Genomic DNA, 288,358 nt, shown 5'->3' with positions numbered 1-288,358 from the left:
ATAAATTGCCCTTGACATTTCCCCTGTGTGGGTCAAACTAGGAGGTCAGTGCATCAGCATTTAAAGATGAGCATCCTCTTTAGTGAGTGATTTTGTAGATAAGCATTATATAGTGGATGACTTCCAATGGTCTGTGACCAAAAAGTAACTAATAATTAAAGGACCAATGATATTACCAGAAGAATTAACATTCAAGAGGTCCATTGGATTTTTAAAATAGACAGTGTAAGCAAATGTTTGACTCAAGTACTTGACTATGGATACCATATACATGAATAGTCAATCTGTTTAAAATCATGTCACATGTTTCTGAATCAAGAGTAACAGGAATGCTATCCCTATTTGATGCTCATGATTAAAAATCTTTGGAAGTACATTGCATTAACATAATTGCAATCAGAGTTAAATTATCCTTCCAAATTGTATTTTCAGAAAAATTGTTATATAAGCCAGAATCAATTTTTTTCTTGAATTTAAGTTCTAAATATTGTTTATATTTTATGTGATTTTTGTGTTAATTGCCATTCTATAATAATGGTTTGCAGTGATTTGTATAGGTTTAATTAGATTTAGATGATAAGATCATAATTGGTATTTGGCCATATATTTTTCACAGACTTTTGATATCCAATAATATGAAGTGCTCTTCTGAATATAGGGGTAATGAGTAGTAATAGTATATCCCGTAGCAATAATGAATGTTTGAAACATCTGTTTTATCATTTGTATACTTTTTGCATCTATCTAACATCTTGAAATAATCACATGGCCATATTATGATCTTTAATTAGCTAAAAGTTTTTATGATGAGGCAGATAGGAAGAAGGTACCCCAATGCTAAAATACTGTTGCCACTCATGTTCTATTTTGATGCTGAATATCTGGCATTGCTTGCTATAGTCATTGGCATCTTTTGGATTTTTTTCCAATACAAGTTACATGGCTGTTCAGTCTATTTCCTCATTCGCCTCATTCCATTAACTCTGGTTCCTTATTAGTTAGTCACGTGAATTGGATGTTGAGGTAGAAAACCTTTTGCGGTAGTCTAGTTGTTGACTAACCTTTGGGGTAGATATAAGTCCTGGAACTGGCCCTGCAAATAGATATACATACCCTACTATTTTCCAAATTCCGTTTGTTCCCTTTAAGCTGAACTTCCATCTAATTGTTTTTCTTTACGTATTCCAGTCAGGTGTTCCTTCAAAAACATTTACTGATGTAGTCTTGTTGTTGACTTTTCGCCAGGCCAGTTGCAGGTCCTGCTGTACACAATGGAAGTGATAAGTTTATTTAAATAGTCACTGGCAGGAAAACTCGGGTTCATGTCGTAGTAGTTATACGGGAGATAGCTTCTGCATTCTATATGAAACTATTCCATTGTGTAAGCAATGTATGCTCCTTGGTCTCTCAAAGGCTATGTAGAAGTTGCAAAATTTGTCATTAGTATTAATCGGCTTGTGTAAGATGTGGACTCAATGTTATATTGGATTAGATATTTATTGAATATTTAATAACTGATTAACATTACAAATTACTTTACTTTCTTTCCTGATAAAAAAGAATGGGCATTTAAAATATGTTTGAATGACATTATATTGCTTCTCCCAAAATAATAACATTTTAGGGACATTTTAGGGACTAGATTGAGCGGATGGTGTTACCTCACATGCTATTTTTGACCACAGATACAAAAATTCATAGATTCAAAGTAATTTAATTATATTTGATAACATTTATTATGTTAATTTTTAAATGCAAAAAGGTTAATAAAATATTTTAAATTAAAATTAAAATCAGTACTATCTTGATATGTTTTTAACATTGAATTTTTTTATTTTTTTTAATTGTCTAAATGAATTTAATTTAATTTGACATTATTTCCAATGGGGTTTTATATTAAGTCCCTAACTCCAATATTTTATTTGAAAGTATGTTGCAGTTCCAGTTGTTGTCCATGTGTGATACTGGACTTACTTTAGCTCTGAGCTGGAGTAATTTACTACCATTTCTGGTCCCTTTTTAGCTGTAGCAACTTTAAAAGTACAATTTGTGAATACTCTTTTGTGTAGGTGGGGAGATGTTCCTCTGTAAAGCCCTCACACATCCTCCCTTAACACAGACTATTTATCCCTATTCTTCACCCCCAGCAATAAGTATTCCTCATTTTCCAGCCACTCATCTCTCTTCCTCCCCCATTTACTATTAAATCACATATTTACATGTGTTGAGACTCCACACTCTGTGTAGAGATTTCCAGACAGAAAAAGATAGGAGAGGTGTAAATTCTGCACATACATTTGTGAATAGTTTTTTGTGCCACATTTTGTGGTATGACAAAAATGACTACAAAAGTCAGTTCATGAATCGGCCCCAAAGAGTATATGTTCCTCTTGGTCCACAGCATCCCCAGAAAATTTGCAGACTGATCTAATACTTGGAAGTAAAGAAAACACAGAACTGGAATTAGAGAAGTATTTTAGGTAAGTATGTTTAAAATATGGAAGCATATTTGCAAACACTATTCCAGGAGTCATTGCCTGAGGATTCCAAACGCAGATACGGTGCAACTTTTTATTTCTATGTGAGGATCCTCATCTCTTTCCATATTTTGGTAACGTTTCTTTTGATTCCCCCATGGCTTAATGCACAGACATTAGGTGGCAAAATGACTACATGTTGTCAGTAATAATATATAGTATAATACTAATTTACATTTATTAAGTTATAAATTATGAACCTGTTGCTTTGAACTTATGTGAATCACACGAGAGAGTTAATATAACACCTACAACAGTTCCCAGTAACGAGAAATGCTTAGCAAACCTGCATAGTCTGCATTAGTTTCATGGATAATAATTATGTTTCAACTCTATGAAGACAATGATTTTCAGAAAACCTACGGAGACTTGAAGATAGTGGAAGTTCAAAGGTATATCATACATGATAATCACATCGTAAAAAAATCGGGTTCTACAGTCATAGTGATAAAAACTCTGAAGATTATTCTTGCCTTTGAATCTGAATATCCTCCACTTGATGACAGTGTGCAACTGTGCGCACAGGCAGAGAAACCATACCATGTCTCTGTTTTCTTCCTTATCCCCTTTCGCTTTTCCTTCAGTCATTTTCTAACCGGTGTATTATTTGGAGTAGGATTAGGAAGTGTGCAAGCACACATCTCTCCTGGTGATAGGACTGTAAGGGTAGTACTCTCTGATATCAAGTCAATGAACACCCATGGTTGTGAGTTTCAGTGATTACATCTCAAGGTACCAAGAGGGCTAGGGGTGATTTCCTAAGAAGCAGCCACATTTTTCATTTTCACAATCCAGCTGAATGTGATTGCATGTTGTAGTATTTAGCTGCACTTACAATGTGTTTTATAATAACGTGTATAGAATAATGTGTAAATGTATTTTACTCTAAGAGGAACGGATAACCGCGTTGTGTGCAAACATTTGTGGGTGGGTGAGTTCTCCTTTCATCGTAGTCAGTCTCAAACACACCCACCAACTGTTCTGGTTATACTTCCTCTCCATCAGCACATAGCACGCACGGTCATGATGGCCTTACAAAAAAATTAATTAGTGGTTGACAGAGTGGTGGAAGCATTTAATGTCTATTCAACAACTTGTGGGAATAGTAGAAAAAAGCATCAAACAAGACATTTCAGTTCTAACCATTTTTACGGAAGAGCACCAGACAGAGCAAGTCATTACATGATGTGAGACAGAAACTATCCCTATAAATTAGCAAAGTTGAGCTATGAAGAGCAGCAAACATGGCTCAGCATGCCCACACCTAACTCCCAAACATACCCTAGTGGACAGCCCAGAGACAGAGCATGTAGTCAAAGGAAAGGCCTGATTGCCCAGCTTGTCTGGAGACCAATCCCCCACTCACTTAATTGGGTTACTGAATAATAAAGTGTTAGCTTCTTCAAAGGTATATGCATTTTATGGTAGGGTGCATCAAATATGGAGTCGCAAAGCAGTCACTATGTTTGTGAAGACCTGCATTGTAACCCTAACTTTTTTTCACTGAGACAGATGGACTAATCCCTAAAGCACTAAGGGGGTCATTCTGACCTCGGCGGTAAAAGCCGCTTACCGCCGGTCAGAAGGCCGCCACAATACCGCCGCGGCTGTGGTCAGCCGCCACGGACATTCTGACCCACAACTGCAAAACCTCCGAAAATCCGCCCTCCACTGCAGTCCGCCACATCAGCGGCCAGCGGTAAACTGGAGAAGACCAAACCTCCACCGCCACGCCAACAGAAATACGCCCATCCCATTATGACCGGCAAATCGACGCAGCGGTCATTCAACCGCGGTATTCCATTGGCGGTAGACACCGCTGCGGTCAAAATACACACACCTTTACAAACCCCTACCACATTGGACAATTTGAAAGGCACACACCTGAAACACATACACACACCACTCCCACACATCCAATACCATATAAAACACACACCCACATCACCCACAAACCCCTACCAACAAAAACCAGAGACGAAGGAGAGAGAGACACATCAGAGAATAGATAGCCAGACACACAGAGGCACACCGCAACATCACACACACCACATAGAAGCACAAAGCACCACACACCAACACACACATCATCACATACACCACCCCACACCTCATACACACCACCCCATGGCACCACAAAGGCACCCACACTTTTCGGACCAAGAACTCCGGGTCATGGTGGAGGAGATCATAAGAGTGGAACCCCAGCTCTTCGGCTCACAGGTCCAGCACACCACCATAGCAAGGAAGGCGGAGCTCTGGCAGCGGATCGTGGACAGGGTCAACGCGGTGGGACAGCATCCCAGAAATAGAGAGGACATCCGCAAACGATGGAACGACCTACGGGGGAAGGTGCGCTCGATGGTCTCGCGACACAACATCGCAGTGCAGAAGACTGGCGGGGGACCCCCACCCACTCCACCCGAATTCACAACATGGGAGCAAGAGGTACTCAACATCCTGCATCCGGATGGCCTCGCTGGAGTACACGGAGGAATGGACTCTGGTAAGTACAAGGCCAACCACTTCACCCCCCCCCCAGCATGCTAACCCCCACCCTCACCCCCAACCCCCCAGCACACATCCTCCCTGAGAATGTCTCCCCAGCACAACCCACCCAACACCAACCCCTGCATGCCACCCCCAAACTATGGACACCCATCACCTAAGTATGACCACTGCACATACCCATCACCCCCCCCACAAAACACCCTCACAACACCTCCCCCAAGGGAATGCCAGCACTGGGGGACAAGGGCACCCATAAAACGCAAGCTAATGTACACACAGAAACAATAACCATACCCTCTTACCCCATGCAGGACCCGAACGACAACACACCGGTCAGGAGGGACCAGAAATGTCCATCCCATCCCCAGAACAGGCCACTAGTGATGACAGCAGCTCTGTCGACCTGGAACCTGACGACCAGCCCGGACCATCGGGGACCTCTGGGCAGTCGGTTCCCCTCACCCAGACAAAGGCCACTGCAGACCCAACCCCCTCTGGGAACAACCGCACAGCTCCCACCCAGCGGGCCCATGCCTCTGTCTCTAGGACAGGTCAAACAGCGGTGTGTCTACCACTACAGGGCCCCCAGGGTAACCCACCAACCCAACAACAACAGGGACCTGGGGGCAGTGGGAGTGGGCACACCGTCCAGGGGACAGAGGCCCAGGGAAACAGGGCAACTCGGAGGGCTGCTGTGCGACAGGGGGGGGAGGAGAGGCCCAGGGAACCCACTCTCCAAGAGGCCCTCACCACCATCATGGCTGCCTACCACCACTCACAAGAGACGATGGCGACGGTACTGGCCAGGTTCCAGGAGATCCAGGCACAGCAGGAGCAACGCTACATGGGGTTCAGCGACCAACTCAGCAACATCTCAACCGCTATGGGGAGCATAGTCCAGGCCCTGAACCGCATAGAGGACACGTTTCGGGACCATGTGGCATCACACAGGGCCCCTGTCACTAGCCAGGAACAGGAACAGCCTACCACCTCCGCCGGCGCTAGTGGACAGGAGGCCCCACCACAACGACAGCCCACCAGAACCCCACCTCCTGCTGAACAACAACCACCCGCAAAAGGAGCCTGAGATAAAAAAAAACGACAGAGTAGGATGTCAAGTCCCCCACCAGCATCACATACCCCCTGAAGTCCTCCCACTGTCCCACATTGCCACCCTGTCAAACCTTGAACTGCCCCTGCTCCATCCTGCCACAGGCATATGGACAATGCACCTGTGAGACTGAGAACTGGACTCTGCCATGGACATTACTCCACCCCCACCCATCACTGTTTCACTATCATGTACCAATATCTATGCACTAATAATAAATCACACATTGCACTGAAATCAATCAGGACTCAGCCTGTCTTATTTACAAATGTATGACACATTACATATCAATTACGTATTGTGAACATTGTGAATTACACATACCGAGGTAACTTAGCATTAGTCCATGGGCCAACCAAGCCGAGGTCACGCAGTGGCTCATACAGCACAGAAAAGGGAAGGGAAAATCAAACATCATGTTCATAGGTCTGGGGGGAAACCGACAAAGTTGAGATGCAGGAGGCTTTCAGGAAATGTAAAATGGCATGGGTGATTATTACCTGTGTGCTACTGGAAATACTGTGCTATTACTCTGTCCCTGTTGTCTGTGTCGTCCTCTGAGTCTTCCTCCTCTTCACTCTCCGCAGGCTCCACAGCTACTTCAACACCACCATCTGCACCATCCTCCTGCAGGAAAGGAACCTGACGTCGCAATGCCAGATTGTGAAGCATACAGCAGGCCACGATGATGTGGCACACCTTCTTTGGTGAGTACATCAGGGATCCCCCAGTCATATGCAGGCACCTAAACCTGGCCTTCAGGAGGCCAAAGGTCCTTTCGATGATCCTCCTAGTTCGCCCATGGGCCTCATTGTACCGTTCCTCTGCCCTGGTCCGGGGATTCCTTACTGGGGTCAGTAGCCAAGGCAGGTTGGGGTAACCAGAGTCACCTATTAGCCACACACGTTGTCTCTGTAGCTGCTCCATCACATAGGGGATGCTGCTATTTCGCATCACATACGCGTCATGCACTGACCCTGGGAACTTGGCATTTACATGGGAGATGTACTGGTCAGCCAAACAGACCACCTGGACATTCATCGAATGATAACTTTTTCTGTTTCGGTACACCTGCTCATCGTCTTTTGGGGGTACCAAAGCCACATGGGTCCCATCAATGGCACCAATGATGTTGGGGATATGTCCAAGGGCATAGAAATCACCCTTCACTGTAGGCAAGTCACCCTCCTCTGGGAAAAAGATGTAGCTCCGCATGAGTTTCATCAGGGCAGACAACACTCTACTCAAAATCTTTGAAAACATAGGCTGAGACATTCCAGATGACATGGCCACTGTGGTCTGGAATGACCCACTTGCCAAAAAATGGAGGACTGACAAAACCTGCACCAGAGGGGGAATCCCTGTGGGTTGGCGGATGGGGGACATCAGGGCTGGCTCCAGCTGGGCACACAGTTCATGGATAGTGGCACGGTCAAGTCTGTATCGAAGTATTATATGGCGTTCTTCCATTGTCGACAGGTCCACCAGCGGTCGGTGCACGCGAGGATTCCTCCTTTTCATCCCAAGTCCCAGCGGACGGTGCCTAGGAAGGACAACATGGAGCACAGAGTCAGCCAAACCACAGGTACGTACAGACAGCTTGCACAGTTAAAGAATGGCAATGGGTTGAAAGGCGTGTATGTGTGGCAATGCAAGGCCTAGGCCTGTGTGTCGCAGTCAAAATTAAGCCATGTAGGCCCTTGAAATGGCGGCTGCCTGACCTGTGAAGTGGGACAATGGGATGTGAGGTCAATGCGCTGGCGGGGCACACCGTGGCGGTAGGCGGTCGAAGACCGCGGCGCAAAGCCGCATTGGTTAACATTGAAGCCTATGGGTTTCAGGAGCCAATGACGAAGTGCGCCGGCGGTCGCGGTACGCACCGCCGCGGTACGCACCGCCGCGGTACGCACCGCCGCGGGCGTGACCGCCATTTTCTATCTGCTTAATCACTCGAGACCTGATCATCCACAGGAGAGGACCTATACTGCAAGTGCTGCTGTGACCTCGGTCTGGAAGATACAATGGCTGCTGCGACTGGGGAAAGGGCCCCTGCCTTCACGTCTGAAGAGTTGGAGAAGCTTGTGGATGGGGTCCTCCCCCAGTATGCGCTACTCTACGGTCCTCCAGACCAACAAGTGAGTACACCGGGTGCACATGGAATGGGCTATGCCTGTGTGGATTGGGGTGGATGTAAGTTGGTGGGGTGGGGGGCGAATGAGGAGTGCAACGCCCGACAGATGAGAGCATGTGCCATATGGGAAAGTTGGTGGGGGGGGCAATCACATCTAACATGCAGGTCATTGATGATTTCCTCCTTTCCACCCTGTACATGTCAAATAGGTCAGCGCCCATCAGAAGATCGAGATTTGGCGTGCCATCGCCAAGGAAGTCCGGAACTTGGGGGCCCACAACAGACGGGGCACCCACTGCCGCAAGAGGTGGGAGGACATCCGCCGCGGAACAAGGAAGACCACAGAAACACTGCTGGGGATGGCCTCCCAACCTAGGAGGGGTGCCAGTCGCACCATGACCCCCCTGATGTCCCGGATCCTGGCAGTGGCCTACCCAGAATTGGATGGGCGCTTTAAGACATCACAGCAGACACAAGGGGGTGAGTATCAGCACATTCTCCTATCTTTCTGCGCAGTGGAGGCGTCTGGGTGGGGGAGGAGGGCTGTGGGTGACATTAGGCCAGGGCGCTTTCTGTAGTGTAGTCCTCTCCCTTAGGCATGGCCCTGTGCCCCCGGCCCCCACCTCAGTAGGGTGACAAGTACAGCCATTGAAGGTCCAGCATCTCCCATGTGCGCGTTTGACGTCTCTTGGCCTGTTGTCCTAGTCAGTAGTACTGAGTAGTGTACCCCGAATGCGCGGCTTAGTGCATTAGGCTCCTGTGTCTGTCCTCTCTGCCAACGGTGTTGACATTGCATGCACTCAACCTGGTCTTCTTTTTTCTCCCCCCACCCTTTCTCTTCATCTTCTTGTGCATGTGTGCATTAGCATCATCAGGCGGAGGAGATTTGGCATCGGAGCACGAGGGAGCTGCAGGACACAAGGCCCCGGTCGGCCCAGGAACAGACACCAAGGGCACCAGTGATCCGGAGGGCGAGGGGAGCACCACGACGGGGACCGCTGGTGAGAGCAGCGAAAGCGACACGTCCTCGGATGTGAGCTCCCTAGCGGTGGCGGCAACATCCGTGCCCCCCGCCTCTACAGGTACAGCCGCCACCCAGCGCACCAGCCCCGCCCTCCCAGCAGCCCCTCAGTCTTTGCTCCGTGCCCGTTCGCCCAGGAAGGCGCGCGTCTCCTTCGCCCCAGGCACCTCAGCCCCTGCCCCTGTTGCCCCTGCTGCCCTCAGTGCGGAGCTCATTGACCTGGTAAGGACGCTCATTGTTGGGCAGGCGACCCTTTTGAATGCCATCCAGGGTGTGCAAAGGGAGGTGCAACAGAGCAATGCGTACCTGGAGGGCATTCATTCGGGTCAGGCTGCCCATCAACGAGCGTTCACTGCTCTGGCCTCAGCACTGACGGCAGCCATTGTCCCTGTTTCCAGCCTCCCTCTTCTTACTGCCTCCAGCCTTTCTCTGTCTCCTGTTCCTCAGCCTATCCCATCCACACCATCAGACCAGCCTGCACACACCTCAACACCCAAGAGCAGCTCATCCAAACACAAGCACCACAGATCCCACAAACACTCACCCAAGCAACACCCAGATGCAGACATGCCAACAGCCACTGCCACCCCTGTGTCCCCCTCCTCCTCGTCTCCCTCCTCCCTCCCTGTGACGTCTACACTCACACCTGCATGCACCCCAACATCAGCCAGTGCTTCCATCACCACCTCACCCTCCAGTACAGTCCACACTCGTGCAGTCACCACCCCCACTGCCATTTACACGTCCCGTGTCCTCTCCCACTGTGTCCGTCACCCCCTCTTCCAAGACACACAAACGCAGGCAGCCACCCACCCAACAGCCATCCACCTCACGACAGCCTACAGCACCAGCACCTTCACCCAATGACAGCACACCTGACTCTCCTACAACCACCTCCTCTACCTCCACTTCCATCTCCACTTCTCCTAGCCTTTACCTTGGCCCTAAAAAACTTTTCCTGGCTAACCTTGACCTCTTTCCCCCCGATGAGCTCCCCCATCCATCTTCAAAGAGTCCCAAGAGCACCGCAGCCACCACCAGCCCAGCTTCGGGTGTCACTGTTGTGCATGGGTTCTGGAGCCCACCCTTTGCCAGCAGTGACACATCGATCAGCAGCAAGGACACGTCCAGCCCCCCCCCCCGGCAAGAGGACCCGCAAAAACAAGGGCCGCCGTGCGAGGACCGACAGGGCTGCCCCCAAGGAGCAATGTGCGGCCACTTCACCACCCACACCATCTAGGGGAGGCAAGGGCCCGAGAGCCCCATCAAAGGAGCGGAAGGGCAGCAGGAGCGCGGAGAAGGTGGACCCCACATGCCACATCCCAGCTGGGAAGGAGGACACTAAGGAGGCCAGGAGTCCGTCCCCGAAGGGTCCAGAAACGTCACGGTCCGAGGGCGACTGAGCCGGGAGTCCAGGCCAGGTCTGGCTCCCTTGACCAGCTGGATGAGCACCGCTGAACAGGGCCCGCGGGGCAGAAGAGCACCGCTGAACAGGGCCCGCGGTGCAGAAGAGCACCGCTGAACAGGGCCCGCCGTGGAGAAGAGCACCGCTGAACAGGGCCCGCCGTGGAGAAGAGCACCGCTGAACAGGGCCCGCCGTGAAGATAGGCACCGCTGAACAGGGCCCGCGGTGCAGAAGAGCACCGCTGAACAGGGCCCGCCGTGGAGAAGAGCACCGCTGAACAGGGCCCGCCGTGGAGAAGAGCACCGCTGAACAGGGCCCGCGGTGCAGAAGAGCACCGCTGAACAGGGCCCGCCGTGGAGAAGAGCACCGCTGAACAGGGCCCGCCGTGGAGAAGAGCACCGCTGAACAGGGCCCGCCGTGGAGAAGAGCACCGCTGAACAGGGCCCGCCGTGAAGATAGGCACCGCTGAACAGGGCCCGCGGTGCAGAAGAGCACCACTGAACAGGGCCCCGCCGTCTCAAGCACCGCTCCGCTGGGCACCGCTGTCTCTCCACCTCTCCGCTGGGCCCTTCCTGTCAAGCACCGCTCCGCTGGGCCCTTCCTGTCAAGCACCGCTTCGCTGGGCCCTTCATCTCAAGCACCGCTCCGCTGGGCCCTTCATCTCAAGCACCGCTCCGCTGGGCCCTTCCTGTCATGCACCGCTCCGCTGGGCACCGCCGTCTCAAGCACCGCTCCGCTGGGCACCGCCGTCTCAAGCACCGCTCCGCTGGGCCCTTCATCTCAAGCACCGCTCCGCTGGGCCCCGCCGTCTCAAGCACCGCTCCGCTGGGCCCCGCCGTCTCAAGCACCGCTCCGCTGGGCCCTTCATCTCAAGCACCGCTCCGCTGGGCCCTTCATCTCAAGCACCGCTCCGCTGGGCACCGCCGTCTCAAACACCGCTCCGCTGGGCCCTTCATCTCAAGCACCGCTCCGCTGGGCCCTTCATCTCAAGCACCGCTCCGCTGGGCCCTTCATCTCAAGCACCGCTCCGCTGGGCACCGCCGTCTCAAACACCGCTCCGCTGGGCCCTTCATCTCAAGCACCGCTCCGCTGGGCCCTTCATCTCAAGCACCGCTCCGCTGGGCCCTTCATCTCAAGCACCGCTCCGCTGGGCCCTTCCTGTCATGCACCGCTCCGCTGGGCACCGCCGTCTCAAGCACCGCTCCGCTGGGCCCTTCATCTCAAGCACCGCTCCGCTGGGCCCCGCCGTCTCAAGCACCGCTCCGCTGGGCCCTTCATCTCAAGCACCGCTCCGCTGGGCCCTTCATCTCAAGCACCGCTCCGCTGGGCACCGCCGTCTCAAACACCGCTCCGCTGGGCCCTTCATCTCAAGCACCGCTCCGCTGGGCCCTTCATCTCAAGCACCGCTCCGCTGGGCCCTTCATCTCAAGCACCGCTCCGCTGGGCCCTTCCTGTCATGCACGGCTCCGCTGGGCACCGCCGTCTCAAGCACCGCTCCGCTGGGCCCCGCCGTCTCAAGCACCGCTCTGCTGGGCCCTTCTTCTCAAGCACCGCTCCGCTGGGCCCCGCCGTCTCAAGCACCGCTCCGCTGGGCCCTTCATCTCAAGCACCGCTCCGCTGGGCACCGCCGTCTCAAACACCGCTCTGCTGGGCCCTTCATCTCAAGCACCGCTCCGCTGGGCACCGCTGTCTCTCCACCTCTCCGCTGGGCCCTTCCTGTCAAGCACCGCTCCGCTGGGCCCTTCCTGTCAAGCACCGCTCCGCTGGGCCCTTCTTCTCAAGCACCGCTCCGCTGGGCCCTTCATCTCAAGCACCGCTCCGCTGGGCACCGCCGTCTCAAACACCGCTCCGCTGGGCCCTTCATCTCAAGCACCGCTCCGCTGGGCACCGCTGTCTCTCCACCTCTCTGCTGGGCCCTTCATCTCAAGCACCGCTCCGCTGGGCACCGCCGTCTCAAGCACCGCTCCGCTGGGCCCTTCATCTCAAGCACCGCTCCGCTGGGCCCTTCATCTCAAGCACCGCTCCGCTGGGCCCTTCCTGTCATGCACGGCTCCGCTGGGCACCGCCGTCTCAAGCACCGCTCCGCTGGGCCCCGCCGTCTCAAGCACCGCTCCGCTGGGCCCTTCTTCTCAAGCACCGCTCCGCTGGGCCCCGCCGTCTCAAGCACCGCTCCGCTGGGCCCTTCATCTCAAGCACCGCTCCGCTGGGCACCGCCGTCTCAAACACCGCTCTGCTGGGCCCTTCATCTCAAGCACCGCTCCGCTGGGCACCGCTGTCTCTCCACCTCTCCGCTGGGCCCTTCCTGTCAAGCACCGCTCCGCTGGGCCCTTCCTGTCAAGCACCGCTCCGCTGGGCCCTTCTTCTCAAGCACCGCTCCGCTGGGCCCTTCATCTCAAGCACCGCTCCGCTGGGCACCGCCGTCTCAAACACCGCTCCGCTGGGCCCTTCATCTCAAGCACCGCTCCGCTGGGCACCGCTGTCTCTCCACCTCTCCGCTGGGCCCTTCATCTCAAGCACCGCTCCGCTGGGCACCGCCGTCTCAAGCACCGCTCCGCTGGGCCCTTCATCTCAAGCACCGCTCCGCTGGGCACCGCCGTCTCAATCACTGTTTATGGTTCACTGTGCCCACCATGCCTCCTCCTTGACCAGTGGAGACTGTCATCCACCTGATGGACTGTGGCTTTGCACTCCCCAGGATGGTACAGTGGGCAGCCCACCCACTGTAGAGACATTGAGAGACTGTGGCTTTGCACTCCCCAGGATGGTACAGTGGGCAGCCCACCCACTGTAGAGACATTGAGATACTGTGGCTTTGCACTCCCCAGGATGGTACAGTGGGCAGCCCACCCACTGTAGAGACATTGAGAGACTGTGGCTTTGCACTCCCCAGGATGGTCCAGTGGGCAGCCCACCCACTGTAGAGACATTGAGAGACTGTGGCTTTGCACTCCCCAGGATGGTCCAGTGGGCAGCCCACCCACTGTAGAGACATTGAGAGACTGTGGCTTTGCACTCCCCAGGATGGTCCAGTGGGCAGCCCACCCACTGTAGAGACATTGAGAGACTGTGGCTTTGCACTCCCCAGGATGGTACAGTGGGCATGGTGGCTCCTCGTGGATCTGGCGTCGTGGACTCATGTGGCTGTGGTGCCCCCCCCTTCCCTTCCCCCTGAGGTGCCTGTAGTTTTTACATCTGATGCCCCTGCAGTGTTCTCTCCAAAGGACTCAGGTCTCCTGTGTGGGCTTTGCCCTTGTTTCTCAAAACTTTGGCCCACGGACATGATGAATTCGTAGGATGTGCAGGACTTGTTACTTCAGTTATACACTGATGTGTATGTCATTAGTTTTGTTGTGAATATCTTTCATGGTTGTACGATAATTTTCAGGAGCTTTTTGGTACATAAACATTTATTCCAAATTTGATTATGTCCTAGCATTTTTCAGGGGTGTTTGGGTGGTGTCACTGTGACTTGTTGCTCTGCATTGGTGTGTACATAGTTGGGGGGGGTCGCATATGTGTGTGCCCGTAACCTTTCGTCCTCCCCCCTCCTGTGTGTCGTAGGTGCAGTACTCACCGTTGTCGTCTGCGCCGGACTTCGTACTCGTGGTAGATGAGAAGGTAGACGAGAGCAGGTAGGATGTTTAATTCGGGTTCCATGCTGTCCTCCTTCCTCCTGGAGTGCGTAGTGGTGAGCGTTTTCCCGTCCGTAGTCTGTTTCCGCTGTGTTTTTATCGGCGGTGCTCCCGCCCCGGAAAAGGTGGCGGATTGGTGAGTTGTGATAGTGTGGGCGGTACATTGGCTGCCACCTGGCTGTTGGCGGTGACCGCCGCGCTGTTTGTTTGTACCGCCGTGGCGGTCGGAGTGTTAAAGTGGCTGTCTGTGTTGGCGGTTCCCGCCAGGTTCAGAATCCCATATTTTTTACTGCCAGCCTGTTGGCGGGTTGGCCGCCGCTTTAACACCGACCGCCAGGGTTAGAATCACCCCCTAAATGGCAATTCAGTAGGTTTTGCAGAAGCCATTCCTTATGATTACTAATTAGGCAGAATTCCCTTTATGAATCCTACTGAATGGCTGGGCTGTGAATAAAGTGATATAGGTATGTGAGGGATTGCGGTCCTTGATCTATCCACTGACATTCAAAAAGATGTTGTGATGGCACTCAATATCCCTTAAATGAAAAGGGGCTGCAATCAAAATTTTAAAAAACTACCTTAATGGGAAGGGTCATTGATGGATAGCATGCAGAAGACCACTGGACCACTGTCTGCTTCCACGTTTACCCACAGCCCACATTGTGCATTTGTTTACTTGTTTTTGATGAAAAACCATAGTTTCACTTAATATGTTGTACTGAAATGTGGTTCGGATAAACAACAGTACACAATGTACCATGTTTGAAGGCAGTAATACATGTCAGAAACATAGGCAATAAACTGCCTACCTGCTAACTTGTATGATGGAGATTAAAGGTAACAAAGGTGTAAACAGGTTTCTAATAATTGTGGCTTAACGATGCGTTTATAAAAGAAACGTAATTGTACTAGAACCTTAACCAATTAAAATGTTTTAAGTAATATCAAGGAGAAAGAAAATTGAAAATAGTAAAGAGAAGAGAGGTCTAGGTAAAGAGCGAGGGAGGACTAGAAAATAGTTCCTAGATGGGTGATGTTGAGCCTAGTTCTCTCAATGCAAGGTTATATACAGGTATTACCGAAAGGTAAATACTCTTATTTAGAGGTTGTACATCCTTCCCCCTTTGAAATGATAATGGAGGTTTATTCTTCAGCGGATAGACATCTAGTGCGTCCCACAGTTTCCTGGAAGGAGAGAGGGTATGCCCTTTCTAGAAGAATGTATTGTCTGCACTTCTAATAAAACAAAGCCAAGACCGCCTAGTATGAAAGGAGATATTGGGAGAGCTTTTCCATTCCAAGGGGATCAGTTTAGCTCCCATAGCTAGTATAAGATCGACTTACTGCTTATTTGTAGCAGCGTAAGTGGCTAACAAGGCTGTTGTTGCATCGACGAGTGAAGTGTTAAACACTTTTTGTACCACAATCTGGTACCTTAAGGGGCGAATATGTGTGAAGGAATAAGTGAAAGTAAAGCTCTCTCTCTATAGTCACAGATAGGACGAACAAAACCACCATGATTCTTGTCTGGCCTGGAATGCTGTTTGGTATCTTTGGTAGTCAGGAAGTGTGACTACCACTATCTCTTGTTTAACTTGAGTTTTTCAGGGCTATTCAATCATTAAACATTTTTTAAGGATCAAATGAGCCGGTCGTCAATATTTTTCAGAATTTTTGAGATCTTCATCCAACACACTCATATTGCCTATTGTGGGACATGTTTAATGAAAAATGATCTTGTTTCAAACACATTCATTTCAAATGTGGAAACTACAGTAGGCAAACAGGTTTGATGGAAGAGGGTATAAGCATTGTACATAATTAGTATCCAAGGGTTGTGCTCATGGCAGCCCCCCTACACTGCTGTGCAGAATCATCAAAAATAAAATGGTAATTAAATGATTTTATTACCATTTTATTATTGATGCAATCTGCCAGCAAACAGAGTGCAATGGCAGGGCAGGGCCAGCGCTCAGTTTGAAGTGCGCATGTTGGTTTGGCCAGCTACCTTGCTATGGTCAAACCGACATGTGCAATTCAAACCTCTCCAACCTGTATTGGACAGCTGGGTTGGAGAGGAGGCACAGGCTTACTGTGCCTTTTGGAGCATGGAGCCGGCCCGCTCCAACCAATCACGACACTTTTTTTCGTGCTGCTTAACAGCATGAAAACAGCGTCTTAATTGGATGAGGGAGTTGGCTGAGGGCTTCACTCTCAGGGAACATGCTGCAACAGGGATGTGCTGCAGAATATGAGTAAGGTAAGTTATTTTTAAAATATTTATATTAGTGTGTATGTGTAATTATATTAGTGTGTTGTATGTAGTGTTTTGTGTATGTGTTTTTTCCCCTCTGCTGTAATTTACACCAACCACCACTGCAGCATATCCCGCATATAGGGAATACTACTGATCAGCAAACCTGTATACAATATTTATTGCCCCCATGCAGAAAAAGCGATACCAATTTCGATGTAATCTACCCTTTTATTTCAATCGTATTTCCTTAAATATGTTAAAAAGTTACATTAAATAGTTTATTTCTAAACATTGGATTTGCTCTCCTAACGCAGTACTCTCATATGTCAGCCAGCCAATCGTGTCGTCAGCCTTACATATCCTAAAATTAGGACCCTTTGCCGACCTCCCGGGACATAACTGACAGACACACCTCATGCTACAGAGGACAATATCTACATGTCACCTGTGTAATCTCAGTAGCAATCAAAGGCCTGAACTCCCGCAGCACAGGGCAGGCCTGCTCCAGGCGCCACAGATCAATGCATCTAAGCCTTTCCTTCTACGCAGATGGGCAGGTGTCAGGTATGTACGGTGGAAAAAAATATATATTGTATGAGCTTAAAGCTGTGCAAAGTGAAGTCATGTACAATATTTACCAGAATCAATTGCAGGACATCCAAAGGGCACATCCCAAGCAGGGCCCTGCAACAGCGTTTCCAGTTCATTCTGTGGTATTAATTAGTGCGTCACCTGTCCATTGCTCTCAGTCTTTTATTCCATGGCAGCAGAGGGCCGCCTTAGCAGGCCGTGCATTCTGCTCTTCAGGCCGATAACATTTTTAGTCCTACTTCCTTCGTGCTGATCCCTGCAGGCTCCCTCTGCATGGCATGCCTTTCCCTATGTTTTTCTTGAGCAGCGCTATCGCGAGACAGGAAGGGCCGCAGGATCTGTACACCATAGAAACCAACCCAAGCAGGAAATGTGTTCCGACGTCTCAGTCTGGTTGCGATATTTCTACTGAGGTCTCCTAATGCTTGTCTACTATGGCAGCAACACAAACAATATTGACACTGCAGTGGTTGCTGCAATGTGGGTTAGAGAAAGGCTCACACGTGCAAAACAACCGAGGTGGGCAGAGCATCCTCAACCAGTTGTAAATGACCTGGATGAGAAACAAGATATTAGAGGGGGACAAGATAGTCAAGGTGCTGATCTCGAGGATATGTTGCAATATATTAGACTTCAGCTGGCATTTCCTGACCCAGTTGCATATGAGGATGATGACAATTTCTTTTCAATGAATAAAAGAACCACGAAACCTCTCTTTGTACAATGCTGTTTAGATGCTTGTATCTGGAACTTGAGAAGGAGCCTAAAAAACCTGGCTTTCAAAAATTCACATCGAGATATCCATTTAATGACTCATTTCCACCTGTAATAATGGTGGAGTCACTTTTGGCTTGTTTATCACCTCATGGGCCCATCATATCAGAAGATGCATCTTCTTAAGATTTGGTGGCTATAGAGGTTGAGGCTGCTGGAAGAGATCTTACTCTTCTGCTAAAGTCCCATTAGAGCTAATAGCTAGGCAACCTATGTAGTCCAGTCTTAATTTAGAGATTCTCAGTCTTTGGTGGACAGTGTGCAGCCAGGGATTGATTGCACCTCCATTCTAATTATCATGGATCAGCAAGTAAGATTCCTCAAGGATAGTCCTTTTGACTGCTTATGTGCACCAACTGCAGCTTCTGGGTCCTCTACCAATGAACCACGTCAGATATGGATGACCTTTGTAAAGGAACACAAATTCCTTCTGGAGCATTTTCCTTTCACAGGTGCCAAATTGTATGGACCTCATATTTGAAGGGATGATCAAGAGGTCTGCTGAACATTGCAAGTTAATTACCCCGATTCAACCTTTGGTAACATAGTTCCTGAAGAGTTTTTAGGCCTTCTGTGCCTATCAAACTGAAAACTGAGGGACTGAGGCTATGGGGCCCCTCTTTATTACAAATCTTGTCCAAAAGGAGGGTTGAACCCTCCTCCCAGACTCCTTCAAAGGCATGACTATTTGACAGACAACAGGATTGAGGGAGGATGCCTGCAGTTGTTGTTCAAGTTCTGTATCTCTAATATTTCAAATGTCTTGGTCCTGGATGGCATCCCCTTTGGATTCAGTTCTCAGAGGCTGTACTTGAGGATTTTCAGAGTATACTTATCCTCATTACCTGGTTTCTGATGTGGTTGTGACTGTTAGTGCACTGGGTCCCTACTAACCAGGTCCCCAGTGCCAGATCTCTTTCCCCAAAACTGCACAGTTGTTTTCCACAACTCTTTAACTACCACTGTAAGTCCCTAGTAAATGGTAGCCTGCTAACTAGCACTTCGGGGACTAAGGAGTGTCCCTGAGGACTGTAGCACCATTTGTGCAACCTTCAGGGATCCCTCACCAAACCCACACAGTGCTGCCTTTGCAGACCGTGTGTGTTGGTGCAGGCAAAATTGAAAACACAATCTGACACACACCACTATGTGTTAGGTCCCCTGTCAGTGCATGTGCTAGGTGTAAGTCACCCCTAAAGCACGGTGCATCAGGGCACATGTGAGGGCATACATACATGGACAGGTATACCCCTGCTATGTCTCTGTCGATTCTGAGACATAGTAAGTGAACAGGGAAGCCATTTTAAATGTATGTGCGCGACACTGGTCATCACGAGTTCCCCAGCTACATGATGGCTTTTTTTAACCCTGAGATATTTGGTATCAAACATCCCAGAGTAATAAACCAATAAGAGATGTGTTACTAAATGCACACAGAGGGAACATTAGAAGTGCTGCATGAAAACCTACCAGTTACTAGTGTGTTGACTAATTGTTCATGACCAGTTTAGCCACCATAGGCACGTTTCTGGCCCCCTAAGGTGACAGCCAGCACTCTTGAGGGCCAGAGACAAAATTCTGCACTGGGCGGGAGAGTTAGCACTTCACCCAGGCACGATGGACATTCCGGGGCAGGGAGGTTTAAAGGCCTAGCCGCCTTTGTAATGTGACCCAGGTCTATCCAGATGGCGGAGATGACCGATCCCCCTGTCCTGACCCCACTCTTGGTGACAGAACAGGTGGGAAAATGAGTCAGATTAGGATGTGTGCCCACTTCATACCATTCCCACTCCTAAAATGGACGAGCTGAAGTGGACACTACGTTTTAAACTTCTCCATCTTGTTTGGAAGGAATTAGGCCACTAGGGCTAGGGTTATGCCTACTTCCCAGCCGAAGTGGTCGTAAGAAGGGTGTTGCCACCCTAAAGGTGGTCAGCTACCACCTAGCACTCCCTGTAATGCCTGGCATTCCCTGTAACGCCTCTAAATTGAGTATGTAAGTAGCACCCCTGAACCCTAGAACTCAGATCCTGACTACGTACAAAGAAAAGGACATATAGGAGTCATAGCTTTAGAAGAGGAAAAAAGAAGGAGCTGACTTAGTACCGGCCCCACCAGCCTGCCTGCTGACCTTGAGGGACTCTGCCCAAAAGGAAGACTCATCCTGCAACTGAACTTCCAAGAGACCCAGGAGGACTTCCTGAGCAGTGGATCTGCTCTGCAACAAAGTCTCAAGAAAGGACTCTGCAGCCTCGGGAACAGCAAAGTCCCTACACCCGACTGACCTCTGCACCCGACGTCCACGACCCTAGGTGAAGTCAACCAACAGTACCAGCAAGGTTCCTTAGCTGTCCAGAGTCCAAGCCCATTCAGGTTTCACCCCTCTGTGAATCCCCCAGGTTGCCTGCGTCCTCTGCATGCAGGCCCCCTCTCCCGTGGCCTTGTGGTGAGAGAAAATCCAACACCCAGACCAACCACTGCACCCATTGCCCATGACCCAATCTGAGGTGGGTCAATGGTGCCAACAACATCTCCCGGTTCCCCTGAGCTCAAGACCACATTGGGTCCCCCCGATGGACTCCCCAATGACACCTGCAGCCTCATCACACAGGACCCCCTGACCTCGAGTGCTCCCTGGCGGAGAAACCTGACGCCTAAGGACACCCCTGCATCCATTACCCCTGGGCCCTGGAGAAAAGGATCAAAGGTGCACCTATGTCACCGAGCATCTCAAGTCTACAATCTACCTGTTTGTTGTCTCTAACTGGCTTCCTAGCCAGAGTCTGCAGCCTGTCTTCACGAGGACCAATTCCCAAAGAAAACCATTGAGCACCCGATGGCTTGCTGCACCCCTGCACCCGACCGCCCAAGTACTGCCCAGAGTGCCCGGCTAGTGTGGTTCTGAACAGTGCCCAGTACTTACCTTAACTCTCTGAAATTGGCCTTGTACGTTGTTGTTAACCCTGCATTTGCTGAACATTGTTTTCCTCCATAGATCAACATTGAAGAACTCTGAAATCGCACTGTGTCAATTTCTTAAACTAAAAAGTGTTTATTCTTGAAAATGTACTTATCTTTTAACAAAGTTCTTGGGTTTAAAGTATATTTAAACAAAAGTATTATTTTCCTAAATTGGTCTCTGATTTATTCTTTAAGTGCGTGTCCCCTTTATTGCCTCTATGATTACAACAAATGCTTAGCACTACTCTCTGATAAGCCTAACTGCTCACCCACACTACCACAAATTAGAGCATTAGTCCTATCTACTTTTGCCACTGCAAACCAATTGGGGATCCACTGGACTATCTGCACGGTGCACTTCTTTTTAGTGCACCTTATAGAGAGCCAGCTTGGCTAATCCAAGAAAAAGTACAAAGAGGAGTTGCACTAACTCTCCACCCCCAGTACCCTTACTGTGGATGGAGCAGCACATGTTTGGGGGCAGGGCTAGGGGAAATTTCTGTACAAGTCCATTGGCCTCGGTTGGAGAGTCAGAACTCTTCCAAATGGAGAGAATTGGCAGTCATTCTTTGGACTCTTCTTCACTTTCAGTTGATGTTTCAGCAGCAGTTGGTTTGTGTGAGGGCAGATAATAAGGTCGACATATACTATGCAAATTGCCAAGGGAGCTTGAGGAATCCTCATCTGGACTCCTTAAACTACAGATATGTTCTGATGGACAAAAACATGTTTCCTATCTTCGAAGGCAGTTTACCTGACAGGGATAGATAAATGGGCCTGCTGACAAATTATATCTGTTTTTTTCCTATCTCGATTTCCTTGAATCTGTGCTCAGTGGAACTTCAGAAGATGTATCTAAGGGCCAGATGTAGCAAAGGATTTGCGCGTCGCAAACGGCGAAAATCGCCGTTTGCGAGGCGCAAATGCCTCTTTGCTATGCAGAAATGCATATTGCGAGTCGGGACCGACTCGCAATATGCATTTCAGAATCGCAAATAGGAAGGGATGTTCCCTTCCTATTTGCGATTCGGAGTGGCATGCAATACCATTTGCTACCGCATATGCGGTCGCAAAGGGTGTCGCAGTTACCATCCACTTCAAGTGGATGGTAACCCACTCGCAAATTGGAAGGGGTCCCAATGGGACCCCTTCCCCTTTGCGAATGGACCCAATACTATTTTTTCAGGGCAGGTAGTGGTCCAAGGGCCACTACCTGCCCTGAAAAAATACCGAAACTAAAGTTTCTTTTTTTTTTTTAAGTGCAGCTCGTTTTCCTTTATTGAGAAAGCAGTCACGAACATGGAGGTCTGCTGACGACAGCAGGCCTCCATGTTTGCGAGTACCTAGACTCGCTATGGGGCCGCAATTTGCGACCCACCTCATTAATATTAATGAGGTGGGTCATTGCGACCCCATAGCGACTCGCAGACGGTGTCTGAGACACCGTACTGCATACCAATTTGCGAGTTGCAAATTGCGAGTCGCATGGACTCGCAATTTGCAACTCGCAAATTTTCTTTTTGCTACATCTGGCCCTTAGTTTGGTCGCCAAGGGCTTGCCCTTTTTGCCTCGGAGGACAGCAGCCTTCCTCCAAATTTCTGTTATATCAGTCCATCTTCATGAAGGATAACTGCCTTGCCTCTAACATGGCCCTGATGGTTACTGTGTGTACTCCCTCAATTTCCCTTGATCTTCAGAGTGCTGAGAAAGATTCAGGATAAACAAGGTTGGTTTCTAAATGTATTATCTTATTGAACAAGGGGTCCCTGTGACCTGCTGCTGTTCCAGTTGTCTGTTCAACCACAATGGATCATCCCAGTAAATCCATCTCCATTATGAGCTCTAACTGTTTGATTGCAAACACTCATGCAACTTTTTTTGGGAGGTTGGAAGATTTAGAGGCGGATGGTAGAGGCTATAGGTTGTTCTTCAGAAGTCGGCGCGGATGGTAGAGGCTATAGGTTGTTCTTCAGAGGTCGGCAATCTTATTCAGCAGTCCCTAAGGGCAGATACTCTTAAAGTTTACACCAGATGTGGCATAGCTTTGAATATTATTGTTTTTCTCTTAGTTTTCTGCCTCCCTCTTGTGTTTCTTTGAGGGTAGTACATTTTATGGAAAGACCTGGAAGACCGGGAAGCTAACATTATGCAATCTCCTTCATTGCCACTACTCACAGCAGTCGCTTTGAAGAACTTAGAACACAAGAATTTCAACCCAATAAAAGCTCAGAACCCACAACCATCTTCCTTCTTTGTTTGCTGCTGTACCCTGCTTTAAGGGCTTTGAGGGGAGAAAGTGCCCCTTCATTTGTGGAGTTAAATTCATGCATCCTCAAAAAGTTTCTTTATCATACATTGCCTTTGGTTTCCCATTTGACCTGCTTTTAGTTCTTCAGGGCCTATGCACTGCTTTATGCAGTTGACCTGAAATTCATCTCTGCTAAAGTACTTTTACTGGTTGCCATTTGTTCAGGGAGAAGAGCAGGAGAGATGTTGTGGGCTTTGATGGCTGAAGGGCCATTTCATAGATGTGTTTCATTTCTTATATTCATTCCAGACAATGTAGTTATGAAGCCCTCCGTAGTTTTCCTTCCAAAGATTCCATCTGTATTTCACTGTTGCCAAGACTATTCTTTTCCCTCTTCAGAGTTTGAGCAACAATTGCATACTCTGACTGTGCATAGTGCATTATTTATTTTTCTGAACAGAATAGCTTCTTTCCACAAAACTAGCTTCTGTTAACTACTTGCGAGGTTGATCACATGGATTGAAAAATGGAACGAGACTTACAGTCTGATATGTGTATTTTTTATTGAAATATGCTTATTATTATTTGTACATCTCAGTAATAATCCAATATATCCATAAATGTTTGTTCTTATAGATTTGTTCCCTTTTTTCCTACATTCGTCCACCAGATAGAAACAGTAATCTAGTTCTTATCCACAACCAAGAGAAGATCCCTTGGAAGAACACAGGTAAGTACTAATAAGCATAAGAGAATAAAATATTTTCTTCTTACTTTCTTCCTCCTTTTTATATACATTGTGTTTTCTCCTAATCTGGGATTATCTTTTTAGTCCAATGCTTATCTCTATGTCATAAATCGTTCTCCTTTTTTATCTCTTTGGCTGATTTCTAATCTGTCGAAAAATAATTCACCCTTTTTATTCCTATGAATAGCATGACATATCCTTTTTTCATACTTTAACAAACCAAACAAAATGTTAACTTTGCTCTTCCCTAATAGTAATTTCCATAATATGCCCACAAATGCAATGACTATATAAAGATAGCTAATGTTTAAATATTTATAAACTGGAAATATAGGTTAAAACCCCAGTAGGTTTCTGTTCAGACCTCTAGCACTTGGCCCATGACCCTCCCTGTTGTTGTGACAGAGGGCCAATCGCATCTTCTAGTGGAGTTTCAGATACCACCAGTCCTCTGTTTCACAGTCCTCAGAATGCTCGTCTGGGTATCTTTTCCATATTCAAAACTCCTCCATCCTGCCCTGAGGTAACTTTTCCCTAGCCTGCATCTCCTGTGTGTCAGGGATGTTTTCTGGCTGAGTTTCTCTTGCTCAGCTCTTGTGTGGCTTTACCCCATCCTACATTGCACTTTGGTCCTGATGCACAGCTATCTCCAGCAGGCTTTTCATTGTCCACTTCCCTTGAAATGTCACAGGAGACCAATCCTCATAGCTCTTCAGCTCCTGTGTAATTCCTGTTGTCTTGATATACTCCTCTGGCTATTAATCCATCTTCATTTTCACCGCCTTAGTTCTCTGCCCCTCCCCTTTCTTTTCCAGCTTTCTTTCCATTTCCCTAACTTGCCAAGTCTATTTATTACAACTTTTTTTAGCCTTGTTTCTGTTTTTACTTTCTCTGTATTTTTAGTTCTCTAGTCATGGTGGTTGTCATCCCACGAGGAGTGCACTAAGTCCTTCCCACAGTGTCCTTCCCACCCACATTGGGTCTTCTGTCTCACTACTTTTGATTTGCCACCTACCATCAGCTATTTCACATGGTTTGCTGTATCGTTTGCCTACTTCTTCATAGGTGTTGATTTACCTGGTTCCATTGAGGGGCCCTCTTTGGCTGCCTTTTCGAAGGAAATGTTTACTGTGGCAACTTGATTAACCCTCTTCACTTTTTTCTCTCATTACCATCTGAAAGTCAGAGGGGGTTTGCCAGTAGACTCCACTTCCCGTGCCTTGCGTGCTGTTAACTCCTTTTACCTTTTTAAAAAATAAACATTGCTATACACTGATGCATTGTAATCATATTGTTTGCTTCCCAGTGGCCATTATTTCAGGGTCTGGTATTTACCTCATTTGAAAAGCACTGAGATGTGGAAGGCAGATGACACAACAATGTCCTTACCGGTAATCTTATTATTCCAAATCTTAGTCGTCTTCTTCTCAGTCCTTGGTCCATCATCCCTGCCACACTTAAATTGTATGTCCACATGACCTGTTTTTGTCGCTTAGCAAAACAGGAGGAATTGTGGTTTCTTTATATTTTGGGTGTGAGAGACAAAGATGTGGCTTAAGTTTAGTACTGTCTGCAAATGGCTAACTTTTATTTTTGTGAACAGATTTGCTAGGGTAGGTGAAAACTGTCCGTGGTTTGAGATTGAGACATGGCACATTTTCTCAGGCGATAAAGAAGGTGAAGACTCAGAGTGATGAAGATTACCAATAAGCAACAAGATCATTCTTCCTTTACTAGTGGCAGCAGCATGGCTGGTAAGGCAGGATAAAGGAGGCAGAACAAGAAGGAGCCGATTCTGCAAACCCTGGACACATAAATATAAGATAACGATAATCTTCAGTATGCTCTTTCTGTTTTTTGGGAATTTTAACTCTTACTTTTTCACACTGTGGATATACTTTACATTTACTGTCAATTTTTCTAATTTTACCAACATTCCTATGTGTCTTTCTTTCATGTTATTAATATGTCAGTATCATACTTCACCTTCATTAATTCTCCTGTGTCGTCCGCATGTTAGAGGACAAGGCACAGGATATTATGCTATGACTCCAGTTATGTCAATATTTATGCCAATAAGCAATACCGTTTTTTTGCTATTACAATGCCTTTAAGGATGTGCCCATGGATAAAAAAAATTAAAAAGGAAGCTGCTCACATGACGTTTGTGGTCATTGCATCCACGTAATATTTGGTTTCTATGGCTGCAATGTACAAATACATTACATTCAACAATACTGCTTTCAATTGAAGAAGATCTGGTGAAGAGAAATGAACATAGGATAGTCTCAGGATCTGACACTCCTTGATAAACAAAGAACATTCTGAATAGTTGTGTTTCAGCTACCTGACTCACAAGTGCTGGAATAGTTTAAAAAACTTTGAAATACGGAAAGCTATCTTTTATTTCCTAAAACTTAAACATTTCATTTTCTGCTAACCTGTTTGCTAATGTTTTAGTTTAAACGTTGTTTCAGAGAAATATATATATTCCTTAACAATTTAACATTGTGTAATATGTAACCATATGTAAAGTACATTCTAGAACCAAGTAATTAAATGTAAGCATATATATGTTTTTAAAATAATCACTTTGTATGCCCGATTGTAAAATATTATTTAAATCATCAACCAATAAATTTTAAGTAGGGATAAATACAACATAAAGGGGAGAGAAAAAGATAAAGAGGAAATGCAAAGAAGAGATATCTGCATATATATATTTGAACAGTTCAAATTATATACATAGGAAGAGACAGTATTACAATTACGTAATTATTTAGTAAAGCTTATTGTAAGCACATTAAAAATTAATTACTAATAACTAAATCTTATAATTATGCAAAACTGTTAAATACTGTAATAGCCAGCAAGAAAAGCATGAAAGTGTGTTCACTTCTTTACTAGACATATCTTTAACTTTATTTGAAACACTAGATTTAATAAGAAATGTTGTAACAGGCAACCACATTTTACTCTCTTACTAGGAAGAGAATCAGGTGAAACCTGCTCAGTCTAACCTGTGATCAAAACACACAGCATACCACAAAGCTTTGAAATTGACTTTTTCAGTATTTTTCCAGTTAGAAGTGAACCTTTGATACACAAAAACTATTACAAGATATATTTGCTTGATTGTCTGAGGCTCATCATACCCATCTGTAGAGGCACCGTCTAAGAAAACAATTGATATCTTATATGGAATGTTAACACTAAAAAATATATTAATTTGTTTCCAAACCATTCTCCAAAATAGCGATATTTATGGACATGTAAATAACATACGTTTCAGAACCCTTCTTAATTCATTACAAGACCAGCATGTATCTTGTGAATCATGGTGCAAGAAACTAGTGAATTCCATTTTTTAGTCTTTTAGGCCATTTACTTTCAAATGTTTTAAACATGAAAATATGTGGTAGCCATCAAATGTTATGACTTCCTATCCTAAAATGTAACTGAAGCTCTAAATATTTCAGTGTTAACATAGCTAGTGTTGATAGATTACTCTGCAAATGTTGTATACTAATGTTAGCGTGTCTGACCTTAGTTGGCATTTTATCTTTAATGTATAAGGGGACGTGTTAGAGGTTCGATGGACCTTTTGAGTGCTCTTAGAGTAATTCCCACCATCGGACCCAATATCAATACCAATCAATAACAATATCAATCAACAGAATCTATAATCTTGGGAGTCAGTAATTTTCACTCACCATGATCCCTTTGGCCATGAATAACCGCACCTTTATGTAAAAGTTAGAATGTTTATTTCCCTATATTATCAATGCTAATATTAGATAACTTAGTCTCAAAATCAAATGATAAACTTACAGAAACAACATTGGTTGACCAAATCTCCTTAAGAATCTCAATTTAATCAAAGCATGTATATTTACACATTCTAGGATTACAGTACAACTAAATAGCATGTCTGCGCAATAGAAATAGCATACATTTAGATTCAGCAAAGAAATGCCATCAACTGTTGTTAGTAATTAGCAAACATCTTCTGTGAGTCTCTTAGCTAACCTTCTGATTAGAATAGCATGTTTGGGCTTCATGCAAAACAATTAATCTACGCAAATTTGGAAAACATCTAGTTATGGCTCTATCAAATTAGCGGTTGGTACCTGGAAACAAAAGACACATTTACATCAACAATAACATTGGGCTAGTACCTCTCCTCGGAATAGATCAGCAAGCTGCGACTGTCTTCATCAATTGGACATCTGTTTGGTCAGCATCAGCATCGAATTCTAGCAATAAACTTCAAGACACAATTCTCTAAGTAAAGGATCAAGACGAGTACACCTCATCAGTGAAGTAGGAAAACAGGTAAATGTCTCAGGAATGGGGATAATCAGAATGGCACTTCTCAGCAAAAGATTAAGAAAAATGAGCTCTCCTCTCTCTGTGCAGTCAGGATAAGTTAAAGTTCTCTCAGACTCCTCCCACGTTGCTATTGGTCAAAGAATCGTATGTTTACATTTAGTCCAATCAAAGTAAAACCTCAAATATAAGAGATAACTAAACTGACTTTCACATGCCGAGGATTGGCTCTTCTCTTGTTGCCATCGCCAGACTCGCCAGGCAACAATTTTGTATCTCTCTATCCTCCAGTCAGTGCATCCATTGTTAGCTCCTGGGAATATCGCTTTCACACACCCTAAACTCTACAATGTATTGATAGCTAATGCAGCATACTCTAGCAAGCAGTTCTCATGGGGAAGAAAATCATCTACTAGCATTTGGTCAACGCAGTGGAATAATACAAGTATTAATTTCTCTAAACAGCCATTTTATGTGAATTATTTAAACAGTGCAACTTAACATGAGGCTGTGCAGCTAGGCCTAAAATCTCGCTAACTTAAGGCCTACAATGAATAAAGCAAATACATAATATGTAATTATTAATATAACACACTACTACATTAAGCTAAACATGAGCACGTCATCTCATATCAATTAGCAATTAATGAGGACACTTCGTGATTACTGATGGCCACTCAAGTAGGCAAATTTTCAAAGTTGGGTTTTATTTTTCTATATTAATTCCTTTTCTATGCAGATTCAACATTCAGAATACATGAATATTTATTAGTAAATATTTAGGGTTAACAATCCCTCTTATAATGACTAAATATGTCATCACACTTACATCTTCCCACACAAATGTTTGCTCCGCTAAACTTTTTCCTCCCTATCTCTTTCAATTCTTTCTTCCCTTTTCGAATTTTCCCTGAACAATTTTTCCATTTTAATTTCTTCCCTCCTCTGATCATTTTTCATTCTCTTTAATTTAATCACATGACACAATTCACACATTCCCCATGTTCCATTTATGCAAAACACAATAATCAATATCCCTTGTATTAACCTCAATATTATCCTAGGTTGCCAAGCCAATTTCCCACGGAAGCAAATTCTTTGCCAACAATTAGCTCTTTCAAATCAGCACTCTCATTAGTCAGATTACTAACCAAGCTTCTAATTTCTTTGCTATTATCAGGAATCTACAAGCAACAATGCTTTGAGTTCAACATTTTGCAAACTGTGCCATCCTTTTCTAAAAGAATGTCTAATGCTAGGCGATTCTAAAGAGTCACAGATCTTACCGCAGCCATTTCTGTATCCATTAGGATCATGGTTCCTGAAAAATGTATCAGCATGTTATCCACAATAGTAGACAACTTTCAAATTTTCAATGAATTCAGAACAACTCCTACTGAAGGAATTATTGCTCCAAATATGTCTCTGATTATGCCAGGAAATGATTCTCGCTTTTGTCTAGTACAGTGGTTCCCAATTTGTGCGCCGTGGCACCCAGGTGCGCCATCTAAACTAGCCAGGGGCGCCATGCACCAAGCACACGGTTTGGGAACGAAACGAGGAATAGCTATAAATATCTGCTGTCACTGCTTGCCCTGGCCTCCTGCTAACTGCAGTGTTAATGGATGACACTGAAACATAAAACCATCTCTCAACTCAGAGTTATTTAACAGGTCGTGACCCTGAGCTAAACAGTTCAGAAGTGTTGCTCGAGTGAATTTTAGAAATCCCTTCATGCAATTTAACAAAACCTTTTGTGCAGTATAATTAAAATATACATGCTAATTCTTATAACCTTGACCTAGGTAAGGAGACAAGGAAGACTGCTTATAAAGGTAATTAAGGGTGAATGTGAATAACATTAATTTAATACACAAGCTCCAAAAATAACATAAACGGTAAAGAAATATGCAGTAAAGCACTGTAAAGGGCATTTCTTCTGCTCAGCAAATAATGCATACTCAGGCCTTCAAGGAAGACCTGCTGTCACAGGCAACTAACTCTGTCCCTTCAAGGATAGGTCACAGACACTTTACTCGGAATAAGCCACCCTAAGACAAACACTTTTGAAAAATGTGTGCGGTACAGATGCATTGTCTGTATGTAGGTACCTTTATTGTCTTGTGCACTTTGTTTTTCTTGTCAGCAGGGCCCTACAGATAGGCGGTTTATTACACAGCTAACATTTGTCTATAAGACGAAGATCATAGGATACTCAGCCTAGCGACTGCAGTCAGACCTTGGCTGGATGCCTGCTAATGCACCACAGCCCACCTTCCACTGCACTCTTCTGCCATACAAGGTATGTTACAGAGACAGGTATAGCTGTAAACTATTGTACAGATAGACATTGTACCTTAGTGAGCCAGTGAAACAGCAATAACTTGCTTATAAATGCCAGGTAGTGCATATCAGCAGTGTCTGATCACCTTAAAACGTGTAAATATTACCTATTTCAGCGGCGTGCATGTGATATTTAACCAACTGAAGCAAGCTGCAATAGTGCTTAATTAAAGTCCCTTACTTCAATGTGATCTGTGCATGAAACGGAAAGCACATCCAGCTTTACTAGCACAGATTCTTTGTTAGAAGTAAATGAAAGGAATTGTTCTCTTATCATCTTTATCTCATTCTGTCATTCTTACTTTCATCACTTTACTAGCAACAAAGCTTCTGCTTACTCCAAATAATATTCCTTCTTACTCTTGCAGCTATTCGCTGTCTGTTACTCTGCTAAATATTCCTACTCTTAACTCTACTTCCTCCTTACTCTGAATACTCCTATTCTTACTCCTACTGAGTCCCTCCCACCTGCAGCAGCGGTTCCTGCTCTAACCTGCATTTCAGCAAAGAGAGAGATGGGTGCCTCACTGCTACAGTTTTGCATGTGTGAGAAATGCAATGATGAGCGCAGGGTTTGGATAGCCATCTTAAAGGGTGCTCAGAGGTTCGCGCTGCCCTTCTTTTCCTTTAAGGAAAACAGTGACCTGCCTGCTGCTGGAGGAAGGTTGGCTTCCTCAGCATCAGGTTCATGTCTGAGGGGATATCACCTTCTTAGTGTACTGGCACTGAGATAGTTTGAATAGGAAGTGACTCCCATTGCATTTCAGTTATAGCTCAGCTATATATGGCATTCAGATGCCATCTGCAACAGACTTTTCTATTGAAGGCCCTTCTGCGAATGTAGCCAACACTGCCCTTTTCAGATTGCTGATGTTAATGCCAGAATTCCCAAAAAAAAAAATGTTTACATTGGCTGCTTAGTGGTTGTGTCATATTTGTTGCTAAGGATTGTCAGAGATATGTATTCTATTTAGTTCTGTGACATGCAGAATATGATGCAAGCTGCTGCCACTGAAGAAGATGCTTTCATGGCAGGAACGTGTGTTTTAAGGCTTCAAGGCCTGGAGTAAAAAGGAGAGGTGGTAAAGTGAGTATTTGTTGCTGATAAAGTGCTTTATTACAGCATCAGTTCAGTGACAAAGTAGATCACAACTACGATTATATTACCTTCACAGCAATTAATTTCAGGGAGTAAAATGGAAGTACCCCCGATGCCGGGCTTACATCCTCCCACCTGCCAAAAAAAGTAACGTAATGGTGAGCCACGGCCAACTTCCAATAGGTCAAGGGAGCCGCGGGTCAAAAAAGTTTGGGAACCACTGGTCTAGTATGATGTAATTCAGTCATTTAAGGTAATTTACTCAAGCTCTCTATCTGAAATATTTTTGGGAAGGCTACCCCCAAGTAACATGTGCCATACCATCCTCTTGGAAGACGGTAATACGCATTTGGTCCAAAGAAGTAAAAAGCTCCAGGAATTGCCGGATCCTGTCCATTCAACATGAACGTCCATTTACTCTGGAACAAAAACACATGTCTACATTCGCTTGTTCCCACAAACAATGTATCAGTTCTAGATTTAGGACTATATACACAAAGCTTTCCTACGTGTTATATATCTAAAGCTAACCTTCCTTGCGTCTTTAGCTCACTAAATGCATAATCATTTCTAAATGTCCTTTTCTCTAAGCCCTTTTCTAATTACTCCTTTAATGCCTTTCTCTTGTCATCTGTCTGATCTAAGAAGCTCTTTTCTATGCGTGTATGCAAGCATGTTAGATTGTTGCGGTGCCAAAGGACAACATAGGCTCAAAGAATCCTCTCACTGATTCTATAGTGTTCTCCTTAGCTACTCTACTCAGGTACTTAATTGTAGGGACAAATGAAAACACAACATCATAATTGGAGTAGAAATACTGAATGTACTCCTGGTTATATAATCTTGTTAGTAACAGACTACAACTTATTCCGTAAGTGAGGGGCAAACTATGATAAGTAACTCCTTCCTCGACTGATGAAGGAATCTGCGTACAAACATAACAATCTCTAGCATTCATTGACTCAACATACTCACTCAATAAGCGATAGAAAATGTTAGAAGAAAGCTCTCCTTGTGTGCCATCTCCGTGCAGATATTTCTTATCTAACCTAAACTTCTCTATTGCTGTGAGCATAGTAGTTGTACCTAAAGCCAAAGTATGATTGGCTTTATTCTTGTCAAGAACAGTCATATCCACAAACAATACCAGGCACAACATTGTGCATAAAATCGCATTACTTGTATTTACAGCACCTATTCTTCCTACACTGTTAGCTAAAGTTACTCATGATCTGTCAAGAATCAGAAAGTAGAAAAGAAAAATCCTAACTATGCAGCAAAAACCAAAAACAAATCTTTAAACCCCTTCAGCAATTATTTACAGCTTTTAGTCTTTCTTCCAGGAGTCTTTTTGTCAAAAATCTGTACGTTTTTCAAAATCGGTTTAGTAGCTTGTCAAAATCAGGTTATCAAAATGTATTTTCAAGTTAATTTCAACAGTCTTTTTCTTGCACTTTTCCCAGCCTACAGTTTTCAACAGTTCAGTTTATTGATTTGCTCCAAGTGCCAAAATAGTGACCTGGAATGTCTCGATCAAAACAAAAAGACAAAAATTCTCTCTGCCATTCACTTGTTGTTGCATAACCCATTCAGGACCAGAGTACCTTTGGCTTGCAGTTCTCTTTCTTTTCAACCTTCAGTCTACATTTAATTCTCCATCACTCAAATCTTCTCTCCTTGTCTATTTCTTCCTCAATTGTTGTTGCTGTAACTGTAATTGCTTCTTTTCTTTTCGCTCGTGACTTTGGCCACTTATTTCCTTTCATTGGACCTTTTGTTAATGCTCTTTTCAGTGTCGGACTTGTAATTTCTCTTTGTTCTGCAGGATTTTCTCTTGACGGACCTGCAACTGGTAAAATCCATCTACATTCTGCTGAATGGACCTCCTGCTCTTCCAATGTGGCTCAAATTGACCACGGTCTCTTTGCCCACGTTCATTTGTTGATAAATGATGCAACAATGGCAAACTGCTCTGCAACCTGTCTAAACTTTGGATTGAACAAATTTTGTCTAAACACTCGAATCATAGCATCCCTCCCAACATGTACTTGACCTTGATTATATCTAGCCATTAGAGTCAGCAAACTATTTGGCAAGACCAATTGACCCTCCTCTGAAACCCATAATTGTTTTCACACTGGACACACTTCAATTTGACCCATGACTTTTTCTCTTCCCTTTCAACATTGTTGTGTAATGCTTTCTATTCTTATAAGGTATCTATAACATGTAATGCATAATTTGGGCACATCTCATCTTCCGCAGGTAACAATTTTCATAGATTTTTTTACGATATACAGTTCAATGCGCAAAACCTTGCGACTTGATCAGCATATCCATTTCCCATTGACACAAAATCCTGTGATTTCAGGTGTGCACTGCATTTCACCATGGCAATCTTCTCACGCATTTGAATAGTTTGCAACAATTCATGAATACTCGCACCATTGTTGACTGGTGAACCCAAAGAGGGCAGGAAACCTCTCTGCGACCTCAACTGGCCAAAATCATGCACTATTCCAAATCCATACTAGCTGTCCGTATAGATGGTAACTTTAAGCTGTGCAGAAACATGGCATGCTCTAGTAAGAGCTACCAATTCCGCCACTTGTGCCGAATATACTCCTCGAAGCCAGGACGCTTCAAGTATACTCGAAATTGTACACACGGCATATTCTGCTCTCAGTGTTCCCATGTTGTCTCTTAAACAGGAACCATTAACAAAATAATTTGGTCATTTTCCTCCAATCGGGTATTTCTAATATCAGGTCTCGTTTTTTTGCACAGATCAGTTACTTCGAGACAATCATGTCCAACGTCTTCTACTTTGTCAATTTCAACATTCTCTTTCAGGAGTAAGGTTGCTGGGTTAAGCACTTTACAACTTTTCTGTGACACATTTGGGGACCCCAGGATGCTCGTCTCGTAGCGAGTCAGCCTGGCACCTGTAATGTATTGCGTTTTGGTTTGTGTAAGTAAAACTTCAATGGAGTGAGGGACCATAATTGTCAGGGGGTGTCCCATCACAATGCTCTCACTCCGAGTGAGGCTCAGTCCAACCACAACGACTGAACGCAGACAGCCTGGTAAAGGTGCTGCAACTCAAAGTAACTGAAAAATATGCTACTGGGCGGCTTACACCACCATGGACTTGAGTCAAGACAGATAAAGAACATGCATTACGCTCATGACAAAACAATGTGAAGGTTTTCGTGTAGTCAGGCATTCCCAAAGCCCGAGCTTTGCACAGACTTTCTCTCAACTCAGAAAATGCTTTCATACAGGCCTGGTCTAACACTAGAGGATCAGTAACATCTTTATAAGTCAGATTCTGCAATGGCTTTGAAATGACTAAAAAGTTGGGAATCCACTGGCGACTATAGTTTATCATTCACACAAACATCCTGACATCTCTCTGTGTGGCTGGCGGATTCATCTGCAATATTGCTGTAACCCTTTCTCTAGATATTTTTCAAATTCCTTTCTCAATTAGGTGACTCAAATATTTCACTTCTTTCTGGCAGTACTGTAATTTTGCTGGAGACCCTTTATGACCATTCTTCCCTAAATGATTCAGTAAGGCAATTGCATCATACTTGCATTCTTCTTTTGGATCAACAAATCATCAATGTACTTTACCATTGTGGATTGGAAAGGCATTTCCAATGTTTCCCGGTTATTTTTCAAGATCTTGTTCACAATAGATGGTAAGTGAAAACCCTTGAGGAATTCTACACCAACAGTAGACTTGATCTAAAAATTTGAAACAGAAAATAAATTGACTATCCTCATGAAGAGGTACAGAAAAGAATGCTAGTGACAGGTCTATTACGGTGAACCATTCGGGATCGCGTGGGATCTGAAACAAAATCATTGCTGGGTTTGGCATTACAGGGCAACATTTAATAACAATATCATTTACTTTTCTCAAATCCCGAACAATTTGAAATTTCCTACAGGGCTTTCGCAATCCCTTTATTGGTGAGTTACATGGACTGCTCAAAACTTCTTTCAAAACTCCTTGGTTTACAAATTCTGCAATTATGGGTGCTATCCCTTCAGTTGTATCCTGTGTCATCTGGTACTGAGGAATCTCGGGACAAATGGCATTTGGTTTGACTGGAACCTCAACTGGCTCAACTCCTTTTATTAGACCAATTTCCTTTCCTGTCAAATCCCACACCTTTATTTTAACTGTTCCCTGTAAGTTAGAATGAAGATCTCGCACTGTGAAAACTGGAAAAAGGCTAATCAAAGGGTACTCCTAATTCACTGTCTCACAATCTGTCTCTGGAGCCGTGCCATCCTCATCATCACTGTTTGTTTGAATTTCAATTCCATCATTTGAGCAAGTAATTAAGCATCTCGTTTTACACAACAAGTCCCTTCCCAGTAAGGATACTGGATTCGAGTCACAAACTGCAAACTTGTGTAATTCTTTAAAGATGCCAATTTTAACCTGGACTGATTCTGTAATTGGATTGGTCAAATACTGATTTGTGACTACTACAATCTGGACTGTTTTCCATGAAAGGGGCATATTCTGAACTTCTGCAGTTCTTACTGTAGAGCGTGTAGCTCCTTTGTCAACCAAGAATAAAACTTTATGACCCATTACCTTTCCCTTTATATATTGACTTTTCTGATTTACTTCTAGGGAAGCTGCAAGCACACATTCTTCTTCATCGAACTCTCACTCATCCAATCATTGTTTATTCCATTCTCACTATGTAACAGGAATTGGTACACTGTGTTATTACTCTGATTAAACCTTTGACCTGTGACCTGCTGAGGAAACATCACATGCTGCTGCTCCATTGGAGCTTGAGTTGTTTGAATTTGCTGTCTAGGTACCGTTTGAGAGTGCTGTTGCATTGGCTGCAACTGGGGCATCTGCAAACATGGCATTTGCACCTTTTGCATGGGCTGAAAACCTGGCATCTGATTCACATTGCTTTAAAGATTTGGATGATGACCTCTCAGTCTTGGTCCTCTCATGTTTTGAAAAGAATTGATGTCACTTCTTTGCCGAAGAACACCTTCCTGTACCAAAATCGGACACTCCTGCATCCAATGTCCGAGCCCTCCACAAGCATGACATGGCAACAATCTCTCCATTCCCTGAACATCATTTTGAACCAGTAGAGTATTCAAATCAAGACTAGGATTTTCATTTCCAATTCCTCCACAACCTCTACCTCTTGCTTGATTCTGAAACACCATATTTCCCTGCTGCTGTTGTTGCGGTAAATTTCCCTGCATTCCTGTTTGTGCCGCTTAATCTGCATCACCATTGCCTTCTCTTTCAACTTTCTCTGCTTCCACTCAATCTTGTCACTACAGTACTTTGCATACTGTAATACCTCATCAATCGGCTTTGCTTGCCAGCAAACCAAATGACTTTTAATCATCTGGCTAATTTCAGGTCTCAATCCTTCAACAAATCCGAACACAAAATGAATCATGTCTTTCGGGTCAATTGTTTCGGTACCATTGTAATGTTTGAAGGCCTGCAACAATCTCTTGTAATATGCATGCATTGACTCTTTTGCTTCTTGGGCTGTCTTGTCTATTCTCTGCCAGTCAATGTTCTTGGGTGAAATTCTTGTTTTCAGAAATTCATTCATCTTATAACAATATTTCATTACATCAGGGGACGGTGCACCTGTTGCAGGATCTCTCTGAGGTTCTCTTGTCGGCCAATCTACGCTCCTCTTGCATTCAATCCATAAGTCTGCTGGAGCTACTGTTTCTAACATGGTGTTCAAATCCTCCCACAGGAATTTTGCGATCATCACAAACCTGTCTGTCTGTTGGTACCATTATACCATTATACTGGCTTCTTTCTCAACCTGGGATAATCATTGGTAAATGACAGAATGTCACTTCTGCTCCTGGAATCTCCCTCATTGGTAGAATCTTTACTGGGTCTTCAACCTGCTGCGCATTTGCAGTAAGATTTGCAGAATCCCTTTTCTTCTTGTTTCTTTTCTTCACCCATCTGCCTTCCCACTTGTCTAAGGGTTCCCATATTTGAATGCTCTGGATTAATTCTTTAAGGTGAATTATCATTCCTGGTATTCTCATGTTTTTAAAATCTTTTGAATCAAAGTCTAATCTATAACTCCTCTTCAAGTGCTTCTTTTTCTCAGCCTCTATGTCATATTTCTCTGCTAGGTCTGCCAATTTCTGATGCACTATTCCTGCTTTGTTAGGAATCAGTGTGAGAAAGTGGCCTCTTTCTAGCCTTGTTACCCCCACTTTTGGCCTGTTTGTGAGTATATGTCAGGGTGTTTTCACTGTCTCACTGGGATCCTGCTAGCCAGGGCCCAGTGCTCATAGTGAAAACCCTATGTTTTCAGTATGTTTGTTATGTGTCACTGGGACCCTGCTAGCCAGGACCCCAGTGCTCATAAGTTTGTGACCTATATGTATGTGTTCCCTGTGTGATGCCTAACTGTCTCACTGAGGCTCTGCTAACCAGAACCTCAGTGGTTATGCTCTCTCTTTACAAATTGTCACTAACAGGCTTGTGACCAATTTCACCAATTCACATTGGCATACTGGAACACCCTTATAATTCCCTAGTATATGGTACTGAGGTACCCAGGGTATTGGGGTTCCAGGAGATCCCTATGGGCTGCAGCATTTCTTTTGCCACCCATAGGGAGCTCTGACAATTCTTACACAGGCCTGCCACTTCAGCCTGAGTGAAATAACGTCCACGTTTTTTCACAGCCATTTACCACTGCACTCAAGTAACTTATAAGTCACCTATATGTCTAACCTTTACCTGGTAAAGGTTGGGTGCTAAGTTACTTAGTCTGTGGGCACCCTGTCACTAACCAGGGTGCCCCCCACATCGTTCAGGGCAAATTCCCCGGACTTTGTGAGTGTGGGGACACCATTTCACGCGTGCACTATATATAGGTCACTACCTATGTATAGCGTCACAATGGTAACTCCGAACATGGCCATGTAAGATGTCTAAGATCATGGAATTGCCACCCCAATGCCATCCTGGCATTGGGGAGACAATTCCATGATCCCCCGAGTCTCTAGCACAGACCCGGGTACTGCCAAACTGCCTTTCCCGGGGTTTCACTGCAGCTGCTGCTGCTGCCAACCCCTCAGACAGGTTTCTGCCCTCCTGGGGTCCAGCCAGGCTTGGCCCAGGAAGGCAGAACAAAGGACTTCCTCAGAGAGAGGGTGTTACACCCTCTCCCTTTGGAAAAAGGTGTCAGGGCTGGGAAGGAGTAGCCTCCCCCAGCCTCTGGAAATGCTTTGATGGGCACAGATGGTGCCCATCTCTGCATAAGCCAGTCTACACCGGTTCAGGGATCCCCCAGCCCTGCTCTGGCGTGAAACTGGACAAAGGAAAGGGGAGTGGCCACTCCCCTGACCTGCACCTTCCAGGGGAGGTGCCCAGAGCCCCTCCAGTGTGCTCCAGACCTCTGCCATCTTGGAAACAGAGGTGCTGCTGGCACACTGGACTGCTCTGAGTGGCCAGTGCCAGCAGGTGACGTCAGAGACTCCTTCTGATAGGCTCTTACCTGTGTTGCTAGCCTATCCTCCTTCCTAGGTAGCCAAACCTCCTTTTCTGGCTATTTAGGGTCTCTGCTTTGGGGAATTCTTCAGATAATGAATGCAAGAGCTCATCAGAGTTCCTCTGCATCTCTCTCTTCACCTTCTGCCAAAGGATTGACCGCTGACTGCTCAGGACGCCTGCAAAACCGCAACAAAGTAGCAAAGACGACTACTGCAACCTTGTATCGCTTCATCCTGCCGGCTTTCTCGACTGTTTCCTGGTGGTGCATGCTCTGGGGGTAGCCTGCCTCCTTCTTGCACCAGGAGCTCTGAAGAAATCTCCTGTGGGTCGACTGAATCTTCCTGCTGCAACCACAGGCAACAAAAGACTGCATCACCGGTCCTCTGGGTCCACTCTCAGCAAGACGAGCATGGTCCCTGGAACCCAGCAACTCTGCCCAAGTGACTCCCACAGTCCAGTGACTCTTCAGTCCAAGTTTGGTGGAGGTAAGTCCTTGCCTGCCCACGCTAGACTGCATTGCTGGGTACTGCATGATTTGCAGCTGCTCCGGCTCCTGTGCATTCTTTCAGGATTTCCTTCATGCACAGCCAAGCCTGGGTCCCTGACACTCTAACCTGCAGTGCACAACCTCCTGAGTTGTCCTCCGGCGTCATGGGACTCCCTTTTGTGTCTTCGGGTGAGCTCCAGTTCACTCCTCTTCATAGTGCCTGTTCCGGCACTTCTGCGGGTGCTGCCTGCTTCTGTGAGGCTCCCTGGCTTGCTGGGCACCCCCTCTGTCTCTTCATCCAAGTGGCGACATCCTGGTCCCTCCTGGGCTACAGCAGCATCCAAAAACCCTAACTGCAACCCTTGCAGCTAGCAAGGCTTGTTTGCGGTCTTTCTGCGTGGGAACACCTCTGCAAGCTTTTTCACGATGTGGGACATCCATCCTCCAAAGGGGAAGTTCCCAGTCCTCTTTGTTCTTGCAGAATCCACAGCTTCTACCATCCAGTGGCAGCTTCTTTGCACCCTCAGCTGGCATTTCCTGGGCATCTGCCCAATCTCGACTTTGTCGCTACTCTTGGACTTGGTCCCCTTATTCCACAGGTACACTCATCCGGAAATCTACTTTGGTTGCATTGCTGGTGTTGGTCTTCCTTGCAGAATTCCCCTATCACACCTTCTGTGCTCTCCGGGGAATATAGGTGCACCTTACACCTACTTTTCAGGGTCTTGGGGTGGGCTATTTTTCTAACCCTCACTGTTTTCTTACAGTCCCAGCGACCCTCTACAAGCTCACATAGGTTTGGGGTCCATTCGTGGTTCGCATTCCACTTCTAGAGTATATGGTTTGTGTTGCCCCTGTACCTATGTGCTCCTATTGCAATCTACTGTAATTCTACATTGCTTGCATTACTTCCTTTTGCTATTACTACATATTTTTGGTATTGTGTACATATATCTTGTGTATATATGGCATCCTCATACTGAGGGTACTCACTGAGATACTTTGGCATATTGTCATAAAAATAAAGTACCTTTATTTTTAGTATATCTGTGTATTGTGTTTTCTTATGATATTGTGCATATTACCCCAGTGGTATAGTAGGAGCTTTGCATGTCTCCTAGTTCAGCCTAAGCTGCTCTGCTATAGCTACCTTCTATCAGCCTAAGCTGCTAGAAACACCTCTTCTACACTAATAAGGGATAACTGGACCTGGTACAGAGTGGAAGTACCCCTTGGTACCCACTACAAGCCAGGCCAGCCTCCTACGTTGGTTGTGCAGCGGTGGGATAAGTACTTGTAACTACTTACCACTTTGTCATTTTGTACTTTTCATAAGAGAATAATATACAAAACAAGTTCATTGTATGTACACCTAACCAAAAAGTTTTGCTTTTCTTCTCTTACTCTATTTGCTAAGTGCTGAAAAGTACCTCTAAACTTTCAAAAAGTTTCTAAAAAGTTGAAAAAGTTTTTTTTCTGTTTCCTTAAAAAGTCCTGAAACCTTTTCTCTCTTTTTCTGTTCCTAAACCTTTCTTCTATCATGTCTGATACAGGTCCTACTCTTGATCTGGTCAGCTCTGCTTATGATAACCCTAGCTGGAAAGGGTTGAGGAGTCTCTGCATTGATAGAGGTTTAGGGGTAGGGAAGAATCCCTCTAGAGAATTGTTAAATAAGATGCTCATTGAGAATGATAAGGCCTTAGCTGGCACATCCGTTGAGAAGTTAGGAGATGGTTCACACTCTGACTCTGGAGCACCCCCAGTAAGAGTGTTAGATGGTAACCTTCCCAATCTGCCCCTTAGCAGACCACCTAGCATAACTGGTACTAATGTGAGCTCTCATCACAGTAGGGATGTCATTCCTGCAGGCCAGGTTGTTAGGGTGCCAACTGTTAGGGACAGGTCTCCCTCTGTTCATTCACATCATTCTTCTATGTCAAAGCATGCCCAACCCACCCACCCTGATGACAGAATGTTAGAAAGGGAGCTCAATAGATTGAGAGTGGAAGAGTCCAGACTGAAGCTTAAACAACAACAGCTGGCTCTAGACAGGGAATCTTTAGACTTAGAAAAAGAAAGACAGAGGTTGGGGTTTGCACCCCATGGTGGCAGCAGCAGTATTACAGATAGTAATCCTGTGAAAGAGCATGATTTTAGGAATCTGCATAAGATAGTTCCCCCTTACAAGGAGGGGGATGACATTAACAAGTGGTTTGCTGCACTTGAGAGGGCCTGTGTTGTACAGGGGGTCCCTCAAAGGCAGTGGGCTGCTATCCTATGGCTATCTTTCAGTGGAAAGGGTAGGGATAGGCTCCTTACTGTTAAGGAAAGAGATGCCAATAATTTTACAGTTTTAAAGAATGCACTCTTGGATGGGTTTGGCTTAACCACTGAACAATACAGGATTAAGTTCAGAGAAACCAGAAAAGAGTCTTCACAAGACTGGGTAGACTTTGTTGACCATTCAGTGAAGGCCTTGGAGGGGTGGTTACATGGCAGTAAAGCTTCTGACTATGAAAGCCTGTATAATCTGATCCTGAGAGAGCATATTCTGAATAACTGTGTGTCTGATTTGTTACACCAATATCTAGTGGACTCAGATCTGACCTCTCCCCAAGAATTGGGAAAGAAGGCAGACAAATGGGTCAGAACAAGAGTGAACAGAAAAGTTCATACAGGTGGTGACAAGGATGGCAAGAAGAAAGATGGTGAGAAATCTCAGGATAAGCATGGGGATAAGGGTAAAACCAAAGACCCTTCTTCAAATCCTAAACACTCTTCAGGGGGTGGGGATAAAACAAATTCTTCATCTTCTTCTTCACAACCTACACACATTAAAAAGCCTTGGTGCTTTGTGTGTAAAAATAGAGGCCATAGGCCAGGGGATAAGTCCTGTCCAGGTAAAACCCCTGAGCCTACCACCACTAATACATCAAGCTCTAGTGCCCCTAGCAGTAGTGGTAATAGTGGTGGGACTGCTGGCAACAGTCAAGCTAACGGTGTAGTTGTGATCACTTATGGGTCCATCATAGAAACTGGGGTAGTCAGTCCCAAGACAGTTTCTGTCACACCTAGTGGCATTGGCCTTGCCACACTGGCTGCTTGTCCCCTTACAATGGATAAGTACAGGCAGACCGTTTCAATAAATGGTGTTGAGGCCCAGGCCTACAGGACACAGGTGCCAGTATCACTTTGGTGACTGAAAACCTAGTGGCTCCTGAACAACACATCATTGGACAACAGTATAAGATTATTGATGTCCATAACTCCACTATGTTTCTTCCCTTAGCTATAGTTCAGCTTAGTTGGGGTGGAGTTACTGGCCCTAAGCAGGTGGTGGTATCACCTAGCTTACCTGTAGACTGTCTCTTAGGTAATGACCTAGAGTCCTCAGGTTGGACTGATGTAGAGTTTCCTGCCCATGCAGCCATGCTGGGCATCCCAGAGGAATTGTTCCCTCTCATTTCTACTGAAATGAAAAAGCAAAGGAGAGAAGGCCTGAAAACTCAGGATCCCTCTCCAACAACAGGTAAAAAGGGTATCACAGTATCCCCTACCCACCCTGCCATTCAGGATACCATTCCTGTGGTAGGAGAAACCTCTCCTGGGGTGGCACCTGTTCCAAGGGAATCATCAGCTGGCATAGCTGTACTCCCTGAGGTGGAAGTACCTCTCTGTGGGATAACTAATATTGGTGAGAAAAAGAGCACCATTTTAGTTAACATGGAGCATCCCTCCAACCCTACCAGAGAAACTTTAGTGCAGAAACCCTGCACTGCCTCACAACACTTAGGACAGCAGCCCTGCCCTAGTGTGGAGCTCATAGGACAGCATCCCTGCCCTGCTCCAACTCAAGAGAAACAGCATCCCTGTTCTCTCTTCCAGCCATATGGACAAAGTTTTTGCCCAGCTATGGCTTTACTGAGACAGCATCCCTGTCTGTCATTCTCATCACTAGAAATAGGTCCAGTGGACAATTCCCACTGTTCTAAACTAAAACTTACTGATAGAAACTCTGAAAATATATCTTCACAATGTTGCTTAGCTAAAAAACTTCAAACAGGGTGGTTTACATCCCCACAGGGAAGTAACCATATAGTGGATGATAAAGGGAGTAACCAGTCCATTGCAGAGCTACTCTCTACTTATCACCACTTAGACAATAAAGTCTCAACTGGCCAAGGTTAGCCTTATTGTCCTTCGTTTGGGGGAGGGGGGGTTGTGTGAGAAAGTAGCCTCTTTCTAGCCTTGTTACCCCCACTTTTGGCCTGTTTGTGAGTATATGTCAGGGTGTTTTCACTGTCTCACTGGGATCCTGCAAGCCAGGGCCCAGTGCTCATAGTGAAAACCCCATGTTTTCAGTATGTTTGTTATGTGTCACTGGGACCCTGCTAGCCAGGACCCCAGTGCTCATAAGTTTGTGACCTATATGTATGTGTTCCCTGTGTGATGCCTAACTGTCTCACTGAGGGTCTGCTAACCAGAAGCTCAGTGGTTATGCTCTCTCTTTACAAATTGTCACTAACAGGCTAGTGACCAATTTCACCAATTCACATTGGCATACTGGAACACCCTTATAATTCCCTAGTATATGGTACTGAGGTACCCAGGGTATTGGGGTTCCAGGAGATCCCTATGGGCTGCAGCATTTCTTTTGCCACCCATAGGTAGCTCTGACAATTCTTACACAGGCCTGCCACTGCAGCCTGAGTGAAATAACGTCCAAGTTATTTCACAGCCATTTACCACTGCACTTAAGTAACTTATAAGTCACCTATATGTCTAACCTTTTCCTGGTAAAGGTTGGGTGCTAAGTTACTTAGTGTGTGGGCACCCTGGCACTAGCCAAGGTGCCCCCCACATCGTTCAGGGCAAATTCCCCGGAATTTGTGAGTGTGGGGACACCATTTCACGCGTGCACTATACATAGGTCACTACCTATGTATAGCGTCACAATGGTAACTCCGAACATGGCCATGTAACATGTCTAAGATCATGGAATTGCCACCCCAATGCCATCCTGGCATTGGGGAGACAATTCCATGATCCCCCGAGTCTCTAGCACAGACCCGGGTACTGCCAAACTGCCTTTCCCGGGGTTTCATTGCAGCTGCTGCTGCTGCCAACCCCTCAGACAGGTTTCTGCCCTCCTGGGGTCCAGGCAGGCTTGGCCCAGGAAGGCAGAACAAAGGACTTCCTCAGAGAGAGGGTGTTACACCCTCTCCCTTTGGAAAAAGGTGTCAGGGCTGGGGAGGAGTAGCCTCCCCCAGCCTCTGGAAATGCTTTGATGGGCACAGATGGTGCCCATCTCTGCACAAGCCAGTCTGCACCGGTTCACGGATCCCCCAGCCCTGCTCTGGCGTGAAACTGGACAAAGGAAAGGGGAGTGACCATTCCCCTGACCTGCACCTCCCAGGGGAGGTGCCCAGAGCTCCTCCAGTGTGCTCCAGACCTCTGCCATCTTGGAAACAGAGGTGCTGCTGGCACACTGGACTGCTCTGAGTGGCCCGTGCCAGCAGGTGACATCAGAGACTCCTTCTGATAGGCTCCTACCTGTGTTGCTAGCCTATCCTCCTTCCTAGGTAGCCAAACCTCCTTTTCTGGCTATTTAGGATCTCTGCTTTGGGGAATTCTTTAGATAACGAATGCAAGAGCTCATCAGAGTTCCTCTGCATCTCTCTCTTCACCTTCTGCCAAAGGATCGACCGCTGACTGCTCAGGACGCCTGCAAACCCGCAACAAAGTAACAAAGACGACTACTGCAACCTTGTATTGCTTCATCCTGCCGGCTTTCTCGACTGTTTCCTGGTGGTGCATGCTCTGGGGGTAGCCTGCCTCCTTCTTGCACCAGGAGCTCTGAAGAAATCTCCCGTGGGTCGACGGAATCTTCCCCCTGCAACCGCAGGCAACAAAAGACTGCATCACCGGTCCTCTGGGTCCCCTCTCAGCACAACGCGCGTGGTCCCTGGAACTCAGCAACTCTGTCCAAGTGACTCCCACAGTCCAGTGACTCTTCAGTCCAAGTTTGGTGGAGGTAAGTCCTTGCCTCCCCACGCTAGACTGCATTGCTGGGTACCGCGTGATTTGCAGCTGCTCTGGCTCCTGTGCACTCTTCCAGGATTTCCTTCGTGCACAGCCAAGCCTGGGTCCCCGACACTCTAACCTGCAGTGCACAACCTCCTGAGTTGTCCCCCGGCGTCGTGGAACTCCCTTTTGTGTCTTCGGGTGAGCTCCGGTTCACTCCTCTTTGTAGTGCCTGTTCCGGCACTTCTGCGGGTGCTGCCTGCTTCTGTGAGGGCTCCCTGACTTGCTGGGCGCCCCCTCTGTCTCCTCATCCAAGTGGCGACATCCTGGTCCCTCCTGGGCCACAGCAGCATCCAAAAACCCTAACCGCGACCCTTGCAGCTAGCAAGGTCTTTCTGCGTGGGAACACCTCTGCAAGCTTCTTCACGACGTGGGACGTCCATCCTCCAAAGGGGAAGTTCCTAGTCCTCTTCGTTCTTGCAGAATCCACAGCTTCTACCATCCGGTGGCAGCTTCTTTGCACCCTCAGCTGGCATTTCCTGGGCATCTGCCCAATCTCGACTTTGTCGCGACTCTTGGACTTGGTCCCCTTGTTCCACAGGTACTCTCGTCCAGAAATCCACTTTGGTTGCATTGCTGGTGTTCCTTGCAGAATTCCCCTATCACGACTTTTGTGCTCTCTGGGGAATATAGGTGTTCTTTACACCTACTTTTCAGGGTCTTGGGGTGGGCTATTTTTCTAACCCTCACTGTTTTCTTACAGTCCCAGCGACCCTCTACAAGCTCACATAGGTTTGGGGTCCATTTGTGGTTCGCATTCCACTTCTAGAGTATATGGTTTGTGTTGCCCCTGTACCTATGTGCTCCTATTGCAATCTACTGTAATTCTACATTGCTTGCATTACTTCCTTTTGCTATTACTGCATATTTTTGGTATTGTGTACATATATCTTGTGTGTATATATGGCATCCTCATACTGAGGGTACTCACTGAGATACTTAGGCATATTGTCATAAAAATAAAGTACCTTTATTTTTAGTATATCTGTGTATTGTGTTTTCTTATGATATTGTGCATATGACCCCAGTGGTATAGTAGGAGCTTTGCAGGTCTCCTAGTTCAGCCTAAGCTGCTCTGCTATAGCTACCTTCTAGCAGCCTAAGCTGCTAGAAACACCTCTTTTACACTAACAAGGGATAACTGGACTTGGTACAGAGTGTAAGTACCCTTTGGTACCCACTACAAGCCAGGCCAGCCTCCTACAATCAGCTTGCATAAATATCGTAACTCGTCCTCCTTGAAAATGTATCAATCCTGTCTAACCCCATGGTTCCCTCAATTAAGTCTTCTGCCTCTAGATTAAGTCTGGTCAAATTCAGGGCACTTCCTCCGCTAGTATCTCCTTCAGTGCTACTCAATCTGTCTAACCACCCAGTTAACTACTGAGCTGTCAACCCTTGTAAAGTAACATTGTTGTGACTCACATCTGGCACCAGCTGTACTGTCAGATTCAGGGTTTCCTGTGTCACCACACTTGGATTTAGACCCAGGTATGATCTCACCTCATTATTTGGAGGAGTCCTAAAAGTACTTAAATCAATTAACGGACCTGTTCCATCAAACATTGATTTCATGGGAGTTGTCATTCTTGCATTCATGTTGTATCTCTCCCTTTCTTCGCTTGGGATCATAGATTTCTGCTCATTGTTCTCATTATTTTCCTGGGAAAACAACGGTATGACTGGACCTATGGTAATTGCCACTAACACTGTATTTGGGCTTGGTCTGACATTTGGCTCTTGTGTGTTCACCCATCCTGTATTCTGAGTTCTCAAGTTTAAAATTTCTGCCTGTGATCCTGTTATAGGTGTGTATCGTGGAACTGCCTGTGACTCTATCGGGGACATAAAGTTTGGGGTGGACTCCATCTGGACCAATGTTGGCTTCTGGTAAACTTGTCCTGTCTGTGCTATTAAGGTTGTTGCAGTATCTATAATGGGTACATCAGGGAATTTTCTTGGAATATCCATTTGCGGCATAGGCCTCTTAACTGCCGAAGTAGCTGGAGAATTATGGATAACCTGTATCTGGCTGTTGGTTGATCCAACTGATATCGGGGCTGTAGGATCTACACTGGTGTTTGAACTTCTCTCATGCGCTGCATATGGTGGGGGACTGTATTAAAGTACCCTCTTTCTTGGCATGGTTACCCCATTTTCTGCCTGATGTCAGTGTGCTTGACTGTGTTCACTAGGATCCTGCTAACCAGGACCTCAGTGATTATGCTCGTTCTCCCAAAACTCTGTATTTCACTCTCAATTGGCATACTGTTTCCACCTTATAAGTCCTCAGTATATGTTACCTAGGTACCCAGGGCCTTGAGTTTCCAGGGGATCCCTATGGGCTGCAGCAAATATTTTGCCACCCATAGGGAGCCCATGCAAAGGCTTCTGCAGGACTGCCATTACAGCCTGTATGAAAAGGTGCAAACACCCTTTCACTGCCATTTACACTGCACCGGGTCACTTTTAAGTCACCCCTATAGCAGGCCCTCCAGCCCTGATGGCAGAGTGGAAAGTACTTGTGTGTGAGGACACTACCGCACTAGCAGAAATGCCCACACGACCTCCAGGACCATTTTCCCGGATTCATGAGTGCGGGGACATCATTTTACGCGCGTACTGGACATAGGTCACTACCTATGTCCAGCTACACAATGGTAACTCTGAACATAGCCATGTTTGGTATCAAACATGTTGGAATCATACCCCAAGGCTTTTGCAAGCATTTCTCGTATGCTTCAATGCACTCTGGGGGCTCCTTAGAGGACCCCCAGTATTGCCATTTCAGCCTTCTGAGGTTTTCCAGGCAGCCCCAGCTGCTGCCACCTCACAGACAGGTTTTTGACCCTCCTGTTGCTTGAAAAGCTCGAGCCCAGGAAGGCAGAACAAAGAATTTCCTTTGGGAGAGGGGTGTTACACCCTCTCCCTTTGGAAATAGATGTTAGAGGCTTGGGAGGGGTAGCTTCCCCAAGCCAATGGAAATGGTTTGAAGGGCACATTTGGTGCCCTCCTTGAATAAACCAGTCTTCACCAGTTCAGGGACCTCCAGTCCCTGTGCTGGAGTGAAACTGGACAAAGGAAAGGGGAGTGACTTTCAAGGAGACCAGATCCTCGGGGCTTGCGCATGTTCCCAACATGGCAGCTCCAAACTCCACTAGTAATATAGCACAGAGTTAAAGAATGGCCAAGTGGGGGAATGGGTTTTGGGTTGGGAACAGCGGGGAAGGAGACCTGTGGAAGCAAGAGTTAAACAACACAATTGCAAGATTAATCACAATGACTTTAAATAAGTTTTGTTTCAAATAAACACTTATACTGAAAACATGAATGGCCTAAGGCTTAACTATGACTAGGCCTCAAGAATCTAGGTACCTGGAAATCAAGAAAAGGTTATACAAGGTTTTCATATGAACATTCCAGAATTAACATATTATATTTTTGCACAATAAACGCTCTCCAAATAGTTCTTAGAGTAGTCATTGCATTGTAACAAGAATCAAAGAATACATGGTTATTTCTCTGCATGAATGAACTGTACTAGATTCATGAATAACACGGCTATGTCACTCTCTGATTAAGAGTTCCAAGACTCAAATGTTCAGGAAATATTATGCACCTTAATCGCACTTGCACTTCTAAATTTCAATGTCTAGAAATGATCGCGCACTCTGACGATCTGTATTTCAAAGGTTAAATGCCTGGAATGAATCGCGCACACTGTTGCCGATTCGATTATCAAGAACCAAATGCCATGAAGTGATTGCACACTCTGCCGATCTGAATGTCAAGAAGTAAATGCCAGGATCGAATCGCGCACACTGTTGCCGATTCGGACTTCACGATACAAATGCCATGAAATGATCGCTCGCACTGCCGATCTGAATGCCAAGAAGTAAATGCTAGGAATGAATTGCGCACACTGTTGCCGATTCGGAATTCACAATACAAATGCCATGAAAAGATTGCGCGCACTGCCGATCTGAATGCCAAGAAGTAAATGCTAGGAATGAATCGCGCACACTGTTGCCGATTCGGAATTCACAATACAAATGCCATGAAATTATTGCGTTTACTGCCGATCTAAAGCCAAGAAGTAAATGCTAGGAATGAATCGCGCACACTGTTGCCAATTCGGAATTCACAATACAAATGCCATGAAATGATCGCGCTCACTGCCGATCTGAATGCCAAGAAGTAAATGCTAAGAATGAATCGCGCACACTATTGCCGATTCGGAATTTACTATACAAATGCCACGAAATGATCGCGCTCACTGCCGATTTAAAAATCAAGAATTAAATGCCAGGAAAACAATCGCACACGCGATGTCAAGTTTAGGCCCAAAACTTGAGTGTCATTGGAAACGGAGTTGGGGGCCTAACCCGACCTCCGCCTTACCGCCCTGCTGGAAGATCACCAAATAAACGAGGGCAGGCCTGGAAATGACTGGATAGGCCTCCGGGACAGGAATCTGGAAAATGCTGCTGCTCTGCACCGGGAACTCTGAATAGTGAGCACGTGGAGCTGGGCTGGCTCCCTTATATAGAGCCAAGCCCCGCCCATGAGCCACACCCAACCATGCTGCAAGAAAGATTTCTAGAAGGTCTTAGAATAAAGGACCACACCCTGTAGTCCTGCAAACAAGCCTTGCAAATGAACAATGAATTACAAACAGCATTAATGACTTTTCAAGGTAGAAGCTCTGCAATGCAAAAAGTTAACATACTGCATAGACACACAATGCATGATATATGCCTTTGCATAATGACTGGGATTTTGCATTTACTTCGCCCGTAGAGCGCGCACTGTCCTGATGTTGACAGTGACCACTCCCCTATCCATCATCCCCCAGGGGTGGTGCTCAGAGCTCCTCCAGAGGGTTCCTGGGTTTTGCCAACTTGGATTCAAGGTTGGCAGGGAATTCTGGGAGCACCTTAGTGGCCAGTGCCAGCAGGTGACCTCACAGCCCTCCCCTCATAGATGCTTACCTGGTTAGGTGACCAATCCCCCTTTGAGGGCTATTTAAGGTCTCTCCTGTGGGTGGTTGCTCAGATTCAGATTGCAAGACTCCAACAGGAATCCTCTGCATCCTCCACTTCAACTTCTCACTGAAGAAACTGCATCTTGACCCTCCAGGAACTCTATAAGGTGCAACAAAGAACCAAGACGCCTTCTGCAACATTGTATCTCCGGCTCCTGCCAGCAACTGCAACTATTTCCCTGTTGTGCATCCTCTGTGGACAGCCTGTCTTCAGCCTGCACCAGAAGAGCGAAGGAATCTCACTTAGGGTGAAAGAGTCACTCCCCTTCTTCTGCAGGCTCCAACTGCAATGACGACCGGCTGCATGGTTCCCCTCTCCTGCTGAGCTGCATGGATCCTGTATCACGGGTAGTAGACTGAAGTGGTCCAGACGGTCCTCACGTCCAACTATCCAACTGTGGTGGAGGTAAGTGCTTCCCTCCCCACGCAAGACAGTGCCCCCAGGCACTCCGTATATTGCAGCTGCCAAGGCTTGTTGGCATCCTTCTTCCAAGTTCTTCGTGCATCTTTTAGCTCCAGCCCCAGCACTCTATCCTTTGATGCACAGCTTCTTGAGTGGTTCTCCATTAGCGTGGAAGCCTTTGTCATGGGCCTCTTTTGCACCTTCTATGTCCCTGTGCTGTGGGACTCCTGTGTGTGCTGCCTGGTCCTCTGTGGGCTCTCTGAGTTGCTGAGGGCCCCATCTGGCTTCCCCTCCTGGGTAGAGTCCCCCTGGTCCTTCCTGGTCCCGGGCAGCGCCATTTTCTGCTAACTGTGAGCTTTGCATGTGCCAAGGCTTGTTGGCAGACTTTGATGATGCAAACCTGACTGCAATCCTCCATCCAGCGTGGGACATCACTTGCACCTTCCAGGAACCCGACTTCGTCTTCTTGGGTGCAATACTGACTTTGCTTCTTCACCGGTGGTTCTCCTATTGCACCTTCATCCGGGTTAACAGGGGCTCCTGTTCTTCCTGGACTCTTCTGTGCTTCTTGGACTTGGTCCCCTTCTTCCACGGGTGTTCTTGTCCAGGAATCCACTGTTGGAGTCTTGCAATCTCTTCATGGTTTTGCATAATTCTTCTTCTCGTTTCTGTGTATGTTCTAGGAAATTTACTGTGATTTATTCCTGCTTTCCTGGTCACTGGGGTGGGTTCTAGTACTTACCTTTGGGGTTTTCTAGTACTCCCAGCTCCCCCCTACACACTACACTTGCCTAGGTGGGAGACCGACATTCGCATTCCACTTTCATAGTATATGGTTTGTGCTCCCCCAGGCCAATTTCTAACTATTGTGATTTTCACTAATTGCACTGTTTTCTAACTGTTTTTATGCCTATTCGCTACATACTAGTGTATATAATTTGTGTACTTCTTACCTCCTAAGGGAGTATAGTCTATGGTATTTTTGGTATTTGTGTCCCCCAAATAGAGTTCCTTTATTTTTGTAACACTGAGTATTTTCTTTCCTGTGTGTGAGTACTCTGTGACTACAGTGGCATTGCATGAGCTTTGCATGTCTCCTAGATAATCTTTGGCTGCTCATCCACAGGTAACTTTAGAGAGCCTGGCTTCTACACACTGCCTACATTTCACTAATAAGGGATAACTGGACCTGGTATAAGGTGTAAGTATCCACTACACATCAGGCCAGCCTCCTAAAGGGACGATTTCTCAATAACTGTAAAATGAATTCATCATCATCTGACTCTTCATCATGGGTCAAAGACTTCCTAGATCTTGTGGATTTGTGCTCTTTGTCATTGGAAGGATACGAATCCCTCTTTCTAGTACTCTTTCTAGCTTTGTTCTCATTCTCCTGTGTAATTGCAGGAAACAACTTAATTCCCTGTAAAGTCTCGGTTCTCCAAAATTTCTGATCACTGTCCCATCTAGCTTCTGCTAGTGTCTTCTCAGCTTTTCTCATTCTCCTCTCAATTTTTTGTTGTTGTTGCTGTCTGGCTACTAGTTCCCAAATTGCTAATGCCTTGAACTGTGGTGATCTCAGAGGAGGTTTCAAATCATACAGCACCCTCCTCAAATTCTCTAAACTCCTCAAATTAAATGTTCCATGGTCAGGAAACTCTAAACTCCCATCTTTCTCTGTCACTTTGCACCATTGTTTCAGCCAAAGATATAGCAACACCATTTTCTTTGTAATACAATATAGGCGGGTGTACCTTCTGGCAGTGTAATTTTTCCTGTACTCATTGAAATGTACGTATCTCCCCTTAGGGTACTCTTTAAAGCTTTGATAAATTTAATCTCTCCGACTTTAATGTTACTTTTTAATCAAATCAGGAAGTAACTTTCAATCCCCAAATCCTTTTTGCTGACCTTCTCAACTAATTGCGCTTCACGGTTGTCCGCCAATCCGTGCGTCACCCTTCTCACTAACTGACCTATCCCAGCATGGCTCCAATGACTTCACACTCACATGTACAGCGACTGACAAAGTCGTTCGGCTTGTCCTACTAAACTCAGATTCACACTAAACTAATGCAAAATGATTGTGAGCACTAAACAAAATCAATACCCAATTTGTCTTTTTACTACAGGTAGGATAACACAATCGTATCAGAAACCTTACAGATTTTTCACTGATGGCCCTTTACTCTAGCAGCTACTCTGTCTTTCTCAGTTTCCCTGATTCACAAGCAAAATTTGACCCACAAATTTTACTCTCAACTGATCAATGGGTCTGTCCTGGTGCACATAGGACTTGCCAGATCTCAGTCAAAAAACCTTTCACTCACTTTAACATGCACGCTCGAGTTTGTCAACCACGCCTGATTGACCTATTAAACCAGACAAATTACAACAAAAACCAAGTGTCTGATACACTTTTCAATATATTCCAGAATCTTAAACCTCACAGGGTCCGTATACCAACAACCACAACGACAATTTTTTTAGCACAAAGTGCCACACACATGTGAAGTTCGAAGACTTACCTACTCTCACATTTCGGAGTACACAAACTCCTTCAACAACTTCATTTGGAGTACGCAAACTCCCTAAACCCTCTCAAACATCACAATTTACCTGTGATTTGCATAAGCTGTGCAAGCACAAAACCTATTCCATTCACACTGTCATTAGAACGCTGAAAACATCTTCAGACAATCAGTTGCAAGCTCCATGGTGCTGGGAAAGTCATTCCCAAGTTCTTAGGGACACATTTTCACCCCACTTTGTGTCATCGAATCTGAAACTTTCAGCAATTTCTCTTACCCAATCTGCAAATTGTTTTCTCTTTAGGGGACTGACCATTACCCTACTACAATCTCTGGGGACCAGCTATTTCTCAAAGGGGAAACTTTTGTGGTGGCCTCTTAAGGAGACAAAACCATCCTACTCTCTTACCTTCTCTAGTGGGCAAAATGCAATTTGACTTTATGATGATGGGCTCTTAAGGAGACTAACCATCATACTCCGCTACCATCTCTGCGCGTCTGACCTTATTTAGCTTTTTATCTTTAATTTATAGGAGGACACGTTTGAGGTTCGCTGGACCTTTTGGCTGGGCTTGGAGTAATTCCCACTATCGGACCCAATTACAATACCAATCAACAACAATATCAATCAACAGAATCTATAATCTTGGGAGTCAGTAATTTCTACCCACCATGACCACTAATCAGAAATGACATCAACTGTTGTTAATAATTAGCAAACATCCTCTGTGAGTCTCCTAGCTAACCTTCTGATTAGAATAGCATGTTTGGGCTTCATGCAAAAACATTTAGTCAACACAAATTTGGAAAATATCTAGCTATGGCTCTATCAAATTAGCAGTTGGTACCTGGAAACAAAAGACAAATTTACATCAACAATTTCATTGGGCTAGTACCTCTCCTCGGTATGGATCAGCAAGCTGCAACTGTCTTTGTCAATTGGACATCTGTTTGGTCAGCATCAGCATCGGAATTTAGCAATAAAGTTCAAGATAGAGTTCTCTAAGTAAAGGATCAAGGCGAGTGCACCTCATCGTGGAAGAAGAGAAAACTGGAAAATGTCACAGGAATGCGGATAATTGGAATGGCGCTTCTCAGCAAAAGATTAGGAAAAATGAGCTCTCCTCTCTCTGTGCACTTGGGCTAAGTTAAAGTTCTCTTGGACTCTTCCCACGTTGCTATTGGTCAAAGCATCGTACGTTTACATTTAGTCCAATGAAAGCAGAACTTCAAATCTAAGATAGAACTAAACTGTCTTTCATATGTCGATGATTGCCTCCTCTTCTCCTGTACCCATCGTCAAACTCGTCAGGTAACAATTTTGTATCTCTCTGTCCTAGAGTCAGTGCATCCATTGTTAGCTCCTGGGAACATCGCTTTTACACACTCTAAACTCTACAATGTATTGAAAGCTAATACAGCAAGCAGTTCTCATAGGAAAGAAAATCATCTACTAGCATGTGGACGTAGTGAAATAATACAAGTATTCATTTCTGTAAACAGCCATTTTAAGTGAATTATTTAAAGAGTGCAACTTAACATGAGGCTGTGCAACTAGGCCTAAGACCTCGCTAAATTAAGGCCTACAATTAATGAAGCAAATACATAATATGTAATCATTATTATAACACACTACTACATTAAGCTAAACATGAGCGCGTCATTTCATATTAATGAGCAATTAATAAGGACCTGATGAAGGCACATTTTCAAAGTTGTGTATTATTTTCCTATGTTAATTCATTTTCATTCAACATTCGGAATACATTAATATTTATTAGTAAAAATTTAGCGTTAACAATAATGAGGGCTGTAATAAAGGTAGAAAATTAGATAATGTTGTTTCAGTATTTAACACAGGATTTTCCCTAATCTTGCCAGGTGTCACACCACTGACAGACCACGTCAGGCACTAAAGGTGAATGGAGAGAAGAAATGAGCAGGATATTTGAATGCCCTCAAACCCATACACTGATTAGAACAAGAGGGTGTTGTGAGCTCATCTGAACTTCAGTCAGTCTGGATTACGATTCAGATAGACAGAAGACTATGCCAGAGGTCGGAGCCTTGAAAGTGGTGTGATTTATCCTAAATGTTTGCGCCTTGGATGGCACACAGCCAGCAGGTTTTGAGCAGCTGGCCTTAGGTGGCTGGTAGATAAACCGTTGATTATTATAAATTATTTCTTCAATCGCACTCACAACTTTGTTAAGGTTTACTTTCTTTCTCTTTTCCTAATCCTTTCTTCATGTGGTTCAAAAAGTTTAACTTCAGCTTGATAAGGTACATGAGTGGTTGTTGCTTACGCCATTTGTATTTTTGTGCTTTATTTCATTGCAAAATGCGTCCTTGCGTAAAAAACCGCTCTTTTAGCAGTAAATTCTATATTTGCATTTCTCATAATTATGTGTAATTTTACGTGCGTATTTCACACACCCCTAATTTTATCCTCATTGAGTCATAAAACAATTAATTCCACTCTAGTGTAGCAGTGGGGAACAAAAGGCTTCACATTGGTACAATGCATGAGAGTGGACTGCTATCACCTAGACTAAAATAGGCTCTTCCCCCTTTTCTGTCTCCTCCACAGCAGCACAGGAAAATATCATTGTCACTCAGACGAATACTAGCTAGGCCCAGCAGAGCATTTCAGAGGGGAGAATGATCATTAAGGGGCAGACCAGGTTACTGCCCCAAGAACTACTTGCACGCCTCCAGTTAGAGGTGTAACTTCCATTGGTTCAGCAGGTGCAGTGTCACTGGGATCCAGAGGCCAGAGGGGTCGACTGAACCCCTGATTATTGCTGTATTTCACAGTTCAAACAGCAGCCAGAGAGCCCATTCCCTTCCTTGCACTAGGGGCCGTGACATGCTGGATATTCCACTGCCCCTAGTTTGCTCACGTTGCTCCTGGATTTCAAAAGCATAGCAGTACTTGGGCCCACCTTAGTCCCCCCAACCACCCTCCCCTATGTTTGCGCCCATGGGCTATTAGCATACAGTAAGAAAGCAGCCTATTTTTAGCTACAGATGTTGATTCCTAAAGTAGAAAAAAAAAGCTTCAAGAAGAACATTTACAGAGGGATAGATTTTGAGATATATCCAAATATATATTTTTTTTTAATCATACTTTTGGTTAGATAAGATTTAGATTTTAATGTGTGTTGAGTGGGAGGCTGCATTGTAAATAAAAACACGTTGCTTCAAGTGTACATTAATAATGTTTCTCAAAAGCGGACAGGCAGGTAGGGTTTAATGAGGAATTATAACTGAGCTGTGTGGAATAAACTCATACTTATCTTCGTGTTAAGAGCCCTCCTGAAGGTGATGCTGCCTCAAAAGGCTTTGCCTACGACAGTAAGAGACAGCCCAGACAGCTTACTGAACACCAGTAAAAAAATATAAAATGCATAGTTAGTGTCTAAGTTACTGAATTGATATGCTAAACAAATAATACAAAAGTGACCTCGTGAAGTATAGTCACAAAAGAATCCATAGCACAAAACATTAGCATGTTTGTTTTTAGTAGCTAAAGTGTCCCTTAGATGCCGGTTTACAAAACAAAAGACAATATGACAGTGAAGGAATTTGGGGCTGGCAAATGAGGTGGAAGAAAGGGTGTGTGGAAGCAGAGTGGGGTCTTCACAACATGACAGCATGTAGTTCTCAAACTTCTGTTGAATCGAAGCACACCCAAGTCACAGTAAGGTGTCATGTTATGCAGAACATTGCATTCTTTCAGTTTCTGCTTGGAAAGGATATCCCTGCAGGAAGGAGAACGGTGGGGCGAGGCCTAAAGAGCATTTCTGGTTCTCTATTGTGCAAAGCCTTGCAGGGACAAAGGAAAAGGAAGCGGAACTTGGTACCGGAAAAAGGAGGAAAGTTCAAACATAAACAGCATCCAAATGTTTCACGGGCCGAGATTGTTAAATTTCCTTTCTGTCATGAAAAGTTTCAATCCAAAAACAATATATTATTTAGATATAGTTACCGCCTAAGCGCAGAAGGCACACCGTCTATTGTGGCGTTGTAAACGCACGCCACTTAAGGCCTGTATTTCTTGTTTTCGAGTTTCATCTCATCAGTTGCTTATTAAAATGACTTTACTGCCAGGGCTAGTTTGCTTCTTAGGATGGTTTGGTACTTGACTAAATGAAACTAAAACCAAAGGAGGTTAAAATGCTGGCTAGACAGGTTAGGGTTAATTGTACTTTAACAGAATGAACAAAAAAAAATGCAAAGGGTTCTAGCTATATATTAATAATTTAAACAAAATGTGTTATAAGTCATATATTTCACACGTGGGCTTGTCCTCCCTTTTTGGGTGTTGTATGGAAGTGCACTTGGAAAGTGCACCGGTAAGAGTTATGCACAGTCAATTCCAGCAATAAAGTGAAAGGTCGGTTTATCAACAATCCCAAAATGTATGGGAATAACAATCTCGAACATTTGCAAAACATTTTCTAAAGTCCTGCTATGTGTTTTACAACATATCTTCTTTCATAATGATTAATCCATCATTATTCATCTATGGCTATAAGCTGTTATTATTGTGTGCAGTGCGGCACTGAGCAGCAGAAGTGGCATTTGTGAATATCCTGGTATTGATCGTCAGACAAACCTTCTAAGAATTAGACTCGCTGATGGGCAACTTCATATAGGGTTTCTGGCAGACAACGAACGGGGTTGGTCGAACTGAAACTCCTTAAGAATGGGGGTGGGGCAGGGCTATTATTTTACAGCACAGCTTGAGTGGGTGGCCTGTTCCGTGCAGGCCATCACCTCAGTGAGCCAAGATATTCAGAACCATATATTAGAGAGGGAGCGTTACACAAGATCCTCTCCCAGGGTGCTCGGAGCTTCGAGAATCTTCCCACTGTGCTTTGCGCCACCTCAGGCTGCTTGAGACGCAATGTTGCATGCATGAACACCGTTCTACCCTATGCTCCGATACTGCCCATCATGGGCCTTCCCACACAGAGGGAATTATAGTCAGGGAAATAATACACCAAGAGAGGGTTGGACTGGTTAATGAACTTGTTACTTACTGGTCATCTTCATTAAGCTGATTATGGATCCTCCTCATATGAGTTCTAACAATAGAGGAGTATGCCCCTCCCATGACAGCCATGGCATGTAAGTAACTTCTTTATTTTTACAAAACTCTGCCTTTTTTTAATAAAGACTCCTCCCACCTCACTTCTTCCTGTTATGTTACCAAGCTGTAGCCACAAGTTGCAACCAGGGAGGGAAGAAGACTGGCCCAAGGAGGACCCCTAATTGGGGTAATGAAGATAACCAGAAGGTAACAAGTTCCTTAGCCCCTCATGGGGGTCCTCCTTATCTCAGTCTTAACAACTGAGGACATAACAAGCCAAGAAAAGACAAAGCTGTACCAATATATTTAATTCAGAACACGTTTTCAGTCAAAATAGAAAACATCCATCATTTTGTTGCAGTAGCCAAAACTGTTGCACCAGAACTGCCATCCAGATCATTACAAACTGAAAGACGATAATGAGAAAGAAAAGTATTGGGGGATGACGAAGTGGCTGCCTGGCAAATTTCCAAGAAGGACACCCCCCCAGCCTCAGCCTATGAAGTAGAAACTGCCTTAGTCGATCTACCTTGGACATCAGGCAAAGAGACTCCCCTACCACCTCCTATGCGTGGGCATTGGCCTGATGGATCCACCGACTTCAGGTTTGAGCAGACACCTCTTTACCCCTCACCACCAATCCCTGAGCATAGAACAAGGAGTTTGCAACTTAATTGGTTTGATGCGCTCCAGATAATTCAGAAGGGCCCTACTGACATTTTGAGTAGAAGGGAGAGAAGATGATGAGGAATCCAGAAAAAACTGAAAACTTACTTCCTGAGCCGAGTGAAAAGAAAAACACACCTTAGGAATGGACTTAGGATCTAGCCTAGGAACCACACGGTCTGGAAAAAACTTTATATAGTGAAAAACTGCCATGAAAACCCCCGATCTTTCCAAGATGTTTAGCAGAGGTAAGGGCCACCAAAAAACGACCTTAGCTGATAACCATACCAATTCCACCTCTACCAGCAGCTCAAAAGGGCCACTTTGTAACCCCCAGAGGACAATGGACAGATCCCAAGAAGGAACCTTTTTTACTGATAGTGGGACGCTGCAGCCTGATGCTCCTAAGTAACCTGAAAATTAATGGAGAAAGAGTAGAGAAGTCATCCAAAAATGACCGGAATGCCTTTATTGGAGCCCACTGAGCAGAAAGAGTACTAGGAGTCAGGCCCTTGACAAACCATTTCCGCAAAATGTCAAGAATCCTAAAGGAATCAATCACTATTGGCACCTCAGACTGAGCTAAAAACCACTTAAGAAAGGAAGCCCATTGTTTCCTGTGTGACCTAAGGGTAGACTGCCTACAAGACAACTGAAACTCCAGAGCCACCTGAGAAGAGCTATCCAGCGTATACAACTGTATTCGTTCAACATCCAAGCTGCCAGATACAACTTCGCAACCATCTGTTGAGGCAGCTGTGGATATTGAAGAGGAGAGTGTGTGCAAGGGAGCTGAAAAAAACGACCTTTGGACACAGCCAGGAGAGGAAACCAATACAGCTTACAGTAAGGGGCAATCAGGATCAACTGAACCTTCTCCATCCTGACATTCTGGAGGACCTTACTGTAGGAGGCTGGCCTGGCTTATAGTGAGTACCTTGTGGTACTTACACCTTGTGCCAGGTCCAGTTATCCCTTATTAGTAGAATAGAGGTGTTTCTAGCAGCTTAGGCTGTTAGAGGTAGCTATGGCAAAGCAGCTTAGGCTGAACTAGGAGACATGCAAAGCTCCTACTATACCACTTATATCATATAGCACAATATCATAAGAAAACACAATACATAGAGTTACTAAAAATAAAGGTACTTTATTTTAGTGACAATATGCCAAAAGTATCTCAGAGGATACCCTCACTTAGGAGGTAAGTAATATACACAAATTATATGTACACAAACCAACATCGGGTAAGTAACAGTAAGAAAAGTAGTGCAAACAATATAGAATCACAATAGGATGCAATAGGTAGAAATAGGCCTAGGGGCAACTCAAACCATATGCTCCAAAAGTGGAATGCGAATCACGAATGGACCCCAGGCCTATGGTAGGTTGTAGAGGGTTGCTGGGACTGTGAGAGTAAGGGCGTCCAAAATACCCCCACCCAAGACCCTGAAAAGTAGGAGTAAAGTTACCCTACTACCCCAGAAAGACAGTATAGTCGAGATAGGGAATTATGCAAAAACCACAACTGCTACCAAAGCACTGAAGACGGATTCCTGGACCTGAGGACCTGTAAAGGAAGGGGACCAAATCCAAGAGTCACGCAGGTGTCCAGGGGGGGGCAGGAGCCCACTAAACCCCGGATGAAGGTGCAAAAGGGCTGCCTCCAGGTGGAAGAAGCCAAAGATTCTGCAACAACGGAAGGTGCCAGGAACTTCTACTTTGGTCAGAAGATGTCCCACGGTGTGCTGGAGGATGCAGAAGTGTCTCCACGCAGAAATACTGCAAACAAGCCTTGCTAGCTGCAAGGATCACAGTTGAGGGTTTTGGGTGCTGCTGGGGCCCAGGAAGGACCAGAATGTTGCCCCTTGGAGGAGGAGACAGAGGGGGCACTCAGCAACTCAGAGAGCCCCCGCAGAAGCAGGCAGCACCCGCAGAAGTACTGGAACAGGCACTTAGAAGATCTGAGGACAGCGGTCAACTCAGAGTCACAAAGGAGGGTCCCACGACGTCGGAGTCCAACTCAGTGAGTTGGGCAATGCAGGACGGAGTGCTAAGGACCCAGGCTAGGCTGTGCACAAAGGAATCCTTGGAAAAGTGCACAAAAGCCAGAGCAGCTGCATATCATGCAGTACACAGGTTTGCTGTCTGGCGTGGGGAGGCAAGGACTTACGTCCACCAAATTTGGACAGAAGGGCCTCTGGACTGTTTGAGAAACTTGGACCCAGCTCCTGTGTTCCAGGGTCCATGCTCGTCAGGATGAGAGGGGACCCAGAGGACCAGTGATGCAGAAGTTTGGTGCCTGCGTTAGCAGGGGGAAGATTCCGTCGACCCACTGGAGATTTCTTCTTGGCTTCCAGTGCAGGGTGAAGGCAGACAGCCCTCAGAGCATACACCACCAGGAAACAGTCAAGAAAGCGGGCAGGATGAGGTGCTACAATGTTGCTGGTAGTCGTCTTGTTACTTTGTTGCAGTAATGCAGGCGTCCTGAAGCAGTCAGCAGTCGATCCTTGGCAGAAGTCGAAGAGGGAAGTGCAGAGGAACTCTGGTGAGCTCTTGCATTCGTTATCTGAGGAATAGTCCAGAGGAGAGTCCCTAAATAGCCCAAAAAGGAGGATTGGCTACTGAGACAGGAGGCTTGGCTACTAAGAGAGGTAAGCTCCTATCAGGAGGGGTCTCTGATGTGTCAAAGCCCAGCTCACCTGAGTCCTTGTTCAGTTCTGATGGAGGTTGAAGACAATCCGACCCCACCCTGAAACTGCTTGTTCCAGCACACTAGTTTTTAAAACAGTGCACTAAGAACAGAAGCTCAAGGGAAGGGGGGAAGTGGATAAAATAAAAATAAAGAGACAACACCGTTCTTGCGTTTCCATTGTTGAAGTGCTGCACAAATCTGCGGCCCTCTCTGACTTTTGTAGAAACTGGTGCCTAATGAAACATAAACAAAGAACAGATAAGTACAACCTATTCCTAACTGGGTTCCTGACTATCCCTTTATTTATTAGAAATTTTCTTCTAAAAGTACCTCTTGGATCCTGGTCTCTAATTTCCAGGTTTGGAATGTGTTACTGCTCTGGGATGTGCTTTCTATTACTCTAAAGCTTCTAAAACATTAAACAAGTACCGTTATCAGAATTACCAATATCAAACATTCATCTTAATATAACTAAAGCCTAAATTCCCAATAGCAGACTCACTTTTCCCATATTTCCAGAATCTTTTATAAAACAAATACTGTACTTTTACGTCAAAATACAGCATGTAATTTGTGCAAGTCCTTGATTTACTGTTTGCCTTGCTGTTAATGGTTTCCACGGTTCGATTCTTAAAAGTTCCATAAAAAAAAAAAAAATGTTGCTTCACAAAGTTCCGCAAAGTATTCTTGTAACAAAGAGTTTGAATCACAATGTTTGTGGAAGGTATCTTGTTTCAAATTGTCTATACACGAATCCAGAAATTGTTGTCAAAGTTCTTTCAGGTAATAAAAGTTTTGCACTTACTTGTTGCTGGCAAGAGATACTGATCAGTCTAACCTTGTCTTCTTTCTCTTTTGCAGGTTGCTTGTAGGAGAGAGGCTAAGGCAAGGAGGAACCGGAAACCGGAAGAAGGAAGAGCCAGCAGCTGCGCCCATTGAAGCCAATGAAAGTCTGTAGAGAGCAGGAGTGCCAGCGCCGAGGGATCTGTCCTCAGGTAAGCGGGAGGTAGACGAGCACAAGCACTGGGTGTGGCTCGGGGGCTGCCTTTTATAGACAGGGCTGGGTGTGGTCCTCACATGCTGCACATGTTCTTGAAAGGTGTGCAGAGCTGGGTGTGGTTTGAAGAGCTGGGTGTGGTCCTCACATGCTGCACATGTTCTTGAAAGGTGTGCAGAGTTTCAGTTATTATGCAAATGAGTTAAATTAACACATGGCCTAGAGAGGAGTGTTTTAAAGAAGCCTTGGTAAAAGCAAGGCCCAATGTATAAACAAAACAGCACATTAAACAACATACACAGAAGCCTAGGGGGGGGGGAGAAGGTGAGATAACAAGAAAGGCTTTCAATAGTAAGTTTAAAAGGGAGCTATTACAGAACCCACTAGTGCAGTGAGAGGGGACATGCTCTTTGCTGTGCACAAACCCTAACAGTTGCCCCCCTCAAAGGCCCTCCTACAGGACGGGGTTTTCCTGGATTTTTTAAATAAAACCGTCTAATCAGCTGTGGGGCATGTACATATGATGCTGGTTCCCATGAATTCTCAGATTCATCATATCCTTTCCATTCTACTAAATAAAACAGACGTCCACTAATTCTTTTTGAGTCTTTTATGCTTTTCACTTCATATTCTAGATTTCCCTTAATTGGTATGGGTGGAGGTGGTGGTTCAGGTCGGGTTTTTGGATTGTACGGCTTAAGCAAGGACACATGGAATGTAGTATGTACTGGATATTCTTTTGGTAAATCAAATTTTACTGTTACCGGGTTTACTATGGCAGTTATACTAAAGGGTCCAATGAAACGTGGTTGCAGCTTTCGGGATCCCTCTATGTTTAGGTTCTTTGTGGAGAGCCATACCTTGTCACCGATTTTATACATTGGGGCCTCAGATCTGTGTTTGTCTGCTTGTCTTTTCATGCTTTCCTTGTACTTTAATAAATGTTTCCTGGCTTTGTCTTGTATGTCACCTAACCTCGTTAGTCTATCCGTTACTGTAGGTAACAGAGAATCTTCTAACAAAATGGGTATAGCTCTTGGATGATACCCCTGCAAGAAATAGAATGGTGAGCAAAGTAGAGCTGAATGCTCAGTATTATTATAAACAAACTCCGCTACAGGGAGAGCTTCCAACCATTCACTAGAATAATCAGCCAATAAACAACGTTGCGTTTGAAGTAAGGTTTGGTTCAGTCGTTCAGTCTGTCTATCTGTCTCTGGGTGGAAAGCAGTGGATAATGCCACATCTATTTTCATTTTTTTACATAATTTTTTCCAAAATTTAGAGTTGAACTGGCTCCCTCGGTCTGACACCACTTTGCTTGGCAAACCATGTAAACGCACAATTTCCCTTATAAAAATATCGGCAAATTCTGCCGCCGTGGGTAATTTCCGTAATGGTACAAAATGTGCCATTTTAGATAAAAAATCCACTATAACCAACACTGTTGTGAAAGATTTTACAGGTGGTAAACCTACAATAAAGTCTACGCTCACAGTGTGCCAAGGTTGTTTGGGTGTTGGCATTGGTATTAACAAGCCGTCAGGGGCCTTATGAGAAGATTTATGTCTTGCACAAATTGGACAGGTAGTGACAAATTGCTTAATGTCCTTTCATATAGTGTCCCACCAAAAGTGTTTTTGCACATTTTCCAGGGTTTTTACCCAACCAGGATGACCTGCCAACGGTGAGGCGTGATGCCAAATTATCACCTGTGTTTGTAATTCAGAGGTGGGCACTAACAGCATGTTGTCGTGATACAATAAACCTCGTTGTATTGTGTTATGGGAATCCTTTAACCAATCCTGAGGTGCTATTTGCATGTGTGCATTATATAGATCTGTGATGAAATCCTTCTGTTGTACTGGTGCCAAAAACTTTTGGGGAGGAATAATGGGTTCTCCTATTTTATCTTGTTTCATGTCTGAAGTATGTCCGTATCTAGATAACACATCAGATTGAATTTGTTGTGCACCTGGTCTATAGGTTATTACAAAGTCAAATGTGCTAAAAAAATTTAACCAGCGCATCTGACGTGGTGTTAGTGCTTTAAGTGATCCAAAAAACTGTAGGTTCCTATGGTCAGAAAAGATTGTAACTGGGTACTTGGCTCCCATTAAATGGTGCCTCCATTCTGAAAAGGCTACTTTGATAGCTAGTAGTTCCCTTTCAGCCACAGTGTAATTTTGTTCAGCTGGTAATAACTTTTTGGAATAGAAGGCTATAGGATGTAACTGGCCATCTACTGCATCTCGTTGAGAGAGAACTCCTCCTAAAGCTACTTGTGAAGCATCCGCTTCAACAAAAAAAGGCAAGTCAGGATCAGGATGTTTCAGAATTGGGGCTGAAGTGAACTTTTGTTTTAGGAGTTCAAAGGCGTGTGCCGCCTCATCAGTCCAAAGAAATCGTTGCCCTTTCCGCAACAAGGTAGTTATTGGGGCCGCAATGTCTGCAAAATGTGCAATAAACCTCCTATAAAAATTGGCGAAACCCAAAAATTTCTGAATATCTTTTACAGAGGATGGTTCTGGCCAATCAGCAATAGCACTGATTTTCTTTACATCCATAGTTATTCCTTGAGGTGACAGGCAGTATCCTAAAAAGTCCACCTTGCTGACATTAAAAGTACACTTTTCTAACTTAGCAAAAAGATGATTTTCTTTTAACTTTGATAATACTGCACGAACGTATGTTCTTCTGAGTTCTTAGAGTAAATGAGGATGTCGTCTATGTATACTATGACACAAACGTCCAGGAATTTGTGTAGGACCTCATTTATAAAGAACTGAAAGGCCGCAGGGGCATTACATAACCCAAAGGGCATTACTGTGTACTCAAATAAACCAAACTTTGTCTTGAAAGCTGTCTTCCACTCATCCCCCTCTTTTACTCGGACCAGGTGGTAAGCTCCCCGCAGATCTAGTTTAGTGTATACAGTAGAATGTCTTAATTGATCCAACAACACAGGTATTAGATGAAGAGGATATTTATTCTTTATTGTAGCCTTATTTAGTCCTCTATAATCGATACACGCGCGCAGGGATTTATCCGGCTTCGGGATAAAAAAGAGTGGAGATGACACCGGAGATGTGGAATGACGGATGAACCCAGACTGTAGTAGGTCATCTAGGTAGGTTCTTAAGTATTTGGTTTCTTCGTCAGTCAAAGCATATACTCTGTTATTAGGTAAAGGGGCCCCTGGGATAAGATCTATACGACAGTCATAAGACCTATGTGGGGGCAGCACACTAGCCTTTACTGGATCAAAGACGTCTTTAAAGTCAGAATATTCAGGAGGGAGACTTGGTTCATCTTGTGTAACACTAGCACAGTGTAATACTGTGCTCTGTTCTGTACCTGCTTCTTGATAGCAATTGGTTCTACAGAAAGAGGAATCCAAAGTAACAGTTCTATTCACCCAATCAATTTTTGGGTTATGAGTTGTTAACCAGGGTACCCCGAGAATCAAACCAAAATTAGGAGTATCTATCAGATCAAAGCTAATCACCTCTGTGTGCCCGTTCTGACAGACCATAACAAGTGGACTTGTTTGTTTTGTGATTAATCCAGAGGTCAATTCTGACCCATCCACTGCACATACTGCTTCTGGACAAGGCTTTAGGCACATAGGAAGTCCTAAGTTTTCAGCTAACTTATTATCCACAAAATTTCCTGTCGCGCCTGAGTCCAGTAGGACAGGGAGAGAATGCCTCACTTGGGTAGTAACAATTAAAACGACCTGAATTATGAAATGTCTAGGTATGTGTGGTACCATGAAGGCTGCAGCATTAGAGGTTTGATTAAGATGTTTTCTCGAACAAGTAACATCTCCCCTTGTCGAGCTTAATCGTTTCCCGATTCAGTTGAGGAGGTGGAGGAAACAGCACCCTTTCGTGGATTTTTAGGCTTTACTGGACATTCTCTGGCAAAGTGACCTGCCCTATGAGTATAACGTAGTTTACTCTCCATTAACATAGCAAACATAGGAATGGAAATCTTAAATTCAAATATACAACATACAATATATTTCAATTTAGATATTTATTATAGCTAATTAAACATTCAGTTCGCACATAATATAATCAACATAGAATCAACCAAAAAAATTATAATACAACCCCATACCCTAAATGAAACATACATATATGAAAACATAAATAACATACCAGTAAATACGCAAAAATAAACAAATAACACAGAACCAACAAAATCACAAAATAATATACATACAAATTTACAACCGCCTAATACATGAGAGGTTATTTAAACCGCACAATAAAGTTACTGCTTTGATGCTACAATTATGCGTTGTAGTTTGGATTGTATAAATTTCAACATAATAACAGCCAATTCTAGGTTATAATTTCCTGATTCAAATTCTCGTGTTACAGGCCTGATGGTAGCCAATCCTGGTCAGGGCTTCAAATTTGCCAATTTCAAACACTTCATGCCAATGTTCAAGACATGCCAATTTACAAGCCGACGCGCGTTTCGGTGAGTGAAGAAAAATATAAATACACCTTCATCAGGACTTTATGATTCAGTATAATTGGCATACGTACATCTTGTAATCTGCCTATCAAAGAAACATAAAAATTATTCATTACAATTCTTTGCATAGGGGGAAGGCTCGAATCATGTCAGATTTGCAACCAGACCAACTCAAGTGACTTAATTAGGAAAAAACACCGATAAAGTGCCCAAGATCAAAATCTATAAAACCAATGCTTAATAAAGGTAAATAAATCTAAAGATCCAAGGAAAGCACCATTAGTGTCCAGCAAAATACTAGATAAAGTGCAGAAATAGAATCACCTATAGCCTAAAAGTGTTGGATTACCACCGAGAGAATCTAGTCAAGAATAGTAAAAGACTAGTTAGTTTATATTAAAATAAGATAAAATACCTTAGATATGAAAGAACTTAGATATCCCTTGCAGGCTGGATTAAACACTCTCCAACTTCAAATTTGTAGTCCAAAATGAAGGACTAACACATGGGTATAGCTAAATGAAGCTATGCTTTCTCACTCTAAAAGCAAACATAATGAAATCATTAGCTTGCACAGGGCAGAAAAGTCCACAGGATAGAAAAGAAGAAATCTGCTCATATGTACAAACGCTAACTACAGACTTACCTACAAGTTCACATGGTTTAAAAAACGTAATCCACAGGGGAAACCCACAAGGATACCAAACTGGTAGGGAACAACTTGCTAACTGCAAGGGAACAGGGGGGAGTCATGAGCCAGATAGAAATGACACAATCCAAACGGTATAAAATAATTAAATCCACAAAGGTTCAGCAAAGCTAGCCTACCAGTATCAACAGGATCCAGGACATATGACCAGCACGATGATCTCTCGAGGAGCAATAACCCGTACTTCCCCAGCTGCCTCCTATTTAAACCAAATCACCACAGGTGATGCGATGAACATAGAAACAGGCCCGTAGGGGCCATCTAAGGAAATGGTCAAACATGCGCCATCTTAGAACCGTCAAAACAGCATGAAATATGCCAAAATCTACAGAGAATAAGAGGTACAATCAAACTGTTGAGTCATAGCCATATAGTAGTGGCAAAAGGAAATAACCAAAAATAAAAAATATAAAAAATAATGGCCAATTCTAAATCAAACCAAAGAGTAGATATCACTTACCAGCACGCCCAAAACAGTGGGCGCCATCTTGGAACGTCAAAGTACAGGGTACTCAATGTCCCAAGGGTAGGCACAAAATGGGTTAGTAAAATACAGTACGTATCGTGTATATAATACAAATCGATAACATAAGGTTTTATAAGAAAGAACCGAAAACAGTTTTATCGTATAAAGTGAAGAATTCACTTCAAAGTAAGATAAAGGGCCACTACAGGAGAGCACAAAGCAACCCTGTGGTAGGCACCTGGAAAATTATTGACCCCTCAGGCAATCCTGTACATAAGTACTCAGATGGCATTGCTCCAAGGGAGATCTTCGTTCAGGCCATTCTCATATGTGTTTAAAGAAAAAATCCAAAACACTTCTTTCTTTTTCCTTTGTTTTTCAGGGTCCACATCGTTTCTTGTCAGTACTTTCTCAAGAATAATCCACCTGATATCTACCTCCTTGTGGTTTAAAGATAACCAATGAGCAACTAGGGGGGCGTTGATCTTTTGTGTCCTAATCGCAGATTTATGTTCCGATAGCCTAGTTCTAAATTCCCTGGAGGTCTCACCTATATATCCCAGGTTGAGGGGCAAATAATCAAGTAAATTACATTTTTAGATCTACAATTAGTCATGTCCATAAATGGGATAGTCTTGTCATTGAATGTAAACTCTTTTGCAACAATGGCTGAGTCACAGGCGTGGCATTGGCCACATTTGTAATTGCCCGTAACTGGATTAGATCCTGTTAGTGACTTTTGGCCAAAAGTAGATACAAAATTGGTAGCTGATTTCACCAAATGGTTCCGTAGGTTTTTGTTCCTCCTGAAAGCGAACAATGGTTTTTCAAGTTTATCCGCTTCAGTATTGGAATTCAAAATGTGCCATTCTTTGTTAATAATACCCCTGATTTGATTATTCAGGGTAGAATGGTGAATCACACAGGCTAGCCGGTCACTGGTCTTGCATCGTTGTTTTGAAAACAGGGCCTCACGGTTGTAAAACTTGGCTCTTTTTAAGGAATCTTTGATGGTTCTAATCGGATAACCTCTCTGCTCAAATTTGCATGTAAGATCTGCGGCATGTTTCAAAAAGTCTGCCATGCTGGTGCAATTTCTCCTGAGTCTCAGGAACTGTGAAAAAGGAATAGACTGCTTCTGGTTACGGGGATGGAAACTATCAAAGTGAAGCAGCGTGTTCCTAGCCGTGGGTTTAGTGTATAGGGTCATAAGCAAGTGCCCTTGATAGTGTTTGATATACACATCCAGGAATTCAACCAAATGATGGTCGTATTTAATCGTAAATCTAAGGTTGCTGTCACACAGATTGAGCCAACTGTAAAATTCTAGTAGTTGGTCTTCACTGCCTTTCCAAATGAAGAAAACATCATCAATAAATCTACTCCAGGCCTGCACATTCTCATAGAAAGGGGCCATTTTGTTGTAAATGAACTTGTCCTCGAATGCTCCCACATATAGGTTCACCACACTAGGTGCACAGGCAGCACCCATACTGACTCCTTTGATTTAATGATACATTTTGCCATTAAAATCAAAGTAGTTATTAAATAGTACAGTTTCCAAACATTTCAGAATGAAACTCAATGCTGGATCATCTCCCCGTCTGTTTAGATATAGTGCTACAACATCAATGGCTTCTTGCTGGGGTATATTCGTATATAAAGACTCAAGGTCCATGGTCACCAGATATTCCCCATCAGGTCTATATTGCAGGCCCTCGATCTTAGAAATGAAGTGGCCTGTGTCTCTGATGTAGGATGGCAAATTTGAAGCCCTGACCAGGATTGGCTACCATCAGGCCTGTAACACGAGAATTTGAATCAGGAAATTATAACCTAGAATTGGCTGTTATTATGTTGAAATTTATACAATCCAAACTACAACGCATAACTGTAGCATCAAAGCAGTAACTTTATTGTGCGGTTTAAATAGCCTCTCATGTATTAGGCGGTTGTAAATTTGTATGTATATTATTTTGTGATTTTGTTGGTTCTGTGTTATTTGTTTATTTTTGCGTATTTACTGGTATGTTATTTATGTTTTCATATATGAATGTTTCATTTTTGGTTGATTCTATGTTGATTATATTATGTGCGAACTGAATGTTTAATTAGCTATAATAAATATCTAAATTGAAATATATTGTATGTTGTATATTTGAATTTAAGATTTCCATTCCTATGTTTGCTATGTTAATGGAGAGTAAACTACGTTATACTCATAGTATTGCTTCCCTGTGTGTTACTCTCTGTATCTAGCTCAGGGACCCTGTTTAGATACGAGAAAGTGACCTGCCCTTCCACAATATAAACATAATTGAAGTTTTCTCCTTCTTTCTTTTTCCTCTGATGTGAGTGGACCTCTGAGTGTCCCTATTTGCATAGGCTCAGGTTCAGGGAGTTTATTATCTGGGTCTTTCTTCTCGTGTCTAATAAAAGTTAACCGTGATTCCAGTTTGTATTTATCTCCCTTTCTTTCTCCTAGTCTATGTTCTAATTTCACAACTAAATCTACAAAGTCCGAATAGTCTTCTGGCAAATCAACGATATGAGCCAGCGCGTCTTTTAACTCGTCTCTCAAACCTTTATAGAAAAGGGAGACACGCTTTTCTTCTGGCCACTGTGTCTCGGTGAGTAAACGATTAAAACTAGTGAGATAGGTCAATAAATCCTTGTTACCTTGTTTAAGATTTAAAAGCTCATTATCGCTTGCCTGCATGAAAGTGTGTTTTGCAAAAAGGCTGGTCATGGTACGTTTAAATTGATTCCAATTATGGAGGATGGGATCATCTCTCTCCACGAAAGGAATTGACCAATTGGCTGCTGTGCCACCCAAATAAGACAAGACGAATGCCACTTTCGTAGCATCAGTAGGGAACTGTTGTGGCTTACAAACGAAGTGTAATTGACATTGATTGATAAAAACATGGAATTTGTTACAATCTCCATGAAAACGCTCAGGTGCTGCTAAGGGTACAGCATTAGGAACATTAACAGTGACCTCAACTGGGGGAGGCAAAGTTGTATGTTTTGATGGCGCCCCTGTCTCTGAGGAGGTTTTAAACAAAGGCGTAAAAGCTGTGTTCCACTGAGATACCCTAAATTTATACCTGCGTTAATATTGTTTTAAAGAGGTATTCTCCATCTTTAATCTCTCTATTTCCTCTTGCATATGTTGCAAGATGCCAGACACTGATTCATTATGAGCCAAGTCCTCATTTAGGGCCTGCGCCATATCCGTGACGTCAATGCCCTCTATTTCTTCCCCGATATTCATCGTCCACCAGAACTTAATTTTTTTTTTAAGGTTTGTGCTTCTGTCAAAGCCCAGCTCACCTGAGTCCTTGTTCAGTTCTGATGGAGGTTGAAGACAATCCGACCCCACCCTGAAACTGCTTGTTCCAGCACACTAGTTTTTAAAACAGTGCACTAAGGACAGAAGCTCAAGGGAAGGGGGTAAGTGGATAAAATAAAAATAAAGAGACAACACCGTTCTTGCGTTTCCACTGTTGAAGTGCTGCACAAATCTGCGTCCCTCTCTGACTTTTGTAGAAACTGGTGCCTAATGAAACATAAACAAAGAACAGATAAGTACAACCTATTCCTAACTGGGTTCCTGACTATCCCTTTATTTATTAGAAATTTTCTTCTAAAAGTACCTCTTGGATCCTGGTCTCTAGTTTCCAGGTTTGGAATGTGTTACTGCTCTGGGATGTGCTTTCTATTACTCTAAAGGTTCTAAAACATTAAACAAATACCGTTATCAGAATTACCAATATCAAACATTCATCTTAATATAACTAAAGCCTAAATTCCCAATAGCAGACTCACTTTTCCCATATTTCCAGAATCTTTTATAAAACAAATACTGTACTTTTACGTCAAAATACAGCATGTAATTTGTGCAAGTCCTTGATTTACTGTTTGCCTTGCTGTTAATGTTTTCCATGGTTCGATTCTTAAAAGTTCCATAAAAAAAAAAAAATGTTTGCTTCACAAAGTTCCGCAAAGTATTCTTGTAACAAAGAGTTTGAATCACAATGTTCGTGGAAGGTATCTTGTTTCAAATTGTCTATACACGAATCCAGAAATTGTTGTCAAAGTTCTTTCAGGTAATAAAAGTTTTGCACTTACTTGTTGCTGGCAAGAGATACTGATCAGTCTAACCTTGTCTTCTTTCTCTTTTGCAGGTTGCTTGTAGGAGAGAGGCTAAGGCAAGGAGGAACCGGAAACCGGAAGAAGGAAGAACCAGCAGCTGCGCCCATTGAAGCCAATGAAAGTCTGTAGAGAGCAGGAGTGCCAGCGCCGAGGGATCTGTCCTCAGGTAAGCGGGAGGTAGACGAGCACAAGCACTGGGTGTGGCTCGGGGGCTGCCTTTTATAGACAGGGCTGGGTGTGGTCCTCACATGCTGCACATGTTCTTGAAAGGTGTGCAGAGCTGGGTGTGGTTTGAAGAGCTGGGTGTGGTCCTCACATGCTGCACATGTTCTTGAAAGGTGTGCAGAGTTTCAGTTATTATGCAAATGAGTTAAATTAACACATGGCCTGGAGAGGAGTGTTTTAAAGAAGCCTTGGTAAAAGCAAGGCCCAATGTGTAAACAAAGCAGCACATTAAACAACATACACAGAAGCCTAGGGGGGGGGAGAAGGTGAGATAACAAGAAAGGCTTTCAATAGTAAGTTTAAAAGGGAGCTATTACAGAACCCACTAGTGCAGTGAGAGGGGACATGCTCTTTGCTGTGCACAAACCCTAACATGATGTCACCTGCTGGCACTGGCCACTCAGAGCTGTCCATTGTGTCCCAACACCTCTGAATCCAAGATGGCAGAGGTCTGGGACACACTGGAGGAGCTCTGGGCACCTCCTAAGACAACTGCGAGGACTCCGTACCACAGAAAACTAGACCATGGAAAGCACCTCTGCACCCGTGCTGCCTAGCCTGAGTTGAAGTGGGCCAATGGTGCCAAAGTGGTCTCCCAGCCCTCCTGAAACACAGCCTACCTTGGACTTGCCCCTGTGGACTCACCGATGTCACCTGCAGTCCCTGCATGCAGGACCCATCAACCGCGAGTGCTCCTGTGGAGAAAAAACCCAATGCCTTAGGACACCTCTGCACCTGTTGCTCCTGGCCCATGGAGAAGAGGACCCAAGGTGTCCCCACATCTCTGGACATCTCAAAATTGGAACCTACCTGTTGGTTCTTACCGACTGGACTCCCTCTCCAGACCTGCAGGTCTCTTTTCAACCACACTGATCCCCATTGACTACACTTCTGCACCCAGACAGCCCAGTGCTGCCCAGTGTGATCTGCTGGTATGGTCCTGACCCTTGCCCAATAATCACCTTAGGTCCAGATTAGTCCAGTAATTCAATGTACTGTACCTGTTTTGCCTTATTTGTTTTTCCTCCATAAGATAACATTGCAGTTTCCAACCATTGCACTGTGTCAACTTTTCAAAACTGTAAAGATTTCTCTTCAAAAATGTACTTACCTGAATGCGTTGATTCTGGTGCCAAAACATATATAAAGATACTTGTTATTTTTGTAAATTGGTGTGGATCTCCTTCTTGAATCATGTGTCTCTTTTATTGACTGTGCATATTTGCAAATGTCTCCTCTCTGATAAGCGTAAGGTTGCTCGACCACACTGCCCCCTAAACGAGCACCTTGGGATTGCAAGAGCAAGCCCCTGTCCACTACTAAGGGAACCCCTGGACTCTTTGCACGATATATCTCTTTTTGTTACACATCATATAAAGAGCCAGCTTTCTACAGGAGGCTAGGTCATATTAACAATCAACCACAAATATATGGGAAATCTTCATTGCACACACTGTTCAATATGCATATAAATATTCAGAGAAAACCGTGTTCCTTAAAATACTCAACGTCTGCTCCAAAATTATTGCTCAGCTATGGATAGATTTTATCTGTATCAAACCCCTCACAGTCACCAAACCTACAGTGAGAAATTAAGTTGATATGAGGACAAAAGTAGGTACTGTAAACTGTGTTTACTCTATGGTGACTGTTTACTCTGTACCACACTGTTTGCAGACAGTGAAACTCTCATGAGAAATACAAAACGGAAACTCTCATGAGAAATACAAAAAAAGTATAAACTAATAACAGTGTCCACTCTATATAGCCCTTGTCAAAAAAGATACTATTTGCTTAAAATAACCAAGGACTGAAGGTGCTAAGGATCATACTACCTGCAGCCATCATACGGTGGTGAAAACTTTACAAAGAGCCCATCTTTTATGTTATGTAGAAACTGTCACACTGACACGATTCAGTCTACTAACTGAAACCTGCTTATAATACTTAGGGCCTCATTATGACTTTGGCGGACGGAAAACTCTGTCCGCCAAACTCCCAACAGGGTGGCTGCTGCATGCGTGGCGACCTCCCCACCGGAGCTATTATGGGTTTCCTGCTAGGTCGGCCGGCCTAGCGGGAAACAGGTTACAGCATTGCCTTTGGCTCGCAATTGAGCCAGTGGCAATGCTGTCGACTGCAGGGTGCACTCACACCCTCGCAATGTTCACCGTTGCACACACTGTTCAAAACTGTGAACATTGCGAGGGTGCTGGCCAGGGGGGTCCCCTGTGGCCCCCTGCACCTGTTCTCTGCCAGTCTTTTCAAGGTGGTGTTACCGCCATAAACCCACTCTGCTTGCAGTGCTGCCCTGACGGATTAGGACATCTGCCACTTCCAGACAGCTGAGATCCAAGATCCTGGTGGAGCTGGCAGTTCCCTGATGGTCCTACCGCCAGGGTTGTAATGTGGCAGCCAGACCACCCCACTGGTGGGGGTCCAGACTGCAACCGCGAGTGTGGCGGTAATGAGGCCTTTAAGATCTATTACATAGAATCTTTACCCTGTTAGAAACTTTGTTCTTGTGTGGAACATATTGGACACAAGCACTCATCTGTCATCTGCACACAGAGTTATTCTTCAATTCAAAGATTTATAACGTGTTCAGTACCTCTACACACCTATGATGCATTAAGAGCACAAGCTTTTTGTAAACACACCCATTAGCTGGACACACCCTGTACAAAATTAGGTAGAAAGGTTATATGGTAGTTACACGCCATGTGTAAGCTATAAAGCAAACTAACACACTAATAGGATAAAGTCATTAGAGATGTCATCAATTATGTCATTTGTCATAGAACATGTCGTGAATGATGTAATATGTGAGGTCATAAGCAGTGGATGGTGGAGGCGCAAGTTATAGTGAGCTCTTCTAGCTACAACTGGTGAATTTCTGTGTTTTCTTAAATTCTAAATGTTAATGTTGTCATTAACACATTAACCTAACTATAATGTTACTTTAACCTTTATTTCTTCAGTGAATATATATATATAAATATATATAATTTATTAACATTCTCTGGAGTTTGTGGTGTTATTTTAATTCTGTTCCTCTATTGTTCTCTCTGAGAATGTGTTGGCCATGTGTGATGCATGACTTACTCCAGTGCTAAAGTGAAGTATATCTGAGCATGTTTTGACACGCATAGGCTGTAGGGCTGTAGAAGTGTAGTTTAGAAGTTATTTTGTTAATCTGCAATTGTTTTACTCTTTTGTGGGCAGCTGTTTTATATTAGCATGTTCCTCCTAAAGCCCTCTTTAAGTTTTGCTAAACCCCTCACAATTTGAACTATTATTTCCCATTTTCTCACCACTCTTCCCCGTCCTTTCCTCATGTATATCTCATTTGTAGATTTACCTTCGAAGATCTTCGTCACTGAGGCAGAGATCTCTGCACAGAACACGTAGGTGTGGTGGAAGCAGAGGTATAGATTAGTGAATTGCATTTTGTAGTATGTGAGTAGTACTACAGAAGTACTACTTCACGTACTAAAAAATGTGGGTTGTGAATTGGGCCCCGTGTTCTAAGGCTTACGCTGTGTTAATACCAGCTGGACAGAATTAATTAATGTCTACTGGATATAGAACAATAAATGCACCACTGCTGGCCACATCTCCAAGTAACAGAATACAATATATTTTTTGGAACCAAAGGATGACTCACAAGGCTACAAGCAACTCTAAATTTCAGTTTATTCTGATTCACCATTGGACTGTCTGGGAAAGTGAAAAACCTTTATGTGTTCCTGAGGGAAGATCTTCCATGGGTCCCAAACTTCATATGTGGAAAAGACTACATTTTTATGTATCTTTGATGTCAAGAAGTCTCTTCAGTTTGTTTAATCTGTTTTGTGTTGCATTATACCCTGCTGGGGTAAGGTTATGCATTGAAATTACTCAGCGGCATTCAGGTAGGTTTCTGCTTTCCACCAGGAACTGAAACTATTCTCTTCTCAGCCGTGGCCGATCTCAAGTTGGTGGCAGTTGTGTAGCTATGATCCTATTGAATCTGGTGGCCACTTTTGATGCCATTTCTGATGTCAACCTCCGTGGTCATTTGAAATAAGAGTCCCCAGTAAAATCTGGAACTGGATTGCCTCTCATGTTAGAAGCCTCATTTTCCTGCACTTCTCCAGGGATCATGTTTTGTTGTTTTACATTCTATTTAATTGTTTTTTTCGGGGACATACTGGTCACACCTAGGAATATGCAGGAGCGACTTGTGGTGCTTTGTAGGGGTAGGGTGGCGCGTGCTGGCGGTAAGAGGGTGATTGATTTAAAAAAAAAACACCTTTATTGCCGCCGCCACCACCGTGTTGCTCCTTTGCTGAAGCTTCAGACACAGGCTCCCAGCCTCACCCCACAGCCAATCCGAACGCTGCTATCATGCTGCTGGCTGCATGACAGCATGACAGCATGACAGCAGCATGAGGTTTAGCTGGAGCGCCCGGCCAGGGCGCTCCAAGGCAGACTGGGAGCTTCTGCTTGCTCTCTCCAGCCCGGCAACATAGTGCTGGTCTGGAGAGGGCACAGTGCGCATGTGTGTTTGGCCGGCCCAAGACCTCCTGCCAACCATACATGCACACTGAGGTGGAGTGCTGAGCACTCCCCCTTTGTCCCTGTCAAAGCCGATGGTTTATTATTGTTTTATAGTAAAAGGTTTGTAGCTGCTGCTGCTGGTGGGGGGTGGGGGGGCGTGACGCACTTGCGCCATGGCGGAAGAGCCATGCTTGGGAACATGGCTCTAGACTTCACACGTAGAAGGAAAACACAAGTGTGCTCTTCAAAAATGGGGCCAAGGTGGGGTCTGAAGTAAAGTTCAGATGCACCTGTTGTTCATGCATGCCTGTATGAGAAGTCACTGCATGAAGTAAAATGCAGATTAAGTGAAGGTTATGATGATGGGAGGAGACTTTGGCATTAAAATTAGATGAAACTTTGGGCCTGATTTAGATTTGGTGGACATGTTACTCCATCACAAATGTGATGAATATCCCGGCCGCCATTTTATGATTCTATTATAACCTAATGATATTGTAATACGGCACATGGGATATCCGTAACGTTTGTGATGGAGTAACAGGTCTGCTAAACTCTGAATCAGGCCCTTTATTTTTTGCTCCCCTTGTATTAGCAACCACTGCAAATTGCTTACAGTAGTTTTAGGAAATTGCTCCTCCACTCCTAAAGAATACCAATATGGTGACTATTAAGAGAGGTGATCCCATACTGTTGATTTTCAGAAAATAGTAAGGGGCATATTTAAGAGCTCCTAACGCCACCGGAGCGTAACTTTTTGTGACACTCTGGTGACGCAATGCCCTGTGCCGTATTTACAAGGTGACGTTAAGTCATCTTTTGTGGCTTATCGCCTCCTTGTAAATACGGCCCCTTCACACGCAGCACTTTGAGTGGAAGGGGCGTACAATGGGTGTTGTGGTGGGTGTGCCACAGCAACACCCATTGCATTTTGATGCTGCCAGATTTACAAGATTTTGTAAACCTGAGGCAGCGCTAAAATCTATTGCCAGCCCAGGGGTGGCATTAGAGTGGGATAACTAGGAGAAATGCTTTTGTTTCTCCTCGTTTTTTGCTCTTTCTGTTTTTTGCTCTTTCTATGAGTGCTGCATTCTACAGCACACATAGAAAGAGCAAATCATCATTTAAGATTGTTTTTGTGCAGAAAGGTGTCCCTTCCTGCACAAAAACAATCTCCCCGTCAGCGCATCCATCCTTGCACTATGGTGCCAGGGTGGATGCGCTGGCGCACAGCAGCAAATTTAGCGCCGGCGCAGGGGGAAACAGAGGGGTGCACCGTATGTGCTGGTGGTTCTAGAAGCTCTACGTACAATAGCCTTTTGATCGCATGTAATATCCTGCCATATCGAAGTAAGCAGCCTTTCCACAGGCCATCGTGTTGACTAGCCTATGAAACTATTGAGTGAGGCTTTCCCAAATAGATCTCCCTCGTAACCCCTTCATGGGGTCCTCCTCGTCCCAGTCCGAGCAACTGATGGGTATGCCTCTTCCACGACAGCCATAGCACATAAGTACCTTCATTATTTTTTTTTAACTCACCCCCTTTTTTTTTTAATAAAGACCCCCTCCCAACTCTTCCTGTTTTTGTTCCCATTACGGTGGCATGTTGTTAGTCATATTCATGTGAATTTATTTGCGTTCTATTTACCTTCGTTATGTATATTTTTTGTTTGTCTTATTGTACTTACTGTTTCACTGCATTTGTGGAGGCTGCTATGCCTCGTGTTGACGCGTTGCTGACTACCACATTGCTAGAGAGATTGGTAACGTGTTCTGCACCACCCATTGTTTGCGCTCCCTGCCCACGTGCTGAGCTGGGGCAAGGACCAATTACCAGCGTTTATGGCCGGGCCATTGGGGAGCCATCCTATGAGCTGTTCCCCAGCCCCTGCCAGTGTCTCTCTGTACAGGGGTGTGCTTGGGACAGTTGCAAGGTTACTAGGCTGCCTGTTTTTGTGAGATGAGATCTGGATGCTTGGTTACACTATAAAACGGGGAGCAGAACGCATCACTAGACCATTGGTGTTCTTCCTGGTGCATTTATTATGGCAAAACACTAGGATAAGAGAGGGAATCCTCAGCTCCTGGCACATGAGGATACTGAGGAGCTCCTCCATATTTCTAAAGGGGATTTACAGGCTCTCAATAAGGAGGTAGTTGACACAGCGATAAAAGAGAAGGAGCTCAGTGCAAAACGACTGAGATTGGATGAGAATACAGAGGAGCCTGACAATTCCAAGAGAAGATGTATTTAAGCTGATCGGCATAAAGAAGTTTTGACACAATTTGAGACCTCTTGGGATTTGCTTCTCTGGTTGTTGAAGAAAATGAATTTCTGCCCAAATATAATACAATAGCTAAATACATTTTGACTCTTCATGATGTCATTCAGAACTTGCTGCAAAAGGAGTGGAAGGACACTGATAAACCTGCTGTTCTATGATGTCTTACAAAATACTATTTGTTGGAAGGGTTTGAGGACCAGCTTGGCCTCGGAGGATGCTGTCCTCTCTGACGCTGTGGATAAAAGGGTTGAGTCTGCTTTGAAAAAGGGGCATGCTGTCTCTGAGTATGGTATTAAGGCAAATGCATATGCTGCTTATGTTATACAAGCACTCCTTAATGTCTTCAGGCACAGGAAGATCCTACTGGTCATCTAGCAAATATGTAAAATGTTGTCACAAGTTTTACCTGTTTCTGTTATTGACAGTCTTTGTGCATCCACGATAGCTGCGGGAACTTCTATTTTAGGGCATAGGAGCCTGTTATTGAAATCATGGAAGTTGGAGGTTAGTCAGAGGTCCATGATTCACAAGCTACCTTTTTTGGGGCAGAAGTTGTTTGGTCCTGAACAGAATGATATGGTGGAAAAAACAGCAGATGAGAAAAGAGATGTTGAAGTCCTGTCCAAGTTCAGGATAAGAAGCAATTTGGGTACAAAAAGCCTATTTTTTAGATAGCTGAGAGACGCCCCTTTTAAGGGTGGGCCCGTAGTCAGGGAAGCTGCCTTTTATAGCAAATCCCAACCTTCATCCTCCTGCGCAGCTGAAATCCAGCCTCAGAAATTACTATATGATGGTGGGAGGTCGACGCATACAGTTTCTGCAACAGTGGAAGAAGGAGATGACGGTTTCACAAGACCTTTCGGTAGTGGAACATGACTACTGGGCTCAAATTCCAGTGGAACAGGAGGGTTTAGGGTTTAGTGCAAAAACCAGACAGGTCATTTTGCCCTAATATCAATCTCAAGGACTTGAACGCTTTTGTCCTGATGGAAAATTTCTGGATGGTATTTTTTCAGGCCATGTTTCCCTTGCATATGAAAGGGGATTTCTTGATGGCACTGGATGCGTATTTTTACATCCCAGTACATCTGGAGATCCAGCAGTTCCTTAGGTTTGCAGTAGACAATCTTCATTTTCAGTTTCAAGCCCTGCCATTTGGTCTGGCCACATCTTCTCATTTGTTTACAAAGGTATTGTCACCACTTGTTGCTTTCTTACATTTGCAGGGTGGCACTTTGTATCTTTATCTTGATGATTGGTTGATATCTGCTCCTTCTCTTTCCAAGGTACACGAGGACGAGGATTTGGTTCCGAAAACTTTGCAAGATTTTGGTCTTATGGTGAATGTGTCCAAGTCACACCTCACCCCTTCTCAAGAAAAGACCTTCATACGTGTTCGACTGGATACTTGGGTGGGTACAGCTTTTCTCCCGATGGACAGAATGAACTCTCTCCAGTCAGGTGATAGGGATTTATTGAGATGTTCACAAAGTTCTGCAAGATGCAGGTTATGGGTGCAAGGTGTCTTGGCAGCCTCAACAGCGGTGGTCCCATGGGCAAGATTCCATTTGAAGCCAAATGTGATCCACATCCTCCACCATTGGCATCCCAGTTCACAGGACTATGAACAATTGGTTCCCATTTCAAATCAAGTTGTGCAAGACCTGTCTTGGTGGCTGGTTCAGGACAATCTGTTGAAGGGAGTTCCTTTCCAGCTATCAACTCCTGTTCTCTTAATGATGGATGCCAGCATGTGGGGGTGGGGATCAGTGTCCGATCAAAGAGAGATGGGTGCCCCTTGGTCACAATGGGAGAGTCATCAGTCTCGAATTGGAGGGAACTCAGAAAGGCCTTGGTTGCTTTTCAGGTCTACTGAAAAGGAAAAAATGTGGTAGTCCAGACAGACAATCAAGTAGCAAGGACAGGCAGGGAGGTACGAAGAGCAGGTTCCTCAATCAGATTGGATCCCTGATTGTCTCTGGATAAAATAAAATGTTTTGGGTCTGACTGCGGTTTACATTCAGGAGGAGATGTGTTTTTAGGCACACAGTCTCAGTAGAAACCTACCAGCCTCTGTGACTTACCATATGTCTCTTCCCCTCTTCTGCCCAGGAGTTCGGGCACCCCTGGCTGGACCTTTTCACCTCCCCAGAGAATGCTCAGTGCCTGACGTTTTGTACAGAGATCCCATCTCCCCTGGCATGGGCAGTGGATGCCCTCTCAGTCCTGTGGCCTCAGGGGTTGCTGTATGCCTTTCCTCTGATTCCCCTCCTGAGTAAGTGTAGGAAAGTACCATCTTGCCTGGCATGTTACCCCCATTTTCACTGTATGTATGTTTGTTTTTGCCTATGAGTCACTGGGATCCGGCCAGGCAGGACCCCAGTGCTCATAATGTATGCCCTGTATGTGTTCCCTGTGTGGTGCCTAACTGTATCACTGAGGCTCTGCTAACCAGAACCTCAGTGTTTATGCTCCCTCTTTGCTTTAAAATTGTCACTGCAGGCTAGTGACTAATGTTACCAATTCTCATTGGCACACTGGAACACCCTTATAATTCCCTTGTATATGGTACCTAGGTACCCAGGGTATTGGGGTTCCAGGAGATCCCTATGGGCTACAGCATTTCTTTTGCCACCCATGGGGAGCTCACACAATTCTTACACAGGACTGCCACTGCAGCCTGAGTGAAATAACGTCCACGTTATTTCACAGCCATTTTTCACTGCACATAAATAACTTATAAGTCACCTATTTGTCTAACCCTCACTTGGTGACAGTTAGGTGCCAAGTTACTTAGTGTGTGGGCACCCAGGCACTAGCCAAGGTGCCCCCACATTGTTCATGACAAATTCCCCGGACTTTGTGAGTGCGGTCAATACCTATATGTAGCGTCACCATGGAAACTCTGAACATGGCCATGTAACATGTCTAGGATCATGGAATTGTCACCCCAATACCATTCTGGTATTGGGGTGACAATTCCATGCATCCCCGGATCTCTAGCACAGAACCCGGGAACTGCCAAACTGCCTTTCCGGGGTCTCCACTGCAGCTGCTGCTGCTGCCAACCCCTCAGACAGGTTTCTGCCCCCCTGGGGCCTGGGCAGCCTGGTCCCAGGAAGGCAGAACAAGGGATTTCCTCTGAGAGAAGGTTTTACACCCTCTCCCTTTGGAAATAGGTGTGAAGGGCTGGGGAGGAGTAGCCTCCCCCAGCCTCTGGAAATGCTTTGATGGGCACAGATGGTGCTCATCTCTGCATAAGCCAGTCTACACCGGTTCAGGGATCCCCCAGCCCTGCTCTGGTGCAAAACTGGACAAAGGAAAGGGGAGTGACCACTCCCCTGACCAGCACCAGGGTGCCTGCAAGAAGCAGGGAAGCAGTTCCTCTGCTCCACAGGAGTTGCTGGGTCTTTGTTTAAGGCAGCCCTCCCAGGCATTTGGAGGCACAGCAGCTTGGTATGCTGGGCGAGTCAACTTTGGCGCAAATTGGAGGTCACAGCAGACAGGCGGACAGGGCTGGGGCAAGTCAGGTGCTTCATCCTTGGCTTCGCTTTTGCGGCTCTTGGGTGTCCTTCTTCAAAGGTCAACAAGAATCTGGTTTCCTGGTGTCAGGGGCTCCCCTAAATACTGCATGTAGGGTTGTTTTGGGGAGTGTAGGCTAGTAGCCAATGGGTTACTTACCCCTGGGGTCACTACACCACCTATATGGCCATTTCCTGTGGGGAGTGGGCATAACTCTGTCCCAGAGTTCCTAAATCTGCCAACACCAAGATGGCAGATTTCTAAATCTTGTGTCCACATCAGGCAGCTCACCTTAGGGGTGGGAATAACCTGAGGGGTGGACACACATCCCTGAATACTAAATTTCCCACATGTCCAGATGCCAAATGGACCCTGGGGAAGGGGGGTCAGCATCTCTCTTGAGAGTGAAGCCAGATCTTCATACCAAGGGCGGTGGGCTTCTTTGAAGCACCTTGCCCTGGAATGCAGGTTTGCAGGTCATCCTGTTGGGTGAAGTGTGTAAACACCTCTCCCAGACCAGGCTTTGTGACTGACTGCCCGAGAGCAAAGCCTCTCACCCTAGGAGGTCAGACTCATGTCTGGTGGTGACAGGCTGGCTAAAACTAGTAAGTCCCCACACGGGTAGTAGTTAGGTTTTCACAGGGTGCCTCTAAGGTGCACTTTGGGTGCATGTAGTAGTAAATCCATCACTGGCATCAGTGAGGGTTTATTAATACAAGATGTTTGATACCAAATCTTCCTAGTTTCAGTGAAGTCATCATGTAGCTGGGGAACTCGTAGAGACCAGTGTCCAGCACATGTACTGAAAATGGCTTCCATTTTCACTCACTATGTGTAAAAACCGACAAAGACATAGCAAAGGGCATATCTGCTTGTGCAGATATGTCCTCACATGCAATGTAATGCACCTTGCCTTAGGGCTGTAATGCCTGCATTAGGTGACTTACATATAGTGCACACAGTGCTTAAGAGACATGGCACACAGCTGTGTGCCATGCCGTGTTTTCACTTTTAGCTGCACCAAGACACGCAGCCTGCAATGGCAGTCTGCACGGGGTAGGTGAGGGATCCCTGAGGGTGGCTGTAGGGAAGTACCATCTTTCTTGGCATGTTACCCCCATTTTACCTGTATGTCAGTATGTTTTTGCCTGTCTTACTGGGATCCTTCTGGCCAGGACCCCAGTGCTCATAGTTTGTGGCCTAATGTGTGTGTTGTCAGTAGTGCTTAATTGTGTCACTGAGGCTCTGCTAACCAGAACATCAGTGCTTACGCTCTCTCTGCTTCTAAATTTGTCACTATAGGCTAGTGACATCATTTACCAATTCCAATTGGCACACTGCCCCTCCCCCCCTTATAAGTCCCTAGTATATGGTACCTAGGTACCCAGGGCATTGGGGTTCCAGGAGATCCTTATGGGCCGCAGGATTTCTTTTGCCACCCATAGGGGGCTCAGATAAACCCTTTCACAGGACTGCCACTGCAGCCTGCGTGAAATAGTGCACACACTATTTCACAGCTATTTTCACTGCACGTAAGTAACTTATAAGTCACCTATATGTCTAACCTTCATTTACTGAAGGCTTGGTGCAAGGTGCCCCCACGCTGTGCAGGCCAAATCCCCGGACTTCGTGAGTGCGGGGATGCCATTACACGCGTGCACTACATATAGGTCAATACCTATATGTAGCTTCACAATGGTAACTCCGAATATGGCAATGTAAGGTGTCTAAAATCATGTAATTGTCCCCTCATTCAAAATCTGGTATTGGGGAACCAATTCCATGCATCCTGGGGTCTCCACCATGGACCCCCAGTACTGCCAAACCAGCTCTCTGAGGCTTGCACTGCAGCTACAGCTGGTGCCGTCTCACAGACAGGGTTCTGCCCTCCTAGGGTCTGAGCAGCTCAGTCCCAGGAAGTCAGAACAAAGCATTTCCTTTGGGAGGAGGGTGTTACACCCTCTCACTTTGGAAATAGGTGTTACAGGCTTGGGAGGGGTAGCCTCGCAGAGCCTCTGGAAATGCTTCCTTGCATAAGCCAGTCTACACCAGTTCAGGGACTCCCAGTGCCTGCTGTGGCACGATACTGGACAAAGGAAAGGGGAGTGACTACTCCCCTGTCCATCACCACCCAAAGGGTGGTGCCCAGAGCTACTCCAGTGTGTCCCAGACTTCAGCCATATTGTTTTCCAAGGTGTGGGGACACTCTGGAGGCCTCTGAGTGTCCAGTGCCAGCAGGTGACATCAGAGACCCCTCCTGATAGGTCCATACCTGATAAGGTAGCCAATCCCCCTTTCAGGGCTATTTAGGGTCTCTCCTGTGGGTTTCTCTTCAGATTCTGCTTGCAAGTTTCCATCAGGAATCCTCTGCAACTACTACTTCATCCTCTGACCTCGGATTGAACGTAGATTGATCCAGGAACCGCTGTAACTGCAACAAAGTATCCAGAAGGGCTACTTCGATTCTGCAACTTCAGCTCCAGCCAGCAACTGCAGCAGTTTCCACAGTGTGCACGCTCTGGGGACTCCCTGTCTTCACCCTGCACCAGAAGGACCAAAGAAATCTCCCGTGGAGTGACGGAGTCACTTCCCTGCTCCAGCAGGCACCTTCTAAGACAACAGCCGGTTCTCTTGGACTCCTCTCCTTGTGACATGTGTGCTCCTTGGAACACAGGTGGTAGACCCCTTCGACAAAGACTGTTCTAAGGTCCCACTGTCCAAATTTGGAGGAGGTAAGAGCTTGCCTTCCCCGTTTGCGACAGTACCCCTGTGCACCGCGTCATCTTCACCTCCTGAGGCCTCTGTGCACTATTTGCAAGAATCCTTCATGCACAGCCTGGCCCAGGTCCCCAGCACTCTATCCTGTGACGCCCAACTCGTTGAGTTGTTCTCCGGCAGAGTGGGACATTTTTTTGTAGTGCTGCAACAACTGCAATTTGCACCTTCTTTGTCCCTGTGTCCTGGTATCTCTGTGGGTGCTGCCTGGCCATCTGTGGGTCCTCTCCAGTGTTGGGAGCCCCGTCTGCCTCCTCAGTCCAAGTTGAGGCCCGCAGGTCCCTCCTGGGTCCAGGCAGTGCCATGTTGACGCAATCCGTGACATTGTTTGTACCAAGGCTTGTTGGACAAATCCAGCACTGCAACTCACCTGCATCTAACATCTCCACGTGGGACATCCTTTGCATCATGCAGGAACATGCAGCCATCTTCCTTGGTGCTCTTCTGCAGTCTTCTTCCAACCGGAGACTCCTCTTTTGCACCATTTTCAGGCTGGCAGGGACTCCTGTCCTTCCTGGAATCTTCTGCAACTTCTGGACTTGGTCTCCTCTCTTTACAGGTCTTCAGGTCCAGGAATCAACCATTTGTTGCTTGCAGTCTTGCTTGGTTCTTGCAATAACTCTAATCATGACTTCTAGTGTGTCCTAAGGAAACTTTCAGTACTTTACTACTACTTTCCTGGGCTCTGGGGTGGGGTATTTTACTCACCTTTGTGGTTTTCTTACTCTCCCAGCGATTCTCTACACACTACACTTGTCTAGGGGGGAATTTATGATTCGCATTCCACTTTCTTAGTATATGGTTTGTGTTGCCCCTAGACCTATGTCTTCCTATTGCATTCTATGGTATTTTCTATTGTTTACACTATCCTATGTCTAATTACTTACCTTATTTTGGTGTCTAGTGTATATATTGTGTATAATACATACCTCCAGAAGAAGTATTGTCTCTAAGATATTTTTGGCCTTGTGTCTCTAAAATAAACTACCTTTATTTTTGGTAACACTGAGTATTGTCTTTACTTGTGTATGAGTACTGTGTAACTATAGTGGTATTGCAGGAGCTTTGCATGTCTCCTAGTTCAACCTAAGCTGCTCTGCTACAGCTACCTCTATCACCCTACGCTGCTAGAACACTACTATATTTCACTAATAAGGGATAACTGGACCTGGTGTAAGGTGTAAGTACCCAAGTTACCTACTACAAACCAGGCCAGCCTCCTACAGTGGCACAATACATGCTGCGTCCCTTGGGAAAACCCCTTTAGTACCCATGCCATAGGTACCAGGGGTAACATTTACTAGGAACTTACAGGGGGACCAAAGGTATTGCCAATTGGGGAACAATTGTACAGTTTTAGGGAAAGACATCTGGCACTGGGGACCTGGTTAGCAGGAACCCAGTGCACTTTCATTCACAATTGCATTGAATACCAGGCAAAAAGTGGGAGTGACCATGTCAAAAAGGGGCAGTTTCCTACAGCTACCAATGAAATGTATGGTACAGGGTCTTTGTTGCACATAACACATGCCTACTACACCTAAGGGACCTAAGGGAGTAGTGTCTGTGATGGCGTAAATGATGCTTCATATCATTCTGAGCTATTTTGTATTTACTTTGAGGCATCTAATGCCATACTAGTTTATAGAGTAATGTGTACAAAAGAAACTTGGATGATATATTCAGTAAAGTCATCAGTGATGTCATCAATGATGTAATTTGAGAAGTATTTAGTAATGTCATAAGTGACGTAACAAAACATGTATTTAAAGTTGGGTGCCCCAGTGCCCATCCAGTGCATCCACCATGCACACATTGGGGCTGTGGGGGGAGCAGCTCCCACCTAGAGGTAACAGCTATTTTTGCAGCACCTTCTGGGTGGGAGTATTACCTTTTTCTGTTTCCCTGCCTGCATCAGTGTGGGAAAAGAAACGGAACACTAGTCTGCTCCTAACTGGCAGGAGCATTTTTAAAGCTCCTGCCCGCAGGGAGCAGACTTGGTGTTTGCTCCCATTTGGCAGGAAATTAAAAAATGCTCCGGCCAGGCGGGAACAAACACGAGTGTGCAGGTGTGGGCAGAGAAACTGCTCTGTCCTGGGTGTGGGCTCTCGAGGGCACAGCAAGTGAGCCGGCCCCAGGGGATGTTTTTTAAAAAAAAATTAAGTTTTTAAAACTGACGGCCCTAGGCGATGGGGTCCCCAAGGCCTTTTAAAAGCTCAGCAAGGGGAGAATGCGTGCCCTTCTCCCCTTATTAATAAATTTGGGGCCCTCCCCTTAATCAATACCTTGTACCCCAGGGGATGGGGGCCCCAGAGGGAAATCGGCTTGGGTAGGGAGGACTGCCCCACCATATTAATAAATTGGGCACCTGGGGATAGGGTCCTCAGGGCCAAATAAGGACTAAATATCACTCAGGGAGGGGGGCTGCATGCCCCTCCCCTATATTAAACAATGTGGCCCAGCCCGCCATTATGTTTTTTTTTTTTTTGCAATGATCCTGCAGGAGTCCTGATGGATTGCAGCAAAAATTACCTTTTTATGTGGGCCTCGGGGGGCCGCTGTTTAGAATACTGCAGTGGGATTCTGAGGTAGAATTTAGGGTTAGAAACCCTTGGGACAAGCAAGAACAGATATATATGGAAAGGAGATAAAGCCAGACAGGAGCAACTGAATATTCGGTAAGGAGTAACAAAGAGTTTTAGACCAAATTGAGAGATTCTCAGAGGCAAGTTGACAACCCTTTTGGACACAGACATTTTTTGGATTTGGATTGGCAGGTCCTTGTGGTCATATTCACAGGCTATTTACAATATTTGCAAGATGCGTGTGTTTCATTAGGGAAAAGTTAGAATCTAAGAGTACCATCTGGTGCAAGTTGTCCGTGCAGGAAGCATATATTGTCCCACCTCGACTTTCGTCAGCCAAACTAGGAGATGGATAGCCTATGCAGCATTTGGACTGCCTGTTCTACGAACCTCAACTGTGATGGCTGTACAACTAAGGCAATGAAAGTGTGTACCGGTATGAGTTTCTAAAGCCTATTCACACCCTGGGGCCATCTAGAGTGGTTGGGATTTTCCCCTCTACCACCCAGACTAGTGGTTCATGAAGCCTGTGTGTTTTTGAATTCATCGATAGCATTTGGATTACGTTTCCCAAACTTCTAATGTTGCTGTTGAAATACCTGAATTCCCTGCCAAAGGGAATTTTGTAGCAAATGTGCATTTGAGCAATGGTGGTGCCTCCATGGGAGTGCAGGAGCATAGCCCTCCTGCACTGCTGTGCAGAAAACGTCAAAAATAAAATTATGTTATGACCATTTTATTTGTGACGCTTTCTGCCAGAAAACAAAGTGCGAGGACAGGACAGGTGGGTCACTGCTGCCAAAGATTGGCAGCAGTGAGGATTGGCCCCTTTGTTTGAAGTGCGCATGATGGTTTGGCCACCTACCTTGCTACAGCCAAACCAACATGCACATTTCAAACCTCTCCAAACCGGCTGTCTTGGACTGCTGGGTTGGAGAGAAGGCACAGACATACAGTGCCATTTGGAGCCTGGAGCTGGCCTGCTCCAGCCAATCAAGAAACCTTTTCATGCTGCATGAAAACAATGTCTTAATTAGATGAGGGAGTTGGCTGTGGGCTTCACGCTCCGAGGACGTGCTGCAGAACGAGGACATGCAGGACATCGAGGAAGGGAAGTGTTTTTTTTTAAAACATTTATATTGGTGTGTGTTAAAATTGCGTCTCTAGTTGGCAGAGGCATATGCTCTTGTCCAAGTAGGGACCACAATCCTGTCCGGGGTAAGCCACAACACAATCCAAATAATCTTGTGCTCACCCTCCGGTAGCTTGGCACAGAGCAGGGAGGCTTAACTTAGAAGGAAATGTATGTAACTCATACAGTAACACAGTGAAAACACCACAAAAGTACACCACACCAGTTTTAAAAAGTAGATAATCTTTATTTGAATACAATAAGGTAAAAATGTCAAAAATCCAATGTATACAAGCCAAGATATGAGTTTTTAAAGATTAAATCCCAATAAAGTGCTTGGAAACGCAATAGTTCCTACTGGGGCTATCATAATGTCGTTGACGGAGTCATTCCTGATAGTCCAACGTCACTAGTGCCGGTCATCCAGCATGGACCCCCGCAACAGTACCTTTGAAAATAAAGAAACGAAAAGACGTTGCACGGAGTCGGAGAGGTGAGGCGTCGCTGGCACCGGTGTGGCATCCGGACAGGTGAGGTGTTGGTTCTGTACTGCGAGGCAGGGGAGGCGTCGGTTCCATCCAGTTGCAGGGGAGCTGATGCGGCGTTGGTGGCGAGGCGTTGGTTCCTTGTAACCCGGTGGAGCTGATTTATCCAGTTGGTCAAGACGTGATATGTCGACTTCGCAATGCAGCGATCAGACTGTGAGACATCAGCGGCGCTGCGTCGATGTCGGACTTGCATTGCAGGCCGCAGTCGTTGCATTCAATGAGGACCACGGAGCTGGAGCAGGCAGCAATGCGTTGTCAGTGCTGGAGTCGCTGAAATCGGTGAACTAGCTAGAAGCTAGTAGATGAAGTCTTGATTGTCCAGTAGACTTGAAAACAGGAGGCAAGTGCAATCCAAGCCCTTGGAGAGCACTTTTGGGGGAAGGCAGAGTCCTTCCAGCAGCTTCAGAAGCCAGCAGGCAGCAGGGCAATAAGCAGGGCAGAAGTCCTTCTCAGCAAAGCTGTCCATATGAGTCCTTTGGGCAGCCAGGCAGTCCAGGTGTAGATCTGGAAGAGTGATTTGGTGTGGTCAGAGACCCAATATATATCCAAAAATTCATTTGAAGTGGCAAAAACTTTAAAGAGTGGTTTTGAAGAGCACAAGTTCCCCTTTCAGAACAGTCCTGTCTGCCAGGATCCTTGTCAGGGGTTATTAGTCCTCTGTGTGGGGGCAAGCCAAATGACTTTGAAGTGTAAGAGAGCACCCTCCACCCTTCCTGCCCAGGGAGACCCATTCAGTATGCAGATGAATGCAGATGTGACTGAGTGCCTTGTGTTTGTGGCTGTCTGGGTGGAAATGCACAAGGGTAGCCGTCAACCAGCCAAGACCAGACATGGATTGGACAGAGACTGTAAGGCACCGATGGCAGTAAGTGTGGAGAAATGCCCACTTTCTAAAAGTGGCATTTCTAAAATAGTAATATTGAATCCAACTTCACCAGTAAGAAGGATTTTCTATTACCATTCTGGCTATACTAAACATGACAGGGTTACTCCTTTCAGATCAGAATCTACCGCTTAAAAGTACTTGAGGCTAGTTCTAATGCTGGTCTATGAGAGGAGCAGGCCTCACAGTAGTGGAAAACAAATTTGTGAGGTTTTCACTACCAGGGCATGTAAAACACATAATTACATGTCCTGCCTTTTACTTACATAGCATCCTGCCCTATAGGTTACATAGGGCCTACCTTAGGGGTGCCTTGTATGTAGATAAGGGGGAGTTTAAGGCTTGGCAAGTAGTTTTAAATGCCAAGTCGAAATGGCAGTGGAGCTGCACTAACAGGCCTTGCAATGGCAGGCCTGAGACATGGTTAAGGGGTTACTTAAGTGGGTGGCACAACCAGTAGTGCAGGCCCACCAGTAGCATTTGATTTCCAGGCCCTGAGCACATCTAGTGCACCTTAATAGGAACTTAGAGGTAAATGAAATATCCCAATTGGGTAGGAACCATTGTTACCATGTTTAGGGGAGAGAGCACACACACTTTAGCACTGGTAAAGTGTGCAAAGTCCTAAAACCAGCAAAAACAGGGTCAGGACAATTGAGGGAGGCAGGCAAAAATGGGGGATGACCACCCTAAGGCTGTGAGGGCTAACAGTGAGCATGTTATGTGTGTATGTTATATATGTATGTTATGTTATGTGTGTATGTTATGTGTGTATGTGTAGTTTTTTTGCACCCCTCTAATTTATTTTGCTGCCACTGCATTTGAGCGAGTTGGCACTGTCAGCACTGGATTGCCCTCTATATTTACGTCCCCTGTGTTTCTGTTTGTTGGGTATTCGCTATATACTGTTTTTAGGTCTGGCTTTAGAGGTAACTTAAATTTATTGGCAGGCTCATTTTATCAAAACGTTCATAAATAAAAACACATACCTATAATCAGACATTCATCTGTCTGTTCACCTGTCATTTACATTTTAGTTCCACCTGTCACAGCATGAGGCAGTAGATCACCCACTTCATCCATTCATCCACTTGCGCTGAGTGCTGGCATTTTGTCTGCCCACATAAGGACATTTACCAAATATAAGGACACTTCAATTTAGGGCCGATGAGCCAGTACTTTACTAATGATGTGTTTAACTATGGCTTCAGTTTAGAGTAATTCAAAGTCAATAGTACATTTTCTGTGCACCATTAAGAATCATATTATCCTGTGATGTGCATTAAACTAGAACATTTCTATACTAGTTCTAAGTACGTCAGCCTGCTAGGCAAGATGTATACTATACTATTAAAATAATAAGATGTTTTTTTTTTTTTTTACTTTCACAATTTATATGGCAAGCACTTGCCACTACTGTAGTGAGCCACTCGGCTCAATCGAAAGTGCAGTACGCACCCAAAGGCTGGGCGTGGGAGTAAATGAAGGGACGGCCTGCTGTTTGTGGTGCAGTCCATGCCACACTCAATGGCTGTTGGTGTCATGTGTCATAAGGGTGGTCCTCAGGGTAAGCTAGGGCCTTACAACGACCACCTTTAGGTGGCGTCATGTTGTCTGTATTTTCTTCTTATTTTTCTTCGAATATGCTCCCAGTTAAAGAAAAGCTTTTTTGCTAAGACAAGAACTATCAGCTTTGTCAATGTTTGTTCCCAGACTGTCATTGCTAAGTTAGAGTCCCTGAGTGTTTATGTGTTTAACTCACAGAGGGGCAACCCCTGGATACAAAGATGTATGAGATGTTGCAAACTGAGACAAAAAAAGCTGAATAACGTTAACGTGGGCTGCAAATGGAGTGGGTTATAAAGTGCTGCCAATGAGGTTACAAAAGCAGGTATGCGGGTTTCCTTGCCCACCAGTTCTAGGTTCACTTAGATTGTCTGCTGAGAGATTAGTCACTATCACCTTTCAGTGGACAGTCAGTTGATTTCTATAAACCACGACTGGTATACATAGATAACTTAAGACATTTTATACAGATATCCCTTCTGAACATTAAGTAACACAGAACAACCCTATACTTTAGCTTCTAAGTCCTACAAAGGGAAAAATAGGAGTTACTATTATGGGTTATGTTGACTTTCTTATGTTGTGCTAAGTTATGTTATGTATGTTGTGGTGTGTAAAGGTTTGCTAACCTTTTCGCTGGTGCAGCTGTAAAAAAACTTGCCTGAAGGTCACTCATGCTTGGAGACCATACGGGGGTAGTTATCTCATTCCTGCTTCCTGCCTGAGGGTGGGATATGTTTCTCTATAGTGCATTAAAGGGGTGATAAATATTGCCCTGTGAACCAGTGTTCCTGACCCTACGGTGGAGAATTAACTAAAGTGGAGGGGGTTAGACATTCTTGGCAGGAGCGACCTGATGTGTAGAATGTGGCATTCCCAGAGGTTGAACACACTTGTAATATAAAACTTCGGTACCATTTGTCCATGAATATGAAAGGAGGTTTAATCATAATAAGGTAGTTTGCAGAAGGAAGCCCTCTGAATGGGGTGTGTCAACAATACTTTTTCTTGACGTTGAATTTGTAAATCCGTCTGAATACCTTGAAGTTAATTTTGAAACTCACCGGAAGTCAGTGGAGGCTTTTCAGCAGCACTGGTCAAGAGCTGGTGGCACTGTACTCATTTTGTATGCAATCCAGTTTTCATATGAGTATGATTGCATGGATTTCATTTGATGATGAGAGTGCCTATGGCTGCAAATTTAAGATCGGCTGCAGAGCATGTGTGGATGTACTGTATCTGCCTGAGCTGTAAAAACACTTTCTGTTGCTACACTGACTTAAGCAATGATGAAGTGGAAACCTAGGAGTAATGGTTGTTTGATTTTGATGCATAACTACCTGAAAATACAGGAATTTGGGGGGGGGGGAGGTTAGAGGGCAAGCACAGTAATTTACTGAGTCAAGCAGCCTCTGTTAGGGTTGCTCTCAGTTTATCCACCTCTGTATTTCAGGTAACACATTAATGTGGAGAAATTTCCATGTGGCTCGCTGACCTGTAGATAGAATTTTGAGTGGTTAATGTAGGAGTACGCCAAGCTTGAGGTGCCTGAGGAACTCCATGAGAGGGAATTTCTTTAATGCCAAAGAAGAAAGGAATGATACAAAACCCTATGAGCCTTTGGATATGGCTGAGGCAGTCTCAGAGAGAAAGACCTTATTTGGCCCTCTGGTTCTGCAGAGAAGAATCGCCTGAGCCACTTGGAGGTTGTGCCTGTAGCCCCTGGTACCTCTGCTGTTTTTTTTCAAATGGCAACATATGCAACTATATTAAAGGACAATTACTTATCAACTGTTGCGTGTGTAGTCACTGATGTCTTTTCTCTGATGATTAAGATGTCATTCCACATGATGGCAAAGTCAGAACCTGTTCTGCTTTGAATTAAATGACAATCGGCCGATGTTCTGTATGCGGTGTGGCTTCGCAGATTTTTTAACTAGAATTTTTCCTCTATTCCAGATGTCCTGGCCCATGGACGTTATTTTGAGGAAAGGGAGTGCACAGATTTATTTAATCCTTGGTCATATATAAGGAGCAGATAACGTGGTTGCTAAGGGTGCAGCTATTGGTGTGTCCATTAATCCTGATATCATTGCCAATTATCAATGGGATGGAACGCTCCAACATGTTTTCAGGACCACAATGATTAAAACAGGTTGCTTTGCATGGTTCCCTGACATATGTTAACAGCAGAAGCAGAAAGAACATATCTTCAGAGTCTAAGGGCCTCGTTACGACATTGGCGGTCCTAGGACCACCAATGCCGTGGTGGCGATTGGACCGCTGCACTCCAGGAGGTCCGACTGCCACATTATGACTCTGGCGTTCAGACCAGTAAGGCACTGTGGTCCCTGCCAGGAACATGGTTCTCAATGGGCTGACGGCGGGAATGTCATAATACGATGTTCCCACAGATCAACATGGTGGGAAGATCGTAATATGATGGTTGACGGCTGTCTCATCCCCGCAAGTTTGGCAGTCGGCTCGTCTGATCGCCAAACTCGTAATGACCCCCTACGTTTGGATAGTCTAGTCTTGCCAGATATGCAGAGGAGCTATCGTACTATTGCCTCCATGAGGATGAAATTAGGGAGACCTCTTGAAACTTCACACTAAGATTGAGCATCAAAGACCTTCAGTTTGCCCACAAGGTGAATTTTCATTTTGTCACAGAAGACCATTATTTTTGGGTGCAATAGTCATACACCTAGGGACACTGCCATCAGAAGGCTGGCGGAAAGCCAGTGGCCAGGGCCCTCCCTGCCCAGCACTGTCGGAATGTGCACTGGTTTGCAAGAGTGCTGTGTACTATGGTATTGACCAATATCGTAGCACTGTTCCCTTCGGGAAGCCCGGTGGAAACTGCGTACCACAGTGTTCCCCACAGTAAGCCCAGTGGGAACACTGTTATATGCTCGGGGGGGACCTCACCGTCATGGTGGTGACTTCCTCTCTGTGTGTTTGGCGGTCCCACCGTGGGGCCGCCAAACTCATCATGAGGCCCTGTGTGATCTGCAGAGGAGAACATAATGGGGGGCACATTTATCATTATTTGACGCAGTGCAACACAGCAAGACAACTTGCTGTGCTGTGTCAAATTGCGAGAGCAGGAATGCACCATATGCACCATATCTCCAAAGATATGATGCATTCCGGCTCTCTCCCTGTGCTGGTGGACTATGCGCTGTCTAGGTCTAACACAGGCACCCTTGCACCATGATACAAGGGTTCCTGCACCGCATGCAGGATTGTTTTTGTGCTGGAAGGAACAACTTCTTGCACAAAAACAATCCTGGAAGGCGTATGCTACATGTGCTGCAGAATGCAGCACACGTAGAAAAAGGAAGGAAGTGGAGAAATAGAGATATTTCACCTCCTTAACGCCTCTTCTGGAACGGTGTAAGATTTTGGTGCATCCCCAGGTTTACAAGTTCTTTTAAATCTGGAGATGCATCAAAATGCATGGGAGTTGCATGGGAATACCCAAGCAGTGCCCACGGAACACCTTTCCAGGGCCGAGTTACACAACACAACGATTTGTGCTGCATTGTGTTACTACAGATTTTTAGAGCCACACAAAGCCAGGCAAAGTGGCTGTGTGTGGATTTAAAAATCTATCTTAAGGTTTGCGTCGCTCTTGTGCCACGTTGCGTGGTGCAAGAGCAATACAAGCTGCATCATAAATAGACCCCTAAGTCTGTAACAATGCATGGGTTAAACACTGTACTGCACAAAAACAATCCTTAGAGGAGTTTTCCTCTTTCTAAGTGTGCTGCCAATGGCAGAACTCCTAGAAAGAGGAATCAATGAGGAAAATTAAAGATATTTCTCCTCCTTATGCCTCTATCAAGAAGGCGTACAATATTGATGCATTCCCAGGTTTTCTAGTCTTGGAAAATCTGTGAATGTGCCAAAATGCATAGGTGGATGTGTGTGAACACCTACACTCCACCAATGTAATGCCTTTCTGGTGCAGAGTAACGTAAGGCAGTGACTTGCGCTGCCTTGCGTTACTCTGAGTTTGCCAAGCCGCACAGGGCCATGCAAGGTAGCCTTTCATGGCCTGGCAAATCTGACTTAAGGATTGTGTTGCCTTTGCGTCAACCTCGGTGATGCAAGGGCAGTGCAATACTTTGATAAATCTGGGTCTTAGAGAGGAAACCTCTTTGAACCATTTGCAGACTCATGACAGCAAAATCATCATTCTCTCTCTGCAATATGATCATAGAAGTGTGATTGTAATTTTTCTTGCTGAACACAGACGCGGTACTCAGCGCCATACCAGTGAAAGTCCAAAGTTTGTCGCTGAGTGTAGCCGACATGACTGCTCATTGAACTAAACGCTCACACTTGACAAATGCAGTGATCTAAAAATCACAATTTTCAATCCTGCAAGTCAGGTTCCGAATATCACTTTTCTGATGGTCGTATATTGAGCTCCATATATTGGGTACCAGTATCATCTGTTATTAGGAGAACTTAGCAATGGTGGAAGGACTGTATAGAAAACGTAATTTTTTATATGAAGCAGTATATGGGCTTTTGGGGATATATTTGGGAATATATTTGACCTTTTGAGGATATACCTGAAATAGGAAGCCACAATTGGCCATACAATGCTGTACTCAGAAACATAAGGCTATGTTATGTTGGACCAATGAGATTGTACATCAAGGCAGTTAATTGGAAAACAATGTAGTACATAAACTTTCGAGGCCATACCCAGACTGTATCATTGCATTTGAGAGAGTGCTTGGGCACGAGGGGCTGTTCCTGGTCATGCCAGAAAATACCCTACATTGTGAAGCTGTGTACGGGCACAGGTAGGTGTTTGGACAAAATAGCAAATTAAAAATATCAAAAAACATAAATATCATGTCAATATTCTGCTGGGAAAAATATTGTGGACAGGAATATCAAAGGTGAGAATATTGTTTTAAGTGGTGTTTTAATATTGTTGTAAAAAATATTGGTTTGTGAAGTACTGTTATATAATATTGTTTTTATGAGTTATAATTCTATTTTTGGTAGTATCTTATTGGTGTTGTATGTTAACTTTAGTGTGATTATATAGTTTTAATTTATTTGTAAATAAATGTTCCTTTTAAAAACGATTTGTAATTTTTTTTAATTATATTTTTATATTTGTAATATAAATGTTTTCTTAAATTGTAGCATTTAGTATTTGCTGTTATAATTGTTAGGAAATATTTATATTTATATTTAATAAATTGAATATGTCATATTTTTGTTGGACATTTTTTTACTTTAGTATTTTATTTATTATTTTAAATACTACTACAATTGTTTTATTCTTGTAAACAATTATATGAATTTTGTCTTTATCTTTTGCAAAAACAATTTAATTAATGTATTTATTAATTTTGAATTACAAATTATGTTTCTTTAATTTGTGCGTAAAATTTTAGTTTTGAAATAAAATAATATAAATAAATGTATGCTTTAGTTGAGGAAATCTAATTTAATTAAATTATATAATAATTACTAATTTACATTATTTACATATTTGTTATTTCGTAAATATAAACTCGATATACTTTATTATGCATTTTATTTTTTATATGATTACTTGATTTATTTTATATTTATGTTGCAGAAAATTTAATGTATTTTTAATTTAAATTAAATGATCTAATAACCAACTTCACAGTGGTGAAGGCAAGCACGCATGTCAAGGGATCTTTTTTTAATGCAAGTTTATTACTTCATGGCAAGTGAAAAGTACACCAATGGTGTTTTGGTGCCAGCAGCCTTGTTTGCAGGTACTTAGAGCAAATGAAGTGCTTCCCAATAAACCCAAAGTGCAATAAACATAAACAAAAGACACAAAACATCCAGAGAGAGGAATGTGGGTGCAGCTGTTATTTTAGCCTAGTGCAAATTATACTTATCGAACACAAATGTTAAAAAATGTATCAAATATATCAAAAATATATAGAATACATCCTGCTCAACCCCTCTGCAGCCTTCAACACTGTCTCTCCAGAAGACTACATGAGATTGGCATACAAGGTTCCACTGTCAAATGGATCTGTTCCTTCCTTACGGTTACAACCAAAAGAGTCAGGCTGCCACCATTCACATCAGAGATCAAGAAAATGAAATGCAGTGTTCCACATGGATCGTCCCTCTGCCCAACACTTTGCAACATATACACTTTGCCAATATTATCTGATCAAAATTCATCACTATCATCTCCTACACTGATGACACCCAACTCATCCTCTCCCTGACTGACAAAACAACAACCGCCAGAACCAACTTCACCAACTGCATGACCATGGTAGCAGCCTGGATGCGAACCAACTGCCTACAGCTCAAATCCGACAAGACGGAAGTACTGGTCTTCAGCAACAAGTTCTCATGGGACACCAACTCATGGACGTCAGAGGTAAGACCAACACCTATGGACCACACAAGAAAGCTTGGGATCATTCTAGACGACAAGCTCAACATGATGACTCAAGGCAACACAGTGAGCACCTCCTGCTTCCACATTCTACGCAGGCCATGAAACATCTTCAAATGGTTGCCTCAGAACACCAAATAGATTAACACACAAGCACATATCACCAGTAGACTGCACTGTGGCTTTACTCTCTATGATAGAATCTCCAAACCACTCGTAAACAGAGTCCAGACCATCCAGAGCACTGCTGCAAGTCTCATGCTTGACCTCCCATGCTGCACCCACATCACACCATACCTCAGGAAGCTTCTGTGAGTCCTCATTCTCAAGCACAGCCAATTCAAACTTCTCATGCAGACATACAAAGCCCTAGACAACACATGACCAGAATACCTAAATAGCTGCTTACACTTTCACCAACCATCAGACACCTTTGCTCTGCCTCACTCGCACACATTCCCAGGATCCACAAAAACAAAACTGAAGGTTGCTCATTCTCCCACATCACACCCAAGACTTGGAAAGACCTTCCCCAACACATCAGAGCCTCTCTCCCTCACATCTTGATTTACACAAGAACCTGAAGGCCTGGCTCTTTGTAGAAGCACCTTGGGGACCAAAAACCTACACACCTGCCCAACCGCCTGGATACCCTCTTGGGTGTTTAGTGAGCTATACAAATCAATGTAACATAACATATGCAAATTGTAGTTAATAAATTACAATATAGTCGCTGTGCATGAATCGACTCATGTTGTATATTACAGTTGGTATGAGTATTTCCATAAAGAGCTTAGTAAACTCTATAACATAGAGGCCAGTTAATACCCCTGTTTTACAAATTTGATAGTTTATATAAAGATTAAGGCCGATATTTATACATTTTTAACGCCGCATTTGCGCTGCGTTTTGTTGCAAAAGCGGTGAAAACTTACAAAATACAATCGTATTTCATACGTTTGCGCCGCTTTTGTGTCAAAAAATGACCCAAATGCGGCGCTAAAAAAGTATAAATATGGGCCCAATTTTGTAACATTTTAAATAGCTGAGAATTATAATAACATTTTATTATGTATGTGTACCTGATGTAATTGTAATGTGTTAGTTTACAATTCTGTGTTGCATTTACTTAGGGCCTGATTACAAGTTTGGTGGTCGGATGAGCAGACCACCAAACTCACTGGGAGCACACCACCGTCATACTGGTGGCGTCCCCCCAAAGTGTATTACAGTGTTCCCGCCGGCCAATATTGTAGCACACCAGCACCATCGGAATGCGCACTGTCTGCTTTGCAGACAGTGCTCAATCCAATGGTGCTGGGTGCGGGGGACCTGCACTGCCCATGCCAAAGGCATGGGCAGTGCAGGAGCCCCTCCGTACCCCCCAGCACTGGCTTTCCCCCAGCCTTTCCACTGTGGGGTTCCCGCCATGGAAAGGCTGGTGGAAAGCTGAGTTGTAATCAGCCAGGTGGCGCTAGTTCAGGGCTGCCGTTCCTGAGTGCAACTCAGACCGCTGTCAGCACTTCGGGAACCATGTTCCTGGCGGGGGTGACGATACCCTGGCGGGTCCCCCTGTCAAGATTGTAATGTGGCGGTCGGACCAGCTGGAGTGCGGAGGTCCCAACCGTCACAACGAAGGTGGCGGTCTTTAGATCACCACACTCGTAATCAGGCCCTTAGTTCCAATTGATTTTAATTGTAATTAATTATTAACTATATGCTTTTTATATATGTATTTTTTTATATTTTACTTGTGTGCTGTTTTGACTGGTGTATAAAAATAATTTGTTCAAAGTTTAGTTAAACAAAATTGTTATGCTGGTGTGCAACTTTGCTAAGGTTTATTTATTAGTGTGTAGGCAGTTTGGTATTGTATAATAGGGTTTTTGCTATCGATTCTAAGTAGTGTACTCCTTAATAGTTAGTAAAGATTGTAACTTTACATTGTACCATGTCATACATTCTACTGGTTTCTTTGCTAACTTAGGTTCAATTTGTGTTACTAACAGCTCCACTTTTAGCTGTTTGTAGCTTTGTTCTTTTTGTAGGGCTTCTATGAATTTGTAGAGTGTAGATTCGGCTTTCCTTGTGGAGACTGGAAAGAATTGTGCTATTCTTCTACTACATTGTTGGATATGGCCTCATGTGCCATGATGCTGTCGTGGACATTCTACCATGGTATTTGGAATTTAGGTCGACGTCTGTGTCCAGAGTGGTGCTGTCTGCCAACCGAAGTGGCTTCAAAGTAGTCTATTAGGGGCCTTAGCTTGTGTTTGTTGTGTTGGTAGAATGGCATTTCTATAGGTAAGTCATAGTGGTTAGCTTCCTCTTTTACTGGGACATAGGTTAATGCAATCACTTTTCTTTTATTTCAAATGCAAATTGGCTGTTTGTTACATATTCAACCCTTAGTGTAGATTGTTGGAGATGTCTCCAAATGCTTTGGTTAAATGGTAGTAACACCTCTGCATGACTGTGTGTGAGTGCAGTTTAAGGATTGTTTGTATCATGGCATGTTCAAAGTTGATTAATAATTTATGTGAGGAGCAATTGTTTGTTTTAATTTTAAAGTGATTTAGTAGTTCGTAACACGTGCTACTTTGTTTATTAGGTAGCAAGGCAAATATTAATTGTAGGTTAGTGTTTTGATATTCACCATTTATGGTGTGTATCTGAGTAAATGATTTGGAGCATATTTTGAATGTCACATCCATGATCCATGCTGGACATTGGCTTATTTCTAATACTTTATCTGCAATAGCAAATATAATTATACATTTCTCATTATTCGGGTTGTGATGTAGGAGGTAGGGTTCTTCATTATGTGTGGTGTTTAAGTGTTGGGGAATTTGGATATCTTGGTATCTTCTAGGGGCAGGAGGAGTATCACTTATGACTTTTTTAGTTCATACTTTTAAGAGTTTTAAGGTGGGTATAGCTAGTAGCTGACGTGATGTGTTCATATACTTTAGGGAGTATTTATTTAAGTATTTTAGTAGTGGGCTCTTGGGGACAGGTGCTTTCCTCTCTTAAATCTTGTAGTACATTACTTACTTCAGTGGCATTTGGGTGGTGGCTGTGTTCTCTCACATTAATAACAACATAAACTTTTGCAGTAACCCTTCCATAGCAAGCATTAGAGTACAGTTTGAACATTTTCTGTGCTTGTAATTTTTTGGCTGTACGTGTAGGCCATGTGAGAGAGTAATTGTTTCCCTTTCTATGATGCGATGTACCTTGTGCCTGCTGTCTTTATGTCTGAAAATAGTTTAATAATATAATTAATCACATTTTGTTAATTATACTGTATATTTGCAATGAACATACAAAATTATGGCAAATGTTTTCCATTTTATACTTAAATATGTGTTCTTGACGGCCATTGCAGTCCTTTTTCCTTTTTCCATTGGAGGTGTTTAAATGTGGATCAGTTGGCTTCTTTTCTGTTGGTTAAAAAGTTGGTTTAGTTGTATTTTAAATGTTTGTTTGTCGGTAGTTAGTGGGCTTTTACTTTTATTTTTTGCAGTTAAGGTTGACTTGCTATTTAGAAATGTTTGAAATGTACTTACTTTTCATGTGCCTTTTTCCAGGTATTGGATTGGTGGAGTTTGTTGGTGGGTTTGCAGTTTGACCTTGGAGTCATAATTATTTTTTTTTGTTTCTAAAGTTATATAGATAAAAAAACATAGAGGGCCTTATTACGAGGCTGGGGCCCAAGGACTGCCAGCCTCGTGTTGGCGGTCGGACTGCCACAACTTTGGCAGTCCGACTGCCACGTTACAACTCTGGTGAGCAGACCTGCCAGGAGACCGTTGTTCCCACCAGGCACATTGTTCCCAGTCGGGCGATGGCGGTCAGAGTTGTACTCAGCCAGGGAGATGCACTGGACTTTCATGCTGGGGAACCCACAGAGGGCCACAGGGGGGCCCCTGCATGGCCCAGGGTACGGACAGTGCAGAGGTCTTCCTGCCCAGCACCATCGGAATGCGCACTGCCTGCACATTGCGATGGTGCTGGGGGCCCACTGTGCGTCGGCATTGGCCTTGGCTCCATTGTTTGCCAAGACCAATGCCAAAGCACAGTTTCTAGTGGGCTGACCGGTGAAACCCTTGTAATGGGTATGGTGGGGAGACCGCCTCCTCCACGGCGGTCTCCTCACCGCGAGTCTGGTGGCCGGCTTTTCCGACTGCCAGGCTCGTAATGAGATCCAGAGTCTCTTGTTAGTTATTTATAATTTAACATTTTTAAAACTGTTATTTTTAAGTTTGTTAAATTTCATGTTTTACTTACTTTTGAAGGTAGTTGTATGTTGTCTTCTTCTTCTGTTTTCTGTAGGAAATCCACCAGAGTATCGTCATCTTGCAGGTTTAGTAGTTCTGTGTTCCATTTATATTGTTATTTTAATTGATTATATGATTTTATTGGCTCGCTTTATAGGTGTTTTATGATTAGTTATTTTTAGTTTAGTTTGAATTTTTTTGCTGACTTCAGCGCCATCGTGGCTGATTACAACCACGACTGCTTTCATCCGGTCAGGATCAGAGATCGCAAATCCTGTGGTTCCCGTAATAACAGGGTATGTGAACCAAACGCCCAATTTCCAGCAAATTAACCCCATTTATGATTTGGAAAAGGTTTTTAAATCGGAAAATGGGGTTTCTGACAACTACAAAGTTCCAATTTGAAGGGACATGTTTTATTTTCTTCCAAATTGTGAGTCTGTAACATTTGTGTCAGTAGTTTGTGACTACTACTCCACTTGCAAATCATTGATCAGTCAGTTACCAACTCCCAAGTTAAGGTGGTAGCTGAGGAACAGGTCCCCTTTCTGCCCCTTCTCCTTTGGGAATCAGTGTGGCAACTACAGAGGAAGTAGGCAGGGGTCCAGGAGACCACCGACAACTCTCACTGGTGTTTTTCAAAATGGAAAAACTTTAAAAAATAAATAACAGTCTTGTTTCCTTTAAGGAAATCAGGTTGCTTTAAAAATAAGTTTACCATTTTGAAATACAATAACAGGGATGGAGGTCTGTTGTCCCTTAAAGACCCCCTGCAATTATCAATCACTGCCTATTATGATGTATTAGTACATAGGTCAGTTTGCAAAATCATTCACACAAAAAATAATTGCACAAGTTGTGACCACTTTTTCTAAATCCAATCTTACTACATCTGCCCCCCTAATTATACTTTGGAAGTGAAGCGGAATACTTTAAAGTACCATGTCAGAGACCAACCTTGAAGTAATATAAATTACATGTTTGTTGCACTTTGGATAGAAAGTTACATGAGATCTCCTTAATAGACTGTTGCATTTTCACTTTGTATATATAGTACATACGTTTAAGGAACCACCTTGAGTACATTACAGAATGAGAGTGCATGTGCTCATGCAACCGAAGTTCCTGGAATGTTGCAGTTCTACCAATATACCAGAGAGTCTGTGGCATTGAGATATTCTGGTGATATATAAATTGCCACTGCTAGGGTGGATCACTGTGCAATGTGTTGTCTTTTCCTCCTGTTTGTGCCTGCTTCAAGTAAGTGTCAATTTTTCACACAAAGGATGGTCTGGCTATTTTTGTAACTCAGGCTTTTCGTCAAACCTATGGGTGTTTGCATTTGATCCGTCCCAGTAAGTCCACTTCATGCACATTGGCGCAGTTTTTGTGCTTTGAAAACTTCACCTTTCCTGCACAGAATACAGTTTGTGCTTGTAAGAGTATATACCACTTTACACCACTTTGCATCACACTAAGAGACGAGCCAACAGATCCAATTCAGGCAGGAGACTCCTGATTTTTTAAGCATAAAGTGGCTTTATTTTAGGTGTCTCCCGCCTGAAATCTCCTCCTCTTCAATGGAGGCCAAAGGGGAAAATCAATTCCCTCCATGTTTTCCCCAAAATCTCCGACAGGTTCAAATTGTTCGTATGTATGCTAACAGGGGTAGAATGGTTTAGTAAATCTGGGCCTGTTGTCATTAAAATATTATTTTTTCATGAAAAACGTGTGGTGATTAAGAGACTATTTTGTGATATCCAGTTGGAGTAAGGAGTTTTAAAGGTACTGGTGTGGACCTGGAGCAGTCTGAGGCCTTCGGGCGAGCCCTTGCCGACAAAGGTCACACCTTGTGTTCTTCGGGGCTTTTGTGATCTCGTGTGAGCAGGATGGCAGGGCCCCACCCCACGGGTGTGTGGCAGGAAGAGGCTGACGTCTATGACAGATGGAGCTGCTGCGGCTCCCGGTGAGTGCTGTGTGTCGTTACTGTTCACTTCCTGCTCTCTCTATGTGTGTGCGTGCGCGCGCGCCCCTGTGTGTCTAGTATTACAGTGATGCTGAACATCAGCGGCCAGAGAGAGAGAGCGAGGAGGAAAAGCCTGTTTACACAGACTGCAAACCGCCTAGGGAATAATGCAGGAAAGGAAGTGAGCCGGCTCTCTGTCTGACTACTCCAACTTCCTGCTCTCTCTCGCGCACACACTTACAGCAAAAAAAGAAAAAAAAAACAGAATCTCATTACAAGAGCAGCAGAAACGTTTGCAGGCGCCTGTCAGCATGGGAACGGAGTGGATTTTACCAGTAGAATATTAAGAAATAAAGCAAGAAGAAACTTTTAAAGTGTATCGGACGCCTGGGTATGTACAAGGTGTGTGTGGTGACGAAATATCTTTGGGAGCAACCTTGTTCCCGGTGTATTGGGTCTGTGTGTGTTCACAGAGCGGATGCTCTGTGAACACGGCGGCTAACGGGCATCCCTCGGTAGTAAGACGCAGTTTATGTGTGAGCTCAGTGCACTGCAACTGCAAAACTACCCCTGCAGCTATTCCACGTGCAAGGCTGTGTGATTTACAACTAACTACAAGGTCGCACTTTGTGCAACGCTCCCTTGTGACTTTAAGGCTAGACTTGGTGCATGACTGGATGAATTTCATATATATAACTACCGGGGGCACTTTGAGCGCAGCTGTCCTGACGTATCACTGCAGACTACATTGTGTGTAAGATTTACTGATGGACAACTGCCAAACTGCACTCTGTGTGAGATTACTGATGCAGAGCCGTGATTTATAACAGAAAGTTTAAAGTCTGTGTAAGACTGTCTGATGTGTAACTAGATTATGCGTTGGATAAGAGTTTCAGATGTAAAACAAGCAGGTACACTTTGTGCTAGGCTGTCCTGATGTACAACTACAGGCTACATTTGGTGTACGACTTACTGATGCACAACTGCAGAACTGCACTGGGCACTATTACTGTTGTAGAACTATTCTTTCCTAATACAACCTGGTACATACGGCTACAATGTGTGTAAATCTTCATGGTGTATAACTGTGACACTACTCGTGTAAGACTTACTGGTGCACAACTGTAAGGCTACAGTGTGTGTAAGACATCTTGGTCTGTAGCTATAAAGTTACACGAATGTGAAGTTATATCATCATAAGATGTGTTAAACGAGATTTGGATAGTGCTATATTGCCTTATAGGATATTTCACACACACACACACACATATGATTACACTTTCTGTAAGACTGCCTTATGTATAACTGCAGGCTACACTTTGTGTAAGACTTACTGATGTACAATTATGAAATTACCCTCTGTGTAAGACCTGTTGATGCAAAAATATAAAAATACACCTTTTGTAGGTCTCTCTTATGCATTATTACAAGCCTATACTTTCTGTAAGTCTTCATGGTGTAAAACTAGTAACACTACTTTTTTGTAAAACCTCTGGGTGTATACGTATAACTGTATAATTTGTACATGGTTTACCTGAGAATAACTACAAGGCTACACATTTTGTGTCAAGTCTTGGTGTAGATCTACAAGGCTCTTCTCTGTGTAAGATTTGCTAGTGACTAATTATAAGTCTACAGTCTGTGTAAAACATCCTGATGTTTAACTATGGATTTCTTGTACATCACTATAAGATTATATAAAGTGTAAGTCTTCCTGGTGTATAGGTGTACGGTTACACGTTGTATAACACTTCTTGACGCCTAACTGCAAGACTCCACTTGGTGTAAGTCTTCTTGGCGTACAATTATAATATTACAGGATGTTTAAGACTCTCTAATGTATCACTTTAATATTCAATTTCGTGGGCGAATTCCCGATTAAATATTGTAAATCTTAAATGTTTATAAAATAAACCTTGATTTCGTATTTATTAATGTGAAAAGTAGGGTGTATGTTGTTGTACTATTTCTCTTTTTCCAAGAGCTAAACACAATGAGACATGTGCACGTAATGTTATTAAATGTTTTGTGTTAACAAATGAAGTAAACGGTTACCTCAGTTTTCACGAGGCACTGTGTAATAATAAGAATAAATCACTATCTATTCAAGAGTTTTTAATATTCTGCATACAACTCATCCTAACACAGCAATATCGCAAGACAAATCATAGCAAAGCATAACATAACCAACGTATCACAACAAAATAATATACCACAAGTCAGTTTCACACACTATTACTTACAAATAACATAGGTTAATGTGACACAACACAACATAAATGATTCGGCACTGAATAACAAAGCATGATATAGTTTAAGTAATTTGACAGGGCACAACACAGATTAAGGCAGCATAACAAAACGTGACATAAAATACCACAGCGTAATGTATCATAAAATATGACCCAGGGCATAATGAAGCACAGCACACCATAACATAACATACCACACACAACTCAACACACCCCGACCCAAGATAACGGAAGCAGACACCGGATTTAGCACACATTTCCTGCCGTTTTCACCACAAACAACTAAGAGGCCCAAATGCAGGGCACTAGTGTATGCTGTTGTCCCGGCTCTGAATGAATGCTGTTGAAGTCACAGTGTCCACTATGGGATGTCTGTTGACACAGTACACATCACCGTGGATGTTGTATTTATGCCCGGCGCATATAGTAGATAACGTGTTTACAGTGAACGGCGCAGCAGCGGCCTTTTAAATGGAGTTTGCGGAGAGTTTCTAGCTTGTCTGGAAACAGCAAGACTAATTGCCATGCGCTTCCGGTTTGAAACTGGCAGCAGACAACATCTTGAAAATGACTCACTGGTGCGCACAAAGAGGGCCTGTGGTTTCCTCCTTCTCAGGTTCATGCGCTTACGAAGTACAATTTTCTTTGTAGTTGTTCGGGTTTCTCTTTTTTTTCCATCCCCGGCCACCATGAGCCAAAAAGGCAGAAAAATGGAGAGTTGTTTTGAGCGGGGTGCCAGCGTTAGCGGTGCCGGTGCGGCAGGGAGGCACTGAACAGAGTTGTCTTGAATTTTCCATTGGCCGCAGGAAGGGAGCAGGTTTAGTCATGGCTAAGTAATGTCTGCACACACCAACTAATCTCATTAGGAGTTTCCGTTCCCCAGCACAGGAGGGGGTGTGTGCAGGCCCAAGGGGCGGCTGCCATTGTTATGTGGAAGGGCGACCACTCGAACCTTTTATTTACTCGGTGAAGGATCGAGACAGGGCCTTTTAATTTCAACATCACTGCTCGAGCCTCATGTGTTAAGCTGCCTGGATAGTGCTTGTGGTGCCCAGGGTTGCTTCTGAGCGCAGCGTAGTCTCTCTGTGACTCTAGTTTATTCGCTTTTTTGAGTGGTTGGTCGTCTCTCTCTCCTTTTCGGTTAATTTTACGAATCGCGTGAACTAAACTTTGTATAAAGCGTGGGGCTCGCAAACCCCCCCCCCCCCCAAAAAAAAAAAATATGGTAAATATTTGTGGGGAAAGGGACAGTAGACGTGAATCCGGGCAGGACTGATTCCGCCTTTCTTCCTTGCCGAGGCGGACAAAAATTGCGCAGTTGAGTTGGTCAGTGGTAATGCCTGACACTTAATAGATAGGTTTGTGAGCTACTGTTAACCTATAGTGCACATTAATTGTCAGGAACGTAAAAAGACAGAAACAAATCACCAACTGGCTTCAACTCACACGCCCCATGTACTGCTTCACGAGATTGAGAGAATAGTAGAGTTTATTATTAGTAGTTTACTAACCACAATACTACTGCTACCACTGCTATTGCTGCTAATAATAATATTTATAAAGCAAACACCAATACCATACAAAAATACAATGACATAATAATAATTACCAGCACTATGATATATCTATGAATAATGATGATGATTATTATTTTTAACAATTTCTTCATTTAATATAATAACATTACAAACCGAACTGTTTCCTGGCTCTTAAATAAAACCTGGCATTACTGAACTCAGTCATGCTCGGTTCATCTTCCCTGGAAGGACACACAGTTCTGCCCTTGTGCGTTGGTACTCTGGCCTAAAAATTACGCACAGTTCTTTGCAGAATGTGTTCAACTCACTAAAATACACGCCTGTGTCCCTCCCCCATATCTTAGTAATGCACAATGTGCGTAAAAGTCTGAGTCATTATTCTTTATTCATCTCTCACTTATCCTGTTCTCTAAAAGTAAGTTTTGTGATTTTGATGGTAGGTGGTGCTGGACTTGTGTGCAGTGCCAGGACCTCCCTAGCCCTCTCTTCTGTAGCATGGGTTTCTTCAGTGCTTAATTTGTAAAATATGAGTACCGGTACATAATACCAAGGCTGCTTAGTATTGATTCCATCTCATGCCTCTTTATTCATCCCCTGCCTCTTTATCTTAGTCTTGCAGGTTCGTTCTCCTCCCTGTTTTTCCCTTTTGTCACTGTTTTTCTGTTTTGTTAATCCTTTCCCCCTTTTGTGTTTTTCTTTCTCCTGCTCTAGATCAAAATCTGTTGAGAAAAAATAAGTGTTGGTCCTCAAAAATGAGTATCAGTGGGCCCCACCTGCAGGCAACTAACTACCTCAAATTAAGCACTGGGTACCTCCCAGACTACCCTCCAAAGGTTCGCATCTTTTCTTTCTGTCTCTAGCTTTTTTGTCCACACGGAAGTGTCCAAGACCCCCATACTCCATTAATTCACTAAGGGTGTGGTACAGGATTATTGTTGTTGTATTATCACCTAACATACATACCATGACCTAAACAGAATCTACAAACATATCAGTAGATAATAGAAAGTATATAACTGATGGGACAATATTTTTGTAAACAATATTTAACACAAGCTAACAATGTCATACATTTCGATATACAATATCCTAATATATAGCCTCATTAAGGTTTCATTTTCTCCCTTATACTATCTAATTTATACAGGTAACCCCTAGGCACCATTGATGTCAGCTCTATAACTCAGACTCTATCCTACAAAAATGAATTTGCTCTCCTGCACAGCAGCACCCATCAAACCCAAATACAAGCTACTCTTACAGAGTAAATAGCAAGCTACCCATTCACAAATGTTCTTTGGTGTCTCGTCAGTGATTTAAAATGTGTAAATGCAACAGCAATACAATGCAATTTGTAAGTCTTCAAAACCTTCAAAGTGGACAGCCGTGTCTTAAAGCTCAGTATCTCGGTAGGTCTCAAAGCTGTCTGCCAGTATGACTTCACTCAGCTCAAAACATTGAAACCCCACAATGAATGAACTTATAAGGAGCCTTTCTCTTGCTAGTCTGAGGTCTGGAATGGCTAACAACAGGTCCACTAGAATTATTCGATTGTGCAGCTGTGGCATTTTTCACATAATTTTGGGTTTGACTTATTTGCCACATAATCCACAATGTGCTGCAAAATCTGCTGATTGTCACAAAAAATGTTTCTAGCTCAAACAGTTTAAAAGTTACTAAAAGTGCAGAAACACTTGTTTATGCACAATGGAAGGCCCTTTGTAAAGGTTGACTGGTCCACTTTCTGTTTCTTACTGATATATTTGGGTGTTAAACCTGTACTAATGAGAATAAACCAATGTCTAAACAGTGGTAACAAATCTAAAAGCTACAAAATAATGAAGTAATACTATAACAAAATGAGCCACATTATGCTTCTTTATGTGCCTTTCCTTGTTGCATAATTTACTCAACCCTGCCACATATTTTGGTCCTCCCCTGTGTGAGAAAGAGCCTCTTTTGACAGAGTAGCCCCCCAATTATTGTTTGGAAAATGATGTGGTTTGAAACTGTAAGTGCCCTGGGCCCCTGCTAAACAGGTTCCCAGGGCCAGATCTATTTCCCCGATACTGTACTATGTATTGGCACTTCAGCCACCCTTTTAAGTCCCTAGTAAATAGTACCCCGGTTACACAGGGCATGGGTACTGAAGAGAGCCCCCCAGAGCTGCAGCACCTGTTGTGCCACTCTGAAAGGCCCCACACCAGCCTCTACTGACTGCTATTACAAATGCACGACAAGGCGTATTTAAAAGCTTCAAACTCAACATGGCACTCACCAAGAGTGCCATGTCCACTAACACTGCGTGCACTATAGGTAAGTCACTCCTCTGGCAGGCCTTACAGCCCTAAGGCAGAGTGCACTATAATGCATGTAGGGCATATGGTTGTATGAGCAAATATGCCCCTACTGTGTCTTTACAAAACTGTAAGGTATAGTAAGTGTACATGGATGCCATAGCAAATACATCTGCTGGACACTGGTCATTACGAGTTCCCCAGCTACATGCTAGCCTCTCTGAATACGATGTTGTTTGGTATCAAACAACTCGGAATAATAAACCCACACTGATGTTAGTGTTGGATTTATTATAACATGTACCCAGACGGCACATTAGAGGTGCCCTCTGCAAAACCTAACAGCCCTGGCATGGTTGCTGACTGGTTTTTACCAGCCTGCCACCACCAGACAGAAATCTGGACTCCTGGAGTGATATCCTCTGCTCTCAGGAGCCAGAACACAAAGCCTTTCCTGGGTTGAGGTGTTACACCTCCTCCCCCAGACAGGCACCCTGGCCCAGCGGTCAGCTTCAAAGGCTTTACTGCCTTTGAAATCTGACCTCTGACTCTGCTGCCAGGAGCAGATGGCTGCCCATCTTTTGTCCCCATCTTTGAGTGGGAAACCTGGTGGCAAAATTTAGTCAGAGTAGGAGGAGTGGCCCCCTCAGTCTGCACGACCCCTCGGGTGTGGCAGGGATGTGACCACTCCATTTCATTTTCCTCCATCTTGGATGGCAGGAAAATAGGCAATCAGGGTTAGGGATGTGACCCTTTCCCATAGAAAGTGGTCACATAGTTGGTGTAGCCACTCTAAGTTAGGTGGTCCATTGGCCACTACCGGATATTCCCCCTAAAGCCCTATAAGTGCAGTAGTTAGTGGCCATCCCAAAACCTGCTGATCAGATTCAACGGACATAAGAAGACCAGAGACAAAGAAGACCCAAGGCTCGAGAACAGAAGTCCTGCTGCAAGAAGAAAAAGGCACCCTGTCTGCTGCACCCAGGACTCGACAATGGCCGCTGAGGTGTCAACTGGACAACGGACTGACTCTAAGAAACCCTAGAGGATCTCCAGCCTTCTGAAAAATGCTAAGAACCTCCCTCTGAGTGAAGGCATCACTCCCTGCACACTGCAGGCAAGAAACCAGTGAAGCCCAGTTCACTAACCGGCCACTGACTAACGAACCAAACACAGCAGTCTGACCCGATTCTACCGGATGGACCCAGAGGACAAACCCTGCTAGTGTGCCAAGTTTGGTGGCACTGTGAACTCCAGTGGCTGAGACGTGCAATAGCCAGGGGTACTGGACCCCCCAAATTCAGACACCCAGAAAAAAAGTCCACTCCAGACTCTCCAAGGACCAGAAGCAAGCACCAGTCGAGGGACTTAAGGACACCCAAGAACCACCCCCCAGAGTGTCCCTGCTGACATGCAATCCACCATCATAGTGACCTCCACCTGGCACCAAGGACTCCTTGACGCCCGACCCTTGGCTGACCTATCTGCACTATCTGGCCCCTGCATCGGAAAACCAGCTGTGATCTAGTGGTCACTGACCTCTTGCGAACTCCCCACTCCAAGGAGACCCACTAGACTTACCTTTAAGTCCACCTGTGCAGTATGTTTCCAAGTGGTCCCCGTCTCTGTTCTGCACCAGCTCCAAAACTTTCAGCTGCTGCTCCCGCTTGAACTGTGAACCACCCGAACTTATCCGGCTTTCCCACAGGACATCTCAACGACCTTGACCTAAAAACAGAAGGTGATACTTTTGAGAGCATTGCCTGATTTTATATATGCATTTTTAAAGATTTCTCCCTTTCATTGCTATGGTGTGTAATTACGCACAAAAAGACTATTTCTGCTAAACTTTGAAAAATCATAACTTAAAAAAGTACGTACCCAATTTTGATGAACTTGGTCTTAAATTTATTTAAAAAAATCTGAAGTATTTTTGTAAATTGGTCTTGAGTTATTCTTCTGAGTGTGTGTCCACATTTATTGATACTGTAAGTACAACAAGTGCTTAGCACATCTCCAAAATAAGCCTAACTGAGGCATTAGGTGGTCTGCTTTTTACCTCTGGATAACAAAGTGGGGTTGCATGTACTGTCTGCACAGTGCACATCTTTTTAGTACACCATATAGAAAGCCAGCCTCTTACACCATGCCGCATAATTCCAGGGCCCCTGGTTAACACCGTCACCTGAGTAGCGTCAACAGAATGACATCTAGCTGAATATCACATATCTCAATGAGTGCTGTAAATTTAGCTTCCACAAGTAGCCATGTGCATCCAAACCTCAGGCGTGCTTTTCCAGCAAGACATTTCAGTGAGTTAAACACTGTCTACTGATATCTGCCATAATCTGCAAAACACAAGTTTGAAGCTCGGGATTCCATCCTGCCAAGTTGGGTAACTTGTGCATCATTGACACTGGCAATAGTAGCAGCTGTTTTAAAAATATTTTGGGAGATGCAAAGCTGTGATAAAAAACACATTCTATTTAAAATGGTCATGTTATGAAGCCTTTATACATAGTTGTAATGTCACTTCCTGTTTTAGCCTAATGATTATCGTTTTTGTATTTGCAAGTATTTTTGTTTCCTCCTAGCAACATTTCAGCGGCTGTTTCCTGTCTGTTATGGCCTTGATTAAGTCTGTTCTAACCGCTAGCACCAGGCAGGGATATTTTGCTATGCATCAGTGCTTTAAACAACAACATGCTATTATTACTTAAAATCCATCATTTATTTTGGTGTCCCATTACACTCTGCTCCATCACCAAGCCCCTAATAAGTTTAATGCATCGAATGCAACACACAAAAGTGATAGAAGGATGTTAGAATTAATCTCAGCTACTGACAATCACTCTAGGCCTCATTTCAGTCCATTTGTTTCACCCACAGTGCCACTCTAGATAGCTACCTGCCAAAAGAACTCTGTCGTGGGTCTACTCCACTAGGAACAGTACAACCTGAATTGCAAGGCCTGATCCCCTCCATTTGTGTACACAGATAAGTCCAATTGATGTTGGCCTTTTTAGGTCTCATCAGTCAGGTACAGCTTGAGCACGGGATCTGTGTCTGGACTGTGACTGCTACAAACAACAGTGATGAAATGCATGAATTAAATTCAGCCACTGGTGATCACTAAAGATCCATTCAAGGTTTTGTCCACCCGCACAAACTGCGTGTCCAGGTCCTCTCCAGGAGAGAACATAATCCCAGACTGAGTTTAGGTTCAAACTCCTATTTTACCTGTTGAAGTCACCTTTACTTTCCTCACCTCCATTATCTGCTCCACCATTGAGCTTTTGTTTCTCAACTTCTCACTGTTAGATGAAAACATATCTGTTTTTAGGTCTTGATAGTCTCATATAACAAATAAGTCAGGAATAAAATATACACCATATATAATTAAATTAAGGGGCTGTATGTCAGCCCTGTTCATCATCAGTGGTCTGTTAATCTGCCATTCACATGTTTGTGTCACCTTTGCATATGTAAGCTATAGCTTCAAATAACAATTCAAAGTCTATTGCACCTTGAGTTTTTATAACTGTTATAAGTATACCTGCCTGCCAGGAAAGATGTGTAATGTTAAATTAAAGTTGTATGCAATGGTTATTTTTTAATTTAACATTTTATTGCAGGCCTATGGCCGCCAAGTTTTGGTGGTGTGTTTTCCTTTTCTTTTACTGGCATATGCTTGCAGTAAAAAAACACAGCCACATCAGCTTTTCAAGGACAGAACTTTTGGCTTTGCCAAAGCTTCTTAAGTTTTCCTTTGATTGCCATTTGAGTCAAAACTGTTGGAAGGATTGATAGATGCCTGGGCAGAAGGTGAGCTATACACAGTTGAAGGTCTCCACCAGCCGTGGCTAAAGGAATCAGAAGCACTGTGCTTGTTGCTTCTAGTGTGCTACAGCACCAGCATCTTTTTTATTTCAGATATTTGTGGCCCTCCTCTGTTCTTCTGTCTCTTGGGGTGGTTGTATGTGTGTAGGGATAAATGAAGGCATTCTCGTCTCCTTACTGTGAAAATAACCCAGTATGAGTGGACTCAGAGGGCTCACTTTGAGGGAAATTTCAGTTCTAAGGTGAAGTGAGTTATATTCTTTTGACCAGCCTGTAGTGGGGAAAGAACTGGCCATGCACATAAAACAATTTGAGCCGGTGCAGGAACTGTGACCTACCACTGATAAGGAATTATTGTATTAGGCTTGTGTATCCAAGCCAGTGCTCTATTGGGGCCCATAGGTATCTCCTGTTAACTACAGGTGTAACCTTGGGAAGAGTTTGGCAAGTAAACATCCCGGTCTTGGTGCTGTTCCTCCCTCTTTGTGGTGTAGCTGCTCGTTGCTGTCTAACATGGGTGATTGTGGCCTATGACTAATTTTCAATCACATGTCTGCATAGGGTTTTGCCTACGGTGTGCTTCCCCTTGATTGTCTGTCTTCCTCCTGCTGCCCACTTAAAAAAATGTTCCCCGAAAGTTTGACTCTCCATCACCCCCTCTTATTTTTGTTAACAGGGAGGAAATAGGTGTTTGTAGTCCACCCTCCTCTCTGTTCACTTTTGAAAAGTGCATTGCTACTGGCATGCTCCACTAAAAGCTGTATGTGTGTGTTGATGATGTGTTTGTACGCATGGCTCACTTTACCTTTCTGCCCCCTGTACTTCTTTGCATCTTCTGTTCCCTTTTCTTGCTGCCATTGGCTTTTTAAAATGTTATTTGCCTTTCCCACCTCCTTCCAGAGCAAACCTTTGCCTGACTGCACCAAACTGCACTCCTAAAACACTAGGCAGATTTTGCTCCTTGTTCTTCTCCCCTCGCACTACTGTAAGACAACAGATTCCATTTTGCTACAGCTGTTCCTTCTTCACTTTTCTTAAATTGTGCACTGCCTGACTGCCGAACAACCCAATATGCGATTGCATCTGTGTGAGTGTGTTGGCATGTTTGGGTGTGTGTGTGTGCTTGTCTGAGTTGCTCTTCTTCCTCCAACTATTCGAGAAATCTGTCTCACCTTTACTACCACTCATATTATTGGACTCCTGGTCCCTCAGTATTGCGGTTGGTGGAGCATTTTGATTCTTCACAGGAATCAATGCCCTTCAAGGTTGACCCAGTAAGTGGTGTGGTAGAACCACAAACACAATTTCAGTACAGCACCAATGAATTGAAACACTGTGATCAATGTGGCCATGGAAGCAAAGGAAAATATAGTTAAGGAGTTTATTACAAACTCAAGCTCAAAGTCATGTAGACAATATGCAAAGCCAAGCTATACAGATGCATAATTACCAAGGGTTGCCCAAGGGGACAAAATAAATTCAGGCAGACTAACATTAACAAAATTAAGCATTCATGAAGGACAATATATATCATCAGCAAGAATAACTATGATACAGAAATTAAGCATTGCTTAGGATTAGCAATCACCAGTCAGTTCAGTTTAGCAGAGTCATAACCCCTACAATTAGCCAAATTAGGGAAATACATGTGTGGGACAAAATACTTGCTGGCAAAAGACAAAAAGGTTAAAAAAAGTGCACTTGGAAAAAATAATCTTGGACTGCAGTCTACTAGCTAAGGTGAACAAAAGAGTAGGTAAAAAAGGAAAACTTCAGCATGTCAGAAGCTCAATCAAGAGTATTCTGAAGAAGACTGAAATAAAAAAAGATCTCTAGGTCTCAAAGGGACATTTCAAAGGGGTGCAGCAAGAGAGGAAGATACCTCTCCAAGAGGCACAACATACAAGGGTCTTCATCAGCAGGGGTCTGAAGAATCTGAGGATCTAACCAAAGTCCAACTGGTCATTCACAAATCAAAGTTCATAAACAATTCTGATTTGTCAAAGTTATCAGTCCAATTTAGTTTGAAGGGACATCATCCAATAGAAGTCGATCACACATCTCCAATCTGCAACGTCCATATTCTTTCCCAAGCCTGTTTTGGGAACATAGTCCATCTATGTGACTCCATATAAGTTTGAAACAATTGTATACAATGGCAGTCCATGTTCCTCAACATTCTGTTCTCAAGGACGATATGATACATTCTCTCTATTTCTAAACAATAGGGCCTATTACCAAAATCTAATCTTTTCATGGCAAGAAGTCTGAAAGAAAACTCACATTAGGGAATGAATTAGCATATCCTTTACAGTCATGAAACAAATCTAACAGGCTTCACTTAAGCTAACCCAAGACAATTACAGAAATACATTCAATTGAAGTTTTAATAAACACACTTTAATATGCAAACTGATGAATTCAATATTAATAATACTTCGTTAATATGTGTAATACATTTCATTTTAAATGAGAAAACTTTCTCAATGCATTTCATTAAGTACAATTGGGAAGTACATTTCTTTCATTTTTGCATGCATTTGTAATTCATTAATCATTAGAAATTCAATATTGTTTCAATACATTTTGTTAGTCTAAAGTCTAAATTATATTATAATATCAGTTTAATTCTTCTAGCATGTGATTTAATTCAAATACCACCTGGGTCAAACTCTATAGTGTAAACAAATACACATTTAAATTGCGTGTCAGCTTCTACGTTGCAAGCCATTACTGCTTTGGTTAACGTAAGACATATACTGATGATTTTTGTGACAAGAGAGAGACTACTAAAATCTATACTGCATCACGGTCTTTCACGCAAGGACCATTCAAATCAACCACCATGCTGAATCACAATCATCCTACAAATGCTGTGGACCTGCACTGCTTGACAGCAACCAATATTTAGCATCTTCAGTCGCCTCTCTTGCGACTTTCATTTGACTGTTACACACACAGTCACATTTTATACCATCTACATACATCCAGGCCCCAATGCAGCATTCAGCACCAACCTTTCTGAACTCATCATAGCAGCCTATATTAACCAATCATGTCGTATTTTAGCTTCAGCTAATAGGGAAATAATCTCCAAAGACAATGAAGAATGGCGACCTCAACCTACTGGCCAATGCAAATATTGTACACTTTACCAGGCTGCCAACCCACAGCAAGGGAAACTGGACCTACCTCAATGACATTACCCTTTACCACAACTGCAGCTCTTTAACTCACAGAGGCCAACCAAAACTGATAACAGCATTCAAATCTTTCACAAGATTGTGTCATAATATCCTGACAGCCTCATTTTACCCCAGCACAGATGTCAAGACCCTTTTATGTGACATTCAATATCACGCCTGTATATGGCAGCAGATGCCCTGGCTCTGACAACTCCATGCCTATGAAACCAAACCATTTACATCTTCATATATCCAGAAGCTTATCGATAGCAAGAGTGCCATTTGACTTCCAAAAGACAAGTGGATCTGAACAGAGTTGAAAGATGACATAACTGCCTGAAACAACTCCAAACCAAATGCAGACATATCATCACAAAGTCTAAGGCTGCCTGCTAGAGAAATGCTAATAGGCGGGCCTTCAACAAACATCGCGCATTCTGTCAAGGCACCCAAGAATGGTGTAAATCCCCTCAATTGACCCCGCAAATACGTATTCTAAGAAGAAGTGCTCAGCTATCAACAGATTTCTCAAGAAATCAGATAGCTAAGAAATGACAACTTATTGACAGCACAATCACTTCTGACGTCTCCACAACGAGGCAAACTTATCAGTCTATAGTTGACATTAAAATTACAATTAAGTTGGTGCAATCTCTTCCTTATCTATCCCTACCACTTTTCAATGCACTTATGCATTTTATTATTTATTAAACATTCGAAATTATGTTAAATTAAATAATGACCCCTTACTATACCTATATTGGTAGTCTAACCCCCAACCCAGGTTAAATATTTAATATGTTATGTTATTTCAATATATTAAATGTAAAATATCCCTTATAAATAAAAACATCTACATCTTTGGTCTTCATTGTATTGTTTTAAATGTAATACTTATGTTAACCCTGACCTACGATAAGTATTTAGGGGCTCATTCGTTGGCCTCTGTATTTGGTTTGGTCAGGCCACACCTGGCAAATATTAGTATCAGAGATTGTAGTAGTTACAGGGTGCAGAGTTACCTGCCAATTCCGAATTCGGCTGTCAAAATGGAAGAAATTAGGTAATCCTGCATGTATCCCCTGTTTCAAGTTGTTAAATCGAAATGTGCAGGATTGCCCCTCACAAATGCAGGTTTTACCTGGCAATATTCGTGTGGAAAAAAGTACAACATCACTGCATTTGCTGTAATTCAGAGTTACTACAAACACCCAATTGTCATCCAATTCGATAACTTGTCCTTTTAGAATTAGGGTCACAGTTATTTAAATTACATGTAATGCAGTTCTTTTCAATTTTAATACAATTAGGTACACATGTGCTGATGCTCGTCTTAAAATGTACTAATGTTAAATATTTAGATATTTAAGGCTATCCTTTAATGAAAAGTAAATCATATTAAAGTAACTTAAATCAGTACAATTTATTTCCAATAATCAATGTCACCTATGATGTCATGAGTGATGCTAATTGAGATGTCATCAGTGATGCCATTAACTTTTCATGATTGATGTAATATGTGTGGTCATAAGTACTGCATATCAGGTGAGCTGAGCAAGGTATAGGTAGTTGACTGAACTATAATTGCTAAATGTCAGTGTTTTTTTGGTTTCTAAAGATTATCTCTTGTCTCATTCTGCCACCTAACTATAACTTCACTTTAACATTTGTTTTTAAAGTGAATTTCTGTTTTTTTTTATCATACATAAAGTTATTTTTTTTATATCTAACTATAGCGTCACTTTAACCTTTGTTTTTTTCATTTAATTTTTTTTTTTGCTTTACTATATAAAGCATGTGCAAAACTTTCTTCTGGTGGCCAATTTCACAGCCTCTGGCCATGCGCAGTTGGGGTTGGTCAAATAGCTTTACCTCTGAAGAACCCCAGATGCCCACTGCCTTTGGTACTGCCACGGTACCTCACAGGGGACTCACTGGGTCCTATGGCAGAACTGTGCAACTTATGACAAAAACTTTAAAATACAAAATTAATACATGATGTAGTCCTTGTGGGTCCCCTCACATAGGGTTTGGGGTCAGGGTGGACTCAGCTTGCGTGCTTATTTGCCCTTTTTGATATTTTTCAGTAGTCTGGGACCAAGGGCCAGATGCATCAAAGGGTTTTACCCATTCTGTGCCTATGGGAAAATGTGTTGGTACATATGGCCCCAAGTCCCTGAGTCTTGTATTGGCACTTACAATTATTTTTAATGTTGTAACCAGCCATCAGGTCAATACAGTGCCAGTACTGTGGTATCAAATTGACTGATGGGAATAAAAGCTTGACCAAGTTGGTATGAGTATATTCTGAGTTTTGGTGCCACAGTATTATGCCACAGGAGAACAGCAGCACTAATGGTGCAGACGTCTCTAAACTTTTCTACCTCATCCAAGACACTCCTTGAATGCTAATTTCTCAAACACAGCTGAACTGATTTACACCAAATCACAAAAACCACTAAGCAAAATGTTTCAACTTTGTGCCAAATTTGCTATAACTCCATTCAACAGTTTTTTATATTGGACAGCAAACTTTCATAAAGGATTTTAAATTGTAATATGTACTTTTGGACCCCCCTCGTCATTTCTAGGCCCCTGCTTGACAGTTCAGCGCAAAAGTGACCAAAGTGGATGAACTTTTGTTTGGAAGGCTTTGGGCTGATTATTCAAACAGCGCCAAAATCATTAAAGTAACAAAAATGCCTTTACTATGGAAAGTCTGACCTAACTATACACTGGTGCTAGCGCCCCTAATGTAAAATATTACCTACTGGCAGTTGACAGCAGGTAGTTATAGTTAAGACCTAGGGACATATTTACAACAAATAGGCGTAGGGCAAAGCCACAAGTATTTTTGCTGTGCTTGCCTACGTCAATTTGAAAGGGCAGAAATGCACCATATTTAGAAGATGCATTGCATTTCTGTTCTTTCCCCAAAGCAGCACACATAGAAAGAGGAAAAACAAGGAGAAATAAAGATATTTTCTCCTGTTGCGCCTGCCCTGGGGAGGCGTAAGATTTTGACGCATTCCCAAGTTCACAGATACTTGTACATCTGTGAATGCATCAAAACCTTTGAGTGATGCGTGAGAAAACACACTACAAGCCCATGGAACACCCTCCTGACTCAGTGTAAGGCAACGCACCAACTGGTGCTGTGTTGACTTTCACCATATCTACAAGGCCATCAAAAAAACGCAAAGTGGCCTTGCATGGCCTCATAGATATAGGCCTGCAATATGCGCCTCCACAGCATCAAAAAAGGCACGTACCCGCGGTGCAAGGGGCTTGTAAATATGTCCCCTATTTTCCATAGAAAAGCATTTTTGCTTTTTGCTAATATCTTTGGTGCCATTTGACGAATCTTCATGACATTTTGAAAACTAGTTTGCCAGTCACTTCAGCTGCTGTCTGAAAAGTTTTGCGATGATTGTTCAAGTGGTGGCCGAGAAAAAAGTGGGTCTAAAAATGCGTTTTCCCCATGCAGTTTCCCATAAGGATTTTAGGCATGACTTCAGCCCTACCCGCTGAATGGAATAACATCACATTGGCAGAAAGTTACACCTTGGACCCGCAAGAGTGCCTTTTGTAATTTGGTGTACATCTGATTAGTAGTTTTGGAGTTTTTAAAGAAAAAAGATAAAATGTTGCTGCCAATTCGCAGAGGATCCACAAATTCACGGCAAAATTAAAGAACAAACAAGTGTGGTCTTCCATTCCTGTCTTGTTTAAAAAAAACGGGTGGGACAGGTCCACGAGGTAGAAATATTGGTATTTTGGGGAAGGAGAGTGCTTGGCTCTTACATATGCATAGGTCACATTCAATACAGAGAAGAACAGACCAAAACAGAAATGTTAAAACCTCACATGGTGTTCTTGTCAGACTACAGGAATTAGTAAACAACTAATTTATTTGACGCAGTTCTGCAGCGAATGTCATGAAGAGTATGTTATGTTGCTGTGCCATATGTTAATAAACAAATTAAAATACAGGTCAGAGAAAAACTATTGCTTTGTTTCTACTTTTGCAGTGACAAAACCACAGTGTTGCATAATGTCTACCATTCAGTTCAGTGAGTATGTGTTTTAAACTGGAACCTCTGTGCTTTGATATATTAATAAAGCGACGGGAATCAATTGAAAAATGCAGTGTGCACTATAGAAATAGCTTCTGTTTTACCTGGTTTTATTTTGGTTTATGTAGCCCCGTTATTCTCTTGTTCTCACGTTTGGTAGGAAATCTGTGTGCTAGTCTCCGTTTTATTTTCAAGCCCTTGCTTTAGGACTGGCACGCTGTAAATGCAGCCGGCCTGGGTGTATTTTGCAGAGAACAGCGCCTCAGTGGCTGGGCAGCAGAGAAGCCGCTTTAAATGGCCCCAGCACCATATTGCGCCAACACGTGTAAGGACCAACTGATCTGAGCCTGTATGGCTGCTCGTCTAACAAAGCGTGCGTATTATTTTAGTTCAAAGCCATTATAGCAGGACTTTTATCAGAGGGCATGAAGAAGTCAGATTGCCCTACATTATGTCCAAGCATCATCCTGGATGCAGGGCTTAAGAGATTAAGGAGGGGGTGCCATATCCACCATATGGTAATTGGCAGGTCTGATATGCACTCAAACAAAAGCGTCCAGGGGCCTTTGTAACTGCACAGAGCAGGCAGGGCATGACTATCATTGGGAAGAAACACAATTAAATGACCTATTAGGGGAAGAAGCAAACAGAACATGAACAAACACCAATCTGCTCCAGAAACTAGCTGCAAACTTCCACCTTCTGCAGGCCTTCTGCCTTCGGGGAATCACCAGGTGATATTTTGGGGCTGCAGTCCTGGCCCGGCACCCAAGCAGAAGAGCAGAGCCCTGCAAGGACAATGACAGGGGAAAGTGTTACACCACAGCCGAGGGCCAAACGTTGGGGCACCATTCACCAGGAAGAAGTGACTTAGTCCCTCATAACTGTGGTAGTTACAGACCGTGATACTGCCGGCACATGGGACCGTGTAAGGGGGTGGAGTGAAACTGTGTGTGTGTTTGTGTGTGTGTCTGTGTGTGTGAATTTAAGTGGGTGCAAAGCTACTGGCTCGATGAAGTGCATGTGAATGGGTGTGTTTGGACATACTTTTGATTTTGCAAAGAAAACATATAAAAAAGTACATCCATCCAAATAAAAACATAAATCAGAGTTTGCTACCCACAGGTTTGTGCCAGATGAGCTGTAAATTTGGTACTGGTTGCTGATATCTGGCCTACATGTTCTGGTCATTGCATCTCTACCTCTGTCTATCATAATGTCTAGCCATAATGGACAGGAAGCTATTTTGCAACACTGCTGTTCCATCACTTGAAACCCAAACATAATCTTAATTTTTCTTATCACATCCTGCAGATCCAAGTTAGCTGTTCTTCCTCTGACACTTCTCACTGCAATCTCTTCACTTCTTCTCATGTATCAACAGCAGTCAGTAGGACATTTTGACTTGTCTCATCTTGTACATCACTAACTCAGTCTCCATTGAAGGAGGTAGAACATAAGGTGCAATATTGGGCAACTTTGCATAGGTACTACCTAAGGTTACATAATCAATAGATTTGCTGTGCACCATGCATTTCTCAATGACAATTTTTGCAGGCAACTGTAATGCATACAACAGATTGTAAATCTTGTCACCGTTTTGGGTAGGGGAGCCAGAAGAGGTCATAAAACCTCTTTGGTACATCAACTGTCTGAAATCATGAATGACACTAACACCATACTGACTACCAGTGAAAATTGTCACTTTAAGCACAGCATGCTCTAGTAAGAGCAATCAGTTCAGCTACTTGGGCAGAAAAGCCTCCTCAAAGCCAGGAGGCTTCTATCACACCTAAGACTGTGCACACTGCATAACCTGCTTTCACAGTACATTTGTATCTATTAAACAGGAGCCATCAATAAACATAACATAGTAATTTTCATCTAAGGGGACATCTTGAATATCAGGCTTGGTTTGGAGCACAATTCAGTCACAGTGAGACAGTCATGCTCAAACTCATCCTCGGGCCACTTGCATTTTTAGGAGGATTAGGCATGAGGGTGGCAGGATTCAAGACAGGGCATCTCCTGATATTTACATTAGAGGAAGCGAGTATAACCTGCTCATGATGGGTTGAATGTACACTTATAAGATATTGGGTTTTGGTTCTGGTCAACACAATTTCCCTTGTGGAGTTCAGCACCATGCCAAAACCTGACTGCTATTTAAACGCAAAAAGGAATTGGCTTTCCTCGTGCAACAGTACGGAGAAGAAGGCTTGACAAAGATCAATCAAGGTCAACCATTCTGCTTCACGGGGAATCTGAAATAAAATCACTGCAGGATTTGCTACCACAGGACAACATGGAACGACAATCTTGTTTACTTTTCTGAGGTCTTGAACTATGCAGTACTTTCCAATGGGCATCTGCAATTCACAAATGGAAGAGTTACACAGACTTCCTAAAGTCTTTGTTAAGATACCTTGGTCAATCAAGCAGTTAATCAAAGGGGTAATTCCAGAAATTGTCTCTGGTGACATATTATATGGCGTTGTTTTTGGATTCACTATGTTTGGCTTCACTGTTATTTTAATAGGCTCAACTCCTTTGATGAGTCCTATTTTATATTTCTTTTCCTGAAAAATCCCAAACCTCAGTTTCTTTTAAATCCTCAGGCAAGTCGTTACATGTCATCATTGGGTACAATATGACATTCGGGTACTGCTCTACAATTTTACAGGGCACATCATCCTAATTTGTTTGATTTGCTATCCCTCACTTGTGGAGCTAATGGAACAGTTTAACTTACACAGCAGATCATGTTCTAACAAGCTTATGGGACTTGAATTATACACCACAAATTGGTGCTCTTCTTCAAATGAACCTGTTTTTACAGGAGCATACTCTATTACAGGGTTGGTCAATTGCTTATTTGCGACTCCTACAAACTGGAGTCTCTTTCCTGAAAGGGGCAAATTGGGTACTTCAGCTGTTCTGACAGTGGAACGTGTAGCTCCTGTGTCAACCAAAAATGACACAGCATGGCCCATAACGTTGGCATTACATAAGGACCACATTGATCAACTTCCAAAGATGCACCTGGCATGCAATTCTCATTATCAGAGCTATTACTTTGAAGAATTTATGAAAATTCCTCATCACTCAGGTCCATTAGGGGCAATTGGAATGCTATGTGATTTACATTCGCATTTGCCATTTGATTCATGTTTTGTTGGGGAACAATCATTTGCTGTTGTATCATCCTGGCTTGTGTTACCTGCATCTGTTGTCCTGGGGACACATTCACATTTTGTCCTTGGGGTCTTTGAACTTGAACTTGATTACTGCCTTTTATCTGAGTAACTTCAGTACTCTGCATATGATTATTGACATTACACTCCCATCGCCAATGACCACAATTGCTACATACATGACACAGATTAATTATTTTCAAGGCTTGGACATCAAGAACACCTCCACTTTGATCCAGCTGAATACCACTTCCTCTACCTCTAGATTGAACAACATTCGTCACCTGCTGTGGTATTCCTTGCATTGCACTAATGTTCACTATCATCTGCGGGTTTCTGATTTCCTTTCTCTGCTGCTTTCAATTGCAAAACCATAACTTTTTCTTTCAGTTTCTTCTGCTTCAATTCTAATTTGTCACTACAATATTTTGCCAAACGCAGAATCTCATTAATCAGTTTATTATGTGAACAAATAATTGCTGCTGAATCATTTCACTGATCTCTGGCATCAGTCCCTGTACAAATCTGAACACAAAATGGCACATACATTTACCTTCTATAGTCTCAGTACCACTGTGATGTTTGAAAGTCTACAACAACTTTTCATAATGAGCATGGATCAACTCTTTTGGTTCCTGGGTTGTTCTGTCAATTTTCGGCCAATCAATATCTTTCGGGGACACTTTATTTTTTAAAAAATTCAGTCACCTTGTGTTACTGTTTCATCACCACTTGAGATGGTGCACCTGTTATCAAATCCCTTTGAGGTTTACTATCAGTCATTCAACTTGCACTTTACATGTAGTCCACAAATCTGTCTGAACTACAGTATCAAGCTCAGACCTTGCCACAGGCATTTTGAGAGTTTCACAAATCTCTCTGTTTGCTTGTACCATTCCTCAGTTTTTTTTCTCAGTCTTGAGGAATCATTTGTAAATGAAAATATATAACACTCCTAGTCCAGAGTACATGGACATAACCTCCACCTGGTATTTCTCCCATTGGCATAATTTTTACATTATCTGGGCTTGATTTACACCTACCGGAGGAACATGTGGCTTTTTTTTCTTCTGATCTCTTTTCTTCACTCATCTACCTTCATACTTATCTAAAGCTCCTCATGTTTGTATGAAGTTAATCAATTCCTTAATGTGCAATTTAATTCCGGGAGATCTCATATTAGCTATCTTTCTTGAATTGAACTCTAATCTATAACTTCTCTTTAAGGGTTTTGATTTCTCTAAATCGACATCATATTTCTCGGCCACTTAAGCTAGTCTCTCATAAGCCTGTCCTGCACTTTGGGTAACATCTTTGCACATGAACAGCAGTTCATCTGCTGCTAACCTTCCAATGTAACTATGTCTAATGTTCCTAAAATAATTTCATTTAATTCCAAATTCATTCTAGGCACATTTACGGATCTATCTCTTTCGGGTGTCTCTTCTGTTCTGGCATTACAATTTGTCACACCTGTGGCACCATGAGGACTCAAATTGTGTAACCAGTCTGTCAGCTGTTGTGCTCTGAAACCTTGCATACTAATAGTATTTATCTGGGGCACTCCTGCTTGGGGGGTGCTGCAATATACATTTAGGGTCTGATCACGTCTGGGCATGAAAAGAGGTGGGGATCCCTGAGGAGACCTTGCATCAGGAATAAGTCCTGCTGGACTTAAAATATGGTTAGTTTGTGCAGTTTGTGCAGGGTTCAAAGGTGGAACACGAGAAGCTGTTCTCTCCATCTCTAAATTGTTTCAATATACTGATCTCTGCATACCAATTGGTGATACCCCAGCAGATGTACCTGGTGTATCAGGATCAGACAGGACATTTACTGAACGAACATTACTTCCAAACGTACCTGAAGCACACAAGGGAACAACTGGACCTATAGTCACGGGAACTGTTAATGCATCAGGACCCATAAGATTGGTCTGATTATGAGAAATTGTCATTCCGGCACTTTGTTCTGTTAAAACAGTAATGAAACTTTGTCCTCTTTGACTTGGGATACCATTTGGCGTTGACTAAACTGGACTAAATATTGGCACAGGCTGATTTGGGGTACAGTTTTGCACAGGCTAATTCACATACTGTGACTGCACTGTCTGACTCACATTAGAATATGGAACGACTTGATTTACACATGGACTTGATACAGGCTGAACTGTGTTAACAGTCGGAACTGGTGGATACAATACAGAAACTTTGGTCACTGAATTTACAGGTGTACCTAGCACTATCTGATTTGGGGTCTGTACAACTGGAGTGGTTGACACATTTGGACTTAGATTGGGTGCAGCTTTACTTCTCAATCCACCTTCAAGCGAACGATTCATCAGGATTTGATTTATGAATTCATCATCTGAATCACTGTCATATGTTACTGTCTTTTTATTCTCAACTTCTGCTGTCTGTTCTGCATTTTCTGCCTGTTTATTTCTTGTCTTAGGTTTAGTGCTTTCACCTTCTTTATTTGAAATAGCTGGAAATATTCTGATTCCATCGACTATATCTGCTCTCCACATATTCTGCTCTGCATCCCAACTGGCTTCTGAAATATTCATAATTGCTTTCTATTTTCTATTCTCGTATTTGGCTGACAATCTTTCACTTGCAATAAGTTCCCAAATACAAAGGGCTTTGAAATTGCCTAAAATTCTCAAATGAAATGTTCTTTCTCAGTAATCTTGCACCATTGTTCAAGCCATGTACATGCATGAAGAACTTTAACAGATGACACAATGTAACCTGGAGTTCCTTCTGCTGGTGTTTCTATACCCTCTCTACCTGGAATAAATACATCTCCTCTTAACACTCTTTTAAAGGACTTGAAAAATTTCATTTTCAGTCAATTTCAATCAGTTACAATAACTTTTCTATTGAATCAGGAAAAAACATCTATCCCACAATCCCTTGCTCTCGAAGTTTTTACCCAATAGCAACATGGCAAGGTTCACCAATACCAGCACGGCTTCACACCAATGGACCTATACCAGCATGGCACAGAATAACACAATGCACTGCTAATTACTCTGGATATTACAATACTCACGACAATGTCTATAACTTTATTAAAAATATAAATAAAGCATTAGCAGCCTAATTAATGAAGAAAAACTGTACATGGCAGGGGCACGAGTTATAGTTACCTTAGGGTGCGAGTTATAGTTACTTGAAATTACTCTGACTGTAACTGCTGGAGTTCTGTGTTTTTGTATGACTAAATTCAGAACCTAACTATAACGTTGATGTAACCTTTGTTTTTTCAGTGAATATGTACAAGGTTACAGGTACGTTATAGTTAGGCTCACATTTTAAAAGTACAAAACCTTATAAATTCGCCATTTATAGTTAGGGTTATCTCAGGTAACTATAACTCGTGCCTTAAGGGAACTAAAACTCGCGCCCTCGCCATGCACTGCTAATTACCCACAAATTATGCTACTCATGATATCTTTGGTAACATTATTGATAATATCAGTGTCATATTTGAAGTAACATTTTTGACGAAAAAAACTGCATTGTGAGGACGCAAGTTACTTTAAGGCATGAGTTAAAGTTACTTGCGATAACCCTACCTATAACTGGCAAAATGATAAAGTTTTGCACATTTAAAATGTGAGTCTAGCTTTAAAGTTCATTTAACCTTTGTTTTTTTCAGTGAATTCATATGTTTTTTAAAATTATATTTCCTAACTATAACATCCCTCTAACCTGTGGGTTTTTCAGTAATTTTGTATTGTTTTTATGGCCAACCCCCTATAACCACCCAATCTAACACCATGGACGGCCTTCACCCATGTGAATGGAGGTTGCCCGCAAGACCTGGCCTACAGCCAGACCCTGTGGCCAACTTCCCTAACTACCCAACCCCATGCTGTGCATTGCACTTTGGCCGTGTGCAGCAGGAGTTGTCCACGGCCTCGCCGGGTGTGAGAATAAATGTCAGAGGGCGTATCTGGGGGCAAGAGTGGCTGTGAGATTGTCTGGGTGTAAGAGTGCGTATATCAGTGTTTTAGTCGGTGCGTTAGTGTGTGCACAGGTCTGTGAGTGGGTGCATGAGGGAGTCAGTGGTTCTGTGAGTGAGTGCGTGACAGTCTGAGTGGGTGTGTGGATGGGTTTGTAACTGTCTGAGTGTGTCCGTTAGTGGGTGCATGAGGGTCTTACTGGGGCTGTGAGTGAGTGCATGAGGGTCTGAGTGGGTCTGTGAATGGGTGCATGAGTGTCTGAGTGCATATTTCCCTTTCAGTCTGTTGAGGGGAACCTGACCCACCCTACATAGGGTCACTCCCCAATGCCTTCCCAGATAGTCTGGTATTCACCCAGAGGTCTGTCTCCTTTGCTGGCTCCCTGGGGTCAGGGTTTTGCAATCAACCAGTTGTTGGAGTAGTTCTGGAAAACTGTGGCTGAACGTGTGCCCTCTGCTAATCAAATTGTACAGGCCCTCATAGTTGTTTTACCTCACTACCCTTCGCCCAACCATCAAGTGCCTTGCAAAAGTACCCACAAAATTCTCCCAGGACTGGTGAGACAGGTCCTGACAGCCCCTGAATATCAACCTTAACCTTTCTGGAGTGAGTCCAGATCTCTTGACAAGGTTCTCCTTCATGGTGGGATGCCTCAGCCTGTTCCCCTTCTCTAGGGTAAGTAGGGCTTCCCTACCATCACTAGGCATATGCCAGCTCTCCAACCCCCCCCCCCTTCAGGGATCCTGTGCATCTCTAGAATAACTTTGTATGCAGCAAACTACATGCTTATGTCACCCCAGTCCTTGAAGGTGGGTGCCAAGCCAATGGGTGTATGGATCCATTGTGACGGCCACCTTCCCAGATGACTGGAAACATGCGGAGATCAAATGTCTACTGAAGAAACCCTCTAAAGACCCAATTGATATGAAAAACTGCAGACCAATGTCATTGCTTCCCTTCCAGGCACAGTAATCCAAAAAATTATCCACACACAGCTCATGGAGTTCCTGGAGACAAACCACATCCTAGACCCCTTCCAATCGGATTCAGGAGCAACCATAGCACAAAAACTGCTCTTACAGTAAGGTGACATCCGCACCTTACTGAACCACAGAAAAACAGCTGCCCTCATCCTCCTCGACGTCTCCACTGCCTTTGACACTGTCTCCCACACCACCTTATGCACCAGACTACACGACACAAGCATCCGTGGCAAGGCCTTGAGGTGGATCTGCTCCTTCCTCACCGGAAGAACCCAGAGAGTCAGACTCCCACCATTCATCTCAGAACCAACAGAAACCAGCTGTGGAGTCCCCGGGCCGCCTCCCTGTGCCCCATCCTTTTAATGTCTACATGGCTCGCTCGCCAAGATCGCCAGACATCACTGCCTCAACATTGTCTCCGACACTGACAACACACAGCTAATTCTATCCCTTACCGATGAACCATCAGCAGCCAAGAACAAATCCCATACCGGAATGAGAGCAGTCGCCGACAGGATGAAAGACAGCTGCCCCAAGCTCAACTTGGACAAGACAGAGATCCTCATCCTGGGCCCCACACCCACCGCCTGGGATGACTCTTGGTGACCAACAGCCCTTGGAACCGCCCCTGCCCCCACCAACCACGCACACAACCTTGGCATCATTCTTGACTCCTCGCTGCCCATGGCTCGCCAAGTCAATACTGTCTTATCATCGTGCTTCCACACACTTTGCCTGCTCTGGAGGATCTTCAAGTGGAACCCCATCGAAACAAGAAGGATGGTCAGCCACGCACTCGTCAGCAGCGAATTTGACTATGGCATCGCACTCTATGCAGGCATCACAAACAAATTTCAAATAAGACTCCAGAGAATACAGAGCACAGTGGCTGAACTCATACTGGACATCCCCCGTCACAGCCACATCTCTTCCCATCTGAGAAACCTGCACTGGCTACCCATCCACAAACGCATCACCTTCAAATTCCTGACACATGCTTACAAGGCCCTGCACAACATCGGACCAGCATACTCAACCATCGCCTATCCTTCTACACCCCCTCTAGAAAACACTGCTCTGCTCAACAGGCCCTCGCCGCCATCCCTAGAATCAGGAAGAACACAGCAGGAGTTAGATCCTTCTCCAACCTCTCTGCGCAAACCTGGAACATGCTGCCACTCTACCTCAGGCAGTCCCCCCCCCCTGCTGAATCAGTTCAAGAAGGATGTCAAGACCAGGCTCTTTGACTGATCAGCGTCCCCTCATCAGCATCTTGAGATCCCATGGGTGAGAAGTTGTGCCATACAAATAATTGATTAATGGATCCTTCCTTCACCCCTGGACACTGTAGTTTTGTTGCCACCATTCCTGCTAGACACTACCAGCTGTTTTGGTCTCAAGTCCAGCTCCTTAAGCAAGATCTTTTTCTCTTTGAGGGCTCTCTCAGCCTCAGCTGCCTCCATGCCAAGTTTTTCCCTGGCTAAGGGGCTCTCAGCCTCCACCCTCCTCTCCTCTGCTAGGGCTTTGTCAGCTTCAGTTCTTCTCTTTTCTTCAGCCAGTTGGGCCAGCTGCAGCCTCAGGTCCCTCTCAGCCTGTCTGGCCTTCATGTTCTTTAAATTCTGAGGAGACAAGGTTTGGGAGGAGACACTGCTTTCTGCAAGGGATTTCCTCTTTGTGCTCACTTATCTCCCCTGGAGCCTCTGGTAAGCCATTTTACTCCTCCTCTTCCTCCTTCTAAAGGCCAGTGTTCTCTTGGGACTCTGGTTTGGGATCCTCCAGGCAGTACCAGGGCTCTGCCTTCTCTAGTCCTAGAGCTGCAAGGGGGTCCTCCTTAGACTCCTTCTCAGAGTCAACAGCCTTCTGCTCCTCTGCTTCCTTTATCCTGTGTGCTTCATAAGCATATAGGGCTTTCTGCAGGTCCCGCTTAGTGGACCTCTTCTTCACAGGCAGCCCCTCTCCTTGCAGAAATCCTTTAGCTTCCTCATAGTTTAGAATGCTATGCAGTTGAGATCCATGAGCATTCTGGCAAGGTATTACTATTGCAAAAACAAGCGTTCCAGGGGCCTTATTATAGAAGTTCCCCTGGAGTGCAATGGGCATGTGTGCCTGCTTTGCACACCCCCGGGACACTTTGATATTACAGAAGTGCCGACAGATGCTTGTGTGGCCCCTGCTGTAATACTGATAGTGCTGGGACATATTGTGCCAGTGCCATCATCAGGCGGTGTTCCTCATTTGCATCGGGGTGCCTATATTACCACGCGGCACAGAGGCAAAGGAGCTGTCTGGAAGCACACTGACAGTAGATCACCTTAAGTGTGGGACACTGTCAGTGTGCCATTTGTTGGCAGCCCTCTGGAGAGGGCGTACCAGACATCCCCTTGCAGGCGGGTGCAGTCACTCACTGTGTCTGCCTGCAAGATAATCTCTAACCCCTCTTAAAAGTGCAGGTGGGTTGCCGCCTGCACAGTGAAACACGAAGTGGTTTTAAAGCAGTTGCTCAGTTTTTCACTTGAATGTGCTGCCCCAAGGGCAGCGGGAGTTTGCGGCTTCCCTGGGGGCAGCACATTCATGCAAATACAGAGCATTTTCAATTTTTGCCCAGGGCGCACCTTTTAAAGGGTGCGCGCAATCCGAACAAGGAAAATGAGCTGGTTGTGTGATATGGCACCAGGTGTCTGAAGGTGGAACAGGAGTCTAATTTAGAAAAATGACCAGTGGAGAGAGATAAAAGTAGAAAAACTCATAAATGCTAAAGTGGTAAAGTGGCCAGTGTCCTAAACCCAGCAAAAAGTGCAGGGTGAAAAGGCAAAAAATGTGGGGGGGTCTTCTAACGAGTGCAATGTTAACCCCCAGAACAAGCCCGTCTGAGTAGTGTGTGTAAGATGTTTTTGCCCTCTTTGGCCACAGCTGTTAACAGAGAGATATGTTGTTAATTGATGTTTATGCCAAGCGTTTTGAAGAAGGGTTTACTTGCTCACTTCTTTCTGCACTTAAGAATACCTCTTGGCTATAACAATAAGCCTACCAATCATATCCTCGATGGCAGCCACGTTCACAAAATGACAATACATTCCCTCATAAAGAGACAATTGCTTCATTGCATTTTCAATCCAGTGCCACTCCAGCGACTTGGTCACACAACCATAGTATACTCATTCACATCACATTTCCACATTTTACAAATGATATGTGATGCTGGAGTACGAACTGAGGGCAGATGTACAAAGTTATTTAGCAGCAGAAAACTGCGAAGTTACCCGTTTGCAACCACTAAATGGCCTTGTACCACATACCAACCCTATTTTGCGAGTCGGTAAACTGTTACTAACTTGCAAAATAAGGTTTGTGACTTACTATTAGGAAGGGGCGTGTCAAGGGCGTCCCTTCCTAATAGCGAGTCACAAAGCGATATATGATTGTTTTGCGACTTGGAATGAGGTCGCAAAATAATCGTAGTTACCACCTACTTGAGTAGGTGGAAGCCCATTCTCAAATGGGAAGGGGTCCCCATTAGATGCCTTCCTCTTTGTGAATGGGACACCAAAAATTTTTCAGAGCAGGCAGTGGTCCCACGGACCACTCCCTACTGTGAAAAAATAAAAAGGAAACTTTTCATTTCTTTTTTGTAATACATCACGTTTTCCTTTAAGGAAAATGGGATGCATTTTCTTTTTTAAAACTGCTTTATTTAAAAAGCAGTCACAGACATTGTGGTCTCCTGACCCCAGCGGGCCACCATCCCTGTGAGTGCTGGCCATTCCCAATGGGTGACAAATGCGACCTTCCTCATGAATATTATTGAGGCATTTCCATTGCGACCGATTTGTGAATCACAAACAGTTTTGAAGACACTGTTGTAAATTAGAGATTGCGACTCACAGTTTGTGAATCGCAAAAATTTGCAAATTGCAATGCACAATCTCTAATGGTCGTACATCTGACCCTGAGTGCGGTATTTGCTTTTTTATACTCACACCTACACACAACTTTATTCTAAAAGCTCAGTTGTATTGCACCGCATCATAGGAATACTAACTAACCTTCTGCATAGCCTTCTATGGACACTAATCCACCACACTGCATCGCATCTATAGGACACTAAGACAATGCACTGCACATTATGGGCACTAACCCACCAAGGTGCACTGTGACATAAAGGTAAAAGTCCACCACACTGCACTCCTAACAGTCCCCCTTCACAGTGCACTACATTCTCGGGCCACTAGACCAGCACACTATTCTGCTTCCACGGAACATAAACCCACCAAACTACACTGACTTTAGGACCTTTAGGAACACGAGCACACCCCACTGCACTGGATCTTAAAGAGGCTATCTACTGCAGCATATTGCACCGTAGGAACACTAAGCTACCACACTGAACTAATACATGAAAAAGTAAGAGAAACTGAGGACTAGTGTTAGATAAATGAGACCTTCTCTCTCCTTGCTGGACATATTCTAAGATGGATTTAATGGTGATATTTAGAAGGCCACATATTTGTTCATGAATTGCTGACTTCATCTTGTCATATGGGGCCGATGGTTTCTCCTTCACTTTGGATTTCTGTTGTACCCCGAATTCTAAATAAGATAAAGCATCGATAGTATGTACAACAATTAGTTGGGCGACAGCTTTTGTTGTGCGAACGTGAATCAACAAGGTGTGTGCCACAATGAAACGGTTTTAATCAAACACCGCTGCACCATAGCAAGAACTAATACATGAAAAAGACAAACATTCACAAACGATATCCACATAATCTCAGCTTTCCATCAATACTTCAAACGGATGTGGATGTGTTCATAAACGATAACATTTACAAAAAAGAAACTCAGCTCACTCTAGCCCACGTACAGATTCACACTTATCCAGTTTTAGAATGAAATCAGATCCATTGGCTTTAAAAATGCTTGTTTTGAACGAACTTCACTCAATCTAGCTTTACTGTCCCCCCCAAACACACCCAAGCACACTTCTCTTGACACTACTGCTGGCACAGTTTACAGACAGGCCTAGCATATCTAACACTGAATTTGCAATCTTTGTGGACACATCTTTTAGGCATTTTTCAAAACACGTTATAGAGAGGTGAAGCCCTTTATACAAAGCTGTGTTGTCATCAGAGCTCTTTTCAGGCAGGTGCATCACCTATTCCACAGTACTTTAAGGACAGGGAAAATCATTCCGAATTTGGCCTTGCTCCCACCCTGCCAAACTCCCAGCGCTGCCAATTCCCTCATTACAAGTTCGGCAGAATATAGTGAGGTATTTACCACGCATGGTAAATAGATTCTGTTCTGAGTTTTTATCTTGTAAATGAGGCATAACATGCAGAATTGGTATTTAACCATCAAATTCTGCATGTTTTCGGCAGGTTTGACCCTCTAGTTATATCAGGGGAAAACTTCGAGGGTATGAGAATTATTACACATTTCATAATTCCAGTCCCTGTTTAAAGGTTTGCACAGAAATCATAATTTAGCCCTGGACTTCTAATGAGGGCCTTAGAGTCAACAGATGACTTGGACTTTAACTAAATGCCAGGAATAGCGGAAGTGACATCATATCCTTTGACTTCAGTGACATCTCAAGAAGTGACATTGTATGGCCTGTGACCCTGAATCACCCTAGGAATTGACATCACCTCAGCTTGAGCCTGATGACTTCACACTGATAGGTAATCCTGAAGTTGAAAAGACCATAATAAGTGCAAAATTAATATGATAGATTAGTAGTTGCTATCTCATATAGAAGTATTTTTTGATGTCAATTATTATTTAATTAGAATGCTGACATGATATACCCTAGAACCGGTATGCATTTCTTTTCTAGTTTATCAAAAACTGTGTTCGTTCAAAGTGTAGGATATACAGGGAGTGCAGAATTATTAGGCAAGTTGTATTTTTGAGGATTAATTTTATTATTGAACAACAACCATGTTCTCAATGAACCCAAAAAACTCATTAATATCAAAACTGAATATTTTTGGAAGTAGTTTTTAGTTTGTTTTTAGTTTTAGCTATGTTAGGGGGATATCTGTGTGTGCAGGTGACTATCACTGTGCATAATTATTAGGCAACTTAACAAAAAAAAATATATACCCATTTCAATTATTTATCATTACCAGTGAAACCAATATAACATCTCAACATTCACAAATATACATTTCTGACATTCAAAAACAAAACAAAAACAAATCAGTGACCAATATAGCCACCTTTCTTTGCAAGGACACTCAAAAGCCTGCCATCCATGGATTCTGTCAGTGTTTTGATCTGTTCACCATCAACATTGCGTGCAGCAGCAACCACAGCCTCCCAGACACTGTTCAGAGAGGTGTACTCTTTTCCCTCCTTGTAAATCTCACATTTGATGATGGACCACAGGTTCTCAATGGGGTTCAGATCAGGTGAACAAGGAGGCCATGTCATTAGATTTCCTTCTTTTATACCCTTTCTTGCCAGCCACGCTGTGGAGTACTTGGACGCGTGTGATGGAGCATTGTCCTGCATGAAAATCATGTTTTTCTTGAAGGATGCAGACTTCTTCCTGTACCACTGCTTGAAGAAGGTGTCTTCCAGGAACTGGCAGTAGGACTGGGAGTTGAGCTTGACTCCATCCTCAACCCGAAAAGGCCCCACAAGCTCATCTTTGATGATACCAGCCCAAACCAGTACTCCACCTCCACCTTGCTGGCGTCTGAGTCGGACTGGAGCTCTCTGCCCTTTACCAATCCAGCCACGGGCCCATCCATCTGGCCCATCAAGACTCACTCTCATTTCATCAGTCCATAAAACCTTAGAAAAATCAGTCTTGAGATATTTCTTGGCCCAGTCTTGACGTTTCAGCTTGTGTGTCTTGTTCAGTGGTGGTCGTCTTTCAGCCTTTCTTACCTTGGCCATGTCTCTGAGTATTGCACACCTTGTGCTTTTGGGCACTCCAGTGATGTTGCAGCTCTGAAATATGGCCAAACTGGTAGCAAGTGGCATCGTGGCAGCTGCACGCTTGACTTTTCTCAGTTCATGGGCAGTTATTTTGCGCCTTGGTTTTTCCACACGCTTCTTGCGACCCTGTTGGCTATTTTGAATGAAACGCTTGATTGTTCGATGATCACGCTTCAGAAGCTTTGCAATTTTAAGAGTGCTGCATCCCTCTGCAAGATATCTCACTATTTTTGACTTTTCTGAGCCTGTCAAGTCCTTCTTTTGACCCATTTTGCCAAAGGAAAGGAAGTTGCCTAATAATTATGCATACCTGATATAGGGTGTTGATGTCATTAGACCACACCCCTTCTCATTAAAGAGATGCACATCACCTAATATGCTTAATTGGTAGTAGGCTTTCGAGCCTATACAGCTTGGAGTAAGACAACATGCATAAAGAGGATGATGTGGTCAAAATACACATTTGCCTAATAATTCTGCACTCCCTGTAGTGTTACATAAATAAATACAGACCAACACTGGGTATGAAACTTGATTATTATATAATAACATGCGATTATTTAATGTTTCCTGTTGGGTGTACTTCAGTGAGCAAATGTATTGTTACATCAGAGAGACACACACAAAAAAGATTAGGAAACATTAGCGGGTGTAGCCTCATATTAATTTATGTGGGCCACATGCTGAATATGGACTATGTTATTGGATGAAATTATTCCTTATGAATATTGCTGTGTTTTGTTTTATGATCACTTGTAGGGCACAGTCACTCATGCTCAGCATTTTTCACGTTGCTCACACACGAGTTTCTGATGCAGAGCATCAGAGGCTCCACCTCTCGACACCTCTGACATGATTGTTTGTCTTCAACAAGGTCAAAAGGTCGTAATGACAGTCACCCGGCCTATTTTAGGGTGAGGCTACAAGATATCTCTGCTGGGGACACTCATGCAAGTCCCCATGGTCCCAATCATGTGAATTGAGCAAAGGCACCCACGGTCACTGAAAAACTGCCTGCGTGTCAGGGTCATTGATCTTTCGTTTTTAGTGAATAACAAGTTTGCTGAGTGAGCATATTAAACCTGGTATCCACTGCGGACCCTTCACTGCCTTCAAAGGTGCCACCAAAATGGTGGCTCCAGTCAAGGCTCTGAGATCTCTGTCTGCCTGGTTGGGATCATTAAGTATAGAAAGCAGTCTTCCCCTGTCTAAAGTTCCCCTACTATCTTTTCCCACTGGTACTCTGCTCCCGCAGCACCAAACTGAGCATCAGAGAGGCACCAGCAAATGTGCCCGTCTGTTGCAGGCAGTCACTCATAGAGGTATCTGGATTCGAAGAAGATAGCCACATACTTATAGTGGGGTCAGATAAAGGCAGTCACATACATGTGCTAGGTTTCGCAGAAGTCATCCACACGCTTTGCTGCTGGTCAAAGATACTCACATATGAAATGAAACGTTTGGGAAGAGCAGCCAAACACATGTACCACGTCCAGATAAAAGCAGCCACGTGACTGTGCCAGTTTTAGTTGAAAGGAGCCACACATGCACTGGGGTTAGATGAAGGCAGTCACACATTTTTAATGGGGTTAGAAAACGACAGCCAAATGCATGTAATGTGGTAAGATGAAAGCAAACACACGTGTAATAGGGCTATATGAAAGGATTTACATGCAGCTACTAGAGACAGATGAAAACAGCTACATGCATGCAACGAGATTAGATGAAGGCAGCCACACATATTTAATGGGATTATATGATGGAAACCACATGCATGTAATATGATTAGGTGAAGACAGCCACATGCATTTAAAGAGATTAGATGAAGGCAGCCACACAAAGTTCCAGTCAAAGAAACTACGAATCCAGGCTTTATTAATGATAACAAATTAATGGTGAATTCACAGATCAATAAATTATCTTCCTCCTTCTTCATGATTTAAGAAGTGTAAGAAAAGTTCTTCCAATCCTCTCAAAGGACTACAGGAAAACCATAGTGCATACTGCCAAAATTTCCTGTTTGGATTATGGGAATTCTCTGTGTGTGGGTCTTCCCGGATGTTTATTCAGACAATTACTGTCAAAGCTCATTTAGCACATCGTCTTTGACTACCTATGGCAAAAAGTGTCTGGTTCAACTGCTTGGTTATTTGCCACAAAGCCATTCATCCCCTAGATCCGCACTGTTCTGCAAACAAGATCTATGAGAAATATGCCATTAAGATCTCATAGGCATCTATTCCTCATCTAGTGAAAATTCCAAATGTTAAGAAAATAAGGTCTATCGGAAGAGCGTTTTCCTTCCATACAGCAAAGGTTTGGAATCTTCTACCATTCTCTGTTGCATCTGAAAACACAACACACAGCAACAATTTAGGAAACTTAGAAATCAATTAAGGAATCTTCTACCATTCTATTTTACATCCGAAAACACAGCTACAATTTAGGAAACTTCTAAAACTTGATTATTTGTCAACCGCTTCTACATATAGTATGGTTCCTTTCCTGTCTGTTTTTCCTATTTTTCTCTTCTCCTCAGGTTAGCGATGAGATACAGCTCTGGGCTGCTATGGGCTTTATAACACCAGAAGTAAATAAGTGCTGGGGTTTGATGAAGGAAGCCTCACACATGTAATGAGATTAGATGGGTGCACCTCTCTCTGCAGGGTCACCCCCGAACTTTTAGTCTTCATCCTTTCTATTTTCTGAATTCCATTTTGGATGGCAGTGCTACAGTGCTTCTGCTGTCTCCCTAAAGAATGGTACAGTTAACTTACACCTGATTGCTATATTTCATTTACTTATAAGTCCCTAGTATATGGTACTACATGCACCAGGGCCTGTTAATTAGATGCCGCTTGTGGGATTGCAGCACTCATTGTGCCACTCACTTAAGTAGCACTTTAAAACATGTCTCAGGCCTGTTATGGCAGTCTGTAGTGCAGTGTTAAAGCTGCCAATTCGACCAGGTGAAATAAACTTTTTTGCCAGACCTAAACCATCCTTATTAAAACATATAAGACACCCTAAAGTAAGCTCTAAACAGGCCTCAGGACTGGGTGCATTGTAGTTAAAGAGTAGGGCATGTTTTTAAAATTTTACATGTCCTGGTAGTGAAAAACTCCTACATTTGTTTTCACTACTTTAAGGCCTGTCTCTCCCATTGGATACCATTGGGTTACCTTATTAAATTTAATAGGTGCTAAATGTTGATTGGGAACAGATAGGGCTGTCAAGTGCATACTTAAATAAATTGTAATTTAAAATCATCTATAATGGTAAAGTCAGATTTTAAATCACAGTTCTGAAAATGCTGCTCTTAGAAAGTTGGCCATTTTGTCCTAACCATTTGGTGGCTGCTACCTGTGTCCTGGGTCACATGACTGTGAATAGCTTAGCTTTTGGCTTTTGTGTAATTCTCCAAGACGGTGAGACAAAGGAAGACACGGTTTTGACAGGATGGGTCATCCTGCCAGGGTATTAGGTGCATTGCTGTTTCTTTCCCTACTTACACATCAAAGGGCTGCCCCCAGCACACGCGAACAAGGGAACATTATAGCGGTTGTTTTTCCAATGAATAACCCAAGAAGATTAAAGGATATACATTTGGAATGATTGGATGTGCTGTGGTTCTTTCAACTTGATTTATTCATTGTGGACCCCTTGAATCACAATCTACACGCCTTGTGGCTGGGTGTGGAACTACCTTGGCACTCCTCATAACACACATGCTTAGTGTTTCAATATTATTGACTGTTTCGGACTTATACACTAGCAAAAAAAAAGTTTTGGAAGTGCGCACCATTGTAATACACAGCCACTGTTCGTCTTGAGAGACACAAGGGGAGCTAACACCAGTCTTTTGACACCCCAGACTACTTGGAGCCTTGGCAAGGGAAGGGAAGATTTTTCCAGCACCAGAGGTGGGGGTTGCCAGAATGTCACACCGACTGCAAACGCTGGCACCACCTGAACTACTCTTCAATATACACTTGGACCTATGGAAGGTCATAATGACTGCAACCCACCCTGTTTTAGTGAAGACTTCAGAGGTACTGCCATGTACTCCAGGGGACTTCCATGCTCCTTGAGGCCTCCCTTGTTCTTCAGAGGACTGCCCTGCTGCTACTAAAGGATTGCACTGCATCTTGAGGACTGCCTTGCTGCTTGAAGGGGAGAGGACCATCTCATTGAAACCAGGACTATCAGAGACACTCCAAGGGCTAGTTGGCTTGCCTCCTGTGTCAGCTACAGGGACTTAGCAATCTCCAGAAACCTCAAGCCCTCCACCTGGTCTCTGATGGAGTGAGTCCTAACCTTTGAAGTGGTGTCCCCAAGGTCCTAGACCCTTAGCTGGCATCATGGTGCACTCCTCTTCAAGAAAAGTAGAAATCCTGAAGGTTCGGGCTCTTGTGACAACGAATGGGCTCATTTTTATGAGACTCCTTGGCCAATGAGAAGCTTCTTTGAACCTGACTCTTTACCCTAATCGACTGCTAACGATGACCAGCATTGCAAGATCTGCACTTCACACTACAGTGAGAATCATCTGCGCCGCTCTCCATGCTCCTCGCAGCCTCCTCCACCATGAAAGGAGCTCTTCATACGTAACTTTGAGAAGGTAACTTTTTTAGTTGGACTAACCTGGTAGTTCTAGCTGGCCCTCACTCCATTGTGGTCGTTGTGAACTTCTGATGTTTTCCTGGCCTAGTATGACTATATGGCATTGAGTGGTGCTTTGTGCTTTTAGGTGCTATAACTACTTAAATTTTTGAAATAGCATATTTCCGGTTCTAATGATTGGATTGTTATTCTGGTATCATTTTTTTATTGGATTTCTGTCTAATTTCTAAATTGGTGTGGGATTTTCTTGTGAAGTGTTTTCACTTTATTACTGTTTGTGTGTTGCATAAATATTAAACACATTGCCTGTAAGTTAAGCTTGACCGCTTATGAACCAGGCTACCAGAGGGTTAACAACAGGTTAATTTAGTGACGTGCTTCACCCTGCCAAGTTTTGTGGTTTTGGCTTGGAAAGTGTTTTTAACCCTCTCTCATCCAATAACCCAATTTCCTGCAATCCCCATATGCAACAGGATTATAAGAAGACAGCCACAGGCATGTACTGAGATTAGATGAAGGCAACCAGCCATTTAGCCATTTGTATTGGGGTTAGATGAAGGTAGCCACATGCACATACTGTGTTTAGATGACGCCAGGCATCTGCATGTATTATGTTCTAAACATTTCGGGAAGTGGCTTGCTACCTGAATGAAAACCACTTCAGTGTCTTATCATGGGTAGTAAGTACTATATAAATGTCACTACAATACAGCACAATGTAATGGAATATTAGATAGGCAGCATGTGCCTGTGCTGGGGTGACATGAAGGCAGCTACATACAAGGTGCTAGGTTTAGATGAAAAAAGACACATGCACTGTTGTTACGTTAAGTCAGCCATAGAGCAGTACTGGGGAAGATGAATGCAGACACATGCATGCACTTTGGTTAGATAAAGGTAGCCACAAATGTACTGAGGCAAGATTAATGTGTACAAACACATGCCTTTGTATTAGATGAAGACCGCCATGCCCATGTAATGAGGTTAGATTAAGGCAGCTACCCGTATGTGCCAGGTTTAGATAAAGGCAGCCTATGGCATATAATGGTATTATATGTTGGCAGCCTCATGAATTCTCAGAGGGTGCCAAAGGATATCACCTATAGGCCCTTCCATTGTATGATAGTAATCATATGTAAGAATGTAGTCTGGTAAGTTATGCACCAATACGCGTTGTATATAATGAAGGCAGCCAACTTTATGCACCTTGTCTGATGAAGACAGTCATTGCCATGTGCCTTGGTTCGATGAAGGCTATCCTATGCATATGCAGGAATCATATTAAGGCAGCCAGAAACATATGCTACATATGCTAGAGTTATAGGAAGGCTTCCATCTGCCTGAACAGGGCATGACGAAGGCAGCCATCCTAAGGCACTTCCATCTGATGAAATTCATCATATGGAAGGACATGGGTCTGATAAGGTATGCAGCTGCATAGATGGTAGCTGATGAAGGCAAACACATGCGTGTACTGGTGTCATTTGAAGGCAGCACACACACATGCTGGGGCAAGAGGAAAGCAGTGGAATGCATGAACCGAGGGTTATGAAAGTAGTTGGCTGTTGCCTCTTTCACCTGATGAAGGCATTCAAAAACTTGAATCTGATAATGTATGCATCTACATGTGTCTCAGCTGATGAAAGCAGACATCCGTATGCACGCAGGATTATGAAGTCTGCCATGCACATGCCCTGGGGTCAGATTAAGGCAGCCGCACACATATAATTATGTGATTTGTAGGGACCTACACACATGCTGTAGTCAGGTGAAGATAGTCAGACATGTCAGAGGAAAGCAGCCAGATGAATGAATTAGGCATGATAAAGGCAGCCACCACTTTCACTTATGATGATAATCGTATGTAAAAACCTGGGCCTGGAAAGACGTACCTGCATGCATTGGTGCTGATAGGCACGTGTGCTGGATTGTAATAAAGATAGACACATAAATGCAATGGGCTCTGATGAAGCAGGAGCAAACTCTGGGTCTCACACTTTTATCTGAAGGTAAGTGGTGCAAACAAGAGGGCTGATAGGCTGCAAAGGTGAATCAGAAACTAATTGCCCTTGGACAGTTAAATCGCAAATATGAATGTCTCCGAAGAAAATCATCTTTCTGAGCAAACACCTTTTGTGTGGGTAGCTGCTGGTTCTAAGAGCCGTGAAAGATCCTTTACCCTTAGAAGTTATAGATTATTTATTAGACTAAGAGGACTTCTCCTGCTGTGCACGTTATCTGCACTTGTCAGGCGTTGGTTGGGCATGCTACCCCCTATATTGGTATATGTTAGGCGTGCCACCCCCTTTTATCATCTAATGCTTCACACGAACAAGAGAAGCCACTACAATGCCTAGTCCCGAATGTTCGGAGATGTCAAGCAAGCACTACTTTTTAAGGCAGGCTGGAAACTGTGAATGAGGGTTTTGATGGACCAGATATTTGTGAATCCCTGGGTGGTACCCTTGAGGCTCACCTTCAGAGCAGGGCTTAAATTAAGGCTATCTAACATAGAACCAGGGGAGCCAGATCAATGCCAGAGTTTCAGGATTACCACTGACTTTATAAATGAGTTGCACTTGAAGTCATCGTTTGCAAAAGTAGCTTACTGACAAACAGAAATACGGTATGCAAGCACGCTAAAAAAGTATTTTGCTCTTTATTTATAATTCTTCTTGACTATAATTTTTAATTATTTAGCATTACGATCAATCAATTTTTTTCGACAAACGAAAGACACAAAAAGAAGCCAACGTGGTTTTCACGATTATAATGATTAAATGTGTTGCTTCTTCAGGACTAATATGCTGTCAAAATTAATAAACGCTTTTCATTGTAAGGTCATTATGAGTTGCAGTTGCCAAAAGTCACCCATTTCTCGTCATGGTAACTTCTAGTTAAAAGTACAATTCATGAATCTTCTAGAAATCGTGTATGGTAAACCCCAATAACATGAGGCTAATGCGGACAATTTAACAACTGTCACTGCTTTAGCTTATTGTAACACTATATTAGCCCTATAAAGTGAAACATGTTATCTTTACAGAACCCAGCAAAACACCTGTGAGCTTCTTTCTTTGTTCTTCAAGAACATTTTGAACCAAAGTAATGGCTAAAGGATGAAAATACGTTTTAATTGAAAACGTTTGCTTCAACCCCTTACTTCTGACAGTTAAAAATACATTTTAGTTGAGCTTGGAAATAGCTTGACAATTTTTGAGGTCTATTTCTGTTAGTCTCATGAGTTGTCATTCTCCCAAGGAGTAAAATTTCTAAAACTAGCTTATGAAAATATCATGAAAATCTGTCATAGAACCATCTCTTCAATACCTGCGCGAAATCCCCCTGAAATGCAAGCATTCTGGCATTATGAAGAAACGGTCAGCATCTACATTTCATATCAAAGCAATCTGCAAGCAGGATATGTTGAAATCCCTGATCTGGAATCTAGCCTGGTAATTGCCTACCTTTCCTCTGATAGCACGTATTCCATTTCAAGGTTGGTTGTCTATATATCAAAACGAACAAATTGAAACCCATTTGCATGTGACGTTATTTCTGCCCATCATTGGAAGGACTAAAGCAGAGATTACTTCAGCCACGTACACACCAAAAATACATCTTTGTAAGATTATTTATTGGGAGGTAATCATTCTTCTGTGGATTACTACACTTCTACGTTGTAGCTTTTGTTTATGTGTGTGAGGAAAGAAAAGAGCACTGGTTGGATAAAGGATGGTTTGGGTTGTATGCTTCCGAGACTGTAGTCTTAGTGCTAATTCTATATGCGTATTGGACATTGGTTTCGAACATGTTATGGTATTATGTATATTTGATGTTTATTTTTGTTTATTTTGGAAACCCAAGTAGGTTCGAACATTTACTGAATTATTTTCGATAAATGGACAAATGAAAATAAAGCGTCTGCAGCGCCTTCTGTTATAGTTGGTTGGATGTATGTGTCCTTAGTTAAAGAGTGATGATTGCTTGTTTCAGTGGCTAGGAGACTATGCTTTGTTAAAGAGACGAGTTAATGACATTTACAATTCTTTGCTTAGTCCCTGCAGATGGTATTTGAGTGAGGTTGCAAAGCATGGTTAAGATGCTAGATTCAAAGCTTTGGCTTTTCCTACATCCTTGAGCCCTTTATCTTGGCTCACTGTAGAGAACATCAGAAGGACATTGTTGTTGGATGACAGAACAATTGTGCCAAATGGAGATGACTCCAGTTTGTCAAACATATATGTCCAAATGTTATGGATCTGGTTGTCAGAGAAGGTCAGAAGGTGAAAACATTATCACAGAATTGTTATGTCCTATAGGCTTTCTCGATCTGTTGATTCTTTATGGTTTGGAGCCTGTTTTGTTTGCAAAAGAGTAACCTGTCTTAGCCTTTGAACTGCTTTGTGAAAGGCCCTCATGTGGATTTGCAGAGTTCTTTATCAATAGCTAAATTTAATTTTCTTCACTGTCCCTGTAGTGTAAGGTCTTGCCTTTCTAGAATAGCCAGCCTCCTTTCAAACCACGCATTGAATGTCTTGTCTTCTGGTCTCAGTTTTTTAAGACAAAGTGGAGGTACCAAGTTGAGGGGTTTAAGTGATGTTGCCATGGAAAGATTCCAATTAGCATTTTGGATCAGTATTCTACCAGAATATTGGAATTTTAATATCTTTCGGCCAAAATATTAAATAAAAATATAGGTTACCACAGTATCATGAAATTAAGTGTTTATAGAGAAGTATAGACTCATTATTCATAGCTCCAAATATATGTATCTTCATAATTTCTGTTGCTTCAAGGAGTGCAGATGTGGAGTTAAAAATATAAGTATCTGTACTTATCAATGTGATCTTATCTTCATGGTATAATGGTAGTTGATATTTGACCATGATATCATGGTAGAGAGATATATTTCCCCATGATATCCTACCATTCAGCCTTTAGGGTCAGATGAAGTTGGTGGATAAGATCAAAGGGTGGCAAAGAGTGTCTTGGAACCTACTCAGATAGACCTTTATCCGGATATAATATGAGGATGGATTACTTACAACTGACTTGTAAGGTTGAAGATGTTTGCAGTTTGTTAGCACATTGAAGGTAATCATTGAGTGATCTGAACTAGAGATAACAGTGAAACTGGTGTCAGACCCGCACAGCCCTATTGAGACGCATGTGTCAGCTCCTCCCACCACTCAAGGTCCGGAAGACCTATCAGGAAATGCAGGGCACACCACAGCTCCCTTTGAGTGACTGTCTAGAGTGTATTCACAAACAGCACAACTGTCATCCTGAACCCGATGTGTATTCCACAGACAGGCAGAAATGGTTAAGCAAGAAAATGCTCACTTTCTAAAAGTGAAATTTTCATTTACACTTCAAAAACCAACCTCACCAAAAGTTTTCAGAGGTCCCAAATGCCATATATCTGCCTCCAATGGGAAATTACACTTAAAAGATATTCCAAGGCAATCCCCATGTTATCCTATGGGAGAGATAGTCCCTGCAATAGAGAAAAACGAATTTAACAATATATCTCCATCAGAACATGTAGAACACACCAGTACATGTTCTACCTTTTAAATACACTGCACCGTGCCCATGGGGCTGCCTTGGGCCTACTTTAGGGGTGACTTACATGTAATAAAAGGGAAGGTTTTGGCCTGGTAAGTGGATGCCCATGTCAGGCCAAAGTTGTGGTTTAAAACTGCACACACAGGCACTGAGGTGGCAGGCCTGAGACCTCATTTGCTGGGCTACTCATGTGGGTGGCACAATCAATGCCTCATGCCCACTGGTTGCATTTGGTTTACAGGCCCTGGGCACACCTGGTGCACCATAATAGGGACTTACTAGTAAATCAGATGGGCCAAACGTGGAAAAGCCAATCACCAATATATTTTAGACAGAGAGCACTTGCACTTTAGCACTGGTAAAGTGCCCCAGTCTTTAAACCATCAAAAACAAAATGCAGCACACAATCAAATACAGGAGGTCAGAGACAAAATGTTTGATGATAACCCTGCAAAAAGGGCCATTCCCAGCAGTCTGAAGTGCTCCGCCACGGTAGAGGTCACCCAGTGTGTGTACTTCTGCTTCATACCAGTGACTTAGTTCTTGTCGCTAGGTTATTGCTGCACTGCATGGCATGCCCAGTAGTGGCAGGGCCAGTGCATAAGGCTTCGCCTCTCATGTAAGGAAGAGGCTCTGTTTGAAACAGAGGTATGTTACATGTATCAGGGGTGGCTAGGGCATTGGTGTTCTAGTATGTGGGTGAAACAAATGTACATTGAAGGTAATCATTGAGTGATCTGAACTAGAGATAACAGTGAAACTGGTGTCAGACCCGCACAGCCCTATTGAGACGCATGTGTCAGCTCCTCCCACCACTCAAGCTCCGGAAGACCTATCAGGAAATGCAGGGCACACCACAGCTCCCTTTGAGTGACTGTCGAGAGTGTATTCACAAACAGCACAACTGTCATCCTGAACCCGATGTGTATTCCACAGACAGGCAGAAATGGTTAAGCAAGAAAATGCTCACTTTCTAAAAGTGAAATTTTCATTTACACTTCAAAAACCAACCTCACCAAAAGTTTTCAGAGGTCCCAAATGCCATATATCTGCCTCCAATGGGAAATTACACTTAAAAGATATTCCAAGGCAATCCCCATGTTATCCTATGGGAGAGATAGTCCCTGCAATAGAGAAAAACGAATTTAACAATATATCTCCATCAGAACATGTAGAACACACCAGTACATGTTCTACCTTTTAAATACACTGCACCGTGCCCATGGGGCTGCCTTGGGCCTACTTTAGGGGTGACTTACATGTAATAAAAGGGAAGGTTTTGGCCTGGTAAGTGGATGCCCATGTCAGGCCAAAGTTGTGGTTTAAAACTGCACACACAGGCACTGAGGTGGCAGGCCTGAGACCTCATTTGCTGGGCTACTCATGTGGGTGGCACAATCAATGCCTCATGCCCACTGGTTGCATTTGGTTTACAGGCCCTGGGCACACCTGGTGCACCATAATAGGGACTTACTAGTAAATCAGATGGGCCAAACGTGGAAAAGCCAATCACCAATATATTTTAGACAGAGAGCACTGGTAAAGTGCCCAGTCTTTAAACCATCAAAAACAAAATGCAGCACACAATCAAATACAGGAGGTCAGAGACAAAATGTTTGATGATAACCCTGCAAAAAGGGCCATTCCCAGCAGTCTGGAGTGCTCCGCCACGGTAGAGGTCACCCAGTGTGTGTACTTCTGCTTCATACCAGTGACTTAGTTCTTGTCGCTAGGTTATTGCTGCACTGCATGGCATGCCCAGTAGTGGCAGGGCCAGTGCATAAGGCTTCGCCTCTCATGTAAGGAAGAGGCTCTGTTTGAAACAGAGGTATGTTACATGTATCAGGGGTGGCTAGGGCATTGGTGTTCTAGTATGTGGGTGAAACAAATGTAACACTTGTGGTATGTCCCATGGGGGAGAGGCCGATGCTGTGTCCCCCAGTTGATGAACTGCCAGCCAACCCATTGTAGCTGGGAGGCCAGGTTGTTGTGTTCAAAATTTGGCATGCTCAGGCCACCCTGATCGGGTGGGACATAGAGTTTAGCTAGAGCCACCCAGGGGTGAGAAGCCGTTGATTTGAAAAGTAGAGTCAGGTGTGGTGGCTACGAAGAGGAAGAGGCATGACTTGTTCCAATTGACCCTAAGGCCAGAGATCATTGCAAGTCCATCAAGTCTGTGTGCTATAATTGCTGGGATGTCCTGAATGTCTTTAAGATATAAGAGAATATCATCTGTGTACATTGCACTGAAGGCTGCCCATCGCTCAGAAGAATCCCCCATTGCTGGACCCCATCTCTTAGTATGTGGGCCAGTGGTTCTACTGCTCGCAAAAATAGCATCAGGGATAATGGGAAACCCTGCTGGGTGCCCCTGTGTATCTGTATTGGGTCAGATATGAGTTGCCCAGTTTTGACCCTTGCCGTGGGGTTGGTGTACAACAATTTGACCAAGTTAATGAATTGTAGCTCCAGGCCATAACGAGGAAGCACCTCAAAAAGGTAGTCCAACTCCTGGGAATCAAAGGCCTACTCCATGTCAAGCACCAGACATCTGGGTGTGGCCAGTCAGCAAGGCCATACTAAAGGACCTGAAAAAACAGATGCATGTTTAGAGAGGTGTTCCTGGCTGGTACAAATCTGTTCTGGTCTGGATGTACCAGCTGTGGAACCAGAGGGGCCGACCTGTCAACCAGTATCTTAGCGAGTGCTTTGTAATCTGTGTTAAGGAGTGCCAGTGGCCTGGAAGAGGCCAGATCCTTGGGGTCCCTGTCTGGTTTAGTTAATGATATAAGGAGGGCTTCGCACAATGAGGGCAGGAGATAAAAGGCCACCATTGCTTCTTGATATAACATTTTCAATTTTGGGGCCAGTAGTGTGGTGTAGATTTTATAGAATTTAAGCGGTGGCCTATCTGCGCCGGCTGTTTTGTCCATTGTTAGCACCCTGATAGTCTCTTGGACCTCATGGGTGATTTCCCTGTTAAGTTTCTCCTGTTGATCTGACGTTGCACAAGGAATTACCTCAGGCTCCTGGAAAGACTTAACGTCTTCTGGTGTAGCTACCATGTTAGATTTGTATTGTGAAGTGTAATACTATGTGAATGCCTCATGTATGCTCTATTGCAAGTGCATGCAGACTTAGCATATAGATAGTTTGGGGCGTCGAGGCTGCTTTTGGTGGATCTGTCGTGCTAGCAGCTTTCATGCCTTGTCATATTCTAAATATGTCTTAGCAGTGTGGGCCGCATAATTAAGACAGCACAGCCATTCCAGCAGTGCTGCATGTTCCTGCTGCACCTGACGCTGCTGTTTCCTGCCAGCCAGTGGGATCATGGGACATTGTTCCCCAGACAATGCCCCCTGATCGCCACTTTGAATTTGTCCTACTCGACCAACCCGGACATGGGTCATCCAAAGTGTCTGCCTGAAGACACCATGTTATGGTAGGAGGGGGTCTATGGGCCCCTCTTATGCACAGGGCCTGGGTGTTGGAGGTGGCACGAGTGCGAGGGAGGGATGGGAAGGATCTGTTCATTTCCACATTGAGAATACTGTTGAAGTCACTCCATGGAAGCCAGGTCCAGCATACTAAAACACTGGATAGGTCATGTAGGAATGTACCTGGTCATTGTTGGGCATGTAAACTGTACCAAGCAGCAGCTGCCATCCCTCTAAGCATCCCCCAACAAACACATAGCGACCTTGGATGTCCACAACAGTTGCACACACTACAAACAGTGCCCCCATATGTATCCACACTAGTACCCCCGGACATAAGTAGAGTAATTTATGGAGAAAACTATTCCTCTCCACCTTTTTTGTAGGTGTAGAGCCTCCGCCTGTGTTAGGTGGGATTCCTGGAAGAAAGTTATCTGTGTTTTTCCTGCAACGCAGGTATGAGTAAACCGTATATCTATGAGAAAGGCATGTATGCCACGGACATTCCGTGTCTATATGTTAGTATTGGACGACATGGCTATTGCTGAGAAAAGGAGGGGGGAGTGAATGATCCCCAGCGTCCCCTTATACAAGAAGGTCATGTGTCTGCAAGAAGAGGCATGTTGGACAGGTGCAGGCAACAACTGTGAGCAAACATAACGTAACTGAAAAACATAATACCACTAGGAGCAGAGATGGGAGCAGAGATGCAATGGCAGGTGACATGGTTTGCGGTGCGCGAGTGCAGTGACCCCGTATAATGTAGGAGTCATTCTAGTCCCCCCCGTATTGTCTGCCACCCCTTTGTGTGTCCGTTTGAAAAGGCATACCCATTAGAACTGGATGTCGTGGAGGACCTCGGGTACCAAGGACGCAGTCATATATTGTGCCAACTCTTACACCCGGAGCCCCCCTTTGTATGAGATAGGTGTGTAGCTGCAGGTTTGCAGAAAAAACACAGCCCAAAACTGTCCCAGCCCCAATTCATTAAGGGCTAGTCCCCCATAGCGCTAGGGAGGACAAAAAATTATATGTCCAACAACACCTCGTAATACACAGCTTACTATCAAACAAAAAATACACTGTTCCAAAATAGAAAGGAAGAAAAAAGGACAAAGGGAAGTCCTATTGTTCGAAGCAAGAGCCCTCACACATCCTATGGATGTCATGCTTCATCATCAGGTCTGCTCCTCGTCAGACCGGCGCTGCAATGTCTGACGGGCATCCCACAAGGGGGGGTTCTTTGCCGGAGATCTTTTCTCGATGGTGCGTTGCCAACAGCTCAAGAGCAGGAATGGGAAAAACAGAGGCGAGAAAACAGAAAAAAGGACTAAAATTGGCTCAAGACCCCGAACTTAGAGCAATTAATTTATTAATGCAAAGTGGGTATTGGCCAAGATTAAAACAACAGAGGGAGTGAGAAATGAGATAATGCTCAATCACTCTTTATAATGCTTAGAAAAAGCAGGGGGAGGGAAACTACCTTGCACTCCCTTTAATAGGTCAACATGTTTTGTGCCTCAGGGGTCCATACGGATCCAGTGACGCTTCTTCAGGACCAAACAAATCAATACGTCTCCTATTATTCAGCAAAAAGACATCTGTAGTCTGAATCTATCAGTCTCAATGTCTCCAGTCACTTACAAAAGTCAAGTACACATCAGGCTTGTCACTTCTACAACTCAACCGTCCCCAATATGGAACAGGCTCCATAGGAAACCACGGGCCTGGAGACAGACGCAAACATTTTGCAGGCTCTGGGTACTCCGAAAGGAAACCTACCCTTGGCCGCATTCCTGCAACGTGTACTTGACTTTTCTTAGCATTATAAAGAGCATTATCTATCTTGGAACAGTGTATTTTTGGTTTGATAGTGTTAGTATAGGGAGGCTATACACTGGACCATTAATTCTCACCATCCCTTGTTTGTAGTGTAATACACAGCTTAGACATGTAAATTAGGAGCATTGAAACAGTCATAGAACATCGTCCACCATTCTTGGGGGTCACAGTAGGTATCGTGCTGAGATCTATTGGAAGAAGAATGGGGGACGTAGAGGCCTCATCGCTGATGAAGTTGTTTTCACCATCCTCAATGATACAGTAGCGGGGCTACGAAAAGCCACAGCCACCAGCATTGCACTTCTGCTCTCCTGTATTAATTGTTCTGAATCAGGGGGCTCAGTGCGACTAGGGGGAGCCACATGTATGATGTCCTCTGTGCTCCTGTTTGCTTCTTCCCAAAGGTAGTGTATAGTTGCCTGGTGTCTGCGGAGAGGGGAGTTCAGTGCAGCCACGGAACTCCACCCAGTCCAATGCGTCATTAAGGGTCAGTGAAAAAATGGGACTGGCCGTCTATCTGGACCCAGAGACGGGCTGGAAAAAGGAGTGATTATCTGACGTTTAAGTCATGCAGTTTCTGTTTAACAGCCATGAACATGTGCCTTTGTCATTGAACAGTTATAGTGTAGTCTGGAAAGATCATCACTGTAACATTGTCTCTCGCAAAGGTGTCTTGCTTTTGGGCTTCACGCAGGATGAGGTCCCTATCTCTGTAATGGAGTAGGTGAGCCTTCAGTGGCCTGAGGTGGACCCGGGGGGCTGGCGCGCCAGCACTCAGTGAGCTCATTCAATTGAGGAAAAGGCCTTGAGGGTGGAGGCAGTAATAAAGCCATGCATTAAGATAAGCCGCTGAGCCCTCTGCAACCCCTACTATTCTTGCGTTGTTTCAGTGTGAGTGTCCATCAGCATCCTCTGCTGTACCTGCTAGTGTGCATATCAGGTTTTCTAGTGCTTGTACTTGTGATTGCACCTACTGCACCTGAGGCAGAAGGAACTACATCGTCTGCTCCTTTGTGCGGACCCTATTGTTGAGTTTGCAGTGGTCATCTGTTAACAGAGTAATGGTCCGTTGTTACAGTGTAAGTTTTATTTTTAAGGGACGATCAAGATCTTTCAATAGCAGGAAGAACCACGTCCAGTTTTTCCTCTACCATGGTGGGTCCACAGGGGCCACCACAGCATCTTGCACAGGCAATGGCAGCTGCACCTGGGTGTGCATCGCCGCCTGCTGTGTCCCAGAGCGAAGTCGCCCCACCTCTGCTGGCCAGCCGGCAGCACCGTCAAAGGGGGAGGTGAGTGGCCCGCTCCTCGATGCTAGCACTAGCACTCAGTGATTGCTGAGTCTCAGGTTCCAATCCTAAAAATAGTTAATCTTCCATGCGCTTGTTTGCGCTGTCTCCTACAGTGGGAGGTCTCGGTTCAGGGGAAAGGACCCGCTTGAAGGAGCCAAACAGCTCAGGTGCACCCTGCAACATGAAGAGTGCAGTACCACAGAGGGTTGAGTCGAAGACAGTATAGGTCTATAGCGGGAGTTCACAAAGTTCACATGGGTGTACACAACCTCAGCTCCTGCCACAAGGCTGTCAGTATATGAAATATCATAGGTGCATTCCACAACACAGTTCCAGTTAGTCCAGCAGGGCCCGCATGAGTACATAGGTTCGCTCATCGTGTCCCACCACCTTTGGCCTAGGGGAATGGGGCACTCGCTATCATCTCCGGCCCACAGGGGATGATGGGCCAGTCCCTGACAATATAATCCTCACCAGAGTACTCTCAGCCCCCCAGCTTGATGTATCTCACTTCGATTGTTAGGGGGCTGTGGGATTTTTACTGCAGTTACTACAGCCCGTGTGGTCCTGCAGCAGCGGCCCACAATTTCTTCTGGGGGACAAAAGGGAGAGGGACCCAAGGTACAGGCTCACCCCTCCATGTTAATGGTCTTCCTCACCATTTGGGCCCTGGATCACAGTCTTTCAGGAGGTAGGATGTCTCAGGCTCACAGTCTCCCCGGTAGGGATCTCAGTGGCTGCCGCAGAGCCCCCACAGGCACCAAGCCCTAGGCACGGGCCACTGTCCTTTGCCAGCTGCCACCCGCACCATCGTCTCCAAGGCCTAGCCGCAGCACCCACGCGGCAGGCCAGATCAGGGCACAATGCGGGCCTCAACCCTGAACTTTGGGCCCCACGAGTGCCCTACCCCTCTCAGCATGGCCCCCTGTGCAGGGGAGGGATGGATGGCGGCCAGGAACGGGGTATGTATGCCAGATCACAGGATCTGGTAGCAGAGCCCCTTTTCCACCTTACCAGTGATTAAATTGTAAAAGAATGAGTGTCCGTGCCGAAAGCTCTTCCTTCATCTTTCCACTTTGTGTGTTTTTCCCGGTTGGCCCCACGGAAATCATCTGCTCAAATTAAGCGCTGCACATTACATCCCTTCCCTCGCATCTCTACCGTTCCCTCTCGGTTTCTTCAGTGCAGTCAGCAAGGTACATGGTCACCTGGCCACCGGATGCGTTCTCCTTGGGCACATATGACATCTCTGAGGTTTTACCAGTGCTTTTAAATGATTGTCCATTGTACATTTTACCTCAACTGTTACAGATAAGAACTGTGCTTATTGCTTCTCTTATGGTGCATTTTCAGAAACTGTCACCATAATTAGCTACATGTTTCATAAATAGAGTCTCCTCTTCCTCGTTTGGGTCTCTGTGCATGTGGGTGCACCGGAGTATGTCTGTGTGTATGTATATTAAGGCAGAACATATTTTCACAAAACAAAATCCAGATTTCCCTGGGCGTGGTTGAGCCAGATGCCTTTGAAGCATCTACCGTAATATAAGAGTGGGTCATTATTGCCGAAACCTCAATTAAATACTTCATCCATATTGTCATTTTCTATTAATGTTATACACGTTTCATATTGCACATTTTAAATACTTTGTTTATAAGCAGTTTGGGAATCATTTTTATATACATTTCACTATAATTAATATCAGTACCAGAACTGCCAAGCCACTTTATCATTATTTTCATTGTCTAATAATTGCGTTCATATATTTGATGCTGACAGAAAAGAGACAGAGCAATATTTCTTAATGATATTCAGTGGAATTCCAGCTGTAAAATAGCAACACATTTTAAATGAATTGTATAGCTCAAAAAGACCTTCTTTGCATGGTCTAAGACCTAATTCGGAGGTACGTGGCTCCCACAGGGCTGAAGAGAGAGCTAAAAGCAGCAGCAACGTTTTTAATATCAGCCCCATATTGCACAAAACGGTCAAGTCCAATCCTCCCGAAGAAGTGCACCTTTTAGAAAATGAAGCCAAACATTCTCATACACAACAGAAAGGTTCAAGCATACTGGCTAAGAAGCCATCGCTATTGCTGTCAGCTATTTAAAGAAACTTATCAAGTATGCCAACAGCTCAGGGCATGGATCAGTACCCATAAGCATTATTTCTCTGCCAAAACCATGTGTGTGCCTGCACGAAAACTGTGTGACGCACATTAACTGCGGTTTTCACAATGTTGAGTCAAGTTGCCCCAAGACCGGGAACACAATATGGACGTGCACAATATTGTCAAGGTCAGAGGTGGCATTAGAATAGTAAATATATATTTCCATTTATATACTTAGTCATGTAGTGTTTATCGCTGTGGTGCACTCCATCGTTGTGCAAGCCCATATTTCTGTCCTTGAGTCTGTCCTATACAACCGTGGCATGAGAAGACCTTGACCACGCAAGCAGCCCCTTTTCCGAGAGTGCCAGCCATTTCGCCTTTGAACCGTATGGCCGGGTTCAGATCATAAGATATGATGGAGAAGATTGACAAAAACATTTATGAGTCCAGGGATGGAAATAAGGCATTGTCCTTTCTGTTTCTACTAATGGTTTAGGAATATTCCCAAATGTTCCAATTTTATTCCCATTTTAGTTATTTTGGTTACAATTCACAAAAGGACGTAAGGATGTCTAAAACAGTGCTGCAGGAGTACTCTAAAATATATTTGTGAATGGGCCTCATTGTTTCTTTGCTGAGAACAATTAAAGGTAATAATGCTACACCTAATCCATAACATCAAGGCCGTTCTCCCGTGTGAGATTTATAATACTACTTTTTTTATTATTTCAACTTTTTGTATTAATTAATGTGCTATCAAAGTCCAACACAGTGTTTCCATAATCAGGCACTGTTTCTGTCAGAGCGTATAATTCACAATTTATTAGGAGGGAACAATTAACAGGGATTATTTTCCTCGTGGCCACAATATTTTGCAAATCGGACTGCGTGCTTGCCAAAGGTTAACAGTCAGAATCTAGTGAATATGCCTGCAGCAATAGCTGAAACATGCTGCACTATGATTTGCCTAGAGCGTGACCCCTTACCATCAGAGTCCTCCTATGTTAGATTGCACAGATGATCCTGGTGGGTTCTTTGGGTGCATTAGAGATGGGGTCACCCAACCTTTCTCCCAAGCACAGGACTTTACAAAATATTTAAATATAGACCCATACGTTTTGTCCTGCAGACTAGTGTAGATTTACACATTTTAGAGGTCTACAAGAGTTCTCCTTTTCAGGTGTGTAATTGCAAGTGTCTCACAGTATACACAAACAACTTTTGTGCATTACCATTTATGTTCATATGAAGGCTTTCTTTGTGCGTACCTGTGCATAACGCACAACTTTGTATGTGAAGCTGCATTTTCACTGGTCTTTCTTTCTTTTCTATACAGGAGAAATATTTTCAATATTTTCCCTTCGGAAAAATGTACTTTTGATGCATCCTAACCAATTTGGGAGTGTTATTCCTGCCCTTCACAGGAGTATACTTCTGATAGCACCTGGTGTCCGACTGGGTTGAGAAGAAGTCTGCAAATATCCAGGTTGTTCCCGAGCATAAAGGGCTTCCTTCTGCAGGAGATTTACTCACATTAAAATGCACTTGTGAGAAAATAATTTTAAAGGTGTCAACAAAAAAATAGCTTTGACATTCAGGTCTGTTGTATCATTACAATACTCATGCATTCAGGGAGGCAGCGGAGTTTCCAGTCGTACAAGGATTCTGATAATTATTGATGATATTAAAATCTCAATACATTATAATCCATGCTATATTACAGAAAGGCATAACCTTAATTGGAGTATGCTGGTGTAAGTAAGTATGCTGCACATTAAGTGGAAACCCACTAGGAGAAATGACTTGTTTTACCATTTTAAATTCACATTTTGTAACCACACAATTTGAATTTACGTGTTCAACGCAATGCACTCATGTAATATGACACTAGTATAGTGTGATATTTCATGTGAGACATCCATTCCTGGGAGGAAGAGTGGGCCTTCAGGGTGAGAATGCTTTTGAAAGTAATTGTACATCCACAAAGTTGTGAGCTTATGGGTCTTCAGAAACTTTTGTCAGCCACATTCCCACAGTGGAAAAATATTATGATTTGTTCCACTCAAGGGTAAGAGTATGTCTATATAAGTGGTGTGAATAGGTAGAAAGACCTACACAATTTGTGGAGTGGAGAAGCATATGTTTCCACTTGGGAAAATTCTGTGCATCGAAAACACTAAGGGCCTGATTTAGATATTACTAGACTAGTTACTTTGTCACACCGGTGATGGATATCCTGTCCACCGAAATCTAAATCCCATAGGAAATAATGGGATTTAGACCTCAGCAGCTAGGATATCCGTCACTGTTGTGATGGAGTAAATCAGCCACCAATATCTAAATCAGGCCTTAAGTTTTAAAATGTTATCAGTAAGCAAGAATTACAACAAATAGCCAATTCCACCACTGAGGAGAGCTGAATTGAAATGACAAATAATGGACTGACAATCCAAATTCGAAGCTGAGACATACATTCCTTTAGATGCAGATTCAGGCTTTCTATTGACGCACTACAGATCAGATGAGTCCTGGAGGCCTGTGGTAACCACATGCCACCAATTCGACTAACCAATTTACAGGGATTTTACTTTTTAGATCTGTGAAGCTCTTGCAAATAAGTTCTACTTTCTTACACCATCCATTGCATTCATAGTAACAGAAAAGTAGTACATATGTAATTAGCTCAAAGACTAGAATGCATACCTTGGGACATTTCTCATAACGTGAGCACTGGAAGTACTAACTTAAGACAAGTCTCTGCCACTGTTTTGGGCTTAATTAACAGCATTTTACCACCGCAGATAGTGGTTATTTGTGACAGTAACTTTAAAGGAGTGTTCTGATTTTGGCACGAAATGCGGCAGCATTTGTTGACATATCTAAAGTAGACAGTACATAACCCGGCAGCCTAGCACAAATCAATAAAGTAACTCAATTAACAAGCGTTTGCAATGCAATAGGTCTCACATTTGCTTGAGTTAGAGCTATTAGCATTGTAAATTCATAACTGGATTTTTCTTGCCACATAAATTGGTCAACCCTGCCTCGTAATTTCATCTTTTCCTGACATATAATTCACTTCCATTTACCTTCTTCCCCGATCTACAGCACAAAATGAAAATGTTGCCATTTGGCATCCTAATTTAAATCTGCCTTGCTAATTCCAATAGAATACCACTTTCACCACCCCACCATCAGGGCTGCTGGCTGGCAAACACAATTCCCCAAAAAAGACACAAAACAGCCACAGAGGAACAATAAACTAGAAGGGTAACCCAAACATATCAAGAGTGTTCAAACAGTCATAGTGTAATAAGAATGTTAAGTTGGCCTGAATTATGGTCATAATTATAATAAGGAGAGATTAATACAACATATACAATTATCTTATAAACCTTTATCAGAAATAAACTTTTGGCATTAGACTGTAAAGCTCAAACATCCTCCAGAGGGCACCATACCAAAAATATCATTTGTAAGAAACATGGTAATGTAACCATATTGTTAGCCCTAAATGGGTATAGCCCCATGAAAAAAAACAGGCAAAAATAATGCAGTGTAACCATTTACTTAGCCCCTGAGGACATTTGTAGGGCTAGCAGGCCTGCTGAAATGATATTACAAACAAGGCCTTTAAAACAAAACTTCTTCCAGCTGTAAAACAAATGTTGTAGCCATGAGAAAACTTACAAGTCACTGAATATTGGGAGGGATTCATATTTTGGGGTCCTCACTAACCTAGTGGGGACCCAGAGGTGATGTAGACAGAAAGAGCGTTTTGAAGGTAGTCCCACTGTCCTAGGACACCACAGACTGAGTTATGAGCAAATATGTTTTGTAAAAGTATTGCACTGCAAAGCATTTTGGGGCAAGTTTTTGTGCCGTAAATATTATAGTATTTTGACAGCAATGCTCAGAACTGCCCCTAAAGGACACCACAATAAAAATAGCATTTGAAAGAAACATGGTTATGTAACCATACAGTCAGCCCTGAGAGAGCATAACCACATGAAAAAAAGAATGTGAGAAATTACTGCAGTGTAACCATATATTTAGCCCTTAGAGAGCATAGGGCATTACACATTTTCAAGAGTAACTAGACATTTACAATGATATTACAAACAAGGTACATAAAACATATGTTTTCCTAACTGTAAAACAAAATATGCAGCCATGAGAAAACTTAAGTAAATAATGAATGGTGGTAGGGGTTATTGTTTTGGAGTCCCCACTAACATAGTATGGGGATCTCGAGATGATGTAGACAGAAAGAACACATTGTGGTCAGTGTTTTGAAGGTCGTTCCATTGTCCTAGGACCACCACGGGCTGAGTTATGAGCAAAAATGTTTTGTAAAAGTAATGCCCTGCAAAGCATTATGGGCCAAGTTTCTGTGCCACAAATATTTTAATACGTTGATATGACTGTGATGCTTAGAACTTCCCCTAGAGAACACCACAGTGAAAATAGCATTTGTAAGAAACATGGGGGGTGATTCTAACTTCGGCGGGCGGCGGAGGCCGCCCGCCGAAGTTCCCCCACCAAAATACCGCTCCGCGGTCGAAAGACCGCTGAGGGTATTTTGGGATTTGCCCTGGGCTGGCGGGCGGCCGCCAAAAGGCCGCCCGCCAGCCCAGGGCAAATCAACCTTCCTACTAAGATGCCGGCTCAGAATTGAACCGGCGGAGTGGGAAGGTGCGACGGGTGCAGTTGCACCCGTCGCGTATTTCAGTGTCTGCTAGGCAGACACTGAAATACTTTGTGGGGCCCTCTTACGGGGGCCCCTGCCGTGCCCATGCCATTGGCATGGGCACGGCAGGGGCCCCCAGGGGCCCCACGGCACCCCCTACCGCCATCCTGTTCCTGGCGGGCGAACCGCCAGGAACAGGATGGCGGTAGGGGGTGTCAGAATCCCCCATGGCGGCGCAGCAAGCTGCGCCGCCATGGGGGATTCTAAGGGCAGCGGTAAACCGGCGGGAGACCGCCGGTTTACCCTTTCTGACCGCGGCCAAACCGCCGCGGTCAGCATGCCCTGCGGGGCACCGCCGGTCTGTTGGCGGTGCTCCCGCCGACCCTGGCCCCGGCGGTCTGAGACCGCCGGGGTTAGAATGAGGGCCATGGTCATGTAACTATATATTTAGCCCCTATAGGGCACAACCACAAAAAAAGATAATTATATTAAATAATCCAGTATAATCATATATTTAGCCCCTGGAGGGCATATTGCATTACACATTTTCAGGAGTAGCAGGCCTACAACAATGATATATTAAACAAGGCCCTTAAAACACAAGCTATCCCAGCTGTAAAACAAAAGTTCCAGCCATGATAGAGCTTAAACATACACTGAGTGGTGGAAGGGGTTATTATTTTGGGTTCCCCAGTAATCTAGGGTGGAAATTCAAAGAGGAAACAGACAGAATGAGCACATTGTCATGAACTTTTTTGTATTGGCCCCATTGTCCTGGGACCACCACAGGCTGAGTTATGAGCAAACATATTTTGTAAAAGTAATGCTCTGCAAAGCATATGGGGCAAGTTTCCAAGAGTGCAGTGAATACTGTAGTATTGGCTCTCCTACTGTGCCAGGAGAGCCGCTTTCACTTTGAGGATTTCTGTTTTCCTAAGCATTTACCAATTTCAAGGGGAGAGACACATTTGGAATAACATGCATTATAAAAAAACAGAGGTTTGTTTTCTCCAGAAAAGTCACCTCCTTCCTCCTTTTTTTTGTTTACATACTCTAGAAAAAAGGTTCTGAATTAATTTAATTAACTTCTGTGTTTGTGTCTGTTGCTGTCATTGGCACTATCCGTGTCTAGGCACTGCGTGTCTTCTCTTCCCAAAAGCGTGAGCATACAATGCTGTAGCTGTGGGGGTGTAAGGTGGCTGTGCACAATGGCTAGTGTATGCAGCCCATGGAAGTCCACACTTATGTGCACGTGGGAAATTAAAGTGTGAATGTTTGTTGTGAGCACTACTAGAAGTGAAGCTTAGGCTAGGACTAAATGTGTCATTACATGTGACTGATTCTTTAAAACAGCAGAGAGAGGTGTGCGTGGGTGGTGTTGTCTGTGAGTGGGTATGTGCGTGTCTGGGTGTAAATTGTGTGTGAATGTTTCCGTGTGTGTGTGTGTGTTTTTCTGATGTGTGTGCATGTTTCCATATGTCTTCTCTTCTCACAAGCGTGAGCACACAATGCTGTAGCTGTGGGGGCGTAGGGTGGTTGTGCACAATGGCCAGTGCACACTGCCTGTGGAAGTGCACACTAATGTTTACGTGGGAAATTAAAGTGTGAACATTTGTGCTCAGCACTACTAGAAGTGAAGTTTAGGCCAGGACTAAATGTTTCATTACATGCAACTGATTCTGTAAAACAGCAGATAGAGGTGTGCGTGCGTGTGTTGTCTGTGCGTAGCTATGTGCATGACTGGGTGTATGTTGTGTGTGCATGTTTCTGTGTGTGTGGAATAGCCTGCATTATAAAGAAACAGAGGTTTGTTCTCTCCAGAAAAGTCACCTCCTTCTGATCGCCTCTTTTTTTTTGTTTACATGCTCTAGGAAAAAAGTTCCACATTTATTTCACTCACATCTGTGTGTGTCTGTTGCTGTCAGTGGCACTATCCATGTCTAGGCACTGAGTGTCTTCTCTTTCCACAAGTGTGAGCACACAATGCTGTAGTTGTGGGGGCGTATGATGGCTGTGCATCATAGCTAGTTTGCGCTGCCTGCGGAAGTGCACACTTATGTGCAAATGGGAAATGAAAATGTGAACATCTGTGGTGAGCACTACTAGAAGTGAAGCTTAGGCCAGGACTAAATGTTTCATTACATGTGACTGATTCTGTAAAACAGCAGAGAGAGGTGTGCATGCGTGTGTTGTCTGTGCGTGGCACTGTGCGTGTCTGGGTGTATGTTGTGTGTGCATGTTTCCATGTGTGTGAGCGTGTGTGTGTGTGTGTTTGTCCGTTGAATCGAATTCACGCTGTTGTGCCTGTTTGCGCTGTGATCACCATGGACGTCATGCAGCACAAAGGGGAGAGGCAAAAGAATAAAGAAATAGTGCACCCGCACTGAAGAATATCGGCAGTCGTGCAGTAATCCATGTAACAGGGGAAGTCTGCAAGGCCTGACAAAAACAGCCTCAATGTGGGACAAACGTAAAGCATTTACCAATGCCATCAAGTGATTTTTGAAAGGCAAGCCCATGGACGAGTGAAAGTGATGGGCATGAGGTGGGTGTGGTTAAAAGCCCACAATACTTACACCAGGTGAAAGCGCTTGTGCGCGCGACCTAACAATAGAGCACAACGCATTTGAACAAAACACCACAACAAACACAGTGCAACGCAATGTAATAATGCAGCTCAAAAACAGGACTGCACAAAACAAGACAACACCTTTCCATCACAACACAATTCAACACAACTAATGCATTCTTGTCACACATTACCTTCTCCAGAAATCTGCTTTCATAATAAATTGGTAAAAGGTGTTAACAACAAGCACTGTCTTACTTACCGCCAAGGGCATGTAATAGCGACAGCCCAAAAAGTTTTGTAATAAGTATCAATCTGTTAATGAAAGGCACTGGATTCCAGTTCTGTTTTCCTCATCCAATTCAAAGCTTTGGGCAAGGGACGGAGTGGAGGAGGAGAGCAACTAAAGTTCTGTGACTTTCTATTTATTGTCTCTTCCAGCAGCTGGTTATCTGAGTGAGTTTCCCCACTAGCATACTATGCTGAGGGCAGGCTGCTCTTACAAATACTCTAAGGGCCTGATTCACAAAGGACCTTCACACGTGTGCTGGATGCCCCACAGCTGTAAGGGAATCCTCGAGTGCGGAGACTCCTTTGTGAATCAGGCCCTCAGACAGCAACCCTCTCAAGATTGATAACCTTGCAAATACAGACTACTAAATCTTTATCAACTGTAATGACTGCCTGGTCCAAAGGATTTGATTTCCGAACTTGTGGAATCTTTAGTCAATCAGATAATTACTTTGGTCTTCTGAAATCAAATCAAAAGGACATAAAATTATTGTAGCAATCCTACTACATATGTCAGTTTATTTCTAGTGCTAATGTCTAGGCCTGGGTGAAATTCAAATTACACTGGTACAGTTTGTGTAAATTTGAGAATTTAATGTTATAGTTGTTAAGTGAAATTCCCAAAACCACAACATGATGCCACTTTCTGTAAAAATGTACTACAAATGCATGGAAACGACAGAAGGCCTTTTTAGGGCAAAATGCATCCTCACATCAAGAATGTACACAAGGTTACATTTCATGCTAAATTATATCATTTTCAATTAGCATTTTGAATAATTGTGCATATTTTTCTGTAATTATGCAAAAATGTAGCTTAGTGATGCAAATGCAAAATATGTGAATTTCGCACACCCAATAATGCCCTTGCACATCTTCACTGCAGTATGCCAGTTCATATGGCAAAAAAAATCACCTGTAACCTATCCTTTAGAAATATTTTCTATTTTCTGTTTGAGTTTACCATTTAATTTACAGGCCATGGATATATGGAATACCACTTTACAATGTACTTAGAAGTAAATTAAATATTCCAGTTGTGTATACACCATTGTTACCATGTTCAGGGGATAAGCAGTGGTCAGCAGTTGTAAAGTGCTCAGAGTACTAAGGCCAACAAAAAGAATCAGCAAAAATATGAGGCAAGCAGGCAAAAGGTTTGCGCTACTGCACTTGGGAGTCTTCATAGAGGCTAAACTGTCTCACCGCCTCAGTTCTAATGCTGCTGCAAAGCACTACAGAACACTATTATTGTAGACCAGCCCTTTTCCTGTCATACTCAGAATTAGGACTATTAAGATGCTCTGTCCCTTCCTCAAGTTATTGGATTCAGAGATAAATACATAGCTGTTAAAGGTCCCATTTTTTCGAGAGCAATCTTAGTGATACACAACTGCTCCTGGGTGGGTTACAGTCCTGAATATCAATCCACAACAATCGTGATCTATGGTGAAATCAAGGTCAAATTATCGACAATCTAAATATTGTGATCCCATAATTTTAAATATGGATTCCAAAAGTTAGACGTACAAATATATCAAAAGTTAAAAAAATATCTAGAACCAAAATGTAGATTACAATGATATTGACATTTAAAATGAATATTTACATTCACAAAAATATTGAAAAACAAAATACAACATTCCCAAATAGTAACAATATAATTTAAAAGTATTATGTATTCATGCTTACAATTAATTTGATTTTTAAAACAAATTGTCATATTTTTACGTATTTAGTTCATACATTTGAAATTAGTGTTCTAATTGGACTTAAATTCTAAATTTTATTTTTTACGAATAATTAAAAATGGATATAAATGTTTAACATTATAAAATGCTTAATTGAAAAAACATACAGTAATTACAAAATATGTCAAATCATTTTTGTAAATGTATATCTAACAATAAAGATATAATTAAATATCTTCAATTTTTTTATTTAAAAAAAATATATGTTTTGGAAATCTGTGGAATTGAAAAAGAATGTTTTTGATGAATTGAATTTTTGGGGGAACTAACATATAATTGTAAAACATACTCTGAACTAAAAAAAAGATACATATGTATTCAGTACTTTTCCAAGCAATTATTTAGATAATAAATGACATAAAAATAATGAGATCTTGAGCCAGAAAGTGTGCTTTTTGTGATTTGGTGTAAATCTGTTCAGTAGTTCTTGAGAAATCAAGTTTAAAAAATTGGCTGCTGAACCTTCACAGTAGTGTCATGAAATACTAAGGTACTGCGACTCAAATAATGCAATCTGCTTGACTGGCTGCAACATGAAGAGAAAGTTGTAACTGGCTTTTTATGACTTGGAGATTCAGTCCTTGTGTCATAGAAAACAAAACAAAAAGGTATGAGGGGGAATGGTAGGGATACCCTAACACCCTTCTCTTTGAGGGAGTGATCCAGAGAGGATTGAAAAGATTTTTTACACTGAACTACCGTGATGCTAAGTGCAGACCCTGTTTAATTTTGCGGATGTATCGCAAGACCACGTTGCAGCAAAACATGAGGGGGGCAAAGGGCATTGTAAGACCATGAGGTTTGGCCTGCAGGGGGATTTTGGCTGCACATGGATTGTTGGGTGCAGACCCTGCAGCACACACCATGCCATGCACAATTGAAGGCTGTGTGCTGTGGGGGGTTGATGGCACAGGTTTGACTTAGTTTTATATATATATATATATATATATATATATATTATTATATATATATATATATATATAAATATTTATATATATATATATATATATTTGTACCTAACTATACCTAATATATATATATATATATATATATATATATATATATATATATATATATATATAGGTTACAGGGACATTATAGGTAGGCTGACATTTCGAATGAACAAAACCATAGAAGTTCACCTGTTATAGTCTTTTCAAGTAACTATAACTCTTGCACTTGCAATGCATAGCTAATTACCGCACAAATTACAGCACTCATGACATCTTTGATAACATCATTGATAATGTCACTGTAACATCTGCAGCAAAAGTATTGATCAGATAACTGTGCATGGTGAGGGCGTGAGTTATAGTTACCTTAGGGCACGAGTCATAGTTACTTGAGATCACTCTAACTACAACAGGTGAATTTCTATGGTTTTCTACATTTAAAATTTGAGCCTAACTATAAGGTCCCTGCAACCTTTGTTTTTTTCAGTGAATTTCTATAGTTTTTTAAATTCTGTTTCCTAACTATAACATCCCTGTTACCTTTGTTGTTTTCAGTGAATTTCTATAGTTTTTTAAATCCTATTTCCTAACTATAACATCCCTGTTACCTTTGTTGTTTTCAGTGAATTTCTATGTTTTTTTTCTTCGTATAGTAATTTCATTACTATACGTTATTCCAACCACCGCTGCGCCTGGTCGAAGGCCGTGAGGCTAACCCCCTAAAAGCACCCAACCTTGCAGTGTGCACCCCCTTCACCTGTGCACAGTAGGGGTTGCCTGTAGGCCTGGCCTGCAGTCAGACCCTTCGGCCAACCCCCCTAACCACACAACCCTACTCTGTACATTGTCCTTTGGCTGTACGCAACGGGAGTTGGCCACATCCTGTCTCTCTGGGTGTAAGAATAGGTGTAAGCGGGTGTATTTGGGGTGAGAGTGGCTGTGAAAGTCTCTATCTGGGTGTGAGAGTGCTTGCATCAGTGTCTTACTGGGTGCGTCAGTGTCTGCGCAGGCCTGTGAGTGGGTGAATCAGGGTGTCAGTGGGTTTGTGAGTGGGTGTCAGAGTCTGAGTGGGTCAGTGAGTGAGCCTGAGTGTCTGAGTGGGTCTGTGAGAGGGTGCGTGAGGGTCTGAATGGGGGTGTGAGTGGGTGCACGAGGGTGTGAGTGGGTCTATGAGTGGATGCATGAGTGTCTGAGTGGGTCTGTGAGTGGGTGCATAAGAGTCTGAGTGGGTGTGTGAGTTGGAGAAAGAGATTGAAAGAGAGCGAAAGAGAAAGGGAGTGAGAGGGAGAGAGATAGAGAGTAGTTTAGGCTTTGAAGGATGATATACTTAAAATTAGATATTTCTGGACAAATAGACAAAAAATGTATTTGTCTATTGAAAAGAATGATATCACCTTTCAGTATGAGCCTTTAACTTTTGAAGTTGAAAAGAAATTAAAGGAGGGAAATGATCACGGTCACGCCTGGAGTAGAACCCTCAACTTTCATTGTGAGGGTCTGAGACCTTTACCATTAGGCCATAGATTTTTTTTCTTTTTATTTTTTGCCCTTTACAGGGTATCTGGGCTTTTAATAGCAGCTCCCTGCCTGCTGGAGCACTATTTTCATCTGTCTTACCTGAACGTATATCTGTGTGCAGGGAAGACAGATGAAAACTCTGCTTTCTGGTAGTGAGTCCTGTTTGACAGATCCTGCTTTCAGAAAGTGGACTTTGTTTGCTTTGTTTGTTTCCACCAAGCAAAGGCAAACAGCTATGTCTTGGGGGGTGGGCACCCCAGGACATAACATGAGCCGCCCCTGGAGGCGGCGATCCCCAGAACCATCAGTGGCTCCATAAGGGGGGCCAAGGGACCACCCCCTCAAACAACTTCCCCCCAGTTCAATTACATCTGAGCCCCAGGTAAGTGGCAGTCCCTGGGGCTGCTGAGGAGGGGGGCAGGTGCCCCCATTACATATAATGAAAGCCCCATGGAGGTGGCAGTTACAATGAAAAATGCCCCCAGGACTTGTCCCACCCAGGGTATTATGAAGTGCGGGAGCCCGAGCTTTGTCTTTTTTAAGATTTTCACTGGATCTGCCGCAAAAGGGCAGCAACATTTTTTTTAAAAGTGCTTTTTAGCCCAGGTGGGGCAGTCCTTCTAGGACCCCAGCACCAGAGCTAAGGGGTCAAGATGGCCCCTTGCCTTTTTATTTTTACTTTTTTGAGGGACTCGGCTGAAGCAAGTCCCAGGATGGCTGCCAACACTTCCTGGTTTGAAGTGTTGGCAGCCAATTAGAGCTGCGCATTTGCCGCACAAGAGCTCTTAATGTTCGCGAAGTCTTTGCAAACTCAGATGTACAAATTTGTTTTCCCTTTAGTAGCTCCTAAACTACTGGACAGATTTACACCAAATTCACCAAAGCGAAAGCATAATCTGTATACCAAAACCTAGCTTTCTTCCGAATTTTGTGTAATTCCGTTCAGTTATTTGGGCTGTAGTCGTGTCTAAATGTCCTATGGGAATTACCATGGAAAACACAACTTTTTTAAAATCCTCTCTTTTTCTCTGTCCCCGCTTGACGGATCACCCCGAAACTTTCCGAATGCAAAAAGAATCACCAGTGCACTTTTTTTTGTAACATTTTGTGAAGATTCGTCAAACGGTGCCAAAGATATAGGGAAGTCTTTTTTTTTTCTGTAAAAACATCATCATAACTATCACTATCTAGTGAGCTGGCCCTGGAGGATGGCGTCATTAAAGGTTCAGGGAGGGGAGCCATGCAACCTCCCTCCCTTTTAATTTAACTTACAGCCTTGGGGGATGGAGTCCCCAGGGCCTTTATAAAGCTCGGGGAGGGGGGACCTGCGGCCCACCTCCCCTTCTTAAATACATTTGGCTGCAGGTGATGGGGTCCCCTGGGCCAAAACAGCTTGACAGCTTAAGGAGGGGGGCATGCACTCCCCTCCCCTTAAGTATACTTGGTCCCAGGGGATGGGGTCCCTGGGGCCATAAATGGGCTGGAAAGGATGGCCCTACTGATGCTTCTCTCTCTCTCTCTCTCTCTCTCTCTCTCTCTATATATATATATATATATATATATATATATACTGGAAGATGCAGGATCACATATATAAATAAATATATATATATAAATAAATATATATATATATATATATATATATATATATATATATATATATAAAATGCCAGGCAGCATTTGTGTTTTCTTTGTCACAACGTAACTCCCTTAGGATTGCAGCAAAATGTGCTGATTTTGTTAATTTTGGTCCCATGGGTTCCCTCTGTGTCTCCCCAATGGGGCCTAGGGGGGTAGGATATCCCTACCCGGCCCCCTTATACCATTTTTTTAAAACTTCAGGATAAGGGACTAGGTCCCTGAGTCCTTTAATGGCTGTCAGCGACACTTTTCTCATGTTGCAGTGAGCCAATAAGAGCACTTGGTCCCACAGGAGTCAGAGTGAAATGCCCCAAGGGAAAAAAGCTCCCCTAGTCAGAATGTTCTGTTTTTTACCTGGTGCTAATGCGAAACTCTCTAAAGCGTCTCACTGACCTAACTGTCCAGATATACAAATATTGAAAATTATGCATTCCAATGACTTGGCTAAGGGGCCTGTGTAGATGTTGAACACTGGTTGATAGGCTAGAGCAATGAGCCAAGCCACACAATAGTCTTTTGTTATGATTTTGATTGTTCTAATTCTGATGTAGGGCTTGAGATTACATTACTAGCCACAGTACGTCTATTTGGGAGCCCTTTAATTGGTCAATCAGTACTTAAGATAAACTCTCTGATACAGATGCCACATTAGCGGCTGGATAATGGTCTTCTGAAGAAGGAGTGTTCAACGTTTGTTCTTCCCTGAGACCTAAATACAGGGTTGAACTGGGACAGAAAATAGGCCAAGGCACCAAAATAAATGTTGCCCTACTAGTGAATGAGAAAGCTTCAAAAGTGGCCCATGTTTTTAAATTCGGACAGTTTTGAACTTATGTGCTGAATAAATGCTTTGCAAGGTATGGGAAAGTGAATGGTTTTGAATTTGCTGCAGGCAATGTTTGCTTTACTGTCATGTAAATCAACAGTACAAACTGGGACAGCAGACTATAAAACAGGCTCACAACATTCACAAAACTGGCCCACACACTGACCTGTCAGACCGACCTACTGGCACTGCCTGATTGCCTTATTGGCTAGTCCGACCCATGCTAAATTCATACCGGATTTTCTGGATGCAAACATAGAATCTAAAATTACTTGGCATCTAAATGTGAATTATATACATATAGGGTGTTCTGAAAACCTTTTGTGCATCTAGTCTCGGGGACTGATGCAGTACAGTCACCTCGACCTCCCGTGTTTGTATCGGAAACTATTTTCCATACACAGAAGGCGTTATCCTCTACCGCACACTGTACAGATGTATCTTACTGCTATAATTTGTTGATTCATTTGCTGTTGACTTATTTCGAGTGTCGAGCCATATTTTTACAGATTGTCGAGAGCCCTTCACGATCTGAATATAGCCTCATGCTGGGTGAAGTAGCTTGTGCTTTTCTAATGTGATTCAAGCGTGAGTCATGCCTTTCAGCCGAATGTCAAGATGAAGTAACAGGAAGCAGTGCTTAGCGCACATGTACATAAAATGTTGGCTGCTTGGTGAGGAAATTCTCCAACTGAATTATGAAGGGCGCTCTGTTCTGTGTCCTGTAGTCTTGTTATACCGTCGCGGGACGCTGCAAAGCAGGACCAGGTGGCAAAGACATTAGAAATACAGATTTTGTGCTCTGGTCATTCGCCTTCATGTCAGCCAAATTCGCTTCAAATATTACAATAATCAGTTTTTGAAAAACGCGGCAAACGTACAGGTTTATCTATAACTGTCATCTTGTACCTAACGCCCAGATAATTTCAGGTACCCTATCTTGTTCTTGTACTTTCAATTTATTTTGCTAAGAAATATGACGCTCGGGCAACAAATTACATTTATAACGGGAGCTTTCATGGTAAACTGACCAGTGTCAGTGCAAAAACCATTAACTGAATGTCACAACGCGAGAAACTAGAAAGGGAGGCGCATCATTTTCATTGTTCTTATTGGTTTTATTTTTCTTAACGAGATACATTTCGCATGGTCTCTGTGAAAATTATGACAGAATTGGGAATAATTGAAATTCTATGGATCCTTGCAATGTTCCAAGGGTGGCGGCTCACAAGGTCCTTCAGCTTTCAGTTGTGCTCATGACAAAAAGTATGATCTGAATTAAGTAAAAATACAACCTTGAGGCAAACACATCTTTTTGTAAGCAGACCCTTCCTGTAAGGAGGGGCTTCATTTATCAAAGCCTTCCCAACATTTTGTGCCTTTTGAAGAACAAACATCTCGAATTGTCAAACCTCAGAAATGTGGGAGGAAAATGTAACACTTGAGCTGTCCCTAAAAAATATAAAGAGTAGTCATTTTGGAATGCGTCGTAGGTCACGTCTTTCAGGCTCTTCAAGGTAATTTTGAGTTCTTAGGTGTAAGAGAAGTAGTGGCATTCACAAAAAGAGAGAAAGAAAGCTATGGAGGTTCCAAGACCACACTCTGAGGGCCTGATTTTGAATTTGGCAGACAGAAAACTCCGTCCGCCAAATTCCCGACAGGGTGGCCGCCGCCTACAAGGCGACCTCCCCTCTGGAGTTGTTATGGTTTTCCCGCTAGGTCTGCGGGCGGAACCCTGAGTTTATGCCCGCTGGCCTAGCGAGAAACAGGCTACAACATTGTCTCTGGCTGGTAATCGAGCCAGCCGCAATGCCTGTAGGGTGCACCAGTACCCACGCAATGTTCACTGTCTGCAGAGCAGACAGTGAACATTGCTATGGTGCTGACCGGGGGGGGCGCACTGCCCATGCAAAGTGCATGGGCAGTGCAGGGGCACCCCTGGTGGCCCCTGCACCTGTTCTCTGCCAGTCTTTTCATGGTGGTGCTACCACCATGAAAAGGATGGCGGATAACGAGGTCGTAATCCGGAGGGCAATGCTTCTTGCAGTGCTGCCCTGGCGGATTAGGACCGCCACCTACCACCAGACTGCTGGCGGTCCTCTGGTGGCCGAACCGCCACGGTTGTAATATGATGCTTGGACCGCCACATTGGCTGCGGTCCAACTGCTATCTGCAAGCCCGGTGGTCTGTTTTTGAAAAGGGATAGAATAATCTATTTTTAAAATCAACAAGCGTACGTAAAAAGGCACACATTTATCATTTAATGTAAATCCAAAAGAATGTGCTGAGGTATTGGCGAGTAGATGATATGGCGGTGTGCATCTCCATTGGTCTATCACAGAGGTAACACCGTCAGTTCCTTTACATCTGTATCTTTTGGTTTTGAATCCTAGTTCTTATTAAATCAGGATTCCAGAGTAATAGGTACTATGGAAACCCAAGTCATGTTTCCCAAAATATCTATTTGTCACATACGTGCAGCCTTTGGTTAGTATACAACAAACATTTAGAAATCCATGCACTTGACTGCATTCTTCTGTGTTTCACCTCCTTCTGGTTTCCCAGAAGCTTTGAGTTTAGGATATATCTCTTAACACCCTCCTTCCAGTAGTTCCTACCACTTAATCATTATGTATTGCAAATCAAGCATCTCAGTGAAAAATTGTGAGCTACAATACTGATTTCCCTGTGTATTTAGCCTTTACACTTTTCCAATGACTCGCATTAAAACGTACCCTACAATATACTCAGAAGCATTTGCAATTCATGGCCTTTGTCCTGTTGGGGTGTTGGCATCACAGGATGGCACTCGAGTCTGTGTAGGTCTTGATTGTTCCCTGTTGTGATCTGTCAAAAGCATGAGGTGCCACAGTGCACAGCTGATCCATACACAATATGTAACTAGGCTTCACTTTTAGCCTTCGAGGTTGTGCTTCAGACAAGCTGTACACAGGATGGTGTTAACCTTTACAAATACAAAATAGTCTCACTTTGTGGTTCCTGTGTGCATCACTGGTGCCATTTATTGTTATAGTGAAGAAAACAAATAGGTGGTGGATGAAAGCTCTTCCCTGCAAACATCAGAAACAAAAGCCAGGAGTCTTGGTCTTGAGAAAGAGCACATGACTCTAAATTGCATTGCTACCTATGAAACCAAATTAAGATAAATCTTGCTTGAAAGGTAATCTAAGTCTACCTTTCATTGCAAAAGGAACTTTCCTAACTAAGAAATACTTCATAATGGGTTAAAGGATAGATCCCTGATAAAAATGTGGATGCTTCTTTCTGGATTACCTGCGAGCAGCTTTGTTACCGACAGTGAAAATTCTGGTGGGAGAATGGAAATATATACATTCCCAAATAGTCTCTTGGTTGATCCTTCTGATATATACATTAACGTCTGCTCAGGATGGTCCTGCAATAAATTTCTGAAATAGAAACACACAAAGAGTGAGAGCAATTATCTTTCAGGGTAGATAGCCTCCTGAAACAACCTTTTCACTTCAAGGCCTTACACATGCAAACAGTTACACAGTAAAACCCTTCATAACCTAAGACTTGAAAAACGTTTTTCCAAAGTTCAGAGGAGGGTTGAAGACTCAAATAATCTGGTTAAAAGTATGCCTTTTCCGTCAAGATTTTCCAATGCACTTTTCTCTCGTCCTATCCAATTCAAAGATCATTACCCAGGGTCATCATTTTAAGGCCACTGCACACCCTTTTGGTCCTTTGCAAGGCTTTGCTTTTACACCCACAATGGCAGATTGGAGACTTGTCCTTACATTGAAGTTTCAATGCTTCCTGTCCCAACTGCAAACATTACTGTTGGGACTAATCTCCATGTTCTTCAATTCAAAGGGCTTTACAGTGGCTAGCAGTTGTGGGCCATGCTTGACAAATGCTTTAAATCAACATTTTGGCAGGCCTTAGAGTAGAACTCTATGGATTTATAAGGTTCTATTGGTTATTCCATGGGGACATTTTTGGCATGGTTGGCAATACTGTTCCAGGAAAAGGATAAGGCAGTCTTCAGTGTGGCAGTGTATAAGAAAGAGTTGTTCACTTTCATTCAATTCTGAGCTGTGAATACATCTTGGAAAATATTGCAGTTGACTACCCAATTCTTCATGTCTCCTGATGTAAGGAACTGGAGGCATCAATCTTCAAACTATCTGGGAAGTCTGGTCACTATAGATGTGTTGTTGTGATGGTAACCTCAATGCAGGTCGTAATGCGGAGAACACCTATTCTTGGAATAAACAATCACAGACACTTGAAGGAACTATAAAGAAACAGGAAAGCAGGTATGCATCACCGTTCACTCCAGCCGATTTAGCTACCTCAGTGCCATAATGAGAAAAGCTGCTGAACAGGCATGAGGAGCAGACAGATGCTTATAAAGAGATAGGCCTGGAAAAGGTATTTTGCAGAGAAGCTGTAATGTGAGATGGATTCTGCTGAGAGAGAAAGCAGGTCAACGATCAGACCTTCATGGAGCATTTATTGCCAGTAGGTGTTCCATGGTGAGCCTGATGGAGGCTAGACTGAGTGTAGGTTCCTGTCCGAACAGATCAGACTTATGCTGGTTTATGAACCAAGGTCCATATTTATACTTTTCTAGTGCCGCATTTGCGTCATTTTTTGACGAAAAAGCGGCGCAAACTTACAAAATCCAATTATGTTTTGTAAGTTTACGTCAAAAAATGACGCAAACGCAGCGCTAAAAAGGTATAAATATGGGCCCAAGTATTTCTTTGACCCCCTGAATGACAACATGGAGAGAAGTGGACTCTTGCCTCCCATCATTTGTGCAGAGTTTGGCATAATCTTGAGGGGTATGTAATGAGAAGTGGGTTGGAGTGGAGCTCTTTTTGGAGGGTTAAGGCTACATCAGTCTGAGTGAATTTGATTATTTGTTGGAAAATGGTGTGTACCCTATAACACAAGCAGCCTCAGAATGCTGAGAAGATGTGCCAAATTCATGATCCTCTCTGGAGAGCGCGAAGTACAGTTTATCAAGTGTATAGATTTTTGGAATATTATGCTTACCTGTTCTTTAAATTGACTGCGGAACTGTTGCATATTTAAGAGAAAAATGTTTACAGTGATGTGCCCCGTTGAGGACTAGAGGCCTATGGTCAATAGTATCCGGTTTAGACCTTGTGCTCCAACATTACATTGCTTAGCTGTCTGTTTCTCCCTTTTTCAGTTTAGAAATTCTACTGTTGGATGACTTGTTCTAATACCATTATAGCCCTTGGGCTTTTGGCTATATGGGTTGTTAATGACTATCTCCCATGCTATAAGTCCTCATCTTCTGGTCTGGGTTTTATCTCAGATTCACTGCCTTTATCAAATGGTGGGACCTCTGCAGCGGGCAATAATGCTATAACAGGCCCCAGAACAAAGTAACCATATTTCTTCACCTCACCAAGGAGATCATGTTCAGGTCCAGAACATTGTTCTACAAACCATTGTAATCGAGATCTGCAGTGTCTTAGGTTAAGTTGAGGCAAATCATTACTTCAACACCTACAATGTGCACTTAGGGCTGAAATGTGGTAACGCTTATGACGTGGAGACATCTAGCAATCTTCCCCTAATGTGAGAGGGATAGGTAGACCAAATTAATGGAATATGGATCATACAAATACTTTAATCCAAATTGGTGAATAATTAGATGCACTTCCCATTTTTACTCAGCTCTTGGAAATGTGGAAGTAAGTTTTAGCCCCTCAAAAAGAGAATTTAAGGGATGTGTTTTATGACACTGAAGTTGTATGTTAGGAGGCATTGTATATGACGTTTGGGAGAATGGCCTGTTGCTGGAGCTAGCCACTGAGACAGCAGACTAAATTATTAAAAGGAATGACCTATAAAAATGGGAATAAGGATGAAAATAATTGGAGTGCTGCCACTTCACTGCCAGATGGAATGGCTGACGTTAGCCCAAAATGAAAGTGGGCATATAGATAGAAAGCACCATTGTCAGATAATTGAGACCTGTGAGGTGGCACTCGCGGGCTTCTAGCATGTAAAAGTTGCCCTGATTCATGTGCCAATAGCCTGAATCATTTTGTTCAGTGATTAAGTCTGCTCTTATTTCTTTTTTGTTTTAGACCTGGATGGGCTTAATGAATAATGTGATCTTATGCTGAAGCCTCTGTAGAATCGTGTCACTTCACTGACTGCAGGAAGTATGTGCCTAGTGCATTGGGCTATTCTGGTACTGAGAGAAGGCTTTTGTTCCCAAAAGCTAAGTAATAATCATTGCTATATAGTAATGGTGTCCAATATAGGTTCAAAAATCCTGAATCCAGGCCTGAAAATCTGGGGTGAATCCAACCCTCCCAGACCTGTGTTGGACCACCCTGGCTTGTTGGATAGAATTCGATCTTATAATACTGAAGGGTAACCTTAGTAAGCTGGCCTTGTGTGTGGTCGGTACCCAAGGAACTTACACCTTATACCAGGTCCAGGTATCCCCTCTTAGTGAAGTGTAGGCAGTGTCTAGAAGCCAGGCTCTCTAGAGGTAGCTGTGGATGAGCACCCAAGGCTTATCTAGGAGACATGCAAGGCTCATGCAATACCACTGTAGTCACACAGCACTTACACACATGAAGGAAAACACCCAGTTGTACAAAAATAAAAGTACTTTATTTTTAGATCACAATTCCACAAATCACTAGAAGGGCGACCCTCCAATAGGAGGTAAGTAATACACTAAATATATACACTAGTAATCAGAAATAGGCATAGAAAAGGTTAGAAAACAGTTCAAATAGCAATAACCAATAGTGACCCTAGGGGGAACACAAGCAATATACTAAACAAATGGAATGCGAACACAGGGGCCCAACCTAGGTAAGTAGCATGTATAGAGGGCAGCTGGGAGTACCACAAAACCTCAAAGGTAAGTAACACAGTACCCCCCAGCGACCATGAATGTAGGAGTAAATCACTGGATTTTCCCAAAACCACCGAAAAAGAGGAAAAGAAGACACCCAGACAAGACTGCAAGAAAACCAGCAATGCATGAAGAAAGTAGACCTGTGGAGAGAGGGGACCAATCCAAGTGTCACAGTGGAGTCCAGGAGGAGTAGGAGCTACTACCCACCCAGCTGTACTTGCATGAGTTGGTCGAAGAAGATGAAGAACAGGTCAGCACTGCAGCCCTGGTGCTGGAGAAGAGTTCCTGGTGGATGCAGATGATGTCCCACGCTGGAATGAGGATTGCAGACAGGTGTTGTTGCAGGAATTCCACCTACAAGCCTTGGCAAAGGCAAACTTGCGGTTAGTGGAAAAGCAGTGCTGCTGGGGACCAGCAAGGCCCAGGAGGACTCAACCCAGAAGGGTGAGTCACAGGGTACCCTCAGCGTCACAGAGAGTTCACAGGAGCAGAGGCTGTACTTTGCAGGAAGGAGTGCTGGGGGCTGGAGCTACACGTCACCTGAAGATCCTTTGAACGAGATGCAAACAAGCCTTGGCAGCTGCAAGGGATGCAGTGCACAGGGGTACTGTCCTGCTTGGGAAGGCAGGGCTTACCTTCACCAAAGTTAGACAGCTGGCAGAGAGGACCAAGAGGACTACTTCTGACCACCACCCCTGATGCAGGATCCACACAGCTCAAGATGAGGGGAAATCCACGCAGCCGGCCGTCACTTGCTGTAGATGCCTGCGGTTGTAGGGAAGTGACTCCTTGGCTCCAAGGGAGATTCCTTCTTCTTCTTGTGCAGGCTGAAGAGTTGCAGTCTTTGGAGGATGCACTGCCGGGAAAATGTCGCAAAGCTGGCAGGAGATGTGGAAACAAAGTTGCAGAAGAGACATCTTTGTTGTAGCAGCATCTGTCAGTTCCTGGAGGGTCCAGTTGCAGTTCCAGTAGCCTGCAGTCAAACTGGAGGTTGCAGAGGAATCCTGCTAGAATCTTGCAAGCCGAATCTGAGGACTCACCCAAGAGAGAGACCCTAAGTAGGCCTGAAAGGAGGATTGGTCACCTAACCAGGTAAGCACCTTTCAGGAGGGGGCTCTGACTTTACCTTCCTGACCACTCAGATGCTCCCAGAGTTCCTTGCCAACCTTGAAAACAAGATGGCAGAACCCAGGGACCCTCTGGAGGAGTTCTGGACACCACCCCTGGGGTGGTGATGGACAGGGGAGTGGTCACTCCCCTTTCCATTGTCCTGTTGCGCACCAGAGCAGGGACTCTGGGTCCCTGAACCGGTGTGGACTGGTTTGTGCACAGAGGGTATCAAATGTGTCCTTCAAAGCAAACCAGTGGCTTGGGGAGGCTACCCCTCTCAAGCCAGTCACATCTATTTCCTAACCAAGAGGGTGTTACCTTCCTCTCCCAAAGGAAATCCTTTGTTCTGCCTTCCTGGGCTTGATCAGATCAAGCAGCAGGAGGGCAGAAACCTGTCTGATGGGTGGCACCAGCTGGGCTGCCTGGAAAACCTTGCAAGACTGGTGGTAGCAATTCTGGGGGTCCTCTAAGGAGCCCCTGAGTACATGGAATCATACTTCTAATACTTGCAACAGTATTGGGGTGTGATTCCAACATGTTTGATACCAAACAGGCCCAGGTTCGGAGTTACCATTAAATAGCTGGACATAGGTAGTGACCTATGTCCAGTACACACGTAAAATGGCATCCCCGCAAAGTCTGGGAAAATGGATCTGAGTTTGTGGGGCACAATCACGTACCTGCATCCTTCCCTCTGGGCTGAGAGGGCCTACTATAGGGGTGACTTACAGTGACCTGGTGCAGTGACCTGTAGTGAAAACGGTTGCATGCACCCATTTCACACAGGCTGCAATGGCAGGCCTGCTGCATCCTTTGCATGGCCTCCCTATGGGTGGCAGAATAACTGCTGCCGCCCATAGGGATCGCCTGGATCCCCAATGCTCTGGGTACCTAGGTACCATATACTAGGGATTTAAATGGGGCACTAGTATGCAAATTGTGGGAAGAAAAAGGTACAGTTTACAGGAGAGAGCTAAACTACTGGGGGCCTGGTTAGCAGGATCGCATTAGACACAGTCAAACACAAAGGCAACTGACAAAAATTGGGGATAACCATTCCAAGAAAGAGGGTACTTTCTCACAGAAACCATTTTTAAAAAGTACATATAAAGCTGAACAGATTGATTAAATATCTCCTTAAACATTGATACACATACTCCTTGCGCCTACTTAAGTCTGCCACACACCTGTATCTCTTTTGTCCCTCCTTTCTTCCACCCTCATTCAGTTAAGCGACTGTCCCTTAGCTACTACCTAAACAGAGTTACATCAGTCTTCTAGAATTAACTGACAGACTTGCACCCAGGATAATATCGAATATGATACACTGCTCATAAAATCCAGCTTGATTAGCACACTCATTCACTAGATGGAGTGAAAAGTTACTGAGAAAAGAGCGTTGTTTTGTGGCCTTTCTGATGAAAAGATGCTTGGAAATAAAATGGATGAGGGAAGAGTGGGGTGCTGCAGGCAATTGGTTCCACAGAAAAGTCACTTGCTGTCCGCCACCAAAATATATTTTCTTAAAACCTGTGGCATACATAGAAGGTATGCTTTGAGCTTCTGAAATACTTGCTGGGGATAGCAATAGGTGAGGTATCAATTAAGAATGTTGAGCCTTGTACCTTGGGGACAGCGGACCACACAAAAGCCCATATTTATACTATTTGTGCACCGCACTTGCGTCGTTTTTTGACGCAAAATCGGCGCAAACTTACAAAATACCATTGGGCCTTATTTATACTTTTTGGTGCAAAACTGCACTAAGGCAGTTTTGCCCCAAAAAGTTTTGCACCGGCTTGCACCATTTTTTAGCACCAGCTGGGCACCATATTTATGGAATGGTGCAAGCCGGTGCAAAGGGTAGGCTAGCTTAAAAAAAAATGACGTTAGGCAGTTTTGAGTCAAAATAAATGATTCTGACCAGAATAGCATCATTTTTTGACGCTAAGGGGCATATTTATACTCTGTTTGCACTGAATTAGCGTCATTTTTTTTTTACTCTAATTCAGTGCAAAACTAACTCCATATTTATACTTTGGTGCTAGAGCCGTCTAGCACCAAATTTATGGAGTTAAAGTCATTTTTTGGAAGTGGAAACCTACCTTGCCTTAATGAGATGCAAGGTAGGCGTTCCCGTGCAAAAAAATGACTCTATGGCCTTAACACCATGGCCCATATTTATACTTTTTGACGCAAAACTGCGCTAACGCAGTTTTGCGTCAAAAAAATTAGCGCCGGCTAACGCCATTCTGAAGCACCATGCGGGCGCCGTATTTATTGAATGACGTTAGCCGGCGTTAGCCGCAGGCGCCATCTGGTGTGCGTTAAAAAAAACGACGTACACCAGGCAGCGCCGGCGTAGGGGAAAATGGAGCTTGGGCGTCAAGAAATGGGGCAAGTCAGGTTGAGGCAATTTTTTCGCCTCAACCCGATTTGCGCCATTTTTTTTCACTCCCAACCCCCATAGAAATGACTCCTGTCTTAACAAAGACAGGAGTCATGCCCCCTTGCCCAATGGCCATGCCCAGGGGACTTCTGTCCCCTGGGATGGTCATTGGGCATAGTGGCATGTAGGGGGCCCCCCGATGCCACAAAAAAAAAAAAAAAAAAAACACTTACCTGAACTTACCTTAATGTCCCTGGGATGGGTCCCTCCAGCCTTGGGTGTCCTCCTGGGGTGGGCAAGGGTGACAGGGGGTGTCCTTGGGGGCATGGGAGGGCACCTCTGGGCTCCTTCAGAGCCCACAGGTCCCTTAACGCCTGCCTTTTGCAGGCGCTAAAAAACGGCGCAAAAGCGGCCGTACGTCATTTTTTTTGACCCGCCCACTCCCGGGCGTGAATTTTGCCCGGGAGTATAAATCCGACGCACATGCCTCGGAGTCGATTTTTTAGACGTGAACGCCTACCTTGCATCTCATTAACGCAAAGTAGGTGTCCACGCTAAAAAATGACGCAAACTCCATGGACTTTGGCGCTAGACGCGTCTAACGCCAAAGTATAAATATGGAGTTAGTTTTGCATCGAAACTGCGTCAAAAAAAACTACGCAATTCCGGCGCAAACGGAGTATAAATATGCCCCCATATTTATACTCCCATGTAAAAATGGTGCAAGGGAGGGAGGAGGGGTCAAAAAATGGGGCAAAGCTTGCTTTGCCCCATTTTTTAAGACCTGGGTCAGGGCAGGCGTTAGGGGACCTGTGGCCCTATTTCCATAGTGGAACACCATGGAATAAGCCCAGAGGTGCCCTCCCTAGGCCCTAGGGGCACCCCCACCCTCACTAGAGGGACTGCGAGGATGGGGGACCCCATCCCAGGTAAGTACAGGTAAGTGCATTTTATTTTTGAAAGTGCCATAGGGGGCCCTGAAATGGGCCCCCATACATGGCACAGGGTGCAATGGCCATGCCCAGGGGACCACTGTCCTCTGTGTTGGCCACTGGGGTGGTGGGCATGACTCCTGCCTTCTCTAAGGCAGGAGTCATGTGGCATGGTAGGTTTAGCACCATAAAATGACGCTAATCTGGTTAGAGTAATTTTGTTTTACTCTAACCTGCCTAAAGCCATTTTTTGGTTCTAAACCCTCTTCTTCTATACTGCCAGCTCCACCCGATTAAAGTAATGTTTTTAAACTCTAACCTACCCTTTGCACCGGCTTGCACCATTCCATAAATATGGTGCCAGGCTGGTGCACAGAAATGGTGCAAGCCGGTGCTAAACTTTTTGGTGCAAAACTGAGTTAGTGCAGTTTTGCAGCAAAAAGTATAAATAAGGGCCAATATTTTGTACGTTTGTGCCACTTTTGCGTCATAAAATGACGTTAATGCGGTGCTAAAAAAGTTTAAATCAGGGCCTTGGTGCTAGATGGGTCTAGCACCAAAGTATAAATATGGAGTTAGTTTTGCACCGAATTAGAGTAAAAGAAAATGACACTAATTTGGTGCAAACAGAGTATAAATATGCCGCAGAGTATAAATATGCCCCTAAATATGGCGTTAAGGCCATAGAGTGATTTTTTGCACGGGAACGCCTACCTTGCATCTCATTAAGGCAAAGTAGGTCTCCACTTTCAAAAAATGACTTTAACTCCATAAATTTGGTGCTAGAGGGGTCTAGCACCAAAGTATAAATATGGAGTTAGTTTTGCACCGAATTAGAGTAAAAAAAAATGACACTAATTCGGTGCAAACAGAGTATAAATATGCCCCCATTGTATTTTGTAAGTTTGCGCCGATTTTGCATCAAAAAACGATGCAAATGCGGCACAAAAACTGAAATCTCCTGTTCATTGGACTTTTTTAGAAAGAACCAATAGTGGGAGTGATGTCCACGTGTGAGCACAGCATGGGAGATTAGGCAAGAGTCAAGCCGCTGCTGAGGTACTCCATGGTAAAGACCATTCACATTGTTGAGGTATGGCGAGAGCTAGAACACCTTACAGTTTGTGCTCTCTGTGGGACTGCTAGGAAGGGCTTTGGGGAAACCAGATAGTTTGTGATAACAACTAATCTGGAAAAGAAGCAACATTTTGCATTCTGAATGACACTGAATATGGTAATGTGTGGCAGCCTCACCCTTCCTGGGTAAACTGTGTCTGCCCAATAAAAATTAAGCATCCTAACACTACCATCTCGGTCTTGTTGGGGTTCAATTTAAGGAAACTGTGTCACATCCAGTGATCAACGGTTTTAAGGCAGATTTTCTTCTTAAAAAGGAAGTGGGTAAGGAGGTGCTAGCAGGAAGTACCAAGTTAATAGAAATGTTAGCGGCGTCCAGTTAAATGTAAGAATAAGGGAAATAATTCTAACCTTTACCTGCCTAGGACACTGAGAAGCAGATAATTTTTTAATGTCTGTGATCCTATGATTGTGTACTACGGAATCCATTGAAGAAACGGTATGAGCCTCTACACACAAGATGGCGCCTCTTATGCTGCAGCATTGAGTCTTCATACTGATGAAACTCAAAAGTTTGGTGACATCCTTTATTATTGGCAGATCTCCACTTATTGCACTAGTCTTCTAGGTGCAGATTATGTTGGTTTATTGGCCAAATGGACTTTAATTACAGCTTGCAAAAACATGCAGTTCGTCTGCAAAGACATTCCTGAAATCTGTGGCAGTGCCAAAATGTTGTTGTGTACCTATGCTTATGCGCAGAAGAGTCCATGTGAGGGATTTCATGGAAATCAACACACCCACATCACATACTCTGATTAACTATACGAGTTAGAATGAGCTGCAGGCTCTATAGCTTGGGCACATGTACTGGAAACCACCACTCCGTGTTTCGGAGCAAAGCTATCTGCAGCTCATGCACTAACTTGTAAATTGATTAAATACATTTGTGTATGTGCTGTAGTCTATTCATTTTTATTGCAAACCTGCCTGTTGCCCCCTCTTCACTTATGTTCAGTTGCATACTGAACCTCTAGATCCATGTGGTGGTGCAAATAGTAATTGCCCTAAACCAAAATTCTTCACCAGAGCAAAAAACTAATTTCTAATTATGTGAAATTGAGGAAATACATTTCTCCATTCATCAGATGTGAAGATGTGCCTAAGGTTGAAGAAAACCAGAGTATTTCATTGTTTTTCAAACAAGCAGCAAATAATAGTGCAACATAAGGTAGCCCTATTGTGCTTTTTAAAACGCAATTCATATAAGAGACTGTTTTTGTTAAAAGCAAAAAAACACAGGTAAAAAGATTTATAAGTAATAAATGTTGTAAATATTTTACCAATGGTTACAGGTTCATTTGCTTTATTTTTACCCTAATTATATTTATTTAGTCTGACCTGAATAAAATACATTTAATCCATGCATTGTTACAGACTCAGGGGCCTATTTATGGGGCCGTTTGCATCGCTCTTGCACCACTCAGCGTGGTGCAAGAGCAACGCAAACCTTTAGACAGATTTTTGAAGCCACGCAAAACCACGTTGTGTGGCTTCAATAACCTGGAGAAATGCATCTCAGCACAAATCACTGTGTTGCATTACTCTGCCCTGAGAAGGTGTTCCATAGGCGTTGCATAGGTGTTCCCACGTAACTCCCAGGCATTTTGAAGCATCCCCAGATTTACAAGAACGTGCAAACCTGGGAATGTGCAAAATCTTACACCTTTCCAGGAGAGGCTCTCTATATGTCTATTTCTCCTAATTCCTTCCTCTTTTTACGTGTGCTGCATAATGCAGCACACATAGAAAGAGGGATATGCCTTCCAGCATTGTTATTCCTGCACAACAACAGTCCTGATGCAAAGCAGGCAGTCCATTGTGCACCAGCACATGGGAAATGACCTAAGTGCGCCCTATTGCCTTAAATACAGCGCATTCCCACCCTTTCCCTTTCATGAAGTGCAGCGCAGCAAGGTGACTTGCTGCAATGCATTGCGTGGCTTCCTCATAAATGAGGTTCTCAGCATTTAAGTATAAAACTCTTTTCTCTGCACCGGCGCACGATTTCGGCAATAAGATTACTTTTTTGCTCCCAGTGTAATAAGTAATCGAGCAAGTGCAATTTGCTGTGGTAGTGAATATCACAGATATTTTTTGCAACCCATTGTATAAATCACGCATTGGCTATAAATCATATTAAATGAGTAACAGTGGCTTACAAAGAAAGCCTAGCTCATAAAAGAATTTTGGTTTTAATAATAAAAGATACAGGAACATCATTTTGTATTTGGTTTGCTGTCTGCGTAATTTCAAAGTTGTTGAGTAGCGAGAACAGTATCTTATAATGTAAAAATGGTCAAAATTAGGGTTAGACCAATTGGTGCTATGTGCTTCGCTCACTACTAGATCAGCAGTAGAAGGGATGGAGATAGATTTTCTCTATTTGTGTTTTTTTTGCTCCAGGTCAAAGGTTTACTCCACTATGGCCACGGGGCGCAAAGGAATGCATAAGAAAGGTGCTGTCATGAGCCCTTCTACAAGGGAAAGGTGGTTGCTGGTGACTGCAGTGACAAACAGGACCTGCTGGACTGCAGAAATCATAAATACGTTCTCCCTTGCAAGCATGATCCATCATTCGATGTGCCGTAGAGCTCCCTGGAAATGCTGATCAATTTGTTATTTTTCATAAAATTATGACACTTTTTTTTCCAATGGTAGGGTTGCTGATGCAGTTCCATACAGCTGGTAATGCACAATTTACCTTAGGGGTGGGTCTGGGAATTTAGGCGCAGCTGACCAAAAGAAGTCAGTAAAAGAGGCCATTCTTGGGGGCTCCTCTAGACACCTAAAGCCCAGGTGCAAAGTTAGGACCTAGTTTAGAGTTAGTCGGATGGGTACTCCATCACAAAAGTGATGAAGATCCTGTCCACCGTATTACAATGGCATTAGGTCCTAATGCATTTGCAATAGTCCAGTCGGTAAACTCTAAATCAATCTGTTTTCTCAGACAGACAGATACTGCTGCCCAGGATTTACTTTTTTTCAGTGTGATCTGGCTAACACGAAAGTACGGTTTTCCAACACAGGACTATAATGTAATCCATTACTAACACATGGTAGGCTTTCAGGGTGTCTTCACAAGGCATGTTGACTTAAAACGGGGACTCATTCTCAAAGCCATTTGCCCCCATAAGTCACACTTACACGTATAACAAATTTAATCCATCACTGCAGAACTACTATTTTATTCAGGAAAATTGGTTTTGTACTCTGAAATGGATAAAGCAATTCTCTTGTTGAGTCAGAAGTGGGTGTTCCAGGATTTGAGCTACCTGAAAGTTTGTGTAGTGTCCACATGACACTTTTTGGGTGGGCTAGGAAGGGAATGTTAAAGAAACATCCCCCCTCCCCAAAAAATGTGTGTGGTATTGCGTAAGGGGTTTCTCAGTGAGGGAAGATATTTTTCGCCGTGGAGGAAAAAAAAGATACCAAGAGCGTTTCTCCTTGCTTTGTTTTTATCAATGCAAAATTGTATGTACTTATATTTTCCCTTGGAAAAAAACATAATTAACAAAACCTTTTCAGCAATCTGTCTGGAAACCAACTGTTGTGGGTTTTCAGCAAGTGTACTGCTGGAATGTGTTGTGAATTCTAGAAAGTCATAAATCGGCACCAATGTGAGGTAATAAATGCAGATTTGTGACTTTCTTTGTGAACTGGGGTAAGTGAATATAAATGAGGTATCTTAATGACAGTAGTCCAAATTCAGGGATGGTAAGAGTATGTTTGCGAAAATCAGAAGAACTGCTTTTATACCAAGTAGTTTGTGAATTCTATTTCTGTTTTCTTGTGGCCTTGGATTAAAGACCCCTTGAAGCACAGTTGATTTATTAGAGTATGATGCACTGCAAGGTATTCCATTTTTCATTGTGATCTTCGCCCACTGTCAGTATTTTAGTTCCTGATTTTTGCTTCTAGTAGGTTGGATTGTTTTCCTTCTGAAGCTGACCATTGTTTTCTCCTTCATGATGTCATTAGGAGATTGATGTCCTATATGATTTCTCCAATGAAGTATTATAAAATTACCCAAGGATGTTTTTCAGTTGTCTGTTTTATAATCCTAACTGTGGTCCTCTTAAGGAGGCCGTTTACATCTTTCGCAAATATTATTCTATGCTGCGTGGCACAGTGGTTACTAGGAAAAGTTGTCCTTTCCTCTGGCGAGTAAGAAGTATACTTAGCAGATGTTCACAATATCCAGTCTTTGACGGGTCATGCTGTCATCTTCCAAGTGCATACTACTTCAAGTAATTGTAATTGTAGTTACATTGTGCTTACTACCCCCGACAAGGCGTCATAGTGCTTTTTGGCGAGTAGCACGCTACTCCCGAAACCCAAAAAGGATTAGTGGGGGATAATATAGGGAAATATGAGTTAATTTTAGCGGGAGACATGTGTTAGTTGGACTGAGTAGGATAATGGAGGAATATAAAAGGGATGAGTATAGAAAGTGTTATTCGGGAGATTACAGTAGTAAAATGAGGTTTGGAATGAGTACAAGGAGAGATGGAGGAGGGAAGAGTCTCTATAACTACTTGGTGCATATATAACAGCAGCATGGAATGGAGGTGGAGGCTCATCTAAAGTGGAGTTTGAACAGTCAGTTGACACATGGATCAGCACTTCCTCCTCGTCATCATGCTTCCTCTAAGGACTGCTAAATGATGAGAGCCAAAGGAAACATGTGCTGAAGATAATCTGGCTGTGCAGATGACAGGAAGTGATTTAGGGATGCTGCTGGGATGGTAGGAGAGCAGTTCTAAAGTGGGGAAGTTGACCTCAGCATCATTTTATGGAGCAAGACCACACAGTCAATTCTGTGGCATATTAAACACACTGAAAATGGATCTCTTACTAATCTTTAAACTCCTTAGGGGTCTGCAGAGAAGGTAGACTTTAATCTTGCTTCAACTGGACATAGTGAATATTCGAGTCTCTAGCCTTGCCAAGGAAGAAAGGAACTTTGAAGAAGTCTTATCACAAACTAATTACAGTGAGAGAGAAATCACATTTTACAATAACTTGAATGGCACTGTTAAAGATCAATCAAAACCACCAGTACAGATCTGAATATTCCTGAATGCACAAAACCAGAAGATTAATTTGGAACTCAGCCACCTCTCATTCAGATTCAAAAGATTTTAAAGGGTTTGAACTAAAACTACATTTATCATCGGATGTATATAAAAAATATGGAAGAAGAGAATTTACAGTCCAGTACACTCTCTCTCTATAAACATTTAGTTGGACAAATCAGTGTGCAGATCTGTGAAGAGGGTCCAGATGAATCAATTTGGAACGTAGGCCTAACAAGGTCATATGACGCACGAGCCTTCACCCACCAAAAGGTGCATGCTTCATCATGGGGCTGTGCTCCTTGTTAGGCCGGTGCTGCAATGCCCATTAAGCCTCACAGGGGGTTCTATGCTAGAGATAGTTTATTTTTTTGTCTCGAGGTCTACAATAGTGAGACCTAATGTCCTCTAGAGTGCATATGGGGAGGAGGAATTAGGAGTAGTTTCTTTTTTCGGATGGTGAGAAAAGGTAGTTTAGTCAGGTGGGTGGTGAGTAAAATTAACTATTCTTCCCATACCTATTGAGTTTATTCAAGGAGCCTCTGTGAAATGTTAAAAGCACGGGGGAATAATAGGAGTTCCATGTTGCATATGTTACAATAGCTGGTCCACGTTTCTCTGCACTCTGGAAGATGTTGCATCTCGCTATGTAGACATCGAGTCAAAACCAGAAAAGATCTCAGACAAAGAGCCACCTTTGGGCTGGCAGTAGAAAGCAGGAACGGGTTTATTTAGTAAGTACCCCAGTTACAGCTGTCCCTTTCAAACGATGCCCCCACTTAGCTCTAGGATGTCATAAGATTCCGAATACTTTTTTTCCACCTCGCCAACCCTATTATTGGTTGATTTGTTAGGAAAAATAATGGTGCAGTAATGATTTGCATATTTGAGTGTGGAAAGTTAAACAGACAATAAGATAAAACAACTGTTGGAGAAAGGAAATCTCCACGGTTAAATACAACAATGTGACTATGACTTCAAGGGCAGCTGATTAAGCCTGGAAACCATTTCCCTCTAGCATATATTTTTCAAGGAATCTGTCAAAATTCAGGGTTATATAATTCCTTCTGATACTTTATAAAATGTAATTTACTATCAGAACGAGTGTGGAGTGTGATGCCTGACGAACACTTTAATTCCACATCAGTGTCTGACACAACACTAGATAACTCCCCAAATCCACACTAGTGTCCCATAGGACAATCGAGATTCACCTCTTCACCTCGACTTAGCACCCAAGAACTGCCACAAACAAATGCTGAAAATAAAAGTTACTTTCTATGCCCATTCAGTCGGGTTTTCGTGATGTCCTGTAATAACAGTAAAATTTTCAGCGAGCGGCCTAGCGTTATGATATATTTTTTACTCATGTCGCGAATAAAGGTGTGCCTCTGTGGCATCGTGAGGACACATAACTCCACCTACGGCCCAGGCTCTGCATTTTATCACCTATTGAAAGGAGCTAGGTTGAGAACACGATGTTCTAGTTAGCACTACATCGGGGAGCAGGGGCGGTGCAAACAGTGTGAGAAGCCCAAGGAGGCACCAAGGAGCCGTGGGAGCACGACATGAGGTGGTCCTCCGTCAGTTGGAAGGTAGGTCAGTTCTGAGTCTCAGTGCTACTTCAAAGCAAATTGTGCTGTATAGTAAAACATCCACAAACTCACATTTCTATGCCAACTGGATGCATCCATCAAACTGCCATGCAATTGCAGTAATCCTCTAATAGGATGGTGTAGCAAAGTAAAGTCGATCAACTTATTTGTATTTTGTTGCATTTAAAAAAAGGAAATACAGCTGAATAGTTAGAGAGAAAATCATACAAACGAGTAAAAGAAGGCTCCAATCATGAACCACATGTGATCATGTTCTGTAAGGTCCAATAAAAGTTGAGTCCATTAAACAATCTTGAACATTTATCACAATATAGTCAAAGCCGATCCTGAGACCCATGGTCTGATGAAATAACTGAAAAATCTTTGGACAAATTACAAGACAACATAAAACACCCAGAGAGCATAGCAGACAGGAAGAGGCAAGGAGGGAAGAAAGATGCAGAGTCCAGCAAGAGGGGAGGAATAAAGGAGGACTAGGGGGAAAGGAAAGGAAGTATTGTCAGGCAAGCGGTAACACCGGAGATGATCATAGCTTGATGCATAGGCGCACGTACAAAGGACCTGCGTAGGCGATAAATCTGTTGTCAGTTCTGTAAATCTGTAGAGAGGATGCCAGACGTCACTAGATTTCCCGTTGCAAGTCTGTAAAGGGCCATGTGATACAAGAATACTCCTTCTGCAGATAACCTACGCCCACCATGTGTGGAAAGAGATAAGGATGGCAGGTTTCTGATCAAGATATGTTTCACAGCAATACTAAACAGGGGATCTGGTAAAGCATACTCAGTGTGATTCAGTGAAGGAGAATTGTAGACACCAGAGGGCCCAATATAACTTTAGAAAGTTCAGTTTGGTGGGGTGATTTAAAAATTTTAACAGGCTTTCAGCAACACTGCCCCAAAAGGCTTTAAATAATCTACAACCAAGGAAGTTGAGTTTAGCTAGTCTACAAGGGAACCAATAGGCTAATCGAAGTGTGAATAATTTGTATTGAGTGAGAGAGGGTGTACTTTTATGGTGTAGCGCAGTGGGGGTAACATAACCAACGTCTGGTGGTTCTCTGTTAACATTTCTAAAATATTTGTCCCGCTTGGTAGGGAGAGGGGAGCAGGGATTGACTGTGAGGATTTAAGATTTTGTAGGCCTAAGGTTGACTAGTTCACTAAACTTTGGCCTATTTCGGGATCTTCGAGAGAGCAAATTTTAGTTATTTTTGACTTTAATTTGAGGAAAGTGTAGAATTCTAGATTGAACACGTTTGTAGACAGCTGGAGGTCCACAAATGACGGGACTGGAGGCATTGTACAGATCACTGACTACAGAAATGCCCATCTCCGCCCAGCAATGCTCATTAACATATGTGAGACCTATTGCAGTTCTTCTGCACTTCCATAGTGATAGAAGGGTGGAATTTGACATACGGGTCACCATTTTCTTGTCTAGGTAAACTACTTTGGTGGTATCATTAAGGATTCGGTGTGAATGTAAGGGGGCAAACAAAATCATCTTAAAGTTTGCAGTTAAGTTGTAAGAGGTGGCCAAATCTTTTTCAATCCCATAACAATACGGTTGGGAAACATTATTATCTAGGAACCATCATGCTCCTTGCCTAGCAAGAAAGGATGTTTGGTAATGGAATCATTTAGGGAGGTTGCCTTCTCTGCTTCTATGGTGCATGCACAGTTTTTATAGGAGATTCTGGCCTTTTTATCGTTCCATAGAAAAGAAGAGGTGATTTTGTCGACTGAGGAGAAGTAGTAGTCCGACCGATGTACAGGTAGCATACTAGAAAAAAAATTAATGAATTCAGTAATCATCATTTTTATGGACACAACTTTGTCTCATCACGTGATGTGTTTCGGAGACCAATATTCTAGTAAGTCTTTAATTTTGTCTAGGGTTTTTGATTCATTGTATCTCTCTGAGGCAGTTAGATCATTGGAGAACTACGCTCCAAGATATTTAATACATTTGGGTTACCGGTGTAGTCTGGAGTCGCCCAAGCATGAAAAGAGGCAGTGTACTTTTAGTGAAAGGATTTCAGTTTTGTCCCTATTTAGGCTGTAGATGGGTTGTGGAGAATCACTGTATTGTATCCAGGAGTGCAAAGTCTAAAAGATTCTGACTGTTGCAAGTCTCAGTAATCTTCAGTTCATGGATTCCAGTTCTCCCACATACTCATCTGCAGTGTAACAAACATTGGCAAAGCCAAACAGTCTCACCTGTGCAAAGTATTGCTTTGGCAACGTTTTTAGCCATGTTATCAAGCAGTGCGGCTGCTGTGCAGCATGGCTAAAAATCTTTTTTTAAAGTGCTATTATGTGGCCAGCTGGTGCGGCTGGTGGAAGGGTGGAGCGGGAGGGATGAAGGACGTAGGGAGGGACAATCAATAACACAAATGGGGAAAGGAGAAACAACAACACGAATGTTGCAAGAGGGCAGGCAACAACACAGAGAATGGAATGGGGCAAGCAACCACACGGAGGGTAGGATGGGGCAAGCAACCATGTGGAGGATTATAGGGGGCAAGCAACAACACAGAAGGTGGGAGGGACAAGCAACAACACGGACAGCAAGAGGAGCATGATAGCAGGGGAGCATCAGAACAGACTGCAGATGGGGCAAGCATCAGCACGGACAGCAGGTGGGGGCAAGCAACAACACAGACAGTTGATGGGGCAAGCAACAACACAACAGTAGGCGAAGGCAGGCTGAAATACAGATACTGGTTGGGGGCAAGCAACAACAAGGAAAGTGGTTGGGGGCACATGAGAAGAAACAGCCTGCAAACACATGCACACTCACTGATTGCTTCTACAAAAAGAAAAATGTAGCTCCTAACAGGGGCAGTTGAAGGACTCATGTACTTTGGTCATACTCCAGGTGAGGGTCAGACAGAAGAAAGGGACATGAAGCCCACATGCTTCAACAAATCATAAGCAAGCAAATAAGAGTGACAATGAAGCAACCACTGGTAAGTAATGGACCTAAAAATGCCTTTGCTGTAGAATCTCTGCTCTAACCATGACCAAAGTCGCTATTGCCTACTCCGTAATAAATATATATGCATGCATGTATATGTATAGGATTAAGTCATTAAAAAAATACATATAAGAATTTTGAAAGTCACAAGACATGTGGTATGGAGTTTTTTATCTGTTATAATAAATACTTTATTGCACCATTCACCTTCCCTGATTTCAAGACCTTGTCTCTTGCTACATCTTATAAAAAAGATACTGTGGTTACAGATACGTAGAATAAACACGAAATCTGTAGTGTGGATATAAAAGATAAGAAGTTTATTGAAAGTTACCTTTAAAAGCAGCTGCAGCTCAGAATGTTTTTAAGAATGAAAATAGATTCCTAGTTTCTTGAAATGAACTCTTCACAGTTCAATAAATAATCATACTGTAGTAAATGTCACGTTATCAGCTATTGACTGAACATTTTCGGAAAATGATAGCTCAAAAATGCTAGACTGCAATAGCAAATTTAGGGACAGACTTTTATACAGCTATAGAGGATACCTAATTGGTACTCTCACCCATAAAGTTACAGATGTTGTTCCAAATGTCATAAATAATCTTACAGATGAGACTACATATCACATGACACTTAATATTATAACAATATGAGACAGTCAACCATGTGTGTATTTTTATTTAGTAGTTTGAGCATGTTTTGTTATTTGATTATATTGCGATTTTAGGTGTTAGTACTTATTGGTATAAATATGGTGTGGTCATAAGCACTGCAAGATATCATTTGCAGGCTTCTGTGTGAGTTACAATTTGGAAGGTAACAATAACTACAACATTTCACAAATTTTAATTTCTATATATATATTCTCTTTAAAAAAAAGGGTTACAGGGATGTTATAGTTAGGTTCACATTTAACTCATGCACCCGCAATACACAGTTATCTCACCAATGATTTTTGTTACATTGATATTATTATTGATGTTAAAGAAAATGTGATGAGTGAAGTAATATCTAGGGGAGTTAGCAGTGCATAGCGAGGGTGTGAGTTACAGTTACCTTAGGGCACAAGTTATAGTTACTTGAGAAAGCCATAACTATAACTGCTGAATAGCTATGGTTTTCTCCAAGTAAAATGTGAACCTAAATATAATGTCGCAGTGAAAAGTGCAACGGGTGCCGTTGCACCCTACGCACCGCAACATTGCCACCAGCTCAATTATGAGCCGGCATCAATGTTGTGGGCTGTTCCCCGCTGCACCAGCCGGCAGAATATAAGCAGGCTGAGCAAGGATTTTAAATCACTATTAGCTTGGAAACAAAACATAAGGCTAATTGGAATATACCTTTAGTGTTAAGAATATGAAATAGATGTGCATTTCTTCCATGGGCTGAAGTCTTACCAGCTCCTTTAGAGGCCATAGAAGGAAGCCACAGTATTGGATACAGGAAACAAAAGTGCTAAATAGTCAAATATCCAATAAAGACAGCCCTACCAGCAAGTCCCAATAGAAACAAAAAAAAAAGGTGAAGGGATTTGAGACAGGTGCGAACTGAACTGGATACTGAGCCTTACAACACACACACATTTCTAGGTGTCTGATTCAGGTATATGTGCTTCTTAAAATACCTAGAAGCGCGTTGTATGCTTCCTTGTTTTTTGACCCTACATGATGCTTATGCAGCACATCTAACACTTGGTGAGAAATGGAGGTCACTCATCCCACTACCTCCAATCGAACACATAAATACGAGTGCTGTGAGGAATTATTCGAAGAAGGCTACCCTCTCCCCCTAACCTAACATCCATAGATCCTGGTGACCTACCAATATAAATATATTGGATGAGGTGGACTCACCCACATAATGTAGCATGCTTCATCATTGTCCACCTCATCCCAGCCTGGTAAGTACTACCACAACGACTCAACCTCAACTCTGGTAAGGGAGGTCCTAAGCTATACTGATCTTGTAGATAAAACACGCCCCCATTTATTCTAAATGTACCTTAGGATATACCACAAGGATTTCCTTTATTAGGTGGTACCTTAGGTATGATTAAAACACTATAATGTGTAGACATTGGATGCTTTCCTGCTACCATGTCCATGGCATGCTAATTGTCTGGCAACATGTTTCTGCCTTTCTTTACCAGCCTATCCACGTCTCCGGCATCCTTCAGGGCTCCAAGGGATCCCTATAACTTATTGTGCATGGATGAATACCCAGCAATGTCAGAAGGAAATTCCTAGCTTCCCTGTTGACTAGAATTTCACCTAGGGTTGAGAAAAAACATCATTTACATTCTGAACATCACCATGCTCCTTTATTAGCCATCCATATATAAGCAACTATTTGTATCCCGGCACCTTGTGGATGTGGTTGCACTGCAAACACAGATACACGAAATGCAATCATTCTGACAAGAAACTCATGGATTTCACATGGAAATACTTAAGAGTGCTCAGCAGCCTTACCCTAATCTGGATATTGTTATGTTCCGTAACATTCAGCGGGGGGCAACTTCTGTAGCTGCACGCTTCACACAAAAATACATTTGTTACACCCCACATAGGTAATATCTAGTTCCCCATCTTAACTCATCTCATGGTTGCAGAGTATATTTCTCGAACCACCGCTTGTCCTCTCGATTATAACATTTGTCATATCCTCCCTCAACATTTTATTAAAAGCAATAATGCTATAAGCTATGCCTCCGCCCGGGGGAAAGACACAGCAAAATGTCACATTATCCCATAACCAGGAACAATTTCCCTTACATTATGCTCTCATCACAAAAAAGCCCTAATGACTCCTGCCATCAAAGAGATGCGCCTGCAATGTGCCTACTACACCCATGCTTGCAGCGTAATTCAGTGTAGTGACTTTGTATGGCACGCCTTGGACGTCACGTCAAACCAGATGATCCGGAATTCCCGTCATTCCTCCACGTCATAGGACAGACCGTATGGTAATGGAGATGCCTTCCTGTGGGGATTGTAGTCACTGGGAATCGCGGCCAAGAGGTTCAGATCAGTTCAACCTACTAATTAAAATGGGAGACCCTTTCCGGGTGTTTGCTATTATCGGTTTGTCTATGCCAGTTACTTAGTGGTGGGAAATGTAGTCCTACCCACAGTGGGAAGTCTCCTTCTCACAAATGAGATACAAAAATAGTTGGTTGCAAAAAACTCCTTTACGGCTCCCCATACACAAAGGAGTAGCCAATGGTAACAACTGGTGCCCTGAGGTGGGAATCACCTGATATTGTACCCGCACTGTAATACAGCAAATAATACAGAACGAAGCTCTTGCTCTCAGCTGATAGACAAGAAACAATGCTACAGCAGTGTAATTAAATGTGATAGGAGTGGCTGGAAGGATTGCTAGTAATTCAGTTGTCCCCATGGAATCTCTTCATTCAGTCAATGTGTATCAGTTCTGAGCATATACACCCATGTGTTTCATAGTTCAAGAGGGCCGGTGTCATATCTGAAAAGATTTTAGTTTCTCAGTGACATGCCGTTCAATGTCATCTTCTGTCTGTTTCTTTTCAATGAAGTGCCACGATAGCTTTGTATTATCCTTCCTGCATCTCACAGTGCTCCTGTGTTTGTTTATTCTCACTCATATTTTTCGAGTCGTCATTCCTATATACATTGATATTAATATACTAATTAACATTATATATTATATTAATATACATTAATATAGCACGGACATCTGAGCATGCTCATCACATTGCTGGAGTTGCCATTCGTAAGGCTATTCAGTCGCCTTACATCTCTTAGTGAACATGCAAACACCAACCCCCTCAGTGATAGTGACCTTTAGGGGCTGGTATATTCCAAAGACTGGTTATGCTCACGCCTGGTGTCTGTCATGTGGCGTGTATAGACTGTCACCCAAATTCTGTCCCCTCCTGAATGAGAACATTGGGGTGTCTATTTTTATGTTCCCTGATATTATGATTTTCCAGTGCTTGTTGAATAATATCTTCAGTCTGTTGAGTTGGGACAGTATGGTGTCACACAAATGGTTGTGGTGACCAGTTGTTTCTCATGTGCCATAGGTAGCGCCTCTCTGTTATTATTGCTGGCCCTTTTTTGCTCTCGTAATGATATTTTCTGGATAATCTTTCTCTTGTAGTTTGTTACTTAATAGTTCAGCATCTTGATTTATGTACTCCTGTCTGTACAGTTGTGTCTCACTCTCAAAAATGGTCCTACCGGAAGTTCCTTCATCAAAGAGAGTGGGTAGAAACTCTCATGTGCAGCACACCCCAGCCACCAGAGACAAGTCCTTTTGTGCTGCCATAGCAGGTAAAGAAATTATTTTCTTGCGAGAAAGGAAATCTTGACATCCCTTAACAGAACTAAATGTACCAACATATTAGGTTGTGAAACTGCCTATAACAGTTTGGCCTTTACCCACAGTTGCTGAATTTGGAAAAAAATAAGTTCTGGGGCCCAAAGATGTGCTCAGAAGCCCAAAGCATGGTCTACAAATATCAGATGTGCCAAATACCAAGCCTGCATAATCTTGATCCCACCTCATACCTCTTTAAGCGACCACGTGGCAGCCCATACTTCTTTATCTCTCCCTTTCAGGTTGTTTTTCATTTTCCTTTCTCCCTCTATCATGGTTTTCCATCTTTTTCTTCCTTCTTCTTTTCTCCTTATATGTTTTGCTCTCTCTGGCTTTTGGGTTATTGTCATTATTGGGAGAATAGGTTTCAAGGCATAGTATGACTATTGCAAGTCCGTTCCCAGAAATGCTGTTGCTTATGACATGAGCTGAACACGCCAATTGCATGACTCGTGGGCATGCCTCTGTTATGAATACTCCATGTCACAGTTACATTATTGTTTTTGTAGTATACGCAGATCTGCAGAACATAGTGACTCCCACTACTTGTTGCTCTGTGTCCTTCTTCAGTGTAAATAACTGCAAAATGCACTGAAAGATGTCATGGGCCAAGTCGAGAACAAAGCCCCATTCTGCCTTCATGAGCAGAGGTGGCTGGTCAGCAGGACAATGAGAAACTAGTGGCAGATATGTGGCCCACTTCCCTCCAGCCACACCATACTTTAAGGGACACGCAGATCCGAAAGGCAAATTCATGCAAGTCTTCTGCAAACTTTAGTGAACAGCCCTGCATTTGATTGCTACTTAAAGGCCTACCTCTGAATGGAGGGCCTGAAGGGATCACCCTATCAATAGTACAGCAGATGCATTTGCACTGGGGCCCAGAGGTCAAAGGGTCCCTTCGCACCCCAATTATAACTTTTTTTTATCTACCAAACCAGGGCGTGGGGGTCCATTTTTTTTGCTTGTATTTTCCTAGCTTGCATTAGGGTCAATGGCATCACTGCTACTCCACTGAGGAGTGGTTCCTAAAAGTGTTTACCAGTTAGCTAATGTGATATACGAATTATACAATTATTTGCAATACGCCCCTGAAGCATTCACCTGACACAAAACACTAATTTCCCTGTAAATATTGACTCCAAAAGCATTTGAAAGACTGGTCTGTCGCAAAAGTTCCACAAATGCCAAAAAAGATCTGTTATTCCCTGGCCAGGCAAGTCTTTTTTATGTATTAATGAGTAGTGGAAGACTTGCTCCTAATGTCCACCTAGGGGCTATTCACAAAAAACATTTTAGAGTCTGTAAAGTAGCACTTATGTTTTAGCACTTCTCTTTTACATACCCTAATGCCTTTTTGATTTGGCTGCAGAACCCAACAATTTGTAATTTTCATAGAAAATTAGTAAAAATAGAAAGGACTGTGCCCCTTTTGCACTTTTGCTAATAGGGAGTTGATTATTTCCAAAGGCAAGTAAGAGCATGTAAAATAGTACTCCTGTAGTACCACTTTCCGTACTCATAGATGCTATTGTGGCTCGGCCCCCATGACTGGAACCCTCACTGTTGCCGCCAGAATCTAATGGGCCTTGTTGCAGGATGCAAGGCTTTGCCTGTACACATATTTCCACTGGGTGGTGCTGCAGGAATTCCTACCTTCCGCATGAACTCGGCTTTCCCAGCAAGAGGCTTCCACAGCATAATTGGAGGAAATCCTGATTTAGAACATTTTTATGGTTACAACACGAAAACAAAACCAAAGAGGATGCCCTGACAGGAAACATTTTAGCTGCTGGGCATGGAAAAGTACACCTAGAAGAACAGTTCCTGTGCAGAGACACTCACACGTAGAATTACAAACTCGTAATGTCGCCTCGAATTAAGCATTCGCGCTGTATTTTTAACAGGTTTAGCAATACACAGCTTGATACTGAAGGGGACAAATGCTTCTTTATTTACAACACTTTTTGAAAACACATCACGTGTGTTGTTCTTTTCCTCGGCGTATCTGAAGTGGCGACGTTCGTCATATACCCACATCCTATTCGTCATCTCTGAAGTATGTTTGCTGAGGAACATATTGGGTCAGTTACGTTTTTCCGCTTCTCTTGCCTCAGACTCACTCTTGATGTCAAACTATAAGCGGCACAAGCGAAGGATGGTGAAGCATGAAAATGTGCCCCTGTCCTGGTCCTTCATTTAGGGGTAGTTAGGGCTAGAATTTTGTACCCCGGGCCCATGTTTATATGTGGAGCCCCTCGCGCCCATGAACGCGTTCATGTTTTTATTATCCGGCTGTTTCTGCCTATTGACGATGCGGGTGTTTAACTTGCAGCTTTAAGGTGACCTTATGTCGTGTATGAATTCTCTCCCTGTGGTGTTATCTGGTATAAAGGCCATAGACTGTCACTTCCTGCGATGTAAAGGGCAAAATGTCACGTGATGTGAGGATGTGAGAAGTCACTTATGGGCATATTTATACTAGGTTTGTGCCGAATTCGCGTCATTTTTTTCACACACATTCGGTGCACCCTTAACTCCATATTTATATTTTGATGCTAGTCACGTCTATCGTCAAAATATTTGAGTTAGCACCATTTTTTGATGCATGCAACTACGTTGGGGCAATGTGATGCAAGGTAGGCGTTCCCATCTAAAACATGGTGCTAACTCCATAGCCCCATATCTATCCCCCCCAATGCTAAGGTAACACACAGGTGGGAGGGGGGGCTCAATGATGGTGCAAAGCTTGATTTGCACCATTATTTAACACCTGGGTCAGACCAGGCGTTAGGGGACCTGTGGACCCATTTCCATTGTGAAACACCATGGAATGGTCCCGCAGGTGCCCACCCTAAGCCCCAGGAACACCCACACTAGAGGGACACCAGAGGAAGGGGGACCCCATCCCAGGTAAGTAGGGTAAGTATAGGTAAGTATTTTTTTTTAAACTGCACTTGGTGCAGTGGCCATGCCCCGGGGGACCCTGGTCCCCTGTGCTGGCCATTGGGGTGGTGGGCATGACTCCAGTCTTTTATATGACAGGAGTCATGTGGTATGGATGGTTTTGCATCAGGAAATGACACTAGGCTGGTTAGAGGCATTTTCTTTGCCTCTAACCAGCCTAGCGTAATTTTTTTAGGCAAAAGCCACTTTCCCGTACCGTCACCCCCACCCAGCAAACGTAATTTTTTCTGACTCTAGCCCACCCTGAGAGCCAGCTTCCAGGATTCCATAAAGTTGGCACCCCGCTGAGGCTTTGGAATGAAGCAAACCGGTACTATACTTTTGCGCAGTTTTGCAGCAAAATGTATAAATATGGGACTTAGTGTGATGTCATAAAGGTCAGATGTCTTTTCCTGTAATGTTTTTAGGGCTGAAAGGGTGTGAAGTCACTTCTGCTCTCCTTATGATTTTGGAGAAATTACAACGCAGTCAAAGTTGATGTATAGTACTGCTGTAAATAAGTCTTTATTTGCAGGTACTCAAGCAAATGTATTTATTAGCAGAAACATGCACTAAACAAGTGCAATTGTGAAAACAATTTTTTTTGCTGTTATTAACTGGTGTGTGAATTTTAGAAATAGTAGGCCAAATGTATCAATATGCAATTATGCATTTTCTGAATAGCGACTCCTTAGAAATTAGTATTTCAGAAATGCAAAATGATATGTATGCATTTACAGATTTCCTAACAGCGATTCCTACAAGATAGGAATCACTATTAGGAAATCCCAATCACTATTAGGAAATCCCATTTATGAATTTTAATTCTATTTCTTCCAATGGGACGGTTTTCCATTTCACTAATGATGGCTATGGGCAATAGGTCCCCCGTAATGCACACACAAAATAGTGGTGCACATGTAGGGCACACATGCTCTAAGGGCATTTGTGTGCTCTATAGCACTTTAAAACAAGAATCTTTGGGTGTTTTTTTTATTGCAAATGGCAAGTCGATGGTAATTGCATTCCCTAAATGGCCACTATGCATTTAGTAAATGCTTTGTACATATGGCTTGGAAATCACAAATGGGAATGTGATTCCCTAAAGGGCTTTGAGGATCTCAAAAGCACATTTAGCATTTCTCAACAGCCCGAAATAACGATTCGGACCTATAAGAAATGCTAAATGGCTTTGTACATGTGGCCCTATGTGTTCTAACAGGGCGAACATATGTTGTGAAAGTTGCCCAGATTCTATAGCACATAATGTTCTTACAGAAGGCGCTTTAGCTGGCTAATTCAAACATTCTTTCCTCAGGCTAAATGCTCAGGTTTATAGCTCTGAAGGACAGTGGGTGAAGTTACTGAAAAACCTCTCAAAACGTACATGTCAAGTTCCATGGGTTCAGTCCAGTTTATTCGAAGCAGTGATTATGTCCCTTAGCATTACGTGGATCTGCTTTTACAATGTGCAACTTAACACAGTCCTCTGACTCAGGGGCCTAGCTACTGTTGGTGCAACGGGTGCAGTGGCACCGTAGCGCAAAGGTGGGGAGGGGCCCGGTCTCTCCTGCACCAGCTGATGTTATTTCAGAGGCTGCCTGTTCGGATCTTTTTTAAATACAGTGCATGTCAGAGGCTTGGCTCTGTTTACTTTTGAGGGGAGGGGTACAGAGGAAGTTGAGGATAAGGGAACAGAAAAAAGAGAGGAAAGGAATGAAAGAAAAGGGGAGGATGAACGAACGGGGAGGAGGGCAGGAAAATGTGACAGAATGGGAGAAGAAAATAAGTTTGAATGATAAAGTGAAAGAAGAATACGAATGAGTAAAGTGGGCAAGGGAAAAGGAAGAGAAAAAACAAAAATAAGGAGAGAATGGAGGAAGGAGAAGAGGATGAATGCAAGATAGAAGAGGGGGATGGACACTGAGAAAGCGGAGCGGAGAACATTAAATGGGTGAAGGAGATGAGGGAGAGCGGGGTGGAGATAGGGAGGCGGGAAGAAAAGATGACTAGAATGAAGAACTTAGAAGCCCGTAAATGACATTAGTGTAGTAGGTGCAGTGACACTGGGATTCAAGTGTATGCTAGGCATGCTTCACCTCCTTTATAGCAATATTTTAATACCGTCTGGGGGCTTAGTTTCATTACTCGCACTAGGCCCCAGGCCACACCACTGCTCTGATAATGGATGAACCTTCTACTTTGTTAAGATAGTTCAATACAATAACTCTTGAACTGTACCTATGAGGGACTGACAATGAAGAGTATTAGGTACGGGGCAAATAAGTTCTGCTAGTCAGTCCCGCTGCCCAGTTCGGTAATTTCTTTTAATTTCCTGTAGACCCCTAGTACAGTGTTTTTCAAATATTTTAATTATAGAAAACAGAGTGTTGGCAATGTGTGACACCACACTTTTATTTGTCCCATTAATGTTCACTAAAGTGGTTGAAAACAGCGCAGATCTATTTTTAATGAGCAACATGAACTTCTTCTTGAGACCTCTAGGACCTGGGTATGGAAATGTGAAACAAATAAGTTAAATATCTTTTGGGTCTGTGGAGGTGTTGTCAGTTGTGCCATGTTCTGTGCCAGTCTTTGTGTTTGGTTCCCAGCTTTTACATCATGTTTTTTCCATCTTTCTGCATGATGACAACAGCATTGTACTCATGCCAGCCAATGACAGATAAACAATTATTCTTCTGATAATTCCACCAAATCGCCCTGATTTCAGCCCTCAAATGTTGACATTTTACATACTTGCTAACATTTGGCCACTAAAAATAAGTAGTTTCTTTATTTTGTTTAAACGACTTAAGAGCCACGGTGATAGTATTGGTGACAATTACATCTTTTGATCTCTGGTCCAGATAACATCACAGGAAATTACATAAAAAGTTTTAGGGTGTGATCAAAAAACATTTTATGGATTGAACTGTTTCATAGAATGGTTACCCTCAATTCTAAATTCATAATGTTTATGTTGTATGTTTATGGACAATAAAAGTGCGTCTTACACCATATAGCTTCTTGGTGCAGTATGGCTAGTATTAGAGATGGGTAAACTTGAGTTGATAATGTGGCTATAGACATGGGTGCAATGCTTCTCTGAACTTCAATAATCATGTTATTTACAGAAGTTGTCAAGCAACGTATTTCAGCGGCTGGCTGTTTAGGAAGAAAAAGCTTACGTAGTTTGGAAAGTTGCTGGAGTGCATTGGACAAGAAGGATAATAAATCATAAATTTACAAGAAAGAACTGCCAAGCAAATCTTTGTTTTTTTTAAAACTCTTTTTATTAAACTGTGTTAATCGTACGGTGACTTAAGTAGGTGAAGCAAATGCTCAATGAACACGGTAATCAGAACGGCCAGCATCAAATACGACATAGGCAGCAAATAAAAACAGTGTTTGTGATTCAGGAATCTCAAGCCCAAATTGATTTCATACAACAATTGCCCTCCATCCCTACTTGCCCCCACCCCCTCGTATTCAATATCTCCAGTATTTGCGCCAGTTGCCCACACATCTTCCCATTTCCTAGGGCAGCCCCTGTGCTGAGAAAATCTGAAAAACACTCAGCAAACCAGACATAAGTTCTTATGCTCTCTACACTCTTAGGAGAGCCAGCCAGGGCTGCTGACGGAAGACCGTGTTCAGCACGTGTGGCTCATCCATGAGCGCTAGGAGCATCGGCCCACTAAAAATGACCCCAGGAAAAGTCCCAGAGATAAAAATAAAATGGTAATGAAGTTAATTTATTACTAATTTATTTTTCACCAACCTGTCCTGAAGTGATTTACAGGATGGGGCGGGGCCATTGCTTCTAAGTGGCAGCAACGAGCGGTGCACTTAAGTTTAAAGTGTGCATGTCTCTTTGGCCAACTGCCTTGCGACGGCCAGCCAGACGTGCATTTTACACCTCTCTAAGCCAGCTGTCGTAGACAGCTAGGTTGACAGCAAGCACAGGCTTCCAGGGCCATTAAGAGCACTGAGAGAGGCCGCTCCCTCCAATCCTGGTGCTTCTGTCATGCTGGTTAACAGTATGAGAGCAGCACTAGGATTGGTTAGGGGTGTTGGCTGGGTCCCGGCCTGGAGGCAGAGCTGAGAAGAAGAGCACTGGACCGGAGTGAGGCGGATGTTTGTGTAGCAAGCAAGTAAGGTAAGTGCCTATTTCTTTTATTTATTTAAGTATATATCTTACATGTAGTACCACCCATCACCCATTTGCCCACCCAACCACTCTCCGTAGTTGCCAACCACCACTGCTGTTCAGTATTCTGGGCCAGCTGTAAGCTTGGGATGACCCTAGCAGAAAGCTTTGCTGTAGTTAAGCGTGGATGACACAGACATGTTAAATATAAGGATTCTGTGGGGAAAAGGGAAAACTTGTAGGCATTATCAAATAACACACATTGTTTTAACCTAGCATTACTGAATTGGAATGAAGGGCATTTGTAGCTCAAAAGGGTGTCTATGTAACAGCACCAGCCTGCCAGCATCCTGTGTCCTTGAGTGAGGGGTGATGGGAGAAGCTGAGATATGTTATTACGATTAATATGGGGCAAGGAAAATGGCACTGTTGAATTTATCTATGCGGAAGATGAGAAGGATGGGATTATGGCGATAGTTATTGGAGTTTTGCGAGTATGCTTGCACCATTTCAATTATTTTCTGTTTCACGTGTTTGTGTCGTTCGTAGGGGTGTGGAGTTTTTTATCAAAACTTTATTTATGGATGTTTACAAGAATGGGGGCTGAGTTTACTTGCACTATTGATAATGAGTATGGAAGTGGATGAAGGATGTTTGTTAAGTGAGTTGTTATATGTGGTCCTGATTTGATTCCTGCATTATTATGCTAGCATATGTGATCTGGGGCAAAGCTGTTCACATCATATGTGCATATCATCTGTAACAGCAAGAGGCCTGACCGGTGCGAATGATGACATAGGTGGAATTTAAGGCAGCAATTGTGCCACGCGTGTCATCCATACAGCTGAGCTTCCTGTAGACATGTAAACCATGCACTGTTGGCAAGTTCATGTACTACTGACTAGTGGTTTAGTGCCAGATCCATCAGCTCCAGCACACGTCCAGATGCTCGATGGGATGGCCCAGCTCCACTTTCTGTAGCTAGTTCCTTGATTAAGCCCCAAACCATAACATAGAGTTGTGGGAAACTTTATATTCGCCTGCAGGTATCCGCACTCTATGCATAGCTATGATGACCCCTGCAGAGAGCGCACAAAGGTTGCCTGTCAGCTTTGGTGGTATCATGCACATATTTCCTTTGCTGTGTCTCTTTTTACTGGCTCCACTCTGCTTCCTGTCTCTTTCCATGGTCGGAAAAGTACTTTCATGCATGTGTGGCATACATCTGCCATGATGGGATTTATACTTCTGCGGTGCCTGAACTGTTCTTTAAAGATCCATTTACAGCCTCTTGCCGAAAGATAAGTTTAGGTTGTTTTTATGTCCGGCTGTTTGGCAATGCTGTTCAATTGCAAGTGTGTGTTGTGCCTTTTTGAGATTAAACAACTGTTAAGTATGGGTTTTTGGTGGAACAGCGTTGTTGCAATGCTGCCTGTTCTGCCATTTGACTGCACTCCTGTTTATGCCCCTAAACTCTACTCTGGGAATGTGCAACATGCAGTTAACACAGTTTTATTGACAACTCCTGGCTGCCTCAGGTTAATAACTCTTGATTGATAAAAGCACAAACTGCCTGCTTATTGAATTAGTAAATGCTTTAAGAATGCTAAAATCATTAATCTATTTTTTATTGCAAGGGGCTTCCTGAGTGTAATTTGTGCAGGAGGGGGCATGTGGTGGGCACTGCACTCAGTATTGTGGAGCACGACATTTCTTCTTCAGTCTGTGATCTGACTGAGGCCATGAGAGAGAAAAGCAGATCATGGAGAAAAGAGAAAGGAGGAAAAGAACGGTAGAAAAGTCAGTGACAAAGGGAGAAACGGGCAGGTAAAAGAACCTGGAAGAGGGAGAGGTGGAAATAAGAGGCCATTCCTGGCTTCTATGAAATTGGATAGGCCCTTCACCTATTTATTTGTTCTTTTAACAAATGAATCACCGGCAACAAACATGGCTATATATTATCAGAGTTACGTTTTGTATCACTTTTTTGTATTTACGTAAAATGGTTCAAGGTGTTTCTAATCTCAGTTAAGATTTAGCAGTAAACGGTATAATGTCTTGAAAAATGAACAGTTTATACAAACATGTTTCAGCTGGTCCTCTTTATTAGCCCCTTGTACCTTCTGGACACATTTTGGGGCCGATTTATGAAAAGTGACGCTGCACTTAGCGCAGCGCCACTTTTCCTGCCCCCCTTAGTGCCCCACTAACGCCACCATGGTAGCACCATATTTGAAATACGGTGCACCATGGCAGTAGTTAGGGTGACTAGCATTATAATTTTTTACGCTAGTCTGGCGCTTTGCAGGATTAGCATAAAAAATATTGACGCTAATCCTGCAAAGCTCCCAGAGGCCCATTGTAATCAATGGGAGCCTCTTTTTAACGCTTGCACTTAGCAGGCATTAAAAAATTACAATAAAAATGGCATAAAGGAATCTCATAGATTTCTTTGCTCCATTTCCATGCCCCCCCTAGCGCCGGAACAACCCCCTTGCAAATATTATGTCTGGCGCAGGCATAATGTGGCGCAAGGGGTTACAAAGTGGCGCAATGCAAGCATTGCACCACTTTGTAAACATGGCGCAGTGTTTTTCCCCTTCCAATGCCACATTTGCGTAAAAAAATGATGCTAATGTGGCATTGGAATGGCGCAAGGCCTGCATAAATCTGCCCCTTAGTGTCTTAAAGACAAGCACCGCCTTCTAAAGAACAAATATAATTTTTTTCATTTTCTTCCTTTGGTTTATTTTTTCCTGAATATTATTAACTTCTAGGATCATAAGATGGGGGTGGTGTGAGCTCAAATTCTAATGGTTTTCACCACCTGCGAGACTGGCATACATAGAGTTAACATAGAGAGCCTTTCAGGGAAAGGAAAGAAGATTCGATTGGAGCTGGAGACAGATGTAGCTGACCCGGTTTCCGGCAGCTCATTTTCCAGTTTCCTGCCTGAAACCTGCGAAATACAGGAACTGATGCAAATGAGAATTTAACAAAACACCGTTCTCAGAGATGCACCTATTTAATTAAGAAGTGAAAGGAAAATAAAACAGTTTACCGGTTTGTACAAGATAATGTGTGTTAAAATATTTTCTGTAAGACGCGCCAACAATAACTGATATGTTTTTCGCGAACAAAGAAAAGCAGCTGTAGAGTTTTATGCTGCCTAACTAACATCTGTGATTTTACTTTGGGTTTGAATTTAATGAAACGAAAGGCCTCCCTTTTCTTACCAATAAGTACAATTTGTTGCACCAAATATGTTTCCTATAAAAAATGAAGTATATGATAGTGTTCTCCCTTCTAATATAATGATTGTCATGCCTTTGAATGATAACTTGAATGAAGCACCACTTTAAAACGCATTTTTGTATGGTTAATCTCAGGGATCACAAAACGAAATAAAATTCTGGGGAAAGACTCATTACTGAGGTCAAACACCTTCCTCGTATTTCATGTAAGTGTCCGTGTGTGTGTGAGAGAGAGAGAGAGACAGAGAAAGGGAGAGAGAGAGTAAAACTTGATTGAATAATTGTTTTCTTTAAAAACAAATATACAGGATTAGGTTTGATCATGCACTCTAACATTGTGTAGACTGGTCAAAGGAAACGTATGGAAGAGGGGGTCCCGTTCTCAGTTCAAACTAGTGTATGACTTTTTAGATCTGGCATTAGCCAAGACCTTTCAATTTTACTAAAATGGTATGTATAATAAACGTAATTATCCTTCATGCATTGGTCTGTTCTTTATGCCACTGCCCACCACAGCATACAGCATGTGGTAGTTGGTTAGGCCAATTCCGCCAATGACTAACTTTACTGTAAGCAACAGCATTCTGTTCTTTCACAAGGTGCACATCCACCCACAAAGTAGTTTATTTCATTGCCAGGTACCACTATTTCAATGTGTGCTTTTTGAGACCAACAAATATGCGTGTCTTTAGGCAAAGATTTTTCTTTTGGATTGACGAAGGTCCGGAAGCTTCCCTAAAACTAAACATTTGGAAAAACCTGGACAAAACTAAACAGACATTGGAAAACCCAAATGGCTGACAGCCAATACCAGACTGATTGGCTTTATTAATGCTTGATCCTCAATGACACAGCAAATATTGCCAGATGGCATACACCAAAGAACTATAACCTTTAGTCATGCCCTAAGGACATTCTCCCAGGATAAATACCAACTGAGAATGATCCTGGGGCAACACTCTTTGTATTCTGGCATGCAATTCTTTTTACTGAAAGCTGTACTCCCATTACCTGCAGAGCAAGGAATTTAGCAAGGCCCCGTGGGTACTGGGTGCAGGGCTGATGTCTGACCACACAACCTTTTCCACCAGTCAAAATTGGGGAGGACCTTTGGCTTATCCAGTGGACACTTGTCAAAATATGGTTCTTACCCATTTCCTACACCCATATTCCTGACCTAAAAGTCCAATAATGAATTCATGTTTGCTGCAACAAACTGAATTTGGGCTGCTCATGTCTTGAGTCAATTTTAACTCTCACATCTGAGACCAATTTAAATTCAGGAGTATTTATATCTCTCAGCTTTGGCATGGTATGTTCTAATCTAAGACCTTTGACCAATTTAATGACAGGCATTTGCTAGATGGTGGAAACATAGGAACAGAAAGTATTAAAACAGGGTCTTATATGGAAGTGCACTTGCATTAAGTTAAATCCTAGTTTCTCTATGCATGTACATCATATCCTAATATGTCAAATTCCATTATGAATTGCATCCAAATCTCCAACTGATTTTATTCAAACCACAATGGCGCATAATTATTCCCCACTCAAACCCCTTTTATAAATCCTCCTTTTAAAAATGTCTTGCATTCTTGCTACTTTTATGCAAAGAAAAGTCTAAATTCTTCCGCCAATGAACTTCTCTTTTTAAAAATTCCCTGATTTCTATTCAAGCTCTACATTCTGCTGCTTACCAGAGTAGATTGTTTGCCACTTTAACAAGGGTAGTTCTCGATAATCTGTCAATGATGCAAGACATAGCACCCAGCTTGTTGTAATCAGTTAAATTCCATAAGTAATGTTCTTTTTTTAAGGGCGTAGCAGTCTGCAAGATGTGTTGGTATCAATACTTTAATATACACCTTGCTTGGGCTTTTGCTCCTCTGCAGAAGAGTGTTACCTTCTAACATCATGCTATTGGCTATTTGGTGTACCACTTCACACCCTATTGAGTCCTTGTGTTCCAAAGCATGGGGACTATTTTACATATAAAACTAAGTTCTCACACATCTTGTGTTTAAGTTATACATGTATTGTGTACTTAAAGTGACAATTTTGTGCTATTTATGTCAGTGCAGCAGCATGTTTTAAATGCTTTTGTCAGGACTCGAGTGTGAGCCTGACCACAATATGGCCAGCCTAATGAGCCGTGGTTTTGCAGATCAAAAACAATAAAAGACTTGGGGCCTGATTTATACTTTTTTTTGCGCCGCATTGGGGTCATTTTGTGACGCAAAAGGGCGCAAACTTACAAAATTCAATTATATTTTGTAAGTTTGCATCACTTTTGCATAAAAAAATGACGCAAATGCAGCATTACAATAGTATAAATCAGGCCCTTGGTGCTGCCATATTGGTATCATGCCATCCCGATCTTTTGTATCTCAGATCAACCACAAGAATGTAGAAGTAGCGATTTGTTTCAACATTACCCTAGCCCACCAGAATCCAACATTATTTGAGAAATTATTAGGACAATGTCGACCTGAAAGATATATTCTCCTCGTGCCTTAGCCACTTTGTCCCACTCCCTCCCTCCCAGCAGTGTGTTTGGAATAGTGCAGGCCCCAGCTCTATGAGGGATCAGCAGAGATCTTTGTTGGCACACAGACACAAGCTTATACTGAAACATATCCTAATAGGAAAAAGATAATTGAAGATTTCCAGTTCCAAATGCCTAGCTTAATTTTCTACATGACAATTTTAGAATGTAGATCGTGCAGTAGCAATGTTTTGTAAAGGGTTTATATTTTTAAGATGCATTTGTAAGCAAGAGTGGGCACTAACTAGAGAGCAAAAGTTTGAATTATAAGCAACAGAGTTCCATTGTAGTCTTTCATTGAAAACAGAAGGGGGGATTTATCTGTTCCAAGATGCCGGCAGAGGCAATGGGTCAAATAAGAACACACAAAAGACAATATGTGACAGGTCAGTTTTTTGTTTCCATTACCACCGCCTCCTCGGTTGCATTGCGTAACCAGTGAGCCACGGGCACAGAGGGTTTCACTTCACCAAAAGTGAGGTACCTCTGTGACAGAACTGTTTGCAAGAAGAGTGTGCACACATTCTGTACAATTCTTTCACCCATAATTTGCTTACTAATTAATTCTATCACTTGTAGCAGATCATTTGTACTGATATCATGACCCATGTTTTTGTATATAATCTTTATTGAGTTTTTCAAGAGCATTCAAAATAGCTTACATGCAGTCTTGATGCCAAACCCATTACAATAATTAAATAGTCCCTCAACAGACCACCTCTCCCATCTCCCCTGCTGAAAGCCATGCACACACATGGACAGTAAACGTGACATCCGCAGAAGGATTTGCATTACTATCCATTGACCTCCAGGAAACCTCTTATTCAAAAACAATTTTCTTAGCACCCCCGAACTGCAGGTGACCCAGGTAAAAGTTCATTAAGCACTTTAACCCAGTATCATTATCCCAGACCATTACACCATGCATCATGCACTCAACACCATCGCAGACATCCAGGGCGGTTGTGCATTCGGAGGGTCCGTCAGCGCTGTCAGCAAGGCCCCCAATACCCGCAGGTCTTCCTCTAGTTTCTCATCTCTCCACACATGTTTCATGTGTAATTCCTCAGCCACTGCCCATTCGGAGCTATCTAAAGACAGTCTCTATAGCTCGGGGGCTCTGGCCCCAGCCATTTGATAGCAATACAGCTCTTAGCCAACATCAACCCCAAAAGCAGAAACTTCCTACTCAGTTTTTTCTTTGTCTGGATTGGAGAATGTTCAACAAGGCTTGTTTGTTATTGAGTTGTGTGTTCCAACCCATACCCCTATTTAATTTTTCTATGACTTCCTGCCAAAATGGTACCAGTGACGGGCAGGGCCACGCCATGTGAAGAAAATCCACCTCTTCCCCCCAAACCGGAAGCAACACACTGCGCAGGCTGAGTATATGGTGTGCAGGGTTCGGGGTGTAAGATACACTTGGTGTACAGTTGTGACCATGTTTATATAGGTCCTTCGGGGTGGGTGTTTATTAACAGAATTAAGAAGGGTCGAAAATCGGATTCAGCTCATTGAACCTACACAGCCTGTGCTTTTCTGTTATAGCTTTCAGAGCATTGCTTTGTATCGCTACTTCTGTCAAGCACTTTATGTTCCTATCGGTTCCAGGTCAACTGAACCTCTCTTATGTGAAAAAACATTAAGCATTTGACACATTCCAGCAAATAAAAAAAATCTTTTCAACAGGCTGAGTTAAAAAGCTTCCACAAAATATTGATAATCAGGAGATCAAAAACAATGGCCATTCACAAATGTTTGCATAGTTAATGATTCATATCCAATCACTACAAATTCCGCTGTGCTCAAGAAAAAAGTTTTCTTCAACATTCACTGCTACACTGTTACGTTAACTGAATAGACATTTAAAATACAGAATGTTTGTACAGAAACTGTGGCACTCGCTAAAGCTCTGTACTGTCAGTTTCCAGAAATTTGTGTCTTAAAAATAAAGCCTAATTCCTCATTCCAGTTAATCTTTCCAGAATGCAAAAGTTTACAAAGTGCTCTAGAGTGATATTTCAGACGCCATGTGGATGAAAGTGTCCATCGATATACATGCATGCACTGCTTTCAGTGCGACGAATTACGTGGGAGTTCTCAAAAAGAACCTGGTCAAAGAAGTGTAACTTAGGGCCAGATGTAGCAAAGGGTTTTTCCCATTCTGGGTCAATGGGAAAATGTGTTTGTACATGTGGCCCTAAGAACCTTTCCAAGAGGCGTGGCGTATGCAATTAGGAGTGTGTCTTAAAATGTGAAACCCTAAATCCTGTGCTTCTCAAAGCGTACAACTTAACTTGTATTTGGGTGCCTCACTTTGAGTTATTGCAGTCAGACATTTTTCACAACAACAGGCATACATCTACAGGCAAAGCAGACTTATTGGAGTTGCCAGTCATTTCTTATATTTAAAAAAAAAAAATTTTGAAAGAGAGGAAAACAATACCCATCAATAAAACATCATTTGTCTAGAACAGCACATTCTCATTATATAAAAACAATGTATCTATGAATGATTGCAAAATAATACAGTGAAACATATCATGTTATACGATATGACCATATCAAACCAAATGACATCCAATCCAGATTAAATTAAGCATAGGAGCTATAATAACAAGGAAATAAAGAAAAGAAGGGAAGGAGGTCCAAGTATAGCGATCAGTCTATAACTTCGTACTAATCATATTCAAGAGTAGAGATCCTAGATTAGTAAAGTATTAAACATTAATTGAAATAAATGAACAAAATCAAGGCTCAACCTCTCAGGAAAATATCAGTGAGGTTTTAACACATCGGCATCCCTTACATTAGAAATATTTTAATATTTTGCATATTCTGATAGAGAATCTGTCAAAGGTAAGCATAAAAAAGCATTTTAAGAGACATTTGGTATGTACAACAGTTTCTGACAATTTAGAATTGGCTTTCAAAAGTAAAGGGATTTGCTGAAAAGCTATTGCAAGAAAATACCAGCCAACTTTACTTTCTGAGGAAAATGTTTACAGTCCTCTACTAAACTACGTATGATATTACATAATGACAATGGACCTTTAGTTTGAAAAATTGCCCCAATTTACCACCAGACCTTTACCCAGATTATTTTAACAGGTGGGCAATGAAATATGATATGTTATAGAGCAGTGGTTCCCAACCTTTTGATTTATGTGGACCCCCATTTTAACATTAATGGAACCCAGGGACCCCCACTGAATCATCATTGGAATACGGGGGCCCCCGCCCGAGTCATTACTGGAAGCTGGGGACCTAATTTGTCAATATTTGTTAATATTTTTTAATTTTCTAAGCAGTCGCGGACCCCCTGAGAAGGCTTTGCGGACCCCCAGGGGACCCCGGACCACAGGTTGGGAACCACTATTATAGAGTTCCAGGAGGTATAGAACATGTCCAGCAAAAATCTGAAGAAGATTTATTAAATGTATGTTCGAAACAGGGGTGCTAACCACATATTATAAAAACAAGCATTGGCAAAGCCACTATGTCTCACCCGTAGAAGAGCTATTGGCTTTGTCAATATGTTCTAGCCATGTTGTGAGGCAGCATGGCTGCTGTTCAGCATGGCTTAAAGTTAGTTGCATAGGGAAGAGTGGGGTATCGTGGTGTGGCGAAGAATGGAGTAGAGTGTCATGAAGTGGAGTGACATATAGTGGGGTAGAGTGGAGTGGATTAGAGTGGGGTAGAGTGGAGGGGCATAGAGGGGAGTAGAGTGGAGGGGCATGGAGTGGAGTAGCATAGAGGGTGTACAGTGGGTTGTAGAGTGGAGTACTGTGTCAATTTTGAAAACATCAGGATTTGACAAATTCATAGTAAGATGTAAGTCCACTATGTTTGGAAGACGGCCAGCAATATTACTACCAGAAAGCGCCTTTTTACATGTTATTGAAGATGTGTTCTTAATTCCGCCCGTAGGATGAATGTACGATTCAGAATAATGTAGTGCAGCAGTGCAGGAATCCTCTAAAATGGCCTTCACATTAATGACAAGCAAAGAACGTAGCATGAATCAGCACTTTTTTCAATATATTACTAAAAACATGTTGGTGTGCAATACATCAGATGATTTTGAAGAATGAAAAAAAGAAGAAAGATCATTCCTCAAAAAACTAGGCAATAAGGTGACATTTTGGAAAGCAATCAAACAAACAACGTGATTACTTTAATCTAAAAAAAACCTAGAGAAGCAGATGCCAAATACATTGCCCAAATTCACCATTTGCAGTTTACCAGGCAAGTAGAGATAGTCTATAGAGGTCCATGGCCATCTTCCTTCATTTGGTATATAACTGTGTTGCCCTGAAGTTATGGAAAAATACAGCCCCCCCCATACAATGGGGGCCCTCTCAAGCCATGGCTGCATCTTCGAATCCTAAGCCACATCCCACGAAACACTATTCTTTTAGATTAATTTATGAAACACTGATACTTTGCATCTGATTCTTTAGTTAGCCGCATCACTAAATGTTTTCATGCTAGAATATTAATCTTGTATATGAATGATGATGAAATGTTAAAGCAGTAACCTATATTGTACTTGTAATGCATCCATCGGCACCTAAGGCAGCTCTAAGAAATAATATTACTCTCATTTTTAATTATCCTATTGGTACTAAAATATAAAGGAGTTATTTGAAGACCTGTTTTCCACCACCATAATTCAGTCAAGAAGCCAAAATGTCTTTTGATGCTTACATTCATTTGGTCAATGTTTGGGAAAACATATGAAATAATTGATGACTAAATCCTCACACTTACAAATTGCTTTCAAATGGCAGGGAGGGGAGGTCACAGCGGTACAAGGCAGAACTGATGATTCAGAGGCTGTGGTACCAGCATATGGATGTCTGTGGGCCCACGAGGAGGTACTATGGGTAAAGTTGCCCCACCTACGACCTATTAACAGTCTTTGTTGTTATCTCAATATGGTTTGACTTTTGAGCAATTCAGTAGTTACCAATACATTTATAGCGCATTTTTGAAAGGCAATAATTTTCAAGTCATATTTAATTTGTAGTGACATTGTCATGTTTGCATCTTTTTAATCAAATTTTTCAGATGCCACTGATAAAATATTGAGCCACTCCTTAGCTGTCCTAGAAAGAAATCCTAGATGCTTATTCTTAATTCTCAGCCAGTGAACTATAGAGCTTTTTAATGCAAGGTTTCAATTAAAGGTTGTAATTACTGTTTTTATGTCATTTTTCTAAAGGTATGGAGAGTGCAATTACACTGTGGCAGTTCCTCTTGCAACTCCTACTTGACCAGAAGCATGAGCACCTCATTTGCTGGACGTCCACTGATGGCGAATTCAAGCTTCTCAAGGCGGAGGAGGTGGCCAAATTATGGGGACTGCGCAAGAACAAAACGAACATGAATTATGACAAGCTGAGTCGAGCACTCAGATACTATTATGACAAGGTGAAGTAAGGATAATTATTTGTTAGGCTTTGTAACTTAAAGGTGGATACCCCGTGAGTATAATAACCCCTCCTTTTACAGAGAATGCCTATGCAGTCACTAGTCTTAAACAAACAGTATATTCTCCACTGAGATGAGGCTAAAATTACAGAACCTGTGCAAGTAATGCAATTTCACCAAGAGTACAGTATTCATTTTTTGAGATGAATGTACCTATTTTCTAGTTTCGAGAAGACCGAGTACTTTAGAAGTAAGCTGTTACAAAACAACTTGAGCCTACTTTACAAACTTTCTGCGTTGGGTTTGGGTTACAAAAGTGTAGTAAACCTGTACAACATGTTTTTCTTTGGATTTACCTTCCAGCAGAAAACTTGTTTTGCACTGGAAAGTTGCCTGAAAGTAACACAAAGTGCTGTTTTGCATTACTTTGCTTCAAGGGTGCATTTCATGGATCGTACATGGGCGTTCTAATGCAACCACCCATGGATTTTGATTAAGTACCCTATTTACTAACAATAATAGACAGGGATTTTCCCAAATAATGTCACTTTGAATGATGCATTAAAAAGGAGATCTGCTTTTATTTCTCCCAACATTTCCTGGTTTGCATGTGTGCTGCACTGTACAGCACACATCCAAAGTGGGAAACATTTTAAAGTTAGTCTAAGAATTTCGCATCTGAATGGGTACCATTCCAGTTCAACACCTATGCTATACTCACAGAGACACCTTTGCACAATAGTGCAAAAGTGTATGTTGTGTGACGCTCAGCAGCATGATTGTGCATCAGCACTAGAGAGACAAAGAGCAGGTCATGAGTATATCTCTGGACATAGGGCAAGTTCATTCTCTCGTCCTGCCATGTGACAGTTTGGTAAACCTAGGCCTTCTATTATTGTTCAAGTTTACCAAGACATAGTGGGTCAGTTATGACTGAAGTGTATTAGTGGCTGAAGGTTATTAGTAAAATGATACTATGGATGTGGAGAGCTTGCAGTATTCTATAGACATAGGCAGAGAGAGTGAAGTGACTATTGATATTCTTAGGGTTCTGCTTCCGTTTGTTTTTATTCAAAGCCTTCCTCAAATTTGAAAACAATATTTGTTTGCAGCATGGGTGTTCCACATACACGCATAAGGGTGGGATCCCTGCCCAATTTTCAAGACAACCTCTGCCTATGTAAATAGGTTCTATGGGAGAATCAATATATATTCAAATGAATCAAATTGAGATCTATTGTATGACTATTTATCTTGTGTGGAAATATTTTCAATTTGAAAGGAATGTGTTTCTCCAGATCCTATGTTGGGCACCACTACTACTATATTGGCGCAGTCAAGATGTAATAAAGCAATGCTGTGGCAAAACCGCCAATGCACATGAAAAATATATGAGAGACTCTGAGAGGAAATATAACATATAGAATAATGGGTAGAAAGGGAACTGAGCAACCAGGCATCACTTGTGGCATCTGTCGCAATCCCCCTAGCTTGATGAGAAAAGTACATTTCCAATTGAAAGAAATTATGGAGCTTGGGACACTCACATTAAAGCAGGTCGCAGGCAATGTGCAAAATAGGCCTCAGTCTTAGAGAGACTTGACCGAAACTTCCAATTCATAAACACTGAAGTGACAAACAATCTTTGTGTGGAATAGAATTAACTTTTGTGATGAACAAAATACTCTGTAAGAGGAAAAGAAGGTAACACTTTTCCTTGCTACTATGTGGACCACCCATCATGGTTTCAGATTTTCTACAAACGTTGATAATAATAATAACTCTATCCAAAAAAATAGCAACAGAAGCTGAACTTGATATCCACTGTAAAAGGCAACATTTGTAATCCGTACACAGAGTTTGAACCCAGGAACGTGCCTTCTAATATCATATGAAAATCATCAACTAGAAAGTCGTATGCTTTTAGAAGAAATAATGTGGTTCAGTGTACAGTAAAGACTGTATAAAGGTATCATTTTACAGTTTAAATATTTATGTTTCAGTCACACAAATGGTACATGTACACATGGGATGAACAACTTTGATCTAAGAACAACGTCTACATCTACTACAAACGAGACCCTCGAGAAAAGCAGTTAGTAAATATTTATTTTATGCACAGATATAGAACAACTCTCTGCTGCTCCAAAATGGTATTATGGAAGAAAAGATAAAGCTAGAGTCCCCCCAGCAACGACCTAAAACCCCCAACATTCGTGTTATATTGGCTCTTCGGCTGTCACCAGTTCGTTTACCATTTCCCATCCCTCACCTTTATTATTTTCTCCCATTACTGTTCCTCTGTATTTTGACCTTACTCTCCGGACTCTGTTTTAACTTTGTTGCATAGCTGTGCTTTTCCCTTTCCCATTCTCTTCTCAAAGAGGACCTGATCCATTTTCGAGAATGGGACTTGCCAGCTTTTCTTCTGCTTGGCTTCACTGTTGCCCACTTTTTGAAGCCAGTGATTATATATGTTTCTTATATGTTTAGTCTGAATATTATGTACTTTTCATTAATTCTAAAATGCTGAAAGTACCTCCTTTGACTAGAGGGTCATTCTGTCTCTGGAGAGTCTCTGTGCATAGCCCTACTGCACAACAAGACATAACACCAGAGAGAGAGTCATGCTAAAGAAAACTCGGCATTCTCATTCTCATTCTCTCTCTCTCTCTCTCGCTTTAGAACTGTGACTTACTCACGCAGGGTGTGCTCACTCTTGTTAAGCCTCCCTCATCCCAGGGCTCATGAAGTAGATCCTACATGCTTCCCTCAAGCACCGTGGTACGAGGCACAATACGTTTTATTTCCCTTTCTTTCTTACAGATTGACAGTGTCTAACCAAGGAAAGTAAAATTGACACAAAGTTCCCCTCCAAAAAGGTCAGCACTTTCGGCTTGAAACCATCAGTACACTAGGCTTCTGTTTTTATTCTGGTTGGCTGCATTAAGGCCCAGTAGAACCTTATAAGGCACACAATGATGCAAGGACACAAACTAAACATTTAGGAGGGAGATGTCTTTTGATGCCTCATTTCTACACCGTCCACTCCACTTCAGGTGCTTACAGCTTGCCCCAGGTATAGTGCTCTGTGGAACTCTTTTGGTGCCTCTGCCCCCCATTGACTGACAAGGGGGACCAGATCTCCCCATCTGCTACCCAGATGCTCACACTGGGGGAGGCACCCACACAACCCGTCACTGCCTCTGGTGCTTACTCCACACACATTAGTGTGGATCACTCTGACATGACTGTGAGCAAGATAGGCAGCCTACTGCAAATAGACCCAGTGGAAGTACATATAAACTTCACCTCATTCACAGACTAACTTATCCCACAATACCCAGGTGCAAAGGGCAGAAAAACTAGGGATGGATCAGAAATAACAGAATACATTTTGAGACCTGGTCAGCCCAGCCACTCCTAAGGTAATATTTAATATCACACATCAAAGGTACAAATCTTTGCTGTGCCATGCTTTTAATATGCCGGCTTACTGTACTTGCATTCATCAGTTAAAGTCTGCAGGAAGCATTTCACTTTTTTATTTTGCCAGCAAAGCTCTGGGCCTGATTTAGAGTTTGGCAGATGGTGTTACTCCATCACAAACTTGACGGTTATCCCGTCCGCCTTATTTCAATTACATTGTATCCTATGGAAATCGTAATGCAGCGTATGGAATATCCTTCACGTTTTTGACGGAGTAACCTGTCCGCCAAACTCTAAATCAGTCCCTCTGTTCTCTCAGACTGCTGGGATCTCAGTATCGTACCAGAAAATATGAAGGCTTGCTCAGTAAGCACACGAACAGGTGCCATTTCTCACAAGGAAAGTAACTTTCATGGTAAGCAATGAACTCAACTAATATATGATGTTAAAGTATTTATGGTTGGTGAACCTTCAGTTACAGTAATACTTAGACAAGATCTGCTCTTTTTGGTTTAGATCATTTTAAATGGTCAGATCTCTCAAACTATTTTTTTACTGATCCACAATTCCAGTGGGGTGTTCATTACACTCACTCAGCTGGAGTGGTATTGATTTGCAGTATGGAAGGAACAGTTGTTAAAACTACGCAGTAGTAGTTTGTATCCTTCTTCCCTGTAGTCTGTAGAAAAGTTCTTTCTACATCAAATGTGCTAAGAAGGATTGTAGCGTGGATGATGAGTACATAGGTATTTGACAGAAAAAATAACATTGTGTCTTATGTGGATCATTCCTCAGTGCTGCCCTTTTTACATAGACATGTCACCACTCTCCGAGATTATCCGATCACAAGACATCACCATCATCTCCTACCCCGATGACAACTCATCCTTTCCCTGACAGACAAGATAGCTGCCTACAGAACCAGCTTCAATATCTGCATGACCATGGTAGCAGACTGGATGCGAAACAACTACCAGCAACTCAAATCCGACAAGATGGAAGTACTGGTCTTCAGCAACAAGACACCCCTATGGGACTCCACCTGGTAGCCAACACCCACAGACCACGCAGGAAATCTATAGGTCATCCTAGAAGACAAGCTCAACATGATGGCTCAAGTCAATGCAGTGTGCTCCTCCCTCCTCCTTCCACATCCTATGCATGCTGTGAAAGATATTCAACTGGTTGCTTCATAACACCAGACGAAGCGTCACACAAGCACTCATCACGAACAGGCTGTACTACAGCAACACTCTCTACTCCAGAATATCCAAACAATTCCTGCACAGGCTCCAGACCATCCAGGACACTGCCGCAAGACTCGACCTCCCATGCCACACCCACATCATACCTCACCTCAGGAAGCTTCACTGGCTCCCCATTTCCAAGCACAGCCAATTCAGACTTCTCATGCATAGATGTAAAGCCCTACACAACATAGCAACAGAATACCTAAACAGCCCTTTCAACACTTTCACCAACAGATACCTACGTTCTGCCTCGCTTTCACTCGCACACACTCCCGGCATCCCCAAAAGCAAAACTGGAGGTCACTCATTCTCCTGCATCGCACCCAAGACATGGAACGTCCTCCCTAAACACATCAGAGTCCCCTCCTCACTTCTTGAGTTCCACAAGAAGCTGAAGAACTGGCACTTCGTATAAGCACTTTGGGGATCACACACCTTCCCAAGCACCTGGATACCCTCTTGGGTGATTAGTGTGCTATAAAATCCACATAACATAACAATATGGTTAAACATTAGGAAAATAGGCGATATGCCGCAACAAGTGCTGACTGTGTCATAGCACTCTTTCTAACAGAAGTGAGGGCAAGCCTTAATGATGGGAGGGGGAAATGAGGAGGGGCAAGCAACAATGACGGAAGGGTAGGGGATGCAAACAACAATGACCGGAGGGTGGGAATCCAATCAACAATAACAGAAATGGTAGTAGTTGCAAACAACAAAAATGGGAAGGCAAGCAACAGCGACAGGAGCTGATAGGGAAGCAACCAACAACTACAGGAGGAGTGAAGAGGTCAAACAACAATGACTGGAGGCAGGCGGGTGAAAGCAACAACACAGGAGGATACATGCAACCCCTACAAGGAATCAACGACAATGGTGCACGTGACAAGAATTTTTTTTATCTCAATCTGAAAGTGAGGAGCAGAAGGACACTGATAAAGCAGTTAATCTGTACTTGGTTCATGCTCCAGCGAAGGGAAAAATACACAAGAGAAAGTAAAACCAACACAAACTGACCAATGAGAAGAAAGAAAATGAGACTGAAAATGAATCCAATGAATAATACGCAAGTGACCCTCTCCAAGCCCCTTTTAGTTAAAATGGCTCCCAAGTGATAGTGCATCAAATGTCTTAGGCAAGACCTAAAAAGAGAAATGTAACAAAGAAGCTCTGTGCATAAGTCCACTAAAAAAAAGGGGAGTGCAATAAAGAAGACTAAAGGAAGGAGTATTAGACTGGATACAGATAGTAAATAATAAACCCAAGAAAAAGAAGGAGGGGTATGTGCCTCCACCACTTCTCCCCTCACGCAATAATTCCTGAGAACGCCAACTCTCTTACTTGAGGTATTATGATTCAGATGTTCAGTATTTTACATGTTTCAATTCAGATGAGTGAAAAATAAACTACTGTTTATAAACATGCCATTAGGTGCAATTTTCAGAGCAGTAATCAGACTCTTGGTATACATCTCTGCATGGAGTTGTTTGAATAAGAATGCCTGATAAGATACTCTTAGGGAGTACGTGGTATTGCATTGAGAAAAGTGTTGTGACAGACTATCTTTACTCCTGCCCATCCTCTGGAGGCTACTGTACGCTACTGCAAAAAAGGACAGTTCATGAGAGATCCTTGCTGCGAAGAAGCAGCTACTTAGATATACCATTTTCATTTGCCATATGGAATTTCAAGCTACATGGCAACCTCTAGAAGTTCTAAATGAGGTAAATAAGCAGTGGGCCAACACAGCAAAAGATACGAAGAATTAATTGAAGTAAAAAAAAAAAAGAAATCTGGAGTTCGTGTCACATCATCAAGAGTTGGATTATAGAAACTCCCTTTGCTGCTGTTCATGGTATAGTTTAAAACACTTGAAAGCAAGATATACCATGAACCAATGAAAGATACATACACTTCCACTAAAGGTTTGGTATAATTCCTAATTTGTCTGGGATGTGATTTTTCTGGGTGAATCGTGAATTACAAGAGCCGCAGGAATGCTAAGCTTCGATTCCCCCACCCATCATTTCGTCAGCCAATGGTGAAAAAAAAACACAGGATAGGGAATTATCACTAAATCAGGTACATTTATTGTGACTGTGATAATTCTCCATTTCTAAGAGTGCCGTCGTGGCCCCAGTGGGATAACCAGCATGAAATGTGGGAGGTTTCCATAAGGACGGTAGGTTTGTATAAGGAAGTTGCATAACTCACTGTGCAAGATATGGCAATCAGACATCACAGTTTTGCAGGAGAGACATTTAACAGATCAATTCCTCACATACTGCTGCCAGTCTAAGATTACACTATTTGTATTCCCCAGCTCGCAGGGAGTATGCATGATGGCCCAATAGTAAATCCTGCAACAAGTTAATTCACTTTTAAACGATGTCTATGGTAGACATAGCATTGCGAAGGTAGCCTTACAAAACAACTGGTAGACAATTATTTCCCCACAATCCACTGGTATTTATTGTCATATTAAAGGCTCTCCCTGATTTCAGAACGGGACTTTAACAATAAACTTACGTCACACACTTTAACAACATATTACAGGCAAGTAGCAATGTCATAATCCTACCTGCTCTTTCTGTTGGTAGGTGAGGGCACTCCTGTCCAGTTCCACATAGGTTGTACCGTAGACTATTGCAACCCCTGTGACGCAAGGGGATCCAACCCTTCCTGGGGCCTCAATTCAGCCCCAGGCTTAAGAATATCTGGGAGATATGGGAGACTCAGGGGTACCTCATCCCAATCTGTAGGGGGTACCCAATATTTTGTGTTACACCACTCGCAGACAGAGCAGAAAATATTAAGTAAGAGTGAGCAATGTAACACACACCATGAGGGCCCGCGAAAGCTGTCTAACTGCCCGCTACATCTGCCTCCAGTCATTCATTCAGCTTACATTACATGTACATGCGTGGAGGTATGTGCCTGCCCACCTGATGTGCCTGTGTGTGACTTCCTGCTCCCCCTGCCATTCACCCACCCAACAGCCACCACTATCCTTCTCAACCCTTCCGACCACCGCATCTACACCATGATACAAAAAAAACACACTACAACTCCACCAGAGAGGACATATTTACTCACAGACTTTGTCAATTCACCTTAATTTCACAGCCCAGGGGTGACCAACTGTCACTGCAATTGCCCATATAAAAGCACCACAAAATCACTGACGTAAGTCGCAACAAAATACAAGAAGGATCAAATGCCCAACCAACTTCGGGGCTTGGGATTTACAAAAACACAATTTGATGACACAGCTCTTGGATGTTCCAAATCAGACGTGAGCAGTGCATGCGGCCCTTATTCTTTCTTTGCATTCTGGGTCTTGTAGCCTCGCTTTCAAAAACGGGAAAATTAAACTAAAAGTTCATAAAGACAAAGACATATTTGGACTGATTAAAAGAAATATGCCTGACCTGCTCCAACTTGTGGTAAAAATGCTCACGTTAGATGGAATAACAGACTGCTCTTCTGTACATTAAAAAGGATATTGCAGGTCACCTCACAGTTCTTTGACCCTCAAACAAGAGGCTTCCAGGTCTGAATTAAGAAGTATTTTTTTAGAGCAGGCAAGCTCTCCCTTGGGCAGCAATCATGACATTAGTGAGCTGGGTGTCTTTTTTTCTCCTTCCGAAACAGAATCCATAACTCTGGCAGATCCACCTTGAGGCTCCGTGGTAATCTTCCATTCTGCAATACTTGAACTGAAACTCTGACTGGTTTATCCTTGCGCCCATGTGTAGCTCTGATTCTGCAGTACATATTCCATAACTCTTGCTGGCCTAGCAAGAGGTTATGTGGTAATTTCGTATTCTGCACTACTTAATCCATAACTCTGGCAGATTCACCATGAGGTTCCATGGGAATCTTCCATTGTGCAACACTTAACCATAACTCTGTGTGACCTACAATGAAGCTCCCTGAAAATCTCCCATTCTGCAAACTTAATCCATAACTCTTGCTGACCTACAGTCAGCCTCAGTGGGAATCTCTACTGCTGCAATACTCAATCCATACTCTGGAAGACCTACCTTGTGGCTCAGTGTGAATCTCCCATTTTTCAATACTTAATACAAAATTCTGGCAGACATAGGATTAGCCTCTGTGGGAATCTCTAGTTCTTCAGTACTTAATCCATAACTCTGGCTGACCATCCCTAAGTCTTCCCGGAAACTTCCAATTCTGCAAAACGTACCTGGCTGACCTTCCCAGAAGCTCTGTGGGAATCTCCGATTCTGCAATACTTAGCAGGCCTTGCTAACTATCATGAACTGAATTTGTTTATCTACAAGAATTGGTAGAATTGCGACCTCAGCTAATAAGGGAAATCACCCAACTGATTGTGATAACTGCAAGGTTTTCACTGAGGCTTATTAAACCATTAGAACCAAATACGGCAATACCCCAATTTTACGCATTCTTAAACAAAGGAACCTGATGTAATTGGCCCCGTTAGGGCTGCAGGCAACCCTTTATTGTTAAGCTCACAAAGCTAGAAACTACTGCTTGATGAATATCCCAAGGAAAGATTCCAGTGCCCCATGTGCCCTCTTCTTCAACTTTAAGCATCCTGCCACTTCTCAGTAGGTGCCCTCGCAACTTGAAACCTTTGGCAGTATGTAAGTTATACTTTCTGGGGAAATGGCATAACTTTGAAAATCGTCTGATGCCTGCTGCTGCTACATTGCTTACTCTGGAGGCGCTGATGGATTTGAGTGGAGGCTAACTCCTGCCAGAATCCTGTCACTCCATATAGTTCCTCTCTACTTTTGTGGTTGTTGTACCCTGACTGATAATGGTAACTGTCCCAATGTTCTGCTAATTTATGATTCTTTCAATGAATATATATTTTGATATCATCTCTGCTCCTTCATCTGCTGTATTGTCCCATTTGAAAGAAATGTTTAAAAAAAAAAAAATCATTTCTTTTTCATGGGTATAATTACATAGCAGGGAACGAAGTTGAAACAGGTTTGAAAACCTCTTTCCTTAAATGTTTTATGACACAAATTTATTTTTAATGACTAAGATTTACTATCATAAAAAATATAGCTTATCTGCGAAAGCTGAAAGAGGTTATATTCACATGTATTTTGATGGTCAGAATACAAAACGTACTAAACGTATCCATTTTTTTCTTCACTTTACAGAACATCATCAAAAAAGTAATTGGGCAGAAATTTGTGTACAAGTTTGTCTCCTTCCCAGAGATCCTAAAAATGGATCCTCATGCTTTGGATATCAGCAGGGAAAGTTTATTGCTGCAGGACAGCGATTGTAAAATGCCTTCAGAGAGGAGGGAGCAACACAAGCATAGCTTGTCAGCACTTAAAAGCGCTCATCGCAATGAGTATATCCACTCTGGCCTGTATTCATCCTTCACCATTAATTCCCTGCAGAACCAACCCGATAACTTCAAAACTATCAAAACTGAGAAACTGGAAGAAGACGAAGACGAGGAAGAAGAAGAAGAAGAAGATGATAAAGAAGAGCCACCTCCAAGAACATCAGTAGATGAAGTCAGGACTGTTATAAGATTTGTGACAAATAAAACAGACAATCATGTGATGCGGCCAATGGTATCGCTGCCCTCCACATCAGAATCTGCAGCGGTATCCTCTCTTTTGACCACATCCGTTTCAGCTAAACTAGCCTCACTAATGGCTACGAACGCAGCTCATATTTCTTCCTCCTCATCCTCCTCATCACGATCCCCTTCTCTATCTCCTAACTCATCCTTTTCTTCGGAGCAGCGGAGTTTCTTCCTCGAAGACAACTACCATGACTCAGATTTGTCAGAGCCCTTGAACCTTTCTTCGGGCTCCAAACTAAAATCTTATTCCCTACCTCCAAAGGCTAAAAAACCCAAAGGCCTGGAAATTTCAGCACCTCCTATGCTTCTCTCCAGTAGCGACATAGGTTCAATTGCCCTCAACAGTCCAGCACTCCCTTCAGGGTCTTTAACTCCAGCCTTCTTCACAGCACAGGTAAGATGAGTCTTGTTTCTATTCTTATGAAGACAGTGCTGTTCTCTTAGGGAAAGTTAAATATATTATGCACAGAGTTGGAGCAAAACATGGACTGCTTAAATGTAGAACAGCTGGTCTACATTGTCGAACCGCAGACTTTAAAAGAATTACTTTTATATATTTAACATGCAATTATTTATAAATTATATTTAATATATTTCTTGTGTGACGGTTGACCCACTTTTTATTTGTTCCAAAGTTTTACCTCTGACACAGTTTGCAAATATATAAATGCAGATATCTTGAGGACAATTTATATTACAATTACATTTTTGACCCAAAAATGCCTAAACTAACAGCCACGTTCTTTGAAGTCAAGTTGCCCACTCCTCCAAATGAGATGAATGTGATTCCCCTAAACTACTAGCAGAGGTGTTGATAAATGAAATATGGAGATTAATTGTGGATCACGTTTAGGACAAATCTTGAATATGGGTGCTATCTGTGACTTTCCTCATGAAGTAAGCAATTTTCTTTCTCAAACAAGCCAGAAACAACATTCAACATTGATTTTCGTTATAGCTTTAGATAAATCAGTTGGGAGAGTACACTGTATAAATCCATCAGGGAAGGCATGCATGTAATTTTATCAGGTACAGCAACAACACAGTGATGGATGGAATGCTTGGACTAATTTCAGTCACTGGCAATCACTCAGGTCGCATTCTGGTCTATCGTTTTTCACCCACCATACCACTCTAGGCAAAGGCACGTATGATGCAAATCAATACCAACATTGCTTCTTGTTGGAACTGCCAGGCAAGCCCCCCCCTCCATAAGTGACCACAAGTTACCCCACACTGGTTTTGCCCTAGTTGGGACTTGTCAGAAGGGGGTAGCTTGTGTGCCATGGTAAGTGAGCATGTCTGGGCATACCCATCACCTTTTTTTGGTTCAGCTGATTCCCTAATTGTGACAGTTATATTGCATGCTCACTGTGCCATAGGACCCAAGCTAAACCCTACTGATGAGACCTAAAGGCGGGCACCTGTCTGGAGATGCATGTGGTGAAAAACGATGGATGGTAATGCGGCCTGAGGGATTGCCAATGGCTGAGATTAATCAAAGCATTGCCTTGTTGTTGCAGTGGAGTTTGTTCACGTCACAGTAAGAAAAATGTATAGAATGTGACAAAAGATATTCCATCAGTCCCTATGTTCATCTATGCTACTAATACTATTATGACAACCATTAGAAAAATGATCACCCCAGCCAGCTGAGGAAATATGTGCCCCCCAAATTATTTTTTGTGTCCAAGTGGCTCCATGATCTCATGGCTTGGAAGAGGCACCTTCTTCCAACAAGGCTTTGTTTTGGGTAAACCTTCGACTTGCCTTGAAAGTCTCTTTGTATTTGCAGGGCATGTCAATTATACATTGGCTGCCTTTCTGCTTCACCCTCGCTTGGATACTAGGAAGTGTGCCTGCGACAGCCAGCTGTCCTCCTAACATAGTTATACACATGAAGGTCTCAACTGGCACATTCAGAATCTAAAGGGTTTTGGTCACTTTCTGCTTTTAACACAAAACGAAGGCCCATATTTAAAAACTTTGTTTGATCTCTTGCTAAGCTCTGCCACGTTACCAGCAGATTGAAAGTGTGCACAAGTAATGCTACTTCTTAAAAAGCTTTCAGCTAATCCTGAGCTACTTGCGAATTATAGACCTATCTTGCTACTGCCTTTCCTTGCTAAAATCCTAGAAAGGCGAATTGATAAACAAGTAACATCCTTTTTCAGAAGAGAAAAAGATCTCAAACTCCTCACAATCAGGCTTCCGAGCATTACATAGAACGGAGACTGCACTGGTTGCTGTCACGGACAGTATCCGATTGTCACTTGACGCAGGTACCTCAGTTTTGTTGGTCTTACTGGTCCTGTCTGCGGCATTTGACATGGTCTCCTTTTCCATTCTAATTCGCAGACTACATGAAGGAGGTATCTATGGCAGGGCATTACCGTGACTAAGGGACTTACGTGATAATTGCTCCCAACAAGTTTGTTTGGGACCATTTAAATCTAGGAAGATACCGGTTACTCAATGAGTCCCTTGGGGCTCTTGTTTAAGCCCACCCCTATTCAAAATCTATGTTGCCCCCGGCTCATGTTGTGAGATCCTGTGGTGTGGAGATCAAGTCTTTCGTGGATGGCACTCAGCTGCTTATCTCCTTTGGTCCAGAGTGGGGGCAGAATCAATTTAAGCAATGCATGAGAGAAATCACAAGCTGGATGATTACAATCTATCTTCAGCTAAAAAGCGATAAATCTGAGACTGTACTGTTCGGCTGGGCACATGAACATTGGTCACCCGATTGGTGCCCCTCCAGTCTTGGACCTGCCCCTCTTCCCAAGCAGGTGGTGAGAAATTTTGGAGTAAAAGTTCATCAGGATTTATCTGTGAGAGATCATGGCAATGCTGCATGTGGCACTTGCTTTGCCACAATGGAACTGTTAAAAGTCTTCCCTTGGCTACCTTCCACTTGCAGGAAAGTCCTGGTCCAGGCACTGATAACTAGTTGCCTGCATTATGGTAATGCACTGCTGGCTGCAGCTAGTGTCACCACGCTGGCTACATTTGTTCAAATTCATTCAAAATACTGCCAACAGACTGATTTGCAGCCTGCCAGCTCAGTCATCCTCTGCCCCCATTCTAAAAGCTCTGCACTGATTGCCTATAAAAAAAAAAAGAGACATTTTCTAACTTTACTGTTTGACGCACACATGACCTTGTATCAGTCCAAGTCCGTTTATCAGTGTCAAAATTGAAATGTTATCTCCCTCTCAGACAACTAGGATCCCGTAAAAAAGATCTCTTGCAGAACACCCCTATCCGTACCATTAAACATGGTGGCAAAGCCTTCTCTTACTTGCCCCTCCACCATTGGAATGCTCTCCCTCTTCACATTCGCACCTGCCTCAATTTTAGGAATTTTAAGTAACTGCTGAAAACATGATTATTCTAGGTGGCTATTCCTCTTCCCCTACAGCACAGCCCTGAGATACTCCCACAAGAGTGCGCTGTGCACGATACTGAGTATATAGAACATGGGGAATTGGTGCGGAAGAGTGCCACAAGTCTTCTTGCTGTGCTTCCCTACGCCAATGTGGAAGGGCAGGAATGCACCATATTTGTGAAATACGGTGCCTTCCTGTCCTTTCCACATGTGCTGGCGCACAATTGGCTGTGAAGTGCCAATAGTGCAAGAGTGCCTGTTGCATGCAGGATTGTTTTTGTGCAGGAATGGATACCTGCCTGCACAAAAACAATCAAGAGAGGCGTTTCCTCAGAATGCCGCACACATGAAAAGAGGAAAAAAAACAGGGAGAAATAAAAATATTTCTGCTCATTATGCCTGCTCTGGGGAGGTGTAGGGCTTTAGCGCTGGCCCAGGTTTAAGTGATTAAGTAAATCTGGGAAAGCATCAAAATCCATGAGTGTTGCATGGGGAAAACCCACTGCAACGCCCATGGAATTCCTCCTTGACGCAGAATAAGGCAGAATAAGGCAACACAGTGACTTGCGCTGCGCTGTCTTATTCCATATCTATGAGACCATGCAAAGCGGCTTTGTGTGGCTTCGTAGATATGGTGGAGCGTCAAAAAAAGTGACGCTCCGGTGGCGCAAGCCTTTCACAAATATGCCCCGAAATCCCTTGTGTGGAACTGGATTTGTTCATCCAAGAATCATGTACTCTTTTTCAACTAGAGCATGAAAGAGACACCTCTGTGTATTTTGGAGATCGAAAGTAGTAGACATATTACAGGGAAGTAGTTGAGAGTTTTATTTTGACTATTTCAGAGGAAAGATTTAGAATAGGTGAAGCTTCTTAACAATCCTACATATGCATCGGTTGATACAAAACCCCTCCTAACGCCTTCTTCATTATTTACCAAAGAAACAGCAGCACAATTGGTCACATTGTGGGCCTCCATTCTGACTAGGAAGCAAACAAGTCACACTCCTTACAGGCCAGATGTCAAATTTGCTTTTTATTAAGGTGTTAAGCAGTGCTGCAATGTTTTTATAAGTACAAAGAAAGAACCCCATTAATATCAAGTGAGTTGGGGATAGCAAGATCTTTGGGAAGACCCTTGATCATGGATTTGATTATGCTGTCCTAGCATGGCTGACACTCAGTATGCTTTGAATTAAAATATAATATCATAAGCTTTGTTGTAAGAGCCAGCACACAAGTAGCTTGCTTAGTAGCCCCTCAGGTCTGGCTTTATCTGATGCTTGTATGACAAATCTGTTTTCAGCGTCAGGGACATAGAATTAGGGAACTGAACGCTACATGTAGTTGCACCTAGTTTCTTAAGGAATAGTTGCATTTATTACACTCTTCCTAATCTTCTCCCTGTAGACACACATCAGTACATATGTAAGATCGTTTTCACCATAAATAGCCTGCGTCAAAACATACATTAACACACGTTAACAATAACAGGCTCAGCAACCATATATTTCATGGAGTCAGGGGATCAAAGCATACGCCTGAATAAAAAGTGTTTCTATAATTGTGGATCTTGTTTCAATACTTGTTGAGAAGGTCTATTCTGTGGTAGATGTGGGGTTTCTGAGGCTGAAAGGATAAGTGTAGAAAGCCTTATTGTGGCAGAAGAGGTAGGATAGTTACAGCAAGGAAGTGGTGGGAGAAAGAGGTTTGTTTATAGAGCGGTGAAAAGCATGTCTACCATTACCTGTCTGAGTCATTCAATGATAGCAATACATGTGTTTTAGCATGTTTATGAACCCATGAATTTGAATGTAGCCCTACATATATAATGTCTTGTCACCCTGCATTTAAGGTGCAACATAAACCATTAAGCTCCCTCTCGTTGCTAGTTGCTCTCTTAAAGCCAATATCATAGTCTCGTATAGTGTGTGGGGTAGCTCTGCAGAATGAGCCCTATAAAGAGGTCTAGCCTAGTGACATTATTTAAGACCGTTGATGATGTTTGTCATTTGGGACCTGAGGGAGGAGATCTTGACTTGGCGTTTTAGAAGAATGTTTTTGTTTAGTATGCAGTTTGGTCCGGCACTTCGTACTTTGATTTTGTTGGGTGACATCTATAAGAGTAACAATTTCCATTGTATGCAAATTTGAAATTACAATCACATGACAAATATTTGTTATTTCCAGTGTGAAAAAACACACATTCTAGACAATCAAGAAAGCATGGTGTGATGGCATGACTAGTAAAACTGTTAAACAATTTTATCAGTGCTCAGTTTGTAAACAAATAAGTGCCAGTGCCCTTGTCACAAGTTTACTGCAGCGTGCACCACCCATTACGTCTGCCTTCGCTGCCAATGCCATACCAACCCAACCACTGACCATCACACTACTAAAAGATTGAAAATTCACACTATTCCTTGTACCCAAGCTATAAGAATGGTTTGGGCAGCAGGTATTAGTATTTTTTAAGTTACATTTAATTTAAAAAAACACATGTTGTTTTGCTCTTCAAAATTTGACAGACAGTGCCACCATGTGGCAGACTGCCATAAGTGCCAGTGTTGGCAAATAACTGCCGGTGCCGAGCACCGGAAACCACTGGCTCAAATCAAGCACTGAATTTTATACTCAGTATCTTCTCTATGTGAGAATTCAATACACCTTCCACTCGGGGCCTCATTACTTTAATTCTCAAAACAAGATGCAATATATATACTGATTTCCTAAACAATTGAAACGTTTGACAAAACCACTAGTTATACAACAGGTGCTTGACAATTTATAACAGTCATAACTGAAGTAAAGCCTGACACCCTTGTGCTGGGTAAACCCCAAGATCATATATTTTTAGTGTTTAGGCTACCCACTCTTCCCAAAATTGGTCATAGATATACAACACTAATTATCATACCCATGTTTCAATTTTATTTTTAAAATATCCATCATCTTGATAAAATGTACTGCATGTACCTTAGTGGCTCTCCCACCTATGAGTTTTAAGGAGTGCTAATTTAGCCCGTTTCATGAACTGTTATTGTGGGAGAGGAGTGGGACCGAGGATCAAATGGACTGAGAAGTGTCTGGTGTTCAGAGAAGATGGCCGACACCAAAGCCTTGATTTCTCCAGCTTCAGTTTTAAGATGGTCACCCGCTTAGAGCGTGCTCATAAAGTTTCTGTGCGCCACTAATGCTGCACATTAAGAGGCATATTTATACTCCATTTGCGCCGGATTTGCGTAGTTTTTTTTTACGCAAATCCGACGCAAAACTAACTCCATATTTATACTTTGGCGTTAGACCCGTCTAGCGCCAAAGATCTTGGAGTTTGCGTCATTTTTTAGCGTGGACACCTTCCTTGCATTAATGATATGCAAGGTAGGCGTTCCCGTCAAAAAAATGACTCCGAGGCATGTGCGCCGTATTTACACTCCCGGGCAAAAATGACGCCCGGGAGTGGGCGGGTCAAAAAAAATGACGTCCAGCCGCTTTAGCGTCATTTTTTAATGCCTGGTCAGGGCAGGCATTAAGGGACCTGTGAGCTCGGAAGGAGCCCAGAGGTGCCCTCCCATGCCCCCAGGGACACCCCCTGCCACCCTTGCCCACCCCAGGAGGACGCCCAAGGATGGAGGGACCCATCCCAGGGAACTTAAGATAAGTTCAGGTAAGTATTTTATTTTATTTTTTGTGGCATAGGGGGGCCTGATTTGTGCCCCCCTACATGCCACTATGCCCAATGGCCATGCCCAGGGGACATATGTCCCCTGGGCATGGCCATTGGGCAAGGGGGCATGACTCCTGTCTTTGCTAAGACAGGAGTCATTTCAATGGGGGTTGGGAGTAAAAAAAAATGGCGCTAATCGGGTTGAGGCGAAAATTTTGCCTCAGCCTGACTTGCCCCATTTTTTGGCGCCCAAGCTCCATTTTCCCCTACGCCGGCACTGCCTGGTGTAAGTCATTTTTTTTTACGCACACCAGGCAGCTCCGCCGGCTAACGTCATTCCCTAAATAAGGCGCCCGCATGGCGCTTTGGAATGGCGTTAGCCGGCGTTACATTTTTTGACGCACAACTGCGTTGGCGCAGTTGTGCGCCAAAAAGTATAAATACGGCCCTAGGGTCGTTAGCTGTGCACTTGTCTTCTGCAAAGTGTTGCTAGCACATGTCTAAAAATCTCTGTAGTGAGTGTACTGCACAGATTTTATCACGGGAAATATCTCATTAAGTATTTGCTTATCTTATTGTTTCTTTATTTTTAACCAGACTATATGACTATGGCTAAATTCCAAGTTACTTATGGTCCCAAAATTTCGTCCCATTACTCTGGAAACACTTGTCCTTAATTTGCATACAATTTCAGTGAAATACGTCAGTGCAGCAGGTGCGACTATTTTACATAAAAATAAACTTATATTACGTACCATTGCTGCATCTACTATTACTTATGTGACACCAGATGATGTGCAGGAAGGCCTACCAGAGGATGTCTTATTCATTTAGATTAACTACAACAGTGAAGCTCTTACTTCAAAAGAACTCACTTTCTAAATTTCAAAACTCTTCCTTTAAACCCAATATCTTAACCAGTGAGAGGAACGTAAGTCTTTAATATTTGCATCAACTGACAGCCTTCATTTAGTCTTTGCCACAGTGAATACACATTGCTGCCCGGTTGTTCTCATGGTAGAGAGGATAGCATACAGAGTATAGACATTACGGATTTGAAAGTTAAAACGTAGCTTACTTACACTTTCTTGTGTCCGGGTACCTCTGGTTCTAATGATGGAAAAGGATGTGCATTTAATGAAGAATGGAGTGATCAAAATAGGCTAATTCATATTTTGATGCTGAGGAACTGGAGGAATTATTTCTTTATTACATCACATATCTTCATTAGGCATTGAGGCAAAATCAAAATGAGAACTATCAGCCAAATCTAACATATTTGATTTTCAATTAGGAGGACATAAAGAATATTGCTTGACATAAGAGTGCTTTTTTCAGAGGTTCTTCTAAGATGAAATGCATGAGAATGAGGACATGCTTAGTGACGTTCAAACCGTGTATGTTGCGGCCTTGGCTACACGTCCTGTTACAGTATGTAGAAAAATCAAATTGGATAGGAATTTGCTAAAGTCATTTGCAGGAAATCGGAGTGTTTGGAACGCAGTCTTTACGCACGAAGGCCACCCAATTGAACATTTTTCGTTTTTTTACCAAAATCATATGCAGGGCAGAAGAGTATATAAGAGTCAGTCATTCAGTCAGTCAGTCAGTCAGTCAGTAAGTCAGTCAGTCAGTCAGTCAGTCTGTCTGTCTGTCTGTCTGTCTGTCTGTCTGTGTACATAGTAACAGCATGCAGGTAGAAGATGTGAATTTATGGCCAAAGCTGCTTACTTTGAAACTGGGGAACCAGGTTCAACTCTCGTCGTCGCCTCAACCTTCTGTGATTCTGTGCAAATGGTTTATGCCAGGGCATTTTTCATGTGTATTATAGGTATTAAACCAAAACTAGAATGCAAGGGGCTACATCTGTGCAGATAGGTAAAATCACATTTAAAGTCTTAGTTATTGTTTCAAGAGTTATTTACGTATGTAAAATCATTGTAACATTCAGTCTTTAAATTAGTAAAGTGCTCTTCTGATATTACTTTCGATGTAGTGTGATAATAAAAATTCAATTTGAACTTTCCACTGTTGGAATAAATGTGCAAATGTGTGAATACATGTTTACTACAACTGTTGATCTAAATGTCATGCTATTGGCACACATTTTTGTGTAGATGTGTGTCTGTGTGTTTATTACCATGTTGTTTGTGGGGAAGGGGAGATGATGCAAGCGAGGCCTTAAGAAGCTCATGATGTCCAGACCCACCCTCAGTAAAGACAATAGTTATAAATGTAACATGCAACCCGTGAGGCAGTGCTTTTCGCATGTCAGGTTCGCTCTACTGTGGTAATACACTGGAGTGTGACCTTTGTACCCTGGTATAAAATGTGTGGTTGTGCATTTATTAGTACAATTGCCCTGGATAAATGGTTGTTTGTGGGCCACATTTAGTTTCTCTGTGATGCCAGAAATATATTTGTGCCATGGCATGACAAGGTATTTAGGTAAACTGAACTAATAAACATATATTCACATATTCATGACTACAGCGCAAAGATCAAATTCAGGCCTTTTGACATAAGAAGAACCCTTTTTACTGCCTTAAATATTGCACGCAACAATTACTTTATAAGGGGGAAAAAGTCTTCTAATGGTTGTGAGATCCTACACACTTCGCATTCTGATTTTGGTTAAATACCATTTTTTACAACAAATACACATGAGAGAATGACATGGCATTAACCATATATGCAGATGTTCACAGTATATTTAACTATTTATTAATTTTGTTGATTGAGGGGAGAAGCATCATGACTAACTCGAGGCTTCACTCCTGTGAGTCAGGGCCCCCACCTCACAATGGTAGTATATACATATGTCATTGTATATATGCTATATACATATATGTACAGGTGTTTTTAATACGTATGTATTTCTATAACTACCCTCTGAGTGAGATCAGATTGTTGTTCTGGTCACGATGTGGAAACTACTGTTTGAGAGAACATTTTGACTTCGAAAATAGCTTTCTTTGTGGCATGTAACTCAGCCTGACTAGTCAGTAAATACTAGGCTCTGGAATTATATTGACAGCTTCCCCTTTACCAGAACTGTATATGCGGCACACAATCTTGGCTGTGCAACGTTCCTAACACTAAAATGTGCAAAAGTATGTGTTGTTTTAATGCACTACTCATCTCACATTTGTTATTCTGTATGTGCTAATCATGCCTGTTACATAACTAGTAATAACTGAGACAGTGATACCAATGTAGTCTATCTATTTATCTATGGACCCAGGTGATCTTCGCATCACACTACTCAATGTAAACGTCAACAGGTAATATTGATTTGACTTTTACTTTGCAGACACCAACTGGATTATTGCTAACACCGAGCCCCCTGCTGTCGAGTATTCATTTCTGGAGCAGTTTGAGCCCAGTGGCACCTCTCAGTCCTGCCAGGATGCAGGGACCAAACACTTTATTTCAGGTGAGTTCCTCTCATAACATACTTTCTTCCACCCTGTAAGCACACAAAGGAGGAGGAGGGGAAGTTGAAAAAATGGTTACGTTGTGCCTGAGGCAGAAACTTATTCAGTCCCTATATAGCACAAAAGTATCTAGCATACAACGAAAAAGATGCGGGAACCTTATTATTAGGAACTGATTCCCTATAGGACGAACCTGGGTTCGGGTCATCCCAGAAAAGTACAACAGACCTCACCCACCAAAGGGACATGCTTCATCAGCCGGCCACTTCTCACTGTGGTTACCTGCTGTTAAAATGAGCCTAGTTTTTACCTCCCTTGACTTCTCTATATGCATTTTTAGTGGAGCCTGACCACACCCGTAGCATAACAATTCAATGTTCTTTTTTTAACTATATGGCATTTTTTATTTTTTATTTATTTTCTTTGCAATCAGTCTTGTAGTGTGCCTGGACATATTTTCAATAGGAAAAAGAAAATGTATTTATAAGTTGTACCATCAATCAATAATTTTATTGACTGGGCCTATCATAGAGGTCCAGAAATTCAACATAAAAAAGTAGCTAATACATTTGCAATAATAAAAACTGGTAAAATGTTTAAAGTGCTAATAACATACATTTACAGTCTTAGCAATATATACTTTACCATAAGCCTTACCACACAAATAGAAAGAAAGATTTAATCCATTGTCATACTTTGCCATACTTTACCATCTACCCACAATACTTCAGTGTTTGAGTGTTTTTAATAACTTGCCCATATGGCCTGAGAGGCAATCTCGAGGTATTGGTATAGCTCAGACATGCTGCCTCTCTGTGTGGAAGATGTTCATGGAGTGCTACTGACTGCCATCGTTCGATGTCCTTAGTCAAGCTCCTACCATCTTGGATTCTGATCATAGGCCCCTCCTGCTCACTGATCACTACCAGGAAATGACTCTGCAATGATACTTTTAATCCCCGTATCTCTGTTAAAAAATGCACTTGGTGCTGGCACTCTTCGTAATGGTAACAGAGCTCACTAGAAAGTGAAGCTTGATATTTCCAGCAGTTCAAAAATGTGCTTTAGCTAATGACCAATCAAAGGTTAAGTATCACTGAGACTTTTGCAAGGTTTCACTGTTAGCCTGACTGTGTTATAATTTACTGAAATGTCGTTTACAAATGCCTTAGGGCTACACCTGGGTTAAGTCCCTGCTCAGACCTACAACAATCTTTTGCATGATCCTATTACCGCTGAAAATGAGGACTAGGGTGTCACCTTTAAAAATAATTTCTCCATAATAACAACTATATCTCTATAATGTTTAGCAGAACTAGGTTTCTGACTAATATCCTCCGTTTTCCAACTATGACCCTTGAGTTAATGCCAGTCTACAGGTCTCTGGATCCCACTCTCTGTTTGCGAATGGCTCATTGAAATAGCAGGTAAGGTATTCGTAGAGCGGTGGAGGAGTCAAAATGGCGCCCGGGACGGAAGCTTAAATTAGAGCTCCGACCCGAGCCCACATAAAAACATCCTGAAGGCGCCCCCGGGCTGTCGTGCGGACGTGGGGGAGGCCGGTGCGAACACCCGGCAGCCCTCGGGAGCTGTGCGCGCCCGACTGAGATGACGCGCAAGGCGACCTGAAGTGCGGGCTGCTGAGAGACCGCCGGCCGCGTTGTCGTGGCCAAACTTGAGCGGCGTGCATAGACGGGGACGGAGCGGGTTGCGCCACGACAGGATCCCGGAGGGACCTGACCTGAGGTAGGGGGCGGGGCTTTGGAGGCACCCCCCCCTGCTCGTGGAGCTCGTTGGTGGGGGGGGGAGCTCGTGCGCTGGCCGCCCCTTCCCCCGGTGCCCCAGCTGCCGGCTGCTAGCTCTGCCGGCTGCCGCTCCCTGCTGGAGGAGTGGCGGAGCACCCTGAAGTCTTCCTTTCAGCCCAGGCGGGCATGTAGACCCACCTGGACCCGATTTTGCCGAGGTGGAGGCGCGGAGGCGGCTGGGGGCGGCTGTTGTGGTGTGCCTCCCCCTGCGGGGGTGGAGGTAGTTGCTGCGGCGGAGCGGGGGTGGGCCCCGGTGGAGGTGGGCTCCCCCTCACCGCCCCCCCCGGTCACGGCTGCACTGTGGGTCAGTCTGACTCCCCCCCCCCCTCACCCATCGAGGGGAGGGGCAAGGCGCGGCAACAGGGTGAAGAGGGGACAGGCCCAGGGCCCCTGAGTGGGCCAAAGCGACTGGGTCCATCAGTAGCCAATGGCTGAAAAGTGGAGAGAGTAACAGACTGCAGAAATTCCTGCCAGTAAACTGGTACTGCTAGGAGCTGATGAACAGGGCAACATACTTATGGATTGTGTAACATAACATACTGTACAGCAACACCCCCTAGGGGGAACCACGGTGGATTACTGCCCCTATGTTACTATTAATGTCTGCTGGCCTAGAAGTATTGCAGGCAAAGGGAGCCTGCGGACCACGCTGAACCACTGCACCCCCCTCTTCCTCTCTGCACGGTGGGCACCGCGGGCCGGGCTGGCTGTGGCGCGGGGGGAGGTCTGACTGAGGCACACAAGGGTTTCAGTTGAGGACCACACCATCCAACCGGTGCACAGTCACGCTGCCCCGCTCATTGCCTGCAGCCTATCCACTGCACACCATGGCTGGAAGAACTAAATCCGCGAAAAACCAAGACCGACTTACACAGGGACAGCCAACAAGCGACCAGCAGCTAGCACCAACTCTACAAGCACTGGAAACCACACTGCAGGCCCACTCTACCCAATTTGAAAAAGTACTACAAGCAATAATGGACACTAAAACCTCCCTGGAGAACAGGCTAGACTCAGTATCACAAGACTTAAACTTGCTTAGAGTGGATCATCGTAATTTGGCGGAGAGAGTGAAGTCAACGGAAGCGGAGCTAAAAGAACTGAACCCTTCGGTCTTGGCTAATCACAAACAAATACAACGGCTGGATGCAGAGGTAAAAACACTATGGCTCGTGCCGAAGAAGCAGAATGCAGATCCCAGCAAAACAATATACGCTTCTTAGGATTCCCCGAAAAGCTAACAGAGCAGAATACAGAAATATTCTTGGAGCAATGGCTGATCAAGGAGGTGCTAAGTGGGACCCCGTCGAAGTTCTTCTCTGTGGAAAGGGTACACAGGGTACTGGGGAGACCCCCGGCCCCGGGTCAGCCGCCCAGACCTCTGATAGCGAGATTCTTAAATTACAGGGACTGCGACTTAATTTTGCAACAATTCCGCAGTAAAGGCCCCTTCCGACACGAGGACTCAGAAATCAACGCTTACCCAGACTTCACTCAGGAAGTGCAGAGACAGCGCAATCCATTTGTGAAAGTCAAACAACGCCTCCGTGAGCACAATATTAAATATGCCCTGTTGTTCCCCGCAAAGCTGAGAGTAATATCAGATGAGCACACCCATGTATTCACTTCTCCCGAGGATGCCTGGACGTGGCTGCATGCCAAAGGCTTGGCGCGACCCCAAACCGGAACAGATGAAGGAGAGGAATGGCTGACCACTCCACTGCAGAAGTGTCACAAGAAAAGAACCAAGGGTCAGCCCACCGAACAACAGGCAGCTGAGGAAAGGGCAAAAGCCTTGAAAGAAACTCCTCTGTACACGCAAAATACTTTTGAGGCTTTGCGGTAGGCCCCAGCGGACAGCCCAGACTACGACTCGGCTAGCTCGGCCTCCACGCTCACAGAATCACTTATGGGGCCGAAACTCACGCCTCGAATGGTGGACGAACGGTAGATGAAGGACGCCGGACACCTCCCCCCCCCCGCTGCCGAGAGGAATGACAAATCTGTAAGGAGATACAGACTAACTTCACATGCACCTGCGCGTTGTGGAAGGCTGCTACGGACCATGTATATCTTTAGTCTATTTAACTGCTTCTGTTGAAAGTATTGTTTAATGTCGTTGATCGTGCGCTCGGGGTGGGGGGAAGATAGCCCGGGAGCGCCCAGTTGTAAATGCAGTCCATGGCTGCGGAAAGATGTGTGCCCCATACGTGAGCCTCATCTGGTTGCTAACATGGCTGCCCCACAGGTATTCACATGGACACAAAGTTCGTTAAGTATTAGTGTGTTTGGTAGTTTGATATTAGTTAATAGTTTGGTGTTGGGTGTCGGTAGGGGGAGTGCAGGGGGATCAATAGTTAAGTCGAATTCACAAGGTCAATACAAAACACAGGTAATACTGCCAGCGCTGATACATTTGAGGGGACATCTAATTGGGTTGGAGGGGACTAGCGAGGACACAGTCAACAGTACGGAAATGCAGGCGGGTGCTACACACTATGCAAAATGGCGTGAAATGCAAACCTCTCAGTGCATCAATATGATATAATCACATGGAATGTGAGAGGCCTGGGTGCTCCAAGCAAAATAATCCGGGTATATGACTGCCTCAGACGGCAGGGCGTACACATAGCTATTCTACAGGAGACACACTGCCTGGAGCCAGACTTATGGGAACTACGAGAAAGATGGGGCGGACAGGTGGTGGGCACAACGTAATCAGCATTCGCAAGGGGAGTGCTGATTTGGATAGCAGGCGGGGTTCCCTTTGTGCAAACCTCACAGACAATAGATCAAGGGGGTAGATACGTGGTAATAGAGGGGCACCTAGACGGGAAGCAACTGTCAATTATCGGCATCTATGCCCCCAACAGTGCAATAGTTGAATTTCTAGGCACACTTACCCCAGCATTATTAGTAAACCCCGAAGCCCCAGCTATTTGGGGTGGCGATTTCAATAGCATCCCGAACGCAGAATTAGACAGGTCCAACATTACCCCGAAAGCAACACTAAATAGAACAGCCAGAAGCCCCTTGCTTGCCTGGGCGGCAGATATGAGAATATTTGACTTATGGCGCACAAAACACCCCCAGCAGAGGGACTACTCATTTTACTCAATACCCCACAAAGTATACACAAGAATAGATATAATATGGGGGACCCGGGATATCTGCGACCTGACAAATACGTCAGAATACCTGGCCAAAACACTATCCGATCATTCTCCACTTAGAATAATTCTGAACTGGGGCAGGAGACGCTCACAGATCCCTACATGGCGAATGCAGGGGGAGGCCCTTCAGGATCAGGCGTTCAATGAAGGATTAAATGTAGTAGTGAAGCAGTATTGGGAAATCAATAAGGAATCTACCAGTTCCAGAGCATTAGAATGGGAAGCACATAAGGTCGTAGTTAGAGGGCACTGTATTTCAACCAGCTGGGGAGTTAGGCGCACGTTACACGCGGAAATAAATAAGTTAGAAAAGGAACTGGAAGAAATGGTAAAAGCGGTGGCAAATAATATGACTCCATACACAGCGCTAAAAGAGGTACGAACAAAATATAACGAAGCAGACTTTCGCCTCCGGCGGCACGACCACAAATACCGTTTAATGCGCTTACACACAGATGGCGATAGGTCTGGCAGGCTGCTGGTGTGGCTCCTCCGCAAAAATCGGCAGCACTCCCCCATTGGGATTATAAAGGGAGACGCAGGCAAAATGTAGAACACACAGGTAGAGATTAATGGGGCGTTTAGGGAATATTACACAAACCTATACACCAAACGCACAACATGCACACCTCTACAATTGGGGTCTTTCCTGCAGGGCTCCCCAATGGAGCAATTATCGCTGATAGACAGGCAGATACTGGAGGCTCCAATAACACTGGAAGAAATAGAGAGTAGTGTTACAGATGCCTAGGAACAAAGCCCCAGGAACAGACGGACTCCCAATAGAATACTACTCTACATACTCGACACACTTGAAGCTGCACTTGCTGAAAGTGTTTGAGGAGGCATGGTCTAACAAAACTATTCCTCCAACACTAAGAGAGGCAATGGTGGTGGTCCTCCCTAAACAAGGGCGCGACCCCACCGACGTTAAATCCTACAGGCCATTATCCCTCCTGAACTTAGACTGCAAAATCCTAGGCAAAATCATGGCCAACAGGTTGGCCCCCCCTAATACATACTGTGATACATGAAGACCAAAATTACTTCATCCCAAAACGTAACACCTTCTTAAATATCCGTAGGCTCCTGGGTGTACTGGGGGACACTCCCCCGGAGGCTCATGACGAGATGGTACTATCGCTAGATATTGAGAAGGCATTTGATACTCTGGAGTGGGACTTCCTGTTTGCCACTATGCAGGGCATGGGAATTGGGCCTACGTATATACAATGGGTACAGACACTGTACGCCAAACCACAAGCCAGGGTAAAAACAGGCGAGGTCATATCTGAGAGTTTCCCGATCACAAGAGGCACTAGACAGGGCTGTCCCTTGTCCCCCTTGCTGTTTGCCATAGCAATGGAGCCGCTGGCTACCCGAATACGTGCTATGCAAGAGAGATGGGGGGTGGTCAGGAGTGGGCTACACCACAGTATATCACTGTACGCAGATGATGCACTAGTATATGTGCGGAACGTAAGTGAGACAATACCCTTAGTAATGTCACTCCTAACCAAGTATGGGGACCTATCGGGGCTGGTGGTGAACTGGGATAAATCGTGTATATTTCCGTTAACTAGATGGTCTCCGGCAAGAAAAGAGAACGCCCCGGCTGGCCGCTTGAAATGGTGTTTCGATACATTCAAATACTTGGGGGTGCATATATACCACAAGAATGAAGACCTCAGGGATGGGAAACTAGGGAGAGCACTAGCATCTATGAAGGGTTCACTACGGTTCTGGACCAAACTCCCATTATCGCCCAGGGCAGAGTGGCAGTGGCAAATATGTTGCTGCTGCCTAGGTTATTATATTACTTCGCGGCGCTGCCACTCTGGGTCCTCAGAGATCTGAACGCAGTTTTACTGCAACTAATATGGTGCGGTGGCAGGATAAGGGTCGCACTCACCACACTGCAGCGCCCGCTCGCCGCGGGAGGACTGGGGGCTCCCAACTTTGAACTTTACTATGCTGCTGCACAGCTACAGTGGATACTGAACTGGTTGCACAGGCCGACACAGGCGGAGTCCACGTGGCTTCGGGCGCGACTAAATGGGGCACCATTGATCACATGGTTAACGAATAAAATACCAAGGGGGGAACCTGGCAACCCATTAATGGCAGTGGCGCACTCGTGCTGGCAAAGGTACATACAAAAGGGTCATAAAGCACTCCCATACTCGCCACTCCTCCCATTGGGACTAATCCCGGGATGGGCTAATGCAGTGGGATCACACTCACTTAAGATTTGGTCCGAGGCCGGAATAACAATGGCTGGGGACTGCTTTGAAGAAGGGAAACTGATGTCATTTGAATCCATCCAATCCCTCACGGCAGTGAACCCTGGGCACTTCCTGTCCTACTACGCCATAAGTCACCTAATCAAAAAGACGTGGGCGGCTGGAGACAGGGAACCCTTGAGCTCTCCCACACTGCACCACATGCTGCAATTCGACGACCAAACAAAAATAGTGACAAATTTGTACAAAACCCTGAATAAACCCCCTGAGCTTAATTTGTAGAGAACGAGGGACAGGTGGAATGCAATCCTCACTGACCCGATATCGCAAACGGACTGGCCGGAAGCCCTCTATCACACTCGGGGGTATCCAGAAACCCCAGGTTTCGCTACACGCAATTCAATTACACGCACCAAATATACCTATCTCCAGCCAGGATTCACCGCATGTTCTCTGGTTCGACGTCTGCCTGCCCGCGGTGTGATGCCTCAGAAGCACACTTCTACCATATGGTATGGGAGTGTGCACACATATATAGGGAATGGAGAGGAGTGGTAGAAGAGGTAGCGGAACTAACAGGTCTGACACTCGCAGCAGACCCCAAATCCTGCTTGCTAGGGCTGAGAACCAGAGAAAAGAAACATAGACACTTACATAAGTTTGTAGACCTAGCATTCGTGATGTACAAGAGGCTGATTGCGATGAACTGGAAGGCACCCAGGGCACCTGACCTGAAAGCCTGGCACTCCCTCACACTGTGCTGGACTCAGACAGAATCTCAGGTACTAAGCAAATTAGCACAAGCAGGACAACAACACACGGGAAAGGAAGCCTGGGAAACACTGGTAGCCCGACTAGAGGCAAAAAACGATGAGAGGCCGCCTTGAACTAGACAGAGACTTAGTGCGGCGCCGACCCGGCCAGCACTCACTCAGCGGCAGCCTACCTAAACAACACCCGCAGAACATCATGCGAAGTGCTGGGAGTCCACACCCGTTCATTAGAGGTCGGTGTCAAGTATAATTAGCACTCAGGGAGGAAAACACAAACAGCACGTACACAGCGTACACTATCATGCCACACTAAACAATCAGTAATAGGCTCAGCCCCCCTCCTTCCCAACACAACCAATAAGTGTTATGAGGCTATTCCATCAATTAGGGGCCCTGAGACAGGACCACTAGGTGCCACAAGGAACGCTTCCTCAATTTTGCCCGGCATTCAAATATATATACTGTAAGCAATAACAAGACCTAAGTTATGTTATATGTAGGGTGGGGTTCTCGTTTGTTAGTAATATTGTATATGTATTTTATTTTTTCTTCTTTTTCCTTTCTTTTTTTAATTTTTTCGATATTGTTGTATTCTCTCTTTTGTTATTAGGCGAGTAAGCAAAGATACAACAGATTCACAAAATCCTATCAATGTAATCACATATTCATGTTGTATGGATCTGCATTAAAAATCTCAATAAAAAATATATATAAAAAAAAAAAGGTACTCATAGAGCTACCAGTAGCGTTTACAATGTAATATACCTTCTATAAACCTACCTTTAATCTGCTCCCGATTTTGGAATCACTTGACCTTACCCAGACAGTTGGCCTCACTGTCACACTCTTGAGCTTTTCTTAAGCCTATCTAATCCCCTATGGCTTGGCTAACCCTGTTTATTGGAGTAGACTGATCACCAAACCATCACTTTTGATACTGAATTTTTAAAGTTATTTAAAATTCCTGTTAGGTGTTGGAGAACATCTTGTGATGTCGGTTTCTTCTCCAACATTTTTTACTCAATGTAACCTTTTGCTAATGACGTCTGCGTTGTGCTAAACAATACTATGCTAAATTGACAGTTTGCTAATCACTGTAGCTCTGGAATAAAACAGAAATATACACGATGCAAGGAAATGTTTCCAGCATATTGCCCGCTTAGGAAGAATCTATTAATATGATTAACTTTCATGGCAAGGGAAAGGTATTCTGCATGACCAGAAACATTCCTGCTCCACCCGATTTCTTTGACCTTTGTCGTTTAAAGGAAGTTACTCGTTATGGTTTATAAACTTGCGTTCTACCTTACTTTTCAAAACGTTATGCTGCGAAGTTGCTAAGCTCAGTCCAGCTCAAACTATTTGAAAAATATGTAGGATCCCAGCACCCAGTTGCATTGCCTGTTAGAGAGAAAGCAAGACTCTACCATTGTTACTGGAGTTGATAAGGCTTAAGGTTCCATGGGAACACCCATGTACCTATCACCCATTGTATGCTCTCATGATGCAAAGTTATGCAAAGTAGCGCAATACATCACTTGTACCACTATTTGTCAGTTTCCCACCTTAAGACAAATTTTGTCCTGGAAAGCAAATAGTTTATGTAGACTTTACACCGGTCTTCGTGGCTTTTTGTTGTCACTTTGCACTGTTGCAAAGTCTTGATAATTCTATACCCACATCTTTATTATACCCTGTTGAAGCTTTGAAGCCAAAGATAGATTTGGAAACAGGTCTCTGACAATTGTTGTTATTATATTTGTGTGTTTAGTGTTAGAGCCATAGGCAACAGGTGTTTCGCTCCGGAATGTCTGGCACTCTTGATGGCAAAATTTCCACTAGAAAGCAAGGGTGATTTTTCCACGGACTGATTGGTAATACATAGAAATATATTAGTGAGGCACCCTTATGCCCTGCAGTTACCAGTCTCGACTTGCCTTTTATATATATACACATTCCATTATCTCCGTGCCTTGAGAAAGTTCCAGGGCATATTGCAAGCTAGTGTGAAACTCATGTTATCTATTGTTCTACTCGCACATACACAAATTAAGGGCCAGATGTAGGTAAGTTAGGTTTTGTGATTAAACCAAAAAATGACCATAGGACCACTCCCTGCTCTGGAAAACTGTTTTTAATGCCATTCACAAAGGGGAAGGGGTCCCATGGGGAATGGGTGAAATGAAATGGGTGCTAACTGCGATTGGTTTGCGACCGCGTTCGCAGTCACAAAGAAATCTGGCCTTGCAATGCGACTCGCAATTAGGAAGGGGACTCCCCTTCCTAATTGCGGCTCGCAAACCCGTTTTTCACAAGGTTACCAAATCGCAAAATGGGTTTTGTGCATTGCATAGTGCAGTTTGTACGTCGTAAACAGCGAAAATCGCTGTTTGCAACTTGCAAACTGTTTCCTACATCTGGCCCTAAATCTAAAAAATTGTCGCAGATCAGGTTGCAAAGTTATTTCACTCCTGAAATCCCCTGGAATTCAAGGCACTCTCCTTGCTACTTCTAGTCTCAAGACAGAATGACAAGATATTCACTCTTACCTCTCGATAGTAGATATGAGTCGTTGAAGCAGTATGTTTGGGTGCTAGGGCTCAACCTGGTAATGTTTTTGGTGGGTGAGAAAGGGAGCGCGATATCATTTCTGCTGCCACAGGCATTTTGATGAATCAGCACCCATATCTGGTTGCTAGACACAATTCCATTTGTTGGTAATCAAAATAGACATGTTGTAAACTGATTTTATTTTGCTACCAGCTAAATGTATAATGTCCACAACTAAGGATCATGAGGCAAAACCAATGTAACTATAGTAGGGTAATATGCATTTTATAAATTTAGAAATGCTTGATGTTCTAGAACCATATTTGGATTCACTTATTACCTATACTGACAAGAAGACATCAGTGGACAGTCAGAAAGTTAAATGGTTTTCAAAAGGGATGGAATAGTGTGGCTATCGCATATGCACTACATATCTTCTAGTTCTATTCAACAAAATAGAGTGTTTTCCTGGGAACCACTAAGTGCATTGCACTTTTATGTTTACCGTCACTTGACATGAAAACCTCAAACATCAAAATCTACCAGTTGCAGAAATGAGTAAATACTTGCCATTCTTTGTTCTGAGAAAAACAGAAATAAACACAAAGCAATGGATAGAATGCGTGAATTAATCTCAGTATCTGGTAATAACTCAGAGCTGCAATCGTTTTTGTGTTCACTGTGCCTCCAAAGACAGTGTCCCTGCAGGTACATTGGTCTTGGCTCAACCTACAAAGGGACAATCCATCACAGTTGCTAGTCCACATGAGCTTTAAATGGGAATGGACAAAACCTCAGGCAAGGCCTGTTCATTAAGGGTCAATTTGAGTTAAGTGGCACACTGAACTACATGACCCTTATCTTGGCATACCTTTCACACCTATGTCACTGAGAAGTGTAGCAACAGGGATGATGAAGTACTTCAATTAATTCTTGACCATTTTTTGGGGACTTTTTTTAAATTTTATTACATGTCTATGGCTCATGGTGTTTTGAACGTTTTGAATATTGTATCCTTGAATAGGCAAATTTGAAAACAACTTTAAAACACATTTCTTTGTCTGTGATTGGTTTTATGGGGGGGTGGGGATAAATCAAGTCTGTGTTTTCGTTTGAAAGATTCAACATTTCTATATGAAATAGAAAGCATGCTGCTGATAGCAAATGGCATGACTGCAGCTTTATTCTAGTGTTGAAGAAAATTCTCACACTTCTTTTTCCCCCCACTGCAGTTTCCAGCCATGTTGAATGGTCACATTCCAATGCCACTTTCAAGTCTGGACCGATGCTCCTCTCCTGCTCTGCTTTCCTCAAATATTCAGAAATCCTGATAGGTATTCGGAAATTCTGATAATACCTATCAAAAACTATGGACTCATTAACCGATGTAACAATTCATTGCATTGTTCTGATATTTTCCTGTGCCACATGATAGCCATCGTGAAACACTGTATACGTTGGTTGCACTTTTTACTGTATTGATATTCTAGTACAATGATGTTCATTTTAAACAGTGTTTTTATATGAAAACACAATATATGTTTTGTATTATTGTTAACATTTTTGCACCATCATAACTTTCAAGGTGTTGAACACTGTTGATGGTGTTGTATTTCATGATGTTTAGTATCATGTCTAATAGTGATACTGTTGCCACCCTCCCTCCAGCTTTCCTTCCCAGAATCACTGTTCTCTGACCAACCATGTTGATCCATGGTTTCTTCATGCTCATCCATGGATGACCAGGGGTTGACCATGTTTTTACCGTGCCTTCGACCAAGGCACGTCCCCTGTTGATTCTCCTATTTGTATACACTTCTGCTTCTGTAATCTATAACCGACAGTGCCTTTTGCATAATGTCTTGCAATTGTTTTATGTATCGCCAGTATGAAGACAAAAGGCAAAGCGAGTGTGAAACTTTGATATATTTTCAAAACTTTCTTCCTCCCCTCACATTAGACAATATGATAAAGTATATAAAGCTTCTTTATATGTATTGCCTTCGAATTGTATTAATAAAAAGTGTAATTTTTTGTTAAAAGCAATAAATGCTTTGGACTACAAAACATTCACTGTGCATGAAAAAATACTTTTACGAACTATTAAAAGAAATATGATAGCTTCTATAATATAATTTCACTTTTACCATATACTTCCTAGGAAATTATATTGCCTTTTACACTGCAATTATAATTGTTGATTCCCTTGACCGAAACAGTTCCAGACAGATGCAGTTTCTAAATTGAAAATGTAAGAGTTATGGCCTGTTTGACGAGTATATTATCTCAAATGAGATGTGGGTTCACTTACTGTATTGATAGCTGTTCCCTGGTAATGCATATTTGTCGTCTATTACTCTAGCCGCTTGCACACAAAAAAGTGCTGTTCGACCAGTGATGAAGGAGACTCATGACAGGAGCAAAACTGGAATGTCCACAAATATGCAAGTTACTGTGCTCCAGGCCATCATTGGTCCTTCCATCTATGAAGGGCCCTGTTCTGTGTAAGGTCGGACTCATTTGCTGTGGCCTACCAGTGAATGACGCAACTGTGCTTAGGTGGCGGGAGAAGGGAGTTTGGGGGGTGGGTGGAAATTAGACCTCATAAACCACGCCTGCAACTGAAGTGATTTTGTGACATGGTAGGTAGTTCACTAGCGCTGTGTTTGTGCATGCCCTCACGCTAAATTAGGCAATAAATAATCTAGGGGTAAAAACTTGCCTAGAGAAGTCTGTTTGGCCATATTTAAAAACATAAGTCATGTGGAGACCTTTATTGAGTAGGGTCAAGATGTTTCACTGACTTAATAATTTCAGCAGCTTCTTTGCGACTTTATGACTGTGATATGAACTAGGGGTGTCCCTGCAGGTACTGTCATTACTCCGATCCTCACAATACCCTGTGTAGCCGTGATCAGGCGCATACAGGGGATACCTAAAATACTTGCTGTGGAATCGGCCTTTTATTCATAATGTGCTGACGAAGTCTGTACTTCTGTAATGGGGAAGCACCGATGAAGACTGATCAGACCAATGGGATCATTCAGCATGTGGGCTGTGGGCACCTACTAGGAGGCTTAGAGCTTGAATACTTAGTAGGAATATTCAGTTTCCCAATTTTGTACTAACAGCTACTTGTGCTGAGTGTTACATTATTTTATTTCCTCAGGTCCTGAAGAATCCACCGCAATTATTGAACCAGTGAAACATGGTGACCCTACTTCATAAAGGTGCTGAAGAGCATCAGCAAAAACCATTGGCAAAGCTAATAAATCCGCATTACCGTAACCGAACAAGCAATGCCAAAGTTAATAAATCTGCATTACCGTAACAAAAATGAGACCTGTGAGTTTTGCAAATGGCTGTTTGTATGGCGACACTTCGCCTGTTATGATAGACTGGGACTAGGCATGGCTTCAGAGGGCAGATTCCAGAGTTAGGAAAGTACTGGCATCAAAAGGGCTTTAATTGTTCCATATCCCTCAGGATCTGAGCTCCAGTAATGAATAAAAATGGACATTGAAACGGGTGCCTACTAACTCTCTGTACTGTATATGTCCTTAACTTTTTTGCCATCAAAAGCACTGATCCATTTCTGAGCAGTGAATGTAAGAAACATTATGGTAATCCACTTCAGCTAATTAGTGCCTCTATATATTTTACATGTTTTACTTAATTTTGTATTTTCTAAAAGTGTTAGCTATTTCCAGGATGTTAGTTTTCTGTATTGCGCATACTTTGAACCAAGTTGGTTCCAGGTGTTTCTCAAGGTCCGTTATTGAGAGGTCTGGAGTTCAGGCTGTCAGTGCCTGTCAGTGGGTCAAAACAATGCTCAGAATACATGGGCGTTCTGCCCGTTGCCTCACCGCAGAGCGCACCGGACAATGGTCTTGTATTCCACTTGCAATTGTGATTCTGTGCAAATGTGTGTAAAGGAGGTATGTAGTTACCAAAACTTTGACAAGGAAAAGGAAAAGAAAATGCAGTGCTTACAGATAAGTGTGCGCATTGTATGTTTGGCTGGTGGTGAAATGAAGGATATGCAAGGAAGTGCATTGAGAAGAGAGAGAAAAGAGGGTGTTTAACATGAAAGTGATGCAGTGTAAGATAGCAGATGGAGGAGATGTGGAGAGAAAAAAGGCGTAGATGTGTAACACAGAGTGAACATAACAGGAGTGATTGAGGCACTTTGAAGACTGCTAGCTCCTCCACAGGCTTCAGTAATGTCTTTAATGTGAGATTAGAGATCCCCTTGCAAGCGGGTGCAGATAGTGATGGCATCCGCCTGTAAGGGGATGTCTGGGGGGACATAGCAACCCCTTTCCCCCCTCCAGAGGGCTGCCATAAAATTGAAGGTCTTCCATAGCAAGAACTGGAGAAAAGCAGAAATGAACTAGACATTGATCTAGAGAATAAAAGTGATAGCAATAACAATATTATGTAGTAAAAAATAAAACAAAACTAGTATAATCGAACAGACCTGTTGCACATTTTATTAATGTAAATATAAATGAGTGGAGGTGGTCCTACCTGTGGCCTTCAAGTGACAGTCTACACGAGGTACATACTCCATTGAGGAATCAATGCTTCAGGATGGAATGGAATATGAAGCAAACAATTGCAACACATGTCTGTGTGTGCACAATGTGGGTATCGTGTTCTTAAATATTCACATGAAGCACACCATAAATGCACTGACCGTGCACATCTCCTTGAACACCACCTATCACCCAATATGTATTCCAGTTGGTGCACTAACCAACAGAGAGACAAATATATCTTGCACACTTTATAAGTTAATCCTGGAGTTGAGCATGGATACATACTTTTCTTTATACCATTAGTTACCAGATTTAGCCTTCAGGCTCCAAAGGGCCGCAGCCTTGGGTACCACCATTAGTCTTGACTGTAGAGTGCCTTGATAGTTATAAACTCTTGAATTCATTTTTCGCTGCTCCATGACCTGCCTCTCACAAAATAACATTGGGTTAACTTATTACATGAAATAAGTGATGTCAATTTGGAGCAGGCAGGAATGTCAGTTGGGTATCTAAAGAATTGTAATTGAAAACCCTCTTTTATGGTAAAGTTGGGTTTAAGTCACAATTCTGAATATTCCACTTTTAGAAAGTTGGCATTTTCTTGTCCCAACCATTTGGTGCCTGCAGAGGGTATCCTGGGTCCTATGACTAGGTGTAGCTGGAAGTTGGTATTTGTGTATTGCTCCCAGACATTGAGGCAAGGGGGAACAGGTATTGGCAGGATGGGCTATCTCTGACTTGATGAGGGGACAACCTGGGGCCATGGTAGGGAGGCAGAAAATTCCAAACACCTCTGGGGTGGCAGCCTCTAGAAATTTCTCCTGCTTCAAAGTGGAAACCAGGTACTATAAAAAATTGACCCTCAGACCCCACTCTTTCGTACACCTCTAGATCTATGGAAGACCCAGAAGGACTGCTATCCTGCTCTGCAAGAAGGACTGCCCCTCTGCTGCCCTACTGGCTCAGTGGGTCCATAATTTAAATTATTACAACATTTAAAGGTATCATGACTGTGAATTAGAATAGCCTAGTTGCCCTGGAATCCACATTAAAAGTGAATATAACAGGCTAATTTGCAGCAGTAATCTCAATTAAACAGCCCCCTCTAGTCACCCCTCTTTTGAATGCAAAAAAAACAAGGTGATGGATTTGATGCATGAATTAATCTCAGCCACTGGTAATCACTCAGGACGGCAACCCAGTCCATTGTTTTTTTGCCCACCATGCCACCCCAGTTTAGACTCTGCCAGATGCAAATCATTCTTGACCCTGCTCATCAATGGGAACAGTCAAGCCGGAAATGCCAGTCCAAATATTCTCTGGACCAGAAACAAGCATCCTCGGACCAGTTTCAGGGTATCACACCTCATCAGTCAGGATTGCTTGAATCCAGTGGCACAGTTAGCCCAGGACTTACATCTGGGCATCCCAGGTACGCTGGGGTGGCAAATGCAAAAACAGCAAGGTGATGGATGGAATGCTTGAATTAATCTCAGCCACCGGCAATCGCTTTTCCCCGGCAATCTTCACTTTTTTTCCCCAGCCATATGCAAATCAGTCTTGTTCCTGCTCCCCATGGGAACAGTCCATCCCAAACTGCCAGGCCAAGTCCTCCCATGACCGGAAACAAGCATCCTGGGACCGGTTTCGGGCACAGAGCAATGTGATTAGCCCTACGGGGATATTATCTGTCTTATGGTCTTGCCCTATCCTAAAAGCTTACTGGACCAAGGTATGGAGTATTATACGTCAGGTTCACACAGTAAGTATCTAACTGCTTAGATCGTGTACCTTTTGAATTTTGGTTTACACAATGTGGTGTAAGAATACACAGATAAATGATGAAGCTGTAGAGCTAGGAATGGCGTTGTCTTCAGATTTATAATGTTCTTTGTCCATTTCACTCGACTGAGATAGGGACTAACAATATTAGTCATCAATACGAAGCCTGTATAATGAATGAGATGTTAGAGAAATGCTATGTTGATAAACATTTTTAATTAAGTTTACACTATACGGACATGACTGTACAGCTCTTGCTGCTTCTTTTTATATATATCTCTCACTATCATGGAATGTTGATTTGGTGCATAGCTTTAAATGAGCGATGAAGATAGGGGTCTAATCAAGTAATATTTGTCACAGGATTTCAGAGGCAGTAGTAAAGAGCTATAAATTAGCTAATGTAACACTACCCTGATGCTAGAGTCCAACCATTTTTAAGAAATCAATGGTATGAAAACTTATTGGGTATTAATTGTTCCACATTTAGCACATTAAAAAAACCTCAAAACAATACTTTAAGAACCGTGTTGCCCTTTAATTCTGTAGTAAATATGCCAGCAGTAATATTCTGATGTAGGACTTTTTATTGGCCTGAAACGCATGGCAGTGGGGTGTGGATTGGGGTTTGTCAACATTAAGGAACAGTGGTGAGTGATATTTGGTGAATTAAAACACCGTGTTTGGCGCATCAAAAATAATTGAACAAACACCTTGATTGGTCCCTGGTTGTTTGTGAGTGTGCGGATTCATTTGAGGTGTACAAGAAGCCAAAGTTTACTTTGTGAGTGTTAAGAGACTTATAGTAGACCCATAGCTTAGAGCTCCATCTGCACTGGGTCAGAAATATATGCACTCGCTACAGGGATGCGAAGCTTCTGTGGCCACAGAGGCGAAGAACATGACAACATATTTTTCCTGGCTGATGGAATTATCATTTGTGGTAACACCTTACGTGGCTTCTCTACATGGTTTATTACTGCACATTGTAACTTTGCATGTGTAGTTAAACAAATTACCCTAATAGAGGCAACGAGGAAGTATCAAACTGTACCTGCAAAGAGCAAGATTACCTCTATCGGTGTGTTTTTAAACATATTTTGTTGAAAAAAACAGAGAAAGTGCACATATACTTTGTCAAATAATACACCATTGTGTTGAGAGTCAAACATAAATTTTAGGAACTCCCATTGTGTTTTCACAAGATTCTTATTGCCAATTGTAGTATGTATTTACTGAAAAGCTCCAATAATAGACTAACATAAAATCTATACTGCGTGGGGTGAACACTCGGTACCCTTACAACATGTAAGTTTAAACCGTTGCACTGTTATACAGTGAAAAGCTAATATTGCCAGGGCCCAGTGGATTAACTTCTCATCATGCTGATGAGCCTAGCACGTCGTTCGTCGTGCCATCCTCTGTTGGTTCATTAACCCACCTCTTATCTCGTAACAGGCCTCTGTACATATTCCCTTGTCAGTCTCCCCCTTGCCAGATAACATGAAGGCTGGGCTGCCCCTTCTCCTGTGTTCTACATTGCCTGTGGGATCTCTGCCATTGTCAGTGCTATGTATGGTGATAGAGCGGTCCGTAGTAATAATTTACCTGTGTTCGGACGCTCTTTAGGTCGATGAATCTTTTGACTAAGTGGGAACTCTCTGTACTCTTAATCGACCAGTCGCATCAGATCAATAATCAATAACGTACATAAGCAATACCTTGATCAACATAACACTTAATGATTAATCCACAATACATTTCGGCGAACCCTGACCTTTCAGTCAGGAATAACCACACCAGTTTATTGCAAAGTTAGTGAATTTATTTCCCTATATTAACAAAGCTAGCACGATATATATGTGTCTTAACACCAAATGATAAACATAAATGAACATTAATAGCTGTCCATAACGTCGAAACAAGTGTAATCTATGTAGCATTTGAATCACAAGGCATTCAATAATGGCAATGCAAAGCACTAATACGATAATCTGTAATGAACTAATTGCGTACATTTAGTCAGCATAACAAGATCTCAAATTGCATCGTGCAACATGTGGACTCCTCATCTAACTTCAAATTAGCATCGGCATGTGGGACTTCATGCAAAAACAATTTAGCAACATAAATTTAGAAAAACTCCTAGCTAGGGCTCTTATCAAAATCAGCAGTTGGTTACCTAAAAGAAACACAATGCAATTTTACAATTTCCTTTCATATTTACCAATTACGATCAGCATACAAGGAAGTCTTCGTCTCACAGGTACCGTTTCTCGATCAGCATGGGACGGGACAAAGGGGCAGGGGTGAACGGGGCAATTGCCTCACGGCGGCAAGTTAAGACTACTACTTCATGCAAAGGGAAAAATCAAAGTTAAAGTCTCTAGGGCAAGAATCATTAAAGTCTCTTTCTCTCGACTAGAGAAAGCATCAAAGTCTCTCAAAATGGCGTCGCAGCAAAGTGGGCCATAATAGCTACGAAGTCTGTAAAATGGCGGGTATCGAGCTGGTAATGGCTGATAATAGCTCCCTTCTTCTCGTGCACCTGGGTTTTATAGACAACAGTTCGAGTCCAGTAGGGTCTCCATTGGAGGGTTCATAGGTTAGCTTCAAATTGTCCAATCAAAAACGACAGTTCTCAAGCTTTTACTTAAGCATACATTATCCTTGGAGATGGGTACGCATATCGCAACATTGTCTACCAATTAGCTCACTTTCAGAGCCTCCATTGTCCGCACCTGCAAGTCGACCTTGAATTAAAGAGAAAATATGCCAGGCTGGCACGAAACTTTAAGATAAGCATGTGAACAGTTTCTGTGGAAAAGTACAGCTTCAAGCAGAAATACACGTTTAATAGCACATTGGAAAAAAAAAATACGAACATCTAAACCGTGAGACCAGGCCACTAGGCCAAAGCCTCCTCTAAAGTAATGCTAAGCTAACGTAGTTCAAACAAGCAAATCGAAGCACACGTTTATGATTATGTCAGATTAGTGCAATTCTAATACACCACGTTATATAAAGCACGCTTATAAATGTTGGCAAACTACTCTAAGGGCACATTTCGTCCCCGTACAATCTTTATTAGTTCGGTTAATGTCACACATGATTATTTCACACTACGTTTATGCGTTAATAAATCAAAACCTTCATTTTCTGCTTCATCAATCCCTCCTCTGATGACTACTTGTCATCACACAAATTAAGCTCACAAATTTTATTCCATTAAAATTCTGTCAGTTCCCTTTTCCTTTTAGTTCCCCTAGTTTGTGCTTTGTATTCTTCTGCCATTCTTTTCATAATTTTCTCCTCCTTTCTTCTTTTTATTCTTTCCATAATCATTATTATTCCCCTTTTTATTCCCCAAATTCCAAATACACAAATTATTACTATTAAAATTCCCTCTATTATTTTTAACAATATTCCATTCCAAATTCCCCCAATCCAATGTCCCACTGAAGCAAGTCCTTTTCCAACCTTCTCCCACACTCCTGGTTCCTTCAGTTCCTTCAAATCTGCACTTTCTTTTGTTAGATTAGCAAGCATAGTTTTAATTTTCACACTATTGTCAGGTATATAGGTACAACAGTGTCTTGCACCAAGCATTTTGCAAACACCGCCATCCTTTGCTAAAAGAATGTCTAAAGCAAGCCTATTTTGAAGAGTCATAGCTCTTTCCGCTGCAAGTTCAGCATCTATCAGGATTATAGCACCTGAAAACTTTGTCAACATGATATCCACTATAGTAGACAACTTTCTTATTTTGATGGAATTCAGCACAACTCCCAATGAAGGAATCATGGCTCCAAATATATCACCTACCACAGCAGCTGCGGTCTCTCTTTTCTGGATACGATGGGATCCAGATGTCTTTTGAATCATCGATAGGTCATCCAGTTGATAAACCTTTGGGAACACTATACCCAAATAACATCTTCCCCACCATCCCTTCGGAAGACGATAATAGGCATTATACCCACAAATGTAATATACACCTGGAATGACAGGGTCAAGTCCGTCCATCATGAATGTCCATTTGGCCTTAAAGATAAACGTGTGTTTACACTCACTCGCCCCTACAAAAATGTTGTCATAATAAGATTCACCTCGATATATACAAAACTTCCCTACATGCCAAGCATCTAAAGCAATTTTCCCCTGTGTCTTTATTGCAGCAAAATCATAATTATCTACTGAAGTCCTCTTATGTAACTCCTTTTCTAATTTCGCCTTCATTTGAGCCCTTCTATCATCTGTGCGATCTAAAAAGCTTATTTCTACTGCAGAGAGTGAGCAGGTAAGGTTTTCCCTATGAGCGTGAGCCGTTCCAAAAGGTAGCATTGGCTCGAAAAATTCCCTCATAATTTTTGCATCCCAATCCTTTGCAGTCTGGCTTAGCTGCGCTATTATAGGAACATAAGCAAAGGTAACATCATAATTTGAATAAAAATACTGTATGTTAGTTTGACCATAATACCTAGACATTACTATACTACATGTAATCCCGTATGTAAGAGGCATGTGGTGATATGTCACCCCTTCCTTCACTGATGTCGGTATCTGGGTACACACATAACAATCTTTCGCATCCATTGTCTCAACATATTCTGTTAGTAAGCGATAGAAAACATTATACGAAAGCTCTTTCCTTTCATGCAAGAGTCTCTCATCCAGTGCTAGCCTTTTCAATGCGGTTAGTTCAGTGATAGTAACAGGAGCAATAGTAGAAGCCTCAATAGTCTCATTCTCACCCTTTCCATGCATTCCAAGCACAATTGCCATTATTATTATTACACATGTAACTACCAAGCCTATACACACATATTTACAATATTTCTTTCTATTGTTTTGCGTCATGATCTGTATAGAATCAGAGAGCTAGAAGCACTTATAAATGAAACTTATTTAGCAATTCAGTTACAAAGCTGAGCGAGCGCAATGTTCACACCGTCTTCTTCAAGAGGCCAGTCACTTATCGGTTAGCAGCATTTGTCTCAATTCGGCAATAACTCAGTCTTTGTCGGTTTAGCAAATGTCTCATCCGGTTTAACAATGTCTCAGCTGGTTGTTTGTTTCACGTTAGATTGCAGCAAGCAATATCATTTATCACCCCTTCAATCAACACTGTCGATGAAACTTTTCTTTTCTATTGGTATCTCTTCCTCTTCTTCGTTCTCGATGCTTAGAGATACAAACTCGTCAGTCCAATCGTCATTGACTGCATATGCCCATTCTGGACCGGAATACCTTCTGTTCGGTATCCTTTTCCTTTTCAATTTTGCTTCTCTTTTCGATTCTGCCTCGCTGGTACTTTCCTCTTTTGTCAAGTCTTTTTCTTCACTCGAGGTTGGTACCACGACAGACACTTCTTTTCTTTTCTCTTTTACTTTTGGCCTTTCTCCGTCGTTCAATCCTTCTCCAGACCTTTGTTTTACTGGTGATATACTTAGTCTCCTCTTTGCACCGTGTCCATTTGATGGACCTGCGACCTTTTCTGTAGAGGTTTGAACTTTTTCGTTCTGCTCTGCCTTGTCCCCTCCTTCAGGGGAATCGATCACGTTCTCTTTTTCTTTTTCTGTATTGTCTGTTTCTGGGAAAGCCCCCTTCTGATCAGGCTCTCCTGCTTTTTCACCTTTTTCGAGCCCTTCGTCACCGTTACTTTCGTCAGGCTCTGTATCACTTTCAGCTGCTTCAGGTTCTTTGTCACCTTCAGCTACTTCAGGCTTTTTGCTACCCTCAGCTGCTTCAGGCTCTTTGTCACCTGCAGCTTCTTCGTCGCTGTCTGAACTTTCTTCTTGGTCTTCCCCAAGTGAGTCGGACTCTTCGTTCTCCAATAATATCTCTTTCCCTCCTGCTTCTGCTTGTTCGCTTTCAGTTCGGTTTTGTTCTGTCTCAGCACTCGGCACTGTTTTATCAGGTACTGGCAATTTCAGCGCTTCAACTTCCTCATCTGTGGGACACAACACCTTCTTTGTGTGACTGGCGTGAATCCAGTTGGGAACCCCCGCACACTTCACAGCGGTAGTTGTCGTCAGGATCACTTGGAAAGGGCCTTTCCAACGGGGTTCCAGACACGACTTCCTCACGTGCTTCTTTACCACGACCCAGTCACCAGCTTTCAGTGTGTGTCCTGGACCTTGGATCGGTGGCAAGGTGGTTGCTTCCACCTGGTGAGAGAAAGAGCGAACCACGTCAGCCAGACCTTTGCAGTAGTCTAACACCATATCATCTGTAATATTCAAAAGCGCGTTTGCGGGAACTGCAGGAAGTCTCATAGCCCTGCCCATGAGAATTTCGTGCGGAGACAATCCAGTCTTTCTATCAGGAGTGTTTCTCATTGACATTAGCACTAAGGGCAATGCGTCAGGCCATTTCAAATTTGTCGATGCACATATTTTCGCCATTCTTGATTTCAGTGTACCATTCATCTGCTCCACCAGTCCTGATGCTTCAGGGCGATAGCTACAATGCAGCTTTTGCTCAATGTTCAGCGCTTCGCAAAGTAACTTTATTACCTCGTTATTGAAGTGACTTCCCCTATCTGATTCTAAAGAGATCGGGAATCCGAAACGTGGTATCAACTCTCTCAATAATAGCTTTGCAACTGTAAGGCTGTCATTTCTACGTGTGGGGTATGCCTCAATCCAGTGACAAAAAATGCACACAATCACCAACACATATTTCAGACCTCCATGCACAGGCATCTCAATGAAGTCCATCTGCATACGACTAAAAGGACCGCTTGCCCTACCAATGTGACTCGCGTTCACAACTGTTCCCTTTCCTGGGTTCATCTGCTGGCAAGTGACACATCGATGGCAAACTGCTTCTGCAGCTTGACGAAATCTGGGGTTAAACCAATCAGTTTTGAACAATCTTATCATGGCATCTCTCCCTAGGTGAGCTTGCCCATGATAGAACCGCGCAAGCTGTGATAAGAGACTATTTGGCAAAACAAATTTTCCCTCATGCGAAACCCATAACTCGTCTTGTCTCTTTATACATTGTGATTTAATCCAGGAATCTCTTTCATCCTCCCTGACATTATTCTGTAGTGCTTTTAGTTCCTCTATCGTGTCTACGACCTTCAAGGCAAATGCTTCAGCTGGTTCGAGTTCTGGCTCACTTATTGAGTTCCATTCATCTCTCAGTAATATACAGTTCAAGGCACAAAATCTTGCGACTTGATCTGCATATGCATTTCCCAGAGAAACATAGTCCTGTCCTTTCGTGTGAGCACTGCAACTTCAGCTGGCACTTGAATGGCATGTAACAATTCCCTTATTCTCTCCCCGTTTTTTACTGGGGATCCTGAAGAAGTCAGGAAACCTCTCTGTGACCATAGTTGTCCAAAGTCATGCACAATCCCAAACCCGTATTGGCTATCAGTGTAAATGGTGACTTTCATCAATGCAGACAGTTGACATGCTCTGGTAAGGGCTACAAGTTCTGCTACTTGTGCAGAATAGACTCCTTGAAGCCATCCCGCTTCCAAGACCCCTGTTACAGTGCATACAGCGTATCCTGCTTTCAAAATCCCCATCCCGTCTCTTAGACATGAACCATCAACAAAAAGAATTTGGTCATTTTCATCAAGCTTTGTATCCTTAATGTCCGGTCGGGGTTTTGTGCAAAATTCAGTCACCTGAAGGCAGTCATGATCGACGTCTTCAGCGTTCTCAATTTCGACATTTTCTCCAGGAAGCAAGGTTGCTGGATTCAACGTAGTGCACCTTTTCAGCTGCACATTCGGTGAGCCCAGAATTATCGTTTCATATCTTGTGAGTCTTGCTCCGGTCATGTGTTGCGTTCGGGAGCGGGTCAAAAGTATCTCAACTGAGTGAGGGACCATGACTGTTACTGGGTGTCCCATCACTATTCCTTCACTCTGAGTGAGGCTGATACCAACTGCTGCTACGGCGCGCAAACACCCTGGGAGTGCTGCTGCGACCGGATCCAAAGTAGCTGAAAAATACGCTACTGGTCTGTTTACGCCACCATGGGCTTGAGTCAAGACAGACAAAGAACATGCATCACGTTCATGGCAAAACAATGTGAAAGGTTTTGTGTAATCAGGCATACCTAAAGCTGGAGCCCTACACATGCATTCTTTCAATTCAACAAAAGCATCCATCTCATCTCCTTTCAGCTCAATTTGATCCAAAGCATCCTTCTGGGTCAGTTTCAGTAAAGGCTTCGCTAGAGTCGAGAAGTTGGGAATCCACTGGCGACAGTAGCCCACCATTCCCAAGAACTTCCTCACCTCCTTTCTCGTCTTGGGCGGACTCATCTGAAGTACACTTGTAATTCTTTCCTTCATTATCCTCCGCGACCCTTTCTCTATCTGGTGACCCAAGTATTTCACTTTCTTCTGACAGAACTGTAATTTGGAAGGAGACACCTTGTGTCCATTCCTTCCCAAATGGTTCAACAGAGCAATGGTATCGGCTGTGCAGCCACTTTCTGTCTTTGATGCAACCAGTAAGTCGTCAATATACTGTACTAGGGTTGACTCGAATGGCAACTCTAACTCTTCCAAGTCTTTCTTTAGAACCTGATTGAATATTGACGGTGACTCAGAAAACCCTTGAGGAATTCGACACCAACTGTATACTCTGTCTAGGAATTTTAAACAAAAGAGAAATTGGCTGTCCTCGTGAAGAGGCACAGAAAAGAATGCTTGTGACAAATCGATGACCGAGAACCATTCGGCATCGCAAGGAATTTGAAACATTATCACAGCTGGATTCGGTACAACAGGGCAGCGTTTGACTATGATGCCATTTATTTTCCTCAAGTCTTGCACAAGTCGGACTTTTCCACTTGGCTTTATTAGTCCCATTATTGGTGAATTACATGGACTACTTAACACTTCTTTCAGTACCCCCTGTTTTACAAATTCGTCAATAAGTTGGGCAACTTTCATGAGGGTATCTTGTGGCATGTGGTATTGTGGGGTCTGGGGAAAGATCGCATTGGGCTTTACCGTCACTTTCACTGGTTCTACTCCTTTCATCAATCCCACCTCTTTCCCTGTCATGTCCCACACTTCCTTTCCGACTGTCTCCCGTAATTCGGCTGGAATATCTTCTTCAGTTATCATCGGGAAAAGACAAATCAGAGGATACTCTTCATCGACCGTTTCCGTTTCATCCCCCTCTACACTATCCTCTTCCTCCCCATCACTGCTCGTCTGTATCGTTATTCCTTCGTTCGAACACATGATCGAACATCCCAGCTTGCACAATAGGTCTCTCCCTAACAGCGCTATTGGGCTTGAATCACATATCACAAACTGATGCACCCCTTGATAGTTACCGATGCTGACTGGTACCGGATCTGTTATTGGGTTTGTCAGGTGCCTGTTTGCTACTCCCACCACTTGAACTGTCCTCCCTGAGAGTGGCAAATTTGGTACTTCACTACTCTTAACAGTTGAACGTGTGGCTCCCGTGTCCACCAAGAATGAAACACGATGACCCATTACTCTTCCCTCTACGTACGGACCCTTTTGATCAACTTCTAAGGATGCTGCAAGCACACAATCTCCTTCCTCTTCTGAGCTCTCACTCTCCCATACATTGTTTATTCCACTCTCACTGTGTAATGGGAACTGTTGTACGGTGCCATTTGTACTCATTACCTGACCCGAGACCTGTGGAGGAACCATCACTTGCTGCTGACTCATTGGTGCCAAAGGTATTTGCATTTGCTGATTAGGTACCATAGGTAACTGCTGTTGCATTGGCTGCATTTGCGTCATCTGCATACGAGGCATCTGCATCTGCTGCGGCTGCATAGGTTGTAATCCCTGCAATTGATTTGTGGTCTGAAAATTTGGGTTTGGACCTCTCATTTTCGGTCCTCTCATTGTCTGAAATGCATTGACATCATTGTTTTGCTGACCAACACCTGCACCTGCACCTTCCTGCACCACCATCGGGCACTCGCGTTTCCAATGACCTACAATTCCGCACATGTGACACGGCATCACTTTCTTCATTGCCTGGACACCCGTCACAACAGTGTTTAAATCCGGACCATTATTCACAAAACCTCCTCTGCCTCTGCCTCTCGCCTGTGGCTGAAACGCCATGTTTCCCTGCAACTGCGGCTGCGGTTGCGGTACCTGCTGTTGGAACCCTTGCATCCCTTGCAAACCTTGCAGACCTGTCTGAGCTGCTTTAAGTTGCATCATCATCACCTTCTCTTTCAGCTTTTTCTGTTTCACCTCAATCTCGTCGCTACAATATTTCGCATAAGTCAAGACCTCATCAATCGGTTTAGACTGCCAACAAATCAAATGCGACTTTATCATCTGACTTATTTCTGGTCTCAGCCCTTCCACAAATCTGAACACAAAATGAAGCATATCTTTCGCCTCGATTGTTTCCGTGCCACTGTAATTCTTGAACGCCTTCAACAACCTCTCATAGTAACTATGAATCGATTCTTTTGCCTCTTGGGCCGTTCGATCAATCTTCTGCCAATCCACATTTTTCGCGGCAACCTTCGTCTTCAAATGCTCAATCACCTTATAGTACAAACTCATCACCATAGGTGATGGTGCACCCGTCTCCCTGTCTCTCTCTGGTTCACTTGTCGGCCAACCTACAGCTCTTTTGCAATCCTCTCACAAATCTGCCGGAACCACGATCTCAAAGAGAGTGTTCAGGTCTTCCCAGAGACATTTTGCAAGCTTCACAAACCTATCAGTCTGTTGATACCATTCAATCGGCTTCTCTCTCAGTTTGGGAAAATCATCCGTGAATGACTGAATGTCGCTTCTGTGCCACAGTACATGTATTAATTTTCCCCCTGCTGTCTCCCTCATTGGTAACATGGTTACTGTCTCGCTGCTTTGTGGTCTCTTCTCATTATGCTCTGTAGCACTGTCCCTCCTCTTTTCCTTTCTCTTTACCCATCTGCTTTCCCACTTGTGTAAGCACCTCCACACTTGTGCACTCTGTAGCAATTCTCTGAGGTGTGTCTTCATGCCTGCTGACCTCATGTGTTCAAAATCTGTGGTCCCAAAATCCAACCTGTAGCTTCTGCTCAAGTGTTTCATCTTGTCTATGTCGACCCCGTTCCTGTCAGCTGCTTCCTGCAAGCCCTTATGTACCTTGTTCACTTCCTTCGTAATCCTGGGACATAGATACCTCAGTTCTTCTTCCGTGTAGGATTCTAGCCTATTTACACCCATAGTCCCTTCCACCAATTCTTGTGCTTCCATGTTCAACCTGACCCTATTCATATAGTCTTCTCCTTTCCCACTGGCTGAACTTTGTGTGGAATTTAAACTGTTGAACCACTGTGTCAGCTGTTGCGCATTTACCCCCATCAGTGTAGCATTCACATCGACTGCCATTGATGGTTGCGGCAACTTTTCAGTATTCGATGTTAAAGGTATTATCAGTGGGGGGCTCGACCTCACCAGTGTAGACTGAGCACATATGGGACTAAACTCCATCAAGGATCCAGATCCACTTGGCTGAGCCGCTATCGGAGTTATCCCTGGAGTGTTCTCTATGCACCTCCTCTCTGTCCCATTCTGCAGCATTGATCCCTGACTGTTCATGCCTAAGTTAGGCTGGCTATACAGAGGTACCAGTGGACCTACAGTAATGGGTAGTGATATCGCGTCTGGGTTCTGTCCATATCCCATGTTCTGAGGCATGTTCATCCCCATACTATGGGTCATCATTGCCGGCATGCCCATCTGACTCCCTGTCATCTGAGCATGTGCGTTTCCTCCCTGCATCTGCTTTTGAGGCATCATAAACTGAGTTGATTCAGCCTGTGTCATTGTTGGATTGTGACCATTCTGTACTCCCCTTACTGTTTGTTCTAGAACCATTCCTCCACTATTGTCACTGCTGTAGTACCCTGGCATCTGCGGTTGATAATTTTCTGCTGGTTTCATTATGGGCACATCTGGATATATTCTCCTAACCTGCGGTATCTGCGGGGTGAACAGCAAACTCGGGTCCTTAGATCCCGATGGTGCTCCTGAACTCTGGGTTTCACTGTTCCGTACCGATGCCGGAGGGGCAGAACTGGTACTTGGACCTTGTCCATTCTCCGCATAAGGTGGTGGACGGTCGTTCAGCAATTGCATTATTAACTCCTCATCCTCTAACTCCTCTTCTCTTCTCAACTTTTCCTCGTCCTCTCTATCCTTTGAACACTTCCTGTCTGTCTTACAGGTAGCTTTCTTACCTGTCTCCTCTTCTTCCTTAGTAATTGCGGGAAACAATTTTATCCCCTGCAATACATCTGACCTCCACACCTTCTGCGCATTATCCCACCTAGCATCCGCTAGTGTCTTTTCTACCTTCCTCATCCTTGTTTCAAACTTATTCTTCTGTTGCTGTCTAGCCATTAATTCCCAGATTGCTAGAGCCTCAAACTGTGCCGGCCTTGGAGGCACCTTCATGTCGTACATCGTGAATCTCAAATTCTCTAGGATCCTTATATTGAATGTCCCATGTATCGGGAACGCTACGCTCCCATGTTTCTCTGTCAGTTTGTGCCATTGCTTTAGCCAAAGACACGGAGCTACCCCTTTTTCCTCCATTACAATATAAGCTGGTGTGCCCTCGGGCGGCGTCTCCTCTCCTATGCTCGCTTTGATGTAAGACTCCCCCTTCATCGCGCTCCTAAATGCTTTAAGGAATTTCATTTTCTCGTCTTTTATTTCACAAAGTTTATAATCAATAGGTCACTTTTATTCCACAAAATGTGTAATCAATAGGTGACTTTAATTCCCGGAATACTCTTCGCTTGCCTTTCCCCTTCCAAACGAGCCCCACGGACTGCGTCCAATCCGTGCGCGACCCTTCTCTCCAACCAACCTATCCCAGCGCGGCTCCTAGTGACGTCACACTCACACACACTGCGGCTGACAAAGCCTCGCGGCTAGTCTTCCTTCACTCAGCTCCTCTCGTAACAACTTCTTGCATGTATCGCGAGCTACCAAAAAAATAAAACAGATCTGTCGGTTTACTACAGGAAGGGTAACACAATCGCTTCAGGACCTTAGGGACCTTTCACTAGCCTCGGTACCTTTCACTAGCCTCGGCCGCTATTCCGTCTTTCTCAGTCCCCACGTTCGCAAGCAAATCTGACCTGCAGACCTACTCTCAACTTGTCAATGATCTGTTCTAGTGCACTTAGAATCTTGTCAAAGCCCGAAGTCGAAGTTTCTTTCACTCCCTAACACACGTACCGACTCGTTGACCACGCCCGATCAACCTACTAAACCGCCCAGACCACAACATGGATCAACATACTCCGGAGTCTCTTGACCTCGCAGGGCCCGTCTCAACAACAACAACCACGTGGACCTTTTTATGCACAAAGCGCCACACGCACATGAAGTTCGACGACTTCCCTACTCTCACACCCGGAGCCGCACCTCCGCTGTTTCTATGAAGTTCGACGACTTCTCTACTTCTACACTCGGAGTCGCACCTCCGCTATCCTTTAAAAGAAAAATCCTCGCAACCTTTTCACACACCCTGCGGCAATAAGCTGTGCAAGCGCAAAACCCTAACTTCACTCATACCATCACTAGTACCGCCAACGCTGATTCCACACCTCCGTTCTCTCCATTCGCAAGCTCCGAGATCCCGGGAAAGTCGCGGTGGACCTAGCCCATCATCATTCTGTCAATCTATTTTATCCAAGAAAAAATCTAATTCAACTTCTCGAATGAGGCCTCAAAATGCGTAACCGTTAATTCAACACCATGTACTCTAATAGTACAGGGTCCCAAAAGACGTAACCGTCCTCTGCTACCATCGACTGATAGAGCGGTCCGTAGTAATAATTTACCTGTGTTCGGACGCTCTTTAGGTCGATGAATCTTTTGACTAAGTGGGAACTCTCTGTACTCTTAATCGACCAGTCGCATCAGATCAATAATCAATAACGTACATAAGCAATACCTTGATCAACATAACACTTAATGATTAATCCAGAATACATTTCGGCGAACCCTGACCTTTCAGTCAGGAATAACCACACCAGTTTATTGCAAAGTTAGTGAATTTATTTCCCTATATTAACAAAGCTAGCACGATATAGATGTGTCTTAACACCAAATGATAAACATAAATGAACATTAATAGCTGTCCATAACGTCGAAACAAGTGTAATCTATGTAGCATTTGAATCACAAGGCATTCGATAATGGCAATGCAAAGCACTAATACGATAATCTGTAATGAACTAATTGCGTACATTTAGTCAGCATAACAAGATCTCAAATTGCATCGTGCAACATGTGGACTCCTCATCTAACTTCAAATTAGCATCGGCATGTGGGACTTCATGCAAAAACAATTTAGCAACATAAATTTAGAAAAACTCCTAGCTAGGGCTCTTATCAAAATCAGCAGTTGGTTACCTAAAAGAAACACAATGCAATTTTACAATTTCCTTTCATATTTACCAATTACGATCAGCATACAAGGAAGTCTTCGTCTCACAGGTACCGTTTCTCGATCAGCATGGGACGGGACAAAGGGGCAGGGGTGAACGGGGCAATTGCCTCACGGCGGCAAGTTAAGACTACTACTTCATGCAAAGGGAAAAATCAAAGTTAAAGTCTCTAGGGCAAGAATCATTAAAGTCTCTTTCTCTCGACTAGAGAAAGCATCAAAGTCTCTCAAAATGGCGTCGCAGCAAAGTGGGCCATAATAGCTACGAAGTCTGTAAAATGGCGGGTATCGAGCTGGTAATGGCTGATAATAGCTCCCTTCTTCTCGTGCACCTGGGTTTTATAGACAACAGTTCGAGTCCAGTAGGGTCTCCATTGGAGGGTTCATAGGTTAGCTTCAAATTGTCCAATCAAAAACGACAGTTCTCAAGCTTTTACTTAAGCATACATTATCCTTGGAGATGGGTACGCAAATCGCAACATTGTCTACCAATTAGCTCACTTTCAGAGCCTCCATTGTCCGCACCTGCAAGTCGACCTTGAATTAAAGAGAAAATATGCCAGGCTGGCACGAAACTTTAAGATAAGCATGTGAACAGTTTCTGTGGAAAAGTACAGCTTCAAGCAGAAATACACGTTTAATAGCACATTGGAAAAAAAAAATACGAACATCTAAACCGTGAGACCAGGCCACTAGGCCAAAGCCTCCTCTAAAGTAATGCTAAGCTAACGTAGTTCAAACAAGCAAATCGAAGCACACGTTTATGATTATGTCAGATTAGTGCAATTCTAATACACCACGTTATATAAAGCACGCTTATAAATGTTGGCAAACTACTCTAAGGGCACATTTTGTCCCCGTACAATCTTTATTAGTTCGGTTAATGTCACACATGATTATTTCACACTACGTTTATGCGTTAATAAATCAAAACCTTCATTTTCTGCTTCATCAATGGTTCTTCAGTACTTTCTTTTCTTCCAGGTGAAGGACAGGTAACTCTTTTCGGCATGTTAGACCTCCATCTCTTCAAGCACAAATCTTCGTGTGGTTTTCAGGTCATCTCAGTTTGTTTCCTTGCCAGTACGCTGACAAAATCTATGCATTTACTTTTTTTAATTCTTCAGATGGGTGTAGAGCCCAGTAGACATCTATCCTGGCTTCACCAGCACTTAACCCCTCCTTGTGACATCAGTCAGTGATCATGCTACATCTTTCCAAAACTCTTAAAGTTGGGCACTCCTAAAATCTGTGGTAGAGCCCTGCATTTCTACGTCCACATCTAGGAGAGGATGACGCTGTCCCCGGATGACATTTAGTTTTCTTTCGGGAGTTAAAATACATTCTTAATGGGCAATCTTAAATTAAATGAGCTTGGCCAAGCATTTCTAAAGACTTTGGACATATAACTGTATTTGACTCTAATCTATTTCCTGTAGGGCCCTGCTTAAATCGGCAGCCTATTTTGCTCTAAGAGCATGTAAGAAGCATTGTGATGTATTGAGAAGAGCTCTATAAAATAGTGACACCGTTTTTCTCCTGCGTCATATTGTGAATATTAACTATCATCTCGTGAGTAGAGGGTTCTGTTTCTACCCTTCCCCATGTCTGTTTAAGCGTCTTACATATAGACCCATACAACAGGAATTCCTGTCCTGTAGGGATATTACTGTTTAAACTAATTCTCTAAACAGCTTTAGGAAATCATTTTCATATAACTCCTCTACAGTCTCCACTCCTTTATCCCCTCCGCATTTTATCCCATGAAACCCACAAAAGGGATATAGGGGCATATGACGCTAATGTGTACGTTCTTTGTAGGTATTTGACCTGCCAATGTCTAAGGTCCTGATTTAGAGTTTGACGTATGAGTTACTCAGTCACAAATCTGACGGGTGTCCTGTTGCCTTATTACAAGTGCCATAGGAGCAAAATTGGAACAGATATCTGTCACATTTGAGGCAGAATAATCCGTCCTGCAAACTCTAGGTCAGCCCTAACTCCTTTCATTAGTCACGATAAATCTCTTGTTGGGCTCTTTGGTTTAATAGATGTAACTTTTACAATTTTAATAGAATCGGCAATAGCACCTGGTAAATTGCAGCAGATTGTGCAAACTCCACTCGTGTAAATAGCAGATTGGCGAATGACTAAAACCCAGCTCATGACACTGATCATCTTTTGGTGCTGGGGTGATAGAAAACTGTAAAATAAATAACGAACTAAAAATAAATACGTTAAACTCCCAACACTTTCATACTTTGCCAGGTTTGCTGGTCCACCGAGCCGAGCCCCACCTACCTTACCACAGAAGCCGCAAAACACAGAGGTAGGACTATTGGTTTCTTGGACTGAATAGGGGGTGCTGCAGTGGTCAGGAAGACAAAACGAAAAAGTGCACCAACAGAATGTGAGAAAATACTAGTACTGATATGAGCAGGAACAAATTATATTCTAAAGACCCAATAATAAGGGAACTTCCTTTTGTTTAGAAAAGTCCTGAAAACCCTCTATAGAGATGATCTGAACACACAGCAGTTCCTGCCTCTAGCTTCAATTCCCTTAACAAAGAATACTTTCAATGATCTCTGTTCTTTTACCTCCTTCCTATTCTCACACGACTCCACAGTGTAAATTAGGAGCCACGATAGCGCTCGCTATACTAAGCTCCTAACACAAGTGAAAGATTGTAGTTGCATATGTGTATATATATATATATATGTATATGTATATATATATATATGTTCGATGGCATGTGTAGCTGCAGATACACATGCTTTGCACATCCCGCCATCTAGTGTTGGGCTCGGAGTGTTACAAGTTGTTTTTCTTCGAAGAAGTCTTTTCGAGTCACGAGATCGAGGGACTCCTCCCCTTTCGGCTCCATTGCGCATGGGCGTCGACTCCATCTTAGATTGTTTTTTTTCCGCCATCGGGTTCGTATGTGTTCCTTTTCGCTCCGTGTTTCGGGTCGGAAAGTTAGTTAGAATCTCGGAAAAATCGTCGGTATTGTTTGCGTTCGGTATCGGGTTAGTTACAACAGATCGACACCGACTTTGGAAGAGCTCCGGTGGCCCTTCGGGGTTTTTCCGATCCCCCGTCGGGCCTTGTCGGCCCGGCCACATGTCTCTTCAAGGCTGATGGAACGGACCCCATTCCGCTTCTGCCCAAAATGTCACAACAAGTATCGTATACAGATCAGCATCTGGTCTGTAACTTGTGTTTGTCTCCAGAGCACAAGGAAGATACTTGTGAAGCCTGTCGAGCGTGTCGGTCGAGGAAGACATTAAGAGACCGAAGAGCGAGAAGACTGCAGATGGCGTCGGCAGGACAAGGGCGTTTCGAGGAGGAAGAAGAAACCTTCTCCACTCAGGAGTCGGACTTAGACGAGCTTGATCCCGAAGAAACGCCGAAAACCGTGAGTAAGACGTCGAAACATAAAACTCACGAGAAGACCACAAAAGCCCAGGGGACGACACCGCCAACAGGCCATGGCTTAACCCGAAAAATAGGGGACCGATCATCGGCACCGAAAAAGGGCACGCTTGTGTCGAAGTCATCCGACTCCGGTCGAGATACCGGCACACAGCAATCTCGGGCCCGAGACAGCGGCTCCGAGCAAGTTCGGCACCGAGACAGTGGCACCGAAATGCTTCGGCACCGAGACACCACGACGCCGAAAATAAAGAAGGTTTCGTCGGAGCCCAAAAAGGCGACCGAAAAGGTTTCGATTCCGAAACACCCAGCCTCGGAACTGAAAACAGGTTCCTACACAGAGGAACAGGGGTTGTCCTCCCAAATGCAAGGACATAATTTCGGACAAGAACTTGAATCAATGGAGCCAGACTACACTCAAAGGAGGCTCCACATTCAAAAGGACACAGGGAAGATAAGCACTCTTCCCCCAATTAAAATGAAAAGAAGACTTGCCTTTCAAGAAAAGGACAAGCAGCCACAGGCAAAGGTGGCAAGACAAACAACTCCGCCACCATCTCCACCACCATCAATGCACACATCACCGGTAGCCACTCCACCACTGATGCAATCCCCGACTCATACTGCAATGAGTCAAGATGATCCCGACGCATGGAACCTTTACGATGCTCCGGTATCAGATATCAGCCCAGACTGTTACCCTGCGAGACCGTCGCCACCTGAAGACAGTACATCCTACATGCAGGTGGTCTCAAGGGCAGCTGCTTTTCATAACGTCACCTTGCATGCAGAACCGATTGAGGATGACTTTTTGTTTAATACACTATCCTCCACTCATAGCCAATACCAAAGCTTACCTATGCTCCCTGGAATGCTAAAACACTCCAAACAAGTATTTCAGGATCCTGTGAAAGGCAGGGCAATAACTCCAAGGGTGGAGAAAAAGTACAAGCCACCGCCAACAGACCCTGTTCATATTACGCAGCAATTAACACCAGACTCTGTGGTTGTTGGGGCAGCTCGCAAGAGAGCAAACTCTCACACCTCGGGAGACGCTCCACCTCCAGGCAAGGAGAGTCGCAAATTCGACGCTGCGTGGAAAAGGGTTGCAGCACAAGCAGCAAACCAATGGCGCATTGCCAACTCACAAGCACTTCTGGCAAGATACGATAGAGCTCATTGGGACGAAATGCAGCATTTCATAGAACACTTACCCAAAGAGTTCCAGAAAAGGGCACAACAAGTGGTGGAGGAAGGACAAAGTATCTCAAATAATCAGATACGGTCAGCAATGGATGCAGCAGATACAGCTGCAAGGACAGTAAATACTGCAGTAACAATAAGGAGACACGCATGGTTGCGTACGTCAGGATTCAAGCCGGAAATACAACAAGCCGTGCTGAATATGCCTTTTAATGAACAGCAGTTGTTTGGGCCGGAGGTGGACACTGCTATTGAGAAACTTAAAAAAGATACTGATACGGCAAAAGCCATGGGCGCACTCTACTCCCCACAGAGCAGAGGCACATTTCGCAAGACACAATTTAGGGGGGGGGTTCAAGGTCAACCCACAGAAGCCACAACCTCACAAGCAAGGCCCACTTATCAAAGCCAATATCAGCGGGGAAGTTTTCGGGGGCAATATAGAGGGGGACAATTCCAAAAGAATAGAGGGAAGTTCCAAAGTCCCAAAACTCCTCAAAACAAGCAGTGACTTCCACGTCACAAATCCCCAACACATAACACCTGTGGGGGGGGAGACTAACCAAGTTTTACAAACATTGGGAGGAAATAACAACAGACACTTGGGTCCTAGCAATTATCCAGCATGGTTATTGCATAGAATTTCTCAAATTCCCTCCAAACGTCCCACCGAAAAACACAATGTATCAAAAGAACACATGGATCTTCTAGGACTAGAGGTCCAAGCGTTGCTACATAAAGCAATAGAATTAGTACCAATTCAACAGAAAGGAACAGGAGTTTACTCTTTGTACTTTCTCATACCCAAAAAGGACAAGACTCTAAGACCTATATTAGATCTCAGAACATTAAATACCTACATCAAATCAGATCACTTTCACATGGTGACATTACAGGACGTAATCCCACTGCTCAAACAACAAGACTACATGACAACACTAGACCTAAAGGATGCATATTTCCATATACCGATACATCCTTCACACAGAAAGTACTTAAGGTTTGTATTCCAAGGGGTACATTAACAATTCAAGGTGTTGCCATTCGGAATAACAACTGCGCCAAGAGTTTTTACAAAATGCCTGGCAGTGGTAGCTGCACATATCAGAAGGCAGCAAATACATGTGTTCCTGTACCTAGACGATTGGTTAATCAAAACCAACATGCTAGAACGGTGTTCACAACACACAAAGTATGTCATAGAAACCCTCCACAAACTAGATTTCTCAATCAACTACACAAAGTCACACCTTCAGCCGTGTCAAACACAGCAATACTTAGGGGCGACAATCAACACAGCAATAGGGATTGCCACTCCAAGCCCACAAAGGGTACAGGCATTTCACAATGTAATACAGGCCATGTATCCAAAACAAAGAATACAAGTCAAAATGGTGATGAAACTCCTAGGCATGATGTCCTCATGCATTGCCATTGTCCCAAACGCAAGGTTGCACATGCGGCCCTTACAACAGTGCCTAGCATCACAATGGTCATAGACCGCCAAACATACACCTCGCTTCAATGGTGGAACAATATAAATTTAAACCAAGGGCGGCCTTTCCAATACCCAGTGCCACAATATGTAATAACGACAGATGCCTCCATGATAGGGTGGGGAGCACACCTCAATCAACACAGCATCCAAGGACAATGGGACACTCAGCAAAAGCAGTTTCACATAAATCACTTAGAACTACTGGCAGTATTTCTAGCGTTAAAGGCATTTCAACCCATAATAAGCCACAAACACATTCTTGTCAAAACAGACAACATGACAACGATGTATTACCTAAACAAACAGGGAGGGACACACTCAACACAGTTGTGTCTCCTGGCACAGAGAATATGGCATTGGGCGATTCACAACCACATTCGCCTAATAGCACAGTTTATTTCAGGGATTCAGAATCAGTTAGCAGACAATCTCTCTTGGGATCACCAACAGATCCACGAATGAGAGATTCACCCCCAAATACTGAACACTTACTTCCAAAGTTGGGGAACACCACAAATAGATCTATTTGCAACAAAGGAAAACGCAAAATGCCAAAACTTCGCATCCAGGTACCCACAAGATCAGTCTCAGGGCAATGCGTTATGGATGAGTTGGTCAGGGATATTTGCATACGCTTTTCCCCCTCTCCCACTCCTTCCATATCTGGTAAACAAGTTGAGTCAAAACAAACTCAGACTCATACTAATAGCACCAACTTGGGTAAGACAACCTTAGTACACAACACTACTAGACCTCTCAGTAGTGCCTCATGTCAAACTACCAAATAGACCAGATCTGTTAACTCAACACAAACAACAGATCAGACACCCAAATCCAGCATCGCTGAATCTAGCAATTTGGCTCCTAAAGTCCTAGAGTTCGGACACTTAGACCTTACACAGGAATGTATGGAAGTCATAAAACAAGCTAGGAAACCTACCACTAGACATTGCTATGCAAATAAGTGGAAAAGATTTGTTTATTACTGCCATAATAATCAAATTCAACCCTTACACGCATCTGCCAAAGACATCGTAAGATACTTACTACATTTGCAAAAGTCAAAGCTAGCTTTTTCTTCCATTAAGATACATCTTACCGCAATTTCAGTTTACCTGCAAATTACGCACTCAACTTCACTATTTAGGATACAAGTCATAAAAGCGTTTATGGAAGGCCTAAAGAGAATTATACCACCAAGAACACCACCAGTTCCTTCATGGAACTTCAACATTGTCTTAACACGACTCATGGGACCACCTTTTGAGCCCATGCACTCTTGTGAAATGCAATACTTAACATGGAAAGTTGCATTTCTAAATGCCATCACATCTCTAAGAAGAGTAAGTGAGATTCAAGCATTTACCATACAAGAACCATTTATTCAAATACACAAGCATAAAGTAGTTCTACGGACAAATCCTAAATTTTTACAGAAAGTCATATCACCATTCCACTTGAATCAAACAGTAGAATTACCAGTGTTCTTCCCACAGCCAGATTCTGTAGCTGAAAGAGCACTACATACATTAGACATCAAAAGAGCGTTAATGTACTACATTGACAGAACAAAACAAATTCGGAAAACAAAACAAATATTTGTTGCTTTCCAAAAACCGCATGCAGGAAATCCGATTTCCAAACAAGGCATTGCTAGATGGATAGTTAAATGCATTCAAACTTGCTATCTCAAAGCAAAAAGAGAACTGCCTATTACACCAAAGGCACACTCGACTAGAAAGAAAGGTGCTACCATGGCCTTTCTAGGAAATATTCCAATGACTGAAATATGTAGGGCAGCCACATGGTCTACGCCTCGTACGTTTACCAAACACTACTGCGTGGATGTGTTAACAGCACAACAAGCCACAGTAGGCCAAGCAGTATTACGAACTTTGTTTCAAACAACTTCAACTCCTACAGGCTGAACCACCGCTTTTGGGGAGATGACTGCTTACTAGTCTATGCAAAGCATGTGTATCTGCAGCTACACATGCCATCGAATGGAAAATGTCACTTACCCAGTGTACATCTGTTCGTGGCATGAGTCGCTGCAGATTCACATGCGCCCACCCGCCTCCCCGGGAGCCTGTAGCCGTTTCGAAGTTGATCTTAAACATTTGCAAATTTGTAAATATATCACTTTAAACTACATTATGTACATACATATTCACTCCATTGCATGGGCACTATTACTGTAATACACAACTCCTACCTCACCCTCTGCGGGGAAAACAATCTAAGATGGAGTCGACGCCCATGCGCAATGGAGCCGAAAGGGGAGGAGTCCCTCGATCTCGTGACTCGAAAAGACTTCTTCGAAGAAAAACAACTTGTAACACTCCGAGCCCAACACTAGATGGCGGGATGTGCAAAGCATGTGAATCTGCAGCGACTCATGCCACGAACAGATGTACACTGGGTAAGTGACATTTTCCATATATATATATATAGATATATAGATATCTATATATCTATATATCTATATATATATATATGGCTCTACAGAATCCTAACAAGGTACTGTAGCGCATTTGTAGTGCATTTTTAGCTGAGTAGGCCACTTCTGAGTGGGACTGCTATGGATGGGAGTGTGTGTCTATATGGAATATATATAGTTAGGCCCATATTTATACTTTTTGACGCTAAACTGCGCTAACGCAGTTTAGCGTCAAAAAATTTAGCGCCGTCTAACGCCATTCTGAAGCGCCATGCGGGCGCCGTATTTATGGAATGGCGTTAGCCGGCGCTAGCAGACCGGCGCTGCCTGGTGTGCGTGGAAAAAAACCACGTAGACCAGGCAGTGCCGGCGTAGGGGGAAAATGGCGTTAGGGCGTCTTAAAATGGGGCAAGTCAGGTTGAGGCAAAAAAATCGCCTCAACCCGATTTGCGCCATTATTTTCGACGCCCAGACGCCATTTAAATGACTCCTGTCTTAGTAAAGACAGGAGTCATGCCCCCTTGCCCAATGGCCATGCCCAGGGGACTTATGTCCCCTGGGCATGGTCATTGGGCATAGTGGCACGTAGGGGGGCACAAATAAGGCCCCCCTATGCCACCCAAAAAAAATTAAAAAATATAAAAAATTATACTTACCTGAACTTACCTGAATGTCCCTGGGGTGGGTCCCTCCATCCTTGGGTGTCCTCCTGGGGTGGGCAGGGGTGGCAGGGGGGGTCCCTGGGGGCAGGGGAGGGCACCTGTGGGCTCATTTTGAGCCCACAGGCCCCTTAACGCCTACCCTGACCCAGGCGTTAAATAGTGGCGCAAATGCAGGGTTTTTTGACCCGCCACCTCCCGGGCGTGACTTTTGCCCGGGAGTATAAATACGACGCATTTGCGTCGCCGTCATTTTTTTAGACGTGAACGCCTTCCTTGCATCTCATTAACGCAAGGAAGGCGTTCACGCAAAAAAATGACGCTATTTGCCCATACTTTGGCGCTAGACGCGTCTAACGCCAAAGTATAAATATGGCGTTAGTTTTGCGCCGAATTTGCGTCGAAAAAAACGACGCTAATTCGGCGCAAACGGAGTATAAATACGGGCCTTAGTATTTTTATGTCATTGGTGAGGACTAGTGTTTATGTTCGTATAATGTTTGTCACTGCAGCTATGCATGACTTTGAAGCAAAAGCAATTCAGAGATTACGAATTTATAGAAAAGGTTGCTATTGTATAGAAAGTATGTGAGCACGGTGTGGCCCATCCTGCAAGCATTTTGGTGTTATGTTTGTATGGCAGAGACTTCTCAACTCGTGCTGTAGCACGTTTGTAGGTGTATTTATCCATGGGTGTAGGAGAACTATGTAAAAAATACATGCTGGTACCGACCAGTTACGGATTGCTCAGCGTCATATAGTTAAAACCACATGAATAAGTGAATAAGATGTGCATTGGAGTGAACAGAGGCAACCTTGGAGGGCACAATCTTGGATTATCCACAGTAAAGCCTCTAAAGTTGCCAGTGACAGACGTGCAACCCACAGGAATGCCTATTTTTCAACCGGCTAAAGTTTTGCTCATATGGTTCGACCATGTGGGGACTGAGGCACAACCTTTGTCTAAGCCGTTGTAGAATATGCTTGAGTCGTCCACCCAGGTAGGGCAGTGAGCAACCTGCAGAAATGGCCATTTTATTGCAAGCCATAGTATTGTTAAGTTTTCTATAGTGTTACTTTCCAGAGGATGCATTGGTGTGGTTTACAAAGAATGCACCGTAATATACAGTGGCGGCTGCCACTGAACGGGTGGCGGCGGGCTGGGGATAAAAAAAAAAACACTTACCTTGTCCATCAGGAGACTGGTTCGTCTCCTCTGTCCTCATCCTCGTTGCGAGGCACACAGGCTTCCAGACTCTCCTCAGCCAATCACAAAGCTGTGTCACCAGCATGACAGCTGCATTGTGATTGGTGTGAGCAGCCTGCTTCGGCGCTCACTGAGGGAGTGAAGACCTGTTTACTTTCTCCTCCCGACTGTGTAATACAGGGGGGAGGAGAAATACAAAGTGCGCATGTGTGTTTGGCCGACCCAACACAGATGGCTAAACACACATGCACACTTATGGTGCACAAACCACTCCTCCTCCGGCCCCCTCCAATCCCGCCCTAACCTGCTTCAGTGAAAAATAAAACTATGATAACGCTCTGTTATTATCATTTTATTTGTCTTTGTGCTGCAAGCACCAGCGTGACGCTCCTCCGCCTTAGCGGAGTAGCAGCTGCTGGTACTATAATTGAATTGAATGAAAGAGTTTTAGAGTTTCACATAGTATAACAATGAGTATTAGAGACAGCTCAGATGCATCCGGAAAAAAGGAGTTTTGATGACTTTGTAAAAAGAGGGCACTTTGGGAAGAGATCCGAAGCTCACTGGAAGTGGGTTCCAAAGTCTCATTGCTGCACCCCTCAGTGCTTGATTCGGCAATTGATTACTTGTTGGAAATGTCATTGACATTTTGTATCAGCCCACAGTACAGCCATTTCATGTTCGATATCCATATGCTCTGCTGGGTCATCTTGGAGCGACAGAGGAAAAAACATTATACAATCAGACAAAGTATATGCTGGACAGTGGCGTAACAACAGCCTCCGCAGTCCCTGCGGAGCGAAGGGTCAGTGAGCTCCAGGGGCCCCCCTAGACACAGTACACAGTGCAGACAACAGGCCCCTGTCCTGAGAGCTCCTGATTGGGTCGTGTTGGGGGGGGTTGATCCATGAACTATGCTGGGGGCCCCCTCAAGTTTCGTTATGCTGCTGATGCTGGAGAAGTCCACATTGGCAAAGCAAGTAGCATTATGCAGAAGTGAGCCTTCTTAGACCCAGCCATGCTACCTGTTCTGGGAAGTTCACCAAAGTACGGCAGGGACCAGCCCCTATGTATGTGGTTACTTATGAAAAAGCAAAAGAATTGTGGCTGTGTAGAGGAAAGAGCGCACTGTCCAAAGATGAGCTATTGCTTTTTAGAAAGTCCATAATGACGTAAAACGATGGAGGGAGTGCTCAAAGTGGTAATGCACCCAGCCACAGAGTGCGTGAACCGTCACCCCAAAAGGGTCACAGTTATATGAAGCAAAGAAGGAAAACCACGGCACATCCCAAACAGTTATGATGTTCCAGTTTATTCCTTGTAATGTCCTTAGATGAAACAATGGCATCTGGCCCAAACTGACATCTTAGGGCCAGAATCAATTGATGACAACAGAGTTCGTTCTCAAATGGACAAAAGCCCAAATGGACAACAGCCGACACGTGTTTCGTCTGGGTAGACTTTATCAAGGCTATAGTGATAATCGTTTGATGTTCCAAAATGCCAGAGACTTGTTGCTGTCTTGTGAATTAATATAGCAAAAGAGGGAGAATCTGAATGAGGACCATGGTAAGCCTCAAAGTCTCCACGCGTTTGTTATTCGTTGTGTTGACGGCGTCGCATATAGTAATTACTGCTTTACACAACGCCAATGGTAAATGATGTGATACTGTAAAAACCTGTAGCACAATGTTTATTGTTAATCCCACAGGGATTGTGACACTTGCATACATATCACTTCGCAGAACGTGTGTTTGGGTTTTAAAGCAGTTCAACAGTAAAGCCATTGTTTCCATCCATAACCCCGTTCTGGAGACACCGGATATCACCTGCTGCCATTGTTGAGGACCAACTTGCATGGTCCGCACCAGTGGCAAGGATCAGAGGTAAAGCACACATCCAGACTGTTGATAAGTGGCTGAACAGTCATTTATTTTGCATACACCCAGCCAGGGGAGCCTTGATGTATACATGGAGATCTATTCTGCATACAACCCGAAATGGCAAGAAGGAGTGGCTACTCCTGTCAGATGATGAGGACATAGATCAGTCCAGTAATGACTATGAAAAACTAATGGATCATGCACTACTGCTGGATGTAGATAGGACTTTCATTAAGGCCACTATTGAGGAAGGCTTTCAGTGCATAAAACATATTGACATAACTTCAGTAAGTCATATGATAGGTATGTTACAGACTATGAATTTATTCAACACTACACAATCCTATTCTGTACACAGCCCTATCACATTATTGATACAGGATTTCTTTCATCGTGACATACTGCATGCAACATGTGAACTCATGAAACATGGACTTAATATGAATACATTCACGATGCTGTGATCTGTCTTTTGCATCTGCAGATCATGTTTGTAATGTCTGGCACTGATGACCACTGAGAAGTTAATCAAACTGGTCTGCATGTATTTTCGGAAATTGTGGACCTACCTTTTCCCCCCTTTTTCAATGGTGCGCCATACTATTAGCCCTCCCTTCCATTCCAAACTGCTTTTATCTCATTCCACATCATGTTGGGCTACACTGTGTCCTTCCCAGATCATTTAACCTCCTCCAGGTATCGGAAAAGAGTAGCATTTATGTTTATATGCTTTATATGTCCGTATTTATGGGGTCAGATGATTGATCTAATGTACTAGCTGCTGCCAATATACAGTCCTATAAAGCTTGACTTTCGATTGAACAAGCATTCTGTTGATGTGGGAGAAGGCTTGCTGCTTAGGGGCCAAAAAGTGTAGTCTCCGTGTTTGAGATGGATTAATCAAGTGTTCCTCAGGTTATGCTTTCTCAGCAGTTGGTCAAAGACCTTCGTGGGTGGAGAAGACATAGCATTAGGGTTTCCTGATCTGTTCAGAGTTGGATCAAAAACCTGATTGCAGTTACCTACCAGAACCCCTGGGTATTTGGACAATCTTGATACCATTTGATATAGGCCTCAAAACAAGGATGGGGGTCATCTAGGTCTGGGCTGTAAGCTAACAGCAGTATCAAGCCTTGTCTTTTAATACTGCCCACTGTAACACCCTTCGCATCTCCAGATCTTTTAGTACAATCTCCAACTGGAAGGTGGATGCATGGACACCAGTATAGCTAGCCCCTGCTTAGTTCTCAGCTGGACTAGAGTACAGATTCTCACTTTTAATACTGTTGAAGTAGGTGTCTTGGATTGGAGCTGTGTTCTTCACAAACCAATTATAGTGATGCTTTGTTCTATTGATTTTCCAAATATCTATGTATGAATTGCCCCTCAGTTGGCCATTCTGTAAGGATTTCTTGGTGCTAATGAACTAGCGTTTTGCTGCAGTTTTTATATTTCAGCCCAGGTTTTTGCATTGTATATACATCTAGGGTTGTCTACCTTGCACTCTGCTGACTGTGATCTGATGTGATCCTTCCTGTTATCTAGCAAATGCAAGATATTTTTCAAAATGAGTATGTCATAGTTCCTGTCAATCCACCAGAAGCTGAGGGAGACTGGCATCAATACACATGTGCATCTACACTTGTGGTCCTGAGGGTTCTTTCTGACATCCATAAATGTTCATTTTTTATTTATTCTCAAGCATATACTATACCAATTATCTATGGAACGACTCAGACTGTGTTCATATCATCTGCCTAATCTTTTGTTTCATACGAAGCATGGTCCAGACATTGCGTTAAAGTTGTAGGACACCTTCTTTGTGTAATCATATTCCTTTAAGAATGTGAGAATCTTGTTTAAGCTTCATCTAGATGTTGTGTGACTACTGCAAATTTTGGGAGAATGGTTTTCATGATTCTTTTTTTATTTGGCAGGACTTGGTCCATGCTTCGGCAAGTAAGATTTATTAAAGAAGTCGAGCAATTTTCTCTGACAGTTTTTAGATGTGTTAATTTCAGATGCGAAATAGTTGGCTTTTGCTTCCATAATGTGTCTTTTGTATTCTTTGCATCTGTTGTGTAGTCAGTAGATTTGTTTTTGAGGGATGTTTGTACCACATGCCCTCCGTTAGTCTGAGGACTTTCCTTTTTAGTTTTAAAGGGACTATTTCATCCACCATCTTTAGCATGACCAAGTTTAAGATGCACGTTGAGGAGCTTGGGTTGTGCTCACCCAGGATCATCATGAATTTCATGGAGATCTAGTTTTCAAGGTTGTGTAGGTCAATGTCGTGAAGTTTCTGATCTAGTTCATTGGTTGTTTCGCTTAACTCAATCGCTTCAGTGCATAAAAATGTGAAGGGTATCAAGAAATGGCTGGTCACTAACAAGGCTGGTAAAGTTGATCTCCTGTTCCTATTTTTGAATTATTAAACCGAGGATGTTTCCTTTAGTATGACTAGGACTCATACACAATTCTTCCAGGTTGTTGTTGAGTAAGAAAGTTTCAAGTTGTGTGACAGCAAACTGAAGTCCTGTAGAACAATATGGGTTGCAGAGGAGCTGTTATTTTCCATGAGCTGAATCATCTGCTCCACAAATAGAGCATAATCTCCCACGTAGTGGCAAACGGTGTGTGTAACAGTTGGCCTCAGTTCCAATGATTTTACTTCTAACAAATGAAATTGGAAAGTTGGTGGTTGGATTGGATTTCGATTGAATTGAGGTTATTTGGGTGGCTCTCACTTCCAATACAGGTTTTCCTTCTCAATCTACATGGGCAATTTTGTAACATAGTGGGGTGAGAAGGTCAATATCGAGTTGGAATAAGGCTGGGAGTGTCTGTCAGAAACAGGAGATTTAGAATCTGTGATCCAATCAGGTCTGAAATTTCAAGCTTATGTTTGGATGCTGATCTGCTGTTGTGGAGAAGGGATTGAAATGCGTTCTTGTGATACATGAAGTTGCTAATGCCATGATGGGAATCTTCGCAGTAGATTAGGGATGATGAGAATATGATGTTGTAGGAGAATATCAGATCATCAATAGATTCATCAAAGATATCTTGAGTGGCTCCATATAGAGACAAGGATCTTTATTGTTGCTGGAAATGTAGCAGTGTGAGGATAAATGTGACTAGGATTGTAGCCTCTGATGTGGGAGGGTGCTCTGATTTGAATGAAGTTCTGAGGTAGCTAATTATTAGTCAGATATTATAAACCATTATAACCTTAGATTTGTAGATGGTATTAATGTTTCAGTTTTCAGGTATCAAAGTTCGACATGGTTATTCTGAAGGTAAATTGTCTGTAATTAAAAGTATTAGATGTGGATTTACAAGTCAAAGCGGCAATATCTAGCGTGTCTATTTTCTCCTTCACCCTGTTCCATACATCTACTGTTCATCCACATATTTGTTTTCGTGTGTGGTTAGCTGCGAATTCGAATAGAGACAGAAACATTCATCGCTCCTTTAGACCAGAACAGTAAGATTAGTGCTTTCTGAAAACAAGTTCCAAAGACGGGGTCATTTAACAGAAATGGTGGGTCTCTCCTATAAACGGATAATAGTAAATTCATAGACTAGTATTTGAGAAAGGAATCTAACATTATAACCAAGGGCATCTGCCTTTAAGCTGGAGGGAATGCACACATTTGTTGTGCAATTGAAAACACTATTTTAGCAGCCACAGAGCACCCACAGGAATTTCACTTAATATAGTGACAGCACAGTGATCGTGACCACACAATAGATTGTTGTTATGTATGGTATGACGATGCATTCGCTCATATACACATTTTAGCTGCACATTAAGTATTTTTTTCTGTTCCTGTAGGGCTTTTTCAATCTGCTGTGCTTTTAATTTCACATATCTTTTAGAAGCCTGAGTTTTAAGAGAGCATGTTTTAAAGTGAAATTCAAAAGGCTCCTTATAAGGCTTTATGCTCATTTCCTTAACTTTGCAGACAAAATCAATGTTTGAATTCTCAACAATGACTGTGAAAGATTTTGTAATCTATGTATCACAAAAAAAGTATTTAAAAAACAAAATCCCACCCTACTCCCCAACAGACCCAGCAACCCATCAATAAATAAAGGAAATTAAATATACATACATTATAATTCTTTAACTATATTATCAAACCAAACAAAAAGTCTACAAAAATATTTATAAATTCTGATTAATCATGACATTTAACTCTAAAACTCGTAAAACATTACACAAAAAATCAAGAACAGATATTAAACAACATTAAAAAAAATATATTAAATATGTTAATATTTTTAACAAAGAAAGATAAACACTATTATTTCCTGCAAACCAACGTCCCACGACATTCTTGTACTCATGATATTGTTCAACATTATGAATGTACAACAGTATATGCACATTTTCATTTTCTTACCAGGGTCAAACATCATACTGTCTTAAGTTTATGCATTACCTTAGAGAAATTCTGAGTTGTATGTAGCACACTAAACTCCTTAAATGCACAAAAAAACAGATGCTCAGCTCTAAACTGAACCAGCGCACTTGAGCATGGTATGGCACCTGATCTTTTATTGCATGATGCGCCCAGAAGGTTATTGGCTGGGAACCCACCCAGAGAGCCACAGGCCCCAGGTCAGATTCCTAAGAGCCCTAATTCAGTCTTTCATCCTCAAAGGTAGAGCCTAAAGAAAATAAAGTTACAGTGAAAACAATTGTTGCTATTATCTATGAAGCATATAACAGACTTGCATTATGTCAAGATCAACATTATTACAGACTTCCAATAAAAATTAAGTTGTCAAATTTCCATTCCCTCACAAGGGCTATTCTAGAAAGAAGAAAGACAATAGATTTTTAGTAGTCTGAATAATTTTTAGGTTTCGTCTGCACACGCGCTTGCGAGCTGCTTGCAAAATCTATTGCTAATAGTAAAAAACTTAAAAGGAGCTTAGAACCAGCCCTTTACTTACCTGAACATACCATAGACTTAGTCCAACGTCGCTCTGATTTATGTGCCTATGATTGGACCGCACGTCGTCTGCACATCTTCCTACTTCACTTCCTTTTGTCTTCTTTGCTGTCGGATTGGCTTTGCACCAAGTCTCTTCGAAGTGTGGCCCAGTGTCCTACTTATGGGGCACCGCAAGCTGTGCTGGAACTTCCTTCTGTCAGCCTGGGTGGGAGCCGCTGTGTGGAATTTTATGCACTAATGGGGACTTAAAGCTATGCCCTGAACTCGTTTAATCCCACCGCTTGTTTCTGGATCTCGGTTTAAACCACAGCACGGCACCTTACATGTGTGGCTTTGGAAGAAAGACCTTTTCGAAGGAGACATTCAAACACGGCCGCCTCTGCAACATTTATTTGCTGTTTTATTATGTTCAAGTAATTATACATTTATTTACAAGCAAATAATATATAGCAGTGGTTTTAAGCAACTCTAAAATACACATAAGTTCTGATCCTTTGCATATGTTTCTTGATAAATCATTCTCTTGAAAAGATCCTTTGGAAAACCTAATCCTTTAAATACCGTTTCAAAATAATATTTGTGCCGAGATTGTTTTCAAATTATGCTCATTTGCGCTTTTAAACAACCTTAAAAAGAAAAGAAGTTAAAAAGGAGTGCACCAGTCACTCTAGTGGCCTGCAATGGCAACTGATCTTGCCAGAATATGAAATAAACCAGTTTCCAATAATGTAGTGATTAGTAATGGCCCAGACAGCACCCCGTTCCTTTATCTATTTGAAATAGCAGAATGACACACTATGTACTAAAAGCAAGCAGTAGTGGCTGGTATCAGGGCAGAGTGGTAGGGCGCGAGGGTGGACAACACAAACACAAAAAAATCAACAAATGGACGACGATACAAACAAAAAAAACAACATAAAAGAACTTACCTGATGCGCACTACATCAACGCTCTTCTGTTCCTCTCCACTGCAGCACAGGCTCAAGACTCCCCTGCGGCCAATGCAGATGCTGCTGGCAGTATGAAAGCAGCATCAGGAATGGCCTGAGCGCCCTGGCCTTGCAGAGAGACTTGGAACCTGTGTCTCTAACTGGACAGCGCAGCTCAGGTTGGAGACAGCTCAGTGCACGTGTCAGTTTGGCCATACCGAGGCAGCTGGCCAAACCCACATGCGCACTGATAGCAGTGCACACCACTCCCCTCCGTCCCTATAACCGCGTGGCCTCGCACCCAAGACTCGGGCCAGCCATTAGAACTTGAAAAATAAAACAAAAATAAACCTGTATTTTTATTGTTTTATTTTTGAACTTTTGAGGCTGCTGGCAGGGGGAGCGACGCTCCCATGGAAAGCATGTTCCACAACTCATGTGGGGTACCGCCTTGTCTCCCTTCATCGGCCATCTGTCCCGGCTCCCTCCTTTCCTTCATAATTTCCATCCCTCTAATATACCCCATCACCACACTGAAACAACTTAAGGGCGACATAACTTGTATTCACACAACAGAAAAAACATAATAAACAAAATTAATTTTAGTAGCTAAAATGCTTACCCAATTACCTATAGACATGGATTCATATCTTGGCACCAACAAGGTATAAAGCAGTGACATTGTGAGTGGTTTCTGTCTTCTTCAAATTGTATATACATCTAATGCCAGACTTTTTTGCTTTCCTCTCACTGCTTTATGATTTCTGTTATCCGGTCTGGCCTGGGCTCCACAGACGTACTTTTCAGTATGTTGTAGGTGCCCCCTATTATAACCAAGAAATACCTCAAAGTGTTTTTGCTGCTATCTGCGAGTACGACGGGAGAGTAGTTAATAGCCTTTGTTTTTTCTTTTGCATTCTACCTTATTGTCTAACTGGATTATAAATATATAAAAAAATATATAATAATGTTTGCTTTAAATTTGATAAACCGTTAATAGTTGTTTATGTTGTTTTTTAATTCAACATACATGTGGATTTTACCTAGATATCTCATTTGTTGACCAGGCCCATATTCAAGTTTTTGTTTTGTGGAGGTCTTTTTACTTATGATTTTACCTGAGTCTAAATTTTTTAACATTGTTCAATAAACATATTAAACGTCCCAGCACTTAAATATTATCTACAAAAATGTGTTAACACATTGTAACACACATTAACCCATAACTTCTGCTCCTAGTAGAAACGTATAGATCATTATTGACAGTCAACATACAAGTGAGATTTTGTTACTTCATCACTGCATGAGTCGGGACTGTGATATCTTTAGCCTGTGTATGCGGAATCTACGCCGTCCTTTATGTATGCTGCGATCTTTACTGGGGCACTGGCAACTATCACGCACACTGTCTTATTCTGTGGGTGTGTGTTCCCCTGTATCAACCCTGGGTGTTTTTGCATCTTACATACCCAAGGCACTCAGGACAGAAGGATCAGTGTCCTCAGCATCCACTAACTTGGTGCTTACAAGTTCCCACAAGCGGTGACTTCACATGAAACCAGTGGTCTCTGCTACCACAAACCACAGTATTGTGTTTTTATGGCATTGCAGTGCTTCTCAGCAGCGCTGTTTTCCCTCACTAGTTTCTTGGAGCTCTAGGCCTAGTATCGAAACTGAGTTCTTCCACAGTGCCGTCTCAGGAACCCACACCTTTGTGAAAATTGTACTTTTTTGCTGGGGACTGTGTTACTCTTTTCACTTCTTTTTAGCGGTAACGATCACTTACTTTTGCAGTGCTACCATTTTATTTGGATTATTAATCCAGTTCTGGGCATTACTTTGGAAAACAATTCTAATTTGTCACTTAACATCTTGTCTGAAACTTGACTAATATGGTAGAGTAGTACTTCCTGTTGCAAATAACCTTTCCTTTCTTCTTCACCTGCTAGAAAAAAGGTGGGTAACCACGTT

General features: G+C 43.3%; 1 protein-coding gene across 4 annotated transcripts; it reads left to right on the top strand.

Moving 5' to 3' along the window:
• Window positions 1–105,892: 105,892 nt before the first annotated feature.
• On the top strand, window positions 105,893–254,235 carry ELK3 (ETS transcription factor ELK3). Of its 4 annotated transcripts, XM_069229540.1 has the most exons (6): window positions 105,893–106,204; window positions 110,315–110,436; window positions 215,865–216,073; window positions 225,918–226,754; window positions 236,729–236,851; window positions 248,629–254,235. In XM_069229540.1, exons 3-6 carry the CDS (start codon window positions 215,867–215,869, stop codon window positions 248,725–248,727), a joined length of 1,266 nt encoding a protein of 421 aa, XP_069085641.1. In that variant the 5' UTR covers window positions 105,893–106,204; window positions 110,315–110,436; window positions 215,865–215,866; the 3' UTR covers window positions 248,728–254,235. The 4 variants fall into 4 exon arrangements, with proteins under 4 accessions (XP_069085641.1, XP_069085640.1, XP_069085639.1 ...); XM_069229539.1 differs by lacking the exon at window positions 110,315–110,436 and having other exon boundaries at window positions 105,893–106,215; XM_069229538.1 differs by lacking the exon at window positions 110,315–110,436 and having other exon boundaries at window positions 105,894–106,204.
• Window positions 254,236–288,358: the final 34,123 nt, after the last annotated feature.

The sequence above is a fragment of the Pleurodeles waltl genome, chromosome 4_1, assembly GCF_031143425.1.
Source record: "Pleurodeles waltl isolate 20211129_DDA chromosome 4_1, aPleWal1.hap1.20221129, whole genome shotgun sequence".
NCBI lineage: Eukaryota > Metazoa > Chordata > Amphibia > Caudata > Salamandridae > Pleurodeles > Pleurodeles waltl.
The sequence above is the reverse complement of the archived record's forward strand: the minus strand, read 5'-3'. Positions and strand labels throughout refer to the sequence as shown.

Coding starts and splice junctions, on each gene's coding strand:
- ELK3 (XM_069229537.1), top strand. Junction 226,755..236,728: donor CAGCCTTCTTCACAGCACAG/GTAAGATGAGTC, acceptor TTTACTTTGCAG/ACACCAACTGGATTATTGCT. Junction 236,852..248,628: donor GACCAAACACTTTATTTCAG/GTGAGTTCCTCT, acceptor CCCCCACTGCAG/TTTCCAGCCATGTTGAATGG.